Here is a 274426-nt window from a genome sequence, read left to right as displayed (position 1 = left end):
GCACCCATTGATCCCTCTAGCCATGGCAGCCTCTAACCCTGTCCTGCAGGGTGGCAGCTCTTGGAGAAAGCCCTGCTTCCCCTGAAAGCTGCTGCATCCTGTCCTGACCTGCACTCAAAGCGAGGGTCTCCAGTGTGGGTCTTCAGCACCTGGAGCACCTCTGAGGGAGGCTCCAAGCCCATCTGCTGTGCCCGATACCAGCGCTGCAGCCGTGTGATCCCTGCCAGGGTGGGAAAAAGACCTAGGTGCCACATGGAGGTAGAAAAGAGTCTAGGAGAGGATGGGGGGGGCAGGGTCTCTAGAGTCGCCATACCCCCAGTCTCAAGAGACAGGGCCCTTGAATCAGACAGGCACTTGGATTGTTTCTGGGACACACAGGTGACAGAGCAGGTTCAAATAAGTGTCCTGGGGCAGGGGTGTCTCACCTGTACAAGGCCCATACTGCCAGGCCAGATCAAACTGCCTCAGCAGCTCCAGCTCAGCTTCCTCCTCGGTGAGAGACTGGGTCTCCTCCCCTGCAATGACATGCCGCTCCTCAGGCCCATCCCGGCCTTTGCCCTGCCCTGGTCTCACTGCTGCGCCACTGTTTCCTGTTCACCCCTTTGCCTATGCCATCCCGCGGCCAGAGCTTGGACTCCCGCGGGAGTAAATACTAGCTTCCACACGCACCCCCAGTCCTCTCTGGTCCATGTGTCCATTCTTCCTGCCACCCCCACCTCACGCTTCAGAGACCTAGCTCTGGTGCCAGCTCCTCCTTGCTGTGCCCAGCAGGTCCCTCCCTTCTCTTCACAACGGGGTAGGAGTCAGTGACCAGCCGCTTCCGGCTCATGGCGGCCACCCAGGCAGGCGGACAAGGAGGTGATTGCGATGAAGTAACAGGCCAGCGGGCGTGCGACACAGCTGTTGAGAGAGAGAGAGAGAGAGAGAGAGAGAGAGAGAGAGAGAGAGAGAGAGAGAGAGAGAGAGAGAGAGAGAGAGAAAGATTGGGAGCTGGGGCCGGAGAGATGGGCCAGCTACGAACAGACAAGTTGACCCAGACAGAGAGAGGAAGTCGCTTGGTTCCAGGGAATGACGCCTGTCCCCCGCCCCCACAAGCACACAAACATCAGAGACCTTAGCGAATGGCAGGCCACCGCGGTGGGGCGTGGCTCTGACTCTAGCCAATAGCGGGAGGCAGAGGGTGGGGGCAGGACAGCTGCAGCTGTGTTGGGAGGTAGGAGGGGTTTGGCGGGGCGGGAGACCTGTCAAGATGCCCTAGACTTCACCACCTCCTCCTGCCCCTCATTGGTCTACATGGGTCCCCAGAGACATATAGAGGGTTATCCTCGGCCTCTCACTTCCCGTTTTCCCTTCCTAGGCAAATGTTCTTTTCAGCCTCACTAATCCCCGTGGCCAGTTTGTAAGTCCCCTGAGCCCAACTGGAACCATCTACTACTGCCCATTGGCCCCAGAACACTGTGGGGGCAAATCTGGAGGTCCAAAAGAGTTTGGACTAATCCAGTCCTCTTCCCTTCTCCCACCCCACCCTTGCTGGTCTGGGAGACCTGACTGGAAAAGCCCAAGGATTCAGAAGGGTCCTTTCTTACAGTCTACCCTCAAAGACACTGTTCACTCAGTACAGGAAGGTGGGTCCCTCATTTGCTCTCCTTCAGTCCCACAGTCTGCCTCTGACTGTTCTGCTACTCAGGAAGATTCCATACCCAACAAGAAGCCCTAGCAGAAATCTAGATGCACTCAGTGTGCATGGATCTTCAGCCTTTCATTGATAGAATATTCAGTGTTTCTCATATAATGGGCTTATGAGCAAAAATATCAATAAACCCAGCTCATATTTACCATGTGCCAAGTACTGTTCTAAGCATTTTCCCACACATTAACTCAAAATAGACATCAAAAGATTTTGAAAGTAGAAACTGTAGATTAATTATGATCACTGTCATTTAGTAACGGGCATTGTGTAATGGAGCCTCTCTGTGTCCCAGGAGTTCACAGGCTTGCAGGGCAGAGGGGATGGACAGTTGTCAATGCTAGACTGTGCTTATTAACAGAGTGAAAGGGAGAGTAAGCTATCCTTAAACCAAGGCAAAGATGATCAGCATTGGAAGAAGGCCTCCTAGAGGAGGTAAACTGCAGTAAACAGTGTCTCTCAATTCTCCACCCATGACCTTTGTCCCTGGGGCTCCTGTCATCACTGACTCACCCTCACTACCGCCTCCCCCTCACCAACTTCCTGGCAGCAAGTGAAAGTGCTGGCCAGTGGGAGTCTGGGAACCAGCACTGGGACTGGCCCAGCACTAATCGCCCTCTGGAGATCCCATCCGGTTCTTCCTTCCAGGGGTGCAAGGACTGATGATGCCTGCTTGGTGGCCTTTGCCTTCCTCATTCCCTACTGCTCAGGGGTCAAACTTAGAAGGAGGGCTGGGCTCCTGGTACAGATGAGAATACCGACCTGGAGAGCAGCCCGCTAGAAAGGGGAAGGCTGGGTCTCTGGGGGAAGGGCTCTCCTGCCTGGCTGTCCTCATCACTTTCCTTGAGGAGGGAGCTGAGAGCACACTGCACAGAGCTGGAAGGCCCTTTCCTGCCTCATGTTTGGGATGGGCTTGGTCTAATCCCTTCCTCAACCTCCTAGACAGAGTGGGGCCTATATCCAGGGGGAAGGGGTGCTACCAAGTTGGGGAGGGGTGCAGAGAAAATTCTCCACCAGGTAAAAAAGAGCATGGGTGTTGGGTCCAGTCAAGCATTGAGTAAAATTGACCACCCCTCTCTGGTGGGCCTCAACAAGGGGCTCTGGGGCTGTTCCCAAAGGTGTGTGGCACTCACTTCCTGAGTCCACAAAACCCTTAGGGAGCAGGGAACCATGGGTGGGGCAGACCCCTCATTCCTGATCCCTCCCACCCCTGAAAGCTGATAGCCGTGGGGCCTGCCACCACCCAGGGAGCGTGAAATGGGGTGTGCCGTTGGGCGGCCACAGCAGCTCCCATTGCCGTCTGGGCCTATTCCTTTCTCTCCTTTGGCAACCCCTGGCGCCCTGATCAGCTCTGAATGCCGGCTGGGCCATCCCTGCTGGGTGCTCCCAGTTTTGCTTGGCTCAGGACCAGTCAACTTCTCCACCTAGCTTCTCCTACCCAATCCAGAAGATGTCTCCCACTGGCTTTAGCTACCTCCAGCTCCCTAAAAGAAAGCCAGAAGGTTCAGCCCAAGTGCAGCAGTCCTAGGACTGGCCTTCTGGCCTGGCTTGAGGATACTTTTCCCAGCAGCATGATCTCTTCCAGTCAGACAACCCTGGACCTATCCCTGACCTGCTGGCATCCTTTCCCCACTTGGCATCTGTTCTAAGGTACACTGGCAAGTCCTTGGACTTCCATACTTGAGTGTTTGCCTCCTTTCCTCCCTAATCTCATACACCTCCTATTCCCTTCCTATGTAGATCCCTTTGCCTACTCAGGCAGCTTCCTGGGCCCATCTGTCTAACTACAGTTGGGTTTGTAGACACAGCCAGGGGTCTGAGTGAGAGGCTTCATTCTATCGCCTATGAAAAGTGTCCTGAAGCCTAGGCATAAGTTTCTTGTGTTAGCCCTGACATCCAGAAGCTGATGATAGGACTAGCAGGAGTTACCTTTGCACCTTGGGAACATACAAGGCCTTGCTTCAGTGTCAAACCCAAAGTCCTGAGGAGACCAGACAACTAAGACAAATGTCCAGCCCCTTTCTGAGGACTGAAACCCATTGCTGACTCTTCCAGGGGAAGGGAGGTTAGGCCTGGCCTAGCTCAGAAAGTGTGACAGGATTGGGTTGGGGACTGCTTAGCACTACACACACACACCCCGAGGATCCGTTTCCTAACCCTAAGTTGAGATGGGGTTTGTGAGGATCCAGGGTAAAGCTGAAAAGATAGGATCAGGGGCAGGCAGAAGACGGGGAGCAGCTGCCTGGGGCTCAATGGGCTGTTCTATATGGGATATATCTCTCCTTTTCTCTTCCTAGGACCCTCCTTCTTCAAGTCTTCAGGCTCTGCTACTTACCCTGAGCTGGAAATCGGGCCAGATAAGGAGATCTGGACAGCTAGATAATAACCCCCTCCTTTATTTTTCATATGTCCTGGGCCCCATTTCTTGCTCCACAGGCTACATTCCTTCAGATGCTCCTCCTAGTCCCTCTACCCTCCCAGAGTACTTCTCACCTTGGTAGATTCTGGACCTCATGGCTTAAAGGGAAGGAGCCTGGGGAAAAGGGAAAGCTCACCTGTGTCTGTGATGTCTCTTCCCTGCTTCTATCACCTTCCACACCAGCTCTCCTCATATCCCCTTCACCTTGGTCACAGTCTCTAGAGAGATTCTGGGGAGATCTGAAAAAGCACCCTTCTGGTCATTCCTCACCTTGGCCACCAGGTGTCAGACTTTGTCCAGCCAGGAAGAGGCCATAGCTAGCTGATCCCTAACAGCCTGATCTTGAGTCAGAGCAAGTTGGGAAGTAGCCTCAAGGTGACCTCTGAACTAGCCAAAAAGGGCTGCCCAGTCTGACCTGGAATTCACTATGTAGTCTCAGGTTGGCCTCGAACTCACAGTGATCCACCTACTTCTGCCTCCTGAGTGCTAGGATTAAAGGCGAGTGCCACCACTCAAGAGCTTTCACACAATTATTCCCTCACTGTCCTCCCCATCACCCCAATAACAAGAACTTTGTTCCCTGCTGGGAACTGGAGAATTGAAGAGACAAAGGCAGAAATATTTGTGGCTCTAGAGAAGGGGGAGCTTACATCCGAGTACAGGGCCAGGCCTGAGTCACTCTACAGTAAGTGCTCTAGGCTAAGGGGAACAGAGGGCCTTCCCCATTTAGGATGGCTGTAGCTATGTTGTGTGGGTGTGTGTGCGCGCACAAGTAAAATGGGTGTTTGAATTCCCTTGCTGCTGAGTCCTTAATGTTGTTTCAGTCTCTGGCAAGGTGCGATAACTTGCCACCTCCACCCTGAGCTTCTCAATGCCTAATCCTACTGTCCAAGAAGTTGCCAACTCTCTAAAGTGACAGTTCTTCATCTTGTGTCCACTTTCTCAAGCAGTGCATTTCTAAACATCGAAGGTGCCAATGAGGTTTCTAATGCTCTTGTGCTCTTTGGAGATGGCAAGAGGAGAGCCTCCCTCCTCTGGCTTTCTTAAGAACATTGGACTTGTGGAGATAATGCCCCTATCCCTGTAACACTGCAAGGCCCCAGGTAGTCTTGATTTGTATGTTGACTTCTGACTGGTTTCTGACTCTAAGGATGTACTTAAGGGGTATAACATAGATAACCAAAGAGAACTCATCAAATCTCTCAAAGAATCTGTGGATAGAGAACCAATGCCAGATATGCAAAAAACACAGATAACCTGCTCTAGTAAAACAGAAGCTATCTGTCCTGTGATACGGGCATTTCCACAAGAGGCTTTGTGGGATATGGTGCCGAAACCCAAAAAAAGGGCTTGTAACCTGTCACTGTGATTGGGAACTATTAGACAGAGGGATTTAGGAGCTCAAGTTCTGAGCTGAGTACTGTGGTACACATCTGTAGTTCCAGTAACTTGGGAGTAGAAACAGGAACATCAGGAGTTCAAGGCCAGCCTCAGCTATATAGCAAATTCAAAGCCAACCTGTGATATATGACTCAAATAATAAACAAGTAAACAAAATCCCTCAAGCTCTAGTGTCTTCTCTGAGGCTATTCTCATCTGTGTCCAGACCCACCCCCTCAGCTTACTGTACTTGATAGGAGAGAATCCCAGCCCTCTCCAGGTGAGGCACTTACTTCTGTCCATTCCCAACTTCTGTTTTAACCTTCTGCTCACAGGTATTTAATAATCCAGTTTCTAGCGTCCTAGGGTCTCTCACTTTTTGTTTGTTTGTTTTTGTTTTTTGGGTAGGGTCTCACTTAGTTCAGGCTGACCTGAAATTTAATATGTAGTATCAGATGGCCTCAAACTCATGGCAATCCTCCTATCTCTGCCCCCCAAGTTCCCAAGTGTTGGGATTAAAGGTGTGTGCCACTATACCCACTATACCTGGCTCACTTCTTTTTTTTTTTAATATTTTTATTTATTTATTTATTTGAGAGCGACAGAGAGAGAGAGAAAGACAGGTAGAGGGAGAGAGAGAGAATGGGCGCGCCAGGGCTTCTAGCCACTGCAAACGAACTCCAGACGCGTGTGCCCCCTTGTGCATCTGGCTAACGTGGGACCTGGGGAACCGAGCCTCGAACCGGGTTCCTTAGGCTTCACAGGCAAGCGCTTAACCACTAAGCCATTTATCCAGCCCCTGGCTCACTTCTTGATTCTCTGCCATTTCTGCCTTGCCAGTCCTCAGGCTTGGAAAATGCCCTATAGTTATTCTGCCTCCCACCCTCATCTCTAGCCTGGCAGGAATTGCCATGATCTATGCTGAATGGGTACATGACAAAGACGTGTGCACTGAGATCACCTGGTTCTTCCTTGTGGCTGCCTAAAAATCCTTTTCTGATTCTCCCCAAACCTCTCCATCCTTTTCTTGCCACCACCTCCACACTCAACAATAACATGTTTAGATCTATTTAAAACTAACCCCAAAACAAACAAAAAAGCCTTCCTTGATCCTGTCCCTTTGCCATCAGTCTCTAAGAAGATACTTATTCCTTTTGGCATCTTCCTACTGTATCCTTCTTCCCTCACAATTTGATGTCTTCCTCTCACCTGTTTTCTCAAAAGGTCTGTGGGCTGCACATGGTAGTACAAGCTGTAACCCCAGCACTCAGGTAGCTAAAGCAGGGCCACTAAATGTGGGGCCTGCTGGCCTGCATCGTGAGACAGTCTCCAAAAATAAAAGCAAACAGCAACAACAAAAAATTTCTGTGGCATCCTAACTGCCCAGGCTAGTAGATTTTTCCCCCCTGCATTCTCTTGGTTCTGCTGGCACATCTGAGACTGCTATCAGTTATCACCTTCAAATTCTCTTAGTTTCCAAAATGTTTTTGTATTGAACAGTCTTTAAATCAAGTTAAACCAAATTACCAAGGACCTTAGTGTGCCAGGCCTTATGTTAAAATGCTGTCAGAATGCCCAGCTGAGAAGTCTGGGAGTCAGCCCTGAAAGTGCTGTGCGCCCTCATGTACGCATATTCATCCCATCTCCATCTATTCCAAATCTTCCTGCTGGTCTCTACGAATGATGATAAATCCCACTAATACATTTATGCAAAAGGTGGCCATTGTTGGGGACTGGAGTGGTTAAGGCGTTTGCCTGCGAAGCCAAAGGACCCAGGTTCAATTCCCCAGAACCCATGTTAGCCAGATGCACAAGAGGGTACACGTATCTGGAGTTTCCAGTGGCTGGAGGTCCTGGCACGCCCATTCTGTCTCTCCCCCTCTTTCTCTGTCGAATAAATTAAAAAAATTTTTTTTTTAAAAGGTGGCCATTGAGCACTTGCTGTGTGCCAAACACTGTAAATATAGCAGTTGCTTCAGTTTCCACTTCCTCCCAAAAGGCAGTTCTAACTTTCTAGACCTCCATAGCACTTTGCCTGACTCTTCCTATACTTAAGCAAATCCTGTCTTGTATGTTGATATCTGTGGGAGGTGCTCTTACTCCTTTTTATAGATTGTTCTGTTTCATACTCTAATGGAAGATGCTATTAAAACCCCTTTAGGTTAGAGTCTGGGAGCTGGGGTAGAGATAAGAGCTGGGCATGGTGATATACCCTATACTCTGGAACTGGAGGCAGTAGAACTGAAAGTTCAAAGCCAGAGTAGACTAGAGTGATACACTATTTTACACTTGATCTTAGCCAAAAGGCTGAGAAGTGATGTCAGATACTACTTTAAAAAACAACAAATAGGGCTGGAGAGATGGCTTAGCAGTTAAGGCACTTAACCTGCAAAGCCAAAGGACTCAGGTTCAATGCCCCAGGTCCCATGTAAGCCAGATGCACAAGGAGGCACATGTATCTTGAGTTCATTTGCTGCAGTAGGAAGCCCTGGCATGCCCATTCTTTCTTTATCTGCCTCTCTCTCACAAATAAATAAATAAAAATAAAATACAAAAAAAAAAAAAGCCCCACAACAAACAGGACTGGAGAGATGGCTTAGTGGTTAAGGCACTTGCCTGCAAAGCCCAAGGGCCCATGTTCGACTCCCCAGATCCCACGTAAGCCAGATGCACAAGGTGGCAAATGTGCAAGGTTGCACTTGCGCACAAGGTGAGGCATGCATCTGGAGTTCAATTACAGTGGCTGGAGGCCCTGGTGCACCAATTCTCTCTCTTGCTTTCACTTTCTCTCATAAAAAAGGAAAAGAAAAGAAAAAAGGCCAGTCTGTTGGGCTTGCCTCAAAAAAATAAAATAAAGTAAAATATCCAGGTGTGGTGGTGCATGCCTTTAATCCCAGCACTTGGGAGGCAGAGGTAGGAGGACTGCCAAGTTCAAGGCCACCCTGAAACTACCAGTGAATTCCAGGTAAGCCTGGGCTAGAGCGAGACCCTACCTCAAACAAACAGCCACCACCACCAACAAAACAAAGTAAATGAAAAGCTGGAGAGATTGCTCAGCAATTAAAGGTGCTTTCTTGCAAAGCCTGCTAGTATAAGTTCAATTCCCCAGCACCCATGTGAAGCTAGACACAAAAAGCCACACAACTGGGCTGGAGAGTTAGCTTAGCAGTTAAGGTGCATGCCTGCAAAACCTAATGACCCAGGTTCGATTCTCCAGGTCCAATATAAGCCAGATGTACATGATGGTGCATGTATCTGGAGTTCATTTGCAGTGGCTAGAGGCCCTGGCATGCCCATTCTCTATCTCTCTCTCTAATAAATAAATAAAAATAAATAAATCTTTAAGCTGGGCATGGTGGTGCACGCCTTTAATCTCAGCACTCAGGAGGCAGAGGTAGGAGAATCGCCATGAGTTCAAGGCTACCCTGAGACTACATAGTGAATTCCAGGTCAGCCTGAGCTAGAGTGAGACCCTACCTCAAAAAACCAATAATAGGCCCGGCGTGGTGGCACACGCCTTTAATCCCAGCACTCGGGAGGCAGAGGTAGGAGGATCACCGTGAGTTCGAGGCCACCCTGAGACTCTATAGAGAATTCCAGGTCAGCCTGAGCTAGACTGAGACCCTACCTTAAAAAAACCCAATAATAATATAATAAAATAATAAATAAAAAATATTTTTTAAAAAAAGTAACACAACTGTGGTGGTTTGATTCAGGTGTCCCCCAAAAAACTTAGGTGTCCTGAATGCTAGGTTCCCAGCTGATGGAGATTTGGGAATTAACACCTCCTGGAGGCAGTGTATTGTTGGAGGTGGGCTTATGGGTATTATAGCCAGTTTCCCCTGGTCGGTGTTTGACACTCTCTCTTGTTGCTGTTGGCCACCTGATGTTGGCCAGAAAATGATGTCCATCGTTTTCCTCTGTCATTATGGAGCTTCCTCTGAGTCTGTAAGTCAAAATAAACCCTTTTTCCCACAAGCTGTTCTTGGTACAGTGCTTTCCGCCAGCAATGTGAACCTGACTGCAACAACAACCATCTGTTGTTCCTTTGCAGTGGCAGGAGACTGTGACATGCACACATATACACAAATAAAGTAGTTTTTAAATATTATTTATGGGCTAGAGAGATGGCTTAGTGGTTAGGTGCATGCCTGTGAAGCCTAAGGACCCAGTTTCGATTATCCAGGTCCCACATAAGCCAGATACCCATGGTGGCACATGTATCTGGAGTTCGTTTGCAGTGGCTAGAGCCCTAGCATACCCATTCTCCTTCTCTCTCCCTCTCTCTCCTCTTCTCTGTAATACACAAATAAAAAATGAAAATTAAAAAAATATTTTTAAAAATATTATTTATGCTGGGTTTGGTGCCTCCCAGCACTTGGGAGGCTGAGGTAGGAGGATTGCTGTGAGTCTGAGGCCATCCTGAGACTACATAGTGAATTCCAGGTCAATCTGAGCTAGAGTGAGACCCTATCTTGAAAAACTAACTAACTAACTAAACATATACATATATAGGCCTCTCACCACTCCAAATGAACACCAGATGCATGTGCCACCTTGTGCATCTGGCTTTATATAGGTACTAGGGAATCAAAGCCAGGTCCTTAGCCTTTGTAGGTAAGTGTCTTAACCACTGAGCAATCTCTCCAGCCCCAAATAAAGTTTAAAAAACTTCTACTGGGGCTGGAGAAATGGCCTAGCGGTTAAGTGCTTGCCTGTAAAGCCTAAGGACCCTGGTTCGAAGCTCAATTCCCCAGGACCTACATTAGCCAGATGCACAGGGGGCTGCACACATCTGGAGTTAATTTGCAGTGGCTGCAAGCCCTGGCGTGCCCATTTTCTCTCTCTCTCTCTCTCTCTCTCTCTCTCTCTCTCTGTCTCTTTCTCTGTCTGTCACTCTCAAATAAATAAATAAAAATAAAGAACAAAAAAATTTTTTTTTAAAAAAACCTTCTACTGGGCTGGAGAGATGATTGCTTAGAGGTTAAGGCACATGCCTGCAAAGCCAAAGGATCCACGTTCGATTCCCAGGTACCCATGTAGGCTAGATGCACAAGGTGGTGCATGTGTCTCAAGTCCGTTTAGTATGGCTGGAGGCTCTGGCATGCCCATTCTTTATCTCTCTCAAATAAATAAATTTTAAAAAATTTTGTATATATTTATTTGCAAGCAGAAAGAGATAGAGACAAACAGGGAATGGGCATGCCAGGGCCTCCAGCTGCTGCAAACAAACTCCAAACACGTGTCACTTTGTGCATCTGGCTTTTTACGTGGGTACTGGGGAATCAAACCTGGGTGGTTAGGATTTCAGGGAAGTGTGTTAACCACTAAGCCATCTCCCCAGCCCTAAATAAAGTTTTATTTTTTTTTTTTTCCCAAGGTAGGGTCTCACTCTAGCCCATACTGGTCTGAAATTCACTATGCAGTCTCAGGCTGGCTGCAAGCAATCCTCATACTTTAAAAAATATACTTTTTGGGCTGGAGAGATGGCTTAGCAGTTAAGGTGCTTGCCTGCAAAGCCAAAGGACCTGGGTTCAAATCCCCAGGACCCACATAAGCCAGATGCACAAGGTGGTGTGTTTAGTTTCTTTGCAGTGGCTGGAGGCCCTGGTGTGCCCATTCTCTCTCTTTTTCTTTCTGTATGCCTCTCTCTCAAATAAATTAAATTAAATTAAAATATTTTATCGAGAGAGAGAGAGAGAGAGAGAGAGAGAGAGAGAGAGAGAGAGGATATGAATGAGAATGGGCACATTAGCCGCTACAAACTCCAGACTCAGGAGCCACCTGTGGATCTGACTTATGTGGACACTGAGAAATTGAACATGGGTCCTTAGGCTTCTCAGGCAAGTACCTTAACCACTAAACCATCTCTCCAGCCTGCAGCAATCCTCTTACCTCTGCCTTCTAAGTGCTGGGATTAAAGGAGTTTGCCACTGTGTATGGCAAAGGTTTTTCTTTTTTCTTTTCTTTTCTTTTTTTTTTTTTGGCTTTTTGGGGTAGGGTTTCACTCTCGCTCAAGCTGACCTGGAACTCACTCTGTAGTCTCAGGGTGGCCTTGAACTCATGATGATCCTCCTACTTCTGCCTCCCGAGTGCTGGGATTAAAGGTGTGTGCCACCACACCCAGCTCAAATAAAGTATTTTTGAAAGCCAAGAAAAAGGATGAAAAGAGAAAAGAAAATAAAAAGGAAGAAAGGGAGAGGAAAGGAGAAAGGGAAAAGTAAAAGAAAAAAGAATGGAGAGGAGTACTCAGAGACTGTCTCCAAGAAACTCACCATGTGGTACTGCACAAACTCCGTACGGGCAGCACCCCACCTTTCTTATGTTTTCAGCACAGTGTCTTGCTTGGTATTTTGCACATCACAGGCCAAGACATATTTTGCTTGCACGTGGAGAGGGCCCCATGCCGCTCTCCTGTCTGTCTTGTGAGGCAGTGGGCAGAACTGTGTGGGTGTCTGTGCAGGTGTCTGGCCCCATGGAAGTGGGACATGTTCTACTACTAGAGGCAGGTAACTCTAGGACATCCCATAGAAGTTGGCTAGGCTAGAAGCAGGTCAGTAGCTTCTATGCCTCTCCTCGCTCTTTTCTAGAGGCACGTACACATACCCCTGTCCTCAACATCCCACGTATGTGCTTCCGGACCTTATTTCAGGGCAGCTGATTTTCCTTCCCAAGTAGACTGCAAGTTGCATAAAGGCAGGAGCCAAGTTTGGTCTGAGACTTCCTTTGGCCTCCTTACACCAGTCAGCACAGTGACAGGCAGGCAAATTAGGTCTTTAAAATATCCGTTGACTGACATTGTCATCATTTATTACTTCCTTGCTTTAAGGCATTGTCTCCAGGAGGCCCTCGTAAAATATCCTTGGATTACCCGGGAGCAGTTAACCCATGAATTTACCCAGTAGCTCTTAAGTGGAGTGTCACCAAAGAGGAATTCCCAAGCAATCTGTAGTTAATATAATTATTGTTGTTGCAGCTGATTGTTGTTACAGCTGAGTATCTTACCTTTATTGTTTCCATTACCCTTTTCAACAATCATGGAAGGATATTTAATTACCCCCATTTTATAGATGGGGAAACCAGAGACTTGAAAGCTTAAGGTCATCCAGCTAACAGACTCTAAAGTGGGATTTAAGCTCAGGTCATCCCTCAAATAGCATCCATCTTGCAGTCCAATAGGAGTTCTCTTTTCCTAAATACACTGTCACACATTGGAGGCAAAGGAACAGAGCCATAGCTGAGAATAGTGACTTGGCCCCAGTCCACTGCACACAGGAAAGGAAGAGTGTTTGAGGTGAGGGCCCCAGCAGGCAGCCACTAACAGGAGCCCTGAAGAAGCTCGAGACTGAATGCCCAGGGGTGACTCCTTCAGAAGAGCCCTAGAAGAGCAGATGCACATTTCTGCTCACTGGGTTAAAAAGAGGAGAAATTCAAGGTCTGTCACAGTCCAGGATAAGGAAGGCTGGCAGATAACATGTAACACGCACAGCTGTCTGGGAGGACCAAGCCTTTATGAGATTGTGTTTTGCCCCAGGGTGGATAAGAAGAGCCTCTTCCTCTAGCTGTGCGCCTCCATGGGGTAAAGAGACAGTGGGAGTCAGGGCAGGACTACCACCAGTGTGCCCCAGGAAGGGGGCTTGGCAAAGAGACCAAGTTCTGGGGAAAGCATTTTATTTGTTAATACAAGAATAGAAATTCTGCAATAAATATAATCTAATAAATAATATCTCCAAATAAATAAATATTAATACAACAAACTTAGAGTCATGAGTGGGTGGGGCTAGGGATAGGGCCTGGGGCAACTAGCCCCCTCACCCCACAATGCTACTGCAATGTAAACTTTCAGGAAGCCCTGTGGCTGTGGCTGCCCTCCCCAGCCCAGGCAACCACAGATACCCCAGAAAAAGGGGTAGAGAGGAGGCACCGCGATGCCGGCAAGAAAATCTGAGGCAAGGTCCTGATACTCAACATGGCTTTGGTTTGCCACCAAACGCCACTAATTACCTTGGTGACTGCTGGGTCTGGTCTGCCCCTGCACCTCTCTTTCAGTATTACCTCTTCTGGTTTCTAGACCATGTCTAATGTAGACCCCACCCCATCCACTTTTCATCTCACTCTTCTAGTTTAGATTCACTGATGTGATCGCCATGTTTGTCTCCTGAACTGGACATGTAGAGTTATCGGGGTAGGGGAACATCACCCATCCAAGGAAAGGGGGGCAGCTGAGGGCTTTCTTTATCCCAGAAAGGCACATGATATGGTAGTGCTCACCTGGTGCCCTCCAGGAATGCTTCTGCAAGTGCCACATGAGGAACTAGGTGGGCACTGGCAGGTGGTGGGCAGGAAGCAGGAGGTGGGGAGAACCCTTGCACTCACTCAAGCCATTCCACTCCTTTAAAGTGTTACTGTGGAAATGGGATGGCACTCACTGCATCTTTTCCCCAGACCCATGGGACTCTGGGAACTAGGCAGGGGACAGGGTGCTCTGACCACACCTTCAGTCAAGATCATGGAGGGCCAGAGCTCTCACTGTCTCCCGGCTCAATAGGTGTTGGCATTCAGGAACCTGCTCCCAGAATTGGAGCACAGGTGATGGGATTTGGGGTGAGGGTTAGAGATCAGAAGCCATGGGCCTCCAGGTGCAGGGTGACTGCAGCTGCTGGAGGTTGCATCTTCTTCTTAAGCCGGTTGAAGTCCTTGGCCGAACGCCACAGCCAGGTCTGCAGCTCCTTCAGCAGCCAGAAGTCATCCATCTTCTGGAGGAAGTCGCTGTGGGCAGGGCCAGGGGCCCAGGTCAACTCAGTCCCTGGCAGAGGCTGGGGCAGTGGGTAGCCCAGAGCTGCCATGACGCCTGCGATGCTGCCCAGCAGGCCCTGGAGGCTGGTGCAGAAATGGGCCAAGCTGCGCCGTAGCTCAGCTGTGGCAGCCTGACGGTTGAGGGCACGCAAGTAACACAGGAGGTGGCTATAGGCCTCATAGTTCTGGGTCAGCCGTAGTTTGTCATTGAGGCTTTGCCACACTTCCAAGTTGACAGTGGCCCGGGGCAGAGTGTCTGCCCCCAGCCGAGGAGGGTTGAAGTCAGGCTCGTTGAAAGGGGGCCCCAAGTAGTTCAGCTGTGAAAAGGAGAGGGCGATGGAGAAGGAGGAGGGCAGAGCAGCCAGCTTGCCACCAGGAAGATACCTGCTCCCAATGCTTCTAGTGCTCAGGTTCCCTACACTGGCCCTGCCTCCATGGTATGCCTCTCTGTCCACAGGCCTCCCCTAGTTCCTCCAGTAAGGATGTCATTTGCATGGAGGTGACAGTTGAAGCAGTGAGGGTGATGAGTTCTCCTATGAGAAGTGTAGACAGAGAAAACCACGCAGGAGCCGCTCAAGAAGGATGCGCTGATTGGCTGGGCAGAGAAAGCCTACCCCAGGGCAGGGCAGGGCAGGGCAGAGAGGAGGAAGGACCACGAGGTCAGGCTGGAGAGGTAGAGGTGGCCCTGGAGAGTGCGGAGGCCAAGGAAGAGGAGCTCAAGAGGCAGCAGTGCTCCGCAGCGCAGCTGCAGAGCAGGAGAGTAAGCCGGCAGAAAATGCTGTCGGCTTTGGCGAGGAGATGCCTGACGACCTGGGAGAGACTGTTGCCAGTAGCCTGGAAGCCAGATTGCAGGGGGTTAAGGAGTGAGTGGGTGGAGAGGAAGTGGAGGCAGAGGGTGTAGACCACTCCTTCAAGAAATTTGGCAGAGGAAGTTAAGAGAAAAAGGGTCGGGAATTAGAGGGGGTAGCAGAGTCAAGTAAAGGTTTTCCGCACAGGGAAACTAGACAGAGGAGAGCCAGTGTCAAAGGCAGAGCAGCCTATTGGCATCAGAGCTCCTCTTTGACATGCCCAGTCCATCTAGCACTAGGGATAGGGAACAGAAGAGTACTCACCAACACCCCAGGGAAGAGGGTTCAGCTGCTGGGAGCATGGCTGTAGAAGGAAGAAACTGAGGCAGTCTTAAGAGGGGATAGGAGGATGAGTATGGAAGGCAGTATAGTATAGGGAAGAGGGCAAAGCCCTTGCCAACCCTCAAGGGAACAGCCTGGGGCCCAGGGAAGGGGATGTAGGAGATGTATAACTGGGAGGGAAAGAGAAGAGGGGCGAGGCCTGGGATAGGCAAGGGCCCAAGGGGAGGTTCACACGCTGACAAGCACAGAGACAAACTAATTTCCTCGGTGTATCCTGGGGCTGGAGCCAGCTCCCCCGCCACCCTCCTCCCTTTTCCTTCCCTGGCTCCAGAGTAGGGTCTGGGATGTGAAAAAGGAACACGGGAAGAGGGGGCCAGTTCCCCATGGTCCTCAGGCTCTTCCTTCCTTCTCTCCTGGGCTCTCTCAACACCTTTGGAGTCCCCTCAAATCCGTATGGTATAACCACCCTCCTGTACACTGAACCCCCTGCCATGACTGGCCTGGATTCTTTGAAGCCCCCCTAGGAGGCCCGGCCAGGATGGGAGAGGCAGACAGAGGGAGGCCCGTGGGTCCAGAGCAGCAGGGCCCCAGGTCTGGGGGCAGAGGCGAGCTGGAACATAGGCATGGAAGGTGGGGCCCCTCCATCCCCACCCAGCCCCACCCGTGCAAGAGACACCACAACACGGTGTAAACAGAGGAGACTTCCCCGGCCCCCAGGGGGAGGCAGGCTGCTGGGCTGGCAGCCAGTAGGGCAATGGGCCAAGGCGGGTGCGAGGCCTGCCCACATGCCTAGTCCTGGGGCCAGGATGGGGATTGGGGGGGGCACCTAAGAGGGAAGGACAGGAGATAGGGCAGACAGGGTGAATGCTTGGAACCAAAGGACCCCTCGTCACCCCATCATTCACCAAGTCATCATGGGCTCTCTCTTTCCCCCAACTTTTCTGCTCCCTCTTTACCCAGCACCACAGAATAAGCTGAATACTCACGTAGGTCCCAGCTAAGCTGCGGAGTTGGTGCTCCAGGTAACGGGTGAGGTCATAGGTTTTTTGGATGGAGGGTCCAGGCCCTGGGTCTCCTGTGCGATTGAGAGCTGGCACTGCAGGAAGGTGCCAGAGCACCGTGCACAGGCAGGCTAACATCCCCCACGAATCCCCTGTGGACAGCATAGGTAAAACATATAAGGGAGGGTCCTTCCAAGTGGGGAAACAGCTGGCAGCCAGCCCCTCAAGTGTCTATCCCCACCTGGGATAGGACGGGGGTGAGAGTTAATGACTAGATGGGAGGTGAAAGGGAAGGGGGGAAACACTCCTGGTCCAAAAATATGAGGAGACGTATATAAGGCTGAGACACTGGCTGGCAATGTGTCTATCAGTAGATAGATGAATACATCTGTCAGCTGGAAAAGTCTTTGGTGTATGTGTCATACGTGCCAAAGTCTGTGTGTGTGGGGGGGGGGGCAGGCCAGGCTTCCTTAGGGACTTTGCATGAGTATTCTGGAGTTCCAGTTGTGCCCCAGCCTCTTCTCCAAGTCCCAATGCAGCTTGAAGAGAACAGAGGGGTAAGAAATGTCACATATCAGCCCTGGCAAGCTGTGAGCAGTCAGCTCTGCAGGACAGGTGGAGAGAGACTGTAGCCATGGGAGGGAAAGGTAGGGTTGGATGACTAGAGTCAGGCTAAAGGGCTCAAGATAGCTTGTGGAGTCAGTGGCAGTTGTACTCTAGGATAAAGTTCCTGGGTGTGGGAAAGGTAGAATAGGGTTAGATTGAAGGAGATATAGTATTTCCCCCTAGAGAATTCCCACTCATGTGGCAGCGCAGAGATCTGCCCCTTTCTTTTGTGTAGAGTGGTACTGGGAATTGAATCCAGGGCCTAGTGCATGCAGGCAAGTGCTCTAGCATTGAACTACATCACCAGCCCTTTTTATTTTTTGAGACATGATCTCTCTAAGTGGCTGAGGCTGGCCTTGAACATTTGATCCTGAGATTACAGGCCTGCACCACTGGGCACCGCCAAGGTGTGCCCCATTGTTATCTGGTGTGCTGGAGGAAGGACACCAAGGGCAAAGACATTTGAGGAGTCAGGCTGGTCAGCAGAAGACGCTGGAGGCTATGGACATCCCAGAATACCAAAGGTGGTTGCTAGAAGGAGGGCCATAGGCAGGCATACTTTTCTGAGCTTGTAGATGATGTCCAAAGTGCAAGTTAATACATGTTTGGGCTAGGATAGAGATATATTTGGCATTGGGCTAGGTTAGATTTAAGGATGTTTCTGATTGGTTTAACCTTGGGATTTGGATGATTGAGTGTGGTTGAGGTTTGAGTCCTGAGGGGGATGTGGTTAGGTTTGGGCAGGAAGAAGGTTAACTGGGGCTAAGGTTTGTGAATTTGTTGATTTACATGGCAGATGGGACAATGCCTGGCATGTCACAAAGAGTAGGGCTAGTTTGGGTTTTAAGCTTGGATAGGTATGAAGTCAAGTGGTTTCTTTTCTCTACCTTATATTTTATACTTCCAATTTTTTCTATAATGACATGTTTCTTACTTAGAAACAAGCAGATAGGCTTAACAAACTGACTACTCAGAATCAGGATAGGGTTTGGAGTTAAGAAAGAATAAAGGGCTGAATGGCTTAGCAGTTAAGGCACTTGGCCTGCTAAGCCTAAGGACCCAGGTTCAATTCCCCACTACCCACATAAGCCAGATGTACAAGGTGCCGTATGCATCTCTCTCAAAAAAATAAAATAAAAAAACATTTTAAATTAAAAAAAAAAACAATGAATGAAGACTAGATTAGGGTTAGGAGACCATAGACCTGGTAAGGCAAGCAGAGGCCTCATCAAAGTGCTGAGACTTTAGAGTATCTAGGATGCTATAAAATGTCTCTTACAGAGTACAGGAGATAGCTGGGGACTTCTGATGTGGCCCAAGTATTCAGTATGGGCTCTATCAGATGCTTCAGTGGCTGGCTTTGCAGGTTGAGTGTGGGAGTGGCGAATCATCTGTGAAGAGCTCTTGGCTTAAAGGAAGGAAGAGAGAGAAAGGAGAGAGGAGAGAGAGAGACAGATGTATTTTCAGACAGATAGCAGGGTCAGACACTTAACTGTGCCCTGTGCAAACAAGCTTCACTTTCTCTCTTTCTCTCCTGTCCACAGCCTGTGGTTTCCTTCCTGAACGCTCCTTCCATCCTTTCCATCTCTTCCTCTAGCCTGTTTCTTTCTATTACCCATCATCACATCCCAGGACAAGTCCAGACACCCCCCCCCCAACCAAGCCCTGGGCTGACCTCAGCTTGGGGATATGTTTGGGACCCCTTCAGGATCTTGTAGGTACTACTCAGGGTTAGTTTTGGAGACTGTGTACCTGATGAGGGGAGAAGCAGCCCTTCTAGCCTGGAGGTAACGTTCAGGGTGCAGTAAGGCCTTGCTAGAAGTTAGTGGCAATGCCAAGGTCCTGCTGAAGCAGAAATTGGAGGCTTTGCTGGCCTTTGTTCCCCACCCTGCCTGGGGTAGCCCTGTCAGCTACAGTCTTGTGACTAGGCTGCTGGAGAAGTCGTAAGAAGCCCAGCCCATGGCTAGTTTCCTTCTCCTCTCCTGGGGCCTGTGGGACATCCCTGGGGAGACCAGCTCAGGGACAGTGGGGTGAGGGGGGGAGCCATTGGATAAACAAGCACTAAGTCATCTGGGCAGAAAAAAAATGGCTCATGAAATTAACCAGACAAGGCCCGTGTTTCCAGGAATTTTTGAGTTCTGAGGTAACTATGTCACTGAAGGCTGTGGAGTGGAGGGACAGAGGAGAGCAGAAAGAGTCTACTGACCAGACCCTGGGGAGAAACACAAGGAGGCAAGAGGTCTCAGAAATCATTGAGGGCAGGTGGAAAGACAGGGCTCTGTCCTCTCCAGCAGTTTCCATGTTGGACAAGATGTGGCTGTATCTTAGGTAGCAAAGTAGGAAGGCCTGGGTAGAGGACACCTGAGCCCAGTGTGGGTGCTAAAGTCTAGTGCAGCTCATGCAGTGCATCTTAGGGCTCAGCTCTCAGCATCCCAGGAGGGAAAATGTGTGGTGGGCTTGCTGTAGCCCTCAACCACTCCTCTCCAGCTCATGCTATGCAGGTGGATCCTGCCATCAGGCCTTGTCCCAGTCCCCCTCCCCCTCCCCCAGCCCTGGCCCCTAGCCCGCAGGGCCCAGCTCTGCCTCTGGCTGCTGCCCGCTGATTGTTTACATCCCGTCTTCTTCCTTGTGTTTATAAATCCGGCTGAGCACGTGAGAAGCTAATGAGTGCAGCTCACGTTTCCTGCTGCAGCCCCCCCCACCCCCCACCCTGGCCCCCCATCCCGGCCAGCCCCTAATTCTATCCAGATCCCTGGGTCCTGGGAACTGAGGCCCCCCTCATGAACACACACTGCCTTAGCCCACGCAAGCACAGGGCCACCCTGACACGCTGCACAGGAAGGCATGTCTGTGTACATGCCTTTAGCCAGCTGCTACTCAGCCCTGGCCTATCCCCACAGGCTGACCATGCTTAATAAGGGTGGGGGGCTAGGCGGCGCAGATGTCCAAGGTCGCTCAGAGGAGACTCTGCACCTGGGACTAAGGGCTAACAGCTGTAAGCCCTAAATGTTGGGTCTAGAAGTAGCTGTAGTCTAGGCTAAATATGGGAACCAGAAGGAAATGCCTTGCCCTCAGTCCAGACCAGGACCAGCATCTGGGTGACTTTGGAGGAGTCTGTTGATGGGAGCTGGGGGAAGTGGCCTAGGAGGTGGGGTGTACACAGTGAAGCAAGATCCCGGAGTTTTGCAGAAAAAGGGCCACAGAAATCCAGCTTTCCTCTGGGTTGTCTGTCCTCTCCTCTCTATCCTTTTTTCCTTCTTTCCCTTTTACCTCTTCCTGATTCCTTTGCCCCTAGACTGCAGAGAAGTGACAGCATGAGTGGGGACACGGGACTGGAAGGCAATACACCTAGCTTGCCATGAGCACATCTAGTGATAGACTTACATGGGAAGGTTTCACTGTGCATGCTAAAGGTGCTGTCGGCTGAAACAGGGGTCTCTCTTTCTTCCTCCCCACCCACCCCCACCCCCGCCTTGCTCCCCTCTCTAATATCCCCTTTTCTGTCCTCTTGGCAGAAGAAACCAGGCCCAGGGAAAGGAGGAGAGGGCGGAGTGGCTCCTTTCCCTGTGAAGTCAGTCCCATAGTTGCGCTTTGGTTGAGAGGCTGCCCAGCTGTACCGCAAGAGGGCCCTGGGTGTGCTCAGGGAGATGAGGGTGAAGCCAGAAGCAGGGGAAAGAGATGAAGGAAATGGTCCCGGCAAATGTGTGGGTGAGGTGGGAAAGGGAGTTGTGGTCAAGAGTGTCCAAGAGGGTGTGGGAGGGACTCAGAAAGCACAGGGGCCAGGGTGTGAACAGGCAGGTGGGATTGTGGGCAGGAATGTGAAGTGTCAGGAATCAGTAGCCCAGGTGGCCTGCGGAAGTGTGAATGGTACACTTCTGTATGAGGATCTGAGAATCCATTATTCCAGCCAGCAGACACTTCTGCCCGGTGACAGTGGTTACCATCTCTGCCTTTTCCTACCCTGACTGAAAGTGTGGCTCTAGGGCCAGCCACAGCTATTGCATCTAGTTTGTTAGTGGAATAAGAACCTGTGTCCTGTGGGAAGGGGGCAGTGTGTGCTGGACAGGGATGGAGGTCTGCCAGGGGCTATGTAAGCCAGAGGTGTCCCTGGGTCAGGTTCCAGAGAGGTGCATTTGACATCTAGCTTCTCTCCAAGGCACAGATCGCTCTTGCCATGTCCCTACTGCCTGCCTCTGCTTCTTCGTCTGGCAGCCCCTTCCCATCCTTGGGCTCTGGAGGACACCAGGGGTCTTTTGAGACCACGAATTTAGGGGAGGGCTTCAGAAGCCCAGTGTGGAATGGATAGAAAGGAAGGTAGGGAAAACAGGGAAGAGGAGACTGGCGAGGCCGCGCGGACTTGGAGCTAGCTCGAGGGGCTCAGCCCCGGGAGTTACGCGACGGTGGCCACTCGCTGGCCCTACCTCCTCGGCAGTGACCTCTCGCTCCCTCCAGGCCGCGGTGGCGCCTTCCCCTTGTGTGGCCCCGGCGCCCCCGGCCCCGCCCCCGTCCGCTCCCGCCCGGTCGCTCCCTTCCCGGCGACGGGGGCGGGGGCGGGGTCCAGGGCGCTGGGCTTCGGGGCTCGGTCCGGCCGCTGCCCGCTCCCGCGCGTCCACTCTGCCCTGCAGTCCTGCTGCGGGCCGCCGGGACGAGGGGCCGCTGCCGGCAGCTCGCGCCGCTCCCGGGCGGCCGGTGACGGACTTTTTTCTGCTGGGTCCGGCGGGGCTGCGCCCGTCCCCCCCCACCCCGCAGTAATCACTCCCAGGCCACTGCGGGCCGGGGGAGCTCGCTGCAGCCCGCTGCCCGGCCCCTACCTGCCGCCGGATCCCGGGTCGTGGGCAGCATGGAGGCTCCGGCCGCGCTGCGCGCAGCGATGAAGCCGCGAGTCCCGCCACCCGGCCCGCCCGGCCCGGCCCAGCCAGGCTCGCTCTGCCCTCCGCCCTCCTCCCCGCCCGCCCTCTCCCCGCGGGCCGAGGAGGGAGAGCGGCGCGGCCCGAGGTGTCGGCCTCCCCTCGCCTCCCGCCGGCCCGGCCTCGGGCTCCCCCTCTGCCTCCCTCCCTCTTCCTTTCTCCGGCCCTCCTCCTCTCGCGCCGCGTCTTCCCCCCGCAGCCTCGCTCCTTGCCTCGGACTTGCTCGCCCCGACTTTTGCGCGGGGCTCCCGGTCTGCGGGTTCCCCGGGACCCCGCCTCGCCGGGGCTCCAGGATGCCGCCCGTCCAGGTCTACGGGTCGTCCAGGCTGCCCGCCGCGCTCCGGGCCACCTCCTGGCCCCGCCAAGCGGACTCCAAGAATGCCGCGTCCCCGCCCGGCCCCTCTCGAGGGCGCCCAGCCCGTGCCTCCCCCGGCCCGAGCCCCGCTCCCGGGTCGGGCCCCGGGCGTGGGGCTCCCCGGGGTGGGGGGGAAGAGGTTGGGACGCAATCTCGCTGCTGCTGGGCTGGAGCGCGGGCCGGGGCCTCGGACGCCTGGCTCCTACCTGCTCGGAGGTCCATGGGGCTGGGGGCCGGGCCGGCCGGGCGCGGCTCCTCTCCCAGAGGCTGGCGGAGTGGGAGGGCGAGCCGCGGCTCCGGCGAAGCTTTAATAATCCCATCCGCCAGGCCCACTCGCAGGTTTTTTTCTCTCGGTTTCGCATTTTTTTTTTTCGGTGTGGGACATTCTGCAAACTTTTTTTTTTCTGACGTGTAAAGCTGTAACCACAAATTGTAGCAGCCCTCCCCGGGGTGGGGGAAGAGGGGGGAGGAGGGAAGGGAGGGCTTCTGGGGCTCCTCTCCCTCTCACAACACTGAGGGGGGGTGAGGTGAGGCGAGGCTGCGATGGTACCACCCTGGGCCTCCTGGGGGAGGGGGCAGGAAAGGCTTCGTCCGTCTGCAGACTCCTTAGAGCCGGGAGAGGGAGCTGGCCTTGATGTGGGCTTCTTCGGTGCTGGCCTGAGTACATTGGCCTCGGTTCGACGGCCTCCTGCCCCTGCCCATTTTAGGGTTCTTGTGCCCACCCTACCTCTGCCTCCTCATTTCGACCTTCCCTCCCCCTCTCATTGAGTAGATGCAATGACACATTCTCCCAAATGCCAGCAAGCTGGCCTCCAAGCAAGTGATGGTGTTTTTCCTGCTGCCCTTTGTCTGGGCTGACCGCCCCCCTTGCCTATTGTCCCGCCGCTTGTCCCACTTCCAAAAGCTAGAACCAAGTAAGGCTTCAGGGGCTGGGGCAGGTGACTAACCAGCTCACAATGCCCCCTGAGGGGGAGAAAGAGAGCACCAGGGCCCACTGCCCAGCTTCTCCCTCAAGTTCACAAGGTTCTTCATTCTTCACAGTGACCAAGGAGAATGCACATGGGTGGGGGATTTGTAATTCATTAATCAGCACAAGGCACCAGACCAGTTTCAACACTAGAGGCTTCGCGGGTGACTCAGCGAGAATGCGCAGATTCAAGGCCACGGACCGAGGAGCGAGAGCGAGCGTCCCATTTGTGAAACGCTTCCCCATCGAGGCATTTGGCATCCTCTTCCCTTTGGGGTTTTGGGTTGTTGGTTTTTCCGGTGGTGAGGTAGGGGTGGTTTGGCTGTGAGCACTCTCCCTCCTTCCCCTCAGGCCTGGGTTGGGATTTGCTGCGTGTAGACCTAGGGAACCTATAAGCCCAGACCCTCCCTGGAGGGTCTCCCTTCCTCTCCCTCCCACCCCCTCCAAAGGGCTGCCAGGGAGAGTGAGCTAGCAAATGAGCTAGCGCAGAGGAAACAGCTGTCATCTGGGACTTGTAGACAGCCCCACTTGATGATTTTTTCTTGGGGGACAGTCATTTGGTCCCCAAATCTCGTGTGTTTAGCGAAGCACACCATCAATTAAATGCTTGGATAAGAAGCTGCTCTGTTGTTTATCTGTTGTCTGAGGGGCAGTGGGGAGGGGCGACAACCAGTGATGGCGAGACCTTGAAGGTGATGCCTCTCTGGAGTGGCATGAGATGTTGGTCCCCTGCCCCTGCTGGTACCCTTGAGAAAGAGGGCACTCTGCCAGTCCACCACAGCCCCTCCAGCTTGTGGGTCAGAGCAGGCATCACAGCCATGGCCAGCGCTGGTTTCCCAGGGCAGTGCTTCCCTTTCCTACACTGGAGAACTGGGGTGGGGGGGTGGGGGGGTGGGGAAGAAGTTTGTTTTCAATTACCTCACTGGAGTGGGACAGACTTTGTTGTTGGGTTGTTTCTCTCTCTCTCTCCCTTTTTTTCTAAACAAGGAGGGAAAAGAGCTAGGGATGGAAGGCTGGTCTGGAGAAGGGGGCAGGGGATTCTCTGGAGCATCGGTAGCTGCTCAGGATGAGAAGTGCCTTGGAGGGTCCCTTGTGCAAAGTGCTCAGGGCGTCCCTCCTCCCTACCTCCTACCACACAGGACTCTGGAGTTTCAATGGCATTCTTGCTCCATGAGCCCAGTCTTTTGATGCATGAGGCAAGGTCAAGAAGGCAGATGCCCACAAGTGACTGGCCCTGAGTCAGCCAGGAGGTCCCTTCTAGCATCTGCCCCTTCTGAGGGAGGGAGCAAGGAAGGGAAGGGGAGCAGCTCCATCCCTGTTCTGTTCTGGCTGCGCAGCCTCCTGGTGGAGAGGCTGACAATGTGGTTTGGATTTGGCTGAGCCCCCTCAGCACCTTATAAAGCACCTTGCTGAGTCAGGGGGAAAGCAGCCCCAATGAGGAGAGGAGAAAGGGGAGAGGGGCCAAGGAAGGGGGGGGGGCAAGGGAAGAGGAGGGAAAAAGAAAGGACCTGGAAAAGGAAGAAGAGACACAAAGAGGCAAGTAGGTGGGAATGAGAAACTGAAAGAGCCAGAGGGGGTTATGGCTGGTGAAAAGGAACACACCATCTTAGTAAAGCTGGGCATCAGAGCTGCCCACCCCACCCAGGCTCCCATCAAAGGTCCGCTTTGAAGCATGGGTGTGCAGGAACCAAGGACTGCGGCTCCTAGCAGACCCAGGCCAGGTGGGGGCAGGACAACTGCCTTTATGCACAGCTCCCGGGGCTCCCCAGTTTGCCTTTGATTCTTAATGTAGTGACCCCACCAGCTGGGAAAGTCCTGTTCTCCCTTGGACCCTTGTCTGGACTTGTCTCTCTGCCCTCTCCCCTCACCCGGTGGTGGGGGCCAAGCTTCCCCCCTCCCCCTCTCCCACACTGCCAAAGGGAAAATCAACTCCATCTCCAAGCCGCCAGTGCCCCTCTGCCATGTCTGGGCAAAGGCAGCAGGCTAGGAGCTGCCAGTTGGGGTGGGGTGGGGGCTGGAGTAAAGACTGTGCCTTCCTTCAGTCTGCCAAATCCCCAATGGGGGTGGGTTGCTGGAATTTAGGGGAGAGGAAAGAAAGAGAATGAGACAAGAGAGGCTCCTGCAGGGTTTCTGCGGGGCAGGGTAGGACAGGTGGCTGTCTTCTGACTTTCAGCTGAGGGACTAACAAAGTTTCCACTTGCTCTGACAGAATCTTGTCTGGGCCCTTTCAATCCCAACAATTCAGGGAGTGCAGGTGAGGGCGACTGGGCAGGTTGGAGGAGACACCACTGCCCCCTAGCCCCAAAGATGCGTCCTCAGGAAGGGAACCATCTCATCTGACCCATGGGATACTGTGTGGATGTTTCCTTGGCCCCTACTGCGTAGGTACTAAGTTGTGTGAAAAAAACAGGACAAGAAAAATCTCACCCTTGCTTTCAAGAATTTCATAGTTTGTGGGGCTGGAGAGATGAAAGCCAAAGGACTCAGGTTCAATTCCCCAGGACCCATGTAAGCCAGATGCACAAGGTGGTGCTTGCATCCAGAGCTTGTATGCAGTGGCTGGAAGCCCTGGTGTGCACATTTTTTTCTCTCTCTCTCCCCCTATCAAATAAATAAATAAAAATATTATATAAAAAAAAAAGAAAAAATAGAATTTCACAGCTTGAGGATGCTTATTAGATATCATCCATCAGCCACAAGTGGTAGGAGAAGCCTTTAGGGCCACAGAAGGTTGGTGAGAAGAGAGCTTTTAGGGAAGGAGAGCTTAGGGGGCAATGAGTGCTAAGCAGGGAGGACCCACATAGCGCCAAGCCTCAGGTGCGGTGGAAAGCAAGGCTGACAGAACACCTGGCTTCTAATCAGCCACCGTGCAATGGGGGTTAGACGTCTTTGGCTTTCCTCTCCCCAGTATAGGAGTATTCCATGGACTGAAGGGGACACTGATTCACTACCTCTTCTGGCCTTCTAGACTGCAGGCCACAGATGGTGGTAGGCTAAACATCAAGAGGTTGTGGGTGGGTGGAGGGGAGGACTGGAACCAGGTGATGACCAAGCTGAGCTGCCCTCGAAGGAGTTGGGGTGAGTCAGTGTTGGCTCAAGGACTGGCTAGAGTCCCATTCCTCCCTTCTTCTCTCCCTCCCTCTTTCCCTCCTTCTCCCATAATTGGCATGGGGGAAGATCTCCAGGTACCCTAAATGCCATGTCTGGCATAGCCAAAGGATAGGCGTTGAAGGGATCCTGGCTTAGGGAAGGTCTGATTCCTGAACTATGAAGCCACTAGCCTAGTACCCTCTCGACAGAGATAAGCCCACAGAGTTCAGGGACATTTACTGATTCACCAGATAGTCCTTGAGGGTCTCCTCCACACTGGTTGCTGGGGACACAGAGAGGATCCTTAAGGGACTACGTGGTGGAGGGGGGAGTACTGACCTGGGTGTAGGTAGGAGCCACTAATTGACTCTTTAGCCTGCTGTTGTACTCTCGATTCTCATCAAGGGTTACTTGGCTTAGACATTAATAGGCTATTTAATAGCTGTTTAAAACACTGAACTCTTTCCCCAGCACACAGTGAAGCCGAGGCTCCTGAGGTTCATTTTATCCCATTTGCAAGAATCCTGAGAGAGAGGAGCTATTATTTCCCTGTTCTTTTTCTTTTTATTTTATTTTATCTTTTATTTCCCTGTTCTTCCATGAGGAAGCCAAGGCTAGTTTAGATGAAATCACTCTCTCAGGTCACAGTAGGCTGAATGGTAGAACCAGGACGGCAGCCCAGCACTGTCTCACTTCAGTGACATGCCCTTTCAACTACACCATTCAGCTGTCATCCTGGGGTACTGCTTGGAGAGGACTCTAAAAAGTCCAGAGTCTGGGCATCAGAGCAGGCTTTGCCATGTAGGACTTCACTGAGTACCCCTATGAGGCATGTGGCCATGGGCACAGGAGGTCCTTCAGGACACCAAGCTGCTCAGTGGAACATGAAGAGACGGTTCAAATGCAGGAGGAGTCCTGGTCCCCCTCCCACTATCAACATAAACTGTGACCTGGACCAGGTATCTTTTTAAAAGTATTTAAGTATTTTTATTTATTTACTTGAGAGAGAAAGAAACAGAGAGAGAGAATGGGTGCACCAGGACTTCCAGCCACTGCAAACGAACTCCAGATGCATGCTCCACCTTGTACATCTGGCTTATTTGGGTCCTGGGGAATCGAACCCGGGTCACTTGGCTTTGCAAGCAAGCACCTTACACCCTGAGCCATCTCACCAGCCCATGGGCCCTCCTTACATTGTCCTCCAGGCCAAACCCAAGAGCACTGGAGAGCTCAGTGGATTCCATTAGCAAGGAGCCTGGAACCATACAGTGAGTTCTGAAGTAAAAGTTAGATGGCCACTCACCAAATAAGAAGCAGGACAAGGGCTCCCTTCTACCCTAGCTTGCAACCCTACACGGGCTTAGGGGCCCAACCCAGGACAGCCGCTGGGATTCCTCCTTGTATGCATGCGCATACCCTGCAGTGTTGCGTGTTCCTGAGGAGTGGGGACTAAAGGCTGGAGGGAAAGGAGAGGTGGAAGAGTGGGTAGCTTCCCTTTCACTCCAGTGCACTGGAGCCCAGAGGGCTCTGCCTCACCCTGAGCTGGTCCTGATGTCAGCGGAAACCTCAGGGGCAGAGGGCTCCTCTTACCTCAGCTCTGCCCTGCCCTGGCTTCCCCCACCCATACCTGGCCCAGCTCAGGCCTCCCAAAGAATACCCCACCCTTCGACTCCTGCTTCCTCTGTGAACAGAGAAGCTGAAAGGCACCAGGTTCTACTGCCGCCTCTCCTCTGCCCCACCAGAACCTTATCTCCCATCTCCCAAGGTGTCTGGGTGATGAGTGGGTGAAGAGGGCAGGGGCAGAAGGGATACCCTCGGGTATTTGACTCCTCTCTTGCCCGCCAGGAGCTGTCCCGCCGGTCTCCCAGGATGTTCCATTGCCCTGGCCAACCCATGCCGCAGGCTCTGTGACTCCCTCTCCCCTGGCAAAGGAGTGGGGTTACCTCTCCCTAAGCTGGGAGATCCTTATCCTGCCCCGCTGAGTCACGGAGGACTCCTCCCGATCTCTCTCCTCCTTTCCTCCCCACCATCCTCTGCCCAGCCTTCCTCCAGCTTTCCCAGGCTTGTCCAGGCCAGGGGTCAGAGACAGCCCTCTTCCTTGGGGCCACTGATGATAGAGAATGGGAAGCTCAGCGACAGGGAGAGGACCTGCTCCTCCTCTACTAACTGGGTAACCTGGGGCATGTTATTGCCCCCTCTATACCTCAGTGTCCTCCTCTCCAAAATGGAGGATGGTAATATGATTTTAACACCTTCCTTGCGGTCTCTAGTAGCGCACCTGCATGACTCCTCTTTCAAAAGCTGACTTGTAAAATTCGTTAAATGAATGCCTCTCAGTGGTATACTGCTTACCTAGCATGCATGAGGCCCTAGGTTTGATTCCCAGCACTGGGAAAAGAAAGAAAAAGAAAAAAAAAAAAAAAAACAGTGCTGCTGAAATAGGAATGTAAGTATATGAAGGGCTGCAGAGTTCAGAGGTGTTGGGAAGATTTCCCAGAGTAGACAGACAAAGGAGGCCTGGGACAGGCACAGAGCTGGGGTGGAACGGGCACCCACACCTCTGGGGTCCAGTCACCTCCCGAAGCTTTCTGAAGCAACTATGTATGTGTCTCACTGACCATTGTGGACCTAGAGAGACAGCCTGCCTTCCAGGAGCAGGGAGGTTGGGGGACAGGGCAAAGCGACTTTCATGTGACCAGAGATACCAGCCTGCAATGAGGCTCCGCACAGGCCAGGACAACCGGAGCAAACCACCTTCAACCTCCCACACCTACGGGTCTCCAGAAAGATGCCTGGGAACTTGGTATCAGGAATTCCAGATTGGGCTGGGAAACATATACAAGGCCCTGGGTTCTATTCTTAGCCCTGGAGGGTAGGCAGTAGAAGCCCAGGTGGGCTGCTTACAAGTGAGTCTCTTAGCTTCACGAAGTCTTCAGGGTTGTGGTGAGGCTCATGTGAGACCCTTAGCGAAAGGATTTGCAAGTTGCAAAGCCCCAAGGGGACTCGAGAGACTCCTGGTCTCCCCTCCATGCAGGATTTAGCTGCTGTTTAGTAAGCACTTACTAGTTGCCTGGTACTGCCAGAAACATGTAAATAGTTCCCACAGATAATACCACCGGGTCCTCCTGAGGCGGGTGCTATTGTCTTGGACCCCTTACTGTGGGGAAACTGAGGCACTGAGTTGTACAATTTGCACAAGGTCAAGCAGGCAGGCAACTTGGCTCTTCACCGGTGGCTCTCTTACCCATCCTGCCTCCAGTTCCCTGACAGCTCCTTCCCATCCCCATGTCACCAGTTGCCATCATCTCCTGGCCGGGGAGCTTGCCTTCTCTGCGACTTCATGCTGCTACAGGAGCCAAAAACAAAAAACAAAAAAAAAAAACATTGGGCGCAAGGATGGAACTGCCGGAGCTTTCTTGACCCTACTTGGGCCAGTCAACCTGGCTCTATGTGGGGGACCTGGGAGTGGATGCGGTGTCTGTCTCCCTCTGCTGGTCCCTTAGGGGACAGCCCAGCTGAGCGGCTTTCCCCAGAGCTAGTTGACGTCCCAGCCGTGGTCGGTGAGTGTTGGGGAAGCTGAGGAAAAGTTGGAGACTCTGGTGGGCAGGAACACCCGACACTGCCTTCCGGAGTCCCTTCTGCTAGAATCCGCCTCTCACAGGGCCGTCAAGGGGTGGTCTTTAGGGAGGCCAGGTTGCCTCCCTGATGTCTGCCCAGGGGGCCCCAAACAGCTTCTTTCCCCCTCTAACCCATGAATGGAGCTGTCATCCATGGATTTATCTAAACCTTTTGTGGAGCTATTTATATTTCCAACCGAGACCACATCTTGGGGTAATGAGTTCCATCGGTGTCCTCCCCTGCTGGGTGAAGCATGCTGCCTTTGATTTGTCCTAAACTTACCTCACTTGCGCTCCAAGGGGGCCCTGTAACTCCAACATGCCAGGTTTTGGTGAACAAGCCTGAGCTTCCCCCTTCCCATCCCCCTGTGGGCTTAAAAAATTCCATCCCATCTCCCCTCCACCTCCAGCTCTGCACACTGAAAAGACCAGCGCCACATTTGTGCACAGTGGCTGGCAGTGTGGGCACATCTTTATCTTATGCCAGCCTCCAGGGACGTTTGTGGGAACACGAACAGTAAGCATTGCTGTTCTCCCTGCACTCATGTCTAAGGACCATCAGGAGCTCAGCATTGAGGGGCCACACAAGGCAGCCCAAAGAAGCAGCATCAGGCTGCCTCCTAAGCTGTTGGTGGTGGTGGGGGGGGTGCCTCTTCTGCCCTTCCTGAACCACTGAAGGGTCTTCAGCCTCTGTTCCCAGGCCTTTCCCTGTGATGTTTCACTGGGGAGACTTCCCACTGGATTCCTGTATATTCACCTGTCTGTGTCCAAGCTGATGGTCTGCTTTGACATTGGGCTACTGTAAGGACGGGCTCTCCTGGGGTGGAGGCGGCGGACACTGTCATCAATGCAATCTTACACAGGCAGTGGACTGGAAGAGCTTGTTGTGAATGTTACCTAAGTGAATCCTCACAGCAGCTCGTTGGGGGAATGACCCCAAGTATATTCAATTTACAGATTAGAAACTTTGGGATTAGAGAACATCAGCCATGGGCTGGAGAGATGGTTTAGCAGTTAAGGCACTTGCCTTGCAAAGTCAAAGGACTCAGGCTCAGCGCCCCAGGACCCATGTAAACCAGATGCACAAGGTGGTACATGTGTCTGGAGTTTGTTTGCAGTGGCACAGCCATTCCCTTTATCTGCCTCTTTTTCTCTATCTCTCTCAAATAAATAATATTTTTTTAAATGAAAGAGGACATCAGCCATGTGTCCATTTTCAGATACCTCATAGGTGATGGAGCCAGGACTGAGACCACGGCATGTCTGCACCTTAGCAGGCAGCCCTAGGTTCAAGGCTTGCAACAACTCTGCATCCATACTCTGCAGTCATTCAAGACAGACACATCAAGCCACTGCTACGTGCCAAACATTGTTCTGATTGCTGGGACAAATGCCAGGGAACAAGAAAATCCTGGGCAGGGTTTGGCAGTGAGGGCTGGCAGCACCTGGTGTGCCACACATGCATCAGAAGCAGGCCAAGCAATACTCTGCCAGCCTGGTACCCTCAAATAGTTCAGAGCTGTCTTGCCCACTTGGTTACCCCAGAATAAGTACATAAATACTGTTTCCTGCATGCACACAAAAGTGAGTAAAGCCCCACACTCCAAACTCCTCTGCCTGCCTTTTAATTACCCTAACCTGTCAAAATTCCCACTGTGAGTAAAGCTGCCTATGCCCTTGTCTACGAAGAGGGCCATACAGGACACACCATGGAGGGTCAGAGAAGTACTTGGCACACCACCAACAGCTCCTCAAGAAAAGTGCTTTCCTGGCTGGGCGTGGTGGCACACACCTTTAGTCCCAGCCCTCAGGAGCAGAGGTTGAAGGATCACTGTGAGTTTGAGGCCAGCCTAGGACTACAGAGTGAGTTCCAGGTCAGCCTTGACTAGGGTGAGACCCTACCTCCAAAAAAAAAAAAAAAAAAAAAAGCCGAGGGTTGGAGAAGATGGCGAGGTGATGCATGCATCTAGAGTTCATTTGCAGTGGCTGGAGGCCTTGTTGTGGCCCATTCTCTCTCTCTAATAAATTTAAAAAATACAAAAAGGGCTGGGCGTGGTGGCGCACACCTTTAATCCCAGCACTCAGGAGGCAGAGGTAGGAGGATCTCCATGAGTTCTAGGCCACCCTGAGACTCCATAGTGAATTCCAGGTCAGCCTGGGCCAGAGTGAGACCCTACCTTGAAAAACCAAGAAAAAAATATAGATAGATAGATGGATGGATAGATGGATGAAGGAAGGAAGGAAGGAAGGAAGAAAGGAAGGAAGGAAGAAAGGTGCTTTTCTGGTTAATCATTTTCCAGGCCTCCCCTTTCTCAGGTTCCTTCCTCCAGGAAGTCTTTCTTCATGTACCTCACCAGGTATGTCTGGTGGTATGCACCCACCCGTGTTAATGTTATCGTGCCCATATTGGCATTACCATTCCTGGCTTTTGTCCAAGGGATAAACTCACATAGACTTTGGTGACTCTTTATTCATTTGACAGAGAGAGACAGAGAGAATGAGCACGTCAGTGCCTCCAGCCACTGGAAATGAATTCCAGACGCATGTGCCACCTTGTGCATCTGGCTTACAAGGATCCTGGGGAATCAAACCTGGGTCCTTTAGCTTTGTAGTCACGTGCCTTAACCCCTAAGCCATCTCTTCAGCCCACTTTGGTGATTCTTTGTCAGTGGTCCCCTAGGAGGCTGGAGCCTTTGCCCCCCACCCCGTTTTTCCTCTGGAGCCTGTGCACAGGTGCAAGTAACTCCCTCCTGGAGCCCCAGCACTGGTTGTTCTCACTGCCCGCACTGCTCATGCCCACGTGGCACTCCCTCACCCCACTCAGGTCTTTGTGTAAATGTCTAGCCCGGCCATACTGTCTTAGAGTGGAAGCCCTTTCTTCTCAATACTCCTCTCTCCTTCTCCTGGCTCTTTCTCCCCATCATTCCTGTCACCTTCTATGCACTGTGTGGCTGACTTGTCCATTTTGTTATCTTTCCCTCTCCAACATGGTGGAAACCCCAAGAGCAGGGAGGTTTATCCTGTACTTTTATCCCATGCTTAGGAAAGCCATGCAGCTGGGCATGGTGGCTTGCACCTTTAATCCCAGCACTTGAGAGGCAGAAGTAGAGGATCGCTGTGAGTTCAAGGCCACACTGAGACTAAACAGTGAATTCCAGATCAGCCTGGCCTACAGCGAAATGCAACCTCAAAAAACAGACAAAAATCCAGGCGCGGTGGTGCCCCACACTTGGGAGGCAGAGGTGGGAGGATCACCATGAGTTCTAGGCCACCCTGAGACTACATAGTGGATTCCAGGTCAGCCTGAGCAAGAGCGAGACCTGACCTCAAAAAAAAAAAAAAAAAAGGGCCACTCAATATGTGTCGAATGAGTACCAAGCCTGACTACTAAGTCCCAGACTGTGGGCTTCCTGTGACTTCAACCCTAACTAACTAGATGAGAAATGAGAAATGAGAGAAACTTAAGGGAAGAGGTTTCCTGATAGTTGACTAGGTTAAAGGATTGAAATAAACGTCTTATTCTACTCCATGCCTATACCTCCAGACATACACACATAAACTTACCTACTTGTAAGAGGCTGCCTCTAACATGAGGTGGGGTAAAGACTGTGTTTGGGTTTTTTAAAAACTCATTTCATCTGGCTGGATCTTTTTTTTTTGTTTTGTTTTGTTTTCCAAGGTAAGAGTTTCACTCTGGCCCAGGCTGACCTGGGATTCACTACATAGTCTCAGGGTGGTTGGCCTTGAACTCACGGGATGATCCTCCTACCTCTGTCTCCTGAGTGCTGGGATTAAAGATGTACATCATTTTATTAAGGAAACCCTTCTCTCCTGACACTCCTTCTTACCTTTCCCTGCTTTCTTTCTCCCTTCAGTACCTGTAACCAGCTAAGGAAGAAAATGAGGCCCAGTGAGGGGCTTTGATTTGCCCCAGGCCATCTGTGAATAGGGCAGGAGCTACACCTTGCTCTCTTGACTTTCAGCACAGTCCTGAGTCCTCTTTAGACTTTAGTATCCATCCCTCACCCAGTAGCGCAGGAGAACAGGTACCAGATGGCTCCCAGCATCCACCACCATACTTTTTTTTTTAATCTTATTTATTTATTTATTTATTTGAGAGCGACAGACACAGAGAGAAAGACAGGTAGAGGGAGAGAGAGAGAATGGGCGCGCCAGGGCTTCCAGCCACTGCAAACGAACTCCAGACGCGTGCGCCCCCTTGTGCATCTGGCTAACGTGGGACCTGGGGAACCCAGCCTCGAACCGGGGTCCTTAGGCTTCACAGGCAAGTGCTTAACCGCTAAGCCATCTCTCCAGCCCCACCACCATACTTTTGAGCCCCAAGTGCATGATTGGGTATGTCAATTGCAAGGTCACAGAACCCCTGGCCTTGGAGCTCCCTCCCAGCCCCACAGCCCAGGCATGGGGAGGAAAGAGGTAGATCTCAACAACAGCTCCTCTCCAGAGCTAGGGAAGGGCCACAGGGAAGCCCTTCAGGATCACAGTGAGGTGTTGGGTTGGAAGGGGCCTCAGTGAGCATCCTGAGCTCTCTGTCCTCCCTCTTCCCAGTGCACAGATGCAGAAACAACTGAGGCAGGGAGGAACTTGCACACAGTATAGGAGGAGTCAGTGTGGCATTCCAGAGACAGGAAGGCCAGGTCTCATGGCGGCCAGGTCTTATGGCGGCCAGGTCTCATAGCTCCCAGCTCTAGACTACTTTCTGCTTCCTAATCCCAGTGTAAGTTTCAGGTGGCTTCTGGCTTGAGACAAGGGAGTGGATTATATAAGAAAGATTCATTAGGAGTCCCAAAGCACTGTCTCCTATCCCCTCTCCCTAGGGCCAAAGACCTCAGGGGGCAGGATCCTACTGCCCCACAAATGTCAGGAGCAGGGACAGGTTGATAGCCTTCCCCTCCTTTAACCTTCAGTTTGCCTTGGGATTATCTCCTGTCCAGGGATGGGGGTGTAAAGGAGATGGAAGAGCTGGGATGACCACACTGCCCACCTCCCACTCCAAGAAGGACCTTGGGAAGAGGAAACAGTAAGGAGGTAAGGAAGCTAAGTGTGTCTGTGTGTGAGGTACTAGGGATTGAACCCAGGGCCTTTTGTATGTTAGACATGTTTTCTACATGAGCTACATAACCAGCCCTTTTTTCATTTTTTAAGTTTTATTTCTTTGAGCTGGGCATGGTGGGGCACACCTTTAATCCCAGCACTCAGGAAGCAGAGGTAGAAGGATTGCCATGAGTTCGAGGCCACCTGAGACTACATAGTGAATTCCAGGTCAGCCTGAGCTAGAGTGAGACCTTACCTCAAAAAAGTATATATATATTTGCGTGGGAGGTGGGGGGAAGAATAGGCATACCAGGGCCTCTAGCAAGTGCAAATGAACTCCAGACACATGTGCCACTTTGTGCATCTGGCTTCTGTGGGTACTAGGGAATTGAACCTTGGTCCTTAGGCTTCACAGGCAAACACCTTAATAGCTAAGCCATCTGTCCAGCCTCCTTTTTACAATTTTTAATGTTTTAGTTTATTTATTTATTTATTTGAGAGGGAGAGTTAGAGAAAAAGGCAGAAAGAGAAAGAGGGAGGAAGAGAGGGAGATAATGGGCATGCCAAGGTCTCCAGCTGCTGCAAATGAACTCCAGACACATGCGCCACCTTGTGCATCTGGCGTATGTGGGTCCTGGGGAATCGAACCTGGGTCATTTGGCCTTGCAGGCATGTGCCTTAACTGCTAAGCCATCTCTCCAGCCCTTGAACTTGAAATCCTGTTTCAGCTTTAAGTGACTAGGATTACAGGCCTTTCCTATCATGTCTAGCCCTAAGGTTGTGTTTTTTAGCTGAGAGTGAAGGAACAGCTAACAAATCAGAAAGGATGGCACTGCAGGCAAGAGTAGAAGCTGGATTTCTTCTTTTTACCACTAAGAGTAACACAGAGGCAAACTGTCTTTGTTTCACACATTAATTTAACACTTTTTCTCTTTGGAGACATGAACTTGATATCTTGCTAGGTGGCCTAGACTGGCCTCTCCAATTCTCAGCCTCCTTAGTTGGATTACAGGCATAAGCCACCATGCCTGACAACACATATTTATTGATCAGCTACTGAGGGCCAAGCCCCTGTGAGGTATAGGGATAGAGCAACAAACAAAACACACAGTCCAGGGATGGAGGGATGGCTTAGCAGTTAAGGCATTTGCCTGCAAAGCCAAAGGGCCCAGGTTCAATTCCCCAGGACCCATGTTAGCCAGATGCACAAGGGGGTGCACGCGACAGGAGTTTGCAGTGGCTAGAGGCCCTGTCATGCCCATTCTCTTTTTCTCTCTCTCCCCCTCTTTCTCTGTTAAATAAATAAATAAAAATTTAAAAAGATACACAGTCCAGCTGGAGAGATGGCTCAGCAGTTAAAAGCAGTCGGGGGTTCAAATCCCCAGTATCCATATAAAGCCAAATGCATAATGTGGCATTTGTGTCTGGTGTTGGTTTGCAGTGGCAAGAGGCCCTGGCACTCACCCATTCTTTATTTCTCTATCACCTTAAAAATAAATAAAAACTTTTTTTTTTTTTTTTTTTTTTGGTTTTTCAAGGTAAGGTCTCACTCTAGCCCAGGCTGGCCTAGAATTCACTATGTAGTCTCAGGGTGGCCTTGAACTCACAGTAGTCTTCCTACCTCTGCTTCCCAAGTGCTGGGATTAAAGGTGTGCACCACCAGACCCAGTTTATAAAAAACATTTGAAAACACACACAGTCATTGCCCATATGAGGCAGCCATACTAGTGGGGATCACAGACATTAAACAAAAACATAGTAAAAATGGCTGAGATGATAACTACCATGACTACAACAGGGCCTGAAGTTTAAAGTTGTGGACTGAAGTGCAGTAGAGACCTTGCTGAGGGATCCCTGAAGGTGACCCTAGAAAGAGGAGCCAGGATGGAAGAAGTAGAAGGCCACGCAGTGGGAACATTATGTGCAAAGATCTCCATGCACTAGAGGGCACTGACAGGGCTCTAGAGAGAATCACGCATAGGAGATAGGTGGCGACACAGGTGGAACCTGGATCCAGTAGGCTCAGGATCAAGGGTTTGGATTTGGAGGCTGGGGAGAGAGCGCAGTTGGTAAAGTGCTTGCCTCCCACATAAGGACCAGAGTTTGATCCCCTGTACCCACATAAAAACCAGTTATACAGTGAAGATACTCAACAGTGGACACTGCAAGCCTTGTATTTGACCAGCCAGGCCAAATGAGCCAATGGGTACAATAGTGGCACATCTGTCATGGTGGAAACCAACTGCCCTGTAATTGGACTGCAGGCCCACTCCATGGGAGGGAATACATCCCTGATACTGAAAACTTTAAACAGGGGTAGTCATGAGCCCTAGGGGTGTAACGTCTGCTGCTGTCTGGCTAAAGGTATATCCTATGCTTATCAAACTGCCCAGTAAGCGCTTCTCTTAATGTTCATACCCTTATATTAATGCTACTCTCACTTTTGGTAGAGAATCTTCTCTTTTCAGATGGCAATTACCTTGGGATGACTCAGAAGGTATCATGGTGCTGGGAAGAAGTGACAGAGGAGTGCTCAGCACTGCAATATCTCTATCACACCTTCCAAGGCTCAGGGTCCATTGTGGAAGAGGTGGTGGAAAGAATGTAAGAGCCAAAGGAAGGGTAGGACTCCTTACAATTTGCTCCCCCCAGGTGGATATCCATAACCTCAGAGTGCCTGACACTACCTACACAAGACCCTCATAATAGGAGGAAAAGATCATGACATCAAAATAAAAGAGAGACTGATTGAGATGGGGAGGCGATATGATGGAGAATGGAGTTTCAAAAGGGAAAGTGGGGGGAGGGAGGGTATTACTACAGGATATTTTTTATAATCATAGAAGATGTTAATAAAAAAAATTGAAAAGAAAAAATTTTTCAGGTGTGGGGCTGGAGAGATGGCTTAGCAGTTAAGCACTTGCCTGTGAAGCCTAAGGCCTCTTGTGCGAGGTTCGATTCCCCAGTCCCATGTAAGCCAGATGCACAAGGTGATGCATGCATCTGGAGTTCATTAGTAGTGTCTGGAGGCCCTGGCACACCTATTTTCTCATTCTCTTTCCTTCTTTCTCTGTCTGTTGCTTTCAAATAAATAAGTAAAAATAAATTTTTAAAAATTTCAGGTGTGGGCTGGAGAGATGGCTTAGCGGTTAAGCGCTTGCCTGTGAAGCCTAAGGACCCCGGTTCGAGGCTTGGTTCCCCAGGTCCCACGTTAGCCAGATGCACAAGGGGGCGCATGCGTCTGGAGTTCGTTTGCATAGGCTGGAAGCCCTGGCACGCCCATTCTCTCTCTCTTCCTCTATCTGTCTTTCTCTCTGTGTCTGTCGCTCTCAAATAAATAAATAAAAATTAAAAAAAAATTTTCAGGTGTGGGGTTGGAGAGATGGCTTAGCAGTTAAGTGCTTGCCTGTGAAGCCTAAGGACTCCGTTTCAAAGCTTGATTCCCCAGGACCCACGTAAGCCAGATGCACAAGGTGGCACATGCATCTGGAGTTCGTTTGCAGTGGCTGGAGGCCCTGGCACACCCATTCTCTCTCTCTATCTGCCTCTTTCTCTCTCTTTTAAAAACAGGCTGCTAAAGAAAAAAAGGGCTGGGTAGCCAGGCATGGTGGCACGTGCCTTTAATACCAGCACTCGGCAGGCAGAGGTAAGAGGATCACCAAGAGTTCAAGGCTATCCTGAGACAACATAGTGAAATCCAGGTCACTCTGGGCTAGAATGAGACCCTACTTTGAAAAAAAAAAAAAATTCCAGGTAACCCTACCTTGGGGGAAACAAAAAAGGGGGGCTGAATAGATGGCATTAAAAAAAAAAAAAAGCTGGGCATGCTAGCACATGCCTTTAAGCCCAGCAGAGGTGGGAGAATCGCCATGGCTTTGAGGCCACCCTCAGACTACATAGTGAATTCTAGGGCAGCCTAGGCTACAGCGAGACCCTACTTTGAAAAAAACAAAATTCCAGGTATGGGCTGGAGAGATGGCTTAGCAGTTAAGGCATTTGCCTGTGAAGCCAAAGGACCCAGGTTCGATTCTCCAGGACCTATGTAAGCCAGCAGCAAAAGGTGGCATATGCATCTGGAGTTCATTAATAGTGGCTGATGTGTTTAGAGTTCATTTACAGTGGCTGAAAGCCCTGCTGAGCCCATTCTCTCCTTTCCTCTCTCTCTCTCCCTCCCTCCCTCCCTCTCTTTTCCTATCTCTCAAATAAAATAAAAGCTAAAAAATAATCCAGGTGTGGCTGGGCGTGGTGGCTCACACCTTTAATCCCAGCATTTAGGAGGCAGAGGTAGGAGGATCAACAGGAGTTCAAGGTCACCCTGAAGCTACATAGTGAATTCCAGGTCAGGTCAGCCTGAGCTAGAGTGAGACCCTACCTCAGCTGGGGCGGGGGGGGGGGGATAAAAAACAGGCGTGATTTAAACATTGTGGTTAGCCAAGTTCAGCCCCCAGAACTTGGTGTCAGAGCTAGCCTCCTAGTCTCTTCCTGAGACAGCCCCTAGCCCTAACTAACCAGCTGTCCTGGTTCACCTGAGCCAGTGGTAGGGCCCAGAACCATAAGGTTATAAATACATTTGCAAGAGGAGGGGACACTCTGAGCTGCCTGATCATTTTGGAAATTACAGCTGCTGGTGAGCTTCCCCAAGCCAAGGGGAGAGCCCCCTAGTCTACATGGGGCTCTTTAACCCCTCCAGCTCCTCACCTGGCAGGAGCTCTTTGAACTGTTATTTATTTATTTATTTATTTATTTATTTATTTATTTATTTAAGAGCGACAGACACAGAGAGAAAGACAGATAGAGGAATAGAGAGAGAATGGGCGCGCCAGGGCTACCAGCCTCTGCCAACGAACTCCAGACGCGTGTGCCCCCTTGTGCATCTGGCTAACGTGGGACCTGGGGAACCGAGCCTCGAACCGGGGTCCTTAGGCTTCACAGGCAAGCGCTTAACCGCTAAGCCATCTCTCCAGCCCTGAACTGTTTTTTTTCTCCAGTTTTCCCAGGCCCTCCACATGGGCTCTCAAGCCACATGGCTCTTTGCTTGGTTCTGGGCTTCCCTCACTTGCCTGTGAACCCTAAGAACTCACAGGTCCCATGTAAGCCAGATACACACTGATGCAAGTGTGCAAGGTTGAATATGTGCACAAGGGGATGCATACATCTGTTGTTTGATTGCAGTAGCTAGAGGCCCTGGTGCACCAATATTCTTTCTCTCTTTCTCTCTTTCTCTCTCTCTCTCTCTCTGTCTCTCTCGATCTCTTACATTAAAAAAACAAAAAAGGCCAGCCAGGTGTGGTGGTGCACTTTTTAAAAAATTAACAACTTCCATGATTGTAAAGAATATCCTATGGTAATACCCTCTCTCCCCCCCAGTTTCCCTTTTGAAACTCCATTCTCCATCATATTCCCTCCCCATCTCAATCAGTCTCTCTTTTCTTTTGATGTTATGATCTTTCCCTCCTATTATGAGGTTCTTGTGTAGGTAGTGTCAGGCACTGTCTGAGGTCATGGATATCCAGACCATTTTGTGTTGTAAGTGGCGCACACTTAATCCTAGCACTCAGGAGGCAGAGGTAGGAGGATCACCATGAGTTCGAGGCCACCCTGAGACTATATAGTGAATTCCAGGTCAGCCTGGGCTAAAGCGAGACGCTGCATAAAAAAAAAAAAAAATCCAGGTGTGGTGGGCACACCTGTATTCTTAGCACTGTGGCAACAGAAACCAGGAGGACCCCTAGAACTTGCTGAGTAGCCAATCTAGCCTAATTGGCAAGCTCCAGGCTAATGAGACACTCTGTCTCAAAGGAGGTGGATGCTATTCCTGAGGACAACACCCAAGATCCTCTTGCCACCATACATATATGCACAAGCACACAGGCATGGATTATACAGGAAGCATCCACAGATGAACTTTTTTTTTTTTTCAAGGTAGGGTCTTGCTCTAGCCCAGGCTGACCTGGAATTTACTATGTAGTCTCAGGGTGGCCTTGAACTCATGGCGATCCTCCTACCTCTGCCTACTGAGTGTTGGATTTAAAGGTGTGCACCACCATGCCCAGCCACAGTCGAAGTTTTTAGGAAGGCCACTTTTGCTGGCAGGTGGAGAGTAAACTGTTGGGGAGAGGGTAGAGGCAGACCCTGAGAGCTGCTTGATCAGGTGAGAGGAGGGTGGTCCAAGCCAGGTGGCACCTGTGGAGGTGGCAGGAGGGCCAAATTGCCATCTGTTTGGGAAATGATCTAATGATGTATTGAATGAGGGTATAGGGGGGACTAGGCCAAGGCTAACTTCCAGCTAGTGAGCTTGAGATCTAGGTTAGGGGGGCTACATTTGCACAAATGGGGGAAAGGAACACAACCTCCTTTACGATGCTCTAGGAAAGGACAAAAGCTGATGAGGGAGGGGGAGTCTAGGGTAAAAAGAAAAGAAAAAAGGGTGGCTAGGCAGGCAAAGGGCTAGGAGACAAATAGAGCCTCCCCAATTACCCACAAAACTACAGAAGCAAGACACAGGCTCTCCCTACAGGCACCTAGAAACTGCAGTGGCTCTTCAAAGAGCCATCAAACATGATGATGAGGGGGAGCTGGGGTGATGAGTTGCTCCAGGACTTTCTACATATTGGGACACTGAAGGCCAGGGAAATGGGAAGACTTCCTGGTTGATGAGCCTCATCCTTTCACCGTGTGTGTGTGTGTGTGTGTGTGTGTGTGTGTAAACTGCACACAAACCACGGTCGGTCTTCACTTTCCCTGGGCTTTCTGGATCAGCCCCTCACCTTCTGTCAGTCCCAAACCCTCTGCAAGGCTCATAAATACGCTTCCCCCCCCCCCCCACTCTAGGCAATGCCACCCACAAGGCTGCGCTTCCTGCTTCAGCTCCACTCTTTAACCCCTTTCTGCCGTGTTCTTTCCAGGTATCGATGAAGAGGCTCAATGTAGGATCCTGACAGCGGAGCGCACCGCCCTTACTTCCCCTCGCTCCCACTGCACGCTGCATTAACCTTTTGTTCGAGATGGTGGTGGGTGCTTGCTGGCTCCATCCCAGGCACAGACAGGGTGCAGACCGTACCGCTCCGACCCGATAATCCCGACAGAACGCCAGAAAAATCTGAACTAAATTAGTGACCCGGGGCCACGTCCGGTCCCTGAGTTCAATGCTTGGTCCTGGGCACAGGCCCCTCGCGGCCGGGAGCTGAGCCCTGCCTGCACTGCTAGTTGCCCTGCGCAGCCCGCCGAGTGCCCGGGGATGCTGCACGGCGCGGAGCTGAAGACCCAGACGATGGGAACTACCCAGGAGGCTGCGCCTGGGTCACGTGACAGGCGCCGCACCCTGGAGGTCACTCGGTCACGTGACAGCGGAGCCTGTGAACGTTTTTCTCACGTGACGGAGGCGTCTGGGTACGGACCAATCAGGAGGTGGGGGCGGGGCTGGCCAGGGGCGGCGCGCGGGAAGGGAACTCCGCGCGGCGGCGGCGGTCTCCGGGACCGGTTGATGCCGTCCCCCGGTCCCAGTCGGGTCTCAGGTTAGGCTCGGGTTAGTGCATAGTGCTTCACACCATGAAATGTGTGGTCTCCGGCGGCAACGTGAAGGGTGAGTTTGGACCGTCCTGGCGGTGGGGCATGTGAACCGGCCCGGGGCGCCAGCCGAACCCCTCTCTGCTCTCCTGCCCGCAGTGCTCGGCAAGGCTGTCCACTCGCTGTCCCGAATCGGGGACGAGCTCTACCTGGAACCGTTAGAGGATGGGGTAAGGGGTTAAGGCCAGGGCATGGGGTGGGTGTTGTAATAAGGAGGCCGTAGCCTGGTTTCGGCGCCCGCCGGACCATGCAGGATGATGGTGGGCAAGTATTTCTGCTGTTTGTTTACTCTTCTGTAGTTGAGGTGTCCACTGCGAGGTGGATGTGTGCACAGAGTGCGCTTGCCTTCCCCACAGCGCCCTGTTGCAGGCCAGGTAGGGCTAAAGTAGCTAGGGGGAAGGGCGGGCTTGCAGATCGTCCGCTAGCGGCCAGAGCTGTGGAAGGACTGTGGGGCTTCATTGGGGAAGGTTTGCGCTGCCTGAATGGGGAGGGTTTCTATAGGTGATGGAGGGGGACAATCCTAGGGCATGTGTTAGAATAGCAAGCCAGGAGCTGGAGAGATAGCTCAGCGGTTAAGGCACTTGCCTGCAAAACCTAACGACCCAGTTTCGATTATCCAGTACCCACATAAAGCCAGATGCACAAAGTGGCACATGTATCTGGAGTTGGTTTGTAGCGGCTAGAGGCCCTGGTGCGCCCATATGCATTCTCTCTTTCTCTGTGCTTGAAAATTAGATGTACATATATATACACACACATAATTTTTTTTTTTTCGAGGTGGGGTTTCATGCTAGCTCAGGCTGACCTGGAATTCACTATGTCGTCTCAGGGTGGCCTCGAACTCCAGGGGATCCTCCTACCTCTGCCTCTAGAGTGCTGGGATTAAAGGCATGCACCACCACGCCTGGTTTAATTTTTTTTTTTAATTAAAAATAGCCTGGCATGGTGGCGCATGCCTTTAGTCCCAGCACTCAGAAGGCAAAGGTAGGAGGATAGCCATGAGTTCAAGACCACCCTGAGATGACATGGTGAATTCCAGGTCAGCCTGAGCTAGTGCGAGACCCTACCTTGGAAAACCAAAAAAAGAAAGGAAGGCCGGGCATGGTGGTGCACGCCTTTAATCCCAGCACTCGGGAGGCAGAGGTAGGAGGATTGCTGTGTGTTCGAGGCCACCCTGAGTCTCCATAGTGAATTCCAGGTCAGACTGGGATACAGTGAGACCCTACCTCAGAAAACCAAAAAAAAAAAGAAAGAAAGAAAGAAAGAAAGAAAGAAAAGCGAGCTAGAGGGTGGGTTTGTTGTTGTCCATAATCATATCCTCTTGCCTGCTTTTTGTGGCCCAGCTCTCCCTCCGTACTGTGAACTCTTCTCGTTCTGCCTACGCCTGCTTCCTGTTTGCCCCACTGTTCTTCCAGCAGTACCAGGAGTGCCCCCCTGGTCAGGAGCTCTTGCGCTGTAAGATCCTGATGAAGGTAAGGAGCACCGAGTGATGGGAGCCCCTTTCACAGTATCGCATGCCGGGCCAGTGATGGGTAAGGGGTGGAGAGCTGGTCCATGGAGGCACAGTGCCAGGTTGATGTGTCCTTCCCTGCTCAGTCCTTCCTGTCTGTCTTCCGCTCTCTGGCCTTGGTGGAGAAGACTGTGGAAAAGTGCTGCATCTTCCTGAATGAGAAAAGAAGCCGCCTTGTGGTTCAGCTCCACTGCAAATATGGTGAGTAGGCAGCTGGCTAGCCACCAGGCCCCCCTGACAGGGTCAGAGGGAAGGTTGGCAAGCCCACTGAGACCCTGTCTGCCTATCTAGGGGTTAGGAAGACACACAACCTGTCCTTCCAGGACTGTGAATCCCTACAGGCAGTCTTCAACCCAGCCACGTGCCCCTATGTGCTTCGCGCCCCAGCACGGTGAGTACACCGTGTCATAGGCTCAGTCGGAGTCTTTCTCTTCCATCTTTGGAACTTAGTGTCAACTTAGGACAACTATTTTACCAGGCATGGTAGCAAACACTTGTAATTCTAGCCACTGGGAGATGGAAGTAGGAGGATCAGCAGTTCAAGGTCATCCTTGCTACATAGTCTAGACCAGCCTAAACAACATGAGATCCTGTTTCCAAAAAAGGGCACCTTGTTGATTTTTAAAAAAATTATTATTTGCAAACAGCTAGAAAGAAGAGAGACAGAAAAGGGTGGTTGATGCCAGGGACATTGAGGTTGGTCAAGAAGAGTGAGCAAGGCTCTCCAAGCACAGGGGACTAAATGAGCAAGGCCTGTAAGTGTGTAAATATGAGTGATGGGAGCCCCTTTCAGTGTCGCATGCTGGGCCAGTAATGGGTAAGGCCCTATGTGGGGTGGAGAGCTGGTCCATGGAGGCACAGTGCCAGATTGATGTGTCCTTCCCTGCTCAGTCCTTCCTGTCTGTCTTCCTGGGTGAGCCAGGGCCTCCAGCCACTGCAGATGAACTCCAGATGCATTTGTTACTTTGTGCATCCGGTAGGGTTTCACTGTAGCTCAGGCTAACCTGTAATTCATTATGTAGTCTCAGGGTGGTCTCGAACTCATGGTGATCCACCTGTCTCTGCCTTCCAAGTGCTGGAATTAACAGATGTGCTCCACCATGCCCGGTTTCGTTTTTGATTTTTAAAAACCTTTATTTGGGTTGGAGAGATGGCTTAGTAGTCAAGGTGTTTGCCTGAAAAGTCTAAGGACCCAGGCTTGACTTCTCAGAACCCACTTAAGCCAGACACACAAGGTGGCACATGTGTCTGGAGTTTGTGGGGCTAGAGGCCCTGGTGCACCAATTCTCTCTCTCATTAAAAAAAAAAAAAAAAGGAGGGCTGGAGAGATGGCTTAGCTATTAAGCGCTTGCCTGTGAAGCCTAAGGACCTCAGTTCAAGGCTTGATTCCCCAGGATCCATGTTAGTCAGATGCACAAGGGGGTGCACGCGTCTGGAGTTCGTTTGCAGTGGCTAGAGGCCCTGGCATGCCCATATTCTCTCTCTCTCTCTCTCTCTGCCTCTTTCTCTCTGTTGCTTTCAAATAAATAAAATAAAATAAAAATTATGCCGGGCATGGTGGCGCATGCCTTTAATCCCAGCACTCGGAGGCAGAGGTAGGAGATTTGAGAGAGAATATGGGCACAACAGGGCCGCTTGCAAATGAACTCCAGACCCAAGTGCCATTTTGTGTATTTGGCTTTATGTAGGTACTGGGGAATCAAACCTGAGCCAGGAGGCTTTGCAAGCAAGTGCCTTTAACTGCTGAGCCATCTCCCTAGCTCACCTTTTTGATTTTTTCCTGTAGGGTTTCTGTGTACTTTAAAGACCACTCAGCCAGCCCAGTATACACTTCATTCCTTACCTGGCTCTTTAAAAACAGGCTGTGGCAGAGGGGGGACAGGAGCTTCCTGCCCCATTTTCAGTGTTTCTAGGAGTCTGCCTTCTCTATCCCAGAGGTCTGGCTTAGCTTTTCATCATTCAGCCCTGTTCTGATTCCTCTTCTAGAGAGTACATCTGTGACCTTCCTTCAGATCTCTTGTGTGACCTGAGAGTCTATCCTTTACCTTGTGGTTCAGAGGTTCAAAGCCCTTCTCAGACCTGGTCATTATTTTGGTAGTGTCCCTGTTCAATGGAAACCCCTCTTCCTAACTGTTAAGGTTCTAGCTTGGGGTCTCTAAGCTGTAAGACAGCAGGCTTGACAGAGAAGTTGGGGATCTAGGAAAGGTGATGAAAAATCCCCTAAGAGCTGAGTGTGGTGGTGTGGTGGCGCACGCCTTTAATACCAGCACTCAGGAGGCAGAGGTAGGAGGATCACTGTGAATTGAAGGCCAGCCTGCGACTACAGAATGAGTTCCAGGTCAGCTTGGGATAGAGTATGGGGGCTCTGGTGAAGGCTAAGGTTCCTGAAGACCACCTCAGAGAACACTGGGCTCTCCTCTGCCCCAAGCTGGACATTGCTCCCATCCAGGTAGCCCAAGGTTCCATTCATTTATGAACTGAAAGTTCCTTCTGACGTCTGCTTCCCCAGGGTCTTGTTTAGGTCGCAGTGATCAGAACTCCTTTGGGTAGAGAAGGAGGCAGGGCTATCACCTTGATCTGTGTTTGGAGGCTTTTTCTCTCTCACTAAAAATTAGCATTTGCTTCCCCTTACCTATTTACATTTCTTTCTCTGTGTGTGGGTATGTGCATGCCAGGTTCTCTTGCTGCTACACATGAATGCCCATCTTGCTTTTGGGTTTATGTGGGTGGCTGGGGAATCTGGTCAGTAGGCTTTGCAAGTAAGTGCTTTTAACTTCTGAGTCCTCTGCCTAACCTTTCTTGTTTGTTTTCTTTTTCTTTTTCTTTTTTTTTTTTTTTTTTGTTTTTCAAGGTAGCCCAGGCCTGGAATTCACTATGTAGTCTCAGGCTGGCCTTGAACCTAAAACAATCTTCCTACCTTTGCCTCCCAAGTGCTAGATTAACTCATGGCAATCCTCCTCCTTCCTCCTGAGTGCTGGGGTTAAGGACGTGTGCCACCACACCCAGCTTTTTTTTTTTTTAAAATTTTTAATATAACCTCATTTTTGTCATTATAGCAAAATTGGCTTAGAACTGGATTACTTGGCCCTTTCTCTGATCTCCTCCCAATTCAAAATGCTTGCATCTGTTACTAGCCAGCATTCTCTTAGATCTGCAGTTGGGCTCAATACACTCAAGCCTCAGCACAATCTTTGTAGTTTCAGCTTTTTTCCAGAATATAGCCACCATAACCACTCTGCTTCCTGTCATAACTTCACTGTTCCCAGGCAGAGTCCTTTCCCTCCTTGTACTGGCTCACTTTTTGGGGCTGCACTTTTGGCAGAAAGTCTAGTGAGTTTTAGGAATATTCACCATGTTGGTAGGAGTGCTGTCAGCACTGAAAGCCTATCTTTTTTTTTTTTTTCATTTGGGTTTTCGAGGTAGGGTTTCACTCTAGCCCAGGCTGACCTGGAATTCACTATGTTGTCTCAGGATGGCCTCAAACTCACCAGTGATCCTCCTACCTCTACCTTCCAAGGGTTGGGATTAAAGGTGTGTGCCACCACACTTGGCTTTAGCTACCAGATCAGCCTAGGCTAGTGTGTGTGTGACCCTATCTCAAAAGGGCGGGGGGGGGGGGGGGAGGATGGAAACATGGGTTAGTAGTTAAGGCACTTGCCAGTGGTGCCTAAGGACCCAGGTTCAATTCCCCAGAGCCCAAGTGAGCCAGATGCACATGGTGGCACATGCATCTGGAGTTCATTTGCAGTGGCTAGAGGCCCTGGTGTGTCCATCCTCTCTTTTTCTTTCATAAATAAGTAAAAATATGTTAAAAAAAATAGTAGCTGCAGGGCATGGTGACGCATGCCTTTAATCCCAGCACTTGGGAGGCAGAAGTAGGAGGATCACCATGAGTTCGAGGCCACTCTGAAACTACGTAGTGAATTCAGGTAAACCTGAGCTAGAATGAAACCCTACCTCAAAATCAAACAAGGTAGCTAGGACTAACAAGCATAAACCACGTGCACTCCTCCTTCCCCTCCTGTGCTAGGAATGGGTAAGGACTTTGCCTGGTAGGCAGGCTCTCTCCCAGTGAGTCTCCCTCATCTCCATCCTAAGGGTTTTGAGAGCCACCTTTCTAAAGACCCTTAGAAAAAGGGAATGAGTACGCTCTCCTACCTCTGGACTTCTCTATGCTTGCACTGGCAGTTGCTGCTTCTGTTCATCCATTGCCTTGAAACCTGGCCTGGGGATCGTAGGGATCAGCATGCTAGGTCAGTACAATGCATGTGTGTGCATCTGTCTGCCCTTGTCACAGAGTTCTGGGGGAATCTGTTCTGCCCTTCCCTCCTGCACTGACGGAAGTGACACTGGGCATCGGCAGTGGCCGACGCGTCATCCTGCGCAGCTACCAGGAGGAGGAGGCAGGTGAGCAAGCTGGACATGTCCTGGGATGAGCAGAGCTGGAGGTGGGAAAGTGAGGCCCAGGGACTCAGGATTCTCCTGTGCCTGTCCCTATAGAAAGCACCAGCAAAGCCATGGTGACTGAGATGAGCATTGGGGAAGAAGACTTCCAGCAGTTGCAGGCCCCAGAAGGGGTGGCCATCACCTTCTGTCTCAAGGAATTTCGGGTGAGCTCTCTATCACCACCTCCCTTTCATCCTGCCCAATACAGGCCCTCACTGCCGGCTTCTTCCATCCCAGGGGCTCCTGAACTTTGCAGAGTCAGCAAACTTGCCTCTCAGCATGCACTTTGATGTTCCAGGCAGGTAATTCCAAACTTCTGACAGGGAAGAAGGCAGGGCTTCTAGGATACCTGGAGCAGAGTGTAATGACCTAGCTTGGGTCTTTTTCTCTCACCCAGGCCAGCTATCTTCACCATCGAAGACTCCCTGCTGGATGGACACTTTGTCTTGGCCACACTTTTAGAGACAGACCCACACTCCCAAGACCTGAGCACCCCAGAGCTCCGCCAGCCAGTGCAGCGGCAGGCTCACAGGTTAGGGCATCTACCACACACTCCTCCCTTCAATATACCTCAGCTGGAGCCTGCCTGCCTCTTCCAGATTCTGCACCTCCCCCCAGCACACTTCCTGTCAGGCCCCAGCCCCTACAGTGCTCACAGCTTCCAGCCCCACAGGCTCAGCCTTCATGGTCAGCTGTAGAGACCCCTCCTATCCAGAAGAGTCCCCAAGGTCCTGCTGGCTTCCTTCTCTGGCCGAGGCCTCCCTTCTGAGCCTCCTCCTAAGCCAAGGGATGCTGGGAGGCAGGGAGTTGCTTGGGGTGGGGGAAACAGGTGGCTGGAGGGGCAGGTGGTCTGGGGAGGATGGGCCCAGTGTAGCTAAAGCAGAGCAAGTTTGGTCTGGCTCCTCGCCCAGCAACTCCCTGAGCTCCAGTGCTCTCCAGCAACTGTCCCCTGGGGAGGTGGGGGTTTGAGCCCCAAGTGGCCCCATTCATAGGACTTGCTGCTCCCCTCCCCCAGCGGAGCTAAACTAACCCCCAGGATGCCTCCCTCAGGCCCCTACCTGAACTCTGATCAAAGGGATTCCAGGCCTACCCCCTCCAGGAAGCCCCCACTTAACCCCAGCATCCTCTCCTCTGCAGCCAAATAAGGAAGTAATAAAACCAAGCACTCACCAGAATCTTGAGGCCCCAGGGCCCCCTTAGAGCCCTCCAAGGTGGGGCCTCTCTCTGTACCCCGTTCTTCCATGTTCACTGCTGATACTGTGTCTGCCTACAGCACACCTCACCTGGATGACTTTGCCAATGATGACATTGACTCTTACATGATTGCCATGGAAACCACCGTGGGCAGTGAGGGCTCACGGGTACAGCCCTCCATTTCCCTTCCATCTGGCCCTAAGCCCTCTTTTGATCTCAGCCCCCATTCGGAAGAAGAGACTGAGCCCAATACAGTGCCTGGGACGCCCCCACCCAAGAAGGTAGGGACTGTAGGTGGGGGCAGGGGCTAAGGAAGGGAACAGATCAGAACTCATTGGGCTTCCTTCCTCTGCTCTCTTTCCAGTTCCGCTCACTGTTCTTTGGCTCAATCTTAGCCCCTGTACACTCCCCCCAAGGCCCCAACCCTGTGCTGGCTGAAGACAGCGATGGCGAAGGCTGAGCTGAGAAATCCAAAGGCTGTGTCGGAGACCATGGACCAGAAGCGGCTACAGCCAGTGTCAGGGCGGGGTCTCCCTCCCGAAGGTGGAGGGGCTGTGCTGGGGCTGCTGCCTCTTTCAGGCCCCACCTGACTGGCTGCTCCAGTGCTGCCCAGCTGACCAAGTCTGGCCTGAGTCCTGTCATCTCCCCCAGCCTACAATCAATCATGTCTCTTCCCTGGTCTGATGTGTAACTACCACCTGACAGGTTCCTCACCCCTTTTATCTCAGATCCTCAGGCCAGGCTTCAGCTATCTGGCCAGTGCTGGAAGCCTGCCGCCCTAAGGTTCACCTCCCAGGGGAAGTTAAAAAAAAAAAAAAAATCACAGTGCTGATCATCTCTGGCTATCATGGATTCCTCCCCTGCACTCCAGTCAAACCTCTGGGACCTGTGGCTGGCATACTCTTGCTTTCCCAATACTTTGGCACTGACTTGTAATCCTAAGACTCCAGACATGACAGTGATGCTAGGGTTGCCCTGACTGGGCCTGTGCCCAGCAAGTCTGCTTTCCCATGTGGCTTTATACCAAAGGGCTGCCAAGCCCGCTGTCTGGGACAAGGGAGACAGAGGCCACGGTGAGAATCCAGCTTTGACCTTTATTCAAGAGACCAGATGGGTTGCCCCAGGATTCGGCTGCTAGCCCTGCAGCCATGCAAGGTTGGAGACCCGCAGTCTGGCCTGCCATTGCCCTGAGCTGCAGCCTCGGTCCCAGGATCCCACTTGCAGCCACCGCAGATGCAGGTGGGAGGGAGCCCTGGGGGATTGGACGCTGCTATTGATTCATTAAAAAAGAAAGGAAAAAAAGACACTATCGCTCTGTGATCCCTGTGACGGGTGGGCCTGAGGGGTCCGTGTGACCCATGGCAGCATGATTTCTGTACAATCCATCTGGGACAGAGGGCGGCACAGGGAGGCTATTTCTTGGCTTTGGCAGAGTTGCGGGGTGGGGTGATAGGGCGGCCTCCAGGGTTCAGACCACTGAACTGCCCATACTTCCCCTTGTTCTTGTCAGCGGGCTTGAGGATCTAAGAGAGAAAAAGCTGGTAAGGCTCCAGGTACACAGCCACAGGGCCTGACAGCCTCTCCCCCACACTCACCTGGAAGGAGCACATGAGTGTCTCATCCACACTCATCATGGCACCAGCATTGTCAAATTCGCCACAGTAATTGGGAGCTGAGAAAAGCGTCACCAGTTGCCGCTTGGCAAAGAACTCATAGCCATCTTCTACCACCTGGGCAAGATTGGGAGCAGTTGGATTTGCAAGTCAGGCTTGTCCCTCCCCACCCTGTCCCAGGGTCACCAGCCCACCTGATGTGCTCGGCAAATGAGGTCCAAGTCATGCTTGTGCAGGAACTTGGCCACCACCTCGGCCCCAAAGGTAAAGGAGACTCCACGGTCATTCTCCCCCCAGCCCTGCACGTCCTTGTCAGGGTCAGACCACAGCAGGTCACAAAGCAGGCCCTGGTCAGGCACGTCTGTGGGCCGCATGATGCGCCGAATCTGCTCCATGGACTGCAGGTCTGGGGAGAGGCCTGGCAGGGGGGAGGGATGGATAAAACACTTCCTCAAACAAAAAAGCAAAGACCCCTCCACCCACCCACCCACTCTCGGGAATCAGCCTTTCCTCTTCCTACCACCCTTGTTCTAGTCTCCTGGACTCCTGAAGCCCAGGCGGAAGAACTCATTCCCCTCAGCCTTCAAGTCCTAAACACAAGCACAGATGCCCCTGTTCCAAGGAGCAAAGCTCCCTGAGGAAGGAGTCGCCTGCACCACGCTGAATGCCACAACAGGAAAGGACGCAGCCAAACAGTGGTGTGCAAGGAACTTCCTGTGAGAAGTGACATCCAAGATGAGCCCCAGGAAGAGCTATTCTGGGCAACTGGGAACAGTCCAGCTCCATTCATTCTGAAGGCTCCAAGCATGTGGCCCACACATCCCCTCACTCAGTACCCACCCCACAGCCACACTCACCTCCGTGGCAGCAGAAGATCTTCTCATCTACAATAGCTGCAATGGGCAGGCAGTTGAAGCAATCAGTGAAGGTTTTCCAAAGTTTGATGTTGTAGCGTCTCTTGCCTGCCCAAGGGAAGGAGATGGCTCATGGGAAAGTCTGCCCACCCCACCAAACCCTCAAGATGGCTCAGCCCTTCATAGCATGCTGTGGGTGGTTCTGCCATAGCTGACAGGAAAGCAAGGAAGGCTCAAGCCCTCTACCTCAGCCTGCTCATATCTACCTGGCAGGATTCTGAAGTACCTGAAGGTCCAGAGAGACATGAACTGCAGCCTATCCAACCTGAGCCTTGTCACCCTATGAACAGGACTGGATTAAAACCAGATTGGGTTTCTCTCTGCTTTGGGTCAGCAGAGTCCAGTCCATAGGAATTCTAAGTACTTATGTAAGGGACAGAATCAAGAATAGAACACCTGGTAGGACCTTTGGGAGGCATTAGAAATGGGTAGTCCTCCAGGTACACAGATTCATCAGGCCTGTCTCTTCTAAGTGTCAGGGAGGACAGGAAATGTGGAGGCCTAAGGGGCCCAGTCTATGATCAGGAATCTTTTAGCACCAGGCCAGTGTGAAGGTCCCAGGAAGAGCTGAGAAAGCCGTCCTAGTCCTGGGCAGCCCTCAACATTTAGATCACTCACACTCATCGTAGAAGCCATAGATTCGGTTAATGCTGGCACACTCATGGTTCCCACGAAGCAGGAAGAAATTCTCAGGGTACTTTATCTTATAGGCCAGCAGCAGGCAGATAGTCTCCAAAGACTGCTTGCCCCGGTCTACATAGTCCCCCAAGAAGAGGTAGTTGCTCTCTGGAGGGAAGCCACCATACTCAAACAGCCGGAGAAGGTCGTAGTACTGCCCATGGATGTCACCTGGGAAACCAGGGAAGAAGGTCTCAACTTGAACCTAGGGCGAGGAATGGGCTCAAGGAAGGAGAGATCCAAGACCTGGGGTAGGTGGGGGTGGCGGGTTGCTACTTTCAGAAAACTGAAAGGGTCCTGGGTAAAGGGCTCACCGCAGATCTTGAGGGGGGCCTCCAGCTCCAGAAGAATGGGCTGGCTCAGGAAAATCTCCCGGGATTTGAGGCACAGACCACGGATCTCGTTCTCTGTCAGCTGCACATTCTTACCGGGACGCGAGCCCTGCACTGGGGGGACGGAATGGGGTGTTGGGACGCGACCTCTCAGTCAGGAAGGCACGGGGACCTGGGTCTCCTGGGTTCCTTCCTCGCCCAGAATAGCTGTTGCTGGGGAGCCCCCCGAGAACTCGGCCTCGGGCCTCCCCAATGCAAGACGCCCCCCTCCCCCCCAGCTACCCTGGAGGCCCTCGAGAGGGATCTGTAATCGGGGACCTGCCAGTCACTCGAAATCTGAGTGCTGGGGACTCTTCTTCCCGGCTACGCTTTACAGGTTTCTTTCTCACCCCAAGAACCCAGGCCACCCGTGCGCCCGGGGTCCAGGAGAGGGGGCTGCTCCGTCTGCCGGAGCGCGCCCCAAAGCCCGCGGTGGGGTGGGGTGGGGTGGTGGAGTGGGGGGGGCCGACCGTGGCCACGGGACTTCACGGCCTGTCCCCGCCCAGTCGAAGCTGGCCCTGGGAGCGTCAGGCCCGCCTGCGCGCCACTTCCGGGCCGGGCCGGGGTCCAGGACCCAGCCAGCTCGGACCTTCCCCACCCGGGCCCACCTTCCAGCAGACGCCCGATGATTGAGTCCAGGTTGAGCTTCTCGCTGTCGGACATGGCGGCGCCGCCGCTCCGGCCCAGCAGCTCAGGGCCCGCTCCTGCCTCCCGCCCTCCCGAGCCTCCTTCCGGCCAGGCTCTCCTTCCGCCCGCCCCAGCCCGCCCCCGACCCTCCGCTCCGCCTCCTCGGCAGCCCGCGGCTGCTCCGCGCTCTAGCGCCCCCGCAGGACTAGAAGCGCAGCGGCCGCTAGGCGGCGGGGGGGGGGGCCTAGGGGCGGGGTCTGTATCTTGGGGGCGGAGCCTAAGCGGGGCTGGTGGGCGGGATCAGGAGGGGCGGAGTTGGATCGGCTCCACCCTGGAAGAGTCACCCGAGGTGTTTTGAGGATTGAAGGCCGGAAGTACTGTGCAAGTTGTTTTTGTCTTTGAAAAGCTAATAAGCAGCCCTTAGCGCCCCAGCACTAGGCGGGAGTGTGGTTTGTGAGCGCGTTAATAGCCGTCCCCTCTTGCACTGCGGGGTGAGCCCTCGAGGTGCAGAGAAGGAAGGGCGGCTGCCAAACCCTAGCCTCACATTCGTCTAGGTCCCCATGACCCCCTCCTCCCCTCCAAATAGCTGATCGGACCCAAGGACAACTGCCACGGAACTCTGAGCATGTTTTGGTCCACGTTGCCCTGGTGCCTACGAAACCAAATATACACACTTACGGGTGGGGTTGTTCATGTGTGCGTCCTGGTGCAAGTGTGGAGATTGGAGGACAACTTAAGAGACGTTTGATCCTTTCCTTGCACCATGCTTGGGGCAAGGTCTCTCTCCTTGTTTACTGCTGCATTCTCCGGGCTAGCTGGCCTGCTTTCAGCGGGGATTCTCCTGTCTGCCTTCTTTCTTGCCCCTAGGTACACTGGGGTTACAGAAGCTAGTGCCATAAGGTTCAGCTTTATGGGTATTCTGGGGGTCCAAACTCAGGTATTCACATTTGTGGGGCAAGTGCTTTATCCACTGAGCCAACTCTCCGGCCCCAACATTTAAGTACTATAATTACCTTTTGAGTGGCACAATATTGCATTGTGTTCACGCTAAAGTACTTAGTGTGAGATGAAGAGATGGCTCAGCGGTTAAGGCACTTGCCTGCAGAGCCTAAGGACCCCGGGTTCAATCCTCAGTACCGGCGTAAAGCCAGATGCACAAAAAGGCGCATGCATCTGGAATTTGCAGCAGCTGGAGGCCTTGACGTGCCCATTCTCTGTGTGCCTTTCCTGTCTCTCTCTGCAAATAAATAAATAAAATAATTTTAAGCACTTTGTGTTCTAGGGATGTAGCTCAGGGGGAGAGAGTTTACCTAGCATGTGTTCCACTAAACTGAGGCATGAGGGATGGCTTAGCAGTTAAGGCACTTGCCTGCAAAGCCAAAGGACCCAGGTTTGATTCCCCAGGACCCATGTAAGCCAGATGCACAAGATGTTGCATGCATCTGGAGTTCATTTGCAGTGGCTGGAGGCCCTGGTGTGCCCATTCTCTCTCCCTCTTTCTCTGTCAAATAAATAAATAAAAATAAACAAAAATGATAATAATTTTTGTTTTATTTTGTTTTTTGAGGTAGGGTTTCACTGTAGCACAGGCTGACCTGGAATTCACTATGTAGTCTCAGGGTGGTCTTGAACTCACAGTGATCCTCCTACCACATTCTCTCGAGTGCTGGGATTAAAAGTATGTGTCTTGGGCTTGAGAGATGGCTTAGCAGTTAAGGCATTTGCCTGCAAAGCCAAAGGACCTCAGTTCAATTCCCCAGGACCCACATAAGCCAGATGCACAAGGTGGTGCATATGTCTCGAGTGGCCGGAGGCCCTGACACGCCCATTCTCTCTCTCTCTCTCTCTGCCTGTTTCTCTCTTGCTATCTCAAATAAATAAATAAATAATTTTTTTTTTTAAAGCGTGCATCTCCACACCTGGCCTCACAACCAAAATTCTTATTGGAACCCTCAGTTGAATGTTTTACATCCCAGTAACCTCAAAACTGAGGTTCTTTGCCTCTTCATCTCTGGCAGGCCTGAGGCCCCATCACACCCAGCTCTTAGAAGGTAGGAGGAGCTCGAGGGTTAGGGTACTGGGGCAGGCAGGAAGAGCCTTACAGAGGAAGGGGAACCCCCTACACTTGGGAGGGGCCCCCAACAGGCTGCTGAAACTGAGTCTAAGAAGGAAGTAAGAGGAGGAGGTAAGGTGAAGCAAAGAGGTGAGCTGGGCTGGTGGGGCCAGGGGCCAGGCCTAGGGCTGGGTCTCTGTACAGCAGCCTTGACTTTCTGTCACTTCAGGGCCTAGCTCACTCCCCAGTTAGAGAGGGGATTTAGTGAAATCCCCTGCCACCTAAGTCATCTGATCTCACAGCCAGACACAGGGCTCTGGACAGCTTGCTGGGAACCCCAGCCCCAAACTACCCAGGAATGTCCCCTCCCACTGGCTCTCCTCATGTCTTGCAGTCTGTGGCATTGGGGTCTACAGTGTCATGGCCCAGGCCCTGGGAGAGGAGCTGGTGCCATCGTCTGAGCTACAGGATGACTCCAGTTCTTTGGGGTCTGACTCAGAGCTGAGTGGGCCTGGCCCATATCGCCAGGCGGACCGCTATGGCTTCATTGGGAGCAGCTCAGCAGAGGCAGGGTAAGTAAATGAGGTGAGGGTCAATAGTGGGATATAGGGACTAAGGGCTGAGTTCTAAAGTAAGGCCCAGTCCTAAGGGTCTGAACCCCTGAGAGGAGCAGCCAGGGGGCCAGTGAGACTTAGTGACCCCTGGGGGACTAGGCTAGGGAAGCAGTGAGTGTTCTCAGATTGCAGGTGGAATCCTAAAGTCAGAGGGGTACTGGAGGGAGGGTCCCTGTATGTTCCTTGAACCCCAATCTCTGAGGAACTGCACCCACCCCTGAGGCTTACATTTTTCTCCTGTTAGTCCCTGACCCAGCAACCACAGATCCGTCATAAAATCCATAGCTCTTTAATTGTCTTCCTCATTGTATAGACATGAAAACAGGGCCAGGGCCAGAGACAGACAGAAACTTGTTCCAGATTACATAGCAGATCAGAAATGGAAGGTTCAAACTCAGCATCCTGATTTCCAGTTCAGAGAGCACTGTCTAACCAACTTCCACTCTAAATATGTCCATGTTGGGTGACAGCCAAACAGCCGTTTCCCCAGTACACACCTATCGATTCACTGCTTCAGTTTCTCCTGCTTCTGCCCATGCCCCCACATCCTTTCCTCTACCTGTCACAACCATTGGCATTTCCTGGGTCATAGGTCATCCCCCAAGGCTCCACAGACATCCCTAGGACCGGGAGCTGGGTTTTCCTAGGTAGTCTGGAGCGGACAGATATGGGCTCATGGGAGCAGGTGCCATGTGCCCCTAGGTCGGGTCACCCCCCTGTAGACCTCATCCGCCAACGGGAGATGAAGTGGGTAGAGATGACTTCACACTGGGAGAAGACCATGGCTCGGCGGTACAAGAAGGTGAGGGAAGAGGTGGCCCCGCTGGCCTCTTTGGCTTCTCCCCGCCTCTTCCACTACATCTTAGCAGAACTCACCCTTGGTTTGACCTACAATTTCCTGCCTTTGCTCTTTGCCATCCAAGTGGGGGCCCGGCCAAAGGGAGGCTGTGCTTGGGACTCACCACCAGGAGCAAAGAGACTGACCCAACGCAGCTCCCTGGCTTCGCCCGCCCACAGGTAAAGATTCAGTGCCGGAAGGGGATCCCCTCATCCCTGAGGGCTCGGTGCTGGCCCCTGCTGTGTGGGGCTCAGGTGTGTCAGAAGAACAGCCCCGGCACCTATCAGGTGAGGGAGTTGGCAGTGACCCCCACCTCCATTTCTTAGAGCTTCCTGCCTCCCTGAGCCCTCACATTCACCTGTCTGACACACACAGGAGCTGGTGGCGTCCCCCGGAGACCCACAGTGGATGGAGACCATTGGCAGGGACTTGCACCGCCAGTTCCCTCTGCATGAGATGTTTGTGTCACCCCAGGGTCACGGGTATGAAGCCAATGATGCCCAGTGACTTCAGCCCCCAGCCTAGATGCTTCAGCCTGGTTCTGAGCTTTACATCCTTAATCCAAGGAGACTATAAAGGCCACAGAAGGTGGGAGAGGGATGCCTGAAAGGTTAGCCCTAATGGGATCTTCTGGCACAGGCAGCAGGGGCTCCTGGAGGTACTCAAGGCCTACACCCTTTACCGGCCAGAACAGGGATACTGCCAGGCCCAGGGCCCTGTGGCTGCTGTGCTACTCATGCATCTGCCCCCAGAGGTGAGTAACCTTGACCCTGCTCTCAGACCCTGACGCTCGATCCCTAGTGGGTCCCCAGTGATACCGAGTTCTTAGGGCCATGACCCCCACCCTTGATTCCCAAGTCCTGTTCTAGTGACCCAAGGCCTCGTGTCCACCGGTCCCAGCAAACTTTAGTAAAAAGTCTAATGTCCTTTGCTCTAGGACTCTGGGACCCTTGACCCCAACCCTTCCGGAAGTTTGCACTTTGATATTATGACTATTGATTCTGAACCCTGTGAGCATGCCCAGGTGGGCCAATGATGGCCCCTCACACCGGCTCTTCCCACATCCTATAGTCTCTGACATCATGGCCTTAGCCCTGGGGGAACCACAGGAACCTGGGATGTGAACTCTGGGATACTCCCAACCTTTGCCCAATGAGATCCAACCCCGTGGCCTTCAAATTCAGCACCCTGAGTCCTATGACTTCCAACCTCTCACCCCTGTGACAGACAGGCCAGGAACTGAGCAGGATAGGAGTGTCACCAAATCCAGGCCTCTCTGCCTATTGCCTTACCCCCCCCCCAACCACCCCATGGTCCCTTCTTCAATGGGCACTCACAGGTCTGTGCTCTGCTCTCAGGAGGCCTTCTGGTGTCTGGTACAGATCTGTGAGGTCTATCTCCCTGGCTACTATGGGCCCCACATGGTGAGAGGCTGGGATGGGAGCTGGAGAAGGGGGGGGTGCCCTAGGGACTGAGGGGGCAGAAGCCTGGGGTTTACAGCATTCGCTGGCCAGACTGATGGGCACGGCTGCAGGAGGCTGTACAGTTGGATGCCGACGTGTTCATGGCTTTGCTGCGGAGGCTGCTCCCGCGCGTGCACAAGCACCTGCAGCAGGTGGGCGTCGGACCCCTGCTCTACCTGCCGGAATGGTTCCTTTGCCTCTTCACCCGCTCGCTGCCCTTCCCCACAGTGCTGCGCATCTGGGACACCTTCCTCAGCGAAGGTGAGTGGGGCGCTGGGGTGCTTTTGGGAAGCTAGCCTGATTCTCTTGATTCTGCACCGCTGCCCGTTGCCACTTCCAGCCCTTTTGGGACTCACGTGTGGGCCTGGGTGGCAGGCATGTCACCAGTGGAATGAATTGGAGCTTCTGCCTTGTCGTGAGGATCGCCGTAGGAGGTCAGGAGCTGCCTGGGGCAGGCTTAAGCCTGGGAGGCCTCAGAGGGGGCTCTGGATCATGGCACACAAATGTCACTTATCATGGTGTCTGCGTGGCTCAGGAGGTGGAAGGCTGGAGCATGGTCCACGGTGGTAAAAGGCACTCCTTCCTCCTTAGAGCCTCGGAGCACTCGGGTTCTCGCTGTGCAGCCAAGCACCAGGCCGGGCTGGCAATGACAGCCGGGAATACCTGAATGTGCAAGACCTTGTCGGTGGGGGTGGGAGGTGACGGTAAGCAAATTAAGAAGACATTTATAGAATGTCATAAGTGCCGTCAAGAAAATAAATACAGGGATGTGACAGAGAGTGTCAAGAGAGCATCAGGAAGTTGCTATTTTCAAGCTGTTGCAGGCTGCTCTTTGGAGGAGGTGAACTTGAAGGGGTGTGGGAGGAAGCTGGAGACCGGGGCTCAGCCTCTGCTGACTCAGGAGGGAGGGTGTAGCAAGGTAAAAGTGGAGAGGGGAGTGCTGGGGGAATTGGCTAGAGCCAAGCCAAAGTCTGGGCCTTTGGGGGCTCTGCGTTGATACCAGTGCCTCTCCATCAGTGACCTACTTGAAGTGCATGTGGTGATGTTCAAAGATCTCTCCTATGAAAGGCCTGAAATCAGTCTGTACAGATGGCTTCAGGCCCTCCACACACAGGGAGAAACCCTAATGGGTTAGCGCTGTGGTCACAGTATCATCTCCCGTCTAGCCTCTGACCCCAAGGGCAGGACTGATCATGGTGGCCTCACCCATTCCTGCCTCTCCACCTGAAGACAGTGCTCCCCCTACTGCCTTTAATAGCGGACGATGACATCAGCAGTGGCAGTTATTCCTTTACAAGTCACAGTTGTCACAGTCTCACTGGCCCCTGGCTGCTCCTCCCAGTGGCACAGAGGCTGCCAGAAAGGATTGTGAGGCCCCAGGACTCGCCAAGGTCACAGTGTATGTGTGTACCCATGCACATGAATCCCGTGTTCTTGGTTTAGGAAGGACAGAAGATCTGCCAAGAGCCTTTCTAGAATTAGAATGTGGTAGACTCAAGCTGGGAAGGCCTTAACAGGTGTCCACTCAGCCATTCTTTGCAGAGACAACAATGCTGAGGTCCAGAGAAGGCATGACATGAGATTGTCAGTAACTTTGGGCTCCTAGCTGGCTCCTTTGTCTAGAAGTATTTGGGCTCCTAAGACTGGGTTGACCCCTGAAGGAACTTGTGCCCCAGAATTACAGTCTTTCTGTCAGGCATGATAACTCACATCTTTAGTCCAGCGCACCAGAGGCTGAGGCAGAATTACTGTGAGTTTGAGGCAAGCCTAGGTCTACGTAGTGAATTCTAGACCAGCCTGGGCTATAGTAATGAGATCCTGTCTCAAAAACAAAACAAAACAACCAAACATAGTAGCATACATTTGTAATTCCTGGGATTGGGAGGCAGAGGCAGGAAGATGACTGTAAGTTTAAAGCCAGCCTTGTCTACATAGTTTGTTGCAGCCTGGGCTACGTGAAATCCTATCTCAAAAAAAAAAAAAATCCAAAAGACCTGGGGCTGTACTATAATTGGTACAGTGCTTGCTGAGCATGCAGGAAGTCCTGGGTTCTATCCTAGGCACCACATTAACAGGGCACAGTGGTACACACCTGTACTCCCAGCACTTGGAGGGAGGTAAAGGTCTACATAGGTAGTTGAAGGCCAGACTGGAACACATGAGACCCTGTGTCAGAAGCCAACAAACAGACACTTCAGTCTTTTTTTTTTTTAAATTTTTTATTTGTTTATTTGAGAGCGACAGACACAGAGAGAAAGACAGATAGAGGGAGAGAGAGAATGGGCGCGCCAGGGCTTCCAGCCTCTGCAAACGAACTCCAGACGCGTGCGCCCCCTTGTGCATCTGGCTAACGTGGGACCTGGGGAACCGAGCCTCGAACCGGGGTCCTTAGGCTTCACAGGCAAGCGCTTAACCACCAAGCCATCTCTCCAGCCCGCTTCAGTCTTCTTTAGTCATTGCTTCTGACCTGAGTTGGGGTAGGGCAGAGCTACAGGTAGGTAGACGGAGTGTGTCTAAGGCAGGTTCAGATGTAGAACCAAGGAGCGTGGGCTGTCCTCTTCAGTGAGTGAGCCACTCTTGTCCCCCTTCTCCAGGAGCCAAGGTGCTGTTCCGTGTGGGGCTGACCCTGATGCGCCTGGCACTGGGCACTGCTGAGCAGCGCGCCGCCTGCCCAGGGCTCCTGGAGACCCTCGGGGCTCTGCGTGCCATCCCGGCTGGCCAGCTGCAGGAGGAGACCTTCATGTCCCAGGTGGGTATCCCTTCCTCATATCCTCAGTTCCTGCTGCACAGGTCGGGGAAACTGGGCCAAAGTGAGAAATGGGACTCCGTTCCTGGCCTCTGCGCTGCTGGGAACGTGAAAACCCGGGTCTCAAGCGGCTTTCTCTTGCTCCCCCAATAAGGCTGCCCGCAGCTCTCTCGGTCCTCAGCCACTTCCTGGGGCTGTGCGCCGCCCGCCCCGTGGGGACCTCAGGGTTTCCTGCTCCTCCCACCTCCATAGTCGGGCTAAGTCGGCACCAACTGTTCCCCACAGGTGCATAGTGTGGCCCTGTCTGAGCGAGACCTGCAGCGGGAAATCAGAGTCCAGCTGGCTCAGCTGCCCAAGTCATCACCTGGACCAGCCCCTCAGCCACAGACTCGCCTTTCTGGGGCCCAGGCCATCTTTGAGTCTCAGCAGCTGGCAGGCGTGCGAGGAGGCACCAAGCCTGAGATACCCCGAATTGTGGTGCAGCCCCCGGAGGAGCCCAGGCCACCACGACGCAAACCCCAAACCCGTGGCAAGACTTTCCATGGGCTCCTGACGCGAGCCCGGGGACCCCCTATTGAGGGTGCCCCCAGATCCCACAGAGGCTCCACCTCTTTCCTAGACACCCGCTTCTGAGGGTGCCATGCACTCAGTGCCACCGAATCCTAATCATTCTTCTGGCTGATGCCAGCCCCACCAATGGGTATAGCAGTTGACTGCTGGGCTGTGGTGACTCAGCAAGGACCACACACTGGGGGAGGGGAGAGTCCCCATTTTACTGACTGTGTCAGGCGCAAAGATAAAAGAATGCCACCGAGTGGGATTTGGGGGAGCCAGGTTGGATATCCAATCATGAAGCCACCTGGTGCCCGGCTCTTACCAGCATCAAAGCCAACACTGAAGGAATGTGGAGGTGAGGCCTCTGGCTGTACCGAGAGACCCCAAGAGCTTTTGCTGTGGGGTGGAGGTTGTGCTCAAATAAAGTCTGAGCAGAGGCTTGGATAGAGTTGGATCAAATGCCCACTACACGCACCCCTCCCCTCTTGCCCTCACCCATCCGTCCAGCCGTGCTCACAACTTGGGGACACACCAAGGCTGCCCATTGGCTGCTGGGGTAGGTGTTTACAAGCTACAGGAGTCAATTATAAGCCGGCTGGTCCCAGCCTCTGGGGGACAGATCAAGCTACTTTCCTTGCCAGAGGCAGGCTCCCCAATGGAGGCTGGGCCCAGAAGAGGGTCTCTAGCCCCTATTCTGTGTCGTTTTCCCTGCTCAGGCCTCTTTTGGGTGTGTGTAGGGGGGAGAACTCTAACGCAAGTTGGCCTCCCCAGCCAAGTTCCTGCTCCCATCTGTCAGAGTCACACAAGAACAAAGGCCTAGTGTGCCCAGGACAAAGGAGAAAGGTCCTCCTGGCCCTTGCCCCTCCCTGAGCCCTGGTGTACCCCCTTAGGACCGCCACCATGGAAACCCCTTCCCACACTCACTAATTGCCCCCGTGGGTGCCTGGGACATGAGCCATCGTCAAAACGACAGGGCTGGTTCCTAATGCTAGCTTCTTGTCCCCACATCGCCTACTCCCAGTGGTTCTGCCTCCCTGGGTGGCTCTCGGCACCTTACAGGTTGGGGAGTGAGGCAGGAGACGGCAAGAAAGATCTGGAGTTCAATCTTCCCGTCCCAGTGGTTATAGAAATGAAAGCAGAGGACAGGCAAGGTTTTCATGGGGGTGGGTTCGGTATAAGGAGATAGCATTGACTGAAAGAGAAACCAGATGTCCCCCTCTGAAGGAAGCAGCAAGCTCTTGTGGGGATATGGGCTAGGATTTGGTAGTCTCCCACTGGTCATGAGTGCGGTTTTCTTTGAGAAATGTCTTCTCTGGGGCTGGGGCTGGGGCTGAAGCTCAGTTGGCAGAATGCTTGCTTAGCATGCACCGCGTCCTGCTTTGATCCCTGTAAAACTGGGTATGGTGGTACATGCCTGTTACCCCAGCACTTGGGAGATGGAGGAAAAAGAATCAGAAGTTCAAGGTCATGGTCGGCTACCCTAGTCATTACACACATACACGCTTAGGGGCAATAGGTAGTAGGTCAAGACCAGAGAGTTTATCTACCTTTCATCCCTGTGGTGGTCTCTTTCTCAGCTTTGCTGAGACTAGCATGACTCCAGTCAGAGCTGGACCTAGAATGTCCTAGTGACAAGGACACAAGCTGCAGGAATGAACTCTGTGAGCCAGGCACGGTGGAGCACATCTGTAATCCTAAAACTTGTGAGTTGGAGACAGGTCAACTAGGAGTTCAAGGCCAGGGCTAGAGCTAGAAAGATGGCTTAGTAGTTCAGGCACTTTCCTGCGAAGCCTAAGACTTCAGGACCCAGGTTTGACTCCCCAGAACCCACATAAGCCAGAGGTACAAGGTTATGCATGTGCACAAGGTGGCGTACACGTCTGGAGCTCTTTTGCAGCAGCTGGAGGCCCTGGCATGCCCATATATTATCTTTCTCTCTTCCTCTTTCTCAAATAAATAAGATATATATATATGAATGACCTAGAATAGCTGAGCCTGGTGGTGCAGGCCTGTCATCCCAACTACTTGGGAGGCTGAAACAGGAGGATCACAAGTTCAAGTCCTGCCTGGCCTATGGAATGAGTTCAAGGCCAGTTTGGAAAACTTAAGTAGACCCTATATCAAAATAAAAACATAAGGGCTGGAGAGATGTTTTAACAGTTAAGGCGCTTGCCTGTGAAGCCCAAGGATGCAGGTTAAATTCCCCATAACTTACATAAGCCAGATATGCAAGGTGGTACGCATGTATCTGGAGTTTGTTTGCAGTGGCTAGAGGCCCTGGTGTGCCTATTCTTCCTCTCATTCTCTCTCTCCCCTCTCTCTCTCTGCCTCTTTCTCTCATAAACAAACAAACAAAAAAATATTTAAAAATAATTAAAATAGGGCTAGAGAGATGGCTTAGCAGTTAAGGTGTTTGCCTGCAAAGCCAAAGGATCCTGGTTCGAGTCTCCAGGACCCATGTAAGCCAGATACACAAGGGGCACGTGCATCTGGAGTTAGTCTGCAGTGGCTGAAGGCCCTGGCACCCTCACTATCATTCTCTTTCTTTATCTCTCTCTCTCTCTCTCTCTCCCTGCCTCTTTTTTTCTCTCAAATAAATAAATAAATTATATTTTAAAATAAATAAAATAAAAACATAAAACAAGGGCTGGGAATATAGCTCAGTGATAAAAACACTTGCCTGGCATGTACCATACCCTGGATTCCATCTCCACTATCATGAGAAAAAAATTTTAAAGATCTAGAGGAGCTTTTGTGGCCCCCTTCCTCCCTCCTCCCACCCAGTGGAGTACCCGCCGCTTAACAATAATGGGCTCAGGAGCTGGGGAGATGGCGCGCTCTGAAAGCGCGAGGACTGGAGTTCATATCTCTAGCGCCCACGTGGGAAGAGTAGTCCTCCTACAATCCCAGGCAGACATGGAATCTTGGGGCAAGCTGGCTAGCTAGACTAGCCAAATCAGTGAGCCCTGGATTCAGGAAAGAAGAGATCTTGCCTTCATAAATAAGTTGGAGAGCCATCAAGGAAGACAACCTCTGGCCTCCATACATATGTGGGTACACGTGTGCCTGTGCCCACACATATCTAAGCATGCATACACACACACACACACACAAATGGCCTTGGGCTGGAGAGATGGCTTAGTGGTTGGGGTGCTTGCCTGTGAAGCCTAAGGACCCATGTAAGCCAGATGCACAAAGTGACGCATGCTCAAGGTGGCACAAGCGCACAAGAGGGCACACGCGTCTGGAGTTTGATTGCTGGAGTTTTTTTTTTTTTTTTTTTTTTTTTTTTTTTTTTTTGAGGTAGGGTCTCACTCTAGCCCAGGCTGACCTGGAATTCACTATGGAGTCTCAGGGTGGCCTCAAACTCACGGCAATCCTCCTACCTCTGCCTCCCGAGTGCTGGGATTAAAGGCATGCGCCATCAAGCCTGGTTTTGATTGCTGATTGACAGCTGGAGGCCCTGGCATGCCAATTTTCCTCCTCCCCTCTCCCCTTCTCTCTTGCATTAAAAAAAAAAAAAAAAAAGGCTTTACCTGAGGTTCATAAAATGCTTCCTCAGACCTCCCCTAAGACACCGTGTCTGCAGGGTCTGTAACCACTTTACTAGAGAAGGGGAGGCTGAGCACCCAGCCCAGCCCAGCCCAAGACACGGCAGGAGGCAGAGTCAGCTGGGCACGCCCTCTTACCAGTATGGCCCCCAAAGTTCTGTAGAACAGTCAAAAGACGGCTTCAGATGGGCTAGAGAGATGGCTCAGAGGTTACAGATGATTATTTGCAAAGCCTGCTGGCCTGAGTTTGATGCCCCAGTACCCACACAAGGTGAGACGCAGAGTAGTGCATGTGTCTGGCGTTTGACTGCAGCAGCCAGAGGCTCCAGCACACCCATAATACACACACACTCTCTCTCTCTCCTTCTTACAAATAAAAATACTTTTATTTATTTGAGAGAGAGATAGTGGGTGTGCCAGCCTCCTACTGCTGCAAACAAACTCCATATGCATAGTCCATTTTGTGCATCTGGCTTTATGTGGGTACTGGGGGATTGAACCCTGGGCCATCAGGCTTTGCTAGCAAGTACCTTTAACTGCTAAACTATCTTTTCAGTCCAAGCATGTGTTTTGTTTTCAAATATTTTTTATTTAATTAATTTATTAGCAGTTAGAGAGATAGAGAAGAGACAGACTGATAGATAATGGACACATCAGGGCCTCTAGCTACTGCAAATGAACTCCAGATGCATGCACCCCCTTGTACATCTGGCTCACTTGGGTAGTAGGGAATCGAACCTGGGTCCTTTGGCTTCATTTGCAAGTGCTTTAACTATTAAGCCATCTCTCCGGCCCTGCAATATATATATTTTTAAAATTAATATTATTTTATTATTTTAGAGAGAGAGAGAGAGAAATACAACGAAAGAGAGAATTGGTGTGCCAGGGCCTCAGCCACTAAAATTGAACTCCAGATGCTTGCGCCACCTAGTGGGAATTGAGACCTTGCACTTGCCTCACCATTGTGCATCTGGCTTACGTGGAACCTGGTGAGTTGAACATGGTCCTTAGGCTTTGCAGGCAAGCGCCTTAACCACTAAATCATCTCTCCAGCCCAAAAATATGTTTTAATATTATATTTTATTTGAGAGAGAAACAGCATGGAAGCACCGCGGCCTCTTGCCACTGCAACTGAACTTAAATCACATGCACCACATTGTGCATCTGGCATTGCATGGGAACTGTAGAATTGAACTTGGGCCATCAGATTTTTCAAGAAAGCGCCTTTAATAGCTGAGCCATCTCTCTAGCCCCACAAATATTTTTTTAATTTTTTTTTTATTTATTTGAGAGCGACAGACACAGAGAGAAAGACAGACAGAGGGAGAGAGAGAGAATGGGCGCACCAGGGCTTCCAGCCTCTGCAAACGAACTCCAGACACGTGCGCCCCCTTGTGCATCTGGCTAACGTGGGATCTGGGGAACTGAGCCTCGAACCGGGGTCCTTAGGCTTCACAGGCAAGCGCTTAACCGCTAAGCCGTCTCTCCAGCCCACACAAATATTTTTAAAAACATTTTATCTAGCTATTTATTTTAGAGAGAGAGAGAAAGAGGCAGATATATAGAGAGAATCAGAGCACTAGGGCTTCTAGCCGCTGCAAACGAACTCCCGATGCATGTGCCATGCTGTGCGTCTGGTTTATGTGGGTTCTGGGGAATTAAACCAGGGTCCTTAGGGTTTGCAGGCAAGTGCTTTAACCGCTAAGCTATCTCTCCAGCCTCAGAAATATTCTTTTAAAGAAGAGGGTGTCAGCTGGGTATAGCAGCGCACTCCTTTAATCCCAACACCCTGGAGGCAGAGGAAGGAGGATTACTATGAGTTCAAGGCCAACCTGAGACTACAGAGTGCCTTCCATGTCAGCCTGGGCTTGAGTGAGACCCTACCTCAACAAAAGAAAACAAAACAAACCCTCTCTGAACCTCAGTTTTCCCTTATACAGAATGGGCAGATGAGTGCTGTCATCACAGCCTCTCTCCCAGCCTCCCCGAGCTGCTTACTCTCAGGTGACAGCTGAGCAGGAGCTGCTACCCTTTGCCTTACCTTTACCCCACCTCGCTTTCCTAGCAGGGACAGAGGACAGCCCTGCCCACCTGTCTGCCCCACATCCCAGTGACCTAAGCCCAGGCTGCAGTTGCCCAACTGCTTGTCCCCCCTTTGCACCACTCTTTTTTCGAGGTAGGGTCTCACTCTAGCCCAGGCTAACCTGGAATTCAGTATGTAATCTCAGGTGGCCTCAAACTCTCTACAATCCTCTTACCTATGCTTCCCGAGTGCTGGGATCAAAGACGTGTGTCAGCTCGCAGCACTCATAGACAGAGGCTTTCCTGAAATAGATGGATTATTGAGCTATTGCTAGGATGCCAGGAAGAAGACCAGTTTGGGGTCAAGTTCCCCCACTCCCCAAGGCTAGGTAGCAGTTGCAAAAATTGCCTTGCATTTACATAGCCAGAATATTTTATAATGAAGATTTGGAGGGCTGGAGAGATGGCTTAGTGGTTAAGGTTCTTGTCTGTAAAGCCAAAGGTCCCAGGTTCGATCCAGGACCCATGTAAGCCAGATGCACATGGTGGCACATGTGTCTGGAGTTTGTTTGCAGTGGCCAGAGGCCCTGGCACAGGCCTGTAATCCCAGCCACCCAAGGGTTTGAAGCAGAAGGATTACAAGTTCAAAGTTTACCTAAACTACAGAGCAAGCTCAAGGCCAGCCTGACAATTTAGTAAAACCTTGTCTCAAAATACAAAGTAAAAAAAGAAAGAAAGAAAGAAAGAAAAGCTAGGGATGTAGATGAGTGGTAGAACATTTGCCTAGGGTTGCAAACAACAAAATAAAGATGCAATGAGGGGCTGAAGAGATGGCTTCATGGTTAAGGCACTTGCTTGCAAGCCTGACAGCGCAGGTTGGAATCCCCAGCACCAAGGTAAAGCCTGATACACAAAGAGGTGCATGCATCTGGAGTTTGTTGCAGTGACAAGAGGCTCTGAAGTGCCCATTCTCTCCCTCTCTCTCTCCCTCTCTCATGCACAAATAATAATAAATAATTTAGCCAGGCGTGGTGGCGCACGCCTTTAATCCCAGCACTTGGGAGGCAGAGGTAGGAAGATTGCTGTGAGTTCGAGGCCACCCTGAGACTATGTAGTGAATTCCAGGCCAACCTGGGCTAAAGAGAGGCTCTACTTCAAGAAAACAAACAAACAAAAAAAAGATGCAATGGGGCTGGAGAGATGGCTTAGCGGTTAAGCGCTTGCCTGTGAAGCCTAAGGACCCCAGTTAGAGGCTCGGTTCCGCAGGTCCCACGTTAGCCAGATGCACAAGGGGGCGCACGCGTCTGGAGTTCGTTTGCAGAGGCTGGAAGCCCTGGCGCGCCCATTCTCTCTCTCCCTCTATCTGTCTTTCTCTCTGTGTCTGTCGTTCTCAAATAAATAAATTTAAAAAAAAATTAAAAAAAAAGATGCAATGACACAGCTGGATGTGATAAGTGAATACCTATAATCTTAGCATTCAGAAGACTTAGAAGGATGGTGAGTTCCAGGCTAGCCTGGTCTAAATAGCAAGACCTTGTGTTAAAGCCAGGTAATCACAGCACTCAGGAAGTAGAGACAGGGGAATCAGTTCTCGGTCATCCTTAGCCACATAAGGAGTTTGAGGCCAGCCTGGGCTACATGAGACCCTGTCTCATAAACAAGCTAACTGCTAGGCATGGTGGCGCACGCCTTTGATCCCAGCACCTGGGAGGCAGAGGTAGGAGGACTGCCATGAGTTCAAGGCTACCCTGTGACAACATTGTGAATTCCAGGTCAATCTGTTCTAGAATGAGACCCTACCTCAAACACACACACACTCACACACAAAAAACAAGCTAACAAAAATTACTACTTCTTTTCTCACCCTGTTCTCATACCCCCCAAACTGCCTGCTTTGCATTGCCTGCCCCCACTTTTTGTTTTTTTGAGGTTGGGTCTCACTTTAGCCCAGGCTGACCTGGAATTCACTATGTAGTTTCAAACTGGCCTTGAACTCACAGGGATCCTCCTAACTCTGCTTCCTGGCTGCTGGGATTACAGGCATGCACCACCACACTTGGCTTTGATTCTTTTTTTTGGTTTTTCGAGGTAGGGTCTCACTCTGGTCCAGGCTGACCTGAAAGTAACTATGTAGCCTCAGGGTGGCCTCAAACTCATGGCGATCCTACTTCTGCCTCCTGAGTGTTGGGATTAAAGGCGTGCGCCACCACGCCCGGCTTGATTCTTTTTTTAAAAAATATTTTTATTAATTTGGGAGAGAGGAAGAGAGAGGAAGAAAGAGAAAATGGGTGTGCCAGGGCCAGATGAAAATGAGTTTTGGGACAGAAAGGGAAGGGACCCAGGTCCTGCAGCCCAAGCTAGGGTTGGAACTCACTGGTGTGACACACACTAGAAGATAGTGTGAACCTCTGGGTGTGGTGTGTGGGGGATTTAGGGATCATAGGTGTTATCATAGGATCACTGGAGACCCTGCAAGCTTGCTGCCCCCTTCTCTCTATCCGTCGCTGGGCCGCTGTCCTGTCCTGTCTGTATCCTTGAGAATTGGGACTGGTCCCCATGCTGGCTTGGGTGCCAATGGTTCAGGAGGGCCTTTGCCAGGAGTATGGCTAGAGCAAGGTGCTCCTGGCTGAGATGAGCAGTAGGCTGGAGGGATGAGCTGGGAACTCTGTTCCATCTAAGGGCTGGCTGTGGCACCATGGGCAGCCTCTGGGCGGCTCCAGTACCAGGCTCTGCATGGCTCCCCTTTTCTCCTCCTCCTCTTCCTTCTTTTTGTTTGTTTTATGTTTTTGGTTTTTCAAGGTAGGGTCTCACTCTAGCTCAGACTGACCTGGAATTCACTATGTAGTCTCAAGGGGGCCTGGAACTCAAGGTGATCCTCCTACCTCTGCCTCCCAAGTGCTGGGATTAAAGGCGTGTGCCCCGACACCTCCACTGTCTGCTTGGCTCTCCTAAACCTGTTCCTCCTCTCTTATGTCTTCTTCCTGTTGCTCCCTCTGTCCCTGTCCTCCTGTCTTTGTCCCTTCTTCTCCTGTTCTGCAGTCTTTCTATATCTATTTTATAGTTATCTATTTATTTGACAGAGACAAAGAGGGAGAGAGAGAATGGGTGTGCCAGAGCCTCCAGCCACTGCAGATGAACTCCAGAGGCATGTGCCATCATGCGCAACTGGCTTACATGGGTCCTGGGGAATCGAACCTGGGTCCTTTGGCTTTGCATGCAAGTGTCTAAACTGCTAAGCCATCCCTCCAGCCCTGTTCTGGACAGTCTTGTGCATTTGCCCTTGGCCCTGGGTCAGGACTGTGTCTCCGAATAATTCCTGCTGTCCCTGGGACTGCCTCCCTCCCAAGCTTCACTGCCATCCGATCCGAACACCCTCCATCCCACAAGTCTCAAGCCTGGGACCGAGATCCAAGAGGGGCGGGGCTCTGGTGTAGGTCCAGGCCGCCCCTGTCCCCGCCCTGGGCATGGCCGGGCAGGCTATATAAGGCGACGCATCGGCCACCCGTACTGTGCCGCCTCAGCTGCAGCACCCTCCGCCCTGCGTCTGCCGTCCCGTCCAGTTGCCGCCATCCGCAAGTACCCCGGCTCCATCCCCACCGCGGGGGAACCAGGAAGGTGGGCTGCGCATCAGGAACCCGGAGCTCGCCCCTCCCCAGCGGGACCCTCCACGCTAGCCCTGCACACCCACAAGCACCCTGGGTGCCCCAATGCTTCAGGGACTGAGCTGGGAACCTCAGGGTAGCCAGGGCAACGAAGGATGATGAAACTTAGGAGTGCAGGACTCCTGGGGTTCCTAGGGCAGAAATTCCTTCTCCTTGGGGTGGGGGTGGGGCAGCTGATCAGGGACCGGGCTAAGGGTATCTGTTCTCCCTAACTCGTAGGGACTGAAAAGTGGGCTAAGCAGACCGCTGCTCTGACTCCCTGCTTTGTCTTTGTCCTTCAGTCTCTCAGCCTCTCCACCTTCAAGATGGTGAGTGAGTCTCTGTGGTCCCTTCCCACGGAGCCCCAAGTCCTTGGATAGAGGGAGGGCTGGCACCCAGAGATCTAGCCCTGGAGGGCTGACTGCTTTTGACAGTTCCAACCCCCTGACCGACCCCACCCAGGCACTCATCTGGAAGGGTGGGTGGTGTCAGCCCCTTGATAGCTTGTGATTCCAACAGCATCTGTTGAGTGTTGCCTTTGGGACATAGCAGTGAGCCCACAGGCCTGGTTACCAACGCCCTCACAGAGGCCCAGAGTTTGGCTCTGTTGTTCTGAGACCCAAGTCCAAGCCTGAGGCCCAGACCTCTACTGGACCACAACACTACCAAGTGATTCTTCCAGGCCAGTCATGCCTCTTCAGCACCCCGGGGGTGGAATAAGGCAGGCACCAGGTACTTAGTGGGCCAGAGAGACCTTATATACTGGAATGTCTCCATCTCTGTCATACTGAGGCTCCCAGCAGTCTCAGAGAGGGGGACAGGAGTGTTGAGCTTCCTGCAAAGAAAACAACGTGAGGATTCCACGAAGCTGAAAAGAAAGTGAACTAGATGTGGAGGCAAACACCTGTGACCCCAGCATTCAGAAGGCAAGAGGACTGTCAGTTTGAGACCAGCCTGGGGATGTAGCTCAGTTCATAGACTGCTTGCCTACTATACAGAGGCCCTGGGTTTAACGTCCAGCACCAGGCATAGCAGTGCATGCTTACAATCCCAGCCATCAGGAGGTAGAGGCAGGAGGATCAGAAGTTCAAGATCATCTTTGGCTGCAGAACAAATTTGAGGCCAACCTGGGCTACATGAAACCCTCTCCAAAAAAAAAAAAAAAAAAATCAAAAACATCTGGGTGGTGGTGGTACCCATCTGTTATTCCAGCATTTGGGAGGCTGAGGCAGGAGGATTGCTACAGTTTGAGGCCAGTTCAGTCTACATAGCAAGTTTGAGGCCAGCTTAGCATTAGAGAATGAGACACTGTCTCTACGAATCAACAAAAAGGGCTGGAAAGCCAAGCATGGTAGCTCACGTCTTTAATCCCAGCACTTGGGAGGCAGAGGTAGGAGGACCACTGTGAGTTTGAAGTCAGCCTGGAGCTATAGAGTGAGTTCTAGGTCAGATTGGGCTAGAGTGCAACCCTGCCTTGAAAAAACAAACAAAAAAACCCTATACATATCTCCAAGTCCCTTGAATGCAGCCTAGGTTGGGAGAGTGGGAGAGGTCTTACACCATCAAGTTACTTAAGATACTCCCTTGCCAATCCTGCCCCAAACCTACTGCTTCTGCCCTCCTCAGCTGTGCCTGGATTCACTGGGGCCCGAGTGGGACTGCCCTCCTGACTCGAAGAACCTGGATGGAAAGGAGAGCCCACGGAAAGGGGGCTGTGGCCCGCCGCCCACAGTTTGCTTCCCGGGTCCCTGGCAGCAGGATGTGGGCCTGGATTGCAAGGACTCCCCGGAAGAGGCTGAGGCTCGGGCCTGGACTGTCCACTACTACAGCATCCTTCAGAGCTGTCTGCAACAAGCTGGCCTTCTGGAGACCCAGGATCGAAGCCAGGTGCCCCGCACAGGTGCCGGAGGGCTCCACCAATGGGAATTCTCCTGGGGGCAGAGAGTTGCTTCTCCTCCCAGTCCCCTTTCCCAGCTTCCGGTTCTATCTACAGGCAGTGAGGCAGTCAGGGGACAAGGACATTTAGAACCAATGAAGTCAAGTCAGAGTTCTCATGCCACCCTGGTCTGCTCTCGCTATGTAGATTAAAAAAAAAAAAAAAAAAAGCTGGGCATGGTGGCGCACGCCTTTATTCCCAGCACTTGGGAGGCAAAGGTAGGAGGATTGCTGTGAGTTCAAGGCCACTCTGAGACTACAAAGTGGATTTCAGGTCAGCCTGAGCTAGAGTGAAACCCTACCTCGAAAAACCAAAAAATCAAACTATACATACATATATGTACAGTATGCCCTTTGAGCCTAGCTAGGGCAGATGTTAGTGTGTGCTGAGAGTCAGTATTCCAACCAGTAGGACACTACGCCTACAAGTCTACAGGCAGTGAGGTAAATCCAGACATATGACCTGCAGTAAACTATGTTCTGTGGAACAGAAACTTCTAGAGCAGTGTCTTAGGAGATGCTGTGGCAGCAATTGAACAGTAGAATCCTCAAGATGCCTTCCCTCTTTTATCTGCTTCATAAATCAGGTGGTCATGAAGGATTTTGTGTGGGCCAAATAACCTACAGTTGGCACACATGAGAATCACAGGCTTGGTCCCATTGTATAGGCTGGAAAACCGAGGCTCAGAGAAACAGTGGCCCTTTGAAAGACGCACAAAAAGTCTAAGCTCAGGCTACACTCATGTCTCAGTCACCTAGACTTCACTACCTTCTGGACCAACTGCAGAGAAAAGGGAGACAGTATCACAAGGCAGCATGGTGGGCACCTCCCTCTTCCCAGTTAGCTCCCTTCTGTTTCCTGCTGTCTTCTCATCTGACCCGAGAAGGACCTGGAGGTCTATGGGCAAGGGCAGAGATGTGTGGATGGGGAAAGGTGGGCAGAAAGATGGTGAGAAGTCCCTTGGTGAGCTTGTCAATGTTCTCTCCTCCCTTCCAGGCTGCCCTGGGGCAGAGGTGACCTTATGCATTCTGGGTCCTCCCAGCACCTTTCTGTCCCTGCTGCTGGAGGGTGGGGTCCAGAGCCCGGGTAAGTGTATGCCCAAGCTCCTCACCCTGTCCTGCAGAAAGGGCAACCCCGCCCTGGCCCTGCCACATCCCAAAATACCCACCAACCTTGGCAACCCCCTGCATTCCATCCATGGGACTAGTTGCCATACTCTGCATAGGGGCGGGTTCTGGGAACAACTGCCTCCCCCCACCTCCCATGACATAGGAACCTGGGCTGGTGGTAGAGGGTGCTGGGCTTTGGCTGGCCAGCTCCCCACTTTCTTTTGCCCATAGGAAACATGCTTCTTTGCCTGTCTCCTGCTTGGCTGGCCAAGGTGCCAGTCCCAGGCCAGGAAGGTGAGGCAGCCCTGCTGATCTCCAAGGCCGTGAGCTTCTATCCAGGGGGTCTGACATTCCTGGATGACTTTGTGCCCCCTCGACGTGCCACCTACTTCCTGACAGGCCTGGGGCCAGAATCTGGTCATGGCCAGAAGGCTGCGGAGCTGGCCAGGAACCTGACTTGCCCCACAGGAGCCTCAGCAGAGCTGGCGCAGCTGCTGGAGGACCGGCTGCTGATGAGGCACTTGCTATCCCAGCAAACTGGGGTGGCCGTGCCAGCTACCCTAGCTTTCACCTACAAGCCTTCAGAGCTGCTTCAGGGAGGGGATGCCAGCCCAGGACTACGGCTGGTGGAGCTGAGTGGCAAAGAGGGCCAGGAGACCCTGGTGAAGGAGGAAGTTGAGGCCTTTGTGCATTCCAAGGCCCTGGGGGATTCCTTGCAGGTGAGACCCCTGCTCTCCCTGAAGTGTGTGTAAGTGCCTGCAGGAGGGGGCCCATGGGTGGTTACCAAAGCCTGCTAGGAAGCAGTTCCCAACTGTTAGCCCTGGGCCCTCCTACCTTAGCTACTCACTACATTTGCATCCTAGCTTTCAGGTGCATGGGATGGTGACAATGAAGTCCCTTTCTCTTTTTGTTTTTCCTAACTATTTAATTTATTTGAGAGAGAAAGGGGGGGCAGGGAGGGAGGGAAATGGGCACACCAGAGCCTCTACAAACGAACTCCAGATACATGTGCTATCTTGTGCATTTGGCTTATGTGAGTATTGGGGAATCAAACCTGGGCCCTTAGGCTTTGCAGGAAACCGCCTTAACCGCTGAGCCATCTCTGGGTGGAGCCCAGAGGTCCCTTTCCTTTCTCTGCCGTAGGTGGCTGTGAAGCTCAGTGGCTGGCGCTGGCGGGGACAGCAGGCACTGCGTCTGTTCCCACGGGCACAGCCAGATACAGTGGTGGACACAGTACTGGCGTTGCTAGAGAAGGTGGAGGAGGAAGAGAGTGTCCTGGTGGAGGCTCTGTGCCCACCTGCCCAGCTGCCTTTACCAGGTTCTCACCTGTGCCAGCCAAGAAGCAGGAGTGGTGGGGTTCAGCCTCTTGGACCACCTGTGCTGGGCTCAGACCTCCCCATTTTCCCCTAGGCAGTCCTGCCGTGGGCCCGGAGCTAGCTGTGCATATCTGTGCCTTGGTGTGTCGGATTCAGGGAGACAGGCCTCTACTGAGCAAGGTGAGAGGGGCCCAAGTCCCGGACATGACGCTATGCACTCCAGCATTGTGCCGCTGATATGATGCAGGCTCCTCGCAGCCTCTGGGTGGAAAGGACATGATCTTTGGTGGGGGTGGGGGTGTGTGCATTCTGGTTTTCTCTGGGCCTGACACTGTTTCCTTCCTCTTCAACTCTCCTGAACCCTCCTACTTAGGGGTCACGGCCCCTGTGTCCAGCTTAAGTTCCAGGGCCCCAGCGAGCCAATTCCTTTCCCAGAACACTCTTGTTCACAGAAGAAACTGACATAGGGTCAGTCCCATAGGAGGGTCTCCAAACTGGAGAGCTCAGGAAGGTTTGGGTACTCTCCTGGGTACCCAGATCTGAGTCAAGCTGACAGTGAAATGGTCCACCCCAAGACAGGACTCCAGGGAAGGTGAGAGGCTTCCAGGGAACATGTCAGGGCTGGGGCACACCACGGTAGCCGCAGAAGGTAGGAGCAAGCATGCTTGGAGCCCTCCAGCTAGGCACGGAAGCCTGTGGAGCTTCTTTGGAGGGCCTGGGGACCAGATGGGCAGTTTGAGCGGAAGGTGGTTCATAAAATGTGTCACAAAGGAGATGGAAGAGGTGGGTTCACAAAAGCCAAGGGAAGTGTTTAGCCTAGATCTTGGCATGGGGAGGGTGTTACTTCTGGTAAGGAGAGAGGGGTTACTTAGAAGGGTCAGTCTTGGGAAAGGTCCTCTTGGGGGCCAGCTTCATGAGCATTCTGTTCAGGTGGTGTGTGGCGTGGGTCGTGGAGATCGGCCTGTGCGCCACCGCAACACGCTACCGAGGACTCTGGATGTGGCGCTGGCCCAGTGCGGCCTGGAAGAGGAGGCCCAGGTGGCGGCTGTACGGCAGCGCATCAAGGAGGCCGCTGAAGCCGCGCTGGCCGCCGTGCTGGCCCTGGAGGCCGGCTTGAGCGCCGAGCAGCGTGGCGGGCGCCAGGCCCACACTGACTTCCTGGGTGGGTGAGCACCGGACGGTCGGGGCCGGGTCGAATGGAAGCTGGGGGGGAAGGGGGCGGTCCCCAAGGGATGCTGCGAGCTGAGCCCCGGGGTCCTCTCCCGCTCAGGCGTAGACTTCACTCTGACGGTGATCGGCCGCACGCTGACTCCGGTGGTCCTGAAGCTGAACAGCGGCCTGTGCCTGGAGGCGTGCGGCGCGCTCGAGGGGCTGTGGGCGGCGCCGCGCCTGGGCTCCGCGGCCGAGGAGGCGGCGAGCGCACCGCTGGTGGAGACCATGCTCCGGCGCTCGGCACGCTGCCTCATGGAGGGCAAGCAGCTGCTGGTGGTGGGCGCGGGCGGCGTCAGCAAGAAGTTCGTGTGGGAGGCGGCCCGGGACTACGGGCTGAAGGTGAATCGAGGGCGAAGTGGGCGGAGACCACAGCTTAGGGGCGGGGCCATCCGCTGGGGGCGGGGCAAGGGCTCTAGGGGGCGGGGCAGGGGGCGGGGCAGGGGCGGGGCATTCTCGCTAGGGAGAGGCGGGATTGGCTACCACGCGGTGGCTAAGGCGCTAAATTCCTCCTGTCCTGCAGGGTCAGGTATGAAGGAAAGTAGAGGAGATGCTAACCGGGCAGGCAGGTCGAGGGTTATCCATTGCACTCCAGATGTGCTGAATCCTCTGCAGTTTCCACAAATGTGGAAAATGTGACTGCGTAATTTGTGGGGGACTGCGTTGGGGTGGGGAGAAAATAGAGACGATGGGCTGGGCTGGGCAGGAGATAGGGCGGTATTCAAGGTTACATCAGAGCTCAGGAGGTGTTTTAATTTAATTAATTAACTTTTAAATTTCCTTGCAGTACTGAGAGTTGAATCTAGAGTCTTACAATTACTGTGCAAACGCTGTTATCAATGATCTATCCCCCTAGCTTTTATTATTTATTTTATTTTCTGGATGGGGTTATTTATTTATTTTGAGACAGGGTCTCACTACAGCTCAGGTTGCTTACTACTAATGGTACTCAGGTACTTACTACTAATGTAGACTAGGTTGGCTTTGCACTTCAGGCGATCCTCCTGCGTCTGCCTTCCCAGTACTGGGATTACAGGTATGAGCCATCAATGCACACCTCACACTCACCCTTCCCCTCCCCCCTTTTTTAAACAGGTTTATTTATTTATTTATTTATTATTTAATTAATTAATTTATTTATTTTGGATTTTCGACGTAGGGTCTCACTCTAGCTCAGGCTATGTAGTCTCAGGGTGGCCTTGAACTCACGGTGATCCTCCTACCTCTGCCTCCCGAGTGCTGGGATTAAAGGCGTGTACCACCACACCGGGCTTTAAACAGGTTTATTTATTTATCTGTTGTATTTGAGAGAGAGAAACGGGAGAGAGAGAGAGAGAGAGAGAAAATGGGCACACCAGGGCTTATAGCCTCTGCAGAAGAACTCCAGACACATGCACCACCTTGTGCATCTGGCTTACATGGGTCCTGGAGAACTGAACCTCAGTCTTTTGGCTTTGCAGGCAAGTGTCTTAAGCACCAAGCCATCTCTCTAGCCCACTCCTTTTTTTTTTTGTCTGAGACAGGGTCTCACTATGTAGCATAGGCTGGCTTAGAACTCACATCCTCCTGCCTCATCCCTCCAAGTGCTGGCATTACAGGCATGTGCTCCCATGCCTAGCAGAGCCCAGGTCTTGAATAGCAGGCTTAGGAAGTTTGAATTCCTGCTGCTGGGCACCAGGGCCTATGGTGTGGTACGCACATGCTAAAGAGCAATTAACAGATCTTAATCAGGTTCATATTGCAGAATCTGGAGCAAGCCAGGAAGGAGAGTCTCATCTCCACTGAACAGATAAGAAAGCCAAGACCTTCTCAAATTGACCCTTGTTTTACCACAGAAGCCTCTCCTTTCTCTCACAGTGCACAGCTCCTGAGAGCTCTCCTCCAGCAGCCCTCACCTCTCTGCTCCATCTAGCACAGCCCGTTCATTCGTTCTCCATTCTGGAGTGCTGCCCAACTTAATGCCAAGTGTTACCACGCACACAACTACTTCCCCTCCCACAGCACCGGCTGTCACTGCCGTATCAGCTGCTTTTTGTCTGTGTTCCCCTAGTGGGCCATAAACTTTGGGGACATAGGGCCCTACAGGTTTTCCTCCATACCTTCCAGTATTAGAGCATGTGGAGTGAATGACAACCAAACCACCTGTCCCCAGCCTCAGCCCTGGTGGCTGGTCTCCAAGCCCTGCAGGGAAGCTGTGCATGTGTGTGGGAATGTGCCAATGAGCCCTCTGCTAGTTTACTTTCCCCCTGCTATATTCTTTCCTTCCAAAGCCTCTTCTGCTGCCTTCCCTCCTCTCTAGGCTGTGGTAGGTGTCCCGTTTCTGCACCTCCTATTTATTTAACAAGTCATCAACAAACATATTGAAGACCTGGAGTTAATGAGCCCATCTCCTCTGAGGGCCATCCTGTCTCCTTCACACTCAGTACCTGCTGACCTGGGCGTCCTGCCCTTCTGTGGTTTCTGCAGCTGCATCTGGTGGAGTCAGACCCCAACCACTTTGCGTCCCAGCTGGTGCAGACATTCATCCACTTTGATGTGACAGAGCACCGGAAGGATGAGGAGAATGCCCGGCTGCTGGCTGAGCTGGTACGGACACGTGGCCTGCATCTAGATGGATGCTTTTCTTTTTGGGATGACTGCCTGGTGCTTACATCCCTGCTCTGCCATGAGCTGGGTCTGCCCTGCAGCCCCCCAGCTGCTATGTGCCTGGCCAAGCAGAAGAGTCGCACCCAGCTGCACCTGTTGTGCCATCACGGCCCACCCTGGCCTGCACCCTCCCTCCATGCTGTGGCTTGCTGCCCATTGGAGAGAGAAGCTGACGTGGAAAGAGCTGTCTCCCAGGTACCCTTGCCAGGTGTGATGAAGCTGGAGTTTGGGTCAGGTGCAGTGGGCGTGCAGCTAGTGAAGGATGGGCCACAGTGCCACGAGCACTTTTCCCGTATCCTTCGTGACTTGCAGGGCGAGGCTGACCACCCTGGCATTGGGCTGGGCTGGGGCAATGCCATGCTGCTGATGGAGTTTGTGGAGGGCACTGAGCACGATGTGGACCTGGTGGTGTTTGGCGGACGGCTGCTGGCTGCCTTTGTCTCTGACAATGGCCCCACAAGGCTGCCTGGCTTCACAGAAACTGCAGCCTGCATGCCCACTGGGCTGGCACCAGAGCAGGAGGCCCAGATGGTGCAGGCAGCTTTTCGCTGCTGCCTGGGCTGTGGGCTGCTAGATGGAGTCTTCAACGTGGAGCTCAAGATGACTGAGGCCGGGCCGAAGCTCATTGAGATCAACCCTCGCATGGGTGGCTTCTATCTGCGTGACTGGATCCTGGAGCTCTATGGTGTAGATCTGCTACTGGCTTCTACTATGGTGGCCTGCGGTCTGCGGCCTGCCCTGCCTGCCCACCCACGTGCCCGTGGCCACTTGGTGGGCATCATGTGTGTGGTGTCCCAGCACCTACAGATGCTGAGTTCCTCTGGCAGTAGAGAGACCTTGCAGGCCTTGCATGACCAGGGCCTACTGCGCCTCAACTTGCTGGAGGAGGCTGTGATACCCGGTCAGTATGAGGAACCCTACTGCAATGTGGCCTGTGCAGGGTCCAGCCCTGCTGAGGCCCGCCTCCGCTTGCTGGGCCTCTGTCAGGGATTAGGTATCGACACGCCCAACTATCCAGTTGCCCACTTTTTGTCTCATTTTAAATAGCACTGGGGTCAGGGAGAAACAGGGATGAGAAGCTGGGAGGAGGGGCTGTGGTACCCTCTTGCTTCCTGATGCCCTCTCTAACTCTCTCCCTATTGCCCTGCCAGAAGTCTGGCTCAGCGCACTCCATACCTCGGATGTGTTCCGTAAAAGAAGGACTATTTTGATTCTAAGGCCACTTGGGCTCAAAAGCCATAAGACAAGTATCTGAGAGTGACTGGGTCCTCTTCACCTCTCATAGGCTTCCATTAACCCCCAGGACTCTAGCCTTGGAGAACTAACAGCAGCTCTTCCCTACCTTACCAGTGCCCAGCCCTGATGGGAATGGGTCTAAACCCAGGTACTCCTCTCCACTCCTCCAGGCATTTCTTTTCCTGGCATCAATAGGAGGAGAGAACCTGAGATTAGAGCTCTGTCTTCCTCATACATTTTCCAGGATAGTTCTAGAGCCTGCTGAAAACTTCTGGTAGTGTCTTGCCTATGTCAGTTGGCCTGAGCAGTAGGAGCAGGTGGCCTGTGAGCAGTAATCACTACCCCTCAAACCTCTAGGCAAATGCTGTTGCCTCCATCCTACAGACGAGAAAGCAGACTCAGAGAGGAAAGCTGATGTGAGGTTATTCCCAGTGGATGTGGAAACCTTGCAAGGGCCAGATTTCTATTGAAGTCTTACATGCTCACTGAGCCTCCAGGTCCTCTCTGCTCTTTTTTTGTTTTCTTGGATTTTTAATTTTAAATTTTATTTGAGAGAGAGAGAGAGAGAGAGAGAGAGAGAGAGATAAAGAATGGGCACACCAGGGCCTCCAACCACTGCAAACAAACTCCAGATGCATGTGCCACCTTATGCATCTGGCTTACGTGGGTCCTGGAGAATTAAACCGAGGTCCTTTGGCTTTGTAGGCAAGCGCCTTAACTGCTAAGCCATCTCTCCAGGTCTGTTTTCTTGGATTTTTGAGGTAGGGTCTCACTCTAGCCCAGGCTGTCTTGGAATTCACTCTAGTCTCAGGCTGGCCTCAAACTCATGGCGATCCTCCTACCTCTGCCCAAGTGCTGGGATTAAAGGTGTGCCACCACACCTGGCTTCTTCTGTCCTCCTGACCATAAGTGGCCCTTGGTCTCCTGACATCCCCCACCATCATATATCTCACATCTGCTCCACCAGCTTTGGTGCTTTGTCCTCTGGCCTACCTAAGTAACCTTGGAAGGTGCTGTAAGAACTGCCTTTGCCCATCACAGGAACTGTGGAAACCTCCTCATCATGCCTCCCGAAATAAAAGTCTTATGAGCTAGTGAAGTATCTGGACTCTGGGATAGGTTCTCTCCACTCTGCAGTCCCAGGCTCAGCTAAATGGGTATTTAGGAACAGGGAGAGATTGGTGGAAAAATCACTCCATTTGCTTGGTCCTGGAATGACCTTTGGCAAGGGGCTGCCCTGTGCCCACATCAGAGCCCAAATCTGAGCATCTCTGATAGAATTACAATCCAAGGCCACATCCAAGCAGGGTGACCTGGAGACCCTTATGTTCTATCCATCTGAATTCCTACCAAGTGGTCCCTGTATAATGGGTAGGCCTATCCAGACAGACCCCACCACTCAAAATACATGCCAAAGTTTGGTTTGGCCCAAATTCACCCACATAGTCTCATCTAACATGAACCTATGACCATTTAAAAAGTTTGTGTATTTGCAAACAGAGAGAGAAAGAGAAGAGGGAGACCGGCAGAGGGAGGGAGGGAAGGAGGGAGAGAGAGAGAGAGAGAGAGAGAGAGAGAATGAGAATGGGCACACCAGGGCATCTAGCCACTGCAATGAACTCCAGATGTAGTTGCCACATTGTGCAGCATGTGGCTTTACATGGGTTCAGGTCGTTAAGCTTTGCAGGCAAGTGCCTTAACCGCTGGGCCATCTCCCCAGCCCACTGCCCAGTCTTCGTGTCAGATATGAGCTTTAGTATGTTAATTCATTCATCTTTGCAACCATGCTCTATTACGTGCTTATCTTGAACCAAGGCATCTGCTTAAGTTGACAACAGTTCATATTTAGGTGCTCGCAGCCCTTTAGGAAACAGAACCCCATCAGTGAACTAGTCACCCAGTACAAGGACTTTGAGCTGCATGCACGTTAGGGAGACTAATGCAGCAGCCTTTGGCCAGCCTTCCTTTACAGAACGAACCTGTCTGTCCCTCTCTCTCACCTTGGCATTGGTGCATGGCTCCAGAAGGGCTGGGGATTGAATTTACACTCACAACTGAACGTAGTTGTAATGCTGCCCATCCAAACTCAAAATTTTTGCAAAATGGGCACTTCTTGTCTGGTGCAGACCCTCCGGCACAGTGCTGGGAAGAGAGGATCCAGGGAAGCACGTTCCGCAGACTGAGGGAATGAGCGAGCCGGTTCTCTGGAACTACAACTCCCGAGAGGTCTTGCGACAAGCGCCATCTTTCCTCCTCGCTAGGCTAACCAGCCCGTGGGTGGGAGGCCGAGGCTGTTTACGTCATCACCACGCGCGGCTGCCGTCGCGAAGTGATCGCGCATGATCCCAGACCCGTGGCTGTCAGTCAGAGCAAGGCCAGCTGCTGGCCGAGTGGCCCGCTGGGCCGGCGGGGCTATGGCGGCCGTGTTCGATCTAGATTTGGAGACCGAGGAAGGCAGCGAAGGCGAGGGGGAGTCGGAGTTTAGCCCCGCGGTGAGTGTTGCCCCTGGGCGTGACTTGAACTTGGGAGCTGAGCCTGTCACCCGGCCCAGTCTGGAGCCACAGCTCTCCTTTCCTAAAGCGGGCTCCCTGCAAAGCCCGGTCTCTTTTAGATGCGGCTCCTCCCCCTCCCCGACCCCTACCTGTTCCGGGCCCCCAGCCCTCGATCTCTTCTCCTCAGCCCTTGCCCATCCTTTGCCATCTTCCATCCCTGGTCCCCTCCACTGCAGAGCCAATCAGGCCAGCCTGGGGTGGGAGCAGGTTCCCTGGCACCTCCCGTGGCTCTTATTCCTCGGTTTCTCACAGGACGTGTCCCCCCTTGCCGAGTTGAGGGCTGCTGGCCTGGAGTGAGTGAGGGTCTTGTTGGGGGATGGGGGGCATGGAGTAGGGAAGGGACTTGGAAAGCACTGGAGCCTTGTTCCCATGAACTTCTTGTGTTCTTAGGCCGGTGGGACACTATGAGGAGGTGGAGCTGACGGAGAGCAGCGTGAACCTGGGCCCTGAGCGCATTGGGCCCCACTGCTTTGAGCTACTGAGTGTGCTGGGCAAAGGGGGCTATGGCAAGGTATTGGCACCCCTATCTCTCAGAGGTAGCACCAGCCTTCAGGCAGCTCAGGCGCTGTATAAGAGTAGAGGTGTAAAATCAGCAGTGCCTCTTCAGAGCTGGAAACCTGGTGGAGGGAAGGGCAGATCCTTCCAGGATCTGATTGAGATCTTTACTGCCCCTCCCTTGGTTGAGCCTAAGCCTCTTGGTCCCAAAGATAGAGCTTCAGGGTGGGGCTCCTTGGAAAGAGGATGTGGAGAGGGAAGTTGATCCTGTCTCCCCTGTCCTACAGGTGTTCCAGGTGCGAAAGGTGCAAGGCACCAACTTGGGCAAAATATATGCTATGAAAGTGCTGAGGAAGGTGAGTCATTTGCTCAGCCAGCAGACACTGAGTGACTACCAGCCCCAGTGACTTGTGCTGGGCTTTCAAAAAATATTTACTTATTTGAGAGACAGAGACTGAGTAAGCATGGGTGCACCAAGACCTCCAGCCACTGCAAACGCACACTCCACACGCATGTACTACTTTGCATCTGGCTTTACATGGATACTGGGGAATCGAACACAGGCAGTCAGGTTTTACAAACAAGCACCTTTAACCATTGAACCATCTCTCCAGCCCCTGTGCTGGGCTTATAGAAGACACTAGTGAACATGATGGAGAGTTTGTCTTTGACCTTTTCTTGAGATGTATACTGTTTTGCAGTAGTTTCTTTTTTTAAATTTTTTTTGTCTATTATTTTTATTTATTTGAGTGTGACAGACAGAGAGAGAAAGGCAGAGAGAGAGAGAGAGAATGGGCGCGCCAGGGCCTCCAGCCACTGCAGAGGAACTCCAGATATGTGCGCCCCCTTGTGCATCTGGCTAACGTGGGTCCTGGGGAATTGAGCCTTGAACCGGGGTCCTTAGGCTTCACAGGCAAGTGCTTAACTGCTAAGCCATCTCTCCAGCCCTTTGCAGTAGTTTCTAAATGAGGACAGCTTGCCTCCCAGGGTACATTTGAGAAGTTTTTGATTATCAGGACTGGTGTGAGGAATATGGCTGACATACAGTGAGTAGAAGCTAGGGATGTGCTAAACATGTTCTCACAACAAAAGAGTTGTCTGGCCCAACACGTCAGTATCAAGGTTAGCTAACTTGAAGGTGCACCCCTGTAATCTCAGCATTTCGGAGGCTGAGGCAGGGAGGGAATATTGTGAGTTTGAGGCCAGTCTGGGCTACATAATAAATTCTTATCTCAAATAAACAAAAGCAAATGTCAAAGTTAAAGCAACCTTACCTGGGTGTGATAGGTTATACCTTTTTTTTTTTTTTTTTTTTTTTTGGTTTTGTAGGTTCTTTCCCTAGCTCATGCTGACCTGGAACTCACTATGTAGGCTCAGGGTGGCCTCGATCTCTCGGCGATCCTCCTACCTCTACCTCCCAAGTGCTGGGATTAAAGGTGTGTGCTACCACGCCTGGAAGTTTATACCTTTAATCCCAGTCCTGAGTTTAAGCCCAGCCTGGGGTATAGTGAGATCCTGCCTCAAACAAACAACAACAACAACAACAAAAAAAAATAAGTGAAAGAAGCTGGGCATGGTGGCACATGCCTTGAATCCCAGCATCCAGAGGGAGGCAGAGGAAGGAGGATCCAAGGCCATCCTGAGACTACATAGTGAATTCCAGGTCACCCTGGGCTAGAGAGAAACCCTACCTCAAAAATCAAAAAGAGAAAAACAAGAAAGAAAAAGAAATCTTGTGTTAGAGGATGAACCATTTCTTGAAAATATTAACTGCTTACTTACAGCAGCAGAATTACAAATTCAATGAAGTGACAAAAGATGGCAGAAGGGTTATGACTATGAACCAAGAGAATGACATAGGACATTTAGCCATTGACCTTGACAAATCCCAATGATATTTGCCCCTTTGTCCTGGCCAGGTCATGTCTGTAGAGGGCTGGAGAAGGGGCTTATTGTGATCATGTTCTTTTTTTTTAATTATTTTAGTTTTTTCAAGGCAGGGTTTCATTCTAGACCAGGCTGACCTGGAATTCACTAAGTAGTCTCAGGGTGGCCTGAAACTCATGGCTAGCCTCCTACCTCTGTCTCCCAAGTGCAGGAATTAAAGGCGTGCACCACCACGCCTGGCTTTTTTTTTTTCTTTTTTTTTTTCTCAGGGTAGGGTGTTGCTCTATCCCAGGCTGACCTGGAATTCACTATGTAGTCTCAGGCTGGCACAGTGATCCTCCTACCTCTGCCTCCTGAGTGCTGGAATTAAAGGTGTGCAACATCACACCCGGTCCCGTGTACTAGTTTCTGAGACTGCACTCATGATGTCGCTGAGGGCCCATGGGCTGCACTGACCTAGAGTTCAGATTTTTGTGTGACCAAGGTGTGTTTAAGTATTTAATTGAAACAATAGAGGCATGTCTCCCACTTGGTGCACTGGTTCCTTTTGCACTGCTGAGTATTTGGATTGAATAGTCCTTTGCGAAACAATGGAGCAAAGAGGATGGAGGAACTGAAGAGCCCTGGGTGTCTTATCTTCTAACCCATCCCTGCATCTGTAGGCCAAGATCGTGCGCAATGCCAAGGACACAGCACACACTCGGGCAGAGCGGAACATTCTAGAATCTGTGAAGCATCCCTTCATTGTGGAACTAGCCTACGCTTTTCAGACCGGCGGCAAACTCTACCTCATCCTGGAGTGCCTCAGTGGTAGGTGTGGGTGGCCAGGAACAGTGCAGGAAGCTCTGGGGGGGTCTGTGGAATCCTGAGAGAGGTCTGGGTGCGGAGGATGGGTAGGGGGCCCTTTCACCCACCATCCACTCATGTATCCATCCATCGTTCGTTCGTTCATTCATTCAGCAAATGTCTGTCCAGTGCCTAGTGTCCCTCCCCCATTGGGGGGCTGTGGATGGGGGGGGTCAGGAATTTGTATAGGTGATTTCATCCATTCTGCTACCCTTCCAGCCTGGCCTTTCCTTTGTGTGCCAGGCATCGAGTCTGATCCCCATCTAGCTGCCTCTTCTGCAGCATCTTCTCTCTGTCTTCGAGATCAGGTGTGTGGAGGAGTGGAGGTGGGTGTTGTTTCTACACTGGCTCAAGGCCCCAGCTTAATGTCTTCTCCAGTAGCTGTCAGGGTCATTGTCCAAAACTGTTCCCAACTCTTCTGCTCAGAATCCTGAGTCTCTAGCTATCCTGACAGCTCCTTGGCCTCCTTGGCCAGTCGCTTCTGCTCACTGTGCCATATCCAGATTCATCCTTTCCACTTGCCTCATCAGTACCAGTGGAGTCCAGCAAGCTTCCTGCATGCTCTGTACCCTGCTCCACTACCTCAGTGCTCTTAAAGCCTCACCTTTGTCACCCTTTCTGCCACCTTTGCTGCCCTTCTGTCTCTCATGTTGGGATTAACTTCACCTGCCCTTCTCCACCGTGAGGTTCTTTGGTGAAGCTCTCAGAGCTGTGGCCTCAGCCTGGCATCCTAGAGCGGTGTGCGCATGTCTATTTCCCCATCAGACTGAGCATCCTGAGGGCAATGGCTGGGTCTCCTCATCTGTGCCCCAGCTTCACCCAGCACAGGGCCAGGCACCGAGTAGGCATCGGTAGATGTTTGCTGAATTGAATTGAGTCCCCACGGCAGCTCTGGGAGGCAGGTAGGGCGGGATCTATGAGCCCCATTTTCCCAAGACAAAACTGAGACTCAGAGCGGTTGGGCTGGGTCTCAGCACATGGCTGCTGATGTGCTTATGTCACAGGTGGCGAGCTCTTCACGCATCTGGAGCGAGAGGGCATCTTCCTGGAAGACACCGCTTGGTGGGTCTCTGGAGGCATCTGGCCCTGCCCTTACTCCACCCTTGCCCTGCCTTCACCTTGTCCTGTCTCTGCAGTTTCTACCTGGCTGAAATCACACTGGCCCTGGGTCATCTCCACTCCCAAGGCATCATCTACCGGGACCTCAAGCCTGAGAACATCATGCTTAACAACCAGGGTGAGCACACTGCACACACGCACACACAGCTGCCTAACCGCGGCCTGCAGGACAGCACTGAGGAGCCTGTGGGTGAGCCTCGGCCCTGACTGTCCCTTCTACCATTCTTTCTTAGGCCACATCAAACTGACAGACTTTGGACTGTGTAAAGAGTCCATTCATGAGGGCGCTTTTACTCATACCTTCTGCGGCACCATTGAGTACATGTAAGTGGGACCTAGCTGGCTCAGGAGGGTGAGAAGGCAGCCAGAGAGGGTGTGGTCTGACCGACAGTTGCCCTTGGTTCCCAGGGCCCCCGAAATTCTGATGCGCAGTGGCCACAACCGAGCAGTAGACTGGTGGAGCCTGGGGGCCCTGATGTACGACATGCTCACTGGATCGGCAAGTCCAGCCTCCTTGGGAGGAGGGTGGGTGTAGGGGAGACCCCCCTCCTGGCTGAGGCAGGACCTGGTGGGAGGCCTACAGGCCGCCCTTACCTTCTGCCTCCTCCAGCCACCCTTCACTGCAGAGAACCGGAAGAAAACCATGGATAAGATCATCAAGGGGAAGCTGGCACTACCCCCCTACCTCACCCCAGATGCACGAGACCTTGCCAAGAAGGTAGTGCTCCCTCCTGCCCAGGACAGGCCCTAGTCTCCCAGGCCTTGTCGGCCACTTGGCACATATGCTTGATTATCCCCTGGGTCCTAGGGGAGGCCAGGCCATCTTTGTGCAGTGTGCCTCAGGGAGTGACAGGAGAACTCAATTTTAGGTTTAAGTGTCAGCTCTGGCAGCCCTGGGTCTGAGTCCTAATCAGCAGGGTGTTATTGGTGACCTAGCCCCCTTCTGTCGGAAAGGCCGGCACCAGCCTGTGAAGGCGAGGGCTGTGCTCACGTGATTAGTGATGGCTCCTTCATAAGTCACCTGGGGTGATGGCACTGAGCCAGGAGCTTTGCAAAGGCTTCCCAGAGAAGGAGCCACTTGGTCTTGGGAGATGGCTCAGTTAGTCAGGTGTTTGCCTTAGAAGCTCGAAGACCTAAGTTTGATTCCCTCAATCCCTGTGATGGCACATGCCTATAATCCCAGCACTGAGGAGGTAGAGGCAGGTGGATCCCTGAAGCTCATTGGCTAACCAGTCTGGTTTAATTGGTCACCTCTAGGCCAATGAAAGAGCCTGTTTCAATAGCAGGAAAATGGCATGCCTGCCAAATGACACTGAAATCCTTGAGGCACTACATGCACTTGTACCCGCAAGCACAATGCACCCACACACTTATAGATGTGCATGCATAAACTTAGTCGCATGAACACACACACACACACACACAGTTTTTAGAGAGGGAGAGAATGGGCACACCCAGGCCTTTAGCCACTGCAAACGAACTCCAGATGCATGTGCTACCATGTGCATCTGGCTTATGTGGGATCTGGGGAATCGAACCTGGGTTCAGAGTTTTCACAGGCAAGATCCTTAACTGCTAAGCCAACTCTCTAGCCCACACACAGTTTTTAAAAAGGAGAACCATTAGGCCCAACCCCAAAAGTCTTGAGGGGCTCAGTGGGCAGAGGCCACACTTCAGAACCTGTCTCCATCCTCCAATCTCTGCTTTCTCTCACTTCTGCCCTGGTCCTGCAGTTTCTGAAGAGAAATCCCATGCAACGAATTGGGGGTGGCCCAGAGGATGCCGCTGAGGTGCAGGTGAGTCTGAGAACACCATAAGGGGGCAGAGTAGGCAACAGCATGGAATCTAGCAGGGGAACAGCTATCATGTTCTGAAGCACCCTCTATCCTCAGAGGCACCCCTTCTTCCGGCACATCAACTGGGATGACCTTCTGGCCCGCCACGTGGACCCTCCCTTCAGGCCAAGCCTGGTGAGTGTGGGTCCTGTTGGATTGTGGTAGGTGGAGGCCTCGCACCTTAGACTCTCCCTTTCTCTTCCCACAGCAATCAGAAGAGGATGTGAGCCAGTTTGACACCCGCTTCACACGGCAGACACCAGTGGACAGTCCAGATGACACAGCTCTCAGTGAGAGTGCCAACCAGGCCTTCCTGGTGAGAGCCTGAGTGTTATGGGAAGAGTTTTGGTGACCAGGGTAGGAACTGTAGCTAAAGAGCAGGGACATTGAGTAACACCTGGGCTGGTCTTTTCCCCCAGGGCTTCACATATGTGGCACCCTCTGTCCTGGACAGCATTAAGGAGGGCTTCTCCTTCCAGCCCAAGCTGCGCTCCCCCCGGCGCCTCAACAGCAGCCCCCGCACTCCCATCAGGTACCAAGGGCAGGGTGAGTGTGTGGCTGGGGCGGGGCACTCTAGCATAAAAGCTGGTGGCTTTGGGCTGCCCTGGCCAAAGCTCTTCAGAGCTAGCCCACTGTGTACTCCAGTTTCTACATTCCTGTGCCTGGGACTGCCAAGGTGGCAGCTTATGAACCCCACGGCCTGTGCACACAAGCAGATAGAGAGCTTGTCTCCCCTTGAGCAGGTTCCCTTGCCAGGCCTCAGACTCTGCCTTGGTTTCTCCTACAGCCCTCTCAAGTTCTCCCCCTTTGAGGGGTTCCGGCCCAGCCCTGGCCCACCAGAGCCCATGGAGCCACCTCTACCTCCACTTCTGCCACCACCGTCACCACCTCCACCCTCGAGCACTGCCCCGCTTCCCATCCGTCCTCCCTCAGGGACCAAGAAGTCCAAGAGGGGCCGTGGGCGCCCTGGGCGCTAGGAGGATGGGCAGCAGGCCGTGAGGATCTGGATGTGTTTGGAGGTTGAAAGTGTTTCTTTGTTGCAAGTAGCTAAGCCTTAGAACCACAGGCATGGAAGGCTGCAACTGTTGGCATGGGTCTCCACCACCCACCTCAATTCCAGGCACTTCAGCTACACCTTTACCAAATTAAAGGACTGAATCATGGCAGAGTGGCTTTTGTAGGGGACCCTGTTCATTTAAAAAAAATATATTTATACATCTGTTGTGTGTGCAAGCCAAGACATCTTGCCACTGCAGACGAATACCAGACACTTGCACCACGTTTTCTTCTGTGGCTTCTGTGGGTGGCTTGGGAACTGAACTCAGGCAGTTAGGCTTTGCAAGAGAGTACCTTTAACCACTGAGCCATCTTCCCGGCCTCCAAGGGCCTCTGTTTAGAGAGAAGAGATGCTACAGCTCTGTAGATCACAGGGCTACAGGGGCTTTATTTCAAGATGGCTGCCCAGTATGTGTGGGATAGCTGGCCTTCTGGGGGATCATGGGAACACATGGCCTGGGGAAGGGTAGAGATAGAAATCAGGTACTCTGTCAGGGGAGCAGTGGGATGAAAATGACAGATCCAGGGCAAACTATGTTCCGCCACGGCAGCTTGGAAAAAGGAGGTGTCGTGAGAAGCTGGAACAGGGACGGGATTCTAAGCTGGCCCCTACAGTGCAGTGACATGAAGGCCCCGGCCCCCTGCTCCTCCAGTGCTGTCATCCCAGGCTGCAGTGCCTGAAAAGGCATGCAGGTTACTCAGCAGGGCCTCCGCACTGCCCCCTGAATCCATGGGCCCCTGGGAGCCCAGACCCAAGCCCCCTTCACTGTCTGTGTCATGTGCTTCCGGGACCTGCTCCATGTGGGCTTCTCCTTGGCACTGCTGCTCCTCTTCCTGGGGTTCAGCCTCCTGCAGACCACTGACCATTACGAAATCGTCTTCTCCATCTTGGTCATTGTCCCGCTGCTCTGGGGGCTTCAGGTCTATGTGGGCCTGAAGCCAGCGGCCTGGAGGGCTGGCCCAGAGCAGGCGGCGGGTGTGGCCCCACAGTGCGGCACCCAGGCGAGCTGGGTGGTAGTAGCCTCCTGAATCTCGGCTGAGGCGGCGCCAGGCTAGGACCAGGCTTGTGACCAGCAGCAGCAGCAACAGGAGCAGCAGAACAATGGTGACGGAGCTGGAGCCTGCACCATCCTCTGTGCCCATCCCAGAGCCCAGGGCCCGTGGCAGGGCCAGCAGCACCCCAAGCCCAAGGGCATGAGGCACAGCCTGTGGGAGACAATGGGGAGACTTTTTCACCTGAGAAGGCACCAGTTGCCCTTCAAGCAAAGTGGGCACAGTCAAACAGAAAAGCCCGAGTCTTTAACTTGGTCAAGGCCCTGGCTCAGTGTGATTAACCTAACCCTGCCACTTACCTCCCACTGCTGTAAAGCCACCACTGCCTGTGGCCTGTGAACTGGATGTCCCTCTGCCTGAGCGCTGTACTCCAGAGCCTCTGGCTACCTGCTCATCCTGGGACCTTGATGAAGCCCGATCTGATGTTGACTACTAACTTATGGTCTGACTGCAGCCCACCTACCCAGCACCACTGAGGACTGCTAACCCTACTACATTCTCCCACTGTACGCCAAGCAGAAGTCTACCGAGTGTTTCTTCTTTTTACCTCCCCTGTTACAGTAAGCTACACAATGACAGGAATTAGAAGTCAAGCATCTAAAGTGTATATTACACATAAGATTGCTCAGTAAACATTGGCTGTATTTTTTTTTTTTTCAAGGTAGGGTCTCATTCTAGTCCAGGCTGACCTGGAAGTTACTATATAGTCTCAGGCTGGTCTTGAACTCACAGTGATCCTCCTACCTCTGCCTCCCCAGTGCTGGGATTAAAGGCATGTGCCGCCACGCCTGGCTGGCGGGATTTTTTAATATGTTTTTCTAATTTTTAAAAATATTTACTTGACAGACAAAGAGGCAGATAGAGATTGGATGTGCCAGGGCCTTCAGCTGTTGCAAATGAACCCCAGACACATGCGCCACCTTGTGCATCTGGTTGTCATGGGTCCTGGGGAATCAAACCTGGGTACTTTGGCTTTGCAGGCAAGCACCTTAACTGCTAAGCCATCTCTCCAGCCCAAATGCTATTTTCTCAATTTTTACCGAATTTTAAAAAATATTATTTATCTACATATTAGAGACAGAGTGGGAAAGATGGGCACGCCAGGGCCTCTAGCGACTGCAAACTCCAGATGCATGCACCACCTTGTGCATTTGGCCTATGTGGGAACTGGAGAATCAAACCTGGATCCTTAGGCTTCACAGACAAGCACCTTAACTGCTAAGCCATCTCTCTGGCCCTTTTATTTGCAAACTGAGAGGGAGAGAGAGAATATGGGTGAACCAGGGCCTCTTGCCACTGCAAATGAACTCCAGATACATGTGCAACTTTGTGCCTCTGACTTTACCTGGCTCCTGGGAACTGAGCCCAGGCCATCAGGCTTTGCAAGCAAGCGATTTAACTACGGAGCCATCTCTCCAGCCGCCAAAATATTTTTATTTGAGAGAGAAAATGGGCACGCCAGGGTCTCCTGCCACTGAGGCCCCTCTTCCAGCCATGGGACTACCCCAGCTGCAAGGTTTCCGTTCTGCACCCCATCCTGTCCCTGAGGGCCTCAGGCGTGCAGGGCAAGGGGTGATGGGTGCAGCTGTCAGAGGAAGCCTGCGGTTGGAACAAGGCAGGTGGGAGGTGTGATCACAGGGGGAGCAGTGCTGCATACAAACCTAGTCTCCCAAACTCCAGGGGCAAGAGCAGAAATACTCCCCAAGCTCAGCTCATGAGAGGACTAAATGAAGGGCTATCCCAGGATCTGGAAGGGGAGCCAGGCCTAGCGCCTAGAGGCAGTCACCCTGAGCTCCAAGTAGCCCAGCCCAGCTCTCTAGCTCTGAGGTGAGGACTAGCTTTTGGCCCCATGTTTTTTAAAATGGGTCTTGCTTCTGCCCCAGGTGCCCCTGGTAGGGGTTGGGGGTGAGGGGAGATCATTAACTCCTGTGATGTGGAAACCCCAGCCTACCGCGGTCCCAAAAACCCATTGGGCTCCAACACTCACCATTGGTCTGCTGGCCTGTGGGGCACCCACCTCTGGCTGTGCTGAGTGAGAAGTGATCTCAGAAGCTCTAACTGCAGCAGCTAGCTAGGGGTTACAGATGCTTACACTTCCGTTTCCTGCCTACACTCCACCCACTCCTGCCGGTCACAGGACCCTCATAGGGCCTCAGCTTCTCAGGACCACCCAGACCCATACCAAATCTTTCCAGGTTTCTCTGGGTGAGGCTGAAGCCACAAAGGAGGCCAGGCTGCCAAGGAAGAACTCGAGCGTCCAACTCGAAGCAGAACACAGCCTTGGATCATTCTCTACCAGGAAAGCACTTAGGGATGCTCACAGCTTCCAGAACTTTTACTTTAAAAATTATATATCTAGCTGGGCGTGGTGGCACACACCTTTAATCCCAGTACTGGGGAGACAGAGGTAGGAGGATCTCCATGAGTTCAAGGCCACCCTGAGACTACATAGTTAATTCCAGGTCAGCCTGGACCAGAGAGAGACCCTACCTCAAAAAACAAAACAAAAAAAATATCTAACAAGGCTATGGTTGTGCATGCCTTTAATACCAGCACTCAGGAGGCTGAGGTAGGATTGCAATGAGTTTAAGGCCAGCCTGGGGCTACAGTGAGTTCCAGGTCAGCATGGATTAAAGTGAGACCCTACCTTGAAAAACACAAAATAAATAAAATTAAGGTCTGGGAAGATGATTTGGCAGTTAAAGACGTTTGCTTACAAAGCCTGCCAGCCTATGCTCAACATTCTCAAGCCACCCATTAGGTGGGATGCAGAAAGTAGTACAAGCGTGTGTGGGTGGTGCACCAGGGCCTCTAGCCACTACAAATGAACTCCAGGTCCATGCTTCACCTTATGCAGCTGGCTTCGGTGAGTAATGGGGAATCGAACCTGGGTCCTTAGGCTTCACAAACAAGCACCTTAATCACTAAGTCATCTCTCCAGCCCACAAGCAAATACTTTTAATCACTGAGCCACCTCCCCCCTTTAAAATTTTTCTTATTTTTATCTGCTGGGCATGGTGGCGCACACCTTTAATCCCAGCACTCAGGAGGCAGAGGTAAGAGGATCACCATGAGTTTGAGGCGACCCCGAGACTCCACAGTGAATTCCAGGTCAGCCTGGGCTAGAGTGAGACCCTACCTCGAAAAAACAAAAACAAAATTATATATATATATATATATATATATATATATATATATATATATATATATATATATATATTTGCAAGGAACCTCTTGCTATGAACGAACTTGACACATCTCCCATTTTGTGCTTCTCGCTTTATGTGGGTGCTGTAGTCTCAGGGTGGTCTTGAACTCATGGCAATCCTCCTACCTCTGTGTCCCAAATTCTGGGATTAAAGGCATGTGCCACTGTGCCCAACTTCTACATATTTTTCTTTTCTTTTTATTTGAGAGTGACAGACACAGATAGAATGGGTGCAAACGAACTCCAGACGTATGTGCCCTCTTGTGCATCTGGCTTACGTGGGTCCTGGGGAATTGAGCCTCGAACCGGGGTCCTTAGGCTTCTACAGGCAAGCGCTTAACCGCTAAGCCATCTCTCCAGACCTTTTCTTTTCTGTTCTTTTCTTTTCTTTTCTTTTCTTTTCTTTGAGATAGTCTTGTGTTACCCAGACTGGCTTGAAAGTGCTTTGTAGCTGAGAATGGCCTTGTTCTTATTCTTATGCCCCTACCTCCTGTGTTGCTGGGATTACAGGTGTGTTGCCATCCTGGGGAGTGAGCCCAGAACTTTGTGCAAGCTAGGTAGGCACTCTACCCACTGAACAACATCCTTGGCCTTTCTTACATCTGTTATTTCCATGCTCATCCATTCCAGGTTTGCATACTTCTCTTCTCAGCACCCACTACCCCACAACAGCAGGTCAAACCTGGCTTGTAGAAAGAAATTTTTATTTGGAATGAAAATATAGAGCCCATCTCTGCTACTTCCTCTGGGGAGGGAGCAGAAAGTTGAGCAGGTGGGGGAGATGGTCCCTTAAGGTCATGTGAGTTTGCCTTGGTACAAAAAAACCTTCCCTGGTAACAATGATGAAAGCCAGGTGAAAGTTCCAACTGGGTCCCAGGGAGGGGTAAACTGTGAACCTCCCTGACCTGCCCCAGAGGCGTGACCAATCAACCGCCAAGTGTGACCCACCAGCAGAAGCTAAGTGAGAAGGGGCTGAGTAGGCAGTATTAGGTGTGGGTCTGTGGGTGGTGGTCCTATGCATCCCCGTTCTCCATGCGACCTAGTTGCTCCTCCAGGCGGCTGATGCGATCCCCCTGTTCCTTGACCAGTGCCCGCAGCGCCCGCAACTCCTGCATCACTTCTTCCAGCTTCCCGGCCTCCTGAAGGAATAGGAAGGTGTTGGGGCCATGAGCCACAATCCTCCCCAAATCAAACACAGGGCAGAGGAGCAGCCACACACAGAATACCCAGCTAACACTATTCGTGGCTTGGAGGCACATACCCTGGCCCCAACAAGGCCACTGCTGGGGGCAGCCTCAGCAATGGCAGCAGATGCGGAGGCTCCAGGGCGGGTGGAGCTGGCAGGCCGGCTGTCTGATAATACATTGCGTCGGCTGACCTTCAGGTCCCGGTGCTTACTGGGCACATAGGCTTCCCGCAGTGAGATGAGGATCGGGTCAGCATCCTGCCCGCTCACCCACTCCTCTGCCTCCAAGGCTGCCTCCGGCCCAGCCGTGTCAGGGTACAGATCATCCTGGAAGAGGTCAGACTGCACAGCAGGCGGGGAGGTCAGAATCAGCTCTAAAGGCATCACATCTGGCCCCTGGATGGCCTCTTCGTCAATGTTCTCCTGGCCTCCAGGTTTTCACTCCGGTCAACCCGTCCCCCAATGGCCTGTTCTCCTGTGACATTTCAAAGCTCAAATCTGACCTTTCACTTCCCTTTCAGACACCGTTGATAGCTCCCACTAAAGCCTTCCCCAACCTTCTTGGGAAGGTCCCTTATCACCACCCTCCCCTGCAAACCATAGGAACCAGCTATGTCGCTTTGAGGAATTCTGGGAGCCACATCTGTGCCCCACTAATTGAATTGCCAGCTCCAGAGTAGGCAATGTAAGATTTGTTCAAGCTTTGCTCTGAGATGGGCCTGGCACATTGAGTGGTACACTTTGAATGCCAGCTGAAAACAGTGCGAGTGTGTCCCAGGCTCCTAGCTGGGCATCTAAGGCCAAGCCACACATGGCCTGGCTCCTCTCCATAGAACTCAGTCAGAGCCCCTCTCTCTCTCGCTCTCTTTTCCCCCCACTTCTAATTCAATCCTAACAAGTTCTTGTCTTTTTTTTTATTACTGACAACTTCCATAATTATAGACAATAAACCATAATTCCCTCTCCACTTTCCCCTTCACAACTCCTCTCTCCATCATATATCCCATCCTCTTCTCAATCAGTCTCTATCTTATTTTGATGTCTTCTTTTCCTCCTATTAGGATGGTCTTGTGTACCTGTCTCTCTTTACTCCCAGTTCTATCTATGCCTTTCCCCCAGCTCCTCCATTCCTCTGTGGCACCAACCCAGCCCTGCTACAGATCCTGCCTCCCATGGTAGGTCCTCTAAGACTGCCTGACTTCTGTCACCAGTAGGGTCTCAGCTCATCCTGTGTGTGGCATCTGTCCAGCCCTGGACCAAACCCATTAGACTGCCTCATCCATCACCTTTACATGGCTCTTCTGCCAGAGAAGAGGGCAGGGGAGCCAGCCAGCCTCACCTTTCTTGGCACAGTCATGACAATAGGCTCACACTTGCGCTCATGTAGTTTGTAGAACCTGAGAAAGGGAGGGGAGGAGCGATGGATGGAAGCCCCACAGCTATCCCACCCTCCATCTGGGCAATCCCAACGGCCAGCCCAAGACTTTACATGTAGGCTACCTTGTGACTTACTCCCAAGGTCTGGCCCTGCCTCAAGGGTTCCTAAAGGCCAACCTTTGACCCCTGACCTCCCTGTGGTACACTCCTACTCCTGGGTGCTCTTGACTTTTTTCCTTTGAGACAGGGTTTTGCTGTACAATTCAGGATGGCTTCAAGCTCTGTAGCCCAGGCCGGCCTCTACACTTGCAATCTTCCTGCCTCAGCTGGGATTACAGGTGTACACTATCATGCCCAGCTTAGCCTCAGTGATCTGACCTTTCACCTTAGCATGCCCACAGCCTGGTCTGCGTCCACAGACTGACCCCTTCCAGGTTGTGTCTCCAAATGAGCCCTGCCTACAGACAGCTGCCTTGGAGACCCCTCTTACCGGGCAATCTCACACTTGCTGACCTCCAGACCCCTCTTGGGCATGCTGCCCATGCCCCTTTGAGGTTCCTTGCTGGTGAATGTGTTCAGGAAGTGGATGTAGGGGGGCTCATCTGTGATCTCGAAGTACCGGATGCTGGAATCACCCTGTGGGGATGGGGGGGGAGGCTCAGCACTTGACCAGGTTGTTTCCCCAGTTTCCGTCAGCACCTCCCAGCCCCACCTTTCCGCAGACGTAGACCACGCCAGTGTCAGGGTCGTAGAAAGGCAGCAGCGCCCCATTGCTTGAGTCCAGCTCCTGCAGGGCCATGGGCTCCTCAAGGTTTCCCTAGGACATGGGGAACTAGTCAGGCCAAGCCAAAATCCTCCCCCCATTTCCCCAGACTCCTCCAGGCCTGAAGACTATGCTCCCAAGCCACCTGGCAAGTGCTGAGAATCTCCACCACAGGGAGGCCGATGGGACCAGGTGACTCCAGCCCAGGCCTCAAAGGGGCTCTGGGGAGTCACTATATAAAAGCACTCGGCTGAGGGACAGAGCACAGCAGGGCAGGGATTTTGGGGCACCTCAGAGAAGGAGGCTCCGTACTGGGTCCCTTTCCACTGCAGAAACATTGTGGCAAAGATGTGGGAGGCACTGGGGGAGTGTCTGGGAGGATCAGGGAGGGGAGGGGTTGGCAAGGTTTTGGGGCCTGGGAACCTCTAGGGCCAGGCTGAGGTCCTGAGAGGCACAAGCTTCTCTCCAGGGTGATCTTTTCCCACATGGCTCAGGGTAGGACATCCAAGGGTGGATCCCAGGTCTCAGAAACGACCCCCTCAGGTTGGCTGTGTCACTCACAGGATCCCAGAGTGCCAGCTGCCGCTCGCTCATGCGACTGAAACCCGTGGTAAACACCTTGCCATCCGCCAGGAAAATGGCCCGCATGGGCCGGGCCCCCTCATGAGCCTTCTCCCGTTCCTGTGGGCGGGACGGGTAGTCAGTGCAGACCAAGACCTTGAGCCTGTCCACTGCCATGCTTGTCATCTGGGGCCACTTACTGCCACCAGGGTGCCCCGGCGGGGATCAATGATGCGGACACTCTTGTCCTTGCACGAGGTGCAGAAGAGGCTGCCATTGCGGTTCCAGCTGACATTGTAGATGAGGTCGGGATGCAGGCTATCCAGGCGGTACAACTCCTCCGCGGTGCCCACGTTCCAGATGAGCACCACGTTATCACAGCCTGGCAGGCAGGGGACCATCAGATCAGGCCTCAGCAGGCAGCAGAGGGGCCATCAGCCCACCAGGTCCACTCTGCTCATTCCCCTGGGTTTCCTTCCACCTTGGTAGGCAACTCCTTCCCCATGTGTCACCTTAGATGGGCCTAGGAGAGGTTACGGAAACATGCCAGAGCCACCTATGGAGAGGGGTCTGGGGTGTGGGGGATGGTGCAGACCTGCACTGAGTAGCACATTTCGGGCTGTGGGGTGCCAGGTGACGATGCCCACACGCTTGGTGTGCCCCTCTAGCACCACTACTGGCTCTGTCAGTGGGGAGGTCAGCCCGTTCTCTGGGATCTGCCACACCTGTGGTAGGGAGGGGGATGGTGGGCTGAGGCCTCTGTCTGCCCCCGCTGCCGGCAGCCTTGGGCCACATCAGACCTCAGCGTGAAGAGTCCTGTGCTTACCATCACTGTGCAGTCCTCTGACCCACTGGCAATGACTTCGTCATTGTGGGGGCACCAGTCAATGTCCAGGACAGGTCCTGTGTGCCCACACACTGTTGGGTAGGCCTTGTCGATGCGGCCCGTCTGAAGGCATGAAAAAGACAGAGATGTAAGACCCTCCGGGTGCTATTCCTCACAGAATCCTTGTTTCTTCTATGGAGTGAGAATGATGTGCCTCCCGGTTCAAGGTGTCCCAGAGATGGCTGTGCCCCACCCACCACATAAGCAGGAAACATTTGCAGCCTTCTACCCTGGCTTGATGGCAATAAACATGTTTTATACCAGGAGGATCATCACCTCCTGAGCAGTAAAAAATCAAGATTATGACACCTGCCAAGCAGCGGCCACAGGCACAACAGGGCTCTAAGGTGTATAAAATCCCCACAGGTGTGGCCCAGGTACCTGTTCCTCCTGACTACCATGACCTGCTGGGGCCCACCTTATTTAAGGGGAGCACCAAGAAGGCACCCCCGCCACTGGCTTCCACAATCACCGCCAGGAACTTGGGGTTGACTGCGCAGAAGGTACTGTCCCAGGTAACTCGGGACACTCGAATGTCCTCATAGCACTGGTCATTCTTGACCGGCTGCCCGAACACATGCCGGAATTTGCTCTGCCGAACCACTTTGCGGAAGGACATGTCTGTGGGGCAGAGACACCTGGATAAATACTGCATTCTTCAGAACTCTCAGCCCACCCAAGAATGTAAGAAAGTTCTCATACAGGATGGAACTGGGGGCGGGTCTCAGTTTCCCCAGTTATAGAATGGGTTCACAGGTGAAGAAACGGCATTCTCCCCCACCCCTCCCTGGCTTTGGTATGTATGGGGGAATGTGCCGAAGGGAAGTGAACTTAGATCTTCTGTAGATCCCAGCTGGTTCCAAGCAGCCTTGCATGCCCAAGGATTTGGAGATTGGGAGCTGGGGGAGGGAGGAGGGAAGGCCGGCAAGGTTTTCCCCGCTGAAGCTCAATTCTGAATCCGGGGGGTGGGGTAGAGAGATGTGCAGAGAGCTGCAGGAATGCTTGGCCTGGGAATCCTAGCCTGGAAGGGCAGGGCGGGGGTCACGACAGCATAGCCAGCCGCAGAGCTTCGCGGGAGGCCTCGGAGCTCAGTGCATGCAATCCAAGATGAACCAGACACCCAACTTCCAGGGAGCCCAGCCCAGGAGAGGGGAGGCTGGGCGGCCGAGAGGGTTGGAACTGAGGGTGGGGCGCCGTGGAGAGGATGCGCTTCTCAGCTCGCGCCCCCCCGCCCTCCCCGGGCTCGCGCCTCCGACTACGCCCGAAGCCCGACCCCGCCGCGCTCGCTGCTCACCGCTCGCCGGGGGCGCCGGGGGCTGCGGCGGCGACCTCGGGTGGCTCCGGATCCTGGACTCTGGGAAGCAGGAAGCGGGAATCAGGAAGTGACAGAGGAGCAGGGCGGGGGCGGGGCGAGGTCACGCGCGGAAGGCAGAGTGTCGCGTCTGGGGCGGGGTCTCGGAAGCCCCGCCCACAGGGAGACGGACCCGGGTAGCTGCGGGCCCCTACGCAGCTCCGACTAGGGGCTGCCTGGCCCAGGTGGGTGGTGCTGCAGGTGATGTGTCCCTCAGAGCCTCGGGGGGAGGGTTTTAAGGCTGTCCTCTGATCCTCCACCCCGTGCCACCTCCAGGGCTCCCAGGGCCGCCCCCTGCCCCGCCTCCAAATAGTGTCTACGCAGACAGTTTCCTCTTGCCTGTTTTAAGGTTGAGAGTTCATGCTCTCGGTTAACTACGTAAACTGAAGGAGCCAATGGAAGGCCAGCGGTCCCGGTCCTTCCTGAGTTTCTTACTAAAAATGGAAGTGGAGAATGGCCTGCAGATTCCTTGCATTTCTTCTCTTTGCGCCCACTATCTCACTGGAACCTAGACTGGCCTCCCCAGATCCTCCCCACCCCGTCTCACCCTGGAGGACTGAGATCCTTGTTAGGACCCACAGGTAGTGTCTCCTTCCTTCCTTGTGTGTCCACCACCGTGGGTGGGCAATGGCGGTAGCAGGGTCCCTTTTGCAGAAAGAGAAGGGGAGAGGGGAGGAGACAAGAGCAGAGGTGAAAAAGTGCTTTGTTTAGACCGCACGAAGCCCCTCTGTGTGTTGGAGGGTGGGCTCGTTTCCATCACCACTCCCTAGAAGGAAACCCTCCCAGAGGCTGGGCATTTGGCCTGAAGTCACCCAACTGGAATTCAGCTCTCAAAGTCTGTTGGAATGTGGAGTCTGGGAAGCCCTCACGTGGCTTGACCCCAATAGCAGGCAAGCTCACACCAGACACAGTGGCTACAGTTCTCTAAACCCTCCCTAACCCAATCACCCCACTTCAAATAAAATCCACAGTCACTGTGTTCCCCTCCCAGCCTTGGGTCTGATCTCTGCCCACTTGGTATTGTCCTCTTTCTGCACGTGGTCCAGTGACACTGAGCCTCCTGTCCCTAAAGCAGACCACTTTCATTGCCACTCCAGGGCAGTGTGTCCTCTTCCCTCCCTCCGTCTGGAAGCTCTCCCCCAGGCAGTGGTAATACCCCACCCTTCGTTGACTCTGGACCTCTGCTTAGGTGTCACTTCTCTGAGGACTCTTCCCCCTCTCACCTAATCACTGTCTGACCCTTGTTCACACCATGTTGTACTCACTCCCAGATGCTACATTGTATAATTATTTGTGTCTTTGTTTCAGTCTGCTGCACTCTGTTAGAATGCCTGTCAGCAGATGGTGGGAAGGGACTTCCTCTTGTTTCCCACTGCCCTTCCAGTGCCCGGGAGACCCAGCCCCCAGCATGTGACCACCACATGCATGCTGACTGAATGAATGAACATCAGGCCTGAGTGTAAAATTGCAAAATGGTCATATTCACAGCTCTCAGAACCAATGCTGGTTCCTCTGAAGGAGACACAGGGACCTCACCTGGAGGAGGCTGGGGCGCGGGGGGGGGGGGCTCTTCCAGAAGACAACAGCCCCATGGGATGCTTTGGGGGTGAGCTGGAAACTGGGAGATGTCTTGGGAGCTGCTGAGCCTTCCCATCATGGCTCCATTTCTTCCAACGCAAACCACCTCCATGAGCCACAAGGAGAATTCTTTGTTCTGCAAAACCTCTCAGGGCACAGCTCTTTTTTTCTAGGTAGCAGTTAACCACAGTGATGAAGATTCTCCTTGGGGACCTTGGAGATGAGGCTTGCCTATTCCCTGATAGCTGGGGCTTAGACATGAGGCGGACTGTAGTTGAAAGCAGGTAGCTGGGACTGGTTGTATTCACTGAGTTGTTTGCCCTGTTGCAGAGGCTTTAGGACCTCTGGCTGCCAGTAGAAGGGAGAGGGCAGTACAGAGTTCTTCAGTGGGGATAGAACTCCAGGTCCAGCCTTCAGGGGCTGTGAACTCCAACAGAAGGGAGGGGAAGTGCCTGGCCCTCAGACTATCTGCCACTTGGACTCTGGCTTGAGACCCTGTTTAGTCTCATAGTGCCCACTGGCGTATCAGATGAATGGATGGTGGTGATTTGATACTTCCTCTGTAACAGACAAACATTTAGGCACTTCAGGGAGGTCGATCAGTATTGTCATTCCCACCTTACAGATGGGCAAACTGAGTCCTCAAAAGACCAGTAGCTTTGGTGGAGGCCACAACGTGGATGAGTGGTACAGTCAAGATTCACACAGCCCCTAGAGACACCCTGAACCCTGCTCATGGGTCTCCAAAATAGAAGGATGGCCAGAAAAGCATCTGACAAATACCTGTTAGAGGAATGAACTCAACAAATATTCCAGGTGTTTCTTTCCCACCTGCATTCACTCTGTCACTATGAAATGCTACCATTACAGTGGCCAGCCTGTGCCCTTTTCACACATGAAACCCCACACTAGCGACCACTAGCAGCGGCCCTTCAAGGGAACATTGCTCCCCATTATTTTTGCATTGCTGAGAACCAAACCCAAGGCCTCATACCTTCTAGACAAACACCCTACCACTGAGCTACATCTCCACCCTTGCTTTTTGAAACAGGATCTCACTGGGTAGTTCAGGCTGGCCTCAAATTCATGATCTTGCTGCTTCAGTTTCCAGAGTGCTGGGCTTACAGTAGGCTTAAACCATGCGCAGCATGTCATCCCTCATTTTACATAGAAAAAACCAACTGAGTTAGTGGGCCCGGGTGTGGTGGCACATGCCTTTAATCCCAGCACTTGGGAGACAGAGGTAAGAGGATCACTGTGAGTTTGAGGCCAGCCTGAGACTACATAGTGAATTCCAGGTCAGCCTGGACTAGAGCGAGACCCTACTTTGAAAACAACAACAACAACAACAACAACTCAACTTGCCAACTTTTACAATGCAAGTGCCCCTGGGAACGTGTCATTTCTACCTGCTGCTGGGGACAACTCTTGTAAGCTACAAGTCACAGTGCTCAGCCAATGGGGAAGGATGGTAAGGGAAAAGGAAGGAGACCTGATCTAAGAGTATGGCTGGCTGGGGAAAAGCTGTTTAGGATGAAGAGAGGGGGCAGGATGTGGAAGAACGTGTGTGGGAAATAGATCTTCAACACTTCCTGTTTTTTTTCTTTTCTCGCAGCATCTGCAGCTGCAGAGGAAGAGCTGGCTCAGAGACCCTGTGACCTTCCAGCACCTTTGCCCTTCTTGGGACCCTGGGTGTCCAGGGCTGTTTACCCTTGGGCAGAACCCTACCTGTCCCCCTGAGGCTCAGATGCCAGGCCATCTGTTACATGCAGCCCCCACAAAGTCTGTCCAGCACTCCCAGAGAGCAACGGGCAAGTGGACATTAGTTGACCTCTTGAAGATTCCTGGAAGTCCCTGTCAAGGGACAGAGGCAGCCCCACGTGCTCTTAGGTCACCTGGGTGTCTGCAGCCCAGGCAGTCACAGGATCTGCTCCAGTTATAGGTGATGGCTTTCCCACAGGTCGCTGACCATCCATGCCAGCCCTTGAAGGGCAAGTTTTGTATGCTGGTGAAGGAAAAGGGCATCTACTCACAGAGGGAGCCCTGCTCTGTGCCAGGCTCCTGTGAGAGCCGCACCGGCTTTCTCATTTCATCCTTACAGCAGCTCCTTAAAGCAGAGCTCAGGGGTCGTTTGTCCAGAAACACCAAGTCCCAGGGTAAAGCAGAGCTAGGTTTGAATTCAGGCTTACTTGCTCCTGTTTTTTTTTTTTGTTGTTTGTTTGTTTTTGCATCACCTTTCTGGGAAGGTCCTTCCCCAGCCTTGACATCTGCTGGAGGAAGGTAACTGGTGGAGACAGCCAGGTCAGCTTGTGGGCCCCTAGGGCCTTGGGCTCCTGCTAAGGGATCAGACTCCTGGAAGCCTCCCTTCTCTGCAGGGACTTTTCGGTTTGTTGTCCAGGCCAGAGGACCAGACAGGGAGTGGGGAGGAAGATCAGGTCAACAGGACAGAGGCACAGTTGGAAAGTAGGGTCTCGGGGCACTGGAGGACAGAACCCAGCAGGGTACCATCTGTAATACTCAGGGCTGTTGGGTGACTATGTGAGTTGGGGACAGCAATGGAAAAACTTGGTGAGACTGGGGTGGGAGATACAGCATACTGTCTGGGACTTTTGGCTGATTGATTTCACTTCCCCTTCAGTCCTCTTTGCAGGCCCAAGGGACTTGGTGGGGGTTTCACTGGTGACTTCCTCTATACTCCCACCTCTCTGCCTGGCTGCTTCCTCGGCTCTGTCTGACTCTCCTGGCAGGCCTGGGATTCCCGCCCCACTCACGTGGGGCTTGCACTGGGGGCCTCCTCTGGCAAGACACTGTTGAGGTGTTCTCCCTCAGGAGCAGCTGGTGTGGCTGGGTTCTCAGATAGTCCAGGGCTGGAATCTGAGGATGGGCCGGAGGAAGCTTCCTCACCAGGGCTGGGGGCTGACCTGTTCTCACAGACAGGAGTCTGGGTTGTGTCACTTGACTGTGGATGGGCCACAGGATCCGAATGTGCCTCGGCTGGGGGCTTCACCTGAACCATGGGATCTGACTGTGGCTGGGCTGGGGAGTTCACCTGAGGCTGAGCCACAGAATCCATCTGTGGCTGGGCTGGGGAGTTCACCTGAGGCTGAGCCACAGAATCCAACTGTGGCTGGGCTGGGGAGTTCACCTGAGGCTGAGCCACAGAATCCATCTGTGGCTGGGCTGGGGAGTTCACCTGAGGCTGAGCCACAGAATCCAACTGTGGCTGGGCTGGGGAGTTCACCTGAGGCTGAGCCGCAGAATCCATCTGTGGCTGGGCTGGGGAGTTCACCTGAGGCTGAGCCACAGAATCCATCTGTGGCTGGGCTGGGGAGTTCACCTGAGGCTGAGCCACAGAATCCAACTGTGGCTGGCCTGAGGGGTTTGCCTGAGGCTGAGCCATGAGATCTGACTGTGGCAGGGTCAGGGGGTTCGCCTGAGGCTGGGCCTCAGCTATTGGCCCTGGCAGAGTGGAGCCCTCAGAGGCCACTTGGGTCTGTGGTTCAGCCGGTGCGAAGGTACTAGGCCGCTCCTCACAGAGAGCAGCTGCAAAGGAGGAGAGGATGGTTCGCATCAGGGCCTGGAGGTCAGCACTGGCTGCCAGGCAGAGGAAGGGACTCAGGCAGCTATTGAGCAGGATCAGGTAGTCGGAGTAAACCAGGGCCTCCCAGAGCAGGTAGCCAGGGTAGATATCCCAGAGGAAGGCCAGATAGAGCAGCTGTGCCAGCTGGTAGGGCAGCCGAAGGACCACGTAGGCAGAAAGAATGGTCTTGGCCACACGGGCAAAGCCATGGCAGGCAGTGGGCTGGGGCTCGTGGCTGCGGCAGGTCCGGCAGGCAGCAGCTTGTGTGAGCACATGACAGACCAGCAGCAGGAGGAAGGGCAGGAAACCCCCTAGGATCTCCAGCATCCTCAGGGGCAGCTCCTCGGTGTCCCAGAAGTCTAGGCAGATGACCAGGTCGTACCACCACGCGGCAGCCTCAGGGAAGACCAGCCAGGGTACACTGAAGAGCGTGGCCAGCACCCAGACCCCGGCACAAACCCAGAGGGGCAGGCGAGTAGGACGGCGTCCTGGGTACCAGCGTGGGCACAGTGCCAGCAGGCAGCGGTCCAGGCTGAGGGCCGCCAGCAGGAAGAGACCAGAGGAATAGGACACGCCCCACAGGAAGTAGTAGAAACGACAGGCCGCAGTGCCCAGTGGCCAGTGGCCTCCTTGCTGGATCTCCAGGATCTGGAAGGCAGCCGCAGCCAGGAATAAGAAATCAGAAAGAGCCAAACTGAGAAGGAGCAGGGCCAGCCTCGTGCCGGCCCCATGCCGGGCCTGTGAGCCAGCCAGCCATGCCATCAGCCCGTTGGCTGGCAGCCCCAGGAGCATCAGGGTCACCAGGAAGACTGTGTCCCAATTGCTCTGGGGGTAGTAGTCCTCGTCATCCAGCTCTGTGCGCGGACTATGACCTGCAGTACCCAGGTTGGCTTTCATGGCAGTGTCCATTCTGGGTCTTCAGTTTACCTGCTGGACATGGACTTCCAGTCTGCTGAATCAAAAAACATGCATGGTGGTTCAATATGAGAGGAAGGGTTCTGTGTACCTCCAGGCAAATTACTGTCCTTCTCTGGGCCATTGTCATCACTTTTTGGGTAATTAGCTTGTGCCAAGCACTTTACTATATTTTATTTATTTATTTATTTATTTATTTATTTATTTATTTATTTATTTATTTATTTGACAGAGAAAGAGGGAGGGAGGGAGAGAGAATGGGTGCGCCAGGGCCTCCAGCCACTGCAAACAAACTCCAGATGCATGCGCCCCTTGTGCATCTGGCTAATGTAGGTCTTGGGGAATTGAACCTGGGTCCTTTGGCTTTGTAGGCAAACACCTTAACTGTTAAGCCCCCAGGCACTTTAAATAGCTGACCATATGTGGTTTTCCTATCATCCATTTTATAAATAAGGACTTGGGTCAAGATCAGCATCTGGTCAGGGGCTGGAGAGATGGCTTAGTGGTTAAAAAAACTTGCCTGCAAAGCAAAAAGTGGACTCATGTTCCACTCTCCAGGTCCCATGTAAACCAGACACACAGCGATGCAAGCACGCAAGGTTGCACATGTGCACAAGGGGGTGCATAAATCTGAATTTGATTGTAGTGGTTGGAGGCCCTGGCATACCAATTCTCTATCTCTCACTTTCTCATTCTCTCATAAAAAAATAAAAAGTCAGTCTGTTGGGCTTGCCAGAAAAAAAGAAAAAGAAAAAGAAAGACAGAAAAGAATCTGAAGCTGGGTGTGGTGGTGCACACCTTTAATCCCAGCACTCGGAAGGCAAAGGTAAGATTGCCATGAGTTCGAGGCCACTCTGAGACTACATAGTGAATTCCAGGTCAGCTCTGGGCTAGAGCAAGACCCTACCTTGAGAAACCAAAAACAAACAAACAAACAAACAAAAATTTGGTCAGTCCCAGAACTCAGACTGCCACATACAATCTGTGTGCCTAAGTAGAGGCTTTCAACTGTATTGGGAAAGATGTCTTGATTTTGTTTTTTTCTTTTTTGAGGCAAGGTCTTGCTATGAAGCCCTGGTTGGCCTCAAACTTTCAGTGATTCCCCTGTCTCTGCCTCTTGAGTAATGGAATTACATGAGTGGGCCAAAATGCCCAGGTCTGGCTTTAAATCTTGTTTTAAATTAAGTGTGATAGTGGTACTTCTCTATGAATGAAAAGTTGGCATTTAGACCAAAGTTAGAAGACCCATCACCCCTTCGAGTTTCAGGGAACATGAAGGGGTGAATTTTTTTCCGAGGTAGAGTCTCACTGTAGTTCTAGCTGACCTGGAATTCATTGCATAGTCTCAGGGTGGCCTTGAACTCATGGAGATCCTCCTACCTCTGCCTCCTGAGTGCTGGGATTAAAGGAAAACATGGTTTTAAAACGATTCAAAGTCAGGCATGGTGGCATATGTCCATACTCCCAGCATGTGGGAGGCTGAGGTAGGAAGATTGCCATGAGCTTTAAACCAATTTGAATTTCATGGTGAGTTCCAGGCCAGCCTGAGCTATAGTGCAAGGACCTCATCAACACACACACACACACACACACACACACACACACACACACACACACTCAGTGCCATGAACCAGCAATCCCAGCACTCAGAAGAGGGAAGCAGGAGGATCCGTTCAAGAACATCATCCTTGACTACATAGAGCATTTAAGGCTAACCTGGGCTACATGAGACTGTCTAAAAAGAAAAGAAAAGAAAGTCACTTTATTATCTCTTCACAAGACTCTTTATTCCTGATATCCTGGGGTTTCAAGTGTTTAAAATTACAAGCAGTTGCTGGGTGTGGTGGATCACACTTATAATTTCAGCACTCAGGAGATTGAGGGAAGAGGCTCACCATGAGTTTGAGGCTAGCCAGAGCTAGAGTAAGACCCTGCCTAAACAACAACGAAAGACTCCAATCAGGCCAGCTCTGAGCCTCATGGGCTTAGAGGTGATCAAAGGAGGGATACCAGCCCATGCCACCCCCACCCCTGCCACCAAGGGAGTGCTGCTCAGGAATGCCGGGTGATGTCTGAGCAGGCTATATCTAGGGCTGTCCTGAGCATGGCTTAGACCTCTACAGTGTCCTGCACCTCCACCTCTGCGCTTTTCCTGTGCCTCAGAGCTCCGCACAGGTGGTCTCATTTGTCCCTGCAACTACTACATAGAGAAGGAGATGGGGGGGGGGGCCTCCATAGTGTGATGAAAATAGCCCAGGCATAGCGCTCGAAGCCCTACCTCCCCCAGCTGGCGGAAGGAGGGAGTGCCCCTCAGAGTGTGAACATAGCCTGGTGGTACAGTTAGGAGAGGGACCAGTTGCCCCAGTACAGCTGATCGTGCCCATAGTTGCTGCCACCTGGCCTTCATTCCCCATGGCTAGCTTGGGACTCTAAAATTGGCAGACCCTCCTCTGCAACTCCAGGCCTGATTGCTTCAGAGTCTGGACATCCCTCCCCCAGCGCCCATAATGTTGTCTGGCTTACCTGCGAGGTGCAGACCAATAGCCAGCCAGAGGGAGCAGGGTGTTGCCTTCCTGCCTGCCTACCCACACAGGCCAGCCACCAGCCAGCCCCAAGCTGGGGCCTTCTGTATGGCACCCGGCAGTGGCGACGTGAAGGCGGGTAGGCAGGAAACCCAAGCTGAGAGAACATCAATCATTCATGGGGCTGCTCTCTGGGAAACCCTAACCCCAGCCCAGTAGGGCCAAGTCACCAGCCAGGAGAAACCCCCCCACACACACACAAGAACAGACAGCAAAGGACCCTTTGCCTGGGGTCCTTCCAACCCAGGCAAGCCATGTCCTCCCTCTGAAGTCACCCCCCACACAATTGGCATTTAAGACCTCTGTCCTGGTCTCTTTCTTCCTGCCCCTGGTTGCCTTTCCTGGTCCACTCTGCTTGACAGATCATGACACAGGCTGGGCTGAGTGTTCAACTCTGCAAAAGTATGTCCCCATTTTAGAAATGGGAAAACAGAGACTTGGAAGGGTAAACCAAACCGGCTGCCTCTCCTAGACAAAAGGTGGCTGAGCAAGAGTCTGAGCTCATTAGCAACTACTATGTCCTGACACTCTTCATGCTAAGGGCAATTCTCAGGACCCCCATTGGGTGCCCCAGGCCACCTGGAGACAGAGGGCAGGAATTAGGTCCCGGCTGCCGGCCTCACTTACCTTAATCCCCCTCACTACCTCCTCAGCTGATCAGCTCAAGACTTTGGGGCATAAGCAGCTTTCTAGGTCCTGAGAGACAAGGGTGCTTCTGGGAGCTGTGTCCCTGAGCTTTGTCGTCTCTCCCCCCATGGCCACAGAGCATAGCCCACACCCAGACTCCAGCCCCCAGAAGCCCCCTGAGCCTCCTGGGAGTGTTGCTGAGGGATCCCTCTTGACCAGAAAGAGCAGTAAGAGGGAGAAACGCAGATCCCGGAAGGGGAGTTCTGGGGAGCAGACCCCTGGCCTGGGCTCCAAGGACCCAGGAAACAGCAAGAACCCCTCAAAAACCGAAGAGGGCCAGGAAGGGCCACCCCCAGCATCCCACGCAACAGGCTCCCATCGACACTCCCACCGGCATCGGACTGATCCCCAGCAGGATGCTGCCCAGCGGACGTATGGGCCCCTGCTCAACCGCATCTTTGGGAAGGTCAGGGGTCTGAGGATGGGGGGCGGTGTCTAGGCTGTGCCCCTCAACTTTACCTCTTCCTGCCTATAAGTGCCCAAGACTCTTGCCTCTTCTGCTGTAGCTGGAGAGAAGCCTAGGCAGGGCAGTTTCAGTGTCAGGTTGGCTGGTACAAGTAGGCAGAAGCAAACCTCACACTGGGCCATTTCGGGAGCTTGCCCAAGCCACAGGAGCACGGGAAGGGGTGGGCGCTCTGCTCCTGGGATCTTCAGGACTTCAGCTACAGTCCGCTGCCCCTGGTGGGGCTGGAGGAGCCCAGCAGCCTGGGACATGTTGGCCTTTTCCTCTGCAGGATCGTGAACTGGGTCCTGAGGAGTTGGACGGTGAGAGTTCTCTCACTGCTGTCGGGGGTGGGAGTCTGGGGGAAGGGGGAGGTGACCCTGGGCCTGGCCATCTGGTCTGATCTCTGATGACCTTTGCAGAGCTTCAGGTTGCCTTTGAAGAGTTTGACACTGACCAGGATGGCTATATTGGCTACCGGGAGCTGGGTGACTGCATGCGGACACTAGGCTATATGCCCACTGAGATGGAACTCCTGGAGGTCTCGCAGCACGTGAAGATGCGCAGTCAGTATCTGAGCCTCGCGGTGGGGGGGTGGATGGGTGGGAGTTGGCTTGACTATATCCAGGGAGGTGGGCTGACGCTGGGCTTGGTGCCTCTGGCTCATGGAAATCATAAGGGGAGTGGAAGGAAGTGACCACTGCGTGTCTGTCAGGGTAGCATGAAGGAGACTGAAAGTTTGGGGGGCTATATTGGTCCCATCAGATATGGGGACACAGGATCCAAGCTCTTGGTGGAGATGGCCAAGGGTAGCAGATGGATGATTGATTGAAGAGAAGCTCAGCCTTGGGGTGTCAGTCTAGCTCCTGTATACCTCTGCTGGACTTGGCCAGGTACCTCTCACTCGGGTAAAGTGCTCGCTACCTGGAAGTCTCTCTTCTCTCTCTCACTCTATCCCCTCTTCTCTGTCTGCTGCCTCCGCCCCATGCTGTGGTGGCAGCTGAATTGGGATCACCTGAAACATAGTCTCTGGAGGCTCCATAAGCTCTGATGTGACAGAACCCTGGCGTCCCTGGACTACATGCTAGGTGGCACTCATGTGGTTGTCATTTGCTAGTTTGTCCTGTGGCACATATCCTATTTCTGCCAGTCCAGGACACCCATGGAGCTTTCTTTTCTTTTCTTTCTTTACTTTTGTTTGTTTGTTTTTGTTTTTCAAGGTAGGGTCTCGCTCTAGCTCAGGCTGACCTGAAATTCACTATGTAGTCTCAGGGTGGCCTTGAACTCAGGGCGATCCGCCTACCTCTGCCTCCCAAGTGCTGGGATTAAAGGCGTGCACCACCATGCCCGGCTTTTTTTTTTTTTTTTTTTTTTTTACAATTTTCCACATGGGCACGGCAAGGGATTTGCAATTGACCTGCACAGTTCGGGTCTATGTTTCTCTTCTTTCCCCCGAAGCTGTTAGCTGGCCATTGCATGAATGAGGACATTTATTGCTGCCTGCTCAGCTCCAGCTGCCTATAGCCATGAACACTACCCCCCCACACTGCACCTGTGAAATAGGTTCTCACAGACCCACCCTAGAATGAGGGTGGGAGGGTTGGTAAGCCCCCCAAGGCCACATATCAACAGGATCCAAACGTGGGCCACCTGCTCTGTGGCCAGGGTCTCTTTCTCCCCCACTTGGGGGGCTTTGCTGAGTGTGGAAGCAGCCACAGCCTATCAGCAGCCAGGAAACCCTGCACCAGCTTCCTATACCTCTTTGGGCAAAGACACTGGTGTGCTTTCACAGATGCAGAGAGCCCTGATGGTGGGTGGGGTGTTGGTGGTAATGGTGGGGTGCCTTCCCCTGCGCTATCCCTGTTGGACCAGATTGTCATGTTCTACCTGGGTCCACAGTGGGTGGCTTCGTGGATTTTGAGGAGTTCGTGGAGCTGATAGGACCGAAGCTGAGGGAGGAGACGGCGCACATGTTGGGCATACGAGAGCTTCGTATTGCCTTCCGAGAGGTATGGAGTGGGGTTGGATGGGCAGGAGGGTGGCAGACCTGGAGGGCATCCTTACTGGGGAACTTCAGCCTCTAGGAGGCCATAGAGCCCTGGGAGTGAATGGATGAGGGTCCAGGGATAGGCAGAGGGGTTTTGGCTTACTCCCAGCTGATGCCAATCACAAGGGGAACTTCCTGCAGCAGGAAGTACTGAGTTGGGCTGGAAGGATGGAGAAGATGTGGATGGGTGAGCTGGTGGATGGGGGCATCTCATTCCTGGACAGTGGCAAGACCAGAGCCAAGAATAGGGCTGGGGATATAGCTTAATTGGTAGTGTGCTTGCATAGCATTAGTGAAGCCATATATTTGATCCCCATACCACATAAACTAGGCATAGTGATGCATGCATGTAATCCCAGGACTTGGGAAGTAGAGATAGGAGAATCAGGAGTTCAAGGTCATCCTTGGCTATATAGCAGATTTGATACCAGCCTAGTCTTCATGAGACTGTCTCAAAAAATAATTAGGGGCTGAAGAGATGGCTTAGTGGTTAAGGCGCTTGCCTGCAAAGCTTAAGGACCCAGGTTCAATTCCCCAGTACTCACGTAAGCCAGATGCACAAGGTGCCACGTGTGTCTGGAGTTCGTTTGCATTGGCTTGAGGCCCTGGTGCACCCATTATGTCTCTTTCTATCTGCCACTTTCTCTTGCTCTGTCTCTCTCAAATAAATAAAGTATTAACAAAAATAATTAAAGAGCAAAGCACAGCTTGGGATAGAAGAGACTGAGCTCTGCCTGAATCTTAGTTTGACAGGGACAGGGATGGACGAATCACAGTAGCGGAGCTGCGGCACGCAGCACCAGCTCTGCTGGGGGAGCCACTGGAGGGGACTGAGCTGGATGAGATGCTACGAGGTATAGACCTCAATGGGGATGGCACCATAGACTTTGATGGTGAGTCACCTTCCCAGACACCCCCTCCCCTGCTCTAGCACCTAGGAGACACCTCAACACTGCCTGGGGTTCCTGACCTGGAAAGGCCTAAGCAACACCCTCTCCTGTGCAGAGTTTGTGATGATGTTGTCTATCCACTGAGATGCCAGAAGGGAGAACCTGCTTGTTGCTGAGGTCCAGACACCAGAAGTACCTGAACCGCACACCCTCCCCAAGCTCCAGGAGGGACAAGACCAAGAAGTCCCAGTCTGCATCTTCCCACCCCATACCTGGCCCCAAGGTCAGCCTGTGATGTCACCTACCACACTTGTCATCTCCTCTCACTCCTTGAGCTATGGGAGAAAACTTCTACTAGTTGCCATTTCCCAGTTAAGCGTTAAGCACAAGATTTGAATCTCCCCATGTTCTAGAGAGGTAGGGAGCTCCCTGGCATTGGCAGCATTCAAGTAGGGGCAGTATTGGGGGACCCCTAGTAACATAGTGAACTGGGATGTGGCTGGACTTCTGTCTGCTACATGTGTGTGTCTTTGGGGATTGGGTTCTAACAATCCTCTTAAAAATTAAGTTGGGGGCTGGAGAGATGGCTCAGCAGTTAAGGTGTTTGCCTGCAAAGCCTGATGGCCTGGGTTCAATTCCCCAGTACCCGCATAAAGCCAGATGCACAAAGTGGTGCATGCATCTGAAGTTCACTTGCAGTGGCTAGAGGCCCTGGTGCATCCAATCTCTCCCTCTCTCCCTGATTACATATATATATATATATATATATATATATATAGACACTGAGGTATAATTACCTTACTACCTTACTACCTACTTGGGACATTACTTAATACTCTTAAATTAAAAAAAAAAATAAGTTGGGGGCTGAAGAGATGGCTTAGCAGTTAAGGCACTTCCTGCAGCTTAAGGACCTGGGTTTGAATCCACAGTACCCACGTAAGCCAGATGCACAAGGTGACATATGCATCTAGAGTTCATTAGCAGTGGCTAGAGGCCCTGGTGCACCTATTCTCTCTGTCTCTATCTGCCTCTCTCTCTCTCTCAAATAAACAAGTAAAATATTTCTAAAAAATTAAGTTGGTCATGATGGTATATTGTTTTAATGCCAGCACTCGGGGCAGAGGTAGGAGGATCACTATGGATTTGAGGCCAGTCTGGGACTGCAGAATTCTAGGTTAGCCTGAGCTACAGTGAGACCCTACCTCTCTCTATACTTCTTCTTCTTCTTTTTTTTAACAAACTCCAGATGCATGTGCCACGTTGGGCATCTGGCTTACATAGGTACTGGGGAATTGAACCTGGGTCCTTAAGCTTTGTGGCAAGCACCTTATCCGCTAAGCCATCCCTCCAGCCCGAGAGCCTACCTGCAAAAAAACAGGAAAAAAAAATTTAGTAATTAGGGATCTGGGGAGATGGCTCAGTAGTTAAAGGCACTTGCTTGAAAAAGATTCCATTCTCTGGGCTAAAGAGATGGCTTAGTGGTTAAAGCACTTGCCTGCAAAGCCAAAGGACCCAGGTTTGATTCCCCAGGACCCACATAAGCCAGATGCACAAGGTAGCACATGTGTCTGGAGCTCATCTGCAGTGGCTAGAAGCCCTGGTGCACTCATTCTATGGTCTCTACCTGCCAATCCCTGATGCGTATTTGCAGTATGGGGACTAGTCACTTTTGGAACCTTTGGTTAAAATTCTGAAATGATCCCAGCACTTGGGAGGCAGAGATAGGAGGATCACTGTGAGTTTGATTCCACCCTGAGATTTCATAGTAAATTTCAGGTTAGCCTGAGCTAGAGGGAAACCCTACCTTGAAAAACAAAACAAAACAAAACAAAAATTCTGAAATGAAGCTGGGCGTGGTCATGCACATCTTTAATCCCAGCACTGGGGTGGGAGGTGGAGGGGCTGGAGAGATGGCTTAAGGTACTTGCCTACAAAGCCTAAGGACCCAGGTTCGATTCCACAGCACCCATGTAAGCCAGATGCACAAGATGGCACATACATCTGGAGTTTGTTTACACTGGCTAGAGGCTCTTGTGTGCCCATTCTCTCTCTCTCTTTGCCTCTTTCTCTCTAATAAATAAAATAATACTGGGGAAGCAGAGTAGGAGGACTGCTGAGTTTGAAGCCACCCGGAGACTCCATAGTGAGTTACAGGCATCAGGCTGGACTAGAGCAAGAACTTGCCTCAAACAAACAAACAAAAACAAAAAACAACAACCAAAAAAAAAAAAAAAAAGAAAAGAAAAGAAAGAAAGAAAGAAAGAAAGAAAGAAAGAAAGAAAGAAAAAAGAAAAGAAACCAAATAAGCAGGCTGGAGAGACGGCTTAGCGGTTAAGGCCTTTGCCTACAAAGCTATAGGATCCCAGTTCCATTTCCCAGACCCACGTAAGCCAGATGCACAAGCGTGCGCATGTGTCTGGAATTTGCAGTGGCTGGAGGCCCTGGCACTCCCATTCTCTCCTTTTCCCTCCCTCTGTACTTCCCTCCTTCTCTCCCTCCCTCTCTCCCTCTTTCTCTCAAATAAATTATATAAAAAAAAGCAACACCAAAAAGAATTTGAGCCGAGCATGGTGGCACACACCTTTATTTATTTTTTCCAGGTATTCAAACTTTATTTTTAAAAACTGCTTTCACTGGGTGAAAGGATACAAGTGACACATAAGCAAAAAGATGGGAAGATATTGTGGGGAAAGGAAAAACAATGGAAGGCTGAGAGGGATTGGTCAAGGAGGGGAAACAAGAATCAAATAAAACAAATTGTTTTTGAAAATGCCAGGATGCTGGGCATGGTGGCGCATGCCTTTAATCCCAGCGCTTGGGAGGCAGAGGTAGGAGGATCACGGTGAGTTCGAGACCACTCTGGGGCTACATAGTGAATTCCAGGTCAGCCTGGCCTAGAGTGAAACCCTACCTTGAAAAAACAAAAACAAAAACAAAGAAGAAAATGCAGGATGAATGATACCTAAAAAATGAAAAGTCCATCTTTATTAAAATGTTTAAAGTATGCAAAAGTCCCTTTTTACCATACACAAAAGAGTTGGTAAACATGCATAGCAGAGCAAACTCATTTTAAGAACATTAAAAGGGTAAAAGGTCAGCTGGGCAGGGTGGCACACGCCTTTAATCCCAGCACTCAGGAAGCAGAGGTAAGAGAATCGCCATGGAAGGAGAAAAAATTATTAGCAGTGATTTTGTGTTATTCCCTGTCTGCTCACTTTTTTCTTTGTAATATTGTACTTATTTGAGACACAGAGACAGAGACAGAGAAATTGGGCACGCCAGGGTCTCTTGCTGAGAATGAACTTCAGACACATGTGTTACTGTGTGCATCTGGTTCTATGTGGGTACTGGGGAATTGAATCTGGGCCATCAGTTTACAGGCAAGTGCCTTTTACCACTGAGCCATCTTCCCAGCCCTCTGTTCAAATTTCTTCCTTTTTTTTCTTTTTATATTTATATATTTATTTGAGAGAGAGAACGAGGCAGAGAGAGATTGAGAATGGGCGCACCAGGGCCTCCAGCCACTTCAAATGAACTCCGGACACATGTGACCCCTTGTGCATCTGGCTTAAGTGGGTACTGGGGAACTGAACCAAGGTCCTTTGACTTTGTAGGCAAGTGCCTTAACCGCTAAGCCATCTCTCCAGCCCTCTGCTCACTTTTCTAAGAAGAGTTTTGTAATCTCCCCTTTTTGTATTCTGATTATATTTACTGAGATGTAATTTATGTGACTGATCTGATTGGATTTTGTCCAGCATTTGTGTGTATGTGTGTAAGGGCACATTAGGGTGTCTTACCACATTTTGTATCCAGCTTTATGTGGGTAGCTAGAGAACTGAACCCAGGCTGTCAGGCTTTGCAAGCAAGCACCTTTAACCCTTGAACCATTACTCCAGCCCTCTAGGCTTGGATTTTGTGTCTTTCTCTTTCATTATCCAGAGGTGATTTTTTTGGGGGGGGTTTGAGGCGGGGTCTTATGCTAGTTTAGGTTGACCTGGAACTCACTTTGTATCCCTAGGCTGGCCTTGAACTCAGTGATCTTCTGCCTCCTTACTTTAGCCTCCTGAGTGCTGAGATTAAAGGCATGTATACCATGCCTGGCCACTTTCCTAGTTTTTAATCTTGTAAACAAATGGGTCAGTGACAGATGAGAAGTGTAAATCAGTCCTTGCTGTGGTTAGTTGGGGAGTCACTGGTTAAGGGGTCCTGCCCCAAAGTGATTTGATGGGAGTCTCAAGTAGGAGGTCTTGGGTGGGTCAGGAGGGCAGGAGCTGGGGTTGGGTGTTCATTCATCAAAGGCACAGGGCTCTTATCTTGCCCAGCATCCTGGTGCTGAGGACATGGGACAGTCCCTCTTTATGTGCACGCATGCTTTGGTCCAGGAGATAGAACACTTACTCCTCTGGCCTTTTGGTTGCCAGTAGGGGACACCAGCCTGGTCCCTTTCCTCTCTCTCCCTGAGTTGTGGGAAGGGCCTAGGTTCCTTTTTTTTTTTTTTTTGGTTTTTCGAGGTAGGGTCTCACACTAGCACAGGTTGACCTGGAATTCACTCTGTAGTCTCAGGGTGGCCTCAAACTCACTATGATCCTCCTACCTCTGCCTCCCGAGTGCTGGAATTAAAGGCGAGTGCCATCACTCCCGGCCCCTAGGTTACATTTTGTTCTCAGAAGGTCAGTTATTTGTAAACTGGCCCACCTCCTTATCTGTAAAATGGGGTTGAGACAGTGAGAGGCCAAGGTGTGACTTGGCTAAGTGTTCAGCATAGGGCCTTTGGCCTTAGCCTTGTAAAAGCTTGATACATAGGAGCTATTATGAGCTCAGATTTCAGTGTCTCCAAAGATTCTGGCTGATTCTAAAGGTTCTAATGCTCTGACTTTCTAAAATTCTGAGTGGTATTTCCAATGTTCTGTGGCTCTGAGTCTTTGGTTGCTGAGGTGCTCTCCCACAAGGCCCTGCTTCTCATGTCCTCCAGCTGAGTCCACACAGGGTTGGGAACGCTGGGGCCACTTCTTCCAGGCCCAACTTTGCACCCAGTGTATGGTGTGACCTTGGCCAAATCTCAGAGCATCAAGATTGCCCTGGCTCCATGGGAGAAGAGACTGGTGGTCCTTCAAGTGTGTTAGCCCTCGAATGGCCCCTTCAGTCAGGCTTTGTGGAAGGAGGCTGTGGCAGGTTGATGGTTTGGATGCAGGGGTGATGGGACAGAAAAGTGACACTGACCTTGTTAGAATTACCCTTTATTAGCACAAAAATCACACCAACCCAGAAATGCAGAGCCTGAGAATAAGTTAAGGCACAGAGCAGGTGAGGAGCAACGTTCTCAGTCCTGCATGCCCCAATCTTTTTGAGCAAAATTCCTGATGGGGCTGGGGGTTACCCCTGGGAGGGCCTTTTCCTGTGAGGTGAGGGAGTGGAGCCAGGCACAGGTCAGGAGAGCACCCCATGGATGTGGGGTGGTGGCCAGGGACCTTGGATCACCAGTATCGCTGCTCAGCCACAGCTCACTTCTCAAAGTAAGGCAAATAGAAGAACTGGAAGCCTCGGTGGCCCTTGACAGCGCAGTAGATGAAGATCACGTGGTACACTGTGGGCGGGGCCGATCAGCGCTCCGCCCCCCACCCGGACCCACCCTGCTCCGCTCCTGCTTGCACTCACCTCCGGGGACCAGGAGCAGGAAGCCTGGCACGAAGAAGATGGCGCTGGAGACACCTGCAGGGAGAGGCGGGCGGCTCAGGACCAGGGGCCGCGGACTGCCTGAGCAAGCCTCCCTCTCTGTTGAAAAGGAGGCCGCCGACGCCCGCTGGGAGTTGGCAGGGCTTGCGGAGGACCCACAGGCACCACCAGCCTGTGGAAATAGGAGGGGCGCTCACCTGGAGAGGGAGCCACCTCCAGTCCCACGCCGACCAGGATCAGCACTGCATACAGATGGGGCCGCGGAGTGGGAGGGCAGGAGAGGGTGAGGGCAGGGTCTTCCACCCCGCAACCCCCAGCTAAGCTCAGGTCTGAGGAATGGTGGACCTCACATAAGCTGCACACCCCCGGGGCCCTCCTCCCTAGAATGCCATCGAACTCTGTATTTTCAAGGCAGCACACGAGGCAGGCCTTGGGAAATATCTATGGGATGAGATTTTTGATATTTTTTAAAAAATATTTTTTGTTCATTTTATTTGTTTATTTGAGAGTGACAGAGAGAGAGAGGGAGAGAAAGAGACAGATTGTATGCTCCTTGGTGTGGCCTTTCAGTCATCAATATACACTTTTGGAATATCTCCTGGAGAATTCCACCACGAAAAGAAAAAAGGTTCCTGTCTCATGGCTGTTCCTTACTGGTGGGGGCCAACAAGAACCGGAAGGCTATACTTGAATCAGCATATGGTGTGTTTGGGAGCACAGGGGGAAAACAGGGCAGTGTAGGATCCTAGAGCAGTTACTTGGGAGTCACTCCAGGGAACCTTCCTGGAAGCAGTGACATCTAAACTTGGCAGTGTCAGCAGTAGCAAAATAAAACCACAGTTAGTACTCATTGACCACTAGAGCCTGGGCTGAAATGTGTTACACATGCTGATTTCTTGAACTGTCACCACGACTGAATGAGACAGATGGGAAGAACCAGCCCCTGTGCCTCTCTTAAGTGGAAGCTTGGCTTTTGAGGCTTTGGCTAGGGGCATCATACAGGCAGAGAAAGAATTCCAGACACAGAGAGTTGTCCAGCAAAGGCTCAGAGACTGGAAGGAAATTGGGGCTTTCTAGGAGCCTCCAGCACTTGGCCAGGCTGGACAGGAAGATCCCAGGCTGGAAGGGTCTGGGAGGGGCTGTAGCCCCAGACAGGGATGTGGACTTTAGTGGATGTGAGGAGATCATAGCTAGAGCAACTTCTCATACCTAGGACTCCTGGGCCCCCAATTTGAGGAGCAACTGGGGTGAGGTGTGGTTTGTGGACCTGAGCAGCCACTATGGACTGATTGTTATATGCTTCAAATACTACACAAAGCACCTCAAAAAAGGGGCCTAGGCGTGCTTGCTTGCAAAGCCTGCATTCCCAGGTTTGATTTCCCAGTACCCATATAGAGCCAGATGCACAAAGTACTGTATGTAAATAGGGTTTGTTTGCAATGGCAAGAGGCCCTGTTGTACCCATACTCACTCCCAAATAAATAAATGGACAATTTAAAATTAGAAAACGGGGAGCAGGGCTGGTGATGTCTCAGTGGGTAGAGTACCTGGCTAGCATGCACAAAGCCTTGGGTTCCAATACTCAGCACTGCATGAACTGGGAGGTGGGGGGGGGGTGCATACCTATAACTGTAGCACAGAGGCAGGAGAATCTGAAGTTTAAGGTCATCCTCATCTGCATAGAAAGCTAGAGGCCAGCTGGGCCTGGTTTTACACGCCTTTAATCCCAGCACTTGGGAGGCACAGGTAGGAGGATTACTGTGAGTTTGAGGCCAGTCTGAGACTATGATGTGAATTCCAGGTCATCCTTGTAGAGTGAGACCCTACCTCAAAAAACAAACAAAAACAAAAAGTCTCGGGTACAAGAGATCCTGTTTTAAAAAATAAAAAAGGTGATGGGGGTGGGGCTGGGCTGGCACACACCTTTAACCCAGCACTAGAGCAAAACCCTACCTCAAACAACAACAACAAAAAGCAGGGCTGGGACACCCAGACTCATTCCCTGGTTTAGGGCTAGGTGCAGGCTCTGCCCTCCCTGAAGAGCCATCTTTTTCTAATTTCCCAAGAGTCCTTGATGAGCCTCTGGTGACCTAACAGGTCTGGTAGTCTAAATCTCAGCTCATCTGCTTCCCAGTTGCAACCTGAGCATGCCCCTTCACCTGCTTGAGCCTGTGCCCTTAGTCTCAAAACCAGGATGGCTTGCTTGCTGGCTGGTGGAGCGATAAGGCCAGCATCCAGTGCCTCCAGTGCATAACATGCAGTGGTGCTGAAAAGTGGCAATTTCCTTGCTGTCCTCAAATACCTGGAGGTGGAGCTGGGCTTTCTGGCTGAGAAATTTAAACTTCCAGAGAAGGGAGGGAAGGGGGTCCAGGGTAGCAGCTACAATTGATCCTTGCTCATGGTTCCCTCTTGATCCCAACTCTGGGTCCTTTTGGGGATCTTGCCTCTCAGTCCCATAGAATGAGTCATCTGGGAGTAAGAAACATCTGGCTGAGACCTTCCTGTTCTGGGCCTCAGTGTCTCCACTCAGCAATGGTGAGGGTGGGGGTGGGTGAGGTGGATAGAGGTCCCTGAACATCTGATTCTCACACATATGTTCTGGGTCTGCCTTTCACTTGCTGTGCGACCTCTGTAAAGTGAGAAAATGCTGCTGCCAGAAATCCACACAGAATAAATGGTATCAGTTATTCCTTGGTCCTCTGATGGATTAAAAGGATTAAATCAGGGCTGGAGAAATGGCTTAGCAGATAAGGAGCTTGCCTGTGAACCTAAAGACCAAGGTTTGGTTCCCTAGGATCCATGTAAGCCAGATGCACAAGGTGGCACATGTGCCTGGAGTTCATTTGCAGTGGCTGGAGGCCTTGGCCTGCCCATTCTCTCTATCTGTCTCCCCCTAAAAATAAGTAAATAAATATTTTTAAAGGGATTAAATTTAAGAAAATAAAACAGTCTAAACCAGGTTTCATTTTCACTGTCTGTGCGATTTCCTGGGCCCCTCTAATAGCCTCAGCTCCTCACCTGTAACATGGGGAGGGGCAATGATTGACAGCCAGATGCCTCCTCAGGACACTTGGCCCAGAGTGCCAAGGGGACGCACAAATGAGGGGGTGGGAGGAGACAGGCCCTCAGGACACTCACCCAGCCCCAGCAGCAGGAGTAGAAAGGAGGCCAGCACTACCCGGCGGTTCTTCTGAATCAAAGGGTGTTTGGTCCAGCTGGGTGGCAGGGGAGCAGGATGGAAGTGAAAGAGGTGAAGGAGGTAGGGAGCCACGGGCAGCTGGCTGGTAGGGCCAGAAGGCACTTGGGAGACTGGGGCATGTGCTGGGGGGGGGGGGTCTCACCTGCAGCAGGTGTAGGAGTGCTGGGCGGTGCTGCTGATGGTGCTGAAGGACCACTGCGAGCTGAAGGTGTGTTTGTCCAGAATCCCTCCACATAGGGGGCCCCCAAGGGAGGGGAGAGGGAGACAAAGAAAGGGACAAAAGTCATGAAGTGCATGGTGTGGGGGTGCAGGATTACAGGGCTCTTAGAGCAGATGGGATGAAGAGGAATTCAAGGGCCAAGGCATGCTGCAGGGCTAGGAGTGGGGGATGAGAAAGGGCAGGTGGGTGTCAGACTAGGCCGGGGGTTCCTGTGGGATAAAAATCCTGGTCAGAGTGGGTGGGTAAGACTGGACAGGAGACCCCATGAAGGGAGTTGGGAAACCTATAGGACACGGGAGTGCTGAGAGCGGTGGGTTGGGGAACTGGGGAGGGTCCTGCAGACAAGAGTCACAAGAGATGGGCTAGGGGTTATAAGGTGGGTCCCCACCTGGCCCTGACCTGGTGTTGACTCTCCCATCAGACTCTGGAGAAGCCTGGACTCCGTCCTCATCGTTCTCCAGGTTCTATTCCAGAACACAGAGTTCAGATGGGTTGCTGGGCTTTGGGTCCTTTCACTCCCCTCTGGGGACAGGAGAAAGGCAGCCACGCAGCGTAGCTGTGGCTCAGCCACCTGGCGGCTGCTTCTCACCTGGCCCTCCGCCCTCCCAGCAGAACCGCCGGCAGAACGGGTTTGACAATTCACAGAAACCGAAACCCAGGTAGGAAGTGGGTGGCTGTTGGGGGCTTTGGGAGCTGGGAGACAGGAACCAGCAGAAGTGAGGGGAGGGCTCCCAGCATGGGTCCCCGGAGCAGGGGAAGTTAGGGTGAGAATCAGAACCTTTCAAGGGCCCAGCATGGAGGCTGTGGATTTGAGGCAGCAGGGAAGGACAGACCCACACTTCCCAGGTTTGGTGGGTAGAAATCTGGGAAGGATGTTAGGGGGTTGGTGGAAGCTCTCTGAGAAAAAGAGCATTTCTGGTTTTGTTGCAAGTCAAGGGAAGAGTCTCAAGTTCTGGGGGGAGGGCGAGATGAGATGGAGTGGGGATTTCCCTTGTCGTTTGACCTGGGACTCAAGGGATGATCCAAGGATGGGCAAAGCCAGGTTCAGATACAGAAATGTTCCCCAAACAGAACACGGGACAGCTGAAAGCAGTGGGGCTGGGGAACTGGGGGAGCTCTCCACTGTAGCTGAAGGCTACAGTGCTGGCTGGGATCCGAAATCAGAACTGAGGAGGCACAGACAGGACTCTGAGTCATTTCCGGGGACAGTCTCCTGCTCCACTAGGACCTCTAGGCAGATTCTCCCGGGTTATGGTTCTCCAACGCCCAGCCTGGGGTCCTGCCCTATGTGGGGGATCCGGATGAGGTGGGCCGGGGCCGTTTCACCTGGTATCTCAGCTGGGACTGCTTGTCCTCGTCAGCCACCTCGAAGCGGGCCCGGCGCTCAAAGTGCAGAGGCCCGAAACGGGAGACCCCGCTGGCCTCCGGCCCCGGCCCCGCGTCCTCCAGGGTCAGCTCGAAGGCGTCATCGATGCTGAACTGGGGCCGGGCGGCGCTCATGGCCCGCGCCCGCTCAGGCGCCCAGCGCCTCTGCCATCTGAATCCGCGACGGCCACGCCCACCCGGCAGCCCCGGCCACCGAGCGAACACGCCCACCCGGCAGCCCCGCCCACCGGGCGAACACGCCCACCCCACCGAACAGGCCCCGCCCCGTCGTCTTGGAAGCTCGACCCGCTTGAGTTAGGGCCGAAGCCCCGCCCCACGCGACGGCCCCGCCCTGCGCAGACCAAAGCTGCCGAGCGTCGAGCTCACTGGAGACCGAACTGCGCCTAGCTGGTCCGACCCGCATCGCCGCCCAGCGGCCGCCTGTATGAACCACAGCCTGGGTCGGCTCTCAGCTGCCAAACCAGGCCAGTGCTGGGACGAGGACCAGGACGAGAGCAGGGGCAGGCGAGGCGGGGGGGGGGGGGGGGGGGGGGGGGGGGGGAGGGGGTGGGGGTGGGGCGGGGTGGGGAGGGGGTGGGGGTGGGGTGGGGGTGGGGCGGGGGGGGTTCCACCTTCAGCCACCCAACCACCCTCCCGCAGAGGTATCCTCTACGCCCCTCTAGTGCCCAGGAGCCTCCTGGGCCTGTTTTTCCACCTGACTCATTTCAGCCTCTCTTGTCATTCTGCAGATGTGAGAACTGAGACTCAGCGTTTATGTAGCTTCCCTTGTGGTCCAGTCCAGTTTCCACCCAGCAGCCAGAGAGATCTTTCTTTTCCCTCTCATACCTCGTCCCCGATTCACACTTTTATTTATTTTTATTTGTTTAAATGGCAACCTATTAATTTAAAAAATATTTATATTTATTTATGGGGGGGAGAGAATAGGTATGCTAGGGCCTCCAGCCACTACAAACGAATTCCAGAGGCATGTGCCCTCTTGTGCATCTGGCTTACGTGGGTCCTGGAGAATTAAACTGGGATCCTTTGGCATTGCAGGCAAACGCCTTAACAGCTAAGCCATCTCTCCAGCCCTATTTTATTTATTTATTTTTTGAAGCCTTACTATGTATGAAGTCCTGGAAATCTTGAGCATCTTGAATGCTATGATACAACAAGCTTACACATAAGATTTTCTTGTATTAACACCGTCTTCATTTCGTCATCATCCTTCCCCTCTTTCTCGATTCCTTCTCTTCTACCTTTTCCATGTTTTTTTCTCCACTGCTTTATTCTCCAGACTGGCCTCAAGTTCACAATTTTCCTGCTTCAACCTCTCCAGCAGTGAGGTTACAAGTAGTTCCCACACCCTGTTATTTATTTATTTATTGAGGTAGGGTCTTGCTCTAGTCCAGGCTGACCTGGCACCCTGTAGTCCCAGGCTGGCCTTGAACTCACAGCAATCCTCCTTCCTCTGTCTCCTGAGTGCTGGGATTAAAGGCGTTTGCCACCATGCCTGGTTTCTTCTTATTTTTTTAAGATTTTACTTATTTGCAGGAAGAGAGAGACAGAGAGAGAGAGAGAGAGAGAGAGGGAGGGAGGGAGGGAGAGAGAAGTGGGGAGGGGCACATGCAAGCATAGGCACACTAGGGCTTCCTGCAGCTGCAAACATGCTCAAAGTGGCCACTCTGTGCATGTGCCACTTTGTGCATCTGGCTTCATGTGGGAAGCTGGGGAATTGAACTCAGGCTTGCAGGCTTTGCAAGCAAGTGCCTTTAACCACTGAGCCATCTTCCCAGCCCAATTATTATTATGAAGAATTTTGATTAATTTAATTTAATTTATTTATTTGAGAAAGAGAGGCATAGAAAGAGAGAATGGGCATGCCAGGGTCTCCAGCTATTGTAAATGAACTCTAGATGCATGTGCCACCTTGTGCATCTGGCTTACATGGGTCCTGGGGAATTGAACTGAGGTCCTTTGGCTTTGCAGGCAAGCGCCTTAACCACTAAGACATCTCACCAGCATTATTATTATTATTATTATGTGTATTTTTTTCCAGGTAGAGTTTTACTGTAACCCAGGCTGACTTGGAATTTACTATGTAGTCTCAGGTTAGCCTTGAACTCAAGGCAATTCTCCTACCTCTGCCTCCCGAATGCTGGGAATCCCTAGCCATTGTAAACAAACTCCAGACACATGTGCCACCCTGTGCATCTGGCTTTGTATGGGTGCTAGGGAATCAAACTATGGTACTTAGGCTTTGCAGGCAAGTGCCTTAACTGCTGAGCCATCTCTCCAGTCCCCAGCCCCAATCCCTGCTATTTTTTTCCTTTTTTTATGAGGTAGGGTCTCACTCTAGCTCAGGCTGTCCTGGAATTAGTTCACTATGTAGTCTCAGTGTGGCCTCAAACTCACAGTGATCCTCCTACCTCTGCCTCCTGGGTGCTGGGATTAAAGGCATGCACCATCACACCTGGCCGTTATTATTATTGTTATCTGAGGCAAGCACAACAGACTGGACTTTTTTTTTTATATGAAAGAGTCGGGGGTAGGTAGAAAATTGGCATGCCAGGGCCTCCAGCCACTGCAATTGAACTCCAGACGCGTGCGCCCCCTTGTGCATCTGGCTAACGTGGGACCTGGGGAACCGAGCCTCGAATGGGGGTCCTTAGGCTTCACAGGCAAGCGCTTAACCGCTAAGCCATCTCTCCAGCCCACAACCTTGCATTCTTGTGTCACTTTGTGTGTCTGGTTATGTAGAACCTGGAGAGTCGAATATGGGTCCTTAGGCATCACAGGCAAGTGTCTTAACTGCTAAGCTATCTCTCCAACCCAGCCCTGTTATTCTTAAAGTAAAAAAAAAAAAAAAGGAGTTGGAATAGTTTTGTGAAAGAGTTTATACAGGCCTTAGGTTCAATCTCCAATACACACCTTAATAAAATTACCTCTTAGCCGGGCGTGGTGGCGCACGCCTTTAATCCCAGCACTCGGGAGGCAGAGGTAGGAGGATTGCCATGAGTTCAAGGCCACCCTGAGATGACATAGTTAATTCCAGGTCAGCCTGGACCAGAGACCCTACCTCGAAAAACCAAAAAAAAAAAAAAAAAAAAAAAAAAAAATTACCTCTCCCCTGCTTAATACTTTCCTTCACTTTCTGTTGTAGTTGGAATAAAGTCTGAATCCTTGACTGGGGTCCACATAGCTCTGGTTGCTCTTGTGCCTGTTTGTCTGCCCCACTTTCAGGTCCCCCTTCTGCCCTCTCTGCACCTGTCACTGCCTCCATCGAGGTTCAGTTGTCAGTTCTCAAGGAGACCATTGCTGACTATACAGTCTGCAGTCAGTTTCATATTACACAGAACTTACCTGAAACCTAAAGTTCTTTTGCATTATTTTACTCACAACTATATCTATGGTGGCCAGAAGAGTGCCTGGCACTGAGTATAGTTGGGAATAAATGGCTGGTTTGCTTAAGCTCCAAATGCTTGCAAGTGGTAAAAGTGGATTTGATCTCACATCTTCCTAGTTTCCTGTTAGAGTCAACTTCACATTGCTGGCAGAAAGCACTGGACCAATGCAGCTTGTGGGACAAGGTTTATTTTGGCTTACAGACTTGAGGGGAAGCTCTACGGTGGCATGGGGAAATGTGTAATGAGCAGAGGGTGGGCATCACTTCCTGGTCAACATCGGGTGGACAATAGCAGCAGGAGAGTGCCAAACACTGGCAAGTGGAAGCTGGCTATAACACCCAAAAGCCCACCCCCTACAATGCACTGTCTCCAGGAGGCTCCAATTCCTAAATTGCCACCAGCTGGGGAGCCTAGCATTCAGGACACATAAGTTTATGGTCGGGGGGGGGGGGCACCTGAATCAAACCAGCACACTCCCAAAATATTTGTCTTTCTCCTTCCCAACCTCCCCTCTCATTTTACGATCTTTTGTACGGAAGTGAGCCCACCCCACTTCTGTTTAGGGCACTTCATCACAGAGTGGGTGGGTCCCCTCTTGTTACGTCCATTCATTTTCCCTCTTCCACTTCTTCCCTTCTCTTCCTCCCTTCCCCAGACCCCACACCAGTGTGCTTTGGGGGATCCTGTCTGGCCTGTACCTCCCATGGCATTGTCTCCTGTGTAGATATGTTTGCAATTTACAAATATGGTGTCATGTATCAAGCTAATTCTCTTGTTTACATTTTTCCATTTTTCCTCCCATTGTTAATGGTTTCCACATGCATGAGATTTGCTGTTTCTACTAACTGCATCAATGTTACTACAATGGGCTTCCAGCACTCACCCCCACAGTAATCATAGTTAGGTTAGCCTCACATCTCTATCATGCATCCGTGCCCTGAACATCTTTCTTTTGTCTCCTAGGCTTGGAGGGGGAACTCTTCTTGCAGGATATCTGCCCCATGACTTCACAGAGCTCCCAGATCCTCTCCTGAGTTGTTTCGAGAGTTGACACTCATTCTGAGGCTTCTGGTTTTCTCTCACCCCTGGTGGTGTCCAACTTTCAAAGGCTGGCCAGTCATGAATGCAAGATGGTCCCTTCCTCACTTCCCTTCCTCTCTCCCTTTCTCCTGTTTTTTTCCTTCCCCCTCTTAAAGGCAGACAGAAGGCTGGGGAGATGCCTTAGTGGTTGAGGTATTTGCCTGTGAAGTCTAAGGACCCAGGTTCAATTCCCCAGTACACACGTGGGCTAGCTACACATGGTGGCACATGCATCTGGAATTCATTTGCAGTGGCTAGAGATCCTGGAGTGCCCATTCTCTTCCTCCACCATAAAAAATAGAGTATTAAAAAAAAAAAAAAAAAGACAAAGCCGGGTGTGGTGGCACATGCCTTTAATTCCAACACTCAGAAGGCAGTGGTAGGAGGACTGCTGTGAGTTGGAAACCCTGCCTTGAAAAACCAAAAAGCAAGAGAGAGAAAGAGAGAAGGAGAGAGGGAGGGGGAGAGGGGGAAGAGAGAGGAAGCAAGCATGGGTGCAACAGGGCACCTCACCACCGCAAACCTGAACTCCAGATGTATGTGCCACTTTGTGCATCTGGCTTTATGTGGGTACTGGGAAATCAAACCCAGACTGGCAGACTTTGCAAGCAAGCACCATTAATCATTTAGCTATCTCTCCAGACCCCAAGGCAGAGTTTTGGTATGTATCCCAGACTTCCCTGAAACTTAATCTATAGTGCAAGCTGGCTTTGTACTTGTGGTGATCCTCCTGCCTAAGTCTCCTGGGTGCTGGACTTATAGGCAGCACCACCATACCATTTCCTGTTTTTAAAAAATATTTTATTTATTTATTTGTGAGAGAGAGAGAAGAAGAGGCAGATAGAGAGAAAGAGAGAATGGCATATCATGGTCTCTAGCCACTGCAAACGAACACCAGTATCTGGCTTATGTGGGTCCTGGGGAATTGAACCATGGTCCTTAGGCTTAGCAGGCAAACACCTTAACCACTAAGCAATTTCCCCAGCCCCCATTTCCTATTTTTCTTCCTTTTCTCCTCCTTTCTTCCTTCCCTCCATTCTTTCCTCCCTTTCTCACTTCTTTTTTAAAAATCATTTTTAACCTTTTATTTATATTTGAGAGAGAAATAGGCAGATAGACAGAGAATGAACATGCCAGGGCCTTTAGCCACTGAAAATATACTCCAGAAGCATGTGCCACCTTGTGCATCTGGCTTATGTGGGCCCTGGGGAATCAAATTTGGGTCCTTTAGCCTTGCAGGCTAGCACCTTAACTGCTAAGCCATCCCGCCAGCCCTTTCTCACTTCTTTCTTTTTTCCTCCCTCTGACTTGTCATTCTTTCTCTACTCCCTCCCTTCCTGTTTTTAAAAGAAAAACAAAAATGGGCTGGCGAGATGGCTTAGCGGTTAAGTTGCTTGCCTGTGAAGCCTAAGGGCCCATGTTCAATCTCTTTCCAGATCTCTTGTAAGTCAGACACGCAAAGTGAGGCAAGTGCAAGGTCGCATATGTGCACTAGGTGGTGCCAGCGTCTGGAATTTGGTGGCAGTGGCTGAGGCTCCGGGTGCGAGTTCTTTCTTCTTTGCTCTCTTAAAACAAAACAAAACAGAAAACCAAAAATGGTGCCTTCTTTTTCCCTGAGGACTGGAGCATTTGAGTAGCTTTTCATACATATAGCATTGGGGTACCCTCTTCTGTAAATTGCCTGTTCATTTCTTCCCTACCTCCCTGCCTTTTTCCTGTTTGTCTATCTTTTATCTTTTTCTTCCTTCCTTCCTTTCTTCCTTTCTTTTTTTTTTTTTTGAGATAAGATTTCACTCTAGCCCAGGCTGACCTGGAATTCACTATGTAGTCTCAAGATGGCCTCAAACTCACAGCAATTCTCCTACCTCTGCCTCCCGAATGCTGGAATTAAAGGCATGTGCCGCCATGCCTGGATTTTTTTTTTTTTTTTTTTGAAGTAGGGTTTCCCTCTAGTCTGGAATAACTTGGAACTCATTCTGTAGTTGTAGACTGGCCTTAAATTCATGTTGATCTGTGTTTATTTTATTTATTTATTTGATTTTTCAAGGTAGGCTCTCACTCTAGCCTATAATTCACTATGTAGTCTCAGGCTGGCCTTGAACCCACTGCCTACCTCTGCCTCCCAAGTGCTGGGATTAAAGGCATGCACCAACATGCCTGGCTAACTAAAAGCAACCCATGTTTTTTTTTTTTTTTTTTTTTTTTTTGTGAAAACAAATTCTACTCTTGGAACTGGAGAGTGGCTGAGCGAGTAAGGCACCTGCCTGCAAACCTGAAGGGCTCAAGTTTGATTTCCCAGTACCCATGTAAGCCTGATGCACAAGGTGGCGTGTGTGCCTGAAGTTTGTTTTCAGTGGCTAGAGTCCCTGGCCCATCCATTCTCTCTCATTAATTCTCAAATAAATAAAATATTTAATTTTTTTCTGCAAAAAAATCTATTCTTGGCTAGAAGAAAGATGGCTTAGTGGTTAAAGGCACTTGCTTGTAAAGCTTGACTGCCCAGGTTCAATTCCTCAGTATCCATGTAAAGCCAGACACACAAAATGGTGCATGTGTCTGGAGTGTATTTGCAGGGACAAGAGGTTCTGGCACACCCATTCTCTCCCCCCCCCCCCACAATAAATAAATAAAAACATTTGCCAGGCGTGGTGGCACATGCCTTTAATCCCAGCACTTGGGAGGCAGAGGTAGAAGGACCACTGTGAGTTTGAGGCCATCCTGAGACTATATAGTGAATTTCAGGTCAGCCTGGACCAGAGTGAGATACTACTTTGAAAAAAATATTAAATAAATAAAAATATTTTTAGCTGGGTCAACCTGCGCTACAGTAATACCCTACCTCAAAAAAGCGTGGTGTGTGTGTGGGGGGTTGCTGGGAGATGGCTTAGCAGTTAAGAAGCTTGCCTGTGAAGCCCAAGGACCGAGGTTTCATTTCCCAGTACCCATGTAAGCCAGATGCACAAGGTGGTGCATTCATCTGGAGCTCATTTGCAGTGGCTAGAGGTCCTGACACACCCATTCTCAATCTCTCCCTCTTCTTCTCAAATAAATAAATTAATTAAATATTAAAAACAAACAGGCTGGAGAGATGGCTTAGTGGTTAAGGCACTGGCCTATGAAGCCTAAAGACCCAAGTTTGATTCTGCAGGCCCCACGTAATCCAGATGCACAAGGTGGTGCATGCGTCTAGAGTTCATTTGCAGTGGCTAACGGCCCTGGCATGCCCATTCTCTCTGTGTCTCAAATAAAAATAAAGTTTAATTTTTTTTTAATAAAAAGAAGAAGAAAATAAAGTAACCTGGGTGTGGTGGTGCATCCCAGTCCTTGTGAGGCAGATGTAGAAGTAGGAGGATGTCTATGAGGTCGAGGCCAACCTGAGACTACCTAGTGAATTTCAGGCCATCCTGAGCTACAATGACCCTACCTCGAAAAACCAACCAAACAACAAAATAAAATTAAAAAAAAAAATCTTCTGTCTTCTAGACACAAAAAGGCCTGAATATCCATGACCTCACAATACTTGGCACTACCTTCACAAGACCATCATGATAGGAAGAAAAGATGATGACATAAAAATAAAAGACAGACTAATTGAGAGGGGGAGGGGATATGATAAAGAGTGGAGTTTCGAAGGGGAAAGTGAGTGGGGAGGGAATTATTATGATTTGTTGTCTATAATTATGGAAGTTGCCAATAAAAAAACTAAAAAATTATTTTTGATGCAAAATATACATAAGACATATCATCTTAACAAATTTGAAGTGTATAGTTTAGTCTTTAGTATAATACACACTGCTGTGTGGGCAATCTTCAGAATCTGTTCATTCTGTGGCAACCCCTATGCTCATTAAATGACAACTCCCAGGTGGGGGAGATGTCTCAGTGGTGAAGCATGTTTGCCACTCAAGCACGCAAAAAGCTAGGCATGGCCATGCACTTCTGTAACCCCAGTTCTGAGGGAGGCAGAGACAGGGGCATCACTGGAACTTGATTTTGAACAAAAGTGGCAGCTCCTGGCTCAGGGAGAGACTGTCTCAAGGAAACAGAGTGGAAGAGTCATGGGGAGGACACTACATGTTCCTCTCTGCTTTCCACACACATGCACATGGAATGCATGCACAAAAACATGCACACGGGCTGAAGAGATGGCTTAGTGGTTTAGGCATTTGCCTGCAAAGCCATAGGACCCAGGTTCAATTCCCCAGGACCCATGTAAGCCAGATGTGCAAGGTGGCGCTTGTGTCTGGAGTTCGTTTGCAGGGCTAGAAACCCTGCTGTGCCCATTCTCACTCTCTCAAATAAAGAAATAAAATAAAATATTAAAAAAAGAAACAAAACCAAGCACATTTCTCCTTCAGCTTAGGAGTTCCACCCCTCTCTGAGGACTTCTTACTGAAAAATGAATCAGTATATCAAGCACCTAGCACCTGGGGCTCATGGGAAAGACAATAATCCTTCACAGTTCTGACAAGGGGATGAAGACACTGAGAAGCCCCAAGCCACTATCTTCACCCGCAGAAAACTCTCACAGATGTCGTTTAAAGCTGGTTTCCCAAAGGGAAGAAAAAGACTCCTTCAGTCCTCAAGGTACCTCATTTATTTATTTAAGATTTTTTTTTATTAACAACTTCCATGATTGTAAACAATATCCCATGGTAATACCCTCCCTCCCCCCACTTTCATCTTTGAAACGCCACTCTTCATCATATCCCCTCCCCCTCTCAATCAGTCTCTCTTTTATTTTGATGTCTATGGTCTTTTCTTCCTATTATAATGGTCTTGTGCAGGTAGTATCAGACACTATGAACTCATGGATATCTGGGCCATTTTGTGTCTGGGGGGAGCACATTGTAAGGAATCCTACCCTTCCTTTGGCTCTTATATTCTTTCTGCCACCTCTTCTGCAATGAACCCTGAGCCTTGGAAGGTGTGATAGAGATATTGCAGTGCTGAGCACTCCTGTCACTTCTTCCCAGCACCATGATGCCTTCTGAGTCATCCCAAGGTCACTGCCATCTGAAAAGAGAAGGTTATCTGCCAAAAGTGAGTACCATTAATATAAGGGTATGAACATTAAGAGAAGTGCTTATTGGGTAGTTTGATAAACATAGCATATACATTTAGCCAGAGGGCAGCAGACATTACACCCCTAGGGCTCATGACTACCCCTGTTTTAAGTTTTCAGTATCAGGGATGTATTCCCTCCCATGGAGCGGGCCTCCAGTCCAATTAGAGGGCAGTTGGTTTCCACCATGACAGATGTGCCACTATTGCACCCGTTGGCTCATTTGGCATGGCTGGCAAAATTTAAGACTTGCAGCCTCCACTGTTGAGTATCTTCACTGTTGATTTCTCTCTCTCCCATTGAATTGCTTGCAGAATGGCTTCTTCCAACTGTCAGTTGATCTGCATGGAGGAGGTTACCAGCTCAGTTCCAGCAGGATTTCTCAGTGGCCTTGCAGCCCAAGTATGTGGGTTTTACTATCTATTCTTGGTAGGAAACCAAGGGCCTTGGCAGTGGCCTATAATGTTTTGGGGGCATCAGGGACTTCCCTGGCCAACAACTCCCTGGAAGGTATCTCATCCCTGGCACTGAAAATTTTGAAAAAGAAAAATTATTGGGGCTGGAGAGAAAGCTTAGTGGCTAAGGTGCTTGCTTGTGAAGCATTAAGGACCCAGGACCCACATAAACCAATTGTTTGCCATTTATTTATTTATTTTTGTGTGTGTGTTCTACAGTATTTCATCTAGCTCAGGCTGGTCTAGAACTTGCTGTGTAGCTGAGGATGACCTTGAACTCCTGATCCTCCCGTCTTCACTTCCTAAATACTGGGATTATTAGTGTGTGCCACCTTCCCTTCTCTCCCAAGTGCTGGGATTAAAGGCGTGCGCCTCCAAGCCTGGTGCTCTTCCCTTCTTTTTCTGAAGAGAAAAATCCAGGTAAAAGTGACAATTATACTAAATATACAAAAGAAAAAAGCCAAGGGGAATACATAGAACCGGTACTAGCTTTAGGGTGTGATATTACGGTTAGGGTTTTCTTTTGTTTCTTACTTTTTTATCTTTATTTGGGGGGGGGGGACAGATAGAGAATGGGCATGCCAGGGCTTTTAGCCACTGCAAACGAACTCCAGACACGTACTACGGCTTATGTGGGTACTGGGGAATCGAACCTGGGTCCTTAGGGTTTGTAGATCGGCGCCTTAACCACCGCTAAGCAATCTCTCCAGCCCCAGGTGAGGGTTTTCTTTTTTCCATTCCCCTAACTCAAAGCGCTTAGGAGGCACCTATAACTTTAAATGGGGTGTCACGCAACCAAGTAGGGCGGCTCCAGGTCTAAAGAAGTCAACCGTACAATTGCCAGGGCCGGCCCCACCACGCCCCACGGGGAGACCGCGCCCCTCCGTTCCTCTTCAGGCTCCGCCCCCCACGCAGACGCCGCGCTGCGCAGAGAACCAATCATCGCCCGGGTCCACATTCATTCCCTTTTCGGCTTCTGCCCTCAGCTAAAATGGTGCCCGCTCGGAAGCTGCCGAGGCTCTAGAAGTTGCCGAAGCAGGTCCGGAAGCTACCGAGCGAGTCCGGAAGTTGCCGAAAGCGAGCAGCGGGGAAAGAGGATGGCGGATATCATCGCAAGACTCCGAGAGGACGGGATCCAAAAGCGTGTGATACAGGAGGGCGGAGGAGAGCTCCCCGACTTTAAGGATGGAACCAAGGTTCGTGTCACACCCTCCCCTTTTCCTCTTTCTGGGGTGCGGCGCGCATGTGAGGCGGGAGGAGGCCGTAGGTGAGAGGTTGCGCATGCCCAGAGAGCAGCGGCCAGTCACCCTACCGCTCACATGCAGAGCTCGACGCGGATTGGTCTGAATTTAAGTGGGGGGTAAATTCGGAGGCGTCTGCTCCGCCCCCTGGCTTGGCATTCGGCTGCATTGGATCGGAAGGCTATCAGTCATCCACAGCCGGTTTGCAGGTAGGCTGTTATCTTCAGTGCCAGTACCGGGACCTCCGAGAGTCAAAGCTCACCATTTTTATAGAGTAAAGGGCGTTTTGAAACTAGTTAGGCCAGCTATTGTTGTTAAGATAGGAAAACTGAGGGCTGGAGAGATGGCTTAGCAGTTAAGGCGCTGGCCTGCAGAGCCAAAGGACCCAGGTTCAATTCCCCAGGACCCACGTAAACCAGATGCACAAGGTGGCGCATGTGTTTGGAGTTCGTTTGCAGCCGCTGGAGGCCCTGTCACACTCTTTCTCTCCTCCCTCCCTCCCTCCCTTCCTCCCTTTCTTCCTTTTTTCTCTCTCTCTACCTCCCTCTCTATCAAATAAATAAAAATAAAATGTGAAAAAAAGATAGGAAAACTGAACCCCTTCCCCCCAGGGTGTGCAAAAACCTAGAAAAGAGCCCCAGAAGGCTTGGCCAGCTTTCTGACAACTCTAGTGCCCCTCACTTGCCACAGCTGGGGCCTGGGAAGTAGAGTCACCCACCTTCCTCCTTTTTGCACACATGCCCTCATCTCCAGTCTCCTGGGCTCCCTCCTCAAGATGCTGCCCATCTGCAGGCTTCCCTGGCTTCTCTTCTTGAAGGTTTGCTCCTGGGTCACTGTAGTTTTGTAGAGTAGGCACTTTCCCAAGGCAGGCCCTTACCCAGTTAGAGCAGTCATGCAGGGATTTCAGACAGAGTGAGAAGAGATCCTAGCCCATACTGCGGAAGCCAAGCAAGAACTCTGTAAATGAGTGCTGTTCCCTGGCCAGCAGGGTCAAGCCAACAGGAGATTAGTGGAGAACCCAGCCTGGTATGGTGTGGGATTTATGAGAGCCAAAGGGCTACAGCAATCAGCTATGCTAACAGGGATCTTTAAGCAGGGCCCAGTGGTACATGCTTGTAGTTCCAGCTATGTGAGAGAATGAGACTGGAGGATCAAAAGTTTTGGGCTGGAGGAGATTGCTTGCGAAGCCTAAGGACCTAGATTGAATTCCCCAGTACCCACATAAGCCAGATGCACAAGGTGGCACATGTGTCTGCAGTTCCTTTGCAGTGGCCAGAGGCCCTGGTGTGTCCTTTCTCTCCCTCCTCCCCTCCCCCCTTTCACTCTCTCAAAAAACCAACAAACAAACAAAAAAACCCCACACCTATACTAGCTGGATGTGGTAGCACACACCTTTAATCCCAGCACTCAGGAGGCAGAGATAGGAGGATCACTGTGAGTTCCTGGCCACCCTGAGATTACATAGTGAATTCCATGTCTACCTCGAAAAACAAAACCAAAAAACCTATAAAAGAAAACCAGTTGGGACAACGTGGTGGTGCATGCATTTAGTCCCAGCACTTGGGAGACAGAGGTAGGAGGATTGCCATGAGTTTAAGGCCACTCTGAGATTACATAGTGGACCTGAGCTAGAGCAAGACCCTACCTTGAAAAATTAAAAAACAAAAACAAAAACCCAAAAGACAATAACAACAACAACAAAAAAAAACTAGTTGGGCTGGATATCTGGATGGCACCTCAGTCCACCTCAGTGCCACCTGAATTCCTGAATTTTTTCTGATCCACTCTGATCCCTGCTCATCTCTCCCAACTCTGTATCCTGCCTCTGTCTTTGCCCCCCCCCCCCCCCCCCCCCCCCCCCGTGTAAGGTGTCCACATACCAAGACACTGAGTTGGATCATGTCCAGTGGCTCCCATCTCAGAGCAGAAACTCAAGCCTTCGCCGTAGTCTATAGGTCCTAAGGAGTCTATGCCTGCTGGTCTCTGGGACCCCGTGGTGTTCCCTTTCAGTGTTCACTCTGCTCTGCCATGCTGGCCTTGCTGCTTTTGAACACTAAGCATCATGTCCCACTGCAAGCTTCCTGTACCTGTTGTTTTTTCGGCCTAGAACATTTCAAATATTATCTTTCTTTTATTTTATTTATTTGAGAGAGAGAGAGAGACAGGCTGGTAGAGAATGGGTGTGCCGGGGTGTTCAGCTGTTGCAAATGAACGCCAGATACATGCACCACCTTGTTCATCTGGTTTATGTGGGTTCTGGGGAACCGAACCTGGGTCCTTTGGCTTTGCAGACAAGCGCCTTAACTGCTAAGCCATCCCGCAAACCCTGTTCTTGCCTGTCTCACTTTCTTCTCTGTTCCTTTCAGATCTCTGCTTAAATGTTGCCTTCTTGGAAAGGCCCTCACACCCCAACTATATTTGAAATAGCCCCTGCTGTATTTTTTTCTGATCAAAAATACTTAGCAGAGCTAGGGAGTAGGCTCAGTTGGTACAATGCTTACTGTATTAGCATTAGGAGCTGAGTTTTGATCTCCAGCACCCACATGAGAAGCTGGGCATGGTGGTGTACATCCTGTAATTCCAGCACAGGGGAGGTAGAGATAGAAGACTCTCCAGGCCACCTAGTTAATTGGTAAGTTCCAGGTTTAGTGACAAACCCTGTCTCAAAATTAAGATGGAGAGTGACTGACAAATCACACCTGACATGAACCTCTGGCCTCTGTAGGCATCTGCACACACATGAACATATACAAAGCACTTAGCTTCATCTAACATAACACTGTTTTGTCTAAGGTCTATCTCCTTATTCTAGAAGATTCATGGGAGCTCTGTGGGGGCTGGGGCTTCTGTCTCTTTTGTTTACTGCTATTTTTGTGTCTTGCGCAGAGTTTGGGCATGTAGTAGGTCCTAGTAAATATTTATTGAAAGCATGATTAGAACCAGACTGCTTGAAGGCTCTCATCCAAATCTCATTGCCCACTAGCCTTGGGACCCTTATTTCCCTGACTGTGGCTTAGCTTTCTTATCCAGGTGGTGGGATAAAGCTTGATGCAGGATCAGCTAGTGACCTCTGGTGAGCTTCATTCCTTGTGACATCTTTACAAGTAGGGCTAGACTTGTCCTCAGTGAAGGTCTGACTTCTCATGTGCCCACAGGCCACATTCCATTACCGGACTCTGCACAGTGATGATGAAGGCTCTGTGTTGGATGATAGCCGGGCACGTGGCAAGCCCATGGAGCTCATCATTGGCAAGAAGTTCAAGTTGCCTGTGTGGGAGACCATCGTGTGCACCATGCGTGAGGGGGAGATCGCCCAGTTCCTCTGTGATGTCAAGGTACCTGCTGTGTAGTCTGTGGTGTCAGGCCCTGCGTCCTGCTCCCTAGAATCCCTGTGGGCTACACAAGTCTCCTGATCTGTATTCTTTCTCCTGTCCATGAGCCAGACTGCAGCCAGGGGTCTTGTTCTCAAGTGCCAGTGACCTATTTGCTTCCCATTTTTGTGGTTCCTGGTTACTGATAGGCTGACCATGAATGTGGCTGTTCACATGGCCCTTTGGTGTCTGGCTCTGCTGTCTCCCCCCATGCTGATCTCCCCTCCTGCACAACCCCTCATCCTTCCTTTCCATTTATTCTCTGTGGCCAGGACCTTCCCTCACACTTCAAAGCCAATTCCTGTGTCACTGCCCCTCAGAAGCCTTTTCTGTCTGCCTGGCATTGGCTTGAGCCCCTCCTCTGGGCCCTCCAGCCTTCATTCCCTATATGGCCACGGCCTCACCTTCTGCAGGGACCTGCATTATACAGAGTGGGGAAACCAGCCTTTTTATTTATCTTTGGTTCCAAATGGATCCAACCCAGACCATGGTGACCAGAAGCATGTGTGCAGTTATTAGCTCAGTAGTCCACTGATTTAGACAGCAGGGGGCAGTAGGGAGTCAGTTAGATGAATTCCCACCATCCCTCCAGCCTTTCTAAGTGTAAGATTCTGGCCTAGGTCTCCTGTACCCATCCTCCCCAGGGTTTTTGCTTATTTGTTTTATGTGGTACTGAGGATTGAGCCCAGGGCTTTGCACATTATAGGCAAGTGTTTTTACCACAAAGCCATGTCCTCATCCCCCCCCCCCTTTTAATTGTTGTTTTGAGATGTGATCTATGTGTTGCTCAGGTTGGTCTTGAACTTCTAGGCTCAAGCCAGCCTCAGCCTCTCGAGTTGCTGGGATGATGGGTGTATGGCCATTCCCCTGGGGTTTTGAAGTTGCTGCCCTGGGCACAGTTCTGAGATGGGTCCTGATTTGGGTGTGAGTGGGGCAGAATAAGGAAGAGGTGGTTTTGGGAACAGGATGTGGCCTGACTATGGGTTTCATCCTTAAGGAGAGGAGGAGGAGTCAAAATTCTACTGGACATAGGAAGACAGGAGACAGGAGTAGATGGTTGGCCCATGTACTTGTGGGTGGGGTAGTAGACTCTGGGTTGGATAGCCAGAGTGTGGCAGAACTGAGGGCTTTCCTGGGCAGGAGGGCTAAGAGGCCAGAAGCACCCAGAGGGGACAACCCTCCTCCCTTCTAGTGGGGCACGGCTGAGGTTTTGACCAGCTGTGTCCTTGTGTAGTGTAGAGAATAGAAGGGGGTCTTTTGTGCCCAATGAGCACCAGCATGCACTGGCAGAGCCCCTGCACCCACATGCTTTTCTACAGCATGTGGTCCTGTATCCACTGGTGGCCAAGAGCCTCCGCAACATCGCTGCGGGCAAGGACCCCCTGGAGGGCCAGCGGCACTGCTGTGGTATCGCCCAGATGCACGAGCACAACTCCTTGGGCCACGCAGACCTGGATGCCCTGCAGCAGAACCCCCAGCCTCTCATCTTCCACATTGAGATGCTAAAGGTAAGGCTTCTGTTGTTGCTCTGCTTAATGTGAGCACGAGCCTTGCTCACCTACTCTGGGATAGTCTGTTGAGGGAGGGGGCAGGGACAAGAATAGTGACCTCCTGGGGCTCCTTCTCCTGCGGTCTCTGTGATCACTTTCTCTGGGCCTGCCTTGCCCACCTTTGTCCTCTGTCCATTAGGCCACAGCCTGTCCTACTTTGAAGACCCTGGGAGTTTACGTATTTACTCTTTTACCTAGGGAATCTTCCGTGAAACATAACCTCTGGCAGGAGAATCATCTTTTTCATGTTGTTTTTAGTACTTGGCACAGTGCTGGGCACAGAGGACATGCTGAGGAACGTGTGCCGAGTGGCCCATGAACAAGCGACTGGCCTCCTAGCATCTGATGTCCAGCAGCCTGGCCAGTCTAGGTTCTGGGAAGGCTTGCTGCTGAGGAGGACAGTGAGGTATGCTGGGGCTCTGCCTTCATTTGGTCCCTGCCCTGGCAGGTAGAGAGCCCTGGCACCTATCAGCAGGACCCATGGGCAATGACAGATGAAGAGAAGGCAAAAGCCGTGCCACTCATCCACCAGGAGGGGAACCGGCTGTACCGTGAGGGACACGTAAAGGAGGCTGCTGCCAAGTACTACGATGCCATCGCGTGCCTCAAGAACCTGCAGATGAAGGTGTGCCTGGAGGCTGTGGTGGGAGGACAGGAGGGGAGGCAGAAGCAGGTCTCAGTGTCTTCACTCCATGTCCCAGGAGCAGCCTGGGTCGCCTGACTGGATCCAACTGGACCAGCAGATTACACCACTGCTGCTTAACTACTGCCAGTGCAAGCTGGTGGCTGAAGAGTATTATGAGGTGCTGGATCACTGCTCCTCCATCCTCAACAAGTATGATGGTAAGCGCCAGGCACTGGGTGCTGTGTCAGTTGGAAGCAGCCTCTTCCCACCCTCACCACCCCTGGGCACTGTGGCTAAGGTCCTAGCTCTGATGACATCCTGCCATTCAGGGCTTCCCCAGGGACCTGACCACATGCCCCACCCAGGCAAGGCATGGCCCTGTATGCCCAGGCAGTGTGAATGGTATGATGGGGTAAGGGCAGCATTGGCCTAGATGAGGGAGTGCTCTTTCCTTTGGTGGGCCCAGGTGCCAGGAGACAGGCTAGCCAGTCCCTCTCATGCCCTTGCCCGTTTGTGTCTCTGCAGACAATGTCAAGGCCTATTTCAAGCGAGGCAAAGCCCATGCAGCTGTGTGGAACGCCCAGGAAGCCCAGGCCGACTTTGCCAAGGTGTTGGAGCTAGACCCTGCCCTGGCACCAGTGGTGAGTCGAGAGCTGCGGGCACTGGAGACACGGATACGGCAGAAGGACGAGGAGGACAAGGCCCGCTTCCGGGGCATCTTTTCCCACTGACAGGGCCTCCGTCCTGCCCTGCCCTGCCCAGCCCGCTGCTGCCACAGCCTGCCCATTCCCCACTGCCACATTGTGCTTCTGTGTATATAAAGGCCTTATTTATCTCTCCCTGGGTCTGCAGAACTGACCTATCTTTTAAAGGCTGGTCATTATCACTGGGCACCCCCAGGTACTCGGGTGGCTTGTGGGAGGCAAAGAATCAGGTTTTCATATTAATTCCGCACTAGTCAGCTCTAAGGTCCCTGCAAGTCTTTCTGGCCTGGACTGGGGAGCCCCAGGAGCCTCCAGTCTTAGGGAGAGAGAGAAAGCAGGCACTGCTAGTGCAGGCCCCCTGCTCCAGCCTCTGTCCCATGGTCCCCTGGCCCTGGCTTCTGGAGGCAGATGTTTCTTTTAGGAAGGGGGCGGCATAAGGACCCACACAACTCCTGTAAACTTGATGATGGCTCAATTTGGGGTTTTAGGAGAGGGATGGGGATGACTTCCAGGAAATGACCTTGGGAAAAAAGGAGCAGCCAGGGCCCTCTGGGAGCCCCATTCTGGCCTTATCTCATGATCCTAGGCAGGTTCTGGCCCGTTTCTGCACTTAGTGTCCTAGTGAACTGGAAGCTGGGCTCGGCTGCCCTATGCTGCCAGACAGGTTAGCAAACTGGTAAGATGCATTTGTTTATTTTCATGGGTTCACACACTAGAAACCCTAGCCCCTCCCTCCCCACTCCCCAAGGCTGCCCCCCCCCATGAAAGGGAAGTAACACTGAGAGGCAGACAGGTACAGGGTGTGGGGCCAGGTTTGGGGCTCAAGGTCTAGGCCTCCAGTCTCCTACACACAGCCCTTGAGACCCCTTGAGTATCAATAAATAACCTATGTCCAGCCACAGTGGGCTCACTCTTCGCTGTCCAACTTCAGGCTGATGCTACGGGCCTTGCCCCGGGCCAGGGTGGTGGGTGGTGTTCCTGGGCCCTCACGGTCAGCCTGGCTGGGCCCTCTGGAGCGAAGCAGCTGGCTCTGTTTGCGGAGGAAGTCCACAGGGGCAGCCACAGCATAGCTGCTCTTGGTCAGAGCAGTCCTTGGAGGCCCAGAGGAGGCATGAGTGTGGGAGCCTGCTTCCAGCTGGCCCAAGTGGGCCACGTAGCCATCTGACAGGAACTTGGGCAGAGAGGGGCATGGATAATGAGATGCTGGCTACCAGCCCACACCCTTCTTTTCCTAGGCCCCTACTGCAGAGTGGGGGTACTGGGCAGTGCTGCAAGTGATAGCCTGGCTCAACCCGAGAGCCTTCTCTCAATACACAGTATCCTCAGACTGTGAGCGAGGCACTTTGGCTCTCCTCCCAACTTTGCCTCTCTGGGCCTGACTCATCTACAAGATGACATCTTGGGGAAACAGCAGCAGCTAGCATTTATCAGGCACTTGATTTATGCCCAGCCCTGAGCCTTTGACCTTCAGAAAATGATGAGATCTTCATGATAAGCTGATGAGCACAGCCAATGCTGGTATCACTTGCAATGCACAGAGAGCAAAATCTCAGAAAAGTCAAGGCCTGTGCCCAAGGCCATAGTGAGGGGAATCAGTATCTGAGGCCATAATTATTCACCAGCTTGGATGATCAATCCCTGCTCTGCCCAAAGCCTGGCAGTTAGTTCCAGGTGCCTGTGACCTCTGTCCCAAGAGTTACTCAGGTCCCCTGGAGCCTCCGAGGCCTTCTCACAGCTGCCCTCCACAGTGCATGGACCTTAAGCCTTGGGCCTGGGTCCTGTTCCCAGCCTTCCCTGGGCTCTCACCTGGCACTGAGCCTGCAGCTTTCGCACAGCACGGCCCACAATGTAGGTCTGGCTCGGGGACAGGCCCAGCGCCGCATACACTGCAACGTCTTTGGGGGACCCATAGCCAGCCACAATGTTCAGTTCTACCTGTGGCAGGAGAAACCAGTTAGCAGCCCTGAGGGGTGGGACCAGAGTGCTGGGAGTAGGATCTATGGGGGTTCCCCAGTCTGGTTGCTTTAGGGGTGGGACTCTTTGGGCAGAGGCAAGGACACAATTTGAGTCACCACAGTGGGATCTCCCTTATTGGCCTTAAGGACAGGGACCCTTAGGTGAGCAGGACAAGGGCTTTTCTGTCTAATGTTTTGGTCTAGGAGGATGGCAGTGGGACCAGATGGGCCTCTGCTGTTCTACTGGATGGGGTGAGGGTGAGGATGGGACAGTCCCCAGCTGCAGCACCTCCTGCACCAGGCTCTGCAGAAACATCGCTTTCTGGCGCAACGGGTCGTGGGTGAGGCCATCACAGAAGGAGACAACGCCGTGGGGGAAGTTGTGCTGTGATAGCCAGGCCACCACACGGTGCTTCTGCATATCAGGCCGGCCCGTGACGTACACAATCAGGTAGCCTGAGTCCTGCCAGTGCCTGTGGGATGGGGACTGGTCAGCTCTATAAGTTGGGGTGGTGACCAGTCACTGGGGCCAGCAGGGCTGTGGCTCCTACCTGACCACATCCACAGCCCCTGCACGCACTTTGGGGTCACTGCCCATGATGGAGACACTGGCGGTGAAAGAGCCATCGATGCTGAAGACCACAGCTTCTGTGCCACGGGCCACCACAGTCAGACAGCACTCAGCGTAGGTGTGGTCGCCCCTAGGGCCCAGTGGGGCATGAGCACTGGGAGGAGGCTGACAGAGCCTATCCCCACAGACCACCTGCCGCTTACCTGACCACCATGCGCACTGGGTAGACACCGATGCCCAGCACCCGCTCCGAGGGCACTGGAAAGGTGAGACGGCCTGAGCTGTTGGTGACCTCAGTACCAAAGTGAATCCACTTGCCTGACAGTGGCTGTGTCATGACATAAACATCCACCTGGTGGGGAAAGGGGGTTGGAAGGCCGATAGAGCTCTTGGGCAAGCCCTGAACCACAGGCAGGAGCAGATGTTGGCTAGGATGCTGAAGAGGCTGAGTCCTGCAGATCAAGAGCTATTAGGGGATGGTAAGCAGGCCAGAAATACCAAGGGTCTGGGTCTCAGGTTCTGACCTTCTCTCCAGTGAGCGTGACCACATCCAAGGGCCCGTACATGAAACGTCCATTCAGCACCTGGGGACGGCCCTCACACACTACTATGTCGCTTGCCCGATGGTTGGAGGTGACATTCTGGTGGGAAGGATGATAAAGAATGGGGTGTTGGGAGGGAGAGTTGGTGTGTGTGTGGGTCCAGGTCTATACTGTTGGGGGGGGGGGACAGAGGGTGGAAGAGACAGGTATAGGGAACAAACAGGGTAAGTGGTGTGTACATCTGTGGATCCCACATGAGGTTCTGAGTGTGTGTATGTGGGCTGTGGTTCTGAGGGGTGGAGCCAGGATGAGGTCAGGTGGCTGATTTGCAACTTTGTGCCTGGGAGACACAGATGGTAATGGTTCCCAGGGGTGGGGCCACAATCACCAAGAAGATGCTATAGGAGCTTGCCCCAAGCAGGTGCAGAGTACATACCCGGATCTTAACCTGTGTGCGTTTGCGCTGCCACTTCTCCCTGGGGAAGGCAGGACTGTAGATGGATGGCTCCTCACACTCTGCCAACTGTGGCCGTTCCTTCTCAATCACCTGTGCAGTATACCAGGACCGGAGAATGCTAGCTCTTCCCCCAGTCCTAGGTGCCCCATTCCCTCCCTACCCACCTTCTGCTCCACATCCTAGGCTCCCGCTCACCTGACGCAGAATGAAGGCCACCACATCAGCAGACTCCCAGTAGCTGGCGTGGAAGAGGTGGGGCAGCGTGACCGTAGGAAAGGCAGTGAGGGCCTCAGGGCAGTACAGCGAGTAGTCGATCCGCTTGGTCCCCCACCAGCGCTCCAGGACTGCACGGCCACGGCGGGCAGTGAGTCTAGGTGGCCTGCTACCCAGTGCCCATCTGCCCATCCTCAGGGTGCTCGCTCTTCCCTCCTCTCCACCCAGTCTTCTCTTTTGCCAAGGCTGGGGCAGGTGCTGGGGGAGGAGGTCCAGAGCAAATGCTAGGAGAGTATGTGCTTATTTTATGGAATAAGAGCCAATGAGCGACTTACTCTTAACCACCTCACCCGTGGTGCTGGGGGCTGCTGGCTCACTGCCTAACTCATTGCCCTTCCAGAAAGCACCGCTGGTCGAGGTGGGTGTGGAGGGCACCATCATCTCCAGCTCTTCCAGGAAAAGACCCGAGTGGGTCTGCAGAGTGTCAGCTGGGGAGGAGGGCCGACTTCAGCAACAGGTTAAGTCAGGCTGTCCTCTCCCCTCTCCCAAAGATCCCAGGAACAGCCCAGCTCCTGGCTCTCCACCATCTTTCCTGCCAGCCTTCATGCAGGGATCTTGGGTGAGGCTGCACTGTTTCATATCTGGGTAGAAGGGGAAGTGTTGGGGGAAGGGTGCTTGCTGGTTGTTCCTAGCAGCTAACTACATTCCTACCATAATACTTTTCACCCACATCCTAAAACATGTACTTTTAATGCCCCCAAGTGCGCACAGACACAGTGGCCACACACATACTGGCAGACTGATGCCTCTCAGCCAACTTCCTCTACTAACCAGGTCCCTACTCAGCACAGTAGGTTCAGAAGGTTGTGGGGATCTTGACCCCCAAAGAGCTAGAAGGTTCCCTGGACCTGGAAGTGGTGACAGGAGCTCCTATCTGTCTTACTCCCTCCCGCTTCTCCTCTTTATTTTGGTTGTGGGGGGGCTGTGTACCCAGCAGCAGGGACGAGCCATCTCCCAGGGGAAACTTTTGGTAGCGAGGCACAGCCAGCGGGGCAATGGCCTGAAACTTGGGAGCCAGCAAGGGCTCTAGACGGGAGGCGCAGGGGTCGGCTGCATGGAAGAGGTTGTAGATCTGTTCACAGGCTGGGCGCATCTGGGCCACTGGATACCCAAAAACAAAAAAGATGGGGGGGGTGTTCAGCTGGGGATCCTGGAATGCAAGGGGTATGATATGCTGTGTAGCTCTGTCAGCACTCTCCAGACTACACTCCTTGGGGTCCTGCTTCAAAGAGCAGAGTTAGGGTTCTGAGTAAGCAGGGTTTTGGGCCCTTGCTCATGCAGGATGCCCCTGCCCTGTGAAGTTCCTCCTGTGTCATTTTAAAACACAAGTCTCGCCGGGCATGGTGGCGCACACCTTTAATCCCAGCACTCGGGAGACAGAGGTAGGAGAATCACCATGAGTTCAAGGCCACCCTGAGATGACAGAGTTAATTCCAGGTCAGCCTGGACCACAGTGAGACCCTACCTCGAAAACAAACAAACAAACAAAAAACAAAAACAAAAAAACACAAGTCTCAGTGTGTCCTTCTGGGACTCCCACTACCCCTCTCTAGCCAGGCCACTTCATCTGCACGGTAAGAACGGACATTAAGAAAGCTGCTGACTCACGTAAAACCAAAGGCCAGAGGAGATGGGGAAGGAGCAGGCAGAAAAAAAAAAGCAACCAGAGGACACCCCCTCACCCGAAGGGCTCACCCTCCAAGGCAGGCATCACAGTTTTGCGCAGAGCCAGCACCAGGCCCAGTGGGGAGCCAAACAGGAAGAAGCCGGAGACCTTGAAGTCCAGGCGTGCAGCGTTAATGGGGCCATCAGGAGCCTCAGAACTGGCAGCAGCTGGGCAGGAGGCTGTGCTTGCCCGCCGGGGATCCCCGGAGGAGGTGGCTGTGGGGGCAACCTGTAGGCTATGAGGGAGGGGAGCACTCAGTACTGCTGCTTCTGAAATTTAGCCTGTACCCAGCTCCGGGGTGATAGGGTAAACATAGTACCTGTTTTGAGAACTCTCAGGCTCAGGACTGGCTATGTCACTGGAGGTACGCTGAGTAGGCAGGGATGAGGGTTCTGGGCTAGCCCGACCCAGCGTGTCTACCCCATCTGCCAGTGGGTCCCGTGCTGGGCCGACCTCTGGGGAGAGCAGCTCATTGGTCTGGAAGGAACACAGGACAGAAGCAGCCTTAGGCCTGAGACCACCTGATTTCAACTTCATCTGGAAGTGAGGAGGCAGGCTTGGGTTTGGGGTGGGGCGGAGTCCCAGAGCAGAACGTGAGGGTCAGCTGTGGGCCTGCCCTGTGCAGAGAGACCATATTCCAGGGGCAGAGACCTAGAGATGGAGACAACCCCCCTCCTGAGGAGGCTGGGTTTGGCCACACTGACCATGCTCCCACGGCGGCTGCTGCCCCGACTCCCTGTGCCCACGTTGGCACTGTGGCAGAGCGCATCAAAGCCCAGGATGCCACCAACTCCGTCTCCAATCAGCACCACCTAGTCGAGAAGGTGGACACCACTGAGAGCCCTTGTCACGACCAGGTGGGGCATAGGTGCAGTGAAGGGCACTGGATGCTTCCCCGGGACGTGTCGAACCCCTGACCTGCCCGCAGAAACCAGTGCCCTCTGATGAGCGCAGGAAGGCCGCGTAGGCCTGGTTGGTGCGAGTGATGACGGTGGCCACAGCGCCCTGGTAGCGGGAGGACGAGGTGGCCAGCAGTGGCAGGGCAGCCAGTGGGATGTGGTCCTGGGAGCGGGACAGGCTGTCACCATCATGACTGTAGGGGCTCAGGCTGCAGAGGAGAGGGTGTGGTGAATGGGTAAGGGCCTCTCCCTCCACCACTAACAAGTCCCCTGGGCTTATAATGTGAGGAAGAGACATTGATCAGGTCTGTTTGTATCTACAGTGGTTCATCCTGTAATCCCAGCACTCAAGAAGCTGAGGCAAGAGAACTGTCATGAGTTTGGGGCTATAGAATGAGCTTCAGGACATCCTGGACTAGAGAGATCTTATCTCAAGAAACAAAAAACAGTGTGCACCTTTAATCCTAGCACTCAGGAGGCTGAGGTAGGAGGACTGCTGTGAGTTTGAGGCTAGTCTGGTACTACAGAGTTAGTACCGGATTAGCCTGGGCTAGAGTGAAGCCCAATCTTGAACACAACCCCCCGAAAAATAAACCCCCACTTCCCCCCCAAAAAACAGGTCCATTCATGACCAGGACTGACCCACAGTTGTGATTCCCCTTTCCTCCCAAGGATCCTCCCTGAGTTTAGAAGTCTTCCAAATAGCTGTCTGCACCTTGGGGACCCTGAGTCTTCCCCGCCCTTCCACCCCCTGGCCAGTACTTGGAGACAAGGGCATAGGCGGCTGCACAGATGGGTGGGCAGGGCACCAGTCGCAGCGCCACGTGGCCCAGAGCCTCGGGGAAGTGGATGCGGGTGACTGCCTCGAAGGCCGAGTTCAGCGTCTGCACGTCAGCCTGTTTGGAGTTGGCATCTCCAGGGCCTGAGTCCAAGATGCTGCCACTGTGGAGGATGAGGAAGAGGGCATGCACAGCGCACGCCTCAGCCCCGAGCTCCCCAGCTCCATCTGGGCCCTAAAGAACACAATGGAGTATAGGGTGTCAAGAGAAATGGCTAGGCAGCAAATTAGGACGTGGACATGAGGTAGCTGAATATACTCACCTCTGAGTCCCTGGGTGCTCTGGTCCCATCTTCTATGCCTTTGGTAGCCTCAATTCTGGGATCTAGGGCAGGGGAATGTCAGTGAGAGGGACCAGAGGAACACCGAGATCTCCTCATTGGCACTTCAGGTGTCCTAGTCCTGGTGCTTATCTGAGCCCTGCCCCCTCACATCACTCACATCTGACTCTCTCTCAATTATCGAGGCCATTTCCTCATGCTGACTGGGATGCTCCTATACAGTGTTTGTTGCAACATTTCCTCTAATCCTTTCTCCTCCAACATGATAGCAAATGGATCTGGGGATTCAGCTCAGCGCTAGAACACTTGCCTCTAGCAAACACAAGGTAACATCCATGGCAACATTTCCACTCCTCCTCCCAACAAAAATCCACAAAAGACCAAAATAACAATAAAAACCCTAGGAACAGGGTAGGTGTGGTGGCACACACCTTTAATCCCAGCACTTGGTAGGCAGAGGTAGGAGGGTCACCATGAGTTTGAGGCCACCCTGAGACTACATAGTGAATTCCAGGTCAACCTGAGCTAGAGTGAGACCCTACTTCGAAAACCAAAAAAAAAAAAAAGAGAAGAAAAAAATTGCTATTCAAGAAAAAAAAAATCGGGCTGGAGAGATGGCTTAGCGGTTAAGTGCTTGTCTGTGAAGCCTAAGGACCCCAGTTTGAGGCTCAATTCCCCAGGACCCATGTTAGCCAGATGCACAAGGGGGTACATGCGTCTGGAGTTCGTTTGCAGTGGCTGGAAGCCATGGCATGCCCATTCTCTCTGCCTCTTTCTCTGTCTGTTGCTCTCAAATAAAAATTAAAAAAAATATTAAAAAGAATAAATAAAAAAAAATCAGACCTTTAATGACACTAGCTACATTTTAAGCACTTGCCAGCACGTGTAGCTAGTTGGCTACACTATGGGCAGTGCATATCAAGAAATCAAGCTGGGCGTTGTGGCGCACGCCTTTAATCCCAGCACTCGGGAGGCAGAGGTAGGAGGATCGCCATGAGTTCGAGGCTACCCTGAGATGACAGAGTTAATTCCAGGTCAGCCTGGACTAGAGTGAGACCTTACCTCGAAAAACCAAAAAAAAAAAAAAAGAAAAGAAAAGAAAAGAAATCAAGAACAAGGGGCTGGAGAGATGGCTTAGCGGTTGAGGTGCTTGCCTGCAAAGCCAAAGGACCTCGGTTCGATTCCCCAGTACCCATGTAAGCCAGATGCACAAGGTGTTGTATGCATCTGGAGTTCATTTGCTGTGACTAGAAGCCCTGGTGCAACCATTCTCTCTCTGTCTTACTCTGCCTCGTTCCCTCTCTCAAATAAATAAAGTTTACATATACGTGTGTGTGTGAGTGTGTGTGTATGTATGTATATATAAATCAAGAACATTTCCATCTGGCTGGAAAGGTGGCTTGGTGGGTAAGTGCTTGCCTGAAAAACTTAAGGACCCAGGTTTGATTCCCTAGGACCCACGTAAGTCAGATGCACAAGGTGGCACATACATTTGGAGTTCACGTGCAGTAGCTGAAGGCCTGGCACACCCATTATCTCTCTATGTGCCTCTTTCTCTCTCTCTCTCAAATAAACAAATAATAATAATAAACACATTTCCATCATCCTAGAGAGTTCTGTTGGACAATGCTTGTTCCAGTCTCCTTTTTTTTTTTTTTTGTTTTTTAGAGGTAGGGTTTCACTCTAGCTCAGGATGAACTGGAATTCACTATGTAGCCTCAGGGTGGCCTTGAACTCATTGCAATCTTCCTACCTCTGCCTCCCAGTGCTGGGATTAAAGGTGTGTGCCACCACACCGAGCTTGTTTTGTTCCATTCTTCTAAACCCAGGGTAGACATCAACTCTAACAGAAAACCTTCCAGAATTCCCAGAAGTCCCCCAGTGTCATCTGGACCTGACTGCGCTACTCACCCATCTTTCCACTCTATTCACTCACTCATCATCTGAGGATCAATGAGAACCGGCTACAACTGACACTTTTTAGGTCTCCATTCAGCTTGGAGTGGAGCTGCTCTGAGTACCTGCTCCCTGTGGTGGGGTCTTTACCTGGTACCCCTTCCACCTCGGTTGGGGAGGCAAAGGCGTCTATGAAGTCATTAGAGTTCCATTTGGTCATCTCCTTGGGGAAGACCTCATCACTGTCCGAAAAGCCTTCTGAGAAGATAAGGGGCTGTGTCATGTGGAGCTTCTCAGAAGTCCTCTCGCCCCCCCCCCCCAAAAGGGACCTCCTTGCTGACCATGGGCGTCAAAGAACTCATCTTCGGAGCTGTTTTCAGAGTCACGGGCGATGTTCTGCATGCGCCACTCAGACAAGCTCTGGGGAGACACGCCTCCTAAAGGGCCACCTGGGCCTCAGCCTGGGAACCCAGATAGGGTGACTGGCTCCCTTTCCCTGCCCCCTGAACCCCAGCCTCACCTCCATGTTGGGATGAGTAGGAAGAGCGGGAGGATGAGGACCACTGCTTCCCGAAGCTGGCATCGGGCGAGGCATCAGGTCCAGGCAGGGTCTCAGGATCATCAGGAGTTCCAGCATTGCTAGCCCCAGATCGGGCCTCCGTGCTGGATTTCCCAGGGGTCTGGACCTCAGGCCCCTCACTGACTGTGTTGCACTTAGCCATTCGCTGGGCCAGCATGCGAGCCGTCTCCTCCTCCAGTGCCCGGATGTCAGCCATGCTCAGCTCTGTCCACTCATCCTGCCAGCACCAGGCCTGGCGGTGGGCACGAAGCATTACCCGGCGCAGACCTGCAGATATGCCAGGCATCCAAACCATGCCCACTATTCTATTTCCCTGCCACAGAAGCCACATGCCTGGCCAGCCCTCGAGGTTGGGCATATGGCTCCCTTGGGTATGCTCTCCACCAAGATCTAAAAAGTAGGGGAGGGCCAGCGCTATCTAGGGGACAAGCAGGGAGAATGGGGCATTTCTCTTTCTGTCCTGTCTCCTTTCCTGCCTACAGTACCTTGTCTATCTCTCTGGACTCCCTAACTCTGACCCATCCCACCCCCATCACTCCAACAGCTGGGACCAATGCTTGTTGGTGCTTTTAGCCAGCTTCCTGCTGACTTCTGCTGGGGAGTTAACAGTTAATTAAGGCGTTAACAGTTAATGAGGTTGTCATGTTTAATGAAAATGTTAATGGAAGTGTTGGCACTCCATGAAGGCTGGAGCAAAAGCAAGACAATACCATTCTGAGCTATTTTCATCATCATAAGAAGAATAAAGTTAGAGACTCTAGGAAATAAATTAATAATGGTTGAATTAGAAGCTTCTGGAAGAAAATACATACATACATATATATGTAATTTTTTTTTCTTTTTTCCCAAGGTGTTTTGCTCTAGTCCAGGATGACCTTACTTACTCTGCCTCTTTCCCTTTCAAATAAATAAAGTTTACATATGCATACATACATACATACATACATACATACATATATATATATATATATACATATATATATATATATATATATATATATATATATATGCATACATACATATATACACACACACACATGTATGCCCACTATGTAGTCTCAGGGTGGCCTTGATCTCACAGTGATCCTCCTACCTCTGCCTCTAGAATGCTGGGTGTAAAGGTGTGCGCCGCCATGCCTGGCTACATTAGAATCTGAATAGAGGTTATATGTGAGTGGTTTTAATTCTCTTATGTGTGCTTTTGAGTAATGTTTCAGATCCAACAGGAAGAAGTCTATTACTTTCTAAGCTCAATAGGAATGACAACAGTTCTTGTCTTGCAGGTGTCATGAGTGCTGAAAAGTGATTTTACTGGGAAAAAAAGTGATTTATAAAGGCTCTGCATGTAACAATCACTCAGGCATCAGCTGTCAGCATCTGGCCCAACCTCTTTCTCATGTACACAGGAGAACATTAGGTACTGAGGTGGCCCATATTGTGCTGGGATGGGTCAGTAGTGGAGCAGAACACAGGCCACTGGACTCTTCACCCAGGGATGATCCTTCTTCTATGAGCACATGGTCAACCTCCAAACATGAAAGATGAGGCAGGGATGAATTTCAAGAGTTGAGAAGTAGTTTGGAGAAGTGGGCCAAGGGCTCCTGAACCCCAGGGCCGCAGGCTGAGACCCTGGGAACTGGGGCTGGGAGGGAACCTCTGGGAGAATGGTGCTGGAATTGAAGCTTCTTAGCCTGCAATGCTTGGATATTGCCTGTGAAAGCTGGGTGAACCTCCTGAGATTTTCTGAGTAGTGCCCAACTCTTAGAATTTCCATGAAAACAGTAGCATGTTGGGATGTCAGGGCCAGCACAAGACTCACAGATTATGCTTCCTGCCCTCTGTCTGACTCAGGTACATCAAGGCAGGCTCCCCCGACCCTTAGTCAGGCTGTGCTATTCCCCCCAATCCCCTCTCCACCTCAGGGTTCCAGATGAAAATGACAAATGATGGCTTCACGGTGCTGTGTCCCCAGTGGATGGGGGCTTTCCTGAACCCAAACACGGGCTTGGTGAATGCTAGGGATGCAGAACTTCCTTCACCCAGGTGCTTACCAACATCATGGATGAACTGCTCAATCTTGGCCTGCATGCCCCAGTAGCGGAACTCAACCTTACACAGCTTATAGGCACACATGAGGGGTCCTGTCTGGGCTGCTGTCCGCGCCCAGTCGTCAGCCAGCGGCCCACGGCCAGTCTTAACTGAGCGGTACAGTCGGGGGTCCTCTTCTGCTTTGTACTCGCCCGGAGCCACTGCATCTCGCACAATGTCAATGGTGTCTGGGTGGGGGGGGGATTCAGCAAGCATTGAGCAACACCAACCCCTTTTCAAGATTCCCCTCCCAACCATCCCCAGGAATTGGGAGGGTAGCCTTTCATATTTGGGAGCTGAGGCTTGGAGAGAACTGGGGCTTGTCTGAAGCAGTAGGGAGCCCAAAGAAAGGCTCACCCAGGATGCGCTGTCTCTTCTCAGCCCCACTCAGGTTGAAGACGTTTGGCTGCTGCCCTCCATCAGGCAGATAATAGGTCTCTATCTCAATGGAGAACTTCTCCACAAAGGGGCAGGTGTACCTGACAAAGGGTCGGGTGAGAATCACGGCTGTGCCTATCAGGGCTGCTTCCCTCATGGCCCCACGCCTGTGCCTACCTCACACACTCACCGAGTTCGGGTGTAGGGGTAAGCATTCCAGGATTCCTCCTCTACCTGAAGGGCGGCCTTGGGCAGTAGCGCCCGGAACCAACCAGGGATGTGGGAGCCCACGTGGTACACCTTGTGTGTATACTGCCCGCTGCCTCCTGGCCCATCTGTGTACGGCCTGTTAGCCAGGATCTCCACTCCACTGCCCTCACCGCTTGACTCCTCGCGGCTCTTTTTCTGCAGTCCAAGGCAAAGTAGAGCGGGGAGCTAAGTCCCCAGCTCAGTTCCTAGGGGTCTACACCTTGGTCTTCATCTCCTGAATAAACTTTTTCAGTTCCTACAGTTCTCTGGGGTCAGGATCACAGACACTGCCCAGTTTCCCATGGGGTTTTTCAACCTAGCACTTGATCTGATCATTCATTGTTTGGGATGTAATATTGGGTTCTATTGGCAGACAGAACCCAAGACATTTTGCAGTATGGAACTCATTTTGCAGTGAAGGGAGAGAGAACATGAGAAGGTGAGAAGTGCTATGGGAAAAAGAAAGCACGGGAGGAATCAAGAACTGGGAAATGCACTATTGATAGATGGTCATGAAAGGCCTGGCTGAGAGAATGACATGACCATGACTTGAGGGGTGGGAAGGACCACCGCAGATGGTGATGGGACTCAAGGCAGAGAAGTCAGCAGAAGCTCAGAGGTAGGAGAACATGTTGGATGTGCTGCTGAGTGGCAATGAGGCCACCTCTCAGAGGACCTGACTCTTCTCCTCCCTCTCGGAGACCCCACTCCCAGCTCCTGCCACAGCCATCAGAGCTGGAGAGCCTCCAGCAGCCCTTTTATAGCACTGGAGCCCAGACGTGGCCCACTCAAACCCTAGACCTTCCTCCACCCCTCAGACTCTGACCCTACAGGGCCAAGAACAGAGCTGGCCAGATGCCTGAGGCCTGGAGAGCTTGACCTACCCACCTTTCTCATAACCCAAACATAGACTCCCTTCCTTCATCTGGCCCCTGCCTCTGACACTATTTGGGAGCCTGATCCTCACCCTTCCTTGAGGAGGGATGCCAGGATCCTGTACTTTCTCCAGAGCCCCTTCATGTTTAAGCTATCAGCCAATGTTATTGTCCCTCCCCCCACCTCCCTCCCATCAGCTCCTTTCCCTTCCCCCATTGGATTAAAGATCCTGAGGAGGATTAACGGGGATCATATGTGGGTTGAACAAGCTGGGCACTTAGGGGGTGGGAAGTACCCCTTAGCTTTTCTGCCACTCTGTCCTTCCCTTTCACTTGCATATCCAAAGCAGGACATCTTTATCTCTTCCTCTAGGCTCCAGAACCTACGAAGAGGTCTGGCAGGAAGGCAGCAGGGCTAGCCCCTTGTTCAGTGTGGCCTGCGCACTCCTGCCATCACCCCATCGTGAAGTGTGGCCCCCAGTACCGCCCTCCCCACCGTCCTCACCTGGATCATGTAGAGCTGGGCTACCTGGTACTCATCTAGGCTCATGGGCAGCAGGATGTGGTATTCCTTGATGAGCATCCTGAAGATGCTCGGCTGGCCGTGCGCGGCCTCCGCTCCGCCTAGCACAGGGCACGGCGCGGCCGTCAGGACCCCATGCCCGGGCCCGCCACCGAGGAGGAGGCAGAGGCGAGCCCAGCGTTGCCTCCCGCGCTGCTCGAGCCCGGAGCCCGGAGCCGCAGCAAGGCTAAGCACTGACCTCTTTTCCACGCACCCCCGCCCCCTCCCGCCCGTCGCCATGGCAACCGCGCGCTGACGCGGGCCCCCCAGAGCGGCGGGTGCTGGCCGGGCCCGCGCGCTGCAGGGCCAGCCTCGCGTGTCTCCCGCGGGCGTGTCCCGAGCCCCCTCGAAACAGCATCCCACGGGCCCGCACCCTCCTAACTAACCCTTTCCTTTTGGGCTCGCCTTCTAAGACCAGCCCCTGAGAGTCCTGCCTCCTTCACCCCTTTTCCTGGAGTCAGTGGGGTCTGGTCATCCACTCCCAGATGTTTCACCTCTGGGCGCCTCTCTGGAGCCGCCCTATGCACCCCGCATCTCGGCCAGTGTTTCCCACTCCCTCATCCCCCCCTACTTAGCCTTTCAGAGCCCGATAACCCCTCCTCCCCCAAACCTGCCTTTGCACCCTAGTGGGTAGCCGGGTCCACTTCTCCTTCGCAGTATCCTCCCTGGAGCCCCGGGTCCCTCCAACACTTCACTCGTCTTACCAGCCACCCCATCACCCTCCCCCGAAGTTGACCCTCTCCATGGCTGGGGCAAGAGCCATCCTTTGGTATCCCAGCGGCAACCGCCCTGGGGGGCCTGCTCCGCCCACCTGCGTCCCCGTCCGGCGCCACAGTTCCCCCCCCCCGCCCCCACTTCGCACCCCGCCAGCGGGTAGAGGCCCGCAGTCCCCACTTCCCCCTGCTGCTGTTGACCCGGTCCCCAGCCGCGCTCTCGGCCCGCCCGCCTGCCGACGTCCTCACTCACCTCTAGAGCAGGGCGGGAACCCCTCACCCAGCCCGGGCAGGGGCGGCTGGCCCCAGGGTGGGAACCCGGAGGGTCCGCAGCCCAGGCCTCGGATTCCAGCACGAGCAGGACCCTCTTGGGGCGCAGCGTCGGCCCATGGCCCCGACCTTTTTTCCCGGTCCGCCCGCCGCCGGCGCCCCAGCCGTCCCTCCCCGCCGCGTCACTGCGGCCGCCCCGCCCCCTTCCTGGGCCCGCCTGGTCCTCCCTACCCTGCTGGGTCCGGGCGTGGCGGAGGAGGGCAGGCCCCCGTCTTCCTAGCCCCAAACTGCTGGGGAAGTGACCAGTCCCGATGCTCTTTATTTCCGTTCTATATGGAGACCCCAAAGACTCGGTTCCTTTTTCACCTAGATAGCCCTCCTGGGTGCAATGTAGGGGTGGAGTTTAACATGGCTGGGTGGGTCCCAGACCATCCTCCCTGGTTCAACTTCTGCAGCCATAAACCTAGAGCACCCCGAAGCTGGTGGCTCTGACCTTCCTCCATTTAGGGATGGGAATTCAGGGTCGCTCAGCTACACAAGCATACACTGTCACTACAATTCTCTGGACCAGCCTCTTAATGGTGTTTAAGGGCTTCCCCACGTATGTCAGCTGGCCCACAAATTTGGTAACCCAGCTGCGCACCACCCTGGGCAGAGGCATCAAGAACTGGCTAATGGGACCATACTTAACCTGGTTGTGAACTGCTGGGACCGTGAATGGAAACACTCAAAGTGTTGGGGGTGCAGAACATCTTGCTGCAGCCCTGAGGGGTCACAGAGCTGGTGTATTTACAGCCAATTCAGAGAAGAGGGTGGTGTCTGGGGCACTAGGACTTTTAAGGGAGTGGCTTAAGTGAACTGACATTTCCACCCTGCCAGGCATGTCTGCCATTCCAAAAGAAGGGCCCTTCAGCCCTAGGCAGGTCAACAGTGCCTCCAGCTGTGCTGGCAGCCAAGGCCCTGCGCTGCCCCCTGGTGGCACACTCACACAAGGCCTCCCTGTCACAGAAGCTCCGCTACTCCCAGCTGGGAAGGCTGAGGGCCTGAGCCCAGCGAAGCAGGGCAGTGGCATGGCAAAGCCACGTTCAGACAGACTTCCTCCTCCATGCTCTGCCCTTCCTCTCTTTCTGTCTGGCCCACGAAGGCTTCTCAAAGGAACCAGACCCAGAAAGGCTTAGAACTGCGAGAACATCTCCAAATCATCTTTTATTTATATAAAAAGGGCATGTTTAGCAAAAGATATACCGAGTAAAAGAGTCGCTATGGCCCCGGGAGGTAACTGGCCTTATACACCCCTGCTGCGGTAAGGAGGACTACGTTCAAATTGGTGAGGAGTGCAGAGTGGTAGATCACGGAGGAGAATGCTTCAATTGGATCAACACTGTGGGCAGGTCACGGGTGGGACTCACAGTGGCCTTGCTGCTAACTCCTGCAGGGGGAGGAGCCCAGTTTGTGTTGTCAACGGGAGGGAGAGCAGCTCTCTGGTTCCTGTAGGGTACCCACCAAGGGACACAGGACAGGAAGCCCAGGATAGGAATCAACTCGGGGCCAAGGCCAGGGAAAAGCAGGTGCTCTGCAGTGGCCGGAAGGGTCCTGATGAGAAGGCCAAGATGCTTACTGTTACGTGCGGGCGTTTCGCTCTGTCTCTGCCAGGCACTCTCTGACTAGTGCCCGAGCATGGATGATGCCTAGGATGGGGATGGGAGAGTAACAAAAAAGGTCTCAGCTACCCTCCAGAGTCCCGCCCTGCCCTCTAGGGCAGAACCCCTCCCTCCCCATCTCTTTTTGGACACCAAGAGCAGCTTAACTCTTAAAGATAGATGAGATTATAGAGGTTTTGCTATTCCTTACATGCATCCAGTTGAAACAGAAACTTCCAGGCACTTTCCTGGAAACCGAGGTTTAAATTTAAACACCTCAAAACACCTCTCCAACTGGGCGGGGTGGCCCACACCTTTACTCCCAGTACTGGGGAGGCCGAGGTAGGAGGATCACTATGAGTTCGAGGCTAGCCTAAGACTACATAGTGAATTCCAGGTCAGTCTAGGCTAGAGCGAAACCCTACCTCGAAAAATCAAAACATCTCTCTCTGGTAGGGATTCTGACCCTAGTCCAAGCCAGCCTAGAGTCTTTCTTTCCCTAAAGACAGACAGTCCATAGTCTGCGTTTTAGGAAGGGCAGGATGGGTCTGGCCTCACTTACCTCTCTTCAGGCGCTCCATGGCACTCTTGCTACCAGCGTAGGTGGGCCGGATCTCTTTGCCCATCTCTTCTATGACCGAAAGCAGGTCCGTGTAGGTGCTCTGGGAACCCTGGGAGCCGGGTGGTTTCATTGCCTATGTCAAAAGAAAACAGGGAAGTAACCTCAGGTCCCAAGGGGGCGGACCTACTGTCCCCATCCATAAGCAAACTGCCGTCCACACTCACCTGCACATAGCCCATAGACGGCGGTCCAAAGTCGTTAAACAGTGGTCTGAAAGGAGCAGCGGCTCCTGGCACTGAGCCGGATGGCGATGGGACACTTCCGGCTGCAACAGGCGCGAGTAAGAGGTCAGAGCGCGGTAGGGAAGCCTCGTCCCAGCTTTCCAAGCCCCGGAACGGGTACGCCCGACTCCCTCCAAAGGGATGCTTCATTCCTGGTGGATCAACTTCAGAGACACTCTCCTCCCCCTGCGCTCCACCTACAAGCCCTACGTGACCACGCCCACTTCACAGGCCAGTAAACTGAGGCTGAGAGAGGCTAGTCGGCAGGCCCAATATTGTAGAACTCAGGCCGTCTTCACTTCAAGACCTGGACCACCAGGGCAGGAGAGCAGGGGTGGAGTTCGATCCTCACCTGTAGGGACTGGGGTACCTGGACCAGGGGTGCTGGAGCCGGGGGTGCTGCTGGGGGCGGGCGCGATGGGTTTGTAGGACATCCCCAACTCCTGGGTGCGGCGGACGCCAGCCGGCCGCTCTTCGGGGTTGGCTGTCCGGCCGCTCAGCTGCACTCTGATTGGCAAACGAGCCGCACGCCCCTGGTAAATAGAGCTCCGGCCGGAAGGACAGGCGGGGCACGAAGGATTCTTACTCCCGATTGGCAGGCAGAGCTGTCACTCCAGCCTCCTTATTGGCCAAGACCTGCCCCTGCAGGCCGCAACCGCTGCTGATTGGCCTCCGCCTTCAGGACCTCGCACCTGTCTGCTTCGGATTGGGCGGTGACCGCCGCCCTTCGTAATTGGCGAGTTCGCGCCCGGGCCGGCGCGCTCTCAACCCGATTAGTCCCAAGGCCCGAGAGGCGGGGCTTCTGCAGCTCGGACCCGGGTCGGGCCCCAGCGGAGCGCTTCGAGGCTGGCTTGCGGGACGCGGATACCGCCGCCCTGCTCTTCCCCTGGCGCTTCCCCACGCATCTGCTCCGCGCAGCCCAATCTCGGCCTAGCTGGGCCCGCCGCCGCCGCGCACACCTTGCCTCGGCTCGGGGTGTTGAGGGACGCGGGGCTTTGACGTCCCGAGCCCTCTGCCCCACCCCGGGCGCTTTTACGTCACCTTTCACCGGTTCCACATCCTCTTCCCGGTGTGCGCGTGCGCGCGCCTCAGGCCTTTATTTGTTTCCATAACAACGGGTCCCTACCAACGCCGCCGCAGCCGCCCCTCTTTTTTCCGGGATTGACTTGGTTTTCCGGTCTAGGCAGGTGTGAGATCCAAGGGCAGCCTCAAAGGCCGGTAGACCTGCATCCCCAGGCCCGCCTTAACCCCAGATAATGGCCAGGATAGCGTAGCACTTAACCTGAGTGTATGGTGAGCCAGGGACCGCACACATCAGGGACAGAAACACGGCGGTAGCTAACCAGCGACTTGGAATTTCAGCATAGTTGCCCGCCTTTGTTTCTCTCTCCTTTTTTTTTTTTTTTTAAGAATTTTATTTGTGTTTATTTATTTATTTGAGAGAGAAAGAGGCAGCGTGAGGGAGAGAATGGACGGGCCACTGCAATCGAACACCAGATGTGCAGCTGGGGAGTCGAGCCTGGCTCCTTAGGCTTCGCAGGCAAGTGCCTTAACCTCTAAGTCATCTCTCCAGAGCATCTTTTCTTTTTCTTTTATTATTTTTTTTAAAATTTATTTGAGAGCGACAAACAGAGAGAAAGAGGCACAGAGAGAGAGAGAGAAGAGAATGGGCGCTCCAGGGCCTCCAGCGGCTGCAAACGAACTCCAGACGCGTGCGCCCCCTTGTGCATCTAGCTAACGTGGGTCCTGGGGAATAGAGCCTCGAACCGGGGTCCTCAGGCAAATGCTTAACCGCTAAGCCATCTCTCCAGCCCCTTCTTTTTTCTTTTTCTTTTTTGACAGGCTCATGTAGCTCAGGCTGGTCTCAAATAAGCTATGTAGCCAAGGATGTCTTTAAACTCCCGACCCCCCTCCTGCTTCCACCTTCAAGTTCTGGGATTCAAGATGTGCGTCGAACAAGTTTCTTACATTAAATGTGCCTCAGTTTGCATCTGAAAAAAATAGAGAAAATAACTGTCATTTTTACAGTGCTCGGTGAACTGGTAAGTGGGAAGAACAGGGAGAAAGACAGTATGCCATTGCTGTGGCTGCTAAAGGACATGGAGATGGACATGGGACTTTGACATCCACAGCCATCCACCCCACATTCCAACTTCAGCCATTTCTGAAACTCAGGCATAAGTCTCACTGTTTAGTTCATGTTTCCTTTTTAAAAACCTCAAATGAAAAGGAAAAGCCATAATGCCATTTAGTCAATGTCTCTTTAGAGTTCTCTAATACATATTCAGGCTAAAATAAGTGCCGAGTGAGCGTGGCGGTGAACGCTTGCAATCCCAGCACTTGGGAGGCTGCAGCAAGAGGCTTTTGTGAGTTTGATGCCAGCTTGGGCTACACAGAGAGACCCTGCTTCCAAAATAGAAAAACTGGGCGGGAGAGGTGGCTCAGCGGCCAAGGCGCTTGCTTGGGAAGCCTAGGACCCAGGTTTGATTCCCCAGTGTCCACATAAGCCAGACGTACAAAGTGGTGCCCGTTCTCTCCCTACCCCTATCTCTCTTGGCCTCTTTCTGTTTCTGTCTCACTATTAAATAAAAAAAAAAATTTTAAAAAAACAAGAAAAACTGAGGTGGGTGGGGGTGAAGAGGAGCTTCACAGGACTCCTCCTTTGGGGGCCACCCAGTACCTATCCCTTTCAAACCTTAGGCTTCCTGCTTTCTTCATTGCTCCATGGGCTGGGTGGTCTGATACAAAGGGTTATTTCTCCACAGCTCTGTGGGCTCAGAATCCAAGATTACGGCACCAGTACAGTGGGTTTCTGGTGAATACTTTTTTCCTGACCTCACATGGCCTTTCCAGAGGGAAAAGGAACTCTCTGGGGTTATTAACTATATCAGGCCAGAGCCCTGGACTACGACCTCATTTAACCTTTTCTACTTCCTTAGAACACCATCTCTTAAGTGCAGCCACACTAGGGATTGGCATATTAGTCCATAGCAGCCATGTTTGGGGAGGGGTGTTTGGGAGGTGCCAGGAGTCAGGAGATGAACCTTGTACTAGAGTAATGTTAGATGTTTCTTCTCTTTGGAGACTGTACTGTGGTGGAGGAACACAGAGTTCCCTGAGGAAGTCAGAGAGGACAACTGTGGCCTAACCCAGGACCCTGTAAACTTGGGGGAAAATGGCAAAGACCTTCTGGCCAGTGTTTCAGAGAACCCCCTCTCAGGCCCTGGACCTGGGATGTATCATCATCATCATCATCATCATTATTATTGGTTTTTTGAGGTAGGGTCTCACTCTAAGAGCCCAGGCTGACCTGGAATTCACTATGTCGTCTCAGGGTGGCCTCAAACTCATGACAACCCTCCTACTTCTGTCTCCTGAGTGCTGGGATTGAAGGCTTGTGCCACCATGCCAGGCTGCATTATCTTTTGAGCTATGGTGTCATTATATAGTTCAGGCCTTGAACTCGCAGTGATCCTCCTGCCTTAGCAAAGTTCTGAGATCACAAGTTCAAGCTACTATATTCAGTTTGCATTTTGGAGCCTTTAAACACCAAAATCAGAAAGAAGATGAAGAGTTAAGGAGTAGGGAAGGGCTAGAGAGATGGTTTAGCAGTTGTTGCTATCAAGTTCGCATTGCTGGCAGAATCACCTGACCAAGAACCGTTGGGAAAAAAGGACTTATTTTGGCTTACAGACTCACCAACATTAGGTGGACAATAGCAATAGGAGAGAGTGCCAAACACTGGCATGGGGAAACTGGCTATAACACCCATAAGCCCACCCCCAACAATACATGGCCTCCAGGAAGTGTGAATTCCCAAACCTACATCAGCTGGGAACCTAGCATTCAGAACACCTAAGTTTATGGGGGACACCTGAATCAAACCACCATAGCAGTTAAGGCTCTTGCCTGCAAAGCCAAAGGACCAAGGTTCGATTCCTCGGGACCCATGTAAATCCAGATGCACAAAGTGGCACATATGTCTGGAGTTTATTTGTAGTGGCTAGAGATCCTAGCACAGTCATTCTCCCTCTTTCTCTTTCTCTTTCTCTCCCCCCCCTCTCTTATCTGCCTCTTTCTCTCTCGAATAAATAAATATAAGATTAAATTAAAAAATAAGCCAGGCATGCTGGCAAATGCTTTCAATCCCAGCAATGGGGAGGCAGAGGTAGGAGGATCATTGTGATTTCGAGGTCACCCTGATACTACATAGTGAATTCCAGGTCAGTCTGGGCTAGAGTGAGACCCTCCCTTGAAAAACCAAAACCAAAACACAACAACAACAAAAAACAAAAAAATTTATCTAGCAGCATCACAAATGTAGAGAGAGCCTCTCTGTGGGGGTGGGTGGCTACTGACTTGGATCCTAGTGGAATCTGAGTGGCCAAGGCAACAGGAATGGACCTAAGTGCTGGGAGACAGCAAGTGAAAAGAGTATTCCTAGAGGAGTGTGGATTAGCAGTTTTTAAAATATATTATTATTATTTAGTTATTTGACAGAGAAAGAGGGAGGGAGAGAGAGACAGAGAGAGAGAGAGAGAGAGAGAGAGAATGGGCACGCCAGGGCCTCCAGCCATTGCAAACAAACTCCAGACGAGTGTGCCCTCTTGTGCATCTGGGTAACGTGGGTCCTGGGCAGTTGAACCTGGGTCCTTTGGCTTTGCAGGCAAACGCCTTAACCTCTAAGCCATCCCTCCAGCCTGGATAAGCAGTTTTGAAGCCACTATACATAGAAAGAGTTGTCAAGAGTCAGGCTTTTTTCTCATTGTTGGAGAAAGAAATTATAGCTGAGCAAAGTGAGAGGCCGAACCAACCCTTGTGTGATGGATTGGGGTTGGAGGCACCGGTATAGACTTGTGTGTGGCTTAATCTGGATGTACTTGGTCACATCCTAAATCAATGTGTATCAATGTGTGAATGTGTAGGTAAAGACATACATCCAAACCTGAGTAGCTAAAAGCAATTAAGGAACTTGTTTCTAATTCCCTTCTCCAGTGAAGTGAACCAAGGCTCGCCTGAGGAATGGCTGATTCTAGAAATCAGGCCAGAAGTTGACCAGGCAAGCTGGAAGTGTCTAGTAGTGTCAGAAGGAAAGGAAGAGCTAAAAGCACTTTCACATGTATGGCTGGAGAGATGGCTCAGAACTTACGTGTGCTTCCTGTGCAAGCATGAAGGCCTTTGGGGACCTGGGATGGCCTGATTTTGAATCTCTAGAACCCACCTAAATGGCTGGGCATGGCCACAGAGGTCTGAAGCTTCAGTCTTGTGGGGGACTTAAGACTAGAGAATCACTGGGACTCACAAATGGCAAGCTCTGGATGTAGTAAGAGACTCCACTGCAAGGAAAGTCAGCCAGAGGAATAGTGGAGGAGACACCTGATGTTCTCTGGTGCTGCAGGCAAGTAGTCGGGCCTATCAGGTGCTTCATGGCATGCTTGCACACTACATACACCAACACAAGCACACACCACATATACACATTCCACCATATATACACACACCAACACACACACACATACACACCCCAAACACATGCACACACCTCATCATCACAAACACACATGCCACCATACACTCACACCAACACATACAAAAGAAACTACACATACAAAGATGGGTGGGTCAAGGGGATACAGGAACTAGCTGAAAAAACCACCAAGTAGTATAGCCTTGCTCACCAGTAACCCCAGCACTGGGGAGCCTAAGTTTGGGCTACAGTGAGAACCTGCCTCAATAAGATAAATTAAATAGGCAGCTGACAATGTATATCCATGTTTACACAAGTTGATACAAATTGTTTTATTTTGGATAACATGTTATACATATTAATGAATTTGGCATGCTATTTCAACAAATGTACACAGCAAGCACCAATCAAATCAGGGAATTAGCCTTTCCCTCTCTTCATCGTTTTTTTTTTTTTTTTTAAGCTATTTTATTTATTTGCAAGCAGAGAGAGAGAAGAGGAGAGACAGAGATAGAGAATTGGCATGCTAGGGCCTCCATGTGCTGCAAAACTCCAGATGCATGTGCCTCTTTGTGCATTTGGCTTTATGTGGGTACTGGGGAATCAAACGTTGGTTGTTAGGCTTTTCAGGCAAGCATGTTATCTGTTGAGTCATCTCCCCAGCTTTTTTTTTTTTTTTTTTTTTTTTTTTTTTTTTTTGAGGTAGGGTCTTACTCTATCCAGCTGACCTGGAAGTCACTATGTAGTTTCAGGGTAGCCTTGAACTCACAGAGATCCTTCTACCTCTGCCTCCCAAGTGCTGGGATTAAAGGTGTGTGCCACCACCACGCCAGGTTTAAGTTACTTTGTCTGTCTGTCTGTCTGTTTATTTAACAAAAGGCCTCTAGCCCAGGCCAGGCTAACATTCTGTATAGCCTAGATGACCTTGAACTTGTGATCTACCTGCCTGTACTTCCTGAGTGCTGACATTACAGTCATGGAAGCTTGGGGTTTATATGGTGCCAGGGATGAAATCAGGGCTTTGAGCCTGCCAGTCAAGCACTCTACCAACTGAGTTACATCCTTAGCCATATGTGTATATGTATGTGTGTGTGTGTGTGTGCGCGCGCAATATTTATTTATTTGACAAATAGGGAGGGAGAGATGAGAGAATGAGTATAAGCATGCCAAGTCTTCCTGTCTCTGCAAATAAGCTCCAGATACATGTGCCACTTTGTGCATCTGGCTGTATGTGGGTACTGAGGAATCAAACAGGCCACCTGACTTTGGAAGCATGTGCCTTTTTCTACTGAGCCATCTCCCTGAACTTCTGACTTTTCTGCCTCTGCCTCTCAAATTCTAGGATTACAGGCATGCATGATCACACTTAGCTCTTCAGGTGGGTGTTTTGTTAAGCTGAATTATAGAATGTGAAAAATCAGATCCGAGGGCTCAGACCTGCTTTAATGGGCAGCAGTGAGTGGAGCTATGTGACAAGGCCCCTTTGATGAAACTGGGTGCATCCAGAGTGGCTGTAAACTAGGGCTCCTTTGGTAGGGAAGGGGCTCTTGGTTCCCCCGTCTCTGCTTGCTTGCTCTCCTTGCCTGTTCCTGATCTGTATCCAGTTGTGATCTTTTGGGATGTCTGGTCTAGGGGATCCTTAGGGGCACTGGCATGCGTAAGCTTTGGTGGGGACTGTGGGTACTTCTGGTGTCAGCAGACACTCTATTGCTAAGACCTTTTCTGATTGCTCCCACTGCCTACTTACAGATGCCTCAGGGCTGAGGGCTGAGGAGGCAGTAAGAAGCTGACCCTGGGTGGCATCCTGGTTTCCCCCAGCTTATTTTTGCTGCCACCCCCAGCCCCTGCAGGGACATCCTCTCAGGCAGCAATGCCATCTGTGCTGTCGTGAGGCCTCAGGAAAAGCTATGGGCAAGGGCGACTCATTGCAGGCTGCCGCTTGGCAGGAGGGATCACCTAATTGAGGATTAAGGATTAATTGGGATCTGCCAGGCGGGTGGTGCTGAGGCTGCTGCTGCCAGCCCTGCCACCTCAGCATTCGAGCTCGGTGGATGCCTGGTTGCCTGTTCTGCCCAAGGCCACCTTATGAGGATCAGAGCACCTCCAGCTCCCAGATATTTTATCTATTCTCTCTCTCTCTCTCTCTCTCTCTCATGTTTATCATCTTAAGACAGTGTCTTCCTATTTTACCTATTTAGTCCAGGCCTCAAACTTTTGGTGATCCTCCTGCCTCTACCTCCTAAGTGCTGGGATTATAGACCTGTGCCACCATACCCAGCTCCCAACCTTTCTTGACAGGAAAAATTAAAGGCTCATTCTCCTGCCCAGCAGCCAGGAGTTCCAAATCACATCTTAAAAAAAAAAATTTTTTTTTAAGTTAGAGAGAGAGAGAGAATTGGTGCACCAGGGCCTCAGCCACTGAAATTGAACTCCAGATGCTTGTGCCACCTAGTGGGCATGTGTAACCTTGTGCCTGCCTCATCTTTGTGCATCTGGCTTATGTGGGATCTGGAGAGTTGAACATGGGTCCTTAGGATTTGCAGGCAAGCACCTTAATCACTGAGCTATCTCTGCAGCCTCAGAGCACATCTTTGATATAGCTGAAAAAGGGTGAGACCCATTCTGGGCTCCCCCTGATCTTAAGGCCCCCCTCCTAAATAGACACTGAGGTTTTAGAGTCCCCAGGCCTGGGTGCAAATTTGCTGGCAGGCAAAGAGGAACTGGGCGAGCCTGCAGATCATGGAAATCACAACCAGGTGCTGAGAGGATATGACTGTTGGGATGCAAGTATGCCTGTGAGCAAAGAGTCAGCTCGTGTGGGACAGAGGGCAGTGGTCTGTGTGACCTCCAGCAAGCTTTGTAGACTTCGTGCTATGGCTTAGAAAATTGTGTGTTTTCCAAAATTTCTTTTGAAACTTAGTTCTCTTGCCGGGCATAGTGGTGCACGCCAATCATCCCAGCATCTGGTAGGCAGAGGCAGTATTGCTGCAAGTTTGTAATCAGAGGGAAAAAAAAAAAAAGAAAGAAAGAAAGAAAAAGAAAAATGAAGAGGGCTGGACTGGAGCGATTGCTCAGTGGTTAAGGCACTTGTCTGCAAAACTTAATGACTGGAATTTGATCCCCCAGAAGCTACACAAGGCCAGATACACAAAGTAGTGGCATGTGTTTGTAGTCTTTCTGCAGTGGCTAGAGGCCCTGGAGTGCCCATTCTCTTTGTCTTCTCTCTTCTCTTTCTGTTTGCAAATAAATAAAAATATTAAAAAAAAAATTTTAAAAAGAAGAAAAGACACCTAGTCTCTAATGCAACAGAATTAGGTTAGGCCCTTTAGGAGACTACTAAGTCATAAAGGCTCTGTCTCTATGTATGGGACCTAGAATGTGACATGTGGGGGTCAGCACGTTCAACCTTCTGAAGAAAGCTATATTCAAGGCACCATGCTGGAAGCAGAAGCAGAAGTAGAGACCAGCCTGTTACCGCCCAGAACCTGCCTAGTGTTTTTTTTTTTTTTTTGTGGTTTTCAAGGTAGGGTCTCATTCTAGCCCAGGCTGACCTGGAATTCATTATGTAGTCTCAGGGTGGCTTTGAACTCATGGCGATCCTCCTACCTCTGCCTCCTGAGTGTTGGCATTAAAGGCATGCACCACCACGCCCGGCTTTTTTTTTTTTTTTTTGAGGTAGGGTCTCACTCTAGCTCAGGCCAACCTGGAATTCACTATATAGTCTCAGGGTGGCCTTGAACTCACGGCGATCCTCCTACCTTTGCCTCCTGAATGCTGGGATTAAAGGCATGTGCCACCATGCCAGGTTTTTTTTTTTTTTTTTTTTTTTGAGACAGTGTCTCTCACTTGTAGCAATCCTCCTGCCTCTGCCTTCCAAGTGCTGGGACCACTGCCATGAAACACCACTTCCTCCTCCTCCTTTTCTTCTCTCTCTCTGTGTCCTCTTCCTCCACCTGCTCAAACTCATCATCCTCATGCTGGGACTAAAGGCATGTTCTTCCAGGCCCAACTTCTGCATGTGCATCTTGATCCTGAACTTCTAGCCTCTGAAACAGTGAGTGTTAAATTTATGCTATTTATAAGTTACCAAGCCTAAGGCCATTTGCTACAGCAGCAGGAATGGACTGAAACCCTTGGTCTTTCAGCGTCCAAGGGCTAGAACATGGTTGTGAAGGCTGGGCATGAGGAGACACAAATCTCTAGTGGGCAAAGCGGAGACCAAACTGGGATTTGAGAAAAGAAAGGGGTACCTGGCAGGTTAGAACTTGAGGGCCCTGATTCTTCCTAGGCAGGTCTAATGCACTGTGGCCACCCAGCACAGATGGTCCATTAGAGGGAACTTGTGCCAGGAAGGGATGGCCAGTTCTGGTCTCCTCACTGTGCTCAGGTAATACTAGGGGCTTCTGGAGGTATGGAGTGTCAGCCCTCAGGTGAAGTGATGGTATCTCCTCAAGGGCCATCAGAACCCTTCTAACCTCCCTCTTATAAGCTGAAGGCTGAGTTCCTGACCAGAGCTCAGAGCAGCACCACTCCCAGGCTGTGGAAGAAGTATATATGGTTGAACTAAGGAGAAACCCTCTTACTCCAGCTTCCTCGACCAGCAACACCATCACTGAGTAAGCAGGAACCATCTCCAGGGCAAGTAGCAGAAGTTAGAGGAGAGGCCAGCTCCCACCAGAGCTCCAAAAGCTCCAGGGAAGGGGTCTATATGCACCAGTCCAAGAGTGTCCCCTGACACCTGCTCTGGGCTGAGCCCAGGATACAGAGAGGAAGCGAAGGGAGACCCCAGCACCTTGGGCCTCACAGTCCAGGGGCCTTGTGATCAGAAAAGACAGTTCCAATACTTGAGTCTTGACTCAGGAAGTCAAGTACTAGGCCTCCAATAGGAACAAATGAGAGACAAACACCTTCTTCACCAGCTTAAAGAAACTTTATTGTCAAAGAACTAGAGGGAGCAAAGGACAAAAGCAGGCAAGGGCATCATGGCTGGCAGGCTTGGTGAGGAGGGGTAAGCCTGCCTCTGCATGATGGGCTTCAAGGAATGTACGATTTCTGTGGAGCAAGGCTGTGCTTCCTTAAGTGCTGTCCACTGCCTCCAGCTTCCACACAGACTCAGCGAGACATCATTCGTACAAATTCTATCAGGACAAAGTCAAGGGTTTTAGTTCTGCCCTCCTGACCCCGCTAGGAGACCAATCTGCCCACCTTGTTGTATGTGGAATGTGGCTGAGAAAAGTGCCTTAATGTAGGATCAGGTAGGAATAGCGTTTAGGACCAGAATAGATAAACTTGTCTCATGGACAACAAAATCTGCTTGTAACTGAATCTGTTTTCCTCACTAGGAAAGCTGAGTAGCAATTTGGGGGCCTACTTTGAAGAATGCATTCCCACATACTTTTTTTTTAAGGTAGGGTCTTACTCTAGCTCAGGCTGATCTGGAATTCATTATGTAGTCTCAGGGTAGCCTCAAACTCTCAGCAATCCCCTGTACCTTTGCTTCTAGCATGCTAGGGTTAAAGGTATGCACCACTATGTCTGGCTCCACATACTAATTTTTTTCTTTAGCATTATATTAGTTAATTTTCACTTTTCCTTTTTTTTTTTTTTCGAGGTAGGGTTTCACTGTAGTCCAGGCTTACCTGGAATTCACTATGTAGTCTCAGGGTGGCCTTGAACTCACAGCAAACCTCCTCCGCTGCCTCCCGAGTGCTGGGATTAAAGGCGTGCGCCACCATACCCAGCTCACTTTTCCTATTTGAGGAAGGAGTTGGGTTCCAGACCAGCTGGTCAGATTCCAATCTTGGCTCTATCTATTTCCTTTTGCTAAGAATCTAGGCTTCCAGCTGGGTTGGTAGTGCACGCCTTTAATCCCAGCACTGTGGAGGCTGAGGTAGGAGGAGTGCTGTGAATTTGACGTCAGCCTGAGACTACATAGTGAACTGCAGGTCAGTTGGGCTAGAGTGAGATCCTACCTTGAAAAACCAAAAATAAAAATAATAATAAAAAAAGAATTTAGGCTTTCCTGGGGATTTTCTTGCCTTTAGAGATGATAATAGCCCCTTCTTCCTGAGTCCTCAGCGGTGATTAACTGGGAAACAGCATGGGTATACTTAGCATGGTGACATGGCTCCTTTTCTGTGTTTAGAACCTTCCAGGGTATGTGTGGCTAGGCAGAGCAGGTGGTACCTTCAAAGTCAACCAGGCCATCTCCATTGAGGTCTATGTCCTGCAGGATCTCATCCACCTCTCTCTGGCTGAGGCGCTCTCCCAGCAGAGCCTTCAGTGCTGCCCGGAGCTCCCCCAAGCTGATGCAGCCATCCCTGTTGGTGTCAAACTGTGGCAGCACTGGTCATGGTACAGGGTCATTGACAGGGACAAGTATGCGCTCAGTCCCTCACTCACTGCAGCCTTGCCGCCCTGCCTGCCCTTCACCTCCCGGCGCACCTCCCGGAAGGCGTCTCGCAGCTCCCTCACACCAATCATGTCTGCAGTCTCTGCCAGCAGCTTTGGGCCCATGAGCTCTACAAAGTCTTCAAAGTCCACCTTCCCGCCACCTGGGGATACATTCATCCATTAGAAATCCCAGATTGTTCCAGGTCAGCCTGAGCTACAGCAAGGCCCTATCTTGGAAACAAACAAACAAACAAACAAACAAAAAACAAACCCAAAAAACCAAAACAACAACAAAAAAAAAAAGGAAAGAAAGAAAGAAATCCCAGAGTGGTGCCTGGCCAGCCTTTCCCTGCCTGCTTCCCCTCCCTCCTGCCCCATCCCTTTCCCTTCTGTATTAAAATGGGCCCTTCCCACTGTGCACCCAGGGCTCCCGTAGTCCCTGAGGAATCACTCCCAAGCAGAGTGCAGATTTGGCCCCATTGAACAGGAAGCTCTCCTTGTCTTTCATGAAGAGCTGGACTGGGTGGAGGTCTTGGCTCCAGTGAAGATTGCTGGGGGACCTTACACAAGTCACTTCACCTTTGTCAAGTTCCTCATCATGAAGGGGGTCAAGGCCTCCTCCCCACAGGTCCTAGCAGATGGTGACATTCTCAGGAGGCAGAAATTTCTCCTAGAGGACAACTAGGCCTTGGGCTATGGGAACAGCCCATGTAGCCACCATGGGTCCTGGCCAAGGCTGCTGGAGAACAGGGGTGGGGCGGGTCTAAGACACATACTGATCTGCTGCGAGATCTCGATGAGTTCCATCTCCGTGGGCATGTAACCCAGGGTCCGCATGCAGGCGCCCAGCTCCCGGTAACCGATGTAACCATCTCGGTCTCGGTCAAACTCCTGGAAGGCGATCTGAAGCTCTGCCAGGCAGGGGAGGGTCAGTCCTTCCCCAACATCTGCCTGGATCCCGGCTAGGACCAGCCTGCCTTTCTCTCTCTGATCCAATCTTTCCTTGCTCCTAAACCTCTAAACTTCAGTTCTCAGTTGCTGCCTTGGGGCTTTTGCTAATGCTATTTTAATTTTTTCTTCTTACAGCCCTATGTGGTGGCACATGCCTTTCATTCTGGCACTCAAGATGCTGAGGTATAGGAAGATTGCCATGAGTTTGAGGCCAGCCTGGGCTATAGTCATGAGTTCCAGGTTAGCTTGGGTTAGAGTGAGATCCTATCTCAAGAATAACGACAACAAAAAAGAGAGACAGAATATCCGCAACATTATGGAGGTGGCATTATGGAATACTGTCCCTGCTGCTTGTTCTGTCACTCCCTGCAGGCTTCCTTCCATACATTTTCCACATTAGTCCACTGGTTCATTCCCCACTCCCCCTTTTTGTGAAGCAGGGTTTCAATTTAGCCCCAGGCTGACCTGGAACTCACTCCATAGCCCAGGCTAGCCTTTAACTCACAGTGAAGTGATCCTCCTATCTCAGCATACTCAGTACTGGGATTACAGGCATGCACCACCACACCCGGCTCCTTTTCTTCAAAAAATATTATTTAAAAATTTTATTTTTATTTGAGACAGAGGAAGAGATGAAGAGAGGGAGAGAGAGAAAGAGAGAGGGAGGAAGGGAGGGAGGGAGAGAATGGGCACGTCAGGGCTCCCAGCCACTGCAAACGAACTCCAGACGCATGTGCCACCTTGTGCATCTGGCTCATGTGGGACCTGGAAAATTGAACCTGGGTCCTTAGGCTTCTCAGGCAAGTGCCCTAACTGCGAAACCATCTCTCCAGCCTGATATTTTATTTTTTATTTATTTGCAAGCAGAGAGAGACAGAGAAGAAAGACAGAGAAAAAGAATGGTGTACCAGGGCCTCTAGCTGCTGCAAACAAACTCTGGATGCATGTGCCACTTTGTGCATCTGGCTTTATGTGGGTACTGGGGAATCAAACTCTGGTCATTAGGCTTTGCAGGCAAACCCCTTAACCACTGAGGCATTTCTCCAGCCCCTCCTCTTCTTTGTAAAGACAAAATCTCTTGTAGCCCAGGCTGGCCTCCAACTATCTATGTAACCAAAGATGATCTTGAACTTCTGACCCTCCTGCCTCCACCTCCCAAGTGATGGGATTTTAAGCATGCACTGCCATGCCTGGTTTATGAGGTGCCAGGATTGAAATCCAGGGCTTCATCCATGCTAGGCAAGTACTCTACCCACTGAGCTATATCCCCAGTCCTTGCTCATTTCCTTGAGCACACTTGTCAGTTACTTCTATAGTCGACCCATTGCTTTCTGCCCCCAGAGGGCAGAGACCATATTTACCTAGTTTGTCATGTTTCCTGGTGCTCAGTTTGGGGCCAGGCCTACAATGGGCAGCCAGAACATGCCAGCAGAATGGACAAATAGGAAAGAAGCCCTTTACGGGTCTGGGGAGTGAGGTCAAGGTGTTGGCAGTGGGAGAGAGATGAGTTTGCCACCGCGCCCTGCTCCGACTCGATCCCTTTTCCTCAAATCTGCCCTGGGTAACTTTCTTGCTCCTTGCTCTTCCTGGACCCTGTGGAGGCCCTGGCCCAATGCCCCCCCCCCCATGTTCCCATCTTGTGCCCCCTCCCAGCCCCTTCTTGGATCTTTTACCTTCAATCTCCTCGGGCCGCAGCTCCCGGTCCTGAGGGTACAGATGGGTTAGGGGTTCCACCCAGGTCCCTACACCCTTCCTTCTGTTCTTGGGGCTTCCCACCCAGACCACCTCACAGCACTATGCATCCAGGGCCTATAGCTGACACTGTCCATTCCTTCTCACCCACCTGGGCATCTTGGGGAGCCTTCCTTCCCTGCCACCTGCCAGGTGGATGCTAGGTCCCCCAACCTCACCCCTCCCTCCTGGCGTATTCAATCCCTTTTGCCGGAGGTAGATTCTGGGATCAAGGAGCGCCTCAGATGCTGCTGTGCTGGCCTCAGGATCACTGCGTGTCTGTCTTGTTCTCTGTCCTTTCCTGGGCCCTGATGTTTGTTCTTTCCCTGCCCATCTCCTGGGAGACTGCTGCTTTTGCTTTCTGGGTTTTCAAGTGCTAGGGATGAAACTCTGGGCCTTGTATATGCTAAGCAAGTGCTCTGCACTGAAACTTCTGAGCAGTCATTTCTCTGCCCTCCCCCTCCTTATAACCCCCCCCCACACACACTTCCTGGTATGATTTCCACAGCTCCCTGAACTCTTATCTGTTCCCAGAGTCATGTCATCCCTCTTCCCCACCCCTGAGGTCGTGTGCCTTTGCTCTGATGTCCTCCTCCGGCCTCTCCCTCATGTTTGGGGAGCAGCAAGGCTAAGGGACCGGGGCAGCAGGCTGGTGGGCAGGTGACCGTACATACGAGTTGGGTGGCGGCGATGCTGGGCCGAAGGAAGATGCAGGCTGGCCCCACTAGGCTGCCGAGCACGGAGTAGCCCTGGCTGCCCCCCTGTTCCTCAGGCCTAGGGCTGGGGCGGGGGCGGGAGCTCCCTAGGGGGGAGCCGGGCCACTGCCAGGGGTCCTGCAGCAGAGGTGACCGTAAGCTGAGGCAGTGGCCTACTGGCTTCTCCCTAGCCCGGAGAGTTCACTCCTCTCTTAGAGTCCAGCACAAGGGGAGGAGCTGAGAGCGTAGGACCATCACCCATTAACACACTAGCTTGGGCTGGGTGAGAGTTCACCCCTAACTGCTCAGCTGAGTAACCAGAGGTCAAGTAGAGGCAAGGGGCTTGACCTGAATCATTAGGGAAGCTCTTGCCAGAGCAAGATCTGGGCTTCCACTTTAGGTTTTTCCCAACCAACATTGTCTAGAAGAGATTAGGGCCTTGCACAGGGTGGGCAGTAGGGGTAAAGTCAATTTGGCAGGGTAGATCAGCCAAAGCTGGGGGCATCCAGGGAAACCTCTCCTTCAGAGACACTGAGTAGCTGATGCCTCCATCCCGAGCCCATGCCTGCCCTCTAACTCAACCCTGCCCACCCACCTGCCACACGGGCCACCCAGGCTCTTGGCCTTGGCAACTCCCCTTCACCCTCCTACCTTAGACCCCTTGCGCCGGGGCCGTTTGGCACAGTTCCCCATGGGCCCCTGAACCATGCCAGGCCCGGAGTCCCCGGGGACAGATGCTGCGTGGATCCTGCCAGCCCCAGCGCACCCAGGGACAGCCTGGGAGCACAGCAAAGGATTTTCCGAGGGTTTTGTGGGCAAGATCAGTAGCGGGTGGGCGGGCAGGCGGGGGGCACTGGGCCCGGGGGCTTGGGCCCTAATCCGGGATTATCTCTGAGCATCTCTATGAGTGGGGAGGGGACACTCAGAGCCAAGGGCCCCCTGTAAGGCACAGCGTCCCAGAGCTTCCTCCAGAGGGTCTTCCTGACACCTGCAGCAGACCTTCTTCTCTCACCCTGCACTAATCTCTCCCAATCAGCACAGACTGGTGCTTTCTGAAACAGGCATCCTGTGCCAGGGCCAGCTGGAATGTCTCTCCTGAAGAATAGCAGCTAGGGCTGGATGAACTTGGATCCTCAGGGAAAGGAGACGACCCTGGCCCAGCCTGAAGCTCTCATGTCTCCCTGCCTGGACCCTGACCATTAACTCAGGACACACCCAGTGCTTGGATCACCCCCTGGCCCTTGTCACAAGGGGCCAAAGGAGACCGACTCAGGGTACTTGATCTCTCAATGAGGACAGGGGTGGCAATGGGTCTCCTGGCCTCTACTGTTCCCTCTAGCTACCTCAGTCTGTTTTACAGGAGCCTCAGCTGGGCTGTGGGGCCCCTGCTCTTGCCCAGTGGTCCTTCAGTCAAATCCAGCATCTTACCTGCCCATAGGCTGCTTGTACCTGGGCCTCCAGATCTTGGAGGAGTGCCCGCCTGCGGGCAGCAGGGCTGGCTGGGGTCTGACTGGGGCCTGCAGTGCCCGCAGAAGGGCTGGGGTCCCCTGAGGGGATGCTGCCATCTGCTGGGCCCTGGGGTAGGGCCATGGACATGAGGGCTTGGCACCTTCTCCTGACCCCACTGAGTCTCCTCGTCCTGTGGGCAGGTAGTTCAGTGGGTAGCTGGAGGTATGGCTCCCCCAGGGTCCTTGTTTAGGGGGCTAGTAGAACCTACTCCCCACTGTCGCCTGTACTGCCTAGACTGCCTGGCATAACTACCTCTGAAATCCTTGCCTTCCTGCCACGGGCTCACAGGATAGCAGGAGGTGCCTTGGGGACCCTTGAAGACTCAGAGGAACTGTGTCTCAAGCTGGCTTGACCTCCCCTGCCACGTTCTCGCTGGACCATGTTCCCCCCCAACACATGCTTTTCCTGCTCCATGACCTGGCCACTCTCCAGTCCTTCTGTCTTGGCTCGCACAGTGTCCCTATGGTCCTTGGACCCTCTCAGCACTCTCTCTACTGGTTCCCTCTCCCTGCTGCCCAGGGGCTCTTTTTTTTCATGCCCTGTCTGTCTGTCCTTGTTTTTCCTAGTCTCCCACCATCACCTCTCACAAGGATAGTTCTGGGAGTTTGGAAAGGTAGGGTACCTTCTTCTCTCTCTCGCCCACCCTGAGCCCCAGGATGCTTCTGTGCTCTCACCTCCCGCCTCCTCCAAAGACCTATCACCTGAGCCCCCCCTCCCATGATCTCTTTTTCTGGATGAATAAGGGTGGAGGTGGGTCATGCAGGACCCCAGACCGCCCTCACCCCAGCTCTAGTCCACTCACCACCCAGCTGCCTGCTCCTCCACTCCCAGAATGAGGTCAGCTGTCCTGAAGCCCTGCTGTGGGCCCCTCATGATTTATTCACATGCCCCCCAACATGGGTCTTTGTCCAGGGAACCAGATACGGCCACATGTCTGATGTCTGCCACCTGAGCTGGCAGCTCTGCCAGACCTTCAAGGATGAGAACCTCTAAGGGCAGGGGTGGGGCCTGGGGATGTGGCTGGGTTGGTGGAGTGCTTTGCCTGGCATGCCAGAAGCCCTAGGTTCTGTCCTCAGCACTGTAAAACTCGGTGTGGTGGCACACATTTGTGATCCCAGTACTCAGGGGTGGGAGCAGAAGAATCAAGAATTCAAGGCCATCCTTGGCTATGTGATGAGTTTGAAGCCAGCTGGGCTATGTGAGGAACTGTTGTCAAAATAAAAATAAAAAAGCTGGGCATGGTGGCACACACCTTTAATCCCAGCACTCGGGAGGCAGAGGTAGGAGGATTGCCATGAGTTCGAGGCCACTCTGAGACTACATAGTGATTTCCAGGTCAGCCTGGGCTAGAGTGAGACTATATACCTCAAAAAGACAAAAAAAAAAAAAAAAAAAAAAAAGATTCAGCAAATATTTTCTCCTATTCTATGGGTAATCTGTTGGCTCTGCTTATTGTATGTTTGTCTGTGAAAAAACTTTTCAGCTTCATGTGATCCCATTGGTTGAGTGATTGTTTAAGATCCTGTGCTACTGGGGTTTTGTTCAGGAAGTCTTTTCCCATTCCTATATCATGGAAGGTTCTTCCTATTTATTTATTTATTTTTTAATTTATTTATTTTTTTTTTTTGGTTTTTTGAGGTATGGTCTCACTCTGGTCCAGGCTTACCTGGAATTAACTCTGTAGTCTCATGGTGGCCTCGAACTCATGGAGATCCTCCTACCTCTGCCTCCCAAGTGCTGGGATTAAAGGTGTGTGCCACCACGCCCGGCTGGTTCCTCCTTTTTTTATTTCTAGTAGTAACTGAGTTTCAAGTCTTATATTGAGGTCTTTGATCCATTTGGGCTTGATTGTTGTGAATAGTGAGATGTGTGGACCAAATTTCAATTTCCTGCATAGGGTTATTCAGTTTGTCCAGCATCATTTGCTGAAGATGCTGTCTTTTTTCCAGCCTATATTGTTAGGGCCTTTGTCAAATATCAAGTGGCTGTAGTTAGTTGACCCAAAGTCTGGGTCCTTGATTCTATTCCATTGGTCTATACTCCTGTTTTTAATGCCAGTACCATGCTGTTTTTATTACTATAGCTTTGTAATATAGCTTTAGATCAGGTATGGTGATGTCTCCAGAGGTGTTTCTTTTGCTAAGGATATGCTTGGATATCCAAGGCCTTCTGTCTTTCCATATGAATTTTGCGATCATTTTTTCTTTTTATAAAAAATATTTTGGGCTGGAGAGATGGTTTAGCGGTTAAGCGCTTGCCTGTGAAGCCTAAGGACCCCAGTTCGAGGCTCGGTTCCCCAGGTCCCACGTTAGCCAGATGCACAAGGGGGCGCACGCATCTGGAGTTCGTTTGCAGAGGCTGGAAGCCCTGGCGCGCCCATTCTCTCTCTCTCCCTCTATCTGTCTTTCTCTCTGTGTCTGTCACTCTCAAATAAATAAATAAAAAATTAAAAAAAAATTAAAAAAAAATATTTTACTTGTTTTTTTTTATTATTTTTATTTACTTATTTGAGAGTAACAGAGAGAGAAAGAGGCAGAGAGAGAGAGAGAGAGAGAGAGAAAATGGGTGTGCCAGGGCCTCTAGCTACTGCAAATGAACTCCTGATGCATGTGCCACCATGTGTATCTGGCTAACTTGGGACCTGGAGAATTGAACCGGGGTCCTTAGGCTTCATAGGCATGTGCCTTAACCACTAAGCCATCTCTCCAACCCAAGAGATCATTTTTTCTATCTCTGTGAAGAACAATGTTGGGATTTTGATTGGGATTGCATTAAATCTGTATATTGCCTTTGGTAAAATTGCCATTTTCACAATATTAATGCTGCCTACCCAGGAGCATGGGAGGTCTTTCCATTATCTCAAGTCCTCCTCAATTTGTTTTTGAGTATTTTTGTGTTTTCATTGTATAGATCTTTCACTTCCTTGGTTAATGTTATACCAAGGTATTTTATTTTATTTTATTTTATTTTTTTGTTGCTATTGAAAATGGGACAATGTCACTTTTTTCTTTCTCTGTATCTTTATCATTTGCATATAGAGAGGCTACTGATTTTTGTGCATTGATTTTGTATCCTGCTACTTTGCTGAAAGAGTTAATCACCTTCAAGAGTTTTGGGATGGAGGCTCTTGGGTCTCTTATGTATAGAATCATGTCATCTGCAAATAGAACTAACTAAACTTCTTCCTTTCTAAATTGTATCCTTTTTATTTCTTTCTCCTGTCTTATTGCTTAAGATAAGATAATTGCCGCATGGTCTTACTCATCTAACCTGAATCTATCCAAGATGCTGACATACCCAGCAAGCATCTCGAGGACTGGACAATAAGTTGGGGAGGGAAAGGAGAGTAAAGGAGGGGCTGGGGGAGACAAAACTGGACCCAAATGGCAATGGTACCATGAAATTCTACATCCTAAAAGACAGACCAAATGGTTGAACTTTCACAAGGCCCTTAGAGGGAACACCTGAATCACAAGTCTCTGAAGAGGGTATGATGAAGACTGACCTTAATCTTCTACTGTTTTTTTTTTTTTCTCTTTCTCCCTCTTCTCTTTAACTTTTTTATATTACTTATCTTTTTTCTTCCTTCTCTCTCTCTCTCTCTCTCAGTTTTTTTCGAGGTAGGGTCTCACACTGGCCCAGGCTGACCTGGAATTAACTATGTAGTCTCAGGGTAGCCTCGAACTCTCGGCAATTCTACCTCTGCCTCCCACGTGCTGGGATTAAAGGCGTGCACCACCACACCCGACTTCTTCCTTCTCTTCCTGGGCACTGACCTATAACTCCCAGTACCAGCAGGTGGCTATTATCCACAATGAGCTTTTGATCAGAGAGACCTACAAAGTTTCCCAAAAGAATGACCGATTTCTGTCAGAGTACTTGATGACCCACCAAAGGTTAGTGGTAAGACTCTACTGCTGAAGACACCATATGCTGTTGTCACGTAACATGGAGTGACATGGCTGGGATCTGGAAGAGTCAACCCCCAGACAGCATGTCTAGTGCCAGAAGGTGCTACATGGGTGACTGGGGGAAAATGACCAATATCTGTCCAAGCAATTCATGGTCTAACCTACTTATCAGCAAATAACCTGTTGTGATGCTCACACAAGTGCAATCGTTGCACACAACCATGGTGGGAAATCAACTGCTCTTGATTTGGCTAACTGGTCCGCTCAGTGGAATAGAACCCATAGCTAGAGGTGGGAAACAAGTCAGAACCATATCCAAAAATGAGCCTGCTCTCCATTATCAAGCTACCACAAATCATGGGCTATAAGAAGGCCTACACCTATTAAATTCTCTCTAAAAAAATAATGGTTCTACCATTTATCTGCTGCTAACTTTACTTTCCATCAGAGAATCTGCTTCTCTTTTTCAGATAGACGCAGATCCTAAGGAGAGAACCACCCCATCATACCTCAAAAGGGCCCCAGCTGAAACTAAGAATAATTGGCGAAACAACAAGAGTGCTGTTTTCTTGGTGTACCTGGTACCAGCACAAAGGTGAAGGAGATAGACACAGAGAACAATCAGCTCCTACCAAATCAGATATCCAGAGACACAGAGGCTCCCAAGACCTCATCATTGAAGTAGACCTAAAATGAACCCAACATAGCTCAGGGAAATTTATGGAAGAGGTGGCAGAAAGAATGTCAGAGCCACACGCTGAGTCATGATACACAGAGACATTTCCTCCTACCCATAACTGCTGGCTAGCTCTGCAGTGCACGACCCATATACCCCAACAAGGAGGGTCCGTGTGGAGGGGGGAGGACAGGGAAGAAGCTAGCAATGGTACCAACTTGACTATTCACTGAGTACAAAACTACTAAAAAGTCACTGGAGAATTTTAAGCAAAATATTATTAATATAAATGGGTCTTTTAAATAGAAAATAGTAGTAATGATAAGGAAATGTATTATTAGAGAAGATCTTTACAGAAAATAGTCCAGCAAACAATTACTACTCAAGTTGGAATTTGAAAGTAAAAGAGAAAAAAACTAGAGTAATATATTGAATTATCTTTTCCATATTTTGGTAGAAGAAAACATAATACATGCCTGAATAAAACAGTGCACATCTTTACTTTGAGAAGATGCTCAGGTATGCTAATTGAAGTTCAAGAGCTGGTTATTTCCAATCAGTTACTTATGAGGCTTCTATTCAATTCCTGACACAACAAACCTAAGCGCGCTTTGTGGCAAGCAATGGTCCTCTCAGGGCCACCCCCATGGAAGGGCTTTGGATGGAGTACATTTTTCTTCTAGATTCAGCTCTGCCTTCTATGTGGTCATTTCTTTCCCTCCAAAAATGCAAATGATAAATCTATATTGTGCTCTGGACTGAAATGGCAGGTGATATAAATAATTCCACTTTGAAAGCCGGCCTGTGCTAAATCATAGAGTACCAAACATGTTAAGGTGATCCTGTAACTTCTGTAGTTAGTAAACATAGTTCTAGAATGTGTGACTGAAGTAAATGCTTCATTTTTTGGGCCAAAATATGACTAAATTTTTGTGATCATTTTATTAAAATAAAACATTTTCATTTCATAAGAGAATAAACTAAAAAATAAAGACAAAAAGTCAGTAAAATGCCTTCCAAACAAGCATGAAGGTCTAAGTTTAGGTTTATAGTATCTGCACACAATGCTGGAGCTGGCATGGGGTGGGGAGAATGGAGGATCCCTGATGCTGTCTGGCTAGCTAGTCTAGCAGAATCAGTAAATCCTGGGTTCAGTAAGATACCCTGTCTCAAAAAGGTGGATGGGGCTGGAGAGATGGCTTAACTGTTAAAGGAGCTTGCTTGCAAAGCCTGCTGGCTCAGGTTCAATTTTCTAGTGCCCACACAAAGCCAGACTCACAACATACCACAAGTGTCTGGAGTTTATAGTGGCAAGAAGCCCTGATATACCCATGTTCTTTCTCTCTCTTTCTCATAAGTGAATAAAAGTATTTAAAAAAAATAAGGTGAAGGGGCTGGAGAGATAGCTTAGTGGTTAAGGCATTTACCTGCAAAGCCAAAGGACCCAGCTTCGATTCCCCAGGGCCCTGGTTAGCCAGATGTACAAGGGGGCACAGGTGTCTGGAGGTCGTTTGCAGTGGCTGGAGGTCCTGGCACATCCATTCACTCTCTCTCTCTGTCAAATAAATAAATAAAAATAAAATATTAAAAATAAATAAGGCAAAGAAGCTGGGTGTGGTGGTGCACACCTTTAATCCCAGCACTTGGAAGGCAGAGCTGGGAGGATTGCCAAGAGTTTGAGGCCACCCTGAGATTACATAGTGAAATTCCAGGTCAGCCTGGGCTAGAGCGAGTCCCCAACTCAACCCCCCCCCCCCCGCAAAATACATTAAAAAAAAAAATAAGGTGAATTGCTTGGTGTGGTGGCACACGCCTTTAGTCCCAGTACTTGGGAAGCTGAGGTAGAAGGATTGCTGGGATTTAGAGGTCAGCCATGGGCTACAGAACAAGTTCTTCATTGTCAGCCTAGGATAGAGTGAGAACTTACCTCAAAAACAAGAAAATCAAAATAAGATAAAAATAGGTGAAGAGTGATTAAGGAAGCTATCCAACATCAACATCTGGCATACAGTGCAGGCATACACAAACATACATGCTCACACGTACACACATGTGCCCACATACATATAAACACACGAAAGTAAAACAACAGGGCAGGGAGATGGCTCAATGGTTAAAGGCCCTTGCTTGCAAAGTTTGACAGACTGGCTGCTATTCCCTAGTACCCATATAAAGCCAGACGCACAAAGGACCACATGCATTTGGAGTTCATGAACAGTGGCAAGAGGTCCTGGTGCACCCATTCCTCCCTCTCCCCCTTTCTCTTTCTCTGCTTGCAAATAAAAAATGTATATATGTGTGTGTGTGTGTGTATATATATATATATATATATATATATATGTATGTATATGTTTTTTGAGGTAGGGTCTCACTCTAGTCCAAGCTGACCCGGAATTCACTATGCAGTCTCAGGGTGGCCTCGAACTCACGGCAATCCTCTTACCTCTGCCTTCCGAGTGCTGGGATTAAGGCAAACGCTGCCACACCCAGCTATAAAAAAATATTTTAATTGAAAAAAAAAGCGCCGGGCATGGTGGTACACGCCTTTAATCCCAGCACTCAGGAGGCAGAGAGGTAGGAGGATCACTGTAAGTTTAGGCCACTCTGAGACTCCATAGTGAATTCTAGGCCAGCCCGGGCTAGAGCAAGACCCTACCTTGAAAAAACCAAAAATAAATAAATAAAATAATGAAAACCCACAAAAAATGTCTAAGGCTGTTTGGTCCCTAGCCCTGGGCCAACAGCTAGGGCCATATGGCAGATTCCACCTTCCCTGAAAACCCTCCTTTCCAACAAAGGCCACCAAGTAGTCAGTCTGCTTGTGCTTGGGAATGCCAACCCAGGCAGATGAGAGCAGGTTCAGCATGCCAGGCAGTGCCCACCCATGTTAATCCATGCCTGGCTCTGGATAAGAGCTGGTATTCCCCAACATGGATCAACCTGTGACCTTGCAGCATCTGGGCTCATTGAGGCAAGGCTCTCAGGAGGTAACAGGAGGAGGGGTCAGATGCCACTGAAATGGGGTTAGGGGAACATGTTGAGCATCTGTTCCCAGCCCTTCTTTGGGTTGAAGCTTCTGCCCATTCAGCTGCAATTATATGAGAGATTACAACCTTTGAGATTGGCCAGCTGACCTGCACTTGGGCAACAGGAAGAATGTAGACTCTTGAAGGGGCCTGAGTGCTCAATGAGTGTCCTGTTCTTCAAAGGCTGCTGTATTGCCCCCTGGATTAACAAATTGGGATCCTACCTGGTATTGTGGAGTATAAGAAATGCAGGAAAGAGAGTGTCATTGAGTTTGCAACATGGTCTTGTGTTTTGGAAATGGCCATGGGCAGTGTGAAGCAGGTTTGCTGGATGCCTGCATGGAGACCCCATGGGGCCATGAGGATGAAACGTGGATTGCAGTGGAGACCCAGTGGAGATGCCAGGACCTCTGCCTCCTGAGTGCTGGGAGTCAAGGCGTGCGCCACCATTCCTGGCTGCACTGGTTGTTTTAAATCTTTTTTTTTTTTTTTGAGGTAGGATCTCACTCTGGTCCAGGCTGACCTGGAATTAACTCTGTAGTCTCAGGGTGGCCTTGAACTCACGGCGATCCTCCTACCTCTGCCTCCCGAGTGCTGGGATTAAAGGCGTGTGCCACCACGCCCGGCTGTTAAATCTTTTATTGGCTGAATATGTCTTTGCTATGCCCAATGCCATTTTTTGCAGTGTGAATGTTTATTCTGTGCCATTAGGGGTTTTTTTTTGGGGGGGGATTTTTTGGTATTATGGCTTAGTTAAAAGACCTTGAACTATGGGACTGTTTGAACATTATTGGGATTGATAAAATATGGGGCCTTTTAAAGTTGGACTGGGGCTGGAGAGATGGCTTAGCGGTTAAGCGTTTGCCTGTGAAGCCTAAGGACCCTGATTTGAGGCTCGATTCCCCAGGACCCACGTTAGCCAGATGCACAAGGGGGCGCATGCATCTGGAGTTTGTTTGCAGCAGCTGGAGGCCCTGGCACGCCCGTTCTCTCTCTCCCTCTCTATCTGCCTTTCGATCTCTGTCTGTCACTCTCAAATAGATAAATAAAAATAAAAAAATTTTAAAAATCAAGTTGGACTAAATTTTACATCATGGATGGTTAACGGTTTATGGGGGCCAGGGGCAAAATGTGGTGGTTTGATACAAATGTCCCTCATAAACTTAGGCATTCCGAATACTAGGTTCCCAGCTGATGGGGATTTGGGAATTAATGCCTCCTGGAGGCAACGTATTGTTTGGGGCCATCTTATGGGTATTATAGCCAGTTTCCCTTTGCCAGTGCTTGGCACACTCTCTTGTTGCTATTGTCCACCTAATGTTGGCCAGGGGGTGATGTCCACCCTCTGCTCATGCCTTCATTTCCCCCTGTCATTATGGAATGTCCCCTTGAGTCTATAAACCAAAATAAACCCTCTTTTTTTTCTCCCAAAAGCTGCTCTTGGTCGGGTGCTTTCTGCCAGCAATGTGAACCTGACTGCAACACCACCAGACCTCACTTCTGGAACTTTCCTCCTGGTGGGAGCAGCACCTTCAGCAAGGTAGGATTTTAGTTGATGGGAAAGCATGACGAAGTTCCATAGATTGCCCATAGGGAGACCTTGCTGTGTGTGGTGCTGGGAGAGGGTGATTCAGGGCAGAAGAGTAAACAGCATGCACACAGCACGGAGGCTGACCTCAGATCTAAGCACAGGCCAGGACTGAGAGGTCAGTGGATGCTGGCCAGGCTGTCAAGGTGTGGCAAGGGTTCTCACTGCAATCATTCATGGACTCAGCAATCAGCTTTCTTCAGCCTCTCCACACCTGTGACCAAACTGTGACATCCCAACACACTTCTTCAGCCATTAAATTGTCCTTTGTTCTGCCAGGTCCTAGGAAGGGCCTGTGGGTCTGGGTTCCCCCAGACACTTACTGTGTGACCTCGGGAAAGGTACTTCACCTTTTTTCTTTCTTGATTTCCTCCTTTCTTTCTTTCTTTTTTTAAATTTTGACTTATTTATTTATTTATTGACAACTTCCATGATTGTAAACAATATCCCATGGTCATTCCCTCTCTCCCCTTACTTTCTCCTTTGAAACTCCATTGTCCATCATATCCCCTCCCCCCTCTCAATCAGTCTCTCTTTTATTTTGATGTCATCATCTTTTCGTCTTTATTTTTTATTTATTTATTTGAGAGCGACAGACACAGAGAGAAAGACAGAGAGAGGGAGAAAGAGAATGGGCGCGCCAGGGCTTCCAGCCTCTGCAAATGAACTCCAGACGTGTGCGCCCCCTTGTGCATCTGGCTAACGTGGGACCTGGGGAACCGAGCCTCGAACTGGGGTCCTTAGGCTTCACAGGCAAGCACTTAACCGCTAAACCATCTCTCCAGCCCATCTTTTCCTCTTATTATGATGGTCTTGTGTAGGTAGTGTCAGGCACTGTGAGGTCATGGATATCCAGGTCTTTTATGTCTGGAGGAACACGTTGTAAGGAGTCCTACCGTTCCTTTGGCTCTTACATTCTTTCCTCCACCTCTTCTGCAATGGGCCCTTAGCCTTGAAAGATGTGATAGAGATATTTCAGTGCTGAGCACTCCTATATCACTTCTTCCCAGCACCATGGTGCCTTCTGAGTCATCCCAAGGTCACTGTCATCTGAAAAGAGAAGACTCTCTAACAAAAAAGTGAGAGTAGCATTAACACATGGGTATAAACATTAAGAGAAGTGCATACTGGGCAGTTTGGTGAGCATAGCATATAAATAGTCAGCAGCAGACATTACACCCCTAGGGCTCATGACTACCCCTGTTGTAGGTTTTCAGTATTGGGGTGTATTCTGTTCCATGGAGCAGGCCTCCAGTCCAATTAGAGGTGGTTGCTTTTCTCCATAACAGATGTGCCACTATTGCGCCCATTGGTTTATTTGGCCTGGCTGGCCAACTATAAGGCTTACAGTGTCCACTGTTGAGTATCTTCACTGGTGAGGTGATTTCTCTCTCCTCCATTGAACTGCATGCAGTGTGGCTTTTTCCAGCTTTCTGTCAGCTGGCTTACATGGAGGAGGTTATCAGCTGAGCTCCATCAGGATTTCTCAGTGGCCTTACAGTCCAAGTATCTGGAGTCTTCAGCAATAGGGTTTTACCATCTATTCTTGGTGGGAAACCAGGGGCCTTGGCAATGGCTGGTAATGTTTTGGGGGCATCAGAGATCTCCCTGGCTAACAACTCACTGGAAGGTATTCCATCTCTGGCACTGAAAATTTTCTAGTAACAATCTATGGCTTCTTAGTGTTCCATTGCCCAGAAAAGTAGGTTTCCATATGATTTATTTATATGCTCTTAGATTTTCATTATTGGCTTATGTTTAATGAGCAGTGTCCTGGGTCTGGAGAGCTGGCTTAGCAGTTAAAGCGCTTGCCTGCAAAGCCTAAGGACCCATGTTTGCCTCTCCAGATCCCACATAAGCCAAATGCACAAAGATGGGGCAATCACACAAGCACACATGTGTATTAGGTGGCGCAAGTGTCTAGAGTTCAATTGTAGTAGCTAAGGCCCTGGCACACCAATTCTCTCTCTCTTCCTCTCTCTTAAAAGAAAAAAAAAGGAGACTGATCAAAAGATTGATGGAAGGTAGAGGGATGATGAAGGAGATGAATGATACTTGGCCAGCTGGATGTGTGCATGACCTGGTGGACTGGTGTTTGAGTGGCTGGTAGTTGGTAGGATAGGTACTGATAAAGGGATGTTTGAGGAAGGAATGAACGGATGCACGAGCAATTGGATGGACAGAAGAATGAATGAATGGATGGATGGACGATATTTGATGGGTTAATTGTTTGGTGGATAGATAGATAGATGGTTACATGGATGGATCGTTGGGCAGGTGGTTGGATGGGCAGGCTCACCACTGCAGCCCAGGCTGGCCTCAAACTCATGATGATCAGTCTTTTAGCCTCCCTGGTGCTGGGAATACTATAGGCATGAGCCATTACACCCAACTAATACTTTCTCTCTCTCTCTCTCTTTTGAAGTAGCAAGTGCTTTATTCACTGAGTAGCTGCCTTCTAGTTTTCCTTTTTTTAATTTTTAATTTTTATAATTAACAACTTCTATGATTGTAAACAATATCCCATGGTAATTTCCTCCCTCCCTCTACTTTTCCCTTTGAAACTCCACTGTCCATTATATCCCCTCCCCCCTCAATCAGTCTCTCTTTTATTTTGATGTTATCATCTCTTCCTCTTATTATGATGGTCTTGTGTAGGTAGTGTCAGGTGCTGTGAGGTCATGGATATCCAGGCCATTTTGTGTCTGGAGGAGCACTTTGTAAGGAGTCTTACCCTTCCTTTGGCTCTTACATTCTTTCCGCCACCTCTTCCGCAATGGACCCTGAGCCTTGGAAGGTGTAATAGAGATATTGCAGTGCTGAGCACTCCTCTATCACTTCTTCTCAGCACCGTGATGCCTTCTGAGTCATTCAAGGTCACTGCCATCTGAAAAGAGAAAGTTCTCTAACGAAAAAGTAAGAGTAGCATGAATATATGGGTATGAACATTAAGAAAAGTGCTTACTGGGCAGTTTGATGAGCATAGTATATACATTTAGCCAGACAGCAGCAGATGTTACATCCCTAGGGCTCATGACTACCCCTGTTGTAGGCTTTCAGTATCAGGGATGTATTCCCTCCCATGGAGTGGGCCTCAAGTCCAATTAGAGGGCATTTGGTTTCCCCCATAACAGACGTGCCACTATTGCACCCTTTGGCTTATTTGGCCTGGCTGGCCAAATATAAGGCTTGCAGTGTCCGCTGTGGAGTACCTTCACTGGTGATTTCTCTCTCTCCTATTGGGCTGCATGCAGTGTGTCTTTGTCCAGCTTCCTGTCAGCTGGTCTATATCGAGGAGGTTTTCAGCTCAATTCCAGTAGGATTTCTCAGTGATCTTGAAGCCCAAGTATGTGCAGTCTTCAGCAACAGGGTCTTTCCATCTCTTCCTGGTGGGAAACCAAGGGCCTCAGCAATGGCCTGTAATGTTTTGGGGACATCAGGGACCTCCCTAGCCAACAGCTCATTGGAAGGTATCCCATCCCTGGCACTGAAATTTTTCTAGTAACAATTTATAGCTCCTGTGTATTCCATTGTAAAAAAAAAATAGGTTTCCATATGATTTATTTATATCCTCTTAGGTTTTGATTAGCCTCCCTCCATCTTTTCCTTACTCAATCTCTTCCCCTGACCTCACTTAAGCCTTTTTACCCCGATTAATCTATTCTTCTACTTACATATATACAATACCATCCTATTAAGTCCTACTCTCCCTTCCTTTCTCTCCCCTTTATATCTCTTTTCTAGCTTACAGGCCTCTGCTACTGAGTTTTCTTCCTGCTCACACAGAAGTCCAATCAACTATAGCTAGGATCCACATATGAGAGAGAACATGCAACATTTGGCTTTCTGGGCTTGGGTTACCTCACTGAATATAATCCTTTCCAGATCCATCCATTTTCCTGCAAATTTCATAACTTCATTTTTCTTTACCTCTGTGTAGAACTCCATTGTGCAAATGTTCCATATCTTCATTATACACTATTCAGTTGAGGGACATCTAGGCTGGTTCCATTTGCTAGCTATTGTGAATAGAGCGGCAATAAACATGGCTGAGCAAGTATCTCTAAGGTAGTAAGATGAGTCCTTAGGATATATGCCTAGGAGTGTTATAGCTGGGTCATATGGTACATCTATTTTTAGCTGTCTCAGGGACTTCCACACTGATTTCCACTGTGGCTGGACCAGGTTGCATTCCTACCAATAGTGTAGAAGGGTTCCTCTTTTTCCGCATCTTCTTCAACATTTATGGTCTTTTTTTTTTCACAATGGTAGCCAATCTGACTGGAGTGAGATGAAATCTTAACGTAGTTTTAATCTGCATTTCTCTGATGACTAGAGGTGTAGAACATTTTTTCAGATGTGTATATGCCATCCGTATTTCTTCTTTTGAGAACTCTCTATTTAGTTCCATAGTCCATTTATTTGTTTATTTATTTTTATTTTTTATTTATTAGAGACAGCGAGAAGGAAAGAGAGAGAGAAAGAGGGAGGTAGGGAGGGAGAGAGAGAGAGAATGAATGAGTGTGCCAGGGCCTCTAGCCACTGCAAAGGAACTCTAGACACATGCATTCCCATGTACATCTGGCTTACGAGGGACCTAAAGAATCAAACTTTGGTCCTTAGGCTTCGCAGGCAAGTGCCTTAACCACTAAGCCATCTCTCCAGCCCCATAGCCATTTTTTAATTGGGTTGTTTGATTTCTTATTATTTAATTTTTTGAGTTCTTTGTATATCCTAGATATTAATCTTCTATCAGATGTATAGCTGGCAAAGATTTTCTCCCATTCTGTAGGTTTCCTCTTTGCTCTATTCAGTGTCCTTTGCTGTACAATAGCTTTATAATTTCATGAGGACCCAGCAGTCAATCTGTGGCTTTATTGCCTGAGCAATTGGGGTTGTATTCAGAAAGTCTTTGCCAAGACCAATATGTTGAAGGGTTTCTCCTACTTTTTCATCTAGCAGTTTCCGAGTTTCAGGTCTGATGTTAAGGTTGTTGAGCCATTTGGATTTAATTCTTGTGCATGGAGAGAGAAGGGTCTATTTTCATCCTTCTACAGATACATATCCAGCTTTCCCAGTACGATTTGCTGAAGAGACTGTCTTCTCTCCAGTGAGTGTTTTTGGCATTTTTGTCAAATATCAGGTGGCTATAGCTACCTGGTCTTACATCTGGGTCCTCTATATTCTGTTCCATTGATCTACATGTCTGTTTTTGTGCCAGTACCATGCTGTTTTTGTTACTATGGCTCTGTAGTATAGGTTAAAATCAGGTATGGTGATACCACCAGCCTTATTTTTGTTGGTCAAAATTGTTTTAGATATTCAAGATTTTTTTGTGCTTCCAAATGAATTTTTGGATTGTTTTTTTCTATTTCAGTATTCTCTCTCTTATTTATTTATTTATTTATTTATTTTAATTTTTCGAGGTAGGGTCTCACTCTAGCCCAGGCTGACCTGGAATTCACTATGGAGTCTCAGGGTGGCCTCGAACTCATGGCAATCCTACCTCTGCCTCCCGAGTGCTGGGATTAAAGGCGTGTGCCACCACGCCCAGCTCTCTTTTTTATTTTCATTAAGTATATCGTTTATATGGACACATCATGTGTTGCTCTTACAACTCTTAACCCATGACCCCATGGGGAATGCCAGCAATCCCACTAGGAAGAACCCTCAGTGGGATGGGAGCAGGGAGAAGGGAAATGATGGTGCCAACACATGATGTGTCCATTTAAAGTTTATACTTAATTTAAAAAAGTGAGAGAAAGTATCAATTGGGTGTTGTGGCTCATGCCTATAGTAGTCCCAGCACCAGGGAGGCTGAGAGGCTGAGGTGGGAGGGTTGCTATGAGTTTGAGGCCAACCTGCACTGCAGAGTGAATTCCAAGTCTTCCTAGGTTAATGTGAGACCCTATCTTCAAAAAATAAAAGATCTTGGGTGTTGTGGCACACACCTGTAATCCCAGCACTCCAGAGGCAGAGGTAGGAGCATCACCGTGAGTTCGAGGACACCCTGAGACTACATAGTGAATTCCAGGTCAGCCTGGGCTAGAGCGAGACCCTACCTCAAAAAAATAAATAAATAAATAAATAAATAAATAAATAAATAAAAGAGGTTGTAAGCCAGATTCACAAGGTAGTGCATTCATTTGCAGTAGCATGAGGTCCTGACATATGACATGCCCATATTCTCTGTCTCAAATCATTAAATAAATATTTTTTTCAGGAACAAGAGAAAGTAAAGACAGAAGTCAGAAAACAAAAGGAAGTATTTGGGCTGGGAGATTGCTCAGTGGGTAAAGTGCTTGCTGCTCAAGCATGAGGACCTGAGTTCAAATCCCCAACACCCACATGAAACACTGGGCATGGTGGTTTGCTCCTACAATTCTCGCACTGGTGAGGTGGAGACAGGAGGATCCCTTGGACTTACTGACTAGCTAGTCTAGCTGAATTCACAAGCTCTAGGTTCAGTGAGAGACCCTGACTCAAAAACTAAAGTGGAAGGCTGGGTGTGGTGGCTCACGCCTTTCATCCCAGCACTTGAGAGGCAGAGGTGCTGTGAGGTGGAGGCCAGCCTGGGACTACAGAGTGTGTGCCAGGTTAGCCTGGACTAGAGTGAGGCCCTACCTTGAAAAAGCAAGACAAAAACAAACAAAAAAGGTGGACATCAATAGAGAAAGACACCCAACATCAACCTCTGGCCTACACACCTGTGTGCTCACACACATATATGTGTGCACACACACAGAGGAAATGGAAGTATTGACACATGCCACAATATAGATAAACCATGAGCATGTTTTGCTAATGAAGAATCCAGAAACAAGAAGACAGATACGGAATGACTCCATACATGTGCCTCAGCAGATGGACAAATCCATGGAGACAGTACTGGTGGTTGCCAAGGGCACGCCATGATAAGGAGTAAGTAATAATGGGCGCTGGGTTACTTTTTCAACATGATGACATTGTTTTAGAAGTAGACAGTGGTGACAGCTGCACAGCACTGAATGCACTAAGATCCACAGACTGTGTGTGGTATAAAGGTGAATTTTACACAGTGCCAAGGCTGCTTATTTGCCTTTAAACTGCACCAAATTCAAGTGTGGATGGACACACCTGAGCTTGAAGGTGGACAGAGAGCTATCTAGCACATTGATGTGGGATGGCTGTCCCTCTGAGACACGGAGGAGAAGGCCTAGGGTGACTCCAGAGCCAGGCCGAAGGCTGGGCTGCAGGGGACCACCTGGGACACCTCAGCAAACCAACAGGTAGCCCTTCATAACAGCCCTCAAAGACCCATCAGGGTCTTCAAACTCATGGCGATCCTCCTACCTCTGCCTCCAGAGTGCCAGCCCTGAAGGCATGCACCACCACACCTGGCCCCACCAGGGTCTTCCGCTTTCATTGACTGCAGTAAATCTCTGATATTAATCAACTTGGAGAAAATATTTAATTCAGCTCCCAGTTTCATAGGCTTTGGTCCATGGTCACTTTGTGTAACTGGTTCAGTGGCCTGTGTTGAGGAAGTACATCATGTTGGGAACATGTGGTAGGGGAAATTGCTCATCACAGGGCATAGAGAGAGAGAGACAGAGAGAGACAGAGAGAGACAGAGAGACCCTATGTCCCCTTCTCAGGTACACCTCAGTGATCTTCTTCTAGGCTCTACCTCTTTTTATTTTATTTTTAAATTTAAGGATTTTTACTAACACTTCTTATATATATACATAATGGATTTTCACCATAATCTCTTTCTATTACTTTCTTTTGTCTCCTCCCCCATCTGCTTTCCACTGAATCCACCTCTTTTTTTGGTTTTGTTTTTTTTTTTTTGGTTTTTCGAGGTAGGGTCTCACTCTGGTCCAGGCTGACCTGGAATTAACTCTGTAGTCTCAGGCTGGCCTCGAACTCACGGCGATCCTCCTACCACTGCCTCCCCAGTGCTGGGATTAAAGGCATGCGCCACCACGCCCAGCACAAATTAAAATTTAAAAAAAAAAAGAGGTGGATGGGCTGGAGAGATGGCTTAGTGGTTGAGGTGCTTTCCTGTGAAGCCCAAGAACCCAGATTCTATTCCCCAGTACCCACATAAGTCAGATGCACAAGGTGGCACATACATCTGGAGTTCGTTTACAGTGGCTGGAGGCCCTGGTGTGCCCATTCTCTCTCACTTTGCCTCTTTCTTTCTCTCTCTCTCTCAAATAAATAAATAAAATATTTTTTAAAAAAAGAGGTGGAGCCGGGCGTGGTGGCACACGCCTTTAATCCCAGCACTAGGAGGCAGAGGTAGGAGGATTGCCGTGAGTTCGAGGCCACCCTGAGACTACAGAGTTAATTCCAGGTCAGCCTGGGCTAGAGTGAAATCTTACCTTGAAATACAAAAACAAACAAACAAAAAGAATAAAATTTTAATTTGATTTGTGTGTGTGTATGTGTATACATGTGTGTATGCATGTTTATGTGTATGTTATATGTGGGCACATATGTGTGTTGTATGTGGAGGCAGAGGGGTCTTCTTCAATTGCTCTCCATCCTTTTAAAAATATTTATTTAAGCTGGGCGTAGTGGTACATACTTTTAATCCTAGCACTCAGGACGAGTAGGAGGATCACCGTGAGTTTGAGGCCACCCTGACACCTCATAGTGAATTCCAGGTCATCCTGAGCTAGAGTAAGACCCTATCTCAAAAACAACAACAACAACAAAAATTATTTAGGCCAGGTGTAGTGGCACACACCTTTAATCCCAGCACTTGGGAGACAGAGGTTGGAGGATTGTGGTGAGTTTGAGGCCAGCCTGAGACTGCATAGTGAATTCCTGGTCAACCTGGGCTAGTGTGAGACCCTACCACAAAAAACAACAACAAAAAAATTATTTCCTTATCTGGACATGGAGAGACACAAAGACACACACACACACACACACACACACACACACACACAGAGAGAGAGAGAGAGAGAGAGAGAGAGAGAGAAAGAATGGGTATGCCAGAGCCTCCTGACACTATAAACAAACTCCAGAGGCATGTGCTACATTGTGCATATGACTTTATGTGGGTATTAGGGAATAGAACCTGGGTGGGCCATCCAGGTTGCAAACAAGTGCCTTTGACCACTGAGCCATCTCTCTAGCTCTCTCTCTCTCTCTCTCTTTTTTTTTTTGTTCTTTGAGGTAGGGTCTCACTCTAGTCCAGGCTGACCTGGAATTCACGTAGTCTCAGGGTGGCCTCAAGCTCATGGCGATCCTCCTACCTCTGCCTCCCGAGTGAGTGCTGGGATTAAAGGTGTGCACCACCACACCCAGCTCCATTTTATTTTTGATACAGAGTCTCTTGCTGGACATAGCGCTCACCATTTTGGTTACTCTGGCTGGCCAGTGAGCCCTAGGGATTCCCAGTGCTAGAATCATAGGTGAGTCACCATACCTGGCATTCTTCATGGGTGCTGGGGAGCTGAGCTCAAGTCCTCATGCTTGTACAGCAAACACTTTACACCTTGAGCCATCTCCCCATCCCCTAGGCTTCACCTCTTTTTTTGTTTTTGTTTTTCAAAGTAGAGGCTCATTCCTAGCCCAAGCTGACCTGGAAGTCACTCGCTAGTCTTATCCCAGGGTGGCCTTGAGCTCATGGTGATCCTCCTACCTCTGCTTCCCAAATGCTGGCATTAAAGGCATGTGCCACCATGCCCAGTTTAGGCTTCACCTCTTAAAGGTTCTCACACCTCCCAATGGTGCCACAGGTAGGTGACCAGTTCTTTAACACATGGACGGGCCTTTGCAGAAATGCTTATCCAAATCACAGCACTTGCTCGCCCAGGTCTGGGCTGAGGGGTGGGCATGTGTGCTCCAGATCAGAGTAGGCAGACAAGCCTCTCTGAGACCCTCTGTCCTATCTGCTTAAGGGGAACAAGATTCTTCCCTCCTCCCTTCCTTTCTTGCCCTCCCCTACCAGCCCTTATCCTGGAGATGAAATGAGATCATTTCTATGAAAAGGCTTTGTAAGCGGCTCCATGCTGGGCAGATGTTCCTCCAGCTGTGAGCCAGGGATGAGAGCCAGCTCTGGAACCATCTTCTCCCCATCCCCCCTCAACCCCAGGCAGCTGTGGTCTCAAGGGAGATGCAGAAGGGGAAGCACTCTCCCAAGACTGGGCCCTGGATACAGGGGTTCCCCAATCTCTGAGTGAGTGCTTCTGAAACCCCCTTTCCTTGTGCCTCCTACTGACAGGATTCACCGTTGCATTTGCACAGCTGGCATCAAACACCAGATCAATAGCAGCTGATGGAGGAAAGGATTTATTCTGGCTTACAATCTTAAGAGGAAGCTTCTTGATGGCAGGGAGGATGGCATGAGCAGAGGCTGGCCATCACTTCTGCCACAGGAACAGCAGCAAGAGAGTGAGCTGAGCTCTGGCAAGGGGGAGCTGGCTATAACACTGGGAAGCCTGTCCCCCCAAACATACTGCCTCCAGAAGACGCCACCTCCCAAATTGCCACCCGCTGATGACCAAGCATTCAGGACATTTTTGGGGACATCTGATTCAAACCACCACACTTATCAAGAGCCTCCAGGCAAGGGACCTCCAGGAGGAGAACTGAACTGGGGTGCCAGGGCCTGCAGGGAGACTGATGATGCCCTTTCAGGCCCAGTAGGCGCTGCCACTCCAGTGTGAGCATCTTTGCATCCCCTAGTGTGGCCATGTCCAGCTGGTATGGGAAGAGTGTGCAGTCTCAGGAAGTGGTTTTCAGGCTCTTTTAGGGAGAAAAACTTCCCTCATCCTCCCTGAGTTCCTAGAGGGGAGGGACTCTTGCAACACACGAAAACTGAGAAGTGTCCCAAAGGAGCAAGTCAAACTATGCGTGGTGGTTTAGACTCCATTCACAGGGCATCTGTCACGTGGGTACTGCAGAGCAGCAGATGTCTAGGACAGTGACAGACAACTAACAAGTCATGTGGGTACCCAAGGGCAGGGGATCTGGTAGGGCAAGTACATGGCAGGAAATGTAGTGAAGCTGGGCTTGTCTGCAGAGTCCTCCGGGCTGGTCAGTCTAGAGGTGTCTCCAAGAAAGAATTTGTTTCTCGGGCTGGAAAGATGTGGTTAAAGGCACTCACTGGCAAAGCCTCATGGTCCGGGTTTGGCTCCCTAGTACCTAAATAAAGCCAGATGCACAAAGTGGCTCATGCATCTGGAGTTTGTTTGCAGTGCCAGGAGGTTCTGGTATGCCCATTCTTTCTATTTCTAATAAACACACACACACACACACACACACACACACACACACACATTATTTTTATATATATATATAAATATTTTTTTTTTTTTTGGTAGGTGTTGCAGTCCGGTTCGCATTGCTGGTAGAAATCACCCAATAAGAGTAGCTTCTGGGAAAAAGAGATTTATTTTGGCTTACAGGCTCGAGGGGAAGCTTCACGATGGCAGGGGAAAACGATGGCATGAGCAGAAGGTGGACATCACCCCCTGGCCAACATAAGATGGACCACAGCAACAGGAGGGTGTGCCAAACACTGGCGTGGGGAAACTGGCTATAAAGCCCATAAGCCCGCCCCCAACAATACACTCCCTCCAGGAGGCATTAATTCCCAAATATCCATCAGCTGGGGAGCTAGCATTCAGAACACCTAAGTTTATGGGGGGCACCTGAATCAAACCACCACATTCCGCCCCTGGCCCCCATAAACTGATATCCATACATGGTGTAAAATACAATGCATTCAGTCTGACTTTAAAAGTCCCCATAGTTTTTATCAATCTCAATGATGTTCATACATCCCCATAGTTCAAGATCTTTTAACTGAGCCATAATACCAAAATATAACCTTAAAAAACCCATAATGGCACAGAATAAATATTCACACTGCAAAAGATGGCATTGGGCATAACAAAGAAACTTCAACCAATACAAGATTTTAAACAACCAGGGCAAACATCAAACTCTGTAGCTTCAAGTCCAGCAACTCTAGCCAGTGACAAATCTCCAAGTCTGATAATTCTAACCAGCAATAAGTCTCTGGCATTCCAATTTCGCCCCTCCAGCTAGGCTACTCACAGTCCTGGGAAACTTCACCGGGCCGGCAGCTCCTCGGCAGCCATCTCATGGTCCCGGCATCTCCACTGGGTCTCCACTGCAAGCCACGGTTCATCCTCATGGCTCCATGGGGTCTCTATGCAGGCAACCAGCAAACCTGCTTCACACTGCCCATGGCCATTTCCAAAACACAAGACCGTGTTGCAAACTCAATAACCCTCTTTCCAGCATTTTATACTCCACGATACCAGGTAGGTGCCAATTTGTTAATCCAGGGGGAGTAAAGCAGACTTTGAAGAACAGGACTCCTTGAGCACTCAGGCCCTTTCAAAAGAGTCGACATTCTTCTTGTTGCCCCAGCGCAGGTCAGCTAGCCCAGTCTCAAAGGTTGTAATCTCTCAGTTGCAGCCGAACGGGCAGCAGTTCACCCAAAGATTTTTCTTTCTGTGCCATATCCCTCTGCTCACACCAGTTCATTTCTACGCAAAGCAACCCTGCACAACTTCTCAGGACATGGGCATAATGAGCAAGCTTCTCACACAAACTGCTAGCCCAGTCCAAGCAAAGCTCTTTCTCACCCTCATAAGCCAAACCTCACAGTCCATAGATCTTACTGCATTCAGGTCTTGGAGCTCAGACCAGAATAGTCCTTTAAGCTGTACTTACAGCACTGCAAGGCATCTCTTAGGCCAAGGTTTCAACTCCTTCCACATTCCTCTTGAAAATCAGCTCCAAAAGACCAAAGCCACACAGTCAGGTGTCTAGCAGCAACCCCACTCCTCGGTACCACTTTACTGTTGCAGTCTGGGTTGCATTGCTATGAGAAATCACCTAACCAAGAGCAGCTTCTGGGAAAAAGAGGTTTATTTGGCTTACAGGCTCGAGGGGAAGCTTCACGATGGCAGGGGAAAACGATGGCATGAGCAGAGGGTGGACATCACCCCCTGGCCAACATAAGATGGACCACAGCAACAGGAGGGTGTGCCAAACACTGGCATGGGGAAACTGGCTATAAAGCCCATAAGCCCGCCCCCAACAATACACTCCCTCCAGGAGGCACTAATTCCCAAATATCCATCAGCTGGGGAGCTAGCATTCACAACACCTAAGTTTATGGGGGACACCTGAATCAAACCACCACAGTAGGGTTTCACTCTAGCCCAGGTTGACCTGGAATTCACTATGTAGTCTCAGAGTAGCCTCGAACGCACAGTGATCCTCCTACCTCTGCCTCCCCAGCGCTGGGATTAAAGGTGTGTGCCACCACACCTGATTACAAATACATATTTTTGAAAAAGAATTTATTTCCCGCCTTTAAGCAGAAAGGCAAGAAGAGGCAGACTTTCTGTCATTAGCTGTGTTTCAATGGTCTTCAGCTCAATAGTTAAATTTTTTTTTTGTGGGGTTGGAGAGGTGGCTTAGTGGGTAAGTCACTTGCTTGCAAAGCCAAAGGACCCATGTTAGATTCCTCAATACCCACATAAGTCAGATGCAGAAGCTGACATATGCATCTGGAGTTCTTTTGCAGTGACTTGAGGCCCTGGTGTGCCCATTCTCTCTCTGCCTCTCTCTCTCAAATAAAATAAAATATTATTTTTTTTCCCTGTAATTTGTTCTAAATTCAGTGAAACTCGAAAAAGTTAATAAATTACATGAAAAAAATTGCAACACTGTGTAGTCCAGGCTGACCTCAAATTTCCAAACCCCCTTCCTCAGTCTCTCAAGTGTTGAGATTATAGGCATGCACCATTATGCCCAGTTTTGGTGATAATTTTTATGTCACAGGAGCATATTTTGGGGTGACATTCTTTCTTCCTCCAATTATGAGGCCTCAAAGAGGAAAAAATAAAGTGAGGTCTCAGGAGCCAGGCAGAGTAAATCCTGGCTGTGTGGTCAGCGGCACACCACCTGACCTCGCTTGGTTCCGTTTCCTCGTCTGTCCATTGAGAACAGTGTCAGTCTTGAGGTTGTAAAACCTCAGCAATCTTCCTGGGGCCTAGGAGACCCGAAGAGTGAGTGGGCGTGCTCGCTGTTGTAACTGCTTCATTCACTCAACAAGCATTGATGCAGCACCTACTGGTAACTGGCACTGGGGACCTAGCAAGGTGCAAGGTGCCTGCGGCCATGGGCAGCTAGCTGTGTGGTTTGGGTGGGTGCACACATGTCTAGGTGTGAGACTGTCGTGAAGTCACTGCGCCCAGATGAGGGAGGGTACACAGATGGCCTGCCCGATCCCGCCTCCAACACACCCAAAGACCTGGCACACGGGGTGCATGACTTGGCATTTTCCTGAGGCTAGGTGGGAGGTATGGGCGGAGCGGAGAGGTGAATATAAAGTCCCCGCTGTTGGCCTTTTGTCCCGCTGGGTTGGCACTGCCGGGTCTACAGTGAGTACCAGCCGGTCCGCGGGGCGGGGCCTCTGTGCCGGGGCGGGCAGCCCGGCCCCCTCCAGCGTGCGCTCTGTCTGTCTCTCCTAGTGCCGCCCTACACCATCGTCTACTTTCCCTCCCGAGGTGTGGACCCTGCGCTTTCAGGAAGATGGGCCCAGGCTGAAGGGATCCCCCCTGGGCCGCTCCAGCCGCCAGCCGCAGTGGGCAGGGCCAGGGTTGTGGGGGCGGGGCCAGGACTGCCTTTGCCAGGCTGCGGGACTTGAAACTACCTTTCCTGGGACATGGGGTTGGAGGTGGAGGGCACGAGGCTTCCCTGCCCCCCCCCCCCAAAGCACTGTTGGGACGCGGCCTTCATCTCCCTCCACATTTCCCTCCCCTCCCCAACAGGCCCAGTGCCCACACCCCACCCACGGTCAGTTCCCGGGTTGACCTCACAATTCCTCTAGACCTCACATTCCTGCCCTGTCCCCACCCACCATCCTTCCCCCCCCCCCCCCATGCAGGGCGCTGTGAGGCCATGCGCTTGCTGCTGGCTGACCAGGGGCAGAATTGGAAGGAGGAAGTGGTGACTTTGGAGGTCTGGGGCCAGGGGCCAGTCAAGGCATCCTGTGTGAGTGGGGGTGAGGCTGGGCTTTAGAGAGCTGCCCAAGGGTGGGGAGGCAGGAAGCCAGGCTCAGTGCCCTTTACAGAGTTGTGTGCCTCTAGCTCTTTGGGCAGCTTCCCAAGTTCCAAGATGGAGACCTCACCCTGTACCAGTCGAACGCGATCCTGCGCCACCTGGGCCGCTCCCTTGGTGAGTCCTGAAGCCTTCAAGGTCCAGCTCAGAAAACTGCTTGAGCGATGCCTGGCAGGATGTCCCCGGGGCTTGAGTTCAGTTGCTGCGCCTAATCAAGGTCCCACCTGGCTGGAGAGCAGGCTGGCTACCTGAGGAAGGCGCAGGGTCTGGACTCCGGAAGGCTGTGGAGTGCATTGCTGGGCTTCCTGCACACAGCTGGGCTCTGCAGTTCCAGTAGGCTTGTGCTATTTTCCTGCATGACAGCCCAGAGACCACCAGCCCCTGACTGTGATGATGCAGTGAGCTAAGGGCGTCCCAGACGACTCCACTCCCTGTTTCTTTTCACTGTGGCTGCACTTGAGACTAGAAAGTCCACACTCAGGGCTAGAGAGACGGCTTAGCGGTTAAGGTACTTGTCTAAGGACCCATGTTCTACTCCCCAGTTGCACAAAGTGGTGCATTGTGTCTGGAGTTTGACTACAGAGGCTAGAGGCCCTGGCATGCCAATTCTCTCTCTCTCTCTCGCTCTTGTTCTCATTGAAAAAAGAAAAAAGTAGGGCTGGAGAGATGGCTTAGCAGTTAAGGCACTTGCCTGAGAAGCCTAAGGACCCAGGTTCAACTCTCCAGATCCCATGTAAGCCAGATGCACAAGGTGATGCATGTGTCTGGAGTTTGAGTGCAGTGGCTGGAGGCCCTGGTGTGCCAATTCTCTCTCTCTCTCTCATAAAAAAGTGGGGTTAGCTGGGTGTGGTGGCACATGCCTTTAATCTCAACACTAGGGAGGCAGAGGTAGGAGGATCCCCATGAGTTCAAGGCCAACCTGAGACTACATAGTAAATTCCAGGTCAGCCTGGACCAGAGTGAGATACTACCTCAAAAAAAAAAGGGGGGGGGGTTGGAGAAATGGTTTAGCAGTTAAGGCACTTGGTTGCAAACCCTAAGGACTTATGTTTTGACTCTCAAGGTCCCACGTAAACCAGATTCAGGAAGTGGCGCAAGCTCGCACATGCTCACAAGAGGGCACATGCATTTGGAGTTAATTGCAGTGGCTGGAGGCTCTGGCACGTCAATTCTCTCTCTCACACACTCTCACTCTCTCACTCTAGCTCTCTAGCATTTAAAAAAAAAAAAAAGTCCAGTCTGTTAGGCTGCCTCAAAAAAAAAAAAAAAGAAAAGAAAAAAGAAAAGAAACTCCACAGTCACATTGAGCGGCCCTTATTTCAGGTATGGGAAGAAGGTGGCTTAGGCATGGGGCTGTTCCCTTTGGGCCAGATTAGGGAAGGAATACCCAGAATCCCAAGAGGATGTAGTAACCCAAGGGTAGAGGAGTGATGGGAACAGCCCAGGCCCAACCCAAGGAGCAGAGGCCTGGGCCTATTGCGTGTCATCTTCTGCCCCATGCTGTGCCATGAAACACAGGGACACCATCCTTCCTGTCCAAGTCCATCTAGGCCTCAACCAGTAGCCCCAGGCCGGGGAAGGCACACCACAGAGCCTTGGTCTTCCCTTGTGGTGACTCACGCGCTCAGACGACAGGCATGGGCTTCAGCTGGGTATGGCTTTGGGGACTTTTCAACCCTTCCCCAGTGAAGGTGGGAGCTGAGGTGCTCTGGGAAGACTCCAAGCAAGACGGGAGAACAGGGTTTTGCTGGCCCGGGCAGAGGCCCATGTGGGCTTTGGGGGGAGAAAATAGAACCTGAGTCTACTGTCTGGCCGCTGGACCAGGGCTGTATGGCAAGAACCATCACGAGGCAGCGCTGGTGGACATGGTGAATGATGGGCTAGAGGACCTCATCAGGCACTTTGGCCAGCAACTTCTCCGTAACTATGTGAGTATGAGGCCCCAGGCCAGTGGTGACAAGCAGCTGATCAGGCAGGGAAGGGAAGTCCCTTTCGTTGGTCTGCACATCCTCACCTGGGGTCACTCCTGCCCACAGGAGGAGGGAAAGGCTCAGTACTTTCAGGAGCTCCCAGGGCACCTGAAACCTTTTGAAACCCTGTTGGCCCAGAACCAGGGTGGCCAGGCTTTCATCGTGGGTGACCAGGTGAGCACTGAGTTGATCCCTCCCTGCCTATTTATCGTACGTTCTTTTCTCAGAAGGGGAAACAAACTAAGAGAAGGCTAGTTCCTTGGAGCAGAGGCAGAGAGCAGCCGGGGGTAGGCTCAGCTTCTCTCCCTCCCACACTGGCTCAAACCCCCTCACACCTCTCTGCCCTACAGATCTCCTTCGCCGACTACCGCCTGCTGGACTTGTTGTTGAACCATCAGGTCCTGATGCCCAGCTGCCTGGATGCCTTCCCCCTGCTTTCAGCCTATGTGGCACGCCTCAGTGCCCGGCCCAAGATCAAGGCCTTTCTGGCCTCCCCTGACCATATGAACCGGCCCATCTCTGCTCGCCTCAAGTTATGAGCCTGCTGGCACTCCATCTGGGTCCAGTAAAAATAATGAGAGGGGGGGCTGGAGGGATGGCTTAGCCATTAAGGCGCTTGCCTGCAAAGCCTAAGGACCTAGGTTTGACCCTCCATATCCCATGTAAGTCAGATGCACATGGTGGTATCTGTGTTTGGAGTTCGTTTGCAGTGGCTAGAGGCCCTGGTGGGCCTATTCTCTCTCTCTCTCTGTCTGTCTCAAATAAAAATAAATTTTAAAAAAATGGCAGGGCTGGAGAGATGGCTTAGTGGTTAAAGTGCTTGCCTTCAAAGCCTAAAGACCGGGCTGGAGAGATGGCTTAGCGGTTAAGCGCTTGCCTGTGAAGCCTAAGGACCCCGGTTCGAGGCTCGGTTCCCCAGGTCCCACGTTAGCCAGATGCACAAGGGGGCGCACGCGTCTGGAGTTCGTTTGCAGAGGCTGGAAGCTCTGGCGCGCCCATTCTCTCTCTCTCCCTCTATCTGTCTTTCTCTCTGTGTCTGTCGCTCTCAAATAAATAAATAAAAATTTAAAAAAAAAAAAAAAAGCCTAAAGACCCAGGTTCAATTCCTCAGTACCCATGTAGGCCAGATGCACAAGGTGGTACACATATCTGGAGTTTGTTTGCAGTGGCTGGAGGCCCTGGTGCGCCCATCCTCTCTCTCTTTCTCTCTGTGCCTCTTTCTCTTTCTCAAATAAATAAATAAATAAAACATCTAAAAAGATTTCAAGGTGTTTAAAAAAAATAATAGAAAATCTGGGTGTAGTGGTGCACACCTTTAATCCCAGTTCTCAGGAGGCAGAGGTAGGAGGATCACTGTGAGTTCAAGGCCACTCTGAGACTACATAGTGAATGCCAGGTCAGCCTGGGCTATAGCGAGACCTTACCTTGAAAAATAAAACAAAACAAATAATAATAATAATAATAGGAAAAAAACAATGGCAGGACAGCTGTTCTAGGTGTGGGGGGAGTGGGGCCGCTCTGCAGGGTGGGCAGCTGGGCTGTCTTGCAAAAGCATCAGACTTGAAGCTGCCAGTAGAGAAGGGCTTTGGGACCAGAGGTGCCAACTGAGGGTGTCACGCAAGAAGGATCTAACTTGGAAACTTGGGAAGTGGCCTCTACTCAAGAAAAAAATCAGTGGCAGCTATAAGAGTACCAGGCAGTTGCTATCCCATGTGGTAAATTCATCCTGAGCACACAGTGAGGATGTCTCCACACACTAGAACATGGGACACACAGATGCCCTCAGGAATCACACACTTGGGTATGGCACATGTATGTTTATGCTGCCCATTCTCATGTATCACCAACCCATGGCACAGGCTGTCAGCAGAGGGCCCCGAGGCAGGCTTGTTTTCTGTGTTTTGGGGACCCACGGGTTGAGGAAGTCCTTCAGCACCAGGAAGCTTCTGGAAGGTACTGCCTGCTGCCTGTGGTTTGCCCAGCCCAGCCCTGTTCCTCTTTTATTTTTTTTGGTGGGGGGAGGTAAGGTCTCACTCTAGCCCAGGCTGACTTGGAATTCACTATGTAGTCTGAAGGTGGCCTTGAACTCATGGCAATCCTCCTACCTCTGTCTCCTGAGTGCTGGGATTAAAGGCGTGTGCCACCACACCCTGCTGTTCCTCTTTTTATTTATTTTAAGTATTTATGTATTTATTAGAGAGAGGAGGCAGGCAGAGAAAGAGTGAGTATGGGCTCACCAGGGCCTCCTGCCATTGCAAATGAACTCCAGATGCATGTGCCTCTGTGCATCTGGCCTTACATAGGGACTGGAGAATCAAACCCTGACCACAGGCCTTGCATGCAAGCACCTTTAACTGCTGAGCCATCTCTCCAGCCTTTTTCTTTCTTTCTTTCTTTTTCTTTTTCTTTTTTTTTGGGGCAGGATCTCACTGTAGTCCAGGCTGACCTGGAACTCACTCTATAGACTGGCCTTAAACTCGCTGTGATCCTCCTACTTCAGCCTCCCTAGTGCTGTCCCTAAGACTAAAGGCATGTATCGCCACGTCCGGATCTTGTTGAGACAGGGTCTCATGTAGCGCAGACTGGCACTGAACTCACTATGTTGCTGAGGCTGGGCTGAAAGTCCGGATCCTCCTGCCTCTCTGCCTACTGAGTGCTGGGACGACAGCTGTGTGCCACCACAACCAGCTTCCTGTCCTCTCCCTCTTGAGCTGCCATGGTCCCTGAGCCCCTGCCGCCTCTTACTGAGACGACAATTCCAGCATGCCTGTCATGTCCCCTCTTGCTACTCTTAGGGTGAAGACTACCTCTGTCCACCCTGCCCAGGTGTTCTGATAGGAACACCTGTCTCTACAACATTTCCCAACCTCCTTCTCACTGTGTTCTTCTAGGCTCTCCAGATGGGCCCTATGCCACCTTCCCAGCCTCTGTCCCTCTGACACCCTTGGCCTAGCACGCCCCCCCACCCCTGCAGCCCTGGCTCTCCTGCAGTGGCTCAGCTCTCTGAGCACTTCTGCCTGCCCACTGATCCCCTTGGTCCCGGTGTGCTTGCAGGTCTCCCCTGAACCCCAGCCTCTCCCTCCAGGTCAGGGGCCGGGCAAGGGTCCTTTCTGTCTTTCTTGCATCCATGGGAGGTATCTAGTTCACCCTTGTCTGTGAGGAAATGGAGGTGCAAACTCTGCTCAGGCCCTGCTTGCTGGAGTAAGAATTAGGGTTGATTTCAGGGTGCTCAGGAGCTACAGAAGGCCTTTGAATAGGGAATGTGAGATGAGAGAAGACTTTTAGGGGCTGGAGAGATAGATCAGGAGCATGTTTGCAAAGCCTGCTGGCCAAGGTTTGATTCTCCAGTACCTGCATAAAGCCAGCTACACAGAGTTACCCTATGAAAACTCAGATAGCACCTAAGACAACAGCCAACGATAGAGAAATTGAGACCCAGGGCGGGGACTGGCCTCCCATGTTTGTGCACAAATGGAGAACTGGGCCACCATCCTGTCATCTGCTCCAAGTCTAAAGGTCCTGAGATGCCCAGCAAGGGTCCATGAGGAGCGTTTCTGGGTGCCTTGGATTTGGGGGACTGGTTGGCAGTTTTGGTTGCTGGAGTGACATTGACCCTTCTTGGGTAGGAAGCTTCCAAGAAGCTGTTGTTGATCTCCTCAGAGGAATGTGGTATACAGCCTGCTACCCCAGTGAGGCCCTAGCGCTCTCTGCCCAGGAGCTCTCTATACTCCTACGGAGATGGCCCCGGGTCCTCCTGTTCCTTGTTCCCTCAGCAAACAAGAGGGCACATCCAGCTCTTGTGTAGGCCTGGACAAAGGCTCAGAATGTGCTCTGGGGCATCCAGGGAAGGTCCTGAGGTGCTGGCCATCGGGTCACACAGGATCTGGTGATCTGCTGGACATTCAAGACAGTGGCCATGGATGCCACATGGAGGGGAGAGGGATGGTTCTGTACCATGTGGGTCCCAGGGCAGCCAGGACAGAAATGTCCTTTCAAAGTTTCCTGCAACCAGACACTTCCACATACCAGGACTCTGTGACCCTAAAAAGGCTGATGGAGAGGTTCCCTGTGGCTAGGGAAAAGGTCAGGGTCACCATTTGGGCAGCTGGGGCTGGCATGATGTGCAGCAAGGTGTGACATGACCAGAAAGCCAGGCTAGGGCACAGCTGGGAGCCCCTGCTAGTAGTAGGGCTGGGAGTGCTTGACGCGGTCCGGGATGGAGGAGCGTGAGTTTCCTCTGGGCCGAGGTCCAAGCCCTGCGCAGAGACTTCTTACTTGCAGTGTGCTAATACTGTCACCCTCATCTCAGACACGAGGAAACAGGCACAGAGGGGTGAAGTGACCTGTCCAAAGGTACGCAGCTGGAGAAAGGCCGCATTCGACTTTAAACCAAGAATCTCCGGCTCCAGTACCCGTGATTGTATCTGTTCCCGATGGGAGCTTGAGTTATGGTGTTTTAAAAAATATTTTTATTCATTTGCAAACAGAGAGAGAATGGGTGCATCAGGGCCTCTAGCTACTACAAATGAACTCCAGATGCATGTGCCACTATGTGCATCCGGTTTTATGTGGAAATTGAACTCAGGTCTTTTGGTTTTATTGGCAAACACCTTAATCACTGAGCCCAGAGATCAGGGTTCAAACCTAGGATCAGGCTCCAGATCTGGGATCAGGGATTAGCCAGATGATCAAGGCTTAACACAGAGATCAGGACTCATCTAAGGATCAGGGATCAGAACTGGGATCTGAGATCAGCCCTGTGCCTTGATCCTTAGAGGCACCATTCAGGCTGGGAGGCGGCTGGAATTTTCTGCCATCTCTCCCAGCCTTGCCTTTTGCAGCAAGTACTCTTTGTCTCCACCTCTCTTGAGAGTGCCTGACGATTCTTTTGTTTGTTTGCTTTTCTTTTTGTAAAAAAAATATTTATTTATTTGAGAGAAAGAAGAGACAGAGAGAGAGAGAGAGAGAATGGGCATGCCAGGGCTTCCAGCCACTGCAAATGAACTCCAGGTGCATGCACCCCTTTGTGCATCTGGCTTATGTGGGTCCTGTAGAGTCAAACAGGGATCCTTTGGCTTTACATGCAAACGCCTTAACTGCTAAGCCATCTCTCCAGCCCTTGTTTCTTTTTTTTTTTTTTAATTTTTATTTATTTATTTATTTGAGAGAGACAGACACAGAGAGAAAGACAGATAGAGGGAGAGAGAGAGAGAATGGGCGCGCCAGGGCTTCCAGCCTCTGCAAACGAACTCCAGATGCGTGCGCCCCCTTGTGCATCTGGCTAACGTGGGACCTGGGGAACCGAGCCTCGAACCGGGGTCCTTAGGCTTCACAGGCAAGCGCTTAACCGCTAAGCCATCTCTCCAGCCCCTTGTTTCTTTTTTTCAAGGTAAGATCCACTCTAGCCTAGGTTGACCTGGATCTCACTCTGTAGTCCCAAGCTGGTCTCCCACTGATGGTGATCCTCCTATCTCTGCCTCCCAGGTGCTGAAGTTAAAAGCATAGGCCACACCCAGCTTTTTTTTTAAAAAGTATTTTTATTTATTTATTTGGAAAGCAAAAAAGAGAGCAAGACCATGCTGAAGTCTCTTGCCACTACAATTGAACTTCTGATGCACGCACCACTTTGTGCATGTGGCTTTATGTATGTACTGGGGATTTGAACTTGGGCCAACAGGCTTTGCAAGCAATCACCTTTAACTGCTGAGCCTTCTCCCTAGTGCATGAGTGCCTGAGGATTCTTCATCTCTGGGGGTGGGGGGGTGGGGAAGGTGCTGTGTCTAGAGGTCAGGATTCATGGCCGCTCTCACCTGGCTGTGTGCCCTTGAATGAGGAGCCAACCCTCTTGGGCCTGTTCCTTCTTTCACTGAAGTCAGAGTTGGAATTTGCACCCAGCTAAACACTAAGTCTGCATTCTTTCCAGAACAGCCCCAGAAAATGCTTCTACACGTACTCTGGATCAGTGCAGTGGTTGTTTAAAACATGCATGGTAGTTAAGTATTAAACATCAGACTGACGTCAAGCAGAAGCAGCGGGATTTATTTATTTGAAAGAGAATGGGCACGCCAGGGCCTCTAGCCACTGCAAATGAACTCCAGACACATGTGCCACATTGTGCATCTGGTTTTATGTGAGTACTGGGGAACTGATCCTGGGCCTTTTGGCTTTGCAGGCAAGTACCTTAACCACCAAGTGATCTCTCTGGCCCCGCAGGAAGGTTTTTTTTGTTGTTGTTGTTTTGTTTTTTCCCCCAGGTACGGTCTTATTCTAGCTCAGGCTAGCCTGGAATTCACTGTGTAGTCTCAGCATGGCCTTGAACTCATGGTGATCCTCCTGCCTCTACCTCCCAAGTGCTGGGAGTAAAGGCATGTGACACCACACCTGGTGTTGGAATGTTTTAATGAAAACACAGGTCACATCAAAGCTGGGCATGATGGCACATGCCTTTAATTCCAGCATCTGGGAGGTGGAGGTAGGAGGATCACCATGAATTCAAGGCCACCCTGAGACTGCAGAGTGAATTCCAGGTCAGCTTGGGCTAGAGGGAAATGTTACCTCAATTAAAAAAAAAAAAAAAAGTACAGGTCACATCAAAACTCAGGCACACTTGGCTGTCTGCTCACAGGGCCAGGAAGACTGCACATCAGCTCTACAAACTTAGAGATGAAATCAGCATGTGCCCGTGCCCAGAAGTTTCCTCTCACTGTACCCACGAGACATTCTGCTCCCAAGAATAGCTCGGCGCGTCTCAAGAGCTCTTTGGCAATAAACCCACATGCGAACTCCAGACTTTCCCATTGGCAGACTTTGGTCAGAGGGAGGGAGGAGCGTTATACTTCCACATGGAGTTTTCTGCATACCCTGGACCTGCAGCGGTGAGCCTTGCTGCTTCCCCTTAACCTTACTGTCTGTCCCGAGCCTTGTTCTTCAGAGTAAGAAGGGGGAAAAAGTCACACGAACATTTTTTTTTGCCGTATCTTTGACTGCTTCTGTCTTCAAAGTGAGAGGCGGTGGCCTCTCTGAAGTTCAGGTGCAGGGCTTTGAGTCTTTACACAGATCTACCAAGGAGGCTGTTCCTGTGGAAAGCTACCATTTTGCGAGTTCAAAACAGTGGCTTTTTCCTTCTAGTCCAAAAATAGGGCAACTGTGACCTTTGGCTCATCAATTCAGCCAAGGCAACAGTTGCATACACAGTTGGGATGGCTGCCCAGTTCTGACCTGGCAACAGCCCAGCATCTCTTCCTTCACCCCCACCAGCCTCCAGCCTCCCAGACCTCTGCCAGACAGGATTGACATGTGACTCAAAACCAGCCACTCACAGAGCCTCAGCTCTGGATTGATCCAATCAGGGTCCAACCCTGGCCCATTCCTAGCATAGCTGCCCAGCAGCCAGGAGCTCCACTGAGAATGAACCTCCATTCTGGTCAAGAGGCTATGGGCCTGTGGTTTCAGGGCAAGAGAAAAGTCTCTCTCTCTCTCCGTCTCTCTTTTTCAGAGAGAGACAGAGACAGAGAGAGGAAGAGAAGGCAGTCAGGCAGACAGGATTCACTCAAGGTCCCTGGTAACAGTTTCAAAAAGCCAGCTCCATCCTACTCCTGGTTAGGTGCTTTGAGCCATAAACACCTTTCTTTGGAAGTTGAGTTTCTGAGCGTGCAGCTGAAAGAACTGTGACAGGTCCAAAAATATATCCACAGATGCTTTGGTGAGTCCCACGCAATATGTGGCCCAACTCCATGCCCCCAATTCCTCCAACTGCGAGGTGTGTAGAAGGCGTGCATGGGCTGGGGCATGCAAAGGACTGTGGCTTCTTTCTTCCTTCTTCCCTTTTACTCCGGGCAAAGCAGCCACCAGCCAAGAGTCGGATGCTCAGGAAGTGGTACGACAGCAGCCCCAGCGACCTTATGGTGACGCCCACATGGGACATCCTCAAGCCAAACTACTGTCCACCCAACTGACTCCGGCGGGGAAATAGTAAATGCTTGGGTCTTCAGCTGCCGATTCTGTAGCCTGCTATGCAGTAGCCGAAAATTAATGCAGACACCTTGCAATGGTCCAGCTTACAGTTCTTCGTCCTTACAGTGTCGGAGAGGCATATCCACACAGCCTTTCAGTAGTGTTCAGTAAATTACACCAAGCAGTCAACACTTCATTACAAAGTAGGCATGTGTTAGGCAGTCTTGCCCACAGGCTAAGTGCACTGGATACGTTTGAGATAGGCTGGGCTGCAGGCTGGAGAGATGGATCTGCAGCTAAGGTGCTTGCCTGCAAAGCCTAACAATCTGGGTTCAATTCCCCAGTGCCTACATAAACAGCCAGATGCACAAAGTGGTGCCTCGAGTTTGCGGTGGCTGGAGGCCCTGGTGCACCCACTCATTCTCTCTCTCTCCTTGGAAATTTAAAAAAAAAAAAATCAATCTATCTATCTATCTATCTATCTATCTATCTATCTATCTATCTATCTATCTATCTATCTATCTATCTGCCCCGGCCAGCGGGGAGTTAAACAAGGACATGAGGGGAAAGTAACCTGGATGGGAGACAAGAGACACAAAGAAGGAGACCAAGTCTATATTCTGATCAAGGTCTCAGATTTATTCAGGCAAGCACAAGCTTATATACAGAAAATAAAACTTTCCAAGCCGGGCGTGGTGGCGCACGTCTTTAATCCCAGCACTCGGGAGGCAGAGGTAGGAGGATCACCATGAGTTCGAGGCCACCCTGAGACTACATAGTTAATTCCAGGTCAGCCTGGACCAGGGTGAGACCCTACCTCGAAAAACCAAAAAAAAAAAAAAAAAAAAACTTTCCAGACAGTGCCTATGTGCCTAAAGACTGCTCCACAAATGCCTCTGTTTCTGAAGATTGTTTGCCAAGGCCATACGATAAGGTCTCTGTGCCCAGAGATCCAAAAACAGCTTAAGTTCTCATGGTCAAAGAGCAGCTACAGCTCCCAACATCCATCTATCTATCTATCTGTCTGTCTGTCTATCTATCTGTCTATCTATTGGGTGTGGTGGTATACACCTTTAATCCCAGCACTTGGATTCCAGGTCAGCCTGAGCTAGAGTGAGACCCTACCTCAAAAAAAAAAAAAAAAAAGATAGGTGATGGAGAGATGGCTCAGTGGTCAAGGCGCTTGCCTGCAAAAGCAAAGGACCCAGTTTTGATTCCCAGGACCCACATAATCCAGATGCACAAGTGGGTACACGCATCTGGAGTTCATTTGCAGCAGCTGGAGACCCTGGTGCACCCTCTCTCTGCCTAATTCTTTCTTTCTCAAATAAATAAAGAAAATTAATTTTTTTCCAAGGTAAGTTCTCACTCTAAATCAGGCTAATCTGGAATTCACTATGTAGTCTCAGGGTGGCCTTGAACTCACAGCCATCTTTATCTCTGCTTCCTGAGTATTGGGATTAAAGGTGTGCACCACCATGCCCAGCCCCCCCAAAAAAAAATGTATATATATATATATTTAAAGATAGGCTGCCAGGCGTGGTGGTGCACGCCTTTAATCCCAGCACTCGAGAGGCAGAGGTAGGAGGATCGCTGTGAGTTCGAGTCCACTCTGAGATTATATAGTGAATTCTAGGTCAGCCTGAACTAGAGTGAAGTCATATCTTGAAAAAACACAACAAAACAACAACAACAACAAAAAAGATAGGCTAGGCTGTGAGTTAGGGATATTAAATGCATTTTCTGTAGGCAAGCACCTTAACTGCTGAACCTTAAATGCATTTTCTCTTTATTTCTTTTCTTTTCTTTTTTTTTTTTTTTTTTTTTGTTTGTTTTTTGAGGTAGGGTCTTGCTCCAGAGCCCAGGCTGATCTGGAATTCAGCATGCAATTTCAGGGTGGACTCGAACTCACAGTGATCCTCCTACCTCTGCCTCCCAAGTGCTGGGATTAAAGGCATGTTCTCTTTATTTCTTTGGTGTGTATGTGCATATTTGTGTGTAGGGGAGGTTCACATGAATGTGCATGCTTGTGCACATGTGCACACACACACACACAAACATGGAGGTTTATCAGAGGATAAACTCTGTTGCTATTCTTTTTTTAATTTTTTAAATTTTATGTATTTATTTGCAAGCAGAGAGAGAGAGAGAGAGACAGAGAGACAGAGAGAGACAGAGAGAGGATGAGAGAGAGAGGGAGAGAGACAGAGAAAATGGGCACTCCAGGGCCTCTAGCCACTGCAAACGAACTCCAGACACATGTGCCCCTTGTGCATCTGGCTTACGTGGGTCCTGGGGAATTGAAACTGGGTCCTTTGGCTTTGCAGGCAAACGCCTTGAACCACTAAGCCATCTCTGCAGCCCATCTGTTGCTATTCTTTAGGAATGTCATCCACATTTCTTTCTTTTTTTTCTAAACATATTTTTATTTTATTTATTTATTTGAGAGAAAGAGGCAGAGACAGAGGGAAAGAGAAAGAGAAAGAATGGATGCACCACTTTGTGCATCTGGCTTACATGGGTCATGGGGAATCAAACTTAGGTCCTTTTGTTTTGAAGGCAAGTGTCTTAACCACTAAGCCATCTCTCCAGCCCCTTATTTAAAAAAAAAAAATCACATTTTATTCAGATTTTACAAAAGAGTGCAGAAAGGGGAAGTCTGGGAGGTAAGGGGAGATAAAGTGGGAAGAAGAGAAGTACACCAGGTGGATCCAAAAGCCCGTGTGGGTCACATATAGCTCAGGAGTCCATGTGACCAGATATGGATCTGGGGGAAAAGTGTGGAAAGAAGAGAAAAGAAAGTTCAAGGAGCTTCTGCCATGTGGGAAACTGGAGGGGATAAAGAACCCATGTGGGAAGTAAGGGCTAGGGGTCCCTCCCAGCTGGGCCTGGGCCTGGGCCTCGGCCTGCGCCTGGGCAGAGCCAGCCCAGGCCCAGCAGAGGGAAAAACTCACCCACAGCTGGAAGTTCCCAAGTGATGAGAAAGAGAGAGAGACAGAGAGAGAGAGGGAGAAAGAGAGAAAGAGAGAGAGCGAGAGCGCCCCTGCCCTCCCTTTGCAATGGTGTTTGTAACCTTAGGGTGGTGGGCTATCTTTTGGCCCAGGTGAACCAGAGGGCCAGCTGGTTGGTTAGGGCTAGGGGCTGTCTCAGCAAGAGACTATCTCTGGCACCAAGTTCAGGGGGCTGAACCACATTTCTCTTTTTGAGACAGAGTCTCTTATTGGGCTATAGCTCTCCAGTTAGGCTAAACTAGCTGGCCAGTGGGCCCCAGGCATCCTGCTGTCCATCTTCTCCTTTCAGAATTAGGATTAGCAGGACACACCATCACGGCAGGCATCTTTACGTGGGTTATAGGGATCAAACTCAGGTCCTTGTGCTTAGAAGACAAGCACACTTTTACTGACTGAGCTATCTCTCAATCCTATTTTTTGAGATGTGTGTGCATATGACATGTATGTATATGCATGTGTATATATGAGTGAGGGAGTGTGCGTGCTATGACACGCATGTGGAGGTCAGAGGAAAACCCCAGGTTCTGACCTTTCACCTGTCTGAGGCAGGGTTTCTCTGTTCACCATACCTGTATTTGCCAGGCTAACTGGCCACAATCACAGGGGAAGGTGATCCTCCTGTTTCGGCCACCATTCTCGCCCTAGGCACATATTACAGACACTAAGCGCTACCATGTCTGACTTTATGTGGCATCTGGGGATTCAAACTCAAGTACTCATGCCTGTGTGGCAAGCGCTTTATCCACTGAGCTATCCATCTCCCCGTCCCTTGAAACATGTTCTTGCCTTTGTCTTCTGGGTGCGGGGACGATAGGACCACACCAGCACATCGGGTTTCACAGGCATTTTCAGCCTATAATATTTTCAACGTGTGGTGGCTTTCTCAGGACGACACGAACCCATCACAAGCCAGTCTCGGTGCAGAGCCAGAACCAAGCTGGTGCCAACAAGCGTTAGTGAGGGTAGAGGGAGAGTGCTTGCTTTCCCAGGCCTGCCACTGTGATTTGATTAACAGAGTCTGGTTATGAGCCGAGGACCAGAATCGTCCATGGATATTCTGGGCAAGGGGCACCTCCTTCACAGAGCCTTTCCTTTGATGATACTCAGGGACGTGACTGTGAACTCTGTCCGGTGGTGATGGACATTCTGGCCAGGAGTTCTCACATGGCAGCGCCTTCCTGATGGGAAGGTAAGAAGATGGGCTGAGGGTGCAGCTTAGCAATAGCTTTTTAAAAATTAGTTGTTTTTATTTATTTATTCAAGAGCAACAGAGAGAGAAAGAGGGAAAGGGAGAGAGGGAGAATGGGCACACCAGGGCCTCCAGCCACTGCAAAAGAAGTCCAGACGCATGTACCTCCTTGTGCATCTGGCTAATGTGGGCCCTGGGGAACCAAGCCTTGAACTGGGGTCCTTAGGCTTCATAGGCAAGCACTTAACCACTAAGCCATCTCTCCAGCACAGTAATAGCTTTTTTTTCCTAGCATGTACCAGGCCCTGGTGGCTATTCTCAGTACTGCCACAAGAAAAATGTTGGGGGTCAGGGGAAAGAAAGAAGAGAGGGAAGAAAATAAAAGAGTAACTAAGAGAGCAGGTGCTGGGCTTGACTCTGCTCTGTGACCTTTTCGTTTGGCAGAGTGGTGAGGCAGGATTTCAGTCTAGCCTAAGCTAACCTGGAACTCATTCTGTAGTGCAGGCTGGCCTTTTTTATTTATTTATTTTCAAACTGAGAAAGAGAGGGAGGGAGAGAAGGATGAAGGGAGGGAGAGAGAGAAGAGAAGAGAAGAGGAGGAGAGGAGAGGAGAATGGGCATGACAGGGCCTCTAGCTGCTGCAAGCGAACTCCAGATGTATGCCCCACCTTGTGCATCCAGCTCTACCTGGGTACTGGTTGCTATACACAAGCAAGAGCCTTAACCACCGAGCCATTTCTCCAGCCCCTCCAGGCTGGCCTTGAACTTGAAGTGACCCTCCTACCTCAACCTCCTCAGTGCTAGAATTAAGAGCATGTGTCACCATGCCAGGCTTTCCTTGTAATCTTGAAGTACATGCCAACCAGATTTGGTGTTGAAAAATCAGCCATGTAGGCCGGACGTGGTGGTGCACGCCTTTAATCCCAGAACTTGGGAGGCAGAGGTAGGAGGATTGAAGGAAGTTCAAGGCCACCCTGAGACTACATTGGGAATTCCAGGTCAGCCTGGGCTACAGCGAGACCTTACCTTGAAACAAACAAACAAACAAACAAACAAAGTCAGCCATGTATTTTATACAAATAAGCAACCAAACACAGGTTGCCTCTTTTTTTTTTTTTTTTCTTTTTTTCTTGAGGTAAGGTCTCACTCTAGCCCAGGATGGCCTGGAATTCACTCTGAATTCTTAGGGTGGCCTCAAACTCATAGTGATCCTCCTACCTCTGACTCCCGAGTGCTGGGATTAAAGGTATGTGCTACTACGCCTGGCTTACAAGTTGCCTCTTTTTCATTTTTATGCGTATATTTGTCTATCTATCTATCTATCTATCTATCTATCTATCTATCATCTATCTATCTATCTATCTATCTATCTCAGGGTCTTTTCAGGGTCTTTTGTTGCTGCAAACAAATTCCCGTCCAGTTTTATGTGGGTGGCTGGGAATTAAAACCTGTGCTGGCAGGCTCTGCACGCAAGCACCTTTATCTACCAAGCCATCTCCCCAGTCTCTATGTTTCTTACTTTATTTGAACATTTAAATGTACATTTGGAGCTGGGGAGATGGCTCAGTGGCTTGATGGCACTTGCTTGCAAGGCCTGACAGCCTGGGTTCTACTCCCTACTACTTATCTGGAGCTGGCTGTACAGAATGGGACATGCATCTGGAATTCGGTTACACTAGTAGAAGGTCCAGGAGAGCCAATTCCACTCTTTTCTCTCTCTCTCTGCTTGCAAATAAGTAATAAATAAAAATATCTTTCATTCGTTCGTTTTTGTTTTGTTGGGGGGGCTTGTATGTGAAGTATGTGATGCATGGAGCGTGGTGTATGCACATGTATGTGCAGACGTGTGTGCCTTGTGAACACTTGTGTGGAGGTCAGAAGAGAACATAGTCTTCCTCTGTCATTCATCTTCATATTTCCTTGAGACAAAGTCTCTCTTTGAGCCTGGAGCTGGTGTCTTTTTTTTTTCCCCCTTTCCTTTCTTTTCCTTTCCTTTCATTCCCTTCCCTTTTCTCTTTCCCTTTCCCTTCCCATCCTTTCCTCTGCCTTCCTTCCTCCTTCCCTCCTTCCCTCCCTCCCTCTCTCTCTTTCTGTCTCTTTCTCTCTCCTTCTTTCTTCTCCCTTCCTTCCTTCTTCCCTTTCTCCCTCTTCCTCTTTCTCTCTCTCTCTCCCTCCTTCCCTCCCTCCCTCCCTCCCTCCCTCCCTCCCTCCCTCCCTCTTTCTTTCTTTCTTTCTTTCTTTCTTTCTTTCTTTCTTTCTTTCTTTCTTTCTTTCTTTCCTTCGAGTTCCAGTGATCTCCAGTCTCTGCTCTCCAGAAGACTGGGGTTCCAGTCATGTGTGGCCACTTCTGGCTATGGGTGTTGGAGAAATCAAACTTAGGGCAAGTCAGGCCCTCTCAGGTCCTCATGCTTGTGTAGAAAGCACTCTTATTAACTGAGCTACTTCCCACTTTTGTTTATTTGACACAGGGTTTCATATAGCTCAGATTGGCCTTAAAACCCTCTCAAATTCTGGAATTACAGGTGTGTGCCACCAAGCCTAGTTTACAAATTGTTTCTTTGAGTCTCATGTTTGACTGACTTGAGCTAGCAGAATGTCCTACAACTTTCTTTTTTTGTTTGTTTGTTTTTAGAGGTTTCACTCTAGCCCATGCTGACCTGAAACTCACTATGTAGCCTCAGGGTGGCCTGGAACTCATGGTGATCCTCTTACCTCTGCCTCCTGAGTGCTGGAATTAAAGGTATGCGCCACCACGCCCAGCTACAACTTGCTTCTTTAAAATTTTTTTGTTTTATGTTTATTTATTTATTTGAAAGTGACAGAGAAAGAGAGAGAGAGAGAGAGAGAGAGAGAGAGAGAATGGGCACGCCAGGGCCTCCAGCCACTGCAAACGAACTCAAACCAGGGTCCTTAGGCTTCACAGGCAAGCACTTAAGCACTAAGCCATCTCTCCAGCCCCAACTTGCTTCTTTAATACAGCCATCTTACCTAACAGCAAACAACAACAAAGAAAACACAATACAATACAACAAACAAAACTACAAAATAGCCAGGCATGGTGGAGCACACATTTAATCCCAGCACTTCAAAGTATGAGATAGGAGGGTCATTGTGAGTTTGAGGCCAGCCTGAGACTAATTCCAGGTCAGCTTAGGCTAGAGTGATACCCTCCCTTGAAAAAAACCCCAAAAAACAAATAAAAACAATGACGATGATAACATCAACAACAACAACAAAAAACTACGAAATAAATTGAGCTCTGGCAAAATGTGACAGTTGAAGTTCAGCCCAACTGTCTGTTAGACACTTGAGTCTCCTACAAAATTAAAAAATAAAAGTTTTACACTGCAATTTCCTCCCCAAGTAATGTTGTACACATGCCAGAATTACTTTCCAACTGATTATCTGGTGAACATACAGAAACAACTTTGTAGTGAAAGGCCCAAGAATTCAGAAGCCCAGAAATACTATCACGCTCCAAAGGGAGCTTAAGCGGGCCCCTGCATACCTCAAACTCCAGGCTTTACTCTCTGTTGAAAGCAAGTAAAGAATCCCTCTCCTCATTATATCAGAGCCCGCTCCTAATATAAAACTAAGTAAAAATGGCATGAGATAGCCCTCAAGGATGGGAAATGAGTAATAAAGTAAAGCACTTATTTGGTTTCTGTAAATAGCCTGCACCATAAGCCTTAATAGCCCACACTGTTAGCCTTAGTAGCTCGCACCATAAGCTGTAGCAGCCTACCTCAGACCACCAAGGTCATAGGAGACTGGTACCACACTCTGCTACTCCCACCCAAGGACCTGCGCAAATGCTGACCACCAAGGTCATAAGAGACTGATTGGTCCACGAGGGGCTTGAACAAATTAAACTAATTGGCTTAGAAACTATGGAGTGGCACAAACTGACTGGCTCGCACCCCGCGGGCTCCTGATATTAAAAAAATGATTGGTCTAATGCACAGGCTTTGTTAGAAACCCTATAAAAACTGTCCCGTTCCTGCATTCGGGGCTCTGCAGTCCTCTACCCCTGTGCGGTGTACGACTGTGGGCCCCAGCGCGCTTGGAATAAAATCCTCTTGCAGTTTGCATCAAGACCGCTTCTCGTGAGTGATTTGGGGTGTTGCCATATCCCGGCAGAGCATGGGGTCCTCGTTTTGGGGGTCTTACAGTAGAAGAAGAAAATCCTTTTCCAAGATGCTCAAGCAGTGGACACTTTCACAGGCAAACAGAACTGTCAGCCTGGACCTCACAATTTATGCAAAAATTAACTGAAACCACATCATGGACTTATTTATGAAATGAAAAAAATTATTAAAAAATTTGGGGGAGTGCTGGGGAGATTGCTTAGTGATTAAAGGCACTTGCTTGAAAAGCCTGCCTGGGCTTGATTCCCAAGTAGCTATATAAAGCCAGATGCACAAAGTGGTACATGCATCTGGAGTTAATTTATAGCAGCAAGATGCCCTAGCACGCTCATATACACATACACACTCTCTAGCAAGTAAATACATAATTATTTTTATTGAGAATTTTCATATAGGAACAGACAGTAATTTGGTCATGGTCCCATCCATTCATCTTATTTAATTTTAATTTTTAGCTTTTTGAGTCTCACTCTGTAGCCCAGGCTGACCTGGAATTCACTATATAGTTTCAGGCTGGCCTCAAACTCACAGTGATCCACCTACCTCTACCTCCTGAGTGCTGAGATTAAAGGTGTGTGCCACCACCATGCTGGGCCATTTATTTATTTATTTATTTTTGTCTCCTCTCCCCTGACCCTCACTGCCCCCCACCCAGTGCCCTCCATTTTCAAGATAGTCCTTCCTATATTTTGTTATCTCCTTCCCTTTGTCCTCCACCCTTCATGTCAAAATGTTGATGGGCTCAGAACTGTGCTGGTCTTGTGGGGGTGTTGGTATATATATTTTTTCTTGGTTTTTCTTTTTAAGATTTTATTTTTATTTGTTTATTAGAAACACAGAGAGAGCAAGTGTGAATGGGTGTGCCAGGGCCTCTAGCCTCTGCCAATCAACTCCAAATGCATGTGCCACTTTCTGCATCTGGCTTTCCATGAGTACTGGGGAATCAAATCTGGGCTGTTAAGCATTATAAGCAAGTGCTTTAACTGCTGAGCCATCTCTCTCTAGCTCAAAATATATAATTTTTTTAAGAGAGAGATAGTGAGTGAGAGAGACATGGTGTGGAAGTACCCTGCTGGGGTGGAGAAAGCTTTACTCTGAAGCCATAGTTGTTGCCAGTAAATCCCAGTGCCAGAGATGGGTCACACCTTCCCCACAGTGAGCTGTTGTTCAGGGAGACCCATGAGGTTCCCACAGCAATGCAGGCCATTGCCAAAGCACCTGATTGCCTACTATTACTGGGTGATAAGACCCTATTGCTGAAACCACTACAGGCTGTGGTTGCAGGACATTGAGAAATCAAGCTAGAACTAAGATGGAAACCATTTCTCTGCCTTCCAGCTGTCATAGGCCTAGAAAGTGCTATTCATGTTATGTAAAGGGGACAAAAATCATCAACAATATGAACACACAGTGGATCCTGCAAGCTACAAAATCAACCATCCAGGCTAGATGTACCTACAGGTGTAATAGTGGCACATAAGTTATAGGGGTAATCAATTACTCTCTGATTGGATACAAGGCCCACTTAGTAGGAGGGAATTCATTCCTGGTATTGACAACCAAGTCTTGGAAGGTCATAGACTCTAGAGGAAAGTTTTCAGTGTTCTTTGGCTACAAGGAGATGTATGTCCATCAACAAACTTTCTAAATGTATATGCTTAAGCCCTTTGATTAATGTTGCTCTCACTTTTGGTTAGAGAACCTTCTTTTTTTTTTTTAATTTTTTTTTGTTATTTTTATTTATTTGAGAGCGACAGAGAGAGAGAGAAAGAGGCAGATAGAGAGAAGGAGAGAGAGAATGGATACTCCAGGGCCTCCAGCCACTGCAAACGAACTCCAGACACGTGCACCCCCTTGTGCATCTGGCTAACGTGGGTCCTGGGGAATCTAGCCTTGAACCGGGGTCCTTAGGCTTCACAGACAAGTGCTTAACCGCTAAGCCATCTCTCCAGCCCGAGAACCTTCTTTTTACAGATGGTAGTAAATAACAAGGAGACTCAAGACTCACCAAAATGACAAGAAGAGAAAGCCGAATGCCTAACACTGGACAGGTTATCTCTAGCACACCCGCCAGGGCCCAGGGACATTGCAGAGGAGTGGCGGGTTGAAGGCGAGTGCTGCTGTCACTGCTAGCCAGAGAATCATCTCTTTGGAGATGGAGGTCGACACTGAGGAGACTCAAAACTCATCAAAGCAGGGGCTGGAGAGATGGCTTAGTGGTAAGGCATTTGCCTGCAAAGCCAAAGGACCTTGGTTTGATTCCCCAGGACCCATGTAAGCCAGATGCACAAGGGGACACATGTGTCTAGAGTTCATTTGCAGTGGCTGGAGGCCCTGGTGTGCCCATTCTCTCTCTTCCTCTCTCTGCCCCTTCCTTCCTTCCTTCCATCCTTCCTTTCTCTCTCTCTCTCTTAAATAAATAAAAAGAAAGTTAAAAAAAAAAAGCTCATCAAAGCAGAAAATAAAAGGTGGTTGAGAGCTCAATACTAAAGGAGATTTCTAACATGTCCTCCAAGGCTCAGGGAACATTGTGGAAGGGGGGCCAGAAAGAGCATAAGAACCACAGAGTGTGAAGACATACTGTGGGGACACTGCTCTCACAGGAACTGACGGGTGTACTCACGACCTCACAGTGATTGCCGATACCCCACAAGACATGCACTGCTCTGAGCCCATCAATATTTTGACGTAGAGGATACAGGAGGCTGAGAGGAATGAGACAATAAGCAGAGGGAGGATTTTCTTGAAAGAGGACTGTCCTCAGTGGAATGGGGGAAGGAGAGATGGGACACAAGAGGATATTGAGATATTGTGCATAAGACCACAACCAAATTATAGTATGTTCATATATTAAAGTTCCTAATAGCTAGGTGTGGTGGAACATACCTTTAATCCCAGCACTCAGGAGGCAGAGGTAAGAGGATCGCTGTGATTTCGAGGCCACCTTGAGACTACACAGTGAATTCCAGGTCAGCTTGGGCTACAGCGAGACCCTACCACAACAACCACCCCCCCAAAAAAGTACCTAATAAAATGCAAAATGATAAGAAGCAAAAGCAATAAATATGAAGCATGAATATGCATTTTATCAAAGTTGTTATTCAGCTGGGAAATAAGCAGATGAAAATAGGTTAAATTTCATTAACCACTAAGGATATGCAAATTATGGTCACAGTGAGATCTCACTCCACACTGATGACATCCAAATGAACAAAAAGATCATGACACCACCAGCTGCGGGCCTCTGGCTTGCTGGTATGCAGCTGATGGAATGCAAATTGGTACATCTTCCCTGGAAACTCTGCCAGCATCTCATAAAACTTAAGTTGCAAATTACCATCCTGCCCAGCAGCTATAGTCTTGGACATTTATTCCAAAGAAACACAAATTATTTTCACACACAAATGGAACATCTCACAAGTCTGTGTATCATCATTTTTTTAATCCCCTTTTGGTTTTTTTAAGGTAGGGTTTCGCTCTAGTCCAGAATGACCTGGAATTTACTATATATTCTCAGGGTGGCCTCAAATTTACAGTGATTCTCTTACCTCTGCCTCCTAAATGTGCCACCAGACCTAACTTCAAATTATACTTTAAAATTTTTATTTTATTTTATTTTATTTATTTATTATTTTGGTTTTTCAAGGTAGGGTCACACTCTAGCCCAGGCTGACCTGGAATTCACTATGGAGTCTCAGGGTGGCCTCGAACTCACGGCGATCTTCCTACCTCTGCCTCCTGAGTGCTGGGATTAAAGGCGTGCGCCACCACGCCCGGCAAAATTTTATTTATTATTATTATTATTTTGGTTTTTTGAGGCAGGGTCTCACTGTAGCTCAGGCTGACCTGGAACTCACTGTGGAATCTCAGGGTGGCCTTGAACACATGGCAATTCTCCTGCCTCTGCCTCCCGAGTGCTGGTATTAAAGACATGCACCACCATGCTCAACTTAAATTTTATTTTGTTTTTCAGAGAATGAGAGAGAGGCAGATTTATTTTATTTTTATTTACGAGGGAGGAATATATAAAGAGAGAGAGAATGGGCACCCAAGTCCTTCAGCCATTACAAATGAAGCCCAGATGCATGTACACGCTTACATGGGTCCTGAGGAATTGAACCTGGGTCCTTTGGCTTTGTCATCAAGTGCCTTAACCACTAAGCCATTTCTCCAGCCCTGCATCATCATTTTAGTGTGTGTGTGTGTGTGTGTGTGTTGGTTTGATTCAGATGTCCCCTATAAACTTAGGTGTTGTGAATGCTAGCTAGATTCCCTGATGGAGATTTGGGAATTAACATATCCTGGAAGCAGTGTATTTTGGGGGGCAGGCTTATGGGTGTTACAGCCAGTGCCCCATGCCTGTGTTTGGCACACTCTCCTGTTGCTATTGTCTACCTTATATTGGCCAGGGGGTGATGTCCACCCTCTCTCTGTTCATGCCATTGTTTTCCCTGCCATCATGGAGCTTCCCCTCGAGCCTTTAAGCCAAAATAAACCTCTTTTCCCACAAGCTGCTCTTGGTTGGGTGATTTCTACCAGCAATGCGAACTTGACTGTAACAATAAAGTGGTACTGAGGAGTGGGATTGCTGTTAGACATCTGCCTGTGTAGCTTTGGCCTTTTGGAGCTGATTTTCAAGAGGAATGGGGAAGGATTTGAAACCTTGGCCTAAGAGATGCCTTGCAGTGCTGTAAGTACAGCTTGATGGACTATTTTGGTCAGAGTTGAAAGACCTGAATGCAGTAAGAACTCTGGACTGTGAGGGTTGGCTTATGGGAGTGAGAGGGTGAGAAAGAGCTTTGCTTGGACTGGGCTAGCAGTTTGTATGAGAAGCTTGCTGTTATGCCTGGGTCCTGAGAACTTGTGCAGGGTTGCTTTGGTAGAAATGGACTGGTGTGAGCAGAGGGATATGGCACACACACACACAAAAATTCTTTGGGTGAACTGCTGCCTGTTCAGCTGCAATTGAGAGATTACAACCTTTGAGATTGGCCAGCTGACCTGCACTGGGGCAACAGGAAGAACGTAGAGTCTTTTGAAGGGACCTGAGTGCTCAAGGAGTGTCCTGTTCTTCAAAGTCTGCTTTATTTCCCCCTGGATTAACAAATTGGCACCCTATCTGGTATTGTGGAGTATAAGAAATGCAGGAGCTGGGCATGGTGGTGCACGCCTTTAATCCCAGCACTCGGGAGGCAGAGGTAGGAGGATTGCCATGGGTTTGAGGCCACCCTGAGGCTCCATAGTGAATGCTAGAGTGAGACCCTACCTCGATAAACCAAGAAAAGAAATGCAGAAAAGAGAGGGTCACTGAGTTTGTAACATGGTCTTGTGTTTTGGAAATGGCCATGGGCAGTGTGAAAGCAGGTTTGCTGGATGCCTGCATGGAGACCCCATGGGGCCATGAGGATGAACTGTGGATTGCAGTGGAGACCCAGTGGAGAAGCCAGGACCACGAGATGGCTGCTAAGGAAAACTGCTGGCCCCAATGAAGTTTTCCAGGACTGTGAATAGCCTAGCTGGAGGGGCAGAATTGGAACTCCAGAGACTTGCTGTTGGTTAGAATTATTGGACTTGGAGATTTGTCACTAGCTAGAGTTGTTGGACTTGGAGCTACAGAGTTTGATGTTTGCCCTAATTGTTTTAAATCTTATATTGGCTGACAATGCCAACTTTTGCAGTGTGAATGTTTATTCTGTTCTACTATGTGTTTTTTGGGGGGGATTATTTATTTATTTATTTTTAAATTTTTATTAGTATTTCCCATGATTATAAAAAAAATCCCATGGTCATTCCCTCCCACCCTGGGAGGGATTTTTTGATATTATGGCTCAGTTAAAAGATCTTGGGCTATGGGGATGTTTGAATATCATTGGGATTGATAAAAACTGTGGGGACTTTTAAAGTTGGACTGAATGCATTGTATTTTACATCATGTATGGATATCAGTTTATGAGGGCCAGGGACAGAATGTGGTGGTTTGATTCAGGTGTCCCCCATAAACTTAGGTATTGTGAATGCTAGATTTACAGCTGATGGAAATTTGGGAATTAACATATCCTGGAGGCAGTGTATTGTTGGGAATGGGCTTATGGGTATTATAGCCAGTTTCCCCATGCCAGTGTTTGGCACACTCTCCTGTTGCGATTGTCTACTTTATGTTGGCCAGGGGGTGATGTTCACCCTCTGTTCATGCCATCGTTTCCCCCTGCCATTGTGGAGCTTCCCTTGAGCCTGTAAGCCAAAATAAACCTTTATTTCCCCCCACAAACTGCTCTTGGTTGGGTGATTTCTACCAGCAATGCGAACCTGACTGCCACCGTGTGTGTGTATGCATGGGGTGGCCAGAGATCCATGTCAGGCATATTCCTTATTCATTCTCTATTTTTTGTTTTGTTCTGTCTTGGTTTTTTGAGGTGGGGTTTCACTCTAGTCCAGGCTGACCTGGGATTCACTATGTTGTCTCAGGGTGGCCTCAAGCTCATGGTGATCCTCCTACCTCTGCTTCCCGAGTGCTGGGATCAAAGGCGTGCGCCACCATGCCCAGCTTCATTCTCTGTTTTTGAGATAGCATTTCTCAGTGAACTCAGAGCTCACAGATTCAGCTAGGCTAGTGGGCCAGCAAGCCCCAGGGAGCATCTTTTTTCTGTCTCCCCAGCACTGTGGTTCCAGGCATGTGCCACTATGCCCAGCTTTAACACGGGGGCTAAGGGTCCACACTCAGGTCCTTGTGCTTAGGCCGCAGTGCGTTCTATCTCATTCTATCCCAGGCTGACCGGGAACTCACTTTGTAGTTCCAGGCTCTCCTGGAACTCACAGCAATCCTCCCACTCAGCCTCTTGAGTGCTGGGACTAAAAGTGTGTGCCACCATGCCAGGCTTTCTTTTCTTTGTCTCCTGGAATTCCTTATGAAGATTGGGATGGCCTAGAACCTGCAGCAGGGCCATCATTTGCTTCTGTCATTTAAAAAAAAATATTTTACTTATTTATTTAACAGAGAAAGAGGGCGGGGGTGGGAGCGGAGGGGGCATGTGAGGGCCTCCAGCCACTGCAAACGAACTCCAGATGCGTGTGCCCCCTTGTGTATCTGGCTAATGTGGCTCCTGGGGAATCAAATCTGGGTCCTTTGGCTTTGAGGCAAATGCCTTAACCACTAATCCATCCCTCCAGCCCCAGGTTTTTTTTATATTTTTATGACACACAGAGAGAGAAACAGGGAGGTAATTGGTATGCCAGGACCTCCAGCCACTGCAATGAAACTCCAGATGTGTGTGATATCTTGTGCGCATGTGCAACCTGCTTGCATCACCTTGTGTATCTGGCTTATGAGGGATCTGGAGAGTCCAGCATGAGTTCTTAGGCTTTGCAGGCAAGAGCCTGAACTGCTAAGCCACCTCTCCAGCCCATCTGCCATTTTTAAAAAATCTAAATTTATTTGCAAGGAGAGAGAGAGAGAGAGAGAGAATTCCAGGGCCTCTTGCTTCTGCAAATAAACTTCACATGCCATGGGCCACTTTGTACATCTGTGCTTACTTGGGTGCTTGGGAACTGAACCCAGGCCATCAGACTTTTCACGCAAGTGCCTTTAACTACTGAGCTATCTCTCAAGGTCTGCCTCTGACTTTTGTCATCCTTTGCTCATTTTAGTTTCATGACAGCTCTCTCTCTCCCTGTCTGGGCTTTTTTGCACTGGAGATCCCGCAGAGCATCTGCCTCATGAGCAGCTGGGGCTATAGGCATCTGCCTGCATGCCTGGCCATATTTCTTCATTTATTTCTTTTGCAGACCTAGAGATGGAGCTAGGGCCTTGCAGACACCAGGCAAGTGCTCTACCAGTGAGCCACACACAGCCCTTTACCTCCAATTTCATAGCAGTTTTATTCCTAATAGCTGCAAAGTAAGTCACCTTCACTAGATACTGGTTAAATGATCCACACTAGGGACTACTACTCACCAGTGAAAAAGAAAAAAACCTTATGATGTTGGGCCTTGAGAGGCCCTTACCTCCCCCTCCTGTCCTAAAATCCCCACCTTCGTTCTCAACATTATATAGGTAACCACCTGTAACAATAAAACGAGTTCCTGCTGCGACAAGACTCCCAACTCAGTGAGGTTTTTCTCCGGTGACTAGGAGAGGTTCTGAGTCGTCCGACATCCACCCTTCTCCTCAACCCCTTGGGAGGAACCAGCGGGCCTGGTCCTTCCTCAGCACTACCTACCCGCTGGGGGAGCCCAGCATTATATAAATCTCTGAAGAATCATATTGGGTGAAAACCAACCAACTCTCAAACATTTCCTATACTTTGATTCCATCAATAAAATTATTAATTAATTAGCTAATTTATTTGAGAAAGAGAGAGAAAGAATGAGCATACCAAGGACTCTAGCTGCTGCATACAAACTCTAGACACATGTGCTACCTTGTGCATCTGGTTTTATGTGGGTCCTGGGGAAATCAAACTTGGGTCCTTTGGCTTTGGCTTCCAAGGCTTTGCTGGCAAGTGCCTTAACTGCTAAGCCATCTCTCCAACCCATAATTTTTTGGGGGGGGGGTGTCGAGGTAGGGTTTCACTCTAGCTCAGGCCGACTTGGAATTCACTATGTGGTCTCAGGGTGGCCTTGAACTCATGCCAATCCTCCTACCTCTGCCTCCCGAGTGCTGGGAATAAAGACGTGTGCCACCACACCCGGTTAAAAATATTTTTAAAAGTAATTACGGGAGCTGGGCATGGTGGCACACGTCTTTAATCCCAGCACTTGGGAGGCAGAGATAGGAGGATTGCTATGAGTTTGAGGCCACCCTTAAATTCCATATTATAGGTCAGTCTGGGCTACAGAGAGACCCTACCTCAAAAACCAAACCAAACCAAACCAAAACATATATATATATTATATATTTAATATATTATATATTAAGTATATATATCTATTTAATATATATATATATATTTTTTAAAAAACATTTTATTTATTTGAGTGAGAGAGAATGGGCACACCAGGGCCTCTTGCCATTGCAAATAAACTCCAGACACATACTCCATCATATGCATCTGGCTTACGTGGGTCCTAGGGAATCAAGCCTGAGTCCTTTGGCTTTGCAGGTAAGCATCTTAACCACTACGACATCTCTCTAGCTCTATAATTATTTTTTTAAGATAGGGTCTTATGTAGCCCAGATTAGCCTCAAACTCACTGTGTAGCCCATGTTTGTCTTGAACCCCTGATCCTCCTGTTTTTACCTCCCAGGTGCTGGGATGACAAGTATTCACCACCTTGCTTGGCATATGTTCTTTAAAAAAAATTAGTTGCAGAATACATCCCTGATACTGAAAACCTACAACAGGGGTAGTCATGAGCCCTGGGGGTGTAATGTCTGCTGCTGTCTGGCCAAATGTATATACTATGCTCATCAAACTGCCCAGTAAGCACTTCTCTTAATGTTCATACCTATGTATTAATACTACTCTCACTTTTTCATTAGAGAACTTTCTCTTTTCAGATGGCAGTGACCTTGAATGACTCAGAAGGCATCATGGTGCTGGGAAGAAGTGACAGAGGAGTACTCAGCACTGCAATATCTCTATCATACCTTCCAAGGCTCAGGGTCCATTGCAGAAGAGGTGGCGGAAAGAATGTAAGAGCCAAAGGAAGGGTAGGACTCCTTACAAAGTGCTCCTCCAGACACAAAATGGCCTGGATATCCATGACCTCATAGTGCCTGACACTGCCTACACAAGACCATCATAATAGCAGGAAAAGATGATGACATCAAAATAAAAGAGAGACTGATTGAGGGGGGTGGAATTTGATGGAGAATGGAGTTTTAAAGGGGAAAGTAGGAGGAGGGAGGGAAATACCATGGGATATTGTTTACAATCATGGAAGTTGTTAATTATAAAAACTAAAAATTAAAAAAAATTATTTAGTTGAAGTCAGGTGTGGTGGCACACACCTTTAATCTCAGCACTTGGGAGGCAAAGGAAGGAGGTGGCCATGAGTCAAGGCCATCCTGAGACTACAAAGTGAATTCCGGGTCAGCCTGGGCCAGAGTAAGATCCTACCTATAAAAAAAAAAAAAAAACAAAAAAAAAACCACCCAAAATTTTAGTTAAGCTGGGCATGGTGGCACACACCTTTAATCCCAAACACTGGAGAGGCAGAGGTACGAGGACTGCCATGACCTCAAGGCCAACCTAGGGCTACAGAATGAGATCCAGGTCAGCCTGGGTTAGAGTGAGAGCTTACCTGGTAAACAACAACAACAACAAAATGAATTTATTTCAGAGAGGGAAGTGGCGGGGGGAGAGTGAGGAAGAGAGAGTGTGAATGGGCAATGCAGAGCCTCTTGCCACTGCAAGTGATGCATGGGCCACTTTCTGCATCTGGTTATATGTGGGTATGGGGGTATTGAATCCCACCCAGCAGGATTTGCAAGCAAGTGCTTTTAAATGCTGAGCCATCTACCTAGTCTCTGCATATAATGTTCTTGAAATGACAAAACTGTAGAATAGGGAAGATATTAGTGGTTGTCAGAGATGAGGGAGGAGGGATGTGGTTTATTACAAGGTGATACAATGGGTCCTTGTGACAAGCTGATCTACCCTGACTGTGATAGGTAGATATATGAACCTACACAGGTGATGAAATGCTTAAAAGTAAACACACACACACACATGAACAAACATATATACAGACACAGATACACACACACGCACACACACACACAGAGATACAAACATAGCAGTCCAGCTTAAACTGGGGCAATCTGAACAAGATCAGTATATCAGATGAGTCATGTTCTGGTTGTGACATCCTGTATAACTTGGCAAGAGGCTTTTTTATTTTATTTTATTTTATTTGGTTTTTCAAGGTAGGGTCTCACTCTAGCCCAGGCTGACCTGGAATTCACTATGTAGTCTCAGGGTGGTCTCGAACTCTTGGCGATCCTCCTACCTCTGCCTCCCTAGTGCTGGGATTAAAGGTGTGCGCCACCACGCCCAGCACGATTATTTTTTTATTGACAATTTACATAATTGTATACAATAACCCATGGTAATCCCCCCCACTTTCCCCTTTGAAACTCCACTCTCCATCATATCCCCTCCCCTTCTCAATCAGTCTGTCTTTTATTTTGATGTCATCATATTTTCATCCTATTATGATGGTCTTGTGTAGTATCAGACACTGTGAGGTCATGGATATCCAGGCCAATTTGTGTCTGGAGGAGCATGTTGTAAAGAGTCCTACCCTTCCTTTGGCTCTTACATTCTTTCTTCCACCTCTTCCACAATGGACCCTGAGCCTTGGAAGGTGTGATAGAGATATTGCAGAGCACTCCTGTTACTTCTTCCCAGCACCATGGTGCCTTCTGAGTCATCCCAAGGTCACTTCCATCTGAAAAGAGAAGGTTCTCTACCAAAAATGAGAGTAGCATTAATACATAGGTATGAACATTAAGAGAAGTGCTTACTGGGCAGTTTGATAAGCATAGTATATACATTTGGCCAGACAGCAGCAGACGTTACACCCCTGGGGCTCATGACTAACCCTGTTTTAGGTTTTCAGTATCAGGGGTGTATTCCATGGAGCGGGCCTCCAGTCCAATAAGAGGGAAGTTCGTTTCCACCATGACAGACATGCCTCTATTGCACCTATTGGCTCATTTGGCCTGGCTGGCCAAATATAAGGCTTGCAGTGTCCACTGTTGAGTATCTTCACTGGTGATTTCTCTCTCCCATTGAACTGCATGCAGAATGGCTTCTTCCAGCTTTCTGTCAGCTGGTCTACATGAAGAAGGTTATCAGCTCAGTTCCAGCAGGATTTCTCAGTGACCTGGCAGCCCAAGTATGTGGAGTCTTCAGCAATAGGGTCTTACCATCTATTCCTGGTAGGAAACCAAGGGCCTCAGCAATGACCTGTAATGCTTTGGGGGCATCAGGGACATCCCTGGCCAACAACTCTCTGGAAGGTATCCCATCCCTGGCAGTGAAAATTTTCTAGTAACAATCTATAGCTCCTGAGTGTTTCATTGTCCAAAAACGTAGGTTTCCATATGATTTATTTATATCCTCTTAGATTTCGATTAGCCCTCCCTCCACCTTTCCATTACTTACTCTCTTCCTGACGTCACTTGGGCCTTTTCTCCCCCATTAATCTATTCTACTTACATATATATAATACCATCCTATTAAGTACCCCCTCACTTCCTTCCTTTATATATCCTTTCTTTCTTTCTTTCTTTCTTTCTTTCTTTCTTTCTTTCTTTCTTTCTTTCTTTCTTTCTTTTTTTTTGGTTTTTCAAGGTAGGGTCTCACTAAAGCCCAGGCTGACCTGGAGTTCACTATGGAGTCTCAGGGTGGCCTCGAACTCACAGCATTCCTCTTACCTCTGCCTTAGAGTGCTGGGATTAAAGGCGTGTGCCACCACACTCAGCTAGATCTCTTTTCTAGCTTACTGCTTTTGCTACTGAGTTTTCTTCCTACTCACACAGAAGTTCAATCATCTGTAGCTAGGATCCACATATGAGAGAGAACATGTGACATTTGGCTTTCTGGGCCTGAGTTACCTCACTTAGTATAATCCTTTCCAGATCCATCCATTTTCCTGCAAATTTCATAACTTCATTTTTAATTACTGCTAAGTAGAACTCCGTTGTATAAATGTGCCATGCCTTCATTATCCACTCATCAGTTGAGGGGCATCTAGGATGGTTTCATTTTCCAGCTATTGTGAATTGAGTGGCAATAAACATGGTTAATCAAGTATCTGTAAGGTAATGAGATGAACCCTTAGGATACATGCCTAGGATTGCTATAGCTGGGTCATATGGTAGATCTATTTTTAGCTGTCTTAGGAACCTCCACACTGATTTCCACAATGGCTGGACCAGATTGCATTCACAATAACAGTGTAGAAAGGGTTCCTCTTTTTCCACATCCTCTCCAGCATTTATGGCCATTTGTTTTCATGATGGTGGCCAATCTGACAGGAGTGAGATGGAATCTCAATGTAGTTTTAATCTGCATTTCCCTGATGACTATGGATGTAGAACATTTTTTTAGATGCTTATATGCCATCTGTATTTCCCCTTTCAAGAATTCTTTATTTAGTTACAAAGCCCATTTTTTCAATTGGGTTGTTTGAGTTCTTTGTATATCCTAGATATTAATCCTCTATCAGATGTATAGCTGGCAAAGAATTTCTCCCATTCTGTAGGTTTCCTCTTTGCTTTCTTCACAGTGTCCTTTGCCATACAAAATCTTAGTAATTTCATGAGGTCCCAGTGGTTAATATGTGGCTTTATTGCCAGAGCAATTGGGGTTATATTCAGAAAGTCTTTGCCAAGACTAATATGATGAAGGGTTTCCCCTACTTTTTCCTCTAACAGTTTCAGAGTGTCAGGTCTGCTGTTAAGGGCTTTAATCCATTTGGATTTTTGTGCATGAAGAGACAGAAGGATCTACTTTCATCTTTCTACAGATACATATCCAGATTTCCAAGCACCATTTGCTGAAGAGGCTGTCTTTTCTCCAATGAGTATTTTTGGCATTTTTATTGAATATCAGGTGGCTATAGCTACCTGGATGTATATCTGGTTCCTCTATTCTGTTCCATTGATCTACATGTCTGCTTTTGTGCCAATACCATGTTCCCCCACCACCACCAAAGGTAGGGTTTCACTCTAGCTCAGTCTGACCTGGAATTTACTGTGTAGTCTCAGGGTGGCCTCGAACTCATGGCGTTCCTCCTACCACTGCCTCCAAAGTGCTGGGATTAAAGGCGTGCACTACCTTTTTTTTTTTTTTTTTTTACTCTGGATCTGTAGTATAGGTTAAAACCAGGTATGGTGACACCACCAGCCTTATTTTTGTTGCTTAGTATTAGGATAGCAACCCCTGCTTGTTTTCTAGGCCCATTTGCTTGAAACACTGTTTTCCAACCTTTCACTCTAAGATAGTGTCCATCTTTTGTATAAAGGTGAGTTTCTTGGAGGTAACAAATTGAAGGATCCTACTGTTTAACCCAGTCTGCAAACCTGTGTGTTTTGGTTGGGGCATTGAGGCCATTGAAATTAAGAGATATTATTGAAAGGTGTGTATTTACTTTTGCCATTTTTTGAAGTTCTTTCTGTTTTACCTTTGCCTCTTGTGTTAACTAGTATTTGAGTATGGTTAGTTTTTCTCCAGGTTCCTTATATGTGTGCTTTTCTTTTTCTTCATCATGGAGGATTCTTTGAAGTATTTTCTGTAGAGCTGGTTTTGTCTTTAAATATTTCTGTAGCCTGCTTTTGTTGTGCAATATCCCTATTTCTGTAGAGCTGGTTTTGTCTTCAAATACTCCTTTAGCCTGCTTTTGTCATGGAAGATCCTTATTTCTCTGTGTATTTGAATGGATAGCTTTGCAGGATAAAGTAACCTTAGTTGACAGTTATCATCTTTCAGAACTTGGAATACATCACTCAAAGCCCTTCTGGATTTTAAAGTTTGTATTGAGTAATCTGCTGTGATCCTGATGGGCTTGCCTTTGTATATAACTTGATTTTTCTTTCTAACTGCTTTCAATATATTTTCTTTAGTTTGTATGTTTCGTAGTTTAATTACAACATGGCGAGGAGAGGTTCTTTTCATGTTTTGTCTGGTTGGTGGTCTAAAGGCTTCCTGTATCTGCCTTGGCATCTAGTTCCCAATTTGGGGGAAGTTTTCTTCTATGATTTTGTTGAAAATGCCTACTACGCCTTTGGAGTGAAATTTCTTCTCCTTCTACTGTATTAATCAGGGTTCTCTAGATGAACAGAACTGCTAGAATGAATTATTTGAAAAGAGGGATTTATTGGATTAGCTTATGGTAGTCCAATAGCAGTTGCAGGTCTGAGAATCACGGAACCTGAACTGCTCAGTCCACTTGGCCAGATGCCTCAGAAGTCCCAATATAGCACTGCAGGTGGCACCAGGAGTCCTGGAGGCTTCCTGAGGAGCCACTGGGTTTCGATCCATGTGGGTCTTCAGTTGATGCTGGTCTTCAATCCACTCTGGAAGGCAGCAAGCAGCTCTGGCAGCCAAGTGGGAAGAAGGAAGGGACTCTTTTCACCCAGAGCTTCCCTATATCAAGCCCCCTCTGAGCAGGGCTGCCCGCTCTGGGGAAGGGCTCACTCTGGAGGAAGGACTTCCTCCTTCAGTTAACCCTTCCTGGAGGCAACTCAAGGATCCGCCCAAAAGGGATTTCTGTGGATTACTAAACAGATCAAGTTGACAACACCTTAACTATCACATCTACTATACCCTGAATTCTTATGTTTGATCTTTTCATAGTGTCCCAAATATCTTGAAATTCCCATTCATACTTTTCTATTAGTCTGTCTTTCTCTTTGTTGAATTGTATTAGATCTGCCACTTGTCTTCTAGTTTAGATGTTCTGCCCTCTCCTTCATCCATTCTACTGGTGAGATTTTCTACAGAGTTATATATTTTTAAAATTTCCTTGACTGTGTTCTTCATTGCTAGTAATTCTGACTGGTTTTTCTTTATTATTTCTATTTCCTTCTTTATGTCTTATATTGACCTCTTTATTTCATTAAATTGGTTTCCTGTGTCTTCTTTGATTCCTTTAATTTCCTCTTTCATTCCTTTGATTTCCTCTTTGACTTCTTTGAGCATATTTATAACCATTCTTTTGAAATCTTTCTCAGGCATTTCCTCTAACTCATTCTCACTGGAGGTCACTTCTGATGCATTAATACTTTTTGGTGGATTTATATTGTCTTGATTTTTGGTGTTTCTTGTGTTATAATGTACATATTTTTGCATGTTCGATTAATTTAATGCTTAGATTTTCTAGTTAGCTGCAGTATTATTAGATGTATCAATCAATCTGATTTTATATATCTTTAGGGTAGGAGCTTAAGGTGCTAGGTGTGACTCTTAAGACTCTCAGAGTATCTACAACAGTGACCCTTGATGCTGGGTTTGCCTGCTATGAGAGTATTCAAGTAGGCTGAGTGGAACAAAATACAGGCAGGTTCTAAAATTTAACTAAACAATGTACACTTTCAATGAAAAACATCACAGAGTATTTATGCAAGAGTAGGTATTATGACAACCAGATCCTCTAACAAAGTCACAATCCCTTAGGATGTGTGTTGCCCCACACCCTTAATCCTGTCAACTAGGAGGTTAAGACTTCTGGTCTGTTGAGGGTTCCAAGTCAGCTTGTAACCAAGTGAGACCCTTCCCTAATGTACAACAGAAGAGGAAACAAAGCCACTATAAATCAAGAAGCAACAAATAACAAGCCTAAAATATAGCTTATTAAAGAATGACAAATCCAGCCGGGCGTGGTGGTGCACGCCTTTAATCCCAGCACTTGGGAGGCAGAGGTAGGAGGATCGCCATGAGTTCGAGGCCACCCTGAGACTACAGAGTTAATTCCAGGTCAGCCTGGACCAGAGTGAGACCCTACCTCGAGAAACCAAAAAAAAAAAAAAAAAAAAAAAAAAGAATGACAAATCTGACCATCCATCAGATTTAGCATATAATTTATCCTGATATGGAAGGGGCAATTAGCACTTCTGATGCAAGCCTACAAAGCAGGCTTATTTGGCGGGTACTGACCTGGTATAATCCCAGTTACCTTTTGGGATGGCTTTGGAATCAGCTATGCTACACACCTGCTTGGGTCCCTCTTTGCTGCGCTGTGGGCTCACGTAGGCTGGCTGGGTTGATGGGTCGCTGCTCTGATCGCCTGTGCCCTGTGCTGTGTAGGTGAGCTCTCTTCCCTAGGTCTCTGGTGCTTGCTCTGGAGGTGGGGGAGGGGAGGCTGTGGATGGTGGCTGAAGTTCTGCTGCTGGTCCTCACAATCCTCTTCCTCACAAGCTTCTCCATTGGTCCCTGCCATGCCCCCTTCACATTTCTTGAGTTTGTGAGGAGCTCCAGTGTGAGTGGAGAATCCCCTCGCCTCGCTCCACCTGCAGCTCAGGCCACCTGTGGCCACGTGGACCTGGTGCCGCTGCTGCTGGAGCTGCTTCTGCCTGCTTCTGTGGGCTCTAGATGCTTTGGATCTCTTCTACTTCCCTGCTGCAATTGATAATTTCTTATACAGCTCACTTTTTAGTAGAAGAATGTATTTTGCTGTGTGTGTGTGTGTGTGTGTGTGTGTGTGTGTGTGTGTGTTTCTTTTTCTCCCCTAGGCTGCTTTGGCATGGTTCCTATGCTGCCATCTAAGAGGCAATCTTATCTGGAAGTCAAACCTTTACTTGAAGTGAACAGATTGAAGTGCTAGAAAAGCAGCTCCACAGTAATAATAATAATGACTGGCTCTTCAAGAGGGGCGTGCGGGCGCATGCTTGTAATCCCAGCACTAGGGAGAAGGATGGATGACTGTTCTACATAGAGAGACTGTTTCAAAAACCAAACAAAGGGGCTCAGTGGTTAAAGGAGCTTGCTTCAAAGCCTGCCAGCCTGGGTTCAATTCTCCAGCCAACCACATAAAGCTGGATGGGCACTCCTCTCCAGTGTCAAGAGATCCTGGGGTACACGCACACACAAGCATACTCACACAGCTAAAAAAATAAACACTAAAAAAAAAAAATCAGGGCTGCAGAGATTCGTTAGTGGTTAAGGAGCTTGCCTGCAAAGCCAAAGGACCCAGGTTCAATTCCCAGGACCTATGTATGCCAGATGCACAAGCTGGTACATGTGTCTGGAGTTCGTATGCAGTGGCTAGATGCCCTGGTGTGTCCATTCTCTCTCTCCCTCTCTTTGCCTCTTTCTCTTTCCCTTCTTTTCCTCCCTCCTTCTCCCTGTCAAATAAATAAAAGCAAAAAAAAAAAAAAAAAAAAAAAAGGACTTCTGGTTAAGATGGCGGCGTAGGTACCACGCCAAAGCAGCCTAGGGGGGGGGAAAGACCAAAAAAACTCAGCAAAATACACACTTTTACTAAAAAGTGAGGTGTATAGGATATTGAAGCGGCAGCGGAGAAGTAGAAGAGTTATAGAGCATCCAGAGCCCGCACAGGCGGGAAAAGCGGCTCCAGCAGCTCAGCCAACCGCCGCAGCCGCGGCGCAGCAGAAAGCCGCCAGACTCGGCTCGAGCCACAGGAAAAGCCAGGTGCGGGATCTTCCCCTCACACCGCGCTCTCCACAACTCGGGAAACGTGAGGGGAGAGCGGCAGCGAGCAACGGAGGAGCAGACCGCGAGGTAGAAGAACACGTGGAGCAGCGAGACAACCAGAGCAGCTGTGGCTCCCTCCCCTCCCCCACCGCCTGAGCCCTGCTCCAGCGAACAGAGCAGCCTCCCGGGACCGGCCACGCCAACTTGGGCTGACAACGGGACCCAAGCAGGAGCAGAGTTCGGCAGGAACATCAGCGGCTCCAGCACCGGTAACAGCGGACCCAGCAGCAGCAGACCCAGGAGTGGCAGCAGTGGCAGACTCGGCGGCAGCAGCTTCAGGGGGAGCAGCGGCAGTGGACACAGCAGCAGCAGCTTCAGCAGCAGTGGTGGCTCCAGCAGTGGCAGCTACAGCAGCAGCAGAGGCAGCAGCAGCGGCTCAGTTTGCCCCGTAGGAAAAGCAAGTACCCAGCTCCAGAAATCAGAACAGCAGCCCGACGACCCAGGCAGCAACTTGACTGAGACCAAAATCACCCAAGGTAACTGGGATTGCACCAGGGAAGGGTCTCACTTGGTCACAAGCTGACTTGGATCCCTCAACAGACCAGAAATCTAAACCTCTTTGTTGATAGAGGATCTGGTCATTATAATAACTACTCTTGCATACATACTCGGGGCTGTTTTTGATTGAATGTGTACAGTGTTTAGTTAAATTTTAGAATCTACATGTATTTTATTCCACTCAGCCTGCTTGAATACTCCTATAGCAGGGAAACTCAACCCCTAAGAACATCTTTGTAGATACTCTGAGAGTCTTAAGAGCCACACCTAACACCTTAAGGTCCTACCCTGAAAATATATTACATCAAATCAATTGATACAGCTAAGAATACACAGCTAGCTAGAAAATCCAAGCATTAACTTAATCCAAGATGCAAAAATATATACATTATAACACAAGAAACACTAAAAAGCAAGACGACATAAATCCACCTAAAAGTATTAATGCATCAGAAATGTCCTCCAGTGAGAAAGAGTTAGAGGAAATGCCTGAGAAAGAGTTCAAAAGAATAATTATAAATATGTTCAAAGAGGTCAAAGAACACATGAAAACAATCAAAGAAGAAATCAAAGAGGAAATCAAAGAGGAAATCAAAGGAATCAAAGAAGAGGCAGGACACCAATTTAATGAAATAAAGAAGGCAATACAAGACATAAATAGGGAAATAGAAATAATAAAGAAAAACCAGTCAGAATTACTAGCAATGAAGAACACAGTTAATGAAATAAAAAACTCTGTAGAAAATCTCACCAGTAGGATGGATGAGGGAGAGGACAGAATATCTAAGCTAGAAGACCAGGTGGCAGACCTAATGCAGTCCAACAAAGAGAAAGACAAACTTATAGAAAAGTATGAGTGGGAATTTCAAGATATTCGGGACACTATGAAAAGATCCAATATAAGAATTCAGGGCATAGTAGAAGGAGAAGAACTCCACTCCAGAGGCATAGTAGGCGTCTTCAACAAAATCATAGAAGAAAATTTCCCCCAAATTGGGAATGAGGTGCCAATGCAGATACAGGAAGCCTTTAGAACCCCAGCCAGACAAAACCCAGAAAGAACCTCTCCTCGCCATATTATAATCAAACTCCCAAACACACACACCAAAGAAAAAATATTGAAAGCAGTTAGAGAGAAAAATCAAGTTACCTACAAAAGCAAGCCCATCAGGATTACAGCAGATTATTCAATGCAAACTTTTAAAGCCAGAAGGGCTTGGAGTGATATATTCCAAGTTCTGAAAGATAACAACTGTCAACCAAGGTTACTTTATTCTGCAAAGTTATCCATTCAAATAGATGGAGAAATAAAGACATTCCATGACAAAAACAGGTTAAAGGAGTATTTGAAGACAAAACCAGCTCTACAGAAAATACTTGATAGAATCCTCCATGCTGAACAAAAGGAAAAGCACACATATAAGGAACCTAGAAAAAACAAGCTATACTCAAATACCAGTTAACAGAAGAGAACACAGGTAGAACCAGAAACAAACACACACAAAAAAATGGCAAACATAAATAGACACCTTTCAATGATATCTCTTAATATCAACGGTCTCAATGCCCCAACGAAAAGACATAGATTTGCAGACTGGGTTAAAAAGCAGGATCCTACAATTTGTTGTCTCCAAGAAACTCACCTTTCTACAAAGGATAGACATTATCTTAGGGTGAAAGGTTGGAAGACGGTGTTTCAAGCAAATGGGCCTAGAAAACAAGCAGGGGTTGCTATCCTAATATCAGACAGGGTAGACTTTAGTCCGACGTTAGTCAAGAAAGATAAGGAAGGTCACTTTATATTGATTAAGGGCACACTCCAACAGGAGGACATTACAATCCTAAACATATATGCACCTAACATGGGGGCTCCCAAATTCGTCAAACAAACACTATTAGAACTAAGGTCACAGATGACACCAAACACAGTGGTGGTGGGTGACTTTAACACCCCACTCTCATCAATTGACAGGTCATCCAGGGAAAGAATAAACAGAGAGGCATCTGGACTAAATGAGGTCATAGAAGGAATGGACCTAACAGATATATACAGGACATTTCATCCAAAGGCTGCAGAATATACATTCTTTTCAGCAGCACATGGAACATTCTCTAAAATAGACCATATATTAGGACACAAAGCAAATCTTAACAAATTCAGGAAAATTGAAATAATTCCTTGCATTCTATCTGACCACAATGGAATTAAACTACAAATCAGTAGCAAGAAAGGCTATAGAGCATACACAAAATCATGGAAACTAAACAATACACTACTAAATGATGAGTGGGTCAATGAAGAAATCAAAAAATCAAAAAGGAAATCAAAAAATTTTTAGAGTCAAATGATAATGAGAACACAACATACCAAAATCTCTGGGACACAATGAAGGCAGTTCTAAGAGGTAAATTTATAGCCTTAAGTGCCTATATTAAGAAATTAGAAAGGTCGCAAGTAAACGACCTAATGCTTCGCCTTAAAGCCTTGGAAAAAGAAGAAAAAGGCAAACCAAAAATCAGTACACGGGAAGAAATAATAAAGATTAGGGCAGAAATTAATGAAATAGAAACAAAAAGAACAATCCAAAGAATTAATGAAACAAAGAGTTGGTTCTTTGAAAGGATAAACAAGATTGATAAACCCTTAGCAAATCTGACCAAAAGAAAGAGAGAAGAGACACAAATTAATAAAATCAGAGATGAACAAGGTAACATCACAACAGATTCCAGAGAAATTCAAAAAATCATAGGGACATACTATAAAAGCATATACTCCACAAAGTATGAAAATCTGAAAGAAATGCATGATTTCCTTGATCTATATGACCTACCTAAATTAAATCAAAATGAGATTAATCACTTAAATAGACCTATAACAAACATGGAAATCCGAACAGTTATCAATAATCTCCCAACTAAAAAAAGCCCAGGCCCGGATGGATTCACTGCTGAATTTTACCAGACCTTCAAGGAAGAGCTAACACCATTGCTTCTTAAGCTTTTCCAGGAAATAGAAAAAGAAGGAATTCTACCAAACTCCTTCTATGAGGCCAGCATCACCCTGATACCAAAACCAAGCAAAGATAGAACAAAAAAAGAAAATTACAGACCAATCTCCCTCATGAACATAGATGCAAAAATTCTCAACAAAATATTGGCAAACAGAATACAAGAGTATATCAAAAAGATCATTCACCCTGACCAAGTAGGCTTTATCCCAGAGATGCAGGGATGGTTCAACATATGCAAATCTATAAATGTAATACATCACATAAACGGGTTGAAGGACAAAAATCACATGATCATCTCATTAGACGCAGAGAAAGCATTTGACAAAATCCAACATTCCTTCATGATAAAAGTCCTACAGAGACTGGGAATAGAAGGAACATATCTCAACATAATAAAGGCTATTTATGACAAGCCTACAGCCAACATATTACTAAATGGGGAAAAACTGGAAGCTTTTCCACTAAAATCAGGAACAAGACAAGGGTGTCCACTGTCCCCACTTTTATTTAATATAGTTTTGGAAGTCTTAGCCATAGCAATAAGGCAAGAGACACACATAAAAGGGATACAAATTGGAAAGGAAGAAATCAAGTTATCATTATTTGCCGATGACATGATTCTATACATAAAGGACCCTAAAGACTCTACTAGCAAGCTGTTAGAGCTGATCAAAACCTACAGCAATGTAGCAGGATACAAAATAAATACACAGAAATCAGTAGCCTTCATATATGCTAACACCAAACACACAGAGGATGAAATCAGAAAATCACTCCCATTCACAATTGCATCAAAAAAAAAAAAAATACCTTGGAATAAACCTAATCAAGGAAGTAAAGAATCTATACAATGAGAACTTTAAAACACTCAAGCGAGAAATTGCAGAAGACACTAGAAAGTGGAGAAACATCCCTTGTTCCTGGCTTGGAAGAATCAATATCGTGAAAATGGCAATCTTACCAAAAGCAATCTACACATTTAATGCAATCCCTATCAAAATTCCAAAGGCTTTCTTCATGGAAATAGAAAAAACAATCCAAAAATTCATTTGGAATCACAAAAAACCTCGAATATCTAAAATAATACTGAGCAACAAAAAAGAGGCTGGTGGTATCACCATACCTGATTTTAACCTATACTACAGAGCCATAGTAACAAAAACAGCATGGTACTGGCACAAAAACAGACATGTAGATCAGTGGAACAGAATAGAGGACCCAGATGTAAGCCCAAGTAGCTATAGCCACCTGATATTCGATAAAAATGCCAAAAATACTCATTGGAGAAGAGACAGCCTCTTCAGCAAATGGTGTTTTGAAAACTGGATATATATCTGCAGAAGGATGAAAATAGATTCTTCTCTCTCGCCATGCACAAGAATTAAGTCCAAATGGATTAAAGACCTTAACATCAGACCGGAAACTTTGAAACTGCTAGAGGAAAAAGTAGGGGAAACCCTTCAACATATTGGTCTTGGCAAAGATTTTCTGAATACAACCCCAATTGCTCAGGCAATAAAACCACAGATTAACCACTGGGACCTAATGAAATTACAAAGATTTTGCACTGCAAAGGACACAGTGAAAAAAGCAAAGAGGCAACCTACAGAATGGGAAAAAATCTTCACCAGCTATATATCTGATAGAGGATTAATATCTAGGATATACAAAGAACTCAAAAAGTTAAATAATAAGGAATCAAACAAGCCAATCAAAAAATGGGCTATGGAGCTAAATAGAGAGTTCTCAAAGGAAGAAATACGAATGGCATATAAGCATCTAAAAAAATGTTCTACGTCACTAGTCATCAGGGAAATGCAGATTAAAACTACATTGAGATTCCATCTCACTCCTGTCAGAATGGCCACCATCATGAAAACAAATGATCATAAATGTTGGCGGGGATGTGGAAAAAAAGGAACCCTTCTGCACTGTTGGTGGTAATGCAATCTGGTCCAGCCATTGTGGAAAACAGTGTGGAGGTTCCTAAAACAGCTAGAGATTGATCTACCATATGACCCAGCTATAGCGCTCCTAGGCATATATCCAAAGGACTCATCTCATTTCCTTAGAAGTACATGCTCAACCATGTTTATTGCTGCTCAATTTATAATAGCTGGGAAATGGAACCAGCCTAGATGTCCCTCAACAGATGAGTGGATAATGAAGATGTGGCACATTTATACAATGGAGTTCTACTCAGCGGTAAAGAAAAATGAAGTTATGAAATTTGCAGAAAAATGGATGGACCTGGAAAGTATTATACTAAGTCAGGTAACCCAGGCCCAGAAAGCCAAGCGCCACATGTTCTCTCTCATATGTGGATCCTAGCTACAGATGACTGGGCTTCTGCGTGAGAATGAAAATACTTAGTAGCAGAGGCCAGTAAATTGAAAAGGAGACATAAAGGGTGGAGAAAGGAAGGGAGGAGGATACTTAATAGGTTGATATTGTATATATGTAATTACAATGATTGTAATGGGGAGGTAATATGATGGAGAATGGAATTTTAAATGGGAAAGTGTGGGGGTGGGGAGGGAGGGAATTACCATAGGATATATTTTATAATCATGGAAAATGTTAATAAAAATTAAAAAAAAAAAAGGGCTGGAGAAACTGCTCAGTGGACAAAGTACTTGTTTGCAAAGCGTGGTGGCCTGGGTTCCGTTCCCCAGTACCCACATAAAGCCAGATGCAAAAAGTGGCACATGCGTCTGGAGTTTGTATGCAGTGGCAAGAGGCCCATACTCTCTCTTGCTCCCCTTGCATATAAATGCATAATTAGGGCTGGAGGGATGGCTTAGCAGTTAAGGCACTTTTCTGCAAAGCCAAAGGACCCAGGTTCGATTCCCCAGGACCCATGTAAGCCAGATGCAGTGGCTGGAGACTTGGCATGCCCATTCTCTCTCTCTTGCTCACTCTCTTTCTCTCTGTCAAATAAATAAATAAATATATTAAAAAATAAATAAAAACAGAGGGAGGCTGGCTGTACCCAAGGCAGCCCCATCTCTGCCCTCCTTGACCTTCAGTAACATGAAGATGTGCCCATCTCCTGTTGATGAGAAAGTGGGCTTTCCATGATGATCTGAAGATGGAGGAGCCAGCAGCCCTGGGTGCCACAGGGCAGAGGAGTGGTATGGTGCTACAGCTGCCCTGGCCTGGGAGTCGGGGCTCAAGAGCAAAGGTAACTGAATCCACAGGAGTAGGAGGCCCTAGAAGATCTCTCTGTATATCAGGATTTTTCCTACCACTTTCCAAAATATAAAAGATCATGGTGGAGAGCCCGGTGTGGTGGCGCACGCCTTTAATCCCAGCATTCGGGAGGTGGAGGTAGGAGGATTGCCATGAGGTCGAGACCACCCTGAGACTACATAGTGAATTCCAGATCAGCCTGAGCTAGAATGAGACCCTACCTCGAAAAACCAGAAAAAAAAAAAAAAAAAGATCATGGGTGTCATGTTTTTCATTATCAATTGTCCAGACATCTGTGGGGTGCTCACAGTTCACCATGATCCTGACACAAAGTCACCCCAATTCGACACGGACCCTTAGGCAAAGGGCTCGCCTTCACAGACTGCCTCCAATTCAGGTGCCAGTCACAGGTTCTGGGCTTGTACATTTTTGTTTTCTAAGGTAGGGTCTCACTCTAGCCCAGGCTGACCTAGAATGCACTATGTAGTCTCAGGGTGTCCTCGAACTCACAGCGATCTCCTACCTCCTCCTCCCGAGTGCTGGGATTAAAGGCATGCGTCACCACTTCTGACCTGGACCTGTACTTTTGACCAACTGCCTATAAAATTGGGGATCCTGTGAAACCCTCCTCTGAACTCAGGGAGAAATGTTACTTTATCCATTTGTCACAAGGGATGAAATGCATGGAGCAAGGCATGAGAGCATGACGTGGCATGGATTGCCCCCACCCTCTCCTGGCCGGGACCCAGGAATAATAGAATGGCCTTTTTGTTATGTTTTGTTTTTTGAGGTAGGTAGGGTCTCACTCTAGCCCAGGCTGACCTGGAATTCACTATGTAGTCTCAGGCTGGCCTTGAACTCACAGCGATCCTCCTACCTCTGCCCCCAGAGTTCTAGAATTAAAGGTGGGCACCACCATACCTGGCTTTAAATTTATTTTATTTGAAAGTAGACAGAGATAGAAGAGTCAGGCAAAGAGAATGGACACTCATGCTGGGATCTCTAGCCACTGCAAATGAGCTCCAGATGCATGTGCCAGTTTGTACATCTGGCTTTACGTGGGCACTGGGGAATTGAACCCAGGTGGTTAGGCTTTTCAGGCAACCGCTTTAAGTGCTGAGCCATCTCTCCAGGTCCTCAAATTATTTTTTAATATTTTTATTCATTTATTTGCAAGTAGAGAGAGAGAGAGAGAGAGAGAGAGAGAAGAGAGACAGACAGAGAGAATAGGCATTCCAGGACCTCCAGCAGCTGCAAATAAACTCTAGATGTGTGCATCTGGCTTTACATGAGTGCTGGGGAACTGAACTCACTTTGGCTTTGCAGGCAAGTGCCTTAACTGTTGAGCCATCTCTTCAGTCCCAGAGGTTAATCTTTATTGCTATTTTATAACCTATTGATTTGGAGCATCCTATGCTAGTTTCTCTACTTTGGAAATGAGGTCATAGAGCCCTCACTGTCCACCTTGTGGACTCTTGCTTCCTGAACTTTAAAAACATACCTGTGGCCTGGCATGGTGTTATCTCAGCACTTGGGAGGCTGGAGTAGGAGAATCATGAGTCCAAGACCAACCTGGATTATTTAGTGAGACACTGTCTCAGCAGAACAAAACAACAATAATGAAAACACATCTTTAGGTTACAGATGTAGCTCAGTAGCAGAGCCCTTCCCTAGCATGTACAAGGCCCTGGTTTTAACCTCCAGCTCACAAATTAAAAACAAAACAAAACAAAACTGGGTTGGAGAGATGGCTTAGCAGTTAAGGCATTTGCCTGCAAAGCCAAAGGACCCAGGTTTGGTTCCCCAGGACCATGTTAGGCAGATGCACAAGGGGGCACACATGTCTGGAGTTTGTTTGCAGTGGCTGAAGGCCCTGGTGCACCCATTCTCTCTCTCTCTCCCTCTTTCTCTGTCAAACAAACACACAAACAAACTTCCAGGGGGTTAGGGAGATACCTCAGCAATTAAAGGAACTTATTTGAAAAGCTTGACATCCCAGGTTTAATTTCACAGTACCCATGTAAAGCTAGATGCTCAAAGTGGCACATGCATCTGGAGTTCATTTGCAGCAGTATTAGGTCCTGACATGCCCATATTCTCTCTCTGTGTCTCTCTCTCTTTCTTTCTCTCAAATAAGTTATTTATTTATTTATCTAAGACAGAGAGAGAGAAAGAAAAAGAAAGAGAGAAAGAAAGAAAGAAAGAAAGAAAGAAAGAAAGAAAGAAAGAAAGAAAGAAAGAAAGAAAGAAAGAGGGAAAGAGGGAAAGAAAGGAGGAGAAAGAGGCAGGTAGAGAGAATTGGCACACCAGGGTCTCTAGCCACTGCAAACAAACTCCAAACACATGCACCACCTGGTGCGTCTGGCCTTATGTGGACCTGGGAAAATGAACCTAGGTCCTTTGGCTTTTCAGGCAAGTGCCTTAACAGTTAAACCATCTCTCCAGCCATAAAGTACTTTTTAAAGACAAGCCAGGTGTGGTGGCACACACCTTTAATCCCAGCACTTGTGAGACTGAGGTAGGAGGATCACTGTGAGTTTGAGGTCAGCCTGAGACTACACAGTGAATTCCAGGTCAGCCTAGACTAGAGTGAGACCCTACCTCCAAAAGCCAAAGCAAAAAGCAAGACCATCATTCCTCATATTGCAAACTATTGACATAATTCATAATCATTTACTTTGTAAAGTGCAGATCTTCCTACCAGTCCTTCTTTTATCTTTCATTTCCTAACTTAAGTTAAAATTCCTTTACACAGTCAAGGCCAGTAACCTAATGATAATGTAGCATCTAACTGTGACTAAGGAGTCTGTGCTTTGTCTTTGATCCTAAAAGTAGCAAATTCAATAAACATCGGACACATTATGGTGACACATATCAGTCACAGGAGAATAACCATGGTTACATTGTCTTTGTTGTGTAGCTTTTACATTTTCCAGTTTTTCTTCATTCCTAGCTTATGTCAGATACTCGGTTCCTGCCTCTCCTCAAATATATAACTTTCCCTTATAACCTTCTTCTTCGGACTTTACCTAGACTGCTTACTCTCTGGACCTCTTGCTAGCAGTGTCCAGGAATTGTAAAGGAAATTCTGAAGGTGACAGATTACATGGAGTCCTGCCTGGTGACAGCAGAGTGACAGGGGACAAAGGGATAAGTTTCTCTAGTGTCAGATGTGGAGAAAGCTGCCCTAAGATTTCTCAAAAGGGTCCTGGCCCAAGAGGACCATCTGAATGTGGCCTTAGAACATATATCCATGAGCTGAGAAAAAAGTTTTCACCATGCAGCAGGAAGAAAGACATTATCCACATCACATGAAGGATGCGTGTGTATGTGTGTGTGTGTGTGTGTGTGTGTGTGTGTTTCTGGGGATCTCAAAAAAGCCCGCCCATGAGAGCACTTGTCATATAATCTCCTCTAGGGTGTATGATCACCGGTGAGCAACTATAACAATCATATAAGACATTCAGGACTCTATTCTATCTTCCTTATCTCCTGGCCTCCAAACTTGGCCCATGGAGGTGCTAACTGGATGATATGATGGTGGACAAGCTCAAGTTCTTCCCTATCTGGACTTTGGACTCAACCTACATTGGATACGAGTTTAGAACTGGCAGGCTGCACTGGCCCGGACATCTGGTGCAGCTTGTGTGCTGAACGAGCTTTCATAACTTCAGAGCACTGGCTACTGTGTTAGTTTTTGTTGTTGTTGCTGTTGCTTCTGCTATTGGTGGGATAAAATATCCTGACATGGGCTGGAAAGATGACTTAGTGGTTAAGGCACTTGCCTGTGAAGCCTAAGAACCCAGGTTGGTCCTCCACGTAAGCCAGATGCACAAAGCAGCGCACGTATCTGGAATCCGTTTGGAGTAGCTAGAGGCCCTGACATGCTCATTCTCTCTCAGCCCCACCCCCATTTTAAATAAGTATATATTTTTTTAATCCTGACAGAAACAACTCAAGAAAGAAAGGGCTGAGTTTGGCTCACAGTCCAAGGGTACAGTCCATTGAGGCAGGGAAATCAAGGCAGCAGGAGCTTAAATAGTCTGATGTTCAAGCCTCCAGTTTTGGACAATGGAACACTAAAGTGCCATAGATTGTTGTTAGAAAATTTTCAGTGCCAGGGATGGGATACCTCCAATGGGTTGTTGGCCAGGGAGGTCCCTGATGCCCCCAAAATATTATAGGCCATTGCCGAGGCCCTTGGTTTCCCACTAGGAATCTATGGTAAGACCCTATTGCTAAAGACTCCACATACTTGGGCTGCAAGGCCACTGAGAAATCTTGCAGGAACTGAGCTGATAACCTCCTCCATGTAGACCAGCTGACAGAAAGAAGGAAGAAGCCTTTCTACATGTAGTTCAATGGGAGGAAGAGATATCACCAGTGAAGATACTCAACAGTGGACACTACAAGCCTTATAATTGGCCAGCCAGGCTAAATGAGCCAATGGGTGCAATACTGGCATATCTGTCATGGTGGAAACCAACTGCCCTCCAATTGGACTGGAGGCCCACTCCATGGGGGGAAACACATCCCTGATACTGAAAACTTAAAACAGGGGTAGTCATGAGCCCTAGGGGTGTAACATCTGCTGATGTCTGGAAAAATGTATATACTATGCTTATCAAACTGCCCAGTAAGCACTTCTCTTAATATTTATACCCTTATATTAATGTTACTGTCACTTTAGGTAGAGAATCTTCTCTTTTCAGATGGCAGCGACTTTGGGATGAGTCAGAAGGTATCATAGTGCTGGAAAAAAGTGATTGGAGTAGTGTGTAACATCTCAATCACACCTTCCAAGGCTCAGGGTCTAATGCAGAAGAGGTGGCAGAAAGAATATAAGAGCCAAAGGAAGGGTAGGACTCCTTAAACATGCTCCTCCAGACACAAAATGGCCTGCATATCCATGACCTCACAGTGCCTGACACTACCTACACAAGACCATCATAAGAGGAGGAAAAGATCATGACATCAAAATAAAAGACAGACTGATTGAGATGGGGAGGGGATATGATGGAGAGTGGAATTTCAAAGGGAGTGGGGGGGAGGAGGGAGGGTATTACCGTGGGATACTTTTTATAATCATGGAAAATGTTAATAAAAATTGAGAGAAAAAAAAATTTTTTTAAAGGCCGATGTCCAGTTCACTTTCTCCTTCTTCTACAGTCCAGGGGCCCCAGCCCATGGAATGATGGCTCCTACTTTAGGTTGGGTCTTCTCACCTCAATTAACCTATTCGCTTGCAGACATGCCCAACGATTTGTTTCCATGGTGATTCTAAATCCTGTCAAGTTAACTCAGATGAGCCAAGACAGCTAGGAATGGAATCTGCCCTCAGTTCCAGAGCAGAGAAGGATTTATTCCATGGAGCAAGTCCCGTGTGTACACAGCAGCTCTGTTTCCCTCACTATTGGACCCGGGGCACTGAGAGGGTGTCCCATCTGTCCAGCCATACCTGAGTATGTTTCAGGGGCATCTCAGTGGCTCCCACCCTGGCCTGGACCCCACAGTCAGTGTCAGGATGTCGGGAAGTGCTGAGCATTGTGAGGGGGAAATGGTGTTGCTATAAAGGGTGTGCGATGGAGTGCTCCATAGCAACTGTCCTTGTGAGGCAAGATAACTGGTCTTGGGAGTCTAGTTTCCCACCGCGCTGTGACTCAGGATTGTACTTTGGATCCGGGTCAGCAAAGCTCTCCACAAGGCAAATAGTTTAACCTTGGAGAACTAGGCGATCCCTGTTGTGGTCACCATTCCTACTGCTGCAGCACAGAAGCAAGCACAGAGAAGCAATTTTGTGTAAACTGTGCCTTGCACATTAAATGTTTCCCAAGGGCCTGTGTGTTACAAGCTCCATCCACTGAGTGGCGCTATTGAGAGGTGGCAGAACCTTAAGTGGGGTTTGTGGGAAGGTCCTAAAGATGATAAGGAACAAACTTGTAAGGCGTTTTGGGACGCCCCCCACAACCCCCCCCCACACTCTCCTGTGGAACAGACACTTCAACAAAGGGGATGAAAGCCTCTGTTAATATCAATGCCGGGTGTGGTGGCACACACCTTTAATCCCTGCACTTGGGAGGCAGAGGTAGGAGGATCGCTGTGAGTTCGAGGCCACCCTGAGACTACATAGTGAATTCCAGGTCAGCCTAAGCTAGAGCTAAAGTGAGACTCTACCTCAAAAAGTCAAAAAAGAAAAAAAAAAAAAGAAATAATGCAAGTGAACACCACAAGACTATCAGAATCTAGTGCTGGGATCAAACCCGCGTCCTCAGGAACGCTGAGCAAGCACTCTATCACTGAGCCACACTCCAGTCCACAAAAAAAGCTGCTGTGCTTTGAAGGATGGAAGGATTCTTGTTTTGTTTTTTGTTTTTTTTTGTTTTATTTTTGTTTTTTCTCTCTCTCTCTTTCTCATCTATTTATTTGCAAGCAGAGTGGTACAGAGAGAAGAGACAGACAAAGAGAATGGGTATGCCAGTGACTCTGGGTTTATGATGGTTACTGGTCATTAGGCTTTGGAAGCAAGTACCTGAACTGCTGTGCCATCTCTCCAGCACCCTGGTTGGAAGTTTTTAGCAGGGGAACTCAGCTACTGGCATGCTCTTGGCCAAAGAACAGTCCTCAATACAGGAAAGGTTGACCAAGAGAGCAGTTTATAAGGAGTGGTGAGGGAGGAAGGGGATACCTGCCTAGCCAGCCAGATCAACTGAATCCACCCTAGCAATTGTGATCAATGGAGTGACAGATGTTGCAGCCAGATTACCCTCACATCCAAGGATGGAGGAATTCTTTTAAAATTAAAAAAAAATATATTTGCACATGTGTGTATAAGCATGCCAGAGTCTCTTTCGCTTGTCGCTGCAAATCAATGCCAAATTCTTGGGCCATGTTTTGCATCTGGCTTTATGGGGAATCAAACCCAGTTGGCAGTGTTTTGAAGCAAGTGCCTTAAACCACTGAGCCATCTCCCCTAGCCCTAGGTTGAAGAAAATTTTAATTTAATTAATTTAATTTTTTTATTTATGAGAGAGAGAGAATGGGCATTCCAGGGCCTCTAGCCACTGCAAATGAACTTCAGATGCATACGCCACTTTGAGCATCTAGCTTACATGGGTATTGGGGAATTGTACTTGGGTATTGGGGAATTGAACCTGGGTCCTTAGGCTTCACATACTTCCTTAGGTATCTCAAGGATGGAGAAATTTATATTTTATTATTTTAGTTTTGTTTGTTTATTTGTTAGAGAGAGAGCGAGCTTGAGGAAGAAGCAAATAGACAGAAAGAGTGAATGAGCATGCCAGGGCCTCCAGCCACTGCAAAAGAACTCCAGACGCATGTGCCCCCTTGAGTATCTGGCTTACATGGGTTCTGGGAATTGAACCGGGGTCCTTAGGCTTCACAGGCAAACGCCTTAACCACTAAGCCATTTCCCCAGCCCAAGGAGGGAAGAATTTTTATCCAAGGCTGGTGAAACACAAAATATTTTACTCTCTGGGCTAGAGAGATTGCTCAGTGGTTAAGGCTCTTGCCTGTAAAGTCTAAAGACCCAGGTTCAATTCCCTAGTACCCATGTAAAGCAAGATGCTCACAGTGGCACACGTGTGTGGAGTTCATTTGCAGTGGCTAGAGGTCCTGGTGCACCCATTCTCTCTCTCTCTCTCTGTTTCCCATAAGTAAATAAAATTAAATTTAAAAAATTTCACTCTGATACCATCTGAGGAAGTTAGACATATGCTTACTATATGACTCAGTCATTTTTCTCCTTGGGGTTTATCCTAGACTGTGAGAACTGATGTTAACATAACCTGTTTGCAGCCACTTATGACAGTGTGGCCCATCCTCCCCTAGAGCTCAGGTGTGCCTCACCCGGTGACCGGCTAAACTGTAGCATATCCAGCCAACTCACTATGATTCAGCAATAAAAAGCAGAGACTTGCTGACACTCCTAAGAACAAGAAGGAGACTTCAGACACCAGATCCTGCATGGTTTCTTCCTATGAGACTTGGAAAGAGATAACGTTATCAGAAGAGAAAGCAGATGAGTGGGGCTGCAGGACTAGAGGTGGGGTGGAGGCCTGAGGGAACTTTCCAGAGCAGTGGCCATGTTCTATACCTTGATTGTAATGATGGCTACTGCCAACCTCAAAGACCACTACACCTAAAAGGGTAAACATTTTTTGTTTGTTTGTTTGTTTGTTTTGGCTTTACATGGTAGGGTCTTGCTCTAGCCCAGGCTGACCTGGAATTCACTGTGGAGTCTCAGAGGCCTCGAATTGACAGCAATCCTCCTACCTCTGTCTTCCCAGTGCTGGGATTAAAGGCATATGCCGCCACGCCTGGCTAAAAAGGGTAAATTTTTAAAATTTTTATTTGTGTATTTTGAGAGACAGAATGAGCATGGGTGTATCAGGGCCTCTTACCACTGTCAACGAACCCCAGATGCATGCGCTATTCTATGCGTTTGGCTTTCCATGGGTACTGGAGCAAATACCTTTAATCCCTGGACTGCATAGGAAGAGCCTGTCTTAAAAAAAAAATACATAAAGCCGGGCGTGGTGGCGCACGCCTTTAATCCCAGCACTCGGGAGGCAGAGGTAGGAGGATCGCCGAGAGTTCGAGGCCACCCTGAGACTACATAGTGAATTCCAGGTCAGCCTGAGCCAGAGTGAGACCCTAACTCGAAAAAACAAAAAAAAAAAAAAAAAAAAAAAATACATAACACAAGATGGAGAGAAAACAGATACAGTGTAAGAAAGTGAACAATTTCATTGATAAAGAAGTCTCTGAGAAGCAAAAATAAATAAATAAAATAAAAGAACAGCGGCCACCTAGGCATGTGCGTTCAAAAAAAAAATACATTCAAGTTTTTGTGAAAGAAACTAGACATAGATACTAATTGTATGATAGCATTTGTTGTGAGATATAAAAAAAGGCAAAGCAAATCTATGGTGCTAGAACTCAGAACAGTATGAGGACGGACTGGAAGGGGCCGAGGGACCCTTTTTAATGCGATTGACTTGTTCTGTGGGGTTGGTTTTCTGTTTGTCTATTTGTTTTTCTTTTTTCTTTTTTTGAGGTAGCGTCTCACTGTAGCCCCGGCTGACTGAGATCTCAGTCTGCAGTCCCAGGCTGGCCTCCAACTGACAGTGATCCTCCTACCTCTAGGAGGAATTAATGTGTGTGCCACCTTGCCAGGTTTGTTCTATGTTTTGATTGGTTGGTACGCACACTTACACAAATGTGCCATATTATACACTTAAGAGCAACATGTTTTGTTGGACATACCCTCAATTTGCCTTATTTTAAAAAGGTCTCACTAAGTAGTCCAGGCTTACCTCAAACCCATGCCTCCCTCTTGCCTCAGCTTCTTGAATGCTGGGATTGTAATCCTGAGCTTCCATACTAACTTTTTAAAAAAATTATTTTTATTAGATATGGACATATTCTGTTTGTAAACAACACATGTTGATGCCATCCTTTCCCTCCTCCCTCCCCTTTTCCGAAGAGGCCCTCCTCGTTGGGGATGCAGGTCAACCCCATGGGGATTGTGGGTCATGCATTGTGGGGACAGCAGTTAGTTATGGGGGAGAAGCAATGTCTCTGTGCATAATGTCCCAACTTGTGGCTCTAACAATCTTTTCACCCCTTTTGGCCAAATTTCCTGAGCCATGTTGGGTGCATTTTAAGTCTACTTCAGTGATGGGCTCTTAGGAGCCTCTGGATCTCTGGTTTGGTAGGCGTTGGGTGTCCTTAGTGTCTATCTCCTTCACCCTTGTGCTGATATCAGGTTCACCCAGAAAGCAACACTCTTGCTCATTTCCCCAATTCCTCTGTGGTTCCAGCTGGGGCCAGAGTGAAAAAATATGAAACACCTCATGAATGTGTGTGTCATCCTTGTATAGGGGAGATAGAGGTCATCAGTGGTGAAAACAGTGGACACTGGAAGCCTCAAGTTTGGCCAGACAGACCCAATGACTAAACAGGTGCAATAGTGGCATGTCTGCTCTGGGGGAAACCAACTGCTTTCTAATTGTACTGGAGGCCCACTCTATGGGAGGGAATACACGTCTGGTACTGAGACCTAATCAAAAGCCTATGGCAGGGGAGGTCATGAGCCTTAGGGATGTAAAGTCTATTCTTGTCTGGAAAATGCGTATATTATCCTCACCAAACTGCCTTGTAAGCAGTATACTTAATGTTTGTATTCATATATTAATGCTACTCTCACTTTTTTGTTTTATTTTTATTTATTTATTTAAGAGAGAGAAAGAGGCAGAGAGGGGAAGAGAGAGGGACACAGAGAGACAATGGGCAGGCCAGGGCCTCCAGCCACTGCAAACAAACTCCAGATGCATGCATCCCCTTGTGCATCTGGCTTACGTGGATCCTGGGAAATTGAACCTGGATCCTTTGGCTTTGCAGGCAGGTGCCTTAACCGCTAAGCCATCTCTCCAGACCTACTCTCACTTTTGGTTAGAGAAGCTTCTCTTTTTAGATGGCAGTGACCACTGGGATGACCTTGCAGTGCCTAGCAATACCTTCATAAGACACTCATAGTAGGAGGAAAAGATGATGACATCAAAATAAAAGATAGACTAATGGAGAGAGGGAGGGGATATGATGGAGAGCGGAGTTGTGAAAGGGAAAGTGGGGGACGGAATTATGGTATATTGTCTGGAAGTATAGAAGTTGTCAATAAAAAAAAAAAAGTATACATGGGGCCTGGAGAGATGGCTTAGCAGTTAAGGTGCTTGCCTGCAAAGCCAAAGGATCCCGGTTCGATTCCCCAGTACCCACGTAAGCCAGAGGCACAAGGGGGCACATGCATCTGGAGTTTGTTTGATGTGGCTGAAAGCCCTGGCATGCCCAGTCTGTCTGTCTGTCTCTCTCTCCCTCTTTCCCCTCTCAAAAAGTAAATTAAAAAAAAAATTTTTTTTTAATATTTTTTTAAAGTATACATGAAAAAATAAGTTAGACTGCAGAGATGGCTTAGCAGGTAAAGTGCTTTCCTGCAAAGCCTAAGGACCCAGATTCAACTTCCCAGTACCCAGGTAAATCAGATGCACAAGGTAACACGTGAGCTCAAGGTGGCATATGCATCTGAAGTTTGATTGCAGTGGCTAGAGGCCCTGGCATGTCAATTCTCTCTCTTTCTCCTGTTCTCTCTCTCTTTCACACACACACACACACACACACACACACACACACACACACAAAGTTGAAAAAATTAAAAACAAGAGGTGGGGCTAGGTACTTGGCTCAGCCAGTAATGTGCTTGCTGCCCAAGTGTACGGCCCTGAGTTCAGGGCTGGAGAGCTTGCTCAGTAGTTAGGGCACTTGCCTACAAAGCCTAAGGACCCAGGTCCAATTTCCCAGTACCCACGTAAGGCCAGACGCACAAGATGGAGTTCGTTTGTAGTGGCTAGAGGCCCTGGTGCACCAATGCTCTTGCTCTCTTATCTGCCTTTCTCATAAAATATTTTTTTTCCTTGGTTTGGTGTGGTGGCACACACACTTAATCTCAGCACTCAGGAGGCAAAGGCAGGAGGATCAAAGTGAGTTGGAGGCCACCCTGAGACTATATAATGAATTCCAGGTAAGCTTGGGCTAGAATGAGACCCTACCTCAAACAAAACAAAACAAAACAAAACAAAGACCTCAGTTCAGGTCCCCAGCACCTAATGTGAGAGTCCAGCACTGGGGAAGCAGGGAAAAGAGATCCCTCGGGTTCACTGGCCAGCTGTTTAGCTGATTGAGTGAAGCTCCACATTCTGTGAAAGATCCTGGCTCAAAAAATAATGTGGAGAGCAGGGCGTGGTGGGGCACACCTTGAATCCCAGCACTCGGGAGGCAGGGGTAGGAGGATCGCTGTGAGTTCAAGGCCCCCCTGAGACTACAGAGTGAATTCCAGACAGCCTGAGCTAGAGTGAGACTCTACCTCGGGAAAAAAAAAAAAAAAAGATGGAGAGCAACTGAGGAAGACACCTGGCGTCAGTCTCTGCCCTCCCGCAACACACACACCCACACCCACACACCCACACCCACACACGGAGAGAGAGAGAGAGAGAGAGAGAGAGAGAGAGAGAGAGAGAGAGAGAGAGTTTTTAAAGTTCTGAATATTCCAGTGATGGATTGCTTTGTGCCTTTGGGGAGAAGGTTAAGTGGCAAAGCAAAACAGCTCACCTACCCAGCAGAAATAAGGGGAAAAAACCCACAAGAGAGTTGGGGGGGCGTCCCAAAACGCCCTTACAAGTTTGTCCCTTATCATCTTTAGGACCTTCCCACAAACCCCACTTAAGGTTCTGCCGCCTCTCAATAGCGCCACTCAGTGGATGGAGTTTGTAACACACAGGCCTTTGGGAAACATTTAATGTGCAAGGCACAGTTTACACAAAATTGGAAATGATCATAGCCAGAAATGCAAAACTCCAAAGTAAAACTTTCTAGGAAAAAGTATAAAATTAAAAAAAATTAAGCCAGATATGGTGCACACACCTTTAATCCTCGCACTGTGAGTTGGAGGCCAGCCTGAGACTACAGAGTGAGCGTCGCCAGGTCAGCCTGGGATAGAGTGAGACCCTATCTTGAAAAAGAAAAAAAAAAAAAAAATTGAGATGACCTTGAAGGATAAATTCCCCAGCTGAGGCTTTGGGTGTCTGGGACTCTGGGAGTTCAGCCAGAACCACTGTGGTCGGCTAGAGTCAGTTATGTAGGAATGCTTCTTTCCCCACTACCTGTTCTCTCCTCAGTATGTAGGATTTTCTGTTACTATTGAGGAATTCTCAATGGACAACCAATCAATCCAGGACACTTTCAACTATAGGTAGGGATAACCCTAACATATTTATACCCCCTCCCCAAATTCAGCCTTCAGTTGAGTTTCCCACTTTCGGGGGCTTCCTTCCATGTTAATGGATGTTTTGTTGCTTGAAATGAAGCTTTCTAGGGTTGAAGAGATGGCTTAGCAATTAAGGTGGTTGCCAGCAAAGCTAAAGGACCCAGGTTTGATTCTCCAGTACTCATATAAAGCCAGATGCACAAGGTGGCATGTGGAGTTCCTTTGCAGTGGCTGGGAGGCCCTGGCATGCCCATTCTCTCCCTCTCTCTCTCTCTCTCTCTCTCTCTCTCTCTCTCTAATAAATAAATAAAATATAAAAAAGAAAAAAGCTGGGCGGGGTGGTGCACACCTTTAATCTCAGCATTCAGGAGACAGAGATAGGAGGATTTCCATGAGTTCGAGGTCAGCCTGAGACCAAAAAGTGAGATCAGCCTGGGCTAGATTAAGAGCCTACCTCGAAAAACAAAACAAAAAATTAAAATAATGGGTAGGGTAGAAGTTGAAACATTTTACTTCTTTAAATTACTCTCTTTTCTAATGTTCTAACAAAGCCCACGGTGGGCTCCGTTGTCTCTGGTCTGCGGTGAGACATAACATCCTGGCCCAAGGGTGTGGTCAGGCAGAGCTGCTCACTTTAGTGGTCAGGACTGAGAGATTCAAGGAGGAAGAAATGGAGACAAGATAGAAACTTCAGAGACATGCTGCTTCCAAAACTCACTTCCTCCAACTAAGCTCCATCCCTAGTTCCACTGCCTCCCATTCATGCCATCAACTTATGAATACATCAGCGAATTCATGCATTGATAAAGTCTGAAACCCTATTTATCCCATTGCTTCTCTTACTCCCACAAACCAGCAACCAAAACAGGAATCTTTGGGGGCAGGGGGAAGGAAGGGCATATTTTCTGGCTATGATCATTTCCAATTTTGTGTAAACTGTGCCTTGCACATTAAATGTTTCCCAAGGGCCTGTGTGTTACAAGCTCCGTCCACTGAGTGGCGCTATTGAGAGGTGGCAGAACCTTAAGTGGGGTTTGTGGGAAGGTCCTAAAGATGATAAGGAACAAACTTGTAAGGCGTTTTGGGACGCCCCCCACAACGCCCCCCCCCACACACTCTCCTGTGGAACAGACACTTCAACAAAGGGGATGAAAGCCTCTGTTAATATCAATGCCGGGTGTGGTGGCACACACCTTTAATCACTGCACTTGGGAGGCAGAGGTAGGAGGATCGCTGTGAGTTCGAGGCCACCCTGAGACTACATAGTGAATTCCAGGTCATCCTAAGCTAGAGCTAAAGTGAGACTCTACCTCAAAAAGTCAAAAAAGAAAAAAAAAAAAGAAATAATGCAAGTGAACACCACAAGACTATCAGAATCTAGTGCTGGGATCAAACCCAAGTCCTCAGGAACGCTGAGCAAGCACTCTATCACTGAGCCACACTCCAGTCCACAAAAAAAGCTGCTGTGCTTTGAAGGATGGAAGGATTCTTGTTTTTTTTTTTTTTTTTTTTTTTTTTTTTTTTTTTGTTTTTTCTCATCTATTTATTTGCAAGCAGAGTGGTACAGAGAGAAGAGACAGACAAAGAGAATGGGTATGCCAGTGACTCTGGGTTTATGATGGTTACTGGTCATTAGGCTTTGGAAGCAAGTACCTGAACTGCTGTGCCATCTCTCCAGCACCCTGGTTGGAAGTTTTTAGCAGGGGAACTCAGCTACTGGCATGCTCTTGGCCAAAGAACAGTCCTCAATACAGGAAAGGTTGACCAAGAGAGCAGTTTATAAGGAGTGGTGAGGGAGGAAGGGGATACCTGCCTAGCCAGCCAGATCAACTGAATCCACCCTAGCAATCGTGATCAATGGAGTGACAGATGTTGCAGCCAGATTACCCTCACATCCAAGGATGGAGGAATTCTTTTAAAATTAAAAAAAAATATATTTGCACATGTGTGTATAAGCATGCCAGAGTCTCTTTCGCTTGTCGCTGCAAATCAATGCCAAATTCTTGGGCCATGTTTTGCATCTGGCTTTATGGGGAATCAAACCCAGTTGGCAGTGTTTTGAAGCAAGTGCCTTAAACCACTGAGCCATCTCCCCTAGCCCTAGGTTGAAGAAAATTTTAATTTAATTAATTTAATTTTTTTATTTATGAGAGAGAGAGAATGGGCATTCCAGGGCCTCTAGCCACTGCAAATGAACTTCAGATGCATACGCCACTTTGAGCATCTAGCTTACATGGGTATTGGGGAATTGTACTTGGGTATTGGGGAATTGAACCTGGGTCCTTAGGCTTCACATACTTCCTTAGGTATCTCAAGGATGGAGAAATTTATATTTTATTATTTTAGTTTTGTTTGTTTATTTGTTAGAGAGAGAGCGAGCTTGAGGAAGAAGCAAATAGACAGAAAGAGTGAATGAGCATGCCAGGGCCTCCAGCCACTGCAAAAGAACTCCAGACGCATGTGCCCCCTTGAGTATCTGGCTTACATGGGTTCTGGGAATTGAACCGGGGTCCTTAGGCTTCACAGGCAAACGCCTTAACCACTAAGCCATTTCCCCAGCCCAAGGAGGGAAGAATTTTTATCCAAGGCTGGTGAAACACAAAATATTTTACTCTCTGGGCTAGAGAGATTGCTCAGTGGTTAAGGCTCTTGCCTGTAAAGTCTAAAGACCCAGGTTCAATTCCCTAGTACCCATGTAAAGCAAGATGCTCACAGTGGCACACGTGTGTGGAGTTCATTTGCAGTGGCTAGAGGTCCTGGTGCACCCATTCTCTCTCTCTCTCTCTCTCTCTCTCTCTCTGTTTCCCATAAGTAAATAAAATTAAATTTAAAAAATTTCACTCTGATACCATCTGAGGAAGTTAGACATATGCTTACTATATGACTCAGTCATTTTTCTCCTTGGGGTTTATCCTAGACTGTGAGAACTGATGTTAACATAACCTGTTTGCAGCCACTTATGACAGTGTGGCCCATCCTCCCCTAGAGCTCAGGTGTGCCTCACCCGGTGACCGGCTAAACTGTAGCATATCCAGCCAACTCACTATGATTCAGCAATAAAAAGCAGAGACTTGCTGACACTCCCAAGAACAAGAAGGAGACTTCAGACACCAGATCCTGCATGGTTTCTTCCTATGAGACTTGGAAAGAGATAACGTTATCAGAAGAGAAAGCAGATGAGTGGGGCTGCAGGACTAGAGGTGGGGTGGAGGCCTGAGGGAACTTTCCAGAGCAGTGGCCATGTTCTATACCTTGATTGTAATGATGGCTACTGCCAACCTCAAAGACCACTACACCTAAAAGGGTAAACATTTTTTGTTTGTTTGTTTGTTTGTTTTGGCTTTACATGGTAGGGTCTTGCTCTAGCCCAGGCTGACCTGGAATTCACTGTGGAGTCTCAGAGAGGCCTCGAATTGACAGCAATCCTCCTACCTCTGTCTTCCCAGTGCTGGGATTAAAGGCATATGCCGCCACGCCTGGCTAAAAAGGGTAAATTTTTAAAATTTTTATTTGTTTATTTTGAGAGACAGAATGAGCATGGGTGTATCAGGGCCTCTTACCACTGTCAACAAACCCCAGATGCATGCGCTATTCTATGCGTTTGGCTTTCCATGGGTACTGGAGCAAATACCTTTAATCCCTGGACTGCATAGGAAGAGCCTGTCTTAAAAAAAAAATACATAAAGCCGGGCGTGGTGGCGCACGCCTTTAATCCCAGCACTCGGGAGGCAGAGGTAGGAGGATCGCCGAGAGTTCGAGGCCACCCTGAGACTACATAGTGAATTCCAGGTCAGCCTGAGCCAGAGTGAGACCCTAACTCGAAAAACCAAAAAAAAAAAAAAAAAAAAAAAAAATACATAACACAAGATGGAGAGAAAACAGATACAGTGTAAGAAAGTGAACAATTTCATTGATAAAGAAGTCTCTGAGAAGCAAAAATAAATAAATAAAATAAAAGAACAGCGGCCACCTAGGCATGTGCGTTCAAAAAAAAAATACATTCAAGTTTTTGTGAAAGAAACTAGACATAGATACTAATTGTATGATAGCATTTGTTGTGAGATATAAAAAAAGGCAAAGCAAATCTATGGTGCTAGAACTCAGAACAGTATGAGGACGGACTGGAAGGGGCCGAGGGACCCTTTTTAATGCGATTGACTTGTTCTGTGGGGTTGGTTTTCTGTTTGTCTATTTGTTTTTCTTTTTTCTTTTTTTGAGGTAGCGTCTCACTGTAGCCCCGGCTGACTGAGATCTCAGTCTGCAGTCCCAGGCTGGCCTCCAACTGACAGTGATCCTCCTACCTCTAGGAGGAATTAATGTGTGTGCCACCTTGCCAGGTTTGTTCTATGTTTTGATTGGTTGGTACGCACACTTACACAAATGTGCCATATTATACACTTAAGAGCAACATGTTTTGTTGGACATACCCTCAATTTGCCTTATTTTAAAAAGGTCTCACTAAGTAGTCCAGGCTTACCTCAAACCCATGCCTCCCTCTTGCCTCAGCTTCTTGAATGCTGGGATTGTAATCCTGAGCTTCCATACTAACTTTTTAAAAAAATTATTTTTATTAGATATGGACATATTCTGTTTGTAAACAACACATGTTGATGCCATCCTTTCCCTCCTCCCTCCCCTTTTCCGAAGAGGCCCTCCTCGTTGGGGATGCAGGTCAACCCCATGGGGATTGTGGGTCATGCATTGTGGGGACAGCAGTTAGTTATGGGGGAGAAGCAATGTCTCTGTGCATAATGTCCCAACTTGTGGCTCTAACAATCTTTTCACCCCTTTTGGCCAAATTTCCTGAGCCATGTTGGGTGCATTTTAAGTCTACTTCAGTGATGGGCTCTTAGGAGCCTCTGGATCTCTGGTTTGGTAGGCGTTGGGTGTCCTTAGTGTCTATCTCCTTCACCCTTGTGCTGATATCAGGTTCACCCAGAAAGCAACACTCTTGCTCATTTCCCCAATTCCTCTGTGGTTCCAGCTGGGGCCAGAGTGAAAAAATATGAAACACCTCATGAATGTGTGTGTCATCCTTGTATAGGGGAGATAGAGGTCATCAGTGGTGAAAACAGTGGACACTGGAAGCCTCAAGTTTGGCCAGACAGACCCAATGACTAAACAGGTGCAATAGTGGCATGTCTGCTCTGGGGGAAACCAACTGCTTTCTAATTGTACTGGAGGCCCACTCTATGGGAGGGAATACACGTCTGGTACTGAGACCTAATCAAAAGCCTATGGCAGGGGAGGTCATGAGCCTTAGGGATGTAAAGTCTATTCTTGTCTGGAAAATGCGTATATTATCCTCACCAAACTGCCTTGTAAGCAGTATACTTAATGTTTGTATTCATATATTAATGCTACTCTCACTTTTTTGTTTTATTTTTATTTATTTATTTAAGAGAGAGAAAGAGGCAGAGAGGGGAAGAGAGAGGGACACAGAGAGACAATGGGCATGCCAGGGCCTCCAGCCACTGCAAACAAACTCCAGATGCATGCATCCCCTTGTGCATCTGGCTTACGTGGATCCTGGGAAATTGAACCTGGATCCTTTGGCTTTGCAGGCAGGTGCCTTAACCGCTAAGCCATCTCTCCAGACCTACTCTCACTTTTGGTTAGAGAAGCTTCTCTTTTTAGATGGCAGTGACCACTGGGATGACCTTGCAGTGCCTAGCAATACCTTCATAAGACACTCATAGTAGGAGGAAAAGATGATGACATCAAAATAAAAGATAGACTAATGGAGAGAGGGAGGGGATATGATGGAGAGCGGAGTTGTGAAAGGGAAAGTGGGGGACGGAATTATGGTATATTGTCTGGAAGTATAGAAGTTGTCAATAAAAAAAAAAAAGTATACATGGGGCCTGGAGAGATGGCTTAGCAGTTAAGGTGCTTGCCTGCAAAGCCAAAGGATCCCGGTTCGATTCCCCAGTACCCACGTAAGCCAGAGGCACAAGGGGGCACATGCATCTGGAGTTTGTTTGATGTGGCTGAAAGCCCTGGCATGCCCAGTCTGTCTGTCTGTCTCTCTCTCCCTCTTTCCCCTCTCAAAAAGTAAATTAAAAAAAAAATTTTTTTTTAATATTTTTTTAAAGTATACATGAAAAAATAAGTTAGACTGCAGAGATGGCTTAGCAGGTAAAGTGCTTTCCTGCAAAGCCTAAGGACCCAGATTCAACTTCCCAGTACCCAGGTAAATCAGATGCACAAGGTAACACGTGAGCTCAAGGTGGCATATGCATCTGAAGTTTGATTGCAGTGGCTAGAGGCCCTGGCATGTCAATTCTCTCTCTTTCTCCTGTTCTCTCTCTCTTTCACACACACACACACACACACACACACAAAGTTGAAAAAATTAAAAACAAGAGGTGGGGCTAGGTACTTGGCTCAGCCAGTAATGTGCTTGCTGCCCAAGTGTACGGCCCTGAGTTCAGGGCTGGAGAGCTTGCTCAGTAGTTAGGGCACTTGCCTACAAAGCCTAAGGACCCAGGTCCAATTTCCCAGTACCCACATAAGGCCAGACGCACAAGATGGAGTTCGTTTGTAGTGGCTAGAGGCCCTGGTGCACCAATGCTCTTGCTCTCTTATCTGCCTTTCTCATAAAATATTTTTTTTCCTTGGTTTGGTGTGGTGGCACACACACTTAATCTCAGCACTCAGGAGGCAAAGGCAGGAGGATCAAAGTGAGTTGGAGGCCACCCTGAGACTATATAATGAATTCCAGGTAAGCTTGGGCTAGAATGAGACCCTACCTCAAACAAAACAAAACAAAACAAAACAAAGACCTCAGTTCAGGTCCCCAGCACCTAATGTGAGAGTCCAGCACTGGGGAAGCAGGGAAAAGAGATCCCTCGGGTTCACTGGCCAGCTGTTTAGCTGATTGAGTGAAGCTCCACATTCTGTGAAAGATCCTGGCTCAAAAAATAATGTGGAGAGCAGGGCGTGGTGGGGCACACCTTGAATCCCAGCACTCGGGAGGCAGGGGTAGGAGGATCGCTGTGAGTTCAAGGCCCCCCTGAGACTACAGAGTGAATTCCAGACAGCCTGAGCTAGAGTGAGACTCTACCTCGGGAAAAAAAAAAAAAAAGATGGAGAGCAACTGAGGAAGACACCTGGCGTCAGTCTCTGCCCTCCCGCAACACACACACCCACACCCACACACCCACACCCACACACCCACACCCACACACGGAGAGAGAGAGAGAGAGAGAGAGAGAGAGAGAGAGAGAGAGAGAGAGAGAGAGTTTTTAAAGTTCTGAATATTCCAGTGATGGATTGCTTTGTGCCTTTGGGGAGAGGGTTAAGTGGCAAAGCAAAACAGCTCACCTACCCAGCAGAAATAAGGGGAAAAAACCCACAAGAGAGTTGGGGGGGCGTCCCAAAACGCCCTTACAAGTTTGTCCCTTATCATCTTTAGGACCTTCCCACAAACCCCACTTAAGGTTCTGCCGCCTCTCAATAGCGCCACTCAGTGGATGGAGTTTGTAACACACAGGCCTTTGGGAAACATTTAATGTGCAAGGCACAGTTTACACAAAATTGGAAATGATCATAGCCAGAAATGCAAAACTCCAAAGTAAAACTTTCTAGGAAAAAGTATAAAATTAAAAAAAATTAAGCCAGATATGGTGCACACACCTTTAATCCTCGCACTGTGAGTTGGAGGCCAGCCTGAGACTACAGAGTGAGCGTCGCCAGGTCAGCCTGGGCTAGAGTGAGACCCTATCTTGAAAAAGAAAAAAAAAAAAAAAAAATTGAGATGACCTTGAAGGATAAATTCCCCAGCTGAGGCTTTGGGTGTCTGGGACTCTGGGAGTTCAGCCAGAACCACTGTGGTCGGCTAGAGTCAGTTATGTAGGAATGCTTCTTTCCCCACTACCTGTTCTCTCCTCAGTATGTAGGATTTTCTGTTACTATTGAGGAATTCTCAATGGACAACCAATCAATCCAGGACACTTTCAACTATAGGTAGGGATAACCCTAACATATTTATACCCCCTCCCCAAATTCAGCCTTCAGTTGAGTTTCCCACTTTTGGGGGCTTCCTTCCATGTTAATGGATGTTTTGTTGCTTGAAATGAAGCTTTCTAGGGTTGAAGAGATGGCTTAGCAATTAAGGTGGTTGCCAGCAAAGCTAAAGGACCCAGGTTTGATTCTCCAGTACTCATATAAAGCCAGATGCACAAGGTGGCATGTGGAGTTCCTTTGCAGTGGCTGGGAGGCCCTGGCATGCCCATTCTCTCCCTCTCTCTCTCTAATAAATAAATAAAATATAAAAAAGAAAAAAGCTGGGCGGGGTGGTGCACACCTTTAATCTCAGCATTCAGGAGACAGAGATAGGAGGATTTCCATGAGTTCAAGGTCAGCCTGAGACCAAAAAGTGAGATCAGCCTGGGCTAGATTAAGAGCCTACCTCGAAAAACAAAACAAAAAATTAAAATAATGGGTAGGGTAGAAGTTGAAACATTTTACTTCTTTAAATTACTCTCTTTTCTAATGTTCTAACAAAGCCCACGGTGGGCTAGCTCCGTTGTCTCTGGTCTGCGGTGAGACATAACATCCTGGCCCAAGGGTGTGGTCAGGCAGAGCTGCTCACTTTAGTGGTCAGGACTGAGAGATTCAAGGAGGAAGAAATGGAGACAAGATAGAAACTTCAAAGACATGCTGCTTCCAAAACTCACTTCCTCCAACTAAGCTCCATCCCTAGTTCCACTGCCTCCCATTCATGCCATCAACTTATGAATACATCAGCGAATTCATGCATTGATAAAGTCTGAAACCCTATTTATCCCATTGCTTCTCTTACTCCCACAAACCAGCAACCAAAACAGGAATCTTTGGGGGCAGGGGGAAGGAAGGGCATATTTTCTGGCTATGATCATTTCCAATTTTGTGTAAACTGTGCCTTGCACATTAAATGTTTCCCAAGGGCCTGTGTGTTACAAGCTCCGTCCACTGAGTGGCGCTATTGAGAGGTGACAGAACCTTAAGTGGGGTTTGTGGGAAGGTCCTAAAGATGATAAGGGACAAACTTGTAAGGCGTTTTGGGACGCCCCCCACAACCCCCCCCCACACTCTCCTGTGGAACAGACACTTCAACAAAGGGGATGAAAACCTCTGTTAATATCAATGCCGGGTGTGGTGGCACACACCTTTAATCACTGCACTTGGGAGGCAGAGGTAGGAGGATCGCTGTGAGTTCGAGGCCACCCTGAGACTACATAGTGAATTCCAGGTCAGCCTAAGCTAGAGCTAAAGTGAGACTCTACCTCAAAAAGTCAAAAAAGAAAAAAAAAAGAAAGAAAGAATGCAAGTGAACACCACAAGACTATCAGAATCTAGTGCTGGGATCAAACCCGCATCCTCAGGAATGCTGAGCAAGCACTCTGTCACTGAGCCACACTCCAGTCCACAAAAAAAGCTGCTGTGCTTTGAAGGATGGAAGGATTCTTGTTTTTTTTTGTTTGTTTGTTTGTTTGTTGTTTTTTTTTTTTTTCTCTCTCTCTCTCTCTCTCATCTATTTATTTGCAAGCAGAGTGGTACAGAGAGAAGAGACAGACAAAGAGAATGGGTATGCCAGTGACTCTGGGTTTATGATGGTTACTGGTCATTAGGCTTTGGAAGCAAGTACCTGAACTGCTGTGCCATCTCTCCAGCACCCTGGTTGGAAGTTTTTAGCAGGGGAACTCAGCTACTGGCATGCTCTTGGCCAAAGAACAGTCCTCAATACAGGAAAGGTTGACCAAGAGAGCAGTTTATAAGGAGTGGTGAGGGAGGAAGGGGATACCTGCCTAGCCAGCCAGATCAACTGAATCCACCCTAGCAATCGTGATCAATGGAGTGACAGATGTTGCAGCCAGATTACCCTCACATCCAAGGATGGAGGAATTCTTTTAAAATTAAAAATATATATATATTTGCACATGTGTGTATAAGCATGCCAGAGTCTCTTTCGCTTGTCGCTGCAAATCAATGCCAAATTCTTGGGCCATGTTTTGCATCTGGCTTTATGGGGAATCAAACCCAGTTGGCAGTGTTTTGAAGCAAGTGCCTTAAACCACTGAGCCAGCTCCCCTAGCCCTAGGTTGAAGAAAATTTTAATTTAATTAATTTAATTTTTTTTATTTATGAGAGAGAGAGAATGGGCATTCCAGGGCCTCTAGCCACTGCAAATGAACTTCAGATGCATACGCCACTTTGAGCATCTAGCTTACATGGGTATTGGGGAATTGTACTTGGGTATTGGGGAATTGAACCTGGGTCCTTAGGCTTCACATACTTCCTTAGGTATCTCAAGGATGGAGAAATTTATATTTTATTATTTTAGTTTTATTTGTTTATTTGTTAGAGAGAGAGAGAGCTTGAGGAAGAAGCAAATAGACAGAAAGAGTGAATGAGCATGCCAGGGCCTCCAGCCACTGCAAAAGAACTCCAGACGCATGTGCCCCCTTGAGTATCTGGCTTACATGGGTTCTGGGAATTGAACCGGGGTCCTTAGGCTTCACAGGCAAACGCCTTAACCACTAAGCCATTTCCCCAGCCCAAGGAGGGAAGAATTTTTATCCAAGGCTGGTGAAACACAAAATATTTTACTCTCTGGTCTAGAGAGATTGCTCAGTGGTTAAGGCTCTTGCCTGTAAAGTCTAAAGACCCAGGTTCAATTCCCTAGTACCCATGTAAAGCAAGATGCTCACAGTGGCACACGTGTGTGGAGTTCATTTGCAGTGGCTAGAGGTCCTGGTGCACCCATTCTCTCTCTCTCTCTCTCTCTCTCTCTCTCTCTCTCTCTCTCTCTCTCTCTCTCTCTGTTTCCCACAAGTAAATAAAATTAAATTTAAAAAATTTCACTCTGATACCATCTGAGGAAGTTAGACATATGCTTACTATATGACTCAGTCATTTTTCTCCTTGGGGTTTATCCTAGACTGTGAGAACTGATGTTAACATAACCTGTTTGCAGCCACTTATGACAGTGTGGCCCATCCTCCCCTAGAGCTCAGGTGTGCCTCACCCGGTGACCGGCTAAACTGTAGCATATCCAGCCAACTCACTATGATTCAGCAATAAAAAGCAGAGACTTGCTGACACTCCCAAGAACAAGAAGGAGACTTCAGACACCAGATCCTGCATGGTTTCTTCCTATGAGACTTGGAAAGAGATAACGTTATCAGAAGAGAAAGCAGATGAGTGGGGCTGCAGGACTAGAGGTGGGGTGGAGGCCTGAGGGAACTTTCCAGAGCAGTGGCCATGTTCTATACCTTGATTGTAATGATGGCTACTGCCAACCTCAAAGACCACTACACCTAAAAGGGTAAACATTTTTTGTTTGTTTGTTTGTTTGTTTTGGCTTTACATGGTAGGGTCTTGCTCTAGCCCAGGCTGACCTGGAATTCACTGTGGAGTCTCAGAGAGGCCTCGAATTGACAGCAATCCTCCTACCTCTGTCTTCCCAGTGCTGGGATTAAAGGCATATGCCGCCACGCCTGGCTAAAAAGGGTAAATTTTTAAAATTTTTATTTGTTTATTTTGAGAGACAGAATGAGCATGGGTGTATCAGGGCCTCTTACCACTGTCAACGAACCCCAGATGCATGCGCTATTCTATGCGTTTGGCTTTCCATGGGTACTGGAGCAAATACCTTTAATCCCTGGACTGCATAGGAAGAGCCTGTCTTAAAAAAAAAATACATAAAGCCGGGCGTGGTGGCGCACGCCTTTAATCCCAGCACTCGGGAGGCAGAGGTAGGAGGATCGCCGAGAGTTCGAGGCCACCCTGAGACTACATAGTGAATTCCAGGTCAGCCTGAGCCAGAGTGAGACCCTAACTCGAAAAACCAAAAAAAAAAAAAAAAAAAAAAAAAATACATAACACAAGATGGAGAGAAAACACATACAGTGTAAGAAAGTGAACAATTTCATTGATAAAGAAGTCTCTGAGAAGCAAAAATAAATAAATAAAATAAAAGAACAGCGGCCACCTAGGCATGTGCGTTCAAAAAAAAATACATAAAAGTTTTTGTGAAAGAAACTAGACATAGATACTAATTGTATGATAGCATTTGTTGTGAAATATAAAAAAAGGCAAAGCAAATCTATGGTGCTAGAACTCAGAACAGTATGAGGACGGACTGGAAGGGGCCGAGGGACCCTTTTTAATGCGATTGACTTGTTCCGTGGGGTTGGTTTTCTGTTTGTCTATTTGTTTTTCTTTTTTCTTTTTTTGAGGTAGCGTCTCACTGTAGCCCCGGCTGACTGAGATCTCAGTCTGCAGTCCCAGGCTGGCCTCCAACTGACAGTGATCCTCCTACCTCTAGGAGGAATTAATGTGTGTGCCACCTTGCCAGGTTTGTTCTATGTTTTGATTGGTTGGTACGCACACTTACACAAATGTGCCATATTATACACTTAAGAGCAACATGTTTTGTTGGACATACCCTCAATTTGCCTTATTTTAAAAAGGTCTCACTAAGTAGTCCAGGCTTACCTCAAACCCATGCCTCCCTCTTGACTCAGCTTCTTGAATGCTGGGATTGTAATCCTGAGCTTCCATACTAACTTTTTAAAAAAATTATTTTTATTAGATATGGACATATTCTGTTTGTAAACAACACATGTTGATGCCATCCTTTCCCTCCTCCCTCCCCTTTTCCGAAGAGGCCCTCCTCGTTGGGGATGCAGGTCAACCCCATGGGGATTGTGGGTCATGCATTGTGGGGACAGCAGTCAGTTATAGGGGAGAAGCAATGTCTCTGTGCATAATGTCCCAACTTGTAGCTCTAACAATCTTTTCACCCCTTTTGGCAAAATTTCCTGAGCCATGTTGGGTGCATTTTAAGTCTACTTCAGTGATGGGCTCTTAGGAGCCTCTGGATCTCTGGTTTGGTAGGCGTTGGGTGTCCTTAGTGTCTATCTCCTTCACCCTTGTGCTGATATCAGGTTCACCCAGAAAGCAGCACTCTTGCTCATTTCCCCAATTCCTCTGTGGTTCCAGCTGGGGCCAGAGTGAAAAAATATGAAACACCTCATGAATGTGTGTGTCATCCTTGTATAGGGGCCATACTAATCTACTTCTCTGTATGATTCCAATTTTAATATAGTGCTGCCAAAGCAAGCACTTTTAAAAAAATTATTTACTTAATTGAGAGAGAGAGGGAAAGAGGGAGAAAGGGGGGAGAGAGGAAGAGAGAGCGGGAGAGAGAATGGGCATTCTAGGGCTTCTAGCTACTGCAAACGAACTCCAATATATGTGGCACCTTGTGCATCTGGCTTATGTTGGTTCTGGGGAATTGAACCTGGGTACTTAGGCTTCCCAGGCAAGCGCTTTAACCACTAAATCATCCCTCCAGCTGCCACGATCACCTTTTAAAAGGCATAGACAGGGCTGGAGAGATGGCTTAGCGGTTAAGCGCTTGCCTGTGAAGCCTAAGGACCCCGGTTCGAGGCTCGGTTCCCCAGGTCCCACGTTAGCCAGATGCACAAGGGGGCGCACGCGTCTGGAGTTCGTTTGCAGAGGTTGGAAGCCCTGGCCCACCCATTCTCTCTCTCTCCCTCTATCTGTCTTTCTCTCTGTTTCTGTCGCTCTCAAATAAATAAATAAATAAAAAGGCATAGACAGATTAACAATGAAGGATAGGAAGAGATATTACAAGTGGACGTGTAAAGCAAAAAGCCAGGATAGGACTCTTCACATATGAAAAAAAAAAAAAAAAAGCCCATAGTTTGTGTAAAAACCATAATGAATAAACAATCATGTTATAAATAAGAACACATATGCACCTAACCACATAGCTTCAAGTAAAATTGTTAGGATTTCAGGGTCCTATATATTCAACAACAGCAAAAATGCATATGTATCTACGTGACAGAACAAACACACATAAGCATTCCCAAATAGTCACAGAAACAAGCTATGCGGTAGGCCATAAATAAAGTCTCAGTGAAGTCTGTGCAAATGAACTCCAGATGCATGTGCCACTTTGTGCACCTGGTTTTATGTGAACACAGGGGAATGAAACCCTGGACCACTAACCTTTGCAGGTAAGTGCCTTTAACTGCTGAGCCATCTATCCAGCCCCCCAAATTCTCATTATTTGGAAATGATGTGATCTTTTATTTTAGAAAAATTATTTATTTGCAGGCAGAGAGACAGAGACAATGGGTGCACCATGGATTCTAGCCGCTGCAAATTAACTCCAGGTCTGATTTCAGATCCTAGCACCCACACAAAACCTAAGCATGCCGGTGTAGGGGGATGTTATTATGATCCAGGGCAGTAAAAAGAGACTTAACTGTAGTTTCAAACTGGGTGTGGGGGTCCACGTCTGTAATACAACATTCATGAGGCTGAGACAGGAGGATTGCTGTGAGTTCAAGGTCAGTTTGAGCTACACTGTGAATTCCAGACTGGCCTGGACTATAGGGTTGTGGGGGGGGGAGGGGAGGGGGCTGTCTCAAAAAAAAAAAAAAAAAAGAACAAGAAGCAGTTTCAAAAGCATACAGGAGTCCAACGACCACATCCTGAAGAGAAAGGAAACCTTGGGGCTGAGGTGGAGCGCTTGCCTGGACTGCTGGAAGCCCTGGGTTCCATCCTAAGCACCAGGAAAACTGGGCATGGTGGTATGTGCCTAAAACCCTGGCATTTAGGAGGTGGAGGCGGAAGGAATATAAATTCAAGGTCATACTAGGTACAGAGTGAGTTCGTGGCCAACCTGGCTACCTGAGACCCAGTCTCAAAAAAGTGGGGGAGGGGAGTAGATGTAATGGTGCATGCCTTTAATCCCAGCATCTGAAAACAGATTTATGAGGATTGTTTGAATTTGAGGCTAGCCTGGGATTACAGAGTGAATTCCAGGCTAACCTAGGCTACAGTGAGGCCGTACCTGAAAACAAAAATGAAAACAAGGGGCTGGAGAGATGGCTTAGCTGTTAAGACGTTTGCCTGCAAAGCCAAAGGATTCCCAGATGTACAAGGGGGCGCATGCATCTGGAGTTCGTTTGCAGTGGCTGGAGGACCTGGTGTGCCTATTCTCTCTCTCTCTCCCTGTCTCTCCCTCTTTCTCTCTCAAGTAAATAAATAAAATAACAAGCACAAAAGCAGGAACCCTGATGAATTTCATTACACTAAAATTAAGGAGTTTTATTTGATGAAAGACTTCTTGGCCAAAGTTAAGAGTAGTTTACAGACTAGAATAAGGTGTTTATAATGTCTGATGCCAATAGGAGAGTAATAATCTAGAATGAATGAACACCTCCAGTTAATCAACGGAAAACAAGCAGCAACATCCAAGAACACAGCACAAGGCCACGAGCAGGCAAGTTCCAGAAGAGGGACAAAGCCCAGTAGGGCATCCAAAGGGCTGGTCTAGACTCTCACGAAAGGGAGCAGGCGGCCAGAGAGAACAACGGGGTGGGGTTCAGCAGCCCTTCCCATGGGCCACCTGGTTCTGCCTCTGCAAATAAAGCATCCGCATGCCTGGGGCTCAGCGCTTCCCCCCAGACCCGGGCATCAGGGAGGGGAGTGTGGGGAGCACAGGAACGAGTCAATAGATGACTGCATGCTGAGAAGGAAGGGACCTTGCTCAGACCCGGCATGGAACGGGACTGGGAATGTAGGCGCACCTTAATGGTTCCCACCCACTCAAGTGTGGTCTCACATACAGGCAGAATGGCACAGACTGTGCAGGAGGGAGCCAGTGGACAAGTTCCAGTTTCTCCTGGAAATTTCTTATGGTCCACTAGGGCAAGGTGGAGGTGGGGTGAGAATTGTTCCCACACATTCCGGTGCAAACACGGAAGCTGAGTGGGGCTATTCTGCAGTGAGCACAGGGCCAGAAGTGAGGATACGGGGATCTCGGGGAGGGTCGTGGCAGGCGGGGATGGGTGTGGCTAGGGTGAGAACCAGCCATAGCCACCCACAATAATCCAGGCCCTCATCTCACCAGGAAGATCCAACGTAGCTGCAGCTAGAGGAACTGCATTAGACCTGGGTGGCCTGGTGAGATGCCATCCTCACGAAGAGGCAGAAAAAGAGAGAGAAAGCGACTCGGTGAGTCAGAGATGGAGAGAGACAAATACAGAGACAATGACTATGGGAGTGTAACACGTTTTTGGGGGGGTCTCACTCTAGCCCAGGCTGACCTCAAATTCATTATGTAGTCTCAGGGTGGCCTCGAACTCACAATGATCCACCTACCTCTGCCTCCAGAGTGCTGGGATTAAATGCGTGTGCCACCATACCCAGCACCCCCTTTTTTTGAGGCACAGTTTTACTGTGGTTCAGGCTGACCTGGAACTCACTTTGTAGCCCGGGCTGGCCTGGAACTATTGGCAATCCTCTTACCTCAGCCTTCCAATTGTTGAGATTAAAGGCAAGCACCACCATGCCCAGTTTATTTATTTTATTTATTTGTGAGGACAGAGAGAGAGAGAGAGTGTGTGTGTGTGTGTGAGTGGGCATGAGGGCCTCTTGCCACTGCAAGTGAACTACAGATGCTTGCACCACTTTGTGCATCTGGCTTTATGTGGGCACTGAAAATTGAATCCTGGGCTGGCAGGCTTTGCAAGCAAGAGAGCCACAGAGCCATTCCCCCAGCCCCACTCCCAGCGTTGTATAGTTTTGTGTGCACGTTCTCTGGTGCACATGACTCAGTTTTAAAGTTGTGTGAGTAGATAGTATTTGGGGATAGAGGCTTTATTTTTGAAAAGGCTGCCGAAATGACTGTAAGGGCACAAAGTAGCACGAGGGGCAGGCGGCAATGGTTTTGGTTTAAAAAAGAACAAGCAACATTGTTTTTGTTTTTTGTTTTTTCTTTTCTTAGCTTTTTGTAGCTCATTGGATACTTGGCACAGGTCAAATAATCAAATTAAGCTCCTGGGGCTGGAGAGACGGGTCAGTGGGTAAAGTGCTTGTCACACAAGCACAAGGAACTGAGTTCAGGTCCCCAGCACCCACATAAAATACCAAGTGTGGCAGAGCTGGGGAGCTGTAGACAGGAGGATCACAGGGCTCTCTGACTAGCTTGGTGACCTCTGGGTACAGCAAGAAACCTTATCTTGCTGGGTGTGGTGGTGCGCTCCCTTAATCCCAGCACTCGGGAGGCAGAGGTAGGAGGATCACCATGAATTTGAGGCCACCCTGAGACTCCATAGTGAATTCCAGGTCAGCCTGGGCCACAGTGAGACCCTATCTCGAAAAACAAAAAAACTTATCTCAAAAAGAAAGTGCTGGGGCTGTAAAGAAGGCTCAGTGGTTAAGGCACTTGCCTGCAGAGCCTAAGGACCCAGGTTTGATTCCCCAGTACCAGATGCACAAGGTGGCACATGTATGTATAGTTCATTTGCAGTGGCTAGAGGCCCTGGCACACCCCTTCGCCCTCTCTCTTTCTCTCTCAAATAAATAAATAAAATATTTAAAAGAAAAGCAAGTGGGGGCTGGGAAGATGGTTCAGTGGTTAAAAGCACTTGCTTGCAAAACCTGCTGCCCCGTTCAGTCTTCCAGTATCCATATAAAGCCTAACACACAGGGCGCATGGGTCTGGAGTTCATTTGCAGGGGCAGGAGGCCCTGGTGCACCCATACTCTCTCTCAAATATATATATATATTTAAATGAAAGGGATGGAATAAGACACACACTTAAGAAAACACACGCACATAAACAAAAACAATAAAAACACACACGTGCTAAATCCAAAACCAAAACAAAACCCAAAGCCTCTGGACAAGGAAAAGGCTTTTGTGTTAGCCAGGAAGTGCAGGATCTGAGGGAACAGAAATAAACCGACACCTGCCAACTGGAGCGCTGTCCCCAGTCAGGCTCAAGTGGAAAGCATGAGGTACCACACCCCCCTCCAAGCAGAACGTACCCAAAGGCGCCTGTCTCGGCTTGCACCACCTCTGGCCTGGCTGGACCCATCCCTGAGGACCCCACCTCTCTTCTATGTGGTTCATTACTTGCCAGAGATGCACAGCCATCTCTGCGGGGTCCCAGCAGCTTGGGAAAGCCCCCCTCTGCTGGTGGATGGATGCAGGGCTTGACTCCCCGGACCTTGCTCTCGTGGGAGGCTGGTAGGGTACAGCCACGGGTCACTAAGGAAGTGACTGCCCGCAC

General features: G+C 49.7%; 17 protein-coding genes, 1 non-coding gene and 1 pseudogene across 37 annotated transcripts in view; 8 read left to right on the top strand and 11 right to left on the bottom strand.

Annotated features, from left to right (window-relative positions):
- The window catches only part of Pold4 (DNA polymerase delta 4, accessory subunit), a 1797-nt gene extending 747 nt beyond the window's left edge, over positions 1-1050 (bottom strand). The window contains exons 1-4 of the mRNA XM_004656747.2: positions 984-1050; positions 733-953; positions 426-515; positions 109-220 (exon numbers count right to left, since the gene is read on the bottom strand). Of these exons, the coding sequence (XP_004656804.2) occupies positions 109-220; positions 426-515; positions 733-829 (299 nt within the window). The 5' untranslated portion in view covers positions 830-953; positions 984-1050. The remainder of the gene's footprint in view (positions 1-108; positions 221-425; positions 516-732; positions 954-983) is intronic.
- Positions 1051-13220: 12170 nt separating this feature from the next.
- Positions 13221-22535, bottom strand: Clcf1 (cardiotrophin like cytokine factor 1). Of its 3 annotated transcripts, none has more exons than XM_004656748.2 (3): positions 22488-22535; positions 16399-16565; positions 13221-14599 (listed from the first exon to the last, which is right to left on the bottom strand). In XM_004656748.2, the coding sequence occupies exons 1-3, from the start codon at positions 22501-22503 to the stop codon at positions 14105-14107; spliced, it is 678 nt and encodes a 225-aa protein (XP_004656805.1). In that variant the 5' UTR covers positions 22504-22535; the 3' UTR covers positions 13221-14104. The 3 variants fall into 3 exon arrangements, with proteins under 3 accessions (XP_004656805.1, XP_044990974.1, XP_044990967.1); XM_045135039.1 differs by lacking the exon at positions 22488-22535 and adding an exon at positions 21831-21861; XM_045135032.1 differs by lacking the exon at positions 22488-22535 and adding an exon at positions 18299-18448.
- A 19907-nt stretch (positions 22536-42442) lies between these two features.
- Positions 42443-50596, top strand: Rad9a (RAD9 checkpoint clamp component A). 4 transcript variants are annotated; one of them, XM_045158865.1, is made up of 11 exons: positions 42443-42592; positions 42676-42746; positions 43920-44048; positions 44215-44287; positions 44378-44477; positions 48384-48493; positions 48587-48696; positions 48770-48834; positions 48930-49064; positions 49806-50007; positions 50091-50596. In XM_045158865.1, the coding sequence occupies exons 1-11, from the start codon at positions 42559-42561 to the stop codon at positions 50184-50186; spliced, it is 1125 nt and encodes a 374-aa protein (XP_045014800.1). In that variant the 5' UTR covers positions 42443-42558; the 3' UTR covers positions 50187-50596. The 4 variants fall into 4 exon arrangements, with proteins under 4 accessions (XP_045014800.1, XP_004656806.1, XP_045014805.1 ...); XM_004656749.2 differs by having other exon boundaries at positions 44173-44287; XM_045158870.1 differs by lacking the exon at positions 48587-48696 and having other exon boundaries at positions 44173-44287; positions 48741-48834.
- A 204-nt stretch (positions 50597-50800) lies between these two features.
- On the bottom strand, positions 50801-54032 carry Ppp1ca (protein phosphatase 1 catalytic subunit alpha). Its single transcript, XM_004656752.3, has 7 exons — positions 53911-54032; positions 53246-53377; positions 52872-53102; positions 52197-52301; positions 51534-51757; positions 51322-51456; positions 50801-51249 (listed from the first exon to the last, which is right to left on the bottom strand). Exons 1-7 carry the CDS (start codon positions 53963-53965, stop codon positions 51139-51141), a joined length of 993 nt encoding a protein of 330 aa, XP_004656809.1. The 5' UTR covers positions 53966-54032; the 3' UTR covers positions 50801-51138.
- A 2370-nt stretch (positions 54033-56402) lies between these two features.
- On the top strand, positions 56403-62530 carry Tbc1d10c (TBC1 domain family member 10C). 2 transcript variants are annotated; one of them, XM_045141835.1, is made up of 10 exons: positions 56403-56554; positions 57299-57398; positions 57614-57721; positions 57810-57916; positions 58074-58188; positions 58293-58319; positions 58793-58858; positions 58969-59158; positions 61492-61646; positions 61929-62530. In XM_045141835.1, the coding sequence occupies exons 1-10, from the start codon at positions 56403-56405 to the stop codon at positions 62274-62276; spliced, it is 1368 nt and encodes a 455-aa protein (XP_044997770.1). In that variant the 3' UTR covers positions 62277-62530. The 2 variants fall into 2 exon arrangements, with proteins under 2 accessions (XP_044997770.1, XP_004656807.2); XM_004656750.2 differs by lacking the exon at positions 58293-58319.
- Positions 62531-74688: 12158 nt separating this feature from the next.
- Carns1 (carnosine synthase 1) lies at positions 74689-80692 on the top strand. Its single transcript, XM_004656755.2, has 6 exons — positions 74689-75176; positions 75601-75775; positions 75868-75953; positions 76704-76935; positions 77044-77324; positions 79449-80692. The coding sequence occupies exons 1-6, from the start codon at positions 74694-74696 to the stop codon at positions 80673-80675; spliced, it is 2484 nt and encodes an 827-aa protein (XP_004656812.2). The 5' UTR covers positions 74689-74693; the 3' UTR covers positions 80676-80692.
- LOC123457997 lies at positions 77533-77656 on the top strand (annotated as a pseudogene).
- A 2499-nt stretch (positions 80693-83191) lies between the features above and the next one.
- On the top strand, positions 83192-90769 carry Rps6kb2 (ribosomal protein S6 kinase B2). Of its 2 annotated transcripts, none has more exons than XM_004656756.3 (15): positions 83192-83356; positions 83669-83709; positions 83807-83927; positions 84199-84267; positions 86461-86608; positions 87649-87706; positions 87781-87881; positions 87997-88087; positions 88172-88262; positions 88374-88481; positions 89497-89559; positions 89656-89733; positions 89807-89914; positions 90018-90130; positions 90386-90769. In XM_004656756.3, the coding sequence occupies exons 1-15, from the start codon at positions 83204-83206 to the stop codon at positions 90573-90575; spliced, it is 1533 nt and encodes a 510-aa protein (XP_004656813.2). In that variant the 5' UTR covers positions 83192-83203; the 3' UTR covers positions 90576-90769. The 2 variants fall into 2 exon arrangements, with proteins under 2 accessions (XP_004656813.2, XP_044994821.1); XM_045138886.1 differs by having other exon boundaries at positions 90018-90144.
- A 247-nt stretch (positions 90770-91016) lies between these two features.
- Positions 91017-93785, bottom strand: LOC123456140 (protein tyrosine phosphatase receptor type C associated protein). Its single transcript, XM_045138887.1, has 2 exons — positions 93695-93785; positions 91017-91860 (listed from the first exon to the last, which is right to left on the bottom strand). The coding sequence occupies exons 1-2, from the start codon at positions 93695-93697 to the stop codon at positions 91264-91266; spliced, it is 600 nt and encodes a 199-aa protein (XP_044994822.1). The 5' UTR covers positions 93698-93785; the 3' UTR covers positions 91017-91263.
- Positions 93786-95602: 1817 nt separating this feature from the next.
- Positions 95603-101127, bottom strand: Coro1b (coronin 1B). The gene is made up of 11 exons (XM_045135440.1): positions 100983-101127; positions 100107-100309; positions 99629-99751; positions 99398-99527; positions 99003-99184; positions 98803-98922; positions 98191-98295; positions 97969-98114; positions 97441-97498; positions 96177-96443; positions 95603-96054 (listed from the first exon to the last, which is right to left on the bottom strand). Exons 2-11 carry the CDS (start codon positions 100305-100307, stop codon positions 95929-95931), a joined length of 1458 nt encoding a protein of 485 aa, XP_044991375.1. The 5' UTR covers positions 100308-100309; positions 100983-101127; the 3' UTR covers positions 95603-95928.
- A 4257-nt stretch (positions 101128-105384) lies between these two features.
- Positions 105385-107106, bottom strand: Gpr152 (G protein-coupled receptor 152). Its single transcript, XM_045135442.1, has 3 exons — positions 106051-107106; positions 105763-105930; positions 105385-105576 (listed from the first exon to the last, which is right to left on the bottom strand). The coding sequence occupies exons 1-3, from the start codon at positions 107104-107106 to the stop codon at positions 105385-105387; spliced, it is 1416 nt and encodes a 471-aa protein (XP_044991377.1).
- Positions 107107-110448: 3342 nt separating this feature from the next.
- Cabp4 (calcium binding protein 4) lies at positions 110449-114184 on the top strand. Its single transcript, XM_004656481.2, has 6 exons — positions 110449-110787; positions 111116-111146; positions 111246-111389; positions 112723-112832; positions 113616-113763; positions 113876-114184. Exons 1-6 carry the CDS (start codon positions 110449-110451, stop codon positions 113902-113904), a joined length of 801 nt encoding a protein of 266 aa, XP_004656538.1. The 3' UTR covers positions 113905-114184.
- A 4800-nt stretch (positions 114185-118984) lies between these two features.
- Positions 118985-124374, bottom strand: Tmem134 (transmembrane protein 134). Of its 6 annotated transcripts, none has more exons than XM_004656759.2 (7): positions 124182-124374; positions 123255-123319; positions 122778-122837; positions 122575-122651; positions 119634-119678; positions 119419-119472; positions 119125-119347 (listed from the first exon to the last, which is right to left on the bottom strand). In XM_004656759.2, exons 1-7 carry the CDS (start codon positions 124353-124355, stop codon positions 119265-119267), a joined length of 558 nt encoding a protein of 185 aa, XP_004656816.1. In that variant the 5' UTR covers positions 124356-124374; the 3' UTR covers positions 119125-119264. The 6 variants fall into 6 exon arrangements, with proteins under 6 accessions (XP_045015288.1, XP_004656816.1, XP_045015296.1 ...); XM_045159361.1 differs by having other exon boundaries at positions 119125-119312; XM_045159365.1 differs by lacking the exon at positions 119634-119678.
- A 10826-nt stretch (positions 124375-135200) lies between these two features.
- Positions 135201-141853, top strand: LOC101593604 (aryl hydrocarbon receptor interacting protein). The gene is made up of 6 exons (XM_004656760.2): positions 135201-135423; positions 138624-138803; positions 140159-140347; positions 140838-141014; positions 141091-141232; positions 141540-141853. The coding sequence occupies exons 1-6, from the start codon at positions 135325-135327 to the stop codon at positions 141743-141745; spliced, it is 993 nt and encodes a 330-aa protein (XP_004656817.1). The 5' UTR covers positions 135201-135324; the 3' UTR covers positions 141746-141853.
- A 616-nt stretch (positions 141854-142469) lies between these two features.
- Positions 142470-156938, bottom strand: Pitpnm1 (phosphatidylinositol transfer protein membrane associated 1). Of its 3 annotated transcripts, none has more exons than XM_004656761.2 (24): positions 156795-156938; positions 155772-155890; positions 154333-154547; positions 154122-154243; positions 153728-153952; positions 151617-151943; positions 151438-151533; positions 151247-151354; positions 149183-149244; positions 148844-149094; positions 148101-148290; positions 147887-147994; positions 147502-147659; positions 147212-147417; positions 146447-146617; positions 145792-145944; positions 145439-145587; positions 145223-145333; positions 144769-144885; positions 144448-144596; positions 144225-144374; positions 143963-144146; positions 143525-143653; positions 142470-142889 (listed from the first exon to the last, which is right to left on the bottom strand). In XM_004656761.2, exons 2-24 carry the CDS (start codon positions 155847-155849, stop codon positions 142626-142628), a joined length of 3723 nt encoding a protein of 1240 aa, XP_004656818.1. In that variant the 5' UTR covers positions 155850-155890; positions 156795-156938; the 3' UTR covers positions 142470-142625. The 3 variants fall into 3 exon arrangements, with proteins under 3 accessions (XP_004656818.1, XP_045003447.1, XP_045003459.1); XM_045147512.1 differs by having other exon boundaries at positions 151247-151351; XM_045147524.1 differs by lacking the exon at positions 146447-146617.
- A 1066-nt stretch (positions 156939-158004) lies between these two features.
- Cdk2ap2 (cyclin dependent kinase 2 associated protein 2) lies at positions 158005-160155 on the bottom strand. 2 transcript variants are annotated; one of them, XM_045130531.1, is made up of 5 exons: positions 159647-160155; positions 159238-159338; positions 159014-159146; positions 158430-158499; positions 158005-158240 (listed from the first exon to the last, which is right to left on the bottom strand). In XM_045130531.1, exons 1-4 carry the CDS (start codon positions 159726-159728, stop codon positions 158432-158434), a joined length of 384 nt encoding a protein of 127 aa, XP_044986466.1. In that variant the 5' UTR covers positions 159729-160155; the 3' UTR covers positions 158005-158240; positions 158430-158431. The 2 variants fall into 2 exon arrangements, with proteins under 2 accessions (XP_044986466.1, XP_004656820.1); XM_004656763.2 differs by having other exon boundaries at positions 158005-158499; positions 159647-160145.
- A 9718-nt stretch (positions 160156-169873) lies between these two features.
- Positions 169874-176121, bottom strand: LOC101594652 (calcium-binding protein 2). 3 transcript variants are annotated; one of them, XM_004656764.2, is made up of 7 exons: positions 175183-175239; positions 174511-174669; positions 173779-173809; positions 171931-172065; positions 171206-171315; positions 170948-171095; positions 169874-169899 (listed from the first exon to the last, which is right to left on the bottom strand). In XM_004656764.2, the coding sequence occupies exons 1-7, from the start codon at positions 175237-175239 to the stop codon at positions 169874-169876; spliced, it is 666 nt and encodes a 221-aa protein (XP_004656821.1). The 3 variants fall into 3 exon arrangements, with proteins under 3 accessions (XP_004656821.1, XP_012803843.2, XP_004656822.1); XM_012948389.2 differs by lacking the exons at positions 174511-174669; positions 175183-175239 and adding an exon at positions 175960-176121; XM_004656765.2 differs by lacking the exon at positions 174511-174669.
- Positions 176122-199646: 23525 nt separating this feature from the next.
- On the top strand, positions 199647-203020 carry LOC101605118 (glutathione S-transferase P 2-like). Of its 3 annotated transcripts, XM_045135653.1 has the most exons (7): positions 199647-199670; positions 199761-199796; positions 200177-200283; positions 200379-200466; positions 202174-202277; positions 202386-202493; positions 202670-203020. In XM_045135653.1, coding segments are annotated over exons 1-7 (633 nt in total). In that variant the 5' UTR covers positions 199647-199669; the 3' UTR covers positions 202859-203020. The 3 variants fall into 3 exon arrangements, with proteins under 3 accessions (XP_044991588.1, XP_044991594.1, XP_044991591.1); XM_045135659.1 differs by lacking the exon at positions 202386-202493; XM_045135656.1 differs by lacking the exons at positions 199647-199670; positions 199761-199796 and adding an exon at positions 199802-199873.
- A 66305-nt stretch (positions 203021-269325) lies between these two features.
- On the bottom strand, positions 269326-269433 carry LOC123458244. Its single transcript, XR_006635541.1, has one exon. It is a non-coding gene; the product is annotated as a U6 spliceosomal RNA (small nuclear RNA).
- Positions 269434-274426: the final 4993 nt, after the last annotated feature.

Source organism: Jaculus jaculus, chromosome 1 (assembly GCF_020740685.1).
Source record: "Jaculus jaculus isolate mJacJac1 chromosome 1, mJacJac1.mat.Y.cur, whole genome shotgun sequence".
Taxonomy (NCBI): Eukaryota; Metazoa; Chordata; class Mammalia; order Rodentia; family Dipodidae; genus Jaculus; species Jaculus jaculus.
This window is presented reverse-complemented; position numbering and strand designations above follow the sequence as displayed.

What these genes read in the sequence shown, in the direction of transcription:
- Rps6kb2 (XM_045138886.1), top strand. Translation starts at nt 83,204, where the DNA reads ATGATCCCAGACCCGTGGCTGTCAGTCAGAGCAAGGCCAGCTGCTGGC. An exon ending in TTCCTGGAAGACACCGCTTG is followed by an intron (nt 87,707 to 87,780) that starts GTGGGTCTCTGG and finishes CTGTCTCTGCAG; the next exon opens with TTTCTACCTGGCTGAAATCA. An exon ending in TGCGGCACCATTGAGTACAT is followed by an intron (nt 88,088 to 88,171) that starts GTAAGTGGGACC and finishes CTTGGTTCCCAG; the next exon opens with GGCCCCCGAAATTCTGATGC.
- LOC101593604 (XM_004656760.2), top strand. Translation starts at nt 135,325, where the DNA reads ATGGCGGATATCATCGCAAGACTCCGAGAGGACGGGATCCAAAAGCGT. An exon ending in ACTTTAAGGATGGAACCAAG is followed by an intron (nt 135,424 to 138,623) that starts GTTCGTGTCACA and finishes ATGTGCCCACAG; the next exon opens with GCCACATTCCATTACCGGAC. An exon ending in CATCCTCAACAAGTATGATG is followed by an intron (nt 141,233 to 141,539) that starts GTAAGCGCCAGG and finishes GTGTCTCTGCAG; the next exon opens with ACAATGTCAAGGCCTATTTC.
- Cabp4 (XM_004656481.2), top strand. Translation starts at nt 110,449, where the DNA reads ATGGCCACAGAGCATAGCCCACACCCAGACTCCAGCCCCCAGAAGCCC. An exon ending in GGGTCCTGAGGAGTTGGACG is followed by an intron (nt 111,147 to 111,245) that starts GTGAGAGTTCTC and finishes TGACCTTTGCAG; the next exon opens with AGCTTCAGGTTGCCTTTGAA. An exon ending in TTCGTATTGCCTTCCGAGAG is followed by an intron (nt 112,833 to 113,615) that starts GTATGGAGTGGG and finishes CCTGAATCTTAG; the next exon opens with TTTGACAGGGACAGGGATGG.
- Gpr152 (XM_045135442.1), bottom strand. Translation starts at nt 107,106, where the DNA reads ATGGACACTGCCATGAAAGCCAACCTGGGTACTGCAGGTCATAGTCCG. An exon ending in TAGCTGAGGCCCAGCCTCAG is followed by an intron (nt 105,931 to 106,050) that starts GCGAACCCCCTG and finishes GCCCAGCCACAG; the next exon opens with ATGGATTCTGTGGCTCAGCC. An exon ending in ATTCTGTGGCTCAGCCTCAG is followed by an intron (nt 105,577 to 105,762) that starts GTGAACTCCCCA and finishes GCCCATCCACAG; the next exon opens with TCAAGTGACACAACCCAGAC.
- LOC101594652 (XM_004656764.2), bottom strand. Translation starts at nt 175,239, where the DNA reads ATGGTTCAGGGGCCCATGGGGAACTGTGCCAAACGGCCCCGGCGCAAG. An exon ending in TGCGAGACGCCTTCCGGGAG is followed by an intron (nt 171,096 to 171,205) that starts GTGCGCCGGGAG and finishes GTGCTGCCACAG; the next exon opens with TTTGACACCAACAGGGATGG. An exon ending in TGGCCTGGTTGACTTTGAAG is followed by an intron (nt 169,900 to 170,947) that starts GTACCACCTGCT and finishes TTGTCCTGATAG; the next exon opens with AATTTGTACGAATGATGTCT.
- LOC101605118 (XM_045135653.1), top strand. An exon ending in GGCCAGTCAAGGCATCCTGT is followed by an intron (nt 200,284 to 200,378) that starts GTGAGTGGGGGT and finishes GTGTGCCTCTAG; the next exon opens with CTCTTTGGGCAGCTTCCCAA. An exon ending in CTTTCATCGTGGGTGACCAG is followed by an intron (nt 202,494 to 202,669) that starts GTGAGCACTGAG and finishes TCTGCCCTACAG; the next exon opens with ATCTCCTTCGCCGACTACCG.
- Tbc1d10c (XM_045141835.1), top strand. Translation starts at nt 56,403, where the DNA reads ATGGCCCAGGCCCTGGGAGAGGAGCTGGTGCCATCGTCTGAGCTACAG. An exon ending in AGCAGCTCAGCAGAGGCAGG is followed by an intron (nt 56,555 to 57,298) that starts GTAAGTAAATGA and finishes ATGTGCCCCTAG; the next exon opens with GTCGGGTCACCCCCCTGTAG. An exon ending in AGGAGACCTTCATGTCCCAG is followed by an intron (nt 61,647 to 61,928) that starts GTGGGTATCCCT and finishes TGTTCCCCACAG; the next exon opens with GTGCATAGTGTGGCCCTGTC.
- Coro1b (XM_045135440.1), bottom strand. Translation starts at nt 100,307, where the DNA reads ATGTCCTTCCGCAAAGTGGTTCGGCAGAGCAAATTCCGGCATGTGTTC. An exon ending in CAGAGGACTGCACAGTGATG is followed by an intron (nt 99,528 to 99,628) that starts GTAAGCACAGGA and finishes TCCCTACCACAG; the next exon opens with GTGTGGCAGATCCCAGAGAA. An exon ending in GCCGGGGCACCCTGGTGGCA is followed by an intron (nt 98,923 to 99,002) that starts GTAAGTGGCCCC and finishes TCCCGCCCACAG; the next exon opens with GAACGGGAGAAGGCTCATGA.
- Carns1 (XM_004656755.2), top strand. Translation starts at nt 74,694, where the DNA reads ATGCTTCTTTGCCTGTCTCCTGCTTGGCTGGCCAAGGTGCCAGTCCCA. An exon ending in TGCCCAGCTGCCTTTACCAG is followed by an intron (nt 75,776 to 75,867) that starts GTTCTCACCTGT and finishes ATTTTCCCCTAG; the next exon opens with GCAGTCCTGCCGTGGGCCCG. An exon ending in CCCGGGACTACGGGCTGAAG is followed by an intron (nt 77,325 to 79,448) that starts GTGAATCGAGGG and finishes TGGTTTCTGCAG; the next exon opens with CTGCATCTGGTGGAGTCAGA.
- Clcf1 (XM_045135032.1), bottom strand. Translation starts at nt 18,410, where the DNA reads ATGATTCGCCACTCCCACACTCAACCTGCAAAGCCAGCCACTGAAGCA. An exon ending in CCAGCTATCTCCTGTACTCT is followed by an intron (nt 16,566 to 18,298) that starts GTAAGAGACATT and finishes TGCTGTCCACAG; the next exon opens with GGGATTCGTGGGGGATGTTA. An exon ending in GCAGCTTAGCTGGGACCTAC is followed by an intron (nt 14,600 to 16,398) that starts GTGAGTATTCAG and finishes TCCTTTTCACAG; the next exon opens with CTGAACTACTTGGGGCCCCC.
- Pitpnm1 (XM_004656761.2), bottom strand. Translation starts at nt 155,849, where the DNA reads ATGCTCATCAAGGAATACCACATCCTGCTGCCCATGAGCCTAGATGAG. An exon ending in GAGCACCCAGGGACTCAGAG is followed by an intron (nt 149,095 to 149,182) that starts GTGAGTATATTC and finishes TGTGTTCTTTAG; the next exon opens with GGCCCAGATGGAGCTGGGGA. An exon ending in GGGGCTGTGGATGTGGTCAG is followed by an intron (nt 144,147 to 144,224) that starts GTAGGAGCCACA and finishes CCCATCCCACAG; the next exon opens with GCACTGGCAGGACTCAGGCT.
- Ppp1ca (XM_004656752.3), bottom strand. Translation starts at nt 53,965, where the DNA reads ATGTCCGACAGCGAGAAGCTCAACCTGGACTCAATCATCGGGCGTCTG. An exon ending in CATCGGGCGTCTGCTGGAAG is followed by an intron (nt 53,378 to 53,910) that starts GTGGGCCCGGGT and finishes CCGTCCCCCCAG; the next exon opens with TGCAGGGCTCGCGTCCCGGT. An exon ending in GGCCCCCCTCAAGATCTGCG is followed by an intron (nt 53,103 to 53,245) that starts GTGAGCCCTTTA and finishes CTGGTTTCCCAG; the next exon opens with GTGACATCCATGGGCAGTAC.
- Rad9a (XM_004656749.2), top strand. Translation starts at nt 42,559, where the DNA reads ATGAAATGTGTGGTCTCCGGCGGCAACGTGAAGG. An exon ending in TGGAACCGTTAGAGGATGGG is followed by an intron (nt 42,747 to 43,919) that starts GTAAGGGGTTAA and finishes TTTGTGGCCCAG; the next exon opens with CTCTCCCTCCGTACTGTGAA. An exon ending in TCTGTCTCAAGGAATTTCGG is followed by an intron (nt 48,697 to 48,769) that starts GTGAGCTCTCTA and finishes CTTCCATCCCAG; the next exon opens with GGGCTCCTGAACTTTGCAGA.
- Tmem134 (XM_045159353.1), bottom strand. Translation starts at nt 124,355, where the DNA reads ATGAGCGCCGCCCGGCCCCAGTTCAGCATCGATGACGCCTTCGAGCTG. An exon ending in GATGGGAGAGTCAACACCAG is followed by an intron (nt 122,838 to 123,254) that starts GTCAGGGCCAGG and finishes ACACACCTTCAG; the next exon opens with CTCGCAGTGGTCCTTCAGCA. An exon ending in CCTGCTCCTGGTCCCCGGAG is followed by an intron (nt 119,313 to 119,418) that starts GTGAGTGCAAGC and finishes TGCGCTGTCAAG; the next exon opens with GGCCACCGAGGCTTCCAGTT.
- Cdk2ap2 (XM_045130531.1), bottom strand. Translation starts at nt 159,728, where the DNA reads ATGTCCTACAAACCCATCGCGCCCGCCCCCAGCAGCACCCCCGGCTCC. An exon ending in AGGTACCCCAGTCCCTACAG is followed by an intron (nt 159,339 to 159,646) that starts GTGAGGATCGAA and finishes CGCCTGTTGCAG; the next exon opens with CCGGAAGTGTCCCATCGCCA. An exon ending in CATGGAGCGCCTGAAGAGAG is followed by an intron (nt 158,500 to 159,013) that starts GTAAGTGAGGCC and finishes TCCCCATCCTAG; the next exon opens with GCATCATCCATGCTCGGGCA.